The following is a 284892-nucleotide window of genomic DNA, read 5'->3' as shown; positions in this document are numbered from 1 at the left end:
CTACTGCTGCTACTGATAACACCTGTCCCTCAGGAGCCAGGGGCCAGGTACCCGCTCACGTCATCCTCTCAGCGATCCCACGAGGTAAGGGAGTGGTTATGTGGCAGCGCCAGGAACACGGACTGTGTGTCTGACATCAGAACACGCTCTTGTCTGTTTAACCTGCGCTGCGGCAGGGTTCTCTCGTGGTCGGCATTAACCACAGGGTTGTAGTTATGTTAACGTAATGCCGGTTCTAGAATGAACATATTTAATTCCTCGTTACTTAGCGGTGGATGAACCAGGCATCGGGTCATACGAGAATTAAAGACAAAATAGTGCTAGGTCTTCCCTGAATTTGAGTTTCTACTCTTTGATTCAAGCAGTGTTTTTTTCATCCCTCCTTATACTGGATGTCCCCTGGAATGAGTCATTTAAGTCGGTTAAATTTCTGACCCAGGCTCAGCCTGTCCCAGGCCAGGACCGATGGCCACGCATACAGTGGATGACCAGCTCTTGATGACCACATGCTCCATCACTCCGCATCGCTGGCGTGCCTGCTCAGACCAGTCTGCACAAGCCAAAGCAGGGAGACATGTACGCAGAGGTGGCCCGGGTCCTCTCATGAGAGAGGACAGGTGTCCCTTGTGAGAACATGTAACGCTGAGATCACCGAGCTCCTTCCCTGACTAAATGAGACCCCTTTTCTCTCACCTCCCCTAGGAGGCTGGCAGGGCTTCGAGCTCCCTCAGGCAGAGTTCAGAGATGTGTTTGTGTTTAGCTGAATTGTGTTTCTGTGGTATTACAAGCAGAGAGGCAGGAGGTACCTGAGTGGAAAGTACCTTCTTCAAGTGGAAGCTGAGAAAAAGGGATTTTCTTATGGAAAGGGTGGAGAGGGTGTGTGACAAAGGACAGACTCCCTGAAGGGGCTGCATTTGGATCCTGAGTGACTGAACCCCTAAGAGCCTGGGGAAGGATCCCTGAGCCCTGGCTTAGAGGGATGAAACTGCTCCCGTGAATAGACGTCATACGTGAGGATCTCAGCAGTGACCCCAACAGAGCAAAGTCCAGAAATCCTCCCGCCGACGTCATACACCCACCCGGGCTCTCGAGCGACTTGGGGGAGGGGCGAGTTTCTCCAACACGTCACAGCTTTTTTTTCTTGCCACTTATTCAAGTATGGATACCAAGTCAACTTAATTCGATTTTGAAAAATTTTAGAAAAATAAGGTAATTTTTTTTTTCAGCACCAGAGTGATGGAGAAAGTTCCATACCAGCCACACAGGATTTTATCTAGGGGTTTTGACCTTTCCTTATCAAAGAGTTCAGGTGGAAAGGTCTTGGGAAACGGTCTAAACTGGGCCAGAAGGCTACTATAAAAACTAGTGAAATGTGAGACAGAGCCCCTGAAGCACCAGGTCAGGTCTGGGGAAGCAGATGCAAAAAAATGTAAGATGTGGTCAATGGCATGATGTATAAAGGTAGAAAAACATGCAGAATGTTCTCTGAGCCATCGGGGGCTGTCGCCGTTTTCTGGGTAAAGGAGGCAGGAGCAAAAGGAGAAACTGAAAATTGGTTTGAGATCAACAGTCCCCCGAAGATGAAGTACAGGACCAGGTCCTGGGGTGGGGGCGGGGGGTGTGGGGGAAGGAATTCAGAATTGAGTAAGGCCCTCCTGGGCCCACGATCTAGTGGGCAAGACAGAACACAAACACCGTAGTATTTGTAGTTCTACCAGCAGATGGCTGTTGACAACCGCACTCATGCGAGCCCCCAGTGTTCTCTGGATTCCGTATCTGTCCTCGTGAACACAGACCACAGCCCAGGTGCAGCTTCTGGTGTCTGCTAGCCCGGCGAAAGGCAGCTTCAAAGTGAAACGGGGAACTGTGGAACAAGAGAGGGGAGGGGAGGACTGAGGACAGGTTTGCGTATCTGTTAGACCAAAGGCACGTAGCTCCTGTCCTGCCAACTCCAGGGGGAAGGCAGACCCTTGCTCGGGTCAGAGCTTCCTGTCCTGGTGGGGTTGGTGTGCCTGGTATCCGGAATGGTTGGAAGAGAACCGCATTTTCACCTGAGTCCCCAGTCCTGTTGCGTTAACTTTACCTCTTAAAGGTAAAGTGCCTCTTTCAGGGCATCGCCTCTCTGAATACGCTCCCCAACGACCTGTCACCAGCAGAAGCCAATAGCAAAAATGGCAGGACTGTTCTTCCTCCTGAACGGGGGAGTGCCACAACCCAAAACTGGGCTCGGACACCCCTAAAGGACCACAGGACAGGGCAAGGTTGATAAAAACGCAAGGAAAGAACCTCCAGGGGTAGAGGCCCCTCTTACCATACTGCTTTCACTCCAAAGAAGCATTACATCATGATAATAGATTTTAAATATTATGGTGATATATATATAACATAAAATTGTATATATGTAGCTTTACCATTTTAACCATTTTTAAGTATACGAGTCAATGGCATGAAGTACATGCCCAGCCGATGTCCACCCAGTACCGCGATTCATCCCCAGAATTTTCACTTCTCAGCAGAAACCCTGTGCCCATAAACCAGTAACTGCCATTTCCCCTCCCCCAGCCCTTGGTGACACTATTCTGTTTTCTGTCTCTATGTATGTGCCCATTCTAGTTCCTCATGTAAGTGAAATTAAACAAATGTGTCTTCTTGTGGACAGTGGATGTTTCAGACTGACAGACAGGCAGACAGACGGGAGGAAAAGGAGCCGAGACCAGCCACATGCAGCCTCCCCCAGTTCTTTCCCTCCCTCGAGCATGCCTGGGCTTTTCTCTCACTCTGGGTCATCCGTCTGTCTCAGACGGCTGTGTGGCAACAACACTCCCTCCTGTAGCTTACTGTGCAGCTCATCTCATCCAGCTCCTTCCTGTTTTGCACAGCGACTGAGTTCCCCTTTGCGGACTCCACCAGCTTCGCTCAGACACAGGGTCGCATCTCTGCTTGCGGCACAAACCGAGGCTTGTGGAGCCTGGCATGGTTTGGGCAGGCTGCTGCCAGGCTCCTGTCTCCTAAGAGGCTGTCCTGGCCACCGTGGAGCTTTGTGTGTGACCGATGGGTGCAGAGTGTGGCCCAGGCTGGCTGAAGTAAGTGGTAAGTTGTTCCTGCACTGGAGCCCTGAGTCTGGGAGAGTATGAGATCTGGGAGATGACTTTCCTCATGAAAACTGAAACCAAAGTAGCCTCTACTTTCCCTGCCTGGTGCTCAGTTCGTGATGACCAGTGACTTTCTCAGAGTCGACTGAGCCATCGGGCTGCCTTGGAAAGCCCATCCCTCAGCATTGAGCGCACAGGGAAATGCGGCTTCCAGATCCCACGGGAGACAGAGCAGATTTCCAGCGGGTGGTCCTGATCTGCAAACTGTCCTTGAACGTCCGTCGTTAGTTCTAGAGCTGCCCTCCCAGACTCTGGGCCTCCTTTACCTGCGGCTAGATGTCCTGTGTGGGGGGTCCAATGTGCAGGCTGCCTCACACATGACAGGGCACAGGCCCGACTACCGCGGTTCTGCGTAAGATGATGTCAGAGGGAACTAACTAGATCCCACCGTGGGGGCCCAGATCTCCTGGTCTCCCTCCAAGCATGCTGTTCTTGCCGTGGCCTGTGTCCAGTCTGTCACCTTGGTCCAGTTTGTCGTTGTTTGGCTGGCAGACTCGCCGATTTACTTTGCATGACATTTGCTCTTGTTTTAAGATTCTTTTTCTTGGCATCTTCCCAATTCCTCTCTTTAATACCCTGAAACAGGCTCTTGCTTGGCCCCTTCGTCTCGTTATTCTCCCGCCTTGCTGGTGACGTGGGTGTTGGTGTTAGATACGAGTGCCTTCAGAGCCTGGCTCTGCGGCTCGCTCGTTGTGTGACCAAGGGCAAGTCACCTCACCTCCCTCAGGTGCTTGCTCCGCAAAATGGGAACAAAGGATCCGTCATTCTCTGGGATGTTGACAAAGGATCCGTCATTCTCTGGGATGTTGATGGGACCGCTTAAGATAATGAGGAAAAGTGCCCGGCCTAGCAGAAACTCGGCAAATAGTGGGGCACACCCCACACCCCCTTCTTTCTGAGTTGGTATAATACAAAGCCTTCCCCGACGGTTGGGGCAATCTGAATCCTGAGACAGAGCCCCACATGTCCAGAGCTCCCTTAGGTCTAAGCTCCGTCCAGTCTGACGGCTACAAGCCGGGGTGATTGACAGCTCCTCTTCACCTGGCTTTGTGAAATTGGTTCCTGCTCTCTTCCTCGGAAGCCACAGCGACCACGAGGCACTGTTCCTTGACCTCTTCAGGCCAAGCTCGCGGGTGGGGGGGCGGTGGTCACCCGGCACACGAAACCCAAAGTACTTGTGATGGTGCCACAACCCCAGATTGACAAGGGACAAAGCTAAGGAACCAAGGGAAGTGTGATGGGCTTTGGTCTCACCAAGCTCCAGCGACTCTCCTAAGCAAGCCAGGGCCTGCTCCCCTGAGGAGGGGAGAGGGTGGGAATTCGGAGGTGTGCCCCTCCCTCGAGCTGGCGGCGCGGGAGCGCGCTTCGCTTCTCGGGGAGCGTCTCTGCTGGCCGGGGCGGCGGGGGTTAGGTGGGCCGGGGCGGGGCGTGGTGGCGTCGGGGCGCAGCGTCCCTCCAAGTGCCGCCGGGGAGCAGGGTGTTCTCGCAGCACTGCCTGGAGCTGCGCGAGCCGGGAGCGGAGGGCAGCGCGCCCGGTGCAGCTTTCCACCTGCTGGCGACTCGCGCGGGGCTGGTGTTGCGAGAGGAGCCGAGGTACAGCGTAGGCGCAGGAGTGGCTGGAGAGTTGGGGTGCTGAGAGGGGCGCCGGATCCCCGAGGGGCCCCACGGTAGGTCGGGGCTGTTCTGCGGGCCTTGAGGAAACGCGGGCAGCGGCCCCTCTGCAGGGGTCGACTTGCAAGGGAAGGCGACCGTGCTGGGCGGGGGGCCGCGGGGGCCGCAGGCGAACGCCAGCCCCTTTGGCGCAGGAGGACTCTCAGCACGAAGCGCGCGCCCGGCGTGGTTCCAGGTGCTGTGCTTTTGTCTCGGTGGCTCTTCTCGGTTCCTCAAAAGTGCGCCCGCGGGGGACCCCCTCCTGAACTTAACCGAGCTGGGCTGGAGCACGAAAGCACATAGCGTTGGTTTGGAGCGAGCGCACCTGCTGAGACAGCAGCTGAAAAAGCGGAATTGCTTGCTGCCTCGCATCCTTTCCCCGCCGCCCTGCCGGTGACCGCGCGGCGGGGTTTGCTGCAGACCCCCTGCGCGATTGACAGGCAGCTAAAGGAACGTGCGGAACTTCCGGGGGAGCAGTTACTTCGCCCTGATAGAAATCAAGGCTCGAAGGGAAGGGTGCATTCAAGAGCTGCCCTTGCCGTGTTGTTACAGTGGCATTTGGAAGGATGTCGGCGTTGAAGGGTGGCGGGAAAGCGCAAAGAACCGAGGGCTCGGGAAACGTGGGTTTCTTAGGCTCTATCCTCGGGCGGACTAGGACTGCACTTCCTTTTGCACTTGAACGTCAGTAGCTGGTGTGAGAAGCGGATATCTGGACGGAGGCGCGTGTTTTGAAAAGTATGTTTTGTTCTCTGCACATTCAGGTGTCACCACATTGCTGCCCACACCTGCCTCCTGGCCACCAACAGAACCTTGTTGGGAACACACAGTTAGGGCAGCGACTTCAGGGCTGGGCTGGAGTTTTCCAGATCACCTGCCCAGAGAGACCCGGCCCCTCTGTTTCTCCGTGTTTCAGTTCCTCTTCCCGCACTACCCTGCGGAACGGCCGCCCCTCGCTGCGTCCCGCCAGGGGACAGACACTTGCCGTTGGCCTCCGCTGTGGGTGGGGCCTGTACGGATGGGCGGGGCTGCCAGGAACGCATGGGAAATTGAAAGTCGTGGCCTCTGGGGACTTTAGATTTGATTAGACTTGTTCCCCTGAGACCCTTGACGTCAGAAAACATCGTTTGCTTTCTGAGGTTGGAGTTCTTGATTTCGGACACGGAAAATTCCGTCAGTGCAGAGGTCAAATATCCAAGAATAGCATTTCCATTCGCATGGACTTTACAGGAAGATAGGTAAAAAAGCTCCAGAAGGGTATATTCCCCTTGCCTCACTCATCCGAAGGCACACAAATAATAATAGCTGTGACAGATTTGAATAGTTTCCCTTGTTACTAAGTTTCGGTTCACAGGCAAAGAAAGGAGAGGTTCGCAGGGTTGGATGTGCTACTGTTACAATGTAGGCAGTTATTTATAGGTGAGCACGGCCAGCCTGCCAGAGATCATAAAGGTGAGGGGCACTAGTGACTGTGTGACATATTGTATCTGCTCAGGGTTCCACGTAAGGCCTCTGGCTGGCGTTGCCACTTTCATTAACAAGCAGGAGTTCAAGGATCAAGGATCAAGAGGTTGGAAACTAGCCCTGACCTGTGTGGCTCAGTTGGTTGGGTGTCTTCCTGCAAAGTGAAGGGTCACCGTTCAATTCCCTGTCAGAGCACATGCCTGGGTCGGGGGGTTCGGACCCTGGAAGGGGCACCTGCAAGAGGCAACCGATTGGTGTTTTTCTTTCACATCCATTTCTCTCTCTCTCTCTCTCCCTCTCTCTCTCTCTCATTCTCCCACCCTTCCCCTCTCTCTAAAAATAAATAAAATCTTTTTTAAGAAAAGAGGTTGGGAAATAAAACTAGATCTCCTTAATTGTGCTGACTTAAACTGAGCTATCTTTATAAAGTCATACTGATGGTGGTGATAATGCTAATTTTTAGAGTATGCTAATGTGTCAGAGTATACTATGTATACTATGTATTCATTTCGTTCTCACAACAATCCCGTAAAGAAACTGAAGCACAGAGAGACCTGCCCAAGATGACATAGCTAGTGATTTCTCTCAGGTAATTCTCAGAGATAAAAAGAAGTTTTAGGGTCAAGTATTGTCATTGGTAACTTTAGGCTGGAGAATGGCCAATGAATAGAGGCTGAAATCGTTCCCGAACTGAAGGGGTTTGCTGACTTGCAGGTATCAAAGCCCAATGAAATGCGAAAAGGAGTTTGCCCCAAAGAAAGTAAAGGTTTATTTAAGGGAATGGCAGCAAGTCTAGGCGGAGGCACAGGTGAGCTAGGTTTTTGCGATTGGCTGCCTGATGGGTTCTAGGGGGCAGGTTATACAGGGGGAAAATCGTAAATCACAATGACTGAGGAAGTTAGAGTCAGGGGCTCTATGGGTGGGTCCACGCGAGGGTAGGGGGTTGCTCATCGTTGCATTTGGGTCCTGATGTCAGCCATGGTGTCATTCCGTCCAGCTCTGCAAGGACGAGGTTGGTAGGGCCATTCTGCCTTTCTGGGTGTGGAGCTGAAGCACCACTGAGACCTACATGTTATCCTGAAACCCTGTGTCTGCAGCCAGCAGACCTGAGCCTTGATCCTCAGGCTGTGTGATGCTGAGCAGAATCTCACTGTCTTAAAGGCGTAATGATGGGGGAGTGGACGTGCAAGGAAAGAGGGAGGCAGGTGAGTCACGCTGCTCCTGGGCTGGACAAGGCCATTTTGAATCAAGAGGAAAGAGCAGAGAAAAGGTTATATCGAAGAAAGAAAATTTCTACACAGTTTCAAAATTAACTACACGCCTCATGTGATTTGCCCAAGAGTTAAGTTGAAAAAAATTTTTTCCCCTGAAATAACTTTACTTCTATTTGTGGATCCTTTGCCCTGCATTTATTAAAAGAGATAAACATAAGTTAAACCTCAAAGGTTTTTTTTTTTCAGATGTCAGGAGGAAACATTTTTCTCTGCCCTTCTAGGTTCTTCTGGTTGGTCTCATAATCAAATTGACCCGAGACAGCTGAGAACGAGGAAAACCAGTGGAAGTTCAATCACCTGTCTGCCTTCTGTAGCAAAACTGAGTAACTGCCAACATGGCAGAAGCCACCACCTTAAAAACTACTTTCAGCTAAAGACAAATACATTGGGAGTGAAAAGTCAGTTAGGGGCGGTTCCGGGAAGAGCAGAGGAATCAGGAGTAAGATTGTTAGGCAGATTCAAGTCCATGCTTTCTCCACTGATAATCTCTTGTACAGGTTTAGGTATCTCCTGCTTCCTGGTCCTGTGAGGGAAACACTTTTAAAACTTGAGATTTCCCCTCCAAATGTCCTTGGATAAATGTCCATTTATGAAGGGTAACTTCTGCTCACTTTTCAGAGCTTCTCCGTGTCTGTTGTTTCTTGAAATTAACCAGGCTAAAGTAGTCAAAATCCCAAAGGGGCACATTTGGGGTGGCGAGCTGTGCTCCCCTTCCTAGGCAACGTGGGAAAAAGCACCCACAGTCCACAGGTGCTTGTCTCTAGTTGATTTCAGGTGATGAAAATTGGAGGGGGGTTACTTTTATCCTTACACCACCAAGGTATAATGGGTCAGAAAAGAGCTGAGTCCTTTTAATATACATAAAGTACTTCCCTATTCCCTCTTTATTTTGAAATTTTTCTTAGAAGACAGCTTTGGTACAGACAGCCGCTTGAAATCTTGTAGGTGAAAAGTCTTGAACTTTTGCCTTCCCCCTCCTTTAACAGTTACCAATCTGATTGATAGTGTTTCCTGGATACTCCCCATCAGCACTTCCCACTGTGTTATTTTAAGGCAAATTCAAGACATTCTGTCAATCCTTTTTAAAAGACAGCCACTTAACCAAACGTAACCACAGTATTAACCTCTTTGACTTTGCTTCCCACGTGCACATCGGACTGCAGAACCTCCCTGGCAGCGCTGGTTTAAAGGGGAGGAAGGATGCCCAAAGCCCTTCGAGCAGGGTCTGGCAGTCAGTGCCCGGTTCCGGCCAGCCACCACACTGGGGACCTGCCTGTACCAGCCCTTGTGTTTTACTTTTATTTTTCTGCACAGTTTTATTGTGGCATTTTCACTTCTACTTGGACTTCCTCTCTCCTCTCTATACTTATTTTAGGCACTTTTTTTTTAATCCTCACCTGAGGATATGCTTATTGATTTGAGACACACAGAGAGAGAGAGAGAGAGACAGAGAGACAGAGAGGGAAAGAGAAACATCTATCAGTTGCAATCTGTATGCTCTCCAACCAGGCATTGAACCGCAGCCTAGGCCTGTGCCCTGACAGGGAATTGAACCCACAACCTTTTGGTGTACAGGTCGATACTCCAACCAACTGAGCCTCCTGCCCAGGGTCCTACTTTAGGCACATTTATAAAGTATTCCCTTGTACACCAAAATTAACTTTAGACTCTAAGAAAGAATAAAAAGCATTTATTTCGCCCTGGCTGGTGTGACTCAGTGGATTGAGAGCCGGCCTGCAAATCAAAAGGTTGCTGGTTTGATTCCCAGTCAGGGCACGTGCCTGGGTTGCAGGCTGGGTCCCCAGTGGGGGATGCATGAGAGGCAACCACACTTTGATGTTTCTCTCCCTCTCTTTATCTTTCCCTTCCCCTTTCTCTAAAAATAAGTAAATAAAAGTTTGTAAAAAAAAACATTTGCTTTAGCAAAAGGAGCTGTAGCTCAGAAGACACAGGTGATTCTGGTATTGGGTTGGCCAAAAAATCTGTTTAGTTTTTTCCATAAATAAGAGAAACATTTTTCATTTTCACCAACAGCTTTATTGATTTGGATGTTTTGAGTATGTTGGCTGTTTCCTGCTATTGGCTTCTGGTGGGTAGAGGCCAGGGGTGCTGCTGAGCATCTTCCAATGCACCAGACAGCCCCACAGCAAAGCATTATTTGGCCAAAATGTCAATAGCACCAAGAAACTTCGCAAACCACTTCTGACACATTCGATCAATCACAGCATCTTCCCCACACACTGCACCAATCTTTTTTTGCATTTCAGTTGCGTTTTTACCTTTCTTGAAATAATAAAGCATAATATGCTGAACATGTTGCATATTTCCTTCCATCTTCAATATTAAAATAGCTGCACAAAAATTCACGAATTTTGATAAGTTTTTAAAAATGCACACTGATATGACAACTGTCACAATACAATCTAACAAAATTGTTTCGAATGAAGTTAAAGGTAACTAAGCATTGCTAGAGCCATTGTATGGAAAAAAACAAAGGAACTTTTTGGCCAACCCAATAGAAACCTTAATTGTAGTCCATCAAGACAAAGGAGAGGATGCTTTTTATAGCTAAAGTTCCCATCCAAGTTCCCAATTAGGTCTGTTTTATGTAAATGAGGCATGCAGATTATGCAGTTCTGATTGGATGGGGCAGTCTTAGCCCCTTGGTCAAAAACAGGAAACTAGGAACTCCCTTATAAGAGTTGACTCAGATGGTGTAACAAGAGAAGCCAGAGTTCAGCGTGAGGTCTTCCTGGTACACAGTGTATGTGAGAATCCCTTGTTAGCATGTGGCCCTAGGATCTTATGATTCATAAAACAGGGTGCCTCAGTTGACTATGGGGAGTCCATCTCAGCAGATAAATTCCTTCTTGGGGTTCATATAGGATGAATCTTTCTTCTGAAGTCCACAGCCTTTATTTAGTCACTGTTTCCCCCTCTACCTTCTAATGCCTTCGTCCGCAGCCTGACGGCCGCCTTGCGTTCCTTTGACGTCTGTAACCTGTGACATGCCAGCACTCTCTAGGCTTCCCACACTTTTTGGAAGGGAGATGGGACTTCTTCCCATTTCATTTTTTGACAGGGTTATTGAGATTCACATAGAATTCACATAACATACAATTAACCACCCACGGAAGTGTATAACACGGTGTTTCAGCATACTCACAGATATGAGCCGTCATCACCAGGGTGGATTTGAGAACATTTAGAACCTCAAAAAGATACTCTGTACCCGCTGCCCATGACCCCCTAGCTTCCCATCCCCCTCTCCCTGCGACCTACTTTTTGTCTCTATTTGTGAGTGTTTGTCTCCCAAGCAACCTACTTTTTGTCTCTATGGGCTTGCCTATTCTGGATATTTCATATATATATATTCATTATATATGTGTGTACATATATACACACACAGAGAGATATGTATGCATAATGCTGTCACTAACAGTCACGTACAAATATTTGTGTGAACGCATGCCTTCATTCCTCTCGGGCACACACCCAAGAGTGGAATTGCTGGGTCAGACGGGAACTGTATGTTTAACCACCGGGGGAGCTGCACACGGTTTTCCAACATGGCTCCCCTTTTTATTTTGCTCACACATGGGAATCTAGCCATTTTTCCAGTGCAGGTACCTACCTTACTTTGGATAAGTTTTTGTATTAATAATTTTTCTGAGGCTTAGTTATCTTATTATATGCATCTCTTTTTGTTTGTTATCACGTTTTGATGTGGAAAGTTTCAAGTTGAATGGGACTTGAGCGGTGTTCTGCGAAGTGGCCGGCGTGCACCTTCAGGACACGAGAGGATTCATTGGAAAGTGAGAACAAAGGCCATTTCCATGTGTGCCTTGTAATTATAGAATGCCTTAGAATAGCTGCGCATATGTGAGGCTCAGAAATAAATACTTCTGCATCAGAGGTGCATGTGCAAAGGTTTTTTTTTTTTTATAAATAGGAAGGTGTAATCATAAAATTCTAGGGAAAACTATTCTAACAACGTAAAATCAAAAATAGCTGTGTGATTCTTAAGCCTGTTTGGTGACACAGCTGATGGGGATCATTTTTAAATTACTTTGCTAACAAGACGTGGAGCATTTTCTGCTAATTTTAGCCCAAATGGAACATGTAAATAGCAGTGCAAAGGGCTTTGGATCAGGTGTCAGACTTTTGTTGTTCGTCTGCTGCTGATTACTAATGGAGAGACCCTGGGGGACGGCTCTCAGGCCCAATAAAACCTGAAACAGCGCAAGCTGTCATTGCGCAGAGTGAGAGTGGGAAGGGTGACCTAGTCAGTGTCCACAGGAAGTTGTCATTTGTGTGTCTTGGGCAACCAAGCAGTATTTTAAGACAAAATACCCGGCGTTCCTTCATCTTTGCCTTCACTGGGTCTTTGCTTTCTCACCCCACCCCACCTGTTTCTCTTCACTGCGTTCTGCCCTTCCTCTGTGCTCCTCTGACAGCAGACCCTCACAGTTAAGGGTCCCTGCCCCAGGGCGCATTGGTTGCAGGGGAGCCCATGTGACGTCACCGTTGCAGCGTTTCCTTCCTGGGGCTTTTGTGTGAGGACACGGTGTTCAGCACACTCCGTGATGAAGGTGCAGGTGTGTGAAACTGTAGTTCACGCAGTGTCCGGCCACGCTGGGGGCAGCTGTGACGTCACGTGGTCAAGCGTCTTCAGGGTTTCTGTCGGATATGTGATAGTCTCAGTGTGTCAGCATCTTTGGGGATATGAACCTTGGTTTAAAGAAGGGAAGTGGTTACAAAACGAGGTGAAGAGGATCTGGGGAGCCGTGTCAACCAAACGGCGCGCCCGCGTGGTTAAAGACCCATTCCCTCTCTGGTCGCTGGCGCTTGTTTGTTGCTAGGCACGCTCAGGAAGACACCGTCAAGTTCATAGAAATGAGATTTACCTTTCGCCCTCAACTCGTGTTTGTGGTTTCTAATCTCTAACACCCTTTCTAAGGGAATGGCTGGCAGACATTTCCGGTCACGGACTCCAGCCTAGTCCAAAGGGTGACATCCGGTCTTCACTTCTTTTTGACATAACTATGCTTTGATACTGTTCATTTGCTTGTTCCTTTTTTTGCTCAGATACTCAGAATAAGACCTATTCTGTGCCTCTGTTCTAGGTTCTGGGCACAGAGCAGCATCCAAGATACGAACTGAAAAAAACTTGTTCTTTGGGATTTTACATTCTAAGGGGTGTCCGTCATTGAGGTTGAATCAAATGGGGGTGCATGCTAAGGAGTAAGGAGAACAATAAGAGTTGGCAAGGTGGGGGGAGACTGTTAGGGAGGAAGGGACAGTTGCCATTATTTTTACGGAGGCCGGGAGGCCTCCCTGGGACATAACGTTTCAGATGAGTCTTTGCTGTGATGGCCCCACTTACATTTCAGTTGGTAGTGCTGGGCAGAGAAGATCCTAAATCCTGAATATGAGTGTTCACGGAGTGCCTTTCACATCGTGAGGGGTGTCAGGAGCTAAAGCTGCACATCTGCCATGGAAGTGCAGGCTGCTTACGGTGTGAAAGACTTTTGTGAGGTGCTTTCAGGTCATGGGGGCTCATGCCCAACTCAGCCACCCAACCCGCTTGAAAAGGCTGCATCTTTGCAGGCGGTACTGTGTCCCTGCAGTGGCCCTGCTGATGGGGTCGCTCTCCACAGCACCCAGCACCACCGACTGGCGGGCAAGGGCCCGTCTGCAATGGTTTGGGGGGTGAGTCCTGGGCTCGCTCTTTGTCTCCAGGGCCTTTGCCTCCTGTGCTTACCCTCCATAGGAAAATCTCCATAGAAATGATGGTAAGCTTTGCAACTTGATTTCTCTACCTGTAAAATGTTTTTGGAAATAGATTTTATCTTTGTACCTAACCATCTCTCATTCAAAGGACCCCGCATCTGGCAGTGGGAGGCCATGAGTATGTTTTTGCCATTTTATAAAAACAGAGTCTTGCTTTTCTTGTGTAATAATAACACCAACAATTTTTGGAGGAAGAAAGACGTGCGATGGAGAGAAATGGGGTACGCGGTGAGATTTGCGGCAGGAGAAGGGGGACAAAGCCCTTCGGGGCAGCAAGTTCCGCCGGTTCCCGCTGCATTCTGGGGTATTCTGTGAGTGAGGATTTGGAGCCTGTGCTGTGGTTTCGGGGTGGCACGTGGACACGTGTGCATCACTCCAAAAGGCACGACCTTGGGTGGAAGGCCCCCAGTCAACAAAACCCAAGGATTTCTCGGAGAATTTTCACACGTACTTTTTGGGGTCTATTTGTGAGTGTTAGGTAGGAAAGATTGCACATGTCTAGGACACGTGATTTTTAGAGGTGAATAGTGGGTTTACCTCTATTCCTGTGTGAGTCACTCTGCCACAGTAATAAAGCAGTTGCACCCATCACAGAAGTTGTTTCTCCAGCCCATGACTTGACTTCCACTCTGTTGGATTTGTCCCTTTAGTCCATAACCTCTGTTGAGCCCCCGTGTGCAACTCTGTGACCTGGCAGAGGACAGACAAGGCCACCGCCGTCACGGTTTAGAGCCTGGGGAGGGGTGGGGATGACTGAGGGAGCTAAACAAATGTCAGGAAGTGAGAACTCCTATGATGAAAATTAAGCAAGGTGCTGTGATAGGGCGGAATGGAGGAACTGCTCTACGGGAGGCAGTTAGGAAAGACTTCTTGAGGAAGTAATTCATAAACCGAGGCACTTAAGACAGGAGGGAGCCAGATGTGCGATCATTTGGCGGAAAAGCACCCCAGGCAGAGGGGTGAGCACAGCACCGACAGCGTGTGCCAGAGCTCGTAGGGCTGGCGTAGGGCTCCCAAGCTTGCTGTGTGGTTGGAGCGAAGATAAGTGACAGATGTCTGCAGGTCAGGAACATGTCATGCAGTGAGGACAAGGTAAGAATTTTAGATTTTGTTCCAGATTTGATGGGCAGCTTTTGACGTTTACAAAAATTCTGTCCAAATACCTTTTGATTATAAATAGACAAGAGAGGAAGCAGGGAGACCCACTGGGGAAATAGCCAGAGGTCTAGGAGGGAGAAGACGGTGAGTTAGAACAGGGTGGTGTAGCTATTGGAATAAACTTGCTAATAGGTTAAAGATAAGGAAGTGTAGGACCAGAGGTGCCTTCTAGGTTGTGTAGCCTGGGCTATTGGAAAGTGTATTTTCTGAGACGAGGCAAAGCAGGGAGGAACAGGTTTGGGGAAACCAGTGTCTGATGTGGATGTGTCACGTTGTCATGCCCACTGGACATATGTCCAATAGGCAGTAAGATACTCGAGCCCGGAGTTCAAGGGGAGGATCCCCGTGGGAGGCGTCTACCTACGCACTGATGGTGCCGAAAGCCCTGAGCTGACTCCACACTCCCACACTCGCCCTGCCTGTGTGCCTGCCCTTTATTTAGGCTGAACTCATCTGAGCCCACCGCTTCTGTCTCTAGGCCTTCCCCTTCCTGACCTTGCTGTTGATGCTTGCTTGGAGCTTTCCAATGTCAAGGACAGTAGGAGAAGAGTAGGAAGACATTGTGTGGGCCTGTAATTACACAGAGCTTCTCATTTAGGTAGCTCCTGACGTTTACTAAAGGTAAAAACTGAGCTTAAAGTGAGTGGGCTGATTTTTTAGATTCTAGATTTACACTGTGTTCTTTAGATATTATGAGCTAATCATAATATTGCTATGGTAATATAAATAAGTACTATAAGCTAACACAAGTTTCCTGAAACGAAGTTTTTAGTGGTACAAATTGCCCTCAGTCTCACGTGCTACTGTCCACTTTGTTGAAATATAAACACAAACTAAATAAAAATAAGAAACTGGGAAGATGTGGCTTTGCTTTTAGATAATACTCCCATTTTGGGTTGGACATTTAATTTTGTTGGATTAACACATAGATGTTTTGCATTTTTATCTATTTTATCAATAGTATCCTTTTACGACTTTATCCTTACCACAAAAGCAATCTACTATTATTTTTATGCTTTGAAAAGCCTTTCTTACCCTCTATGTTTGCTGCTAGTTTATGACTGATTTTTTTTTTTTTTTGACTTAGAAATCCAAATGGATTTACTGTGTTGTTTTGGGCAAAGTACAAACTTTTCATTTAATTTAATTTTTTATCCTCCAAGGAATTTGAAGTTTAACATATGATGGAGCCCTAATTTATCTTGACTGGTCCTTGCCCGCTGCAGATAATCTCCCGGGCCCTCCCGCTGGCCACAGGGTGAGTTCCAGGCCCTGATCTGCTGGGACAACAGGACTCTCATCCGCCCTGAGCCCAGGAAGATGGTGTCACAGTCTTCAGCCCAGCGGGATTCTCCTGTGGACCCCTTGGAAGGGGTCAGCAATGACTCTGGTGACACTGATGGGTCACCTGGCCTCCTGGACACTGGTCACCTGCCTTGCCAATCAGACATCAAGTTCACAAGGCACAGAGCTCCCTGGATTAACCCCCAGGGTGTACAGGGGCAGGATTTGCCCCTCCAGGTGCCAACACTGGGGAACAGTGGCAGCCTTGTTGTGAGGGGTGCTGCCTCTCCCTTGGCCACATCCCCTAGTTCTCCTGAGGACTCCGTGGTGGAGACATCGCTGTGGAAGAACACCGCGGGCTCCCTGGGCAGCTCGGGCGAGCAGAGCAGCGACTCTGCTTTTATCTCCATGCAAGAGCTGGCTGCGCTCCCAGGTCGCTGTCCTCCGACGTCTCTCTTCCCAAGCTGCACGATGTCGGCTGCTTCCCCGAGTTCAGAGGCTGGCAGTGCTTGTCTCAAGCCTCCCCACCTGACACCTTCCACTGGAGCAGGTAAGGCCGGTGAGGGGCTTCCCTCATGCCTGCCCATTCACACACCTGCTTCATCGTGGTCTAAAGGTCGAAAGCCTGCCTCACTGTCTTCCTCAGGAGAAAGAGAGGTCGTGGGTTTCCCTTTGACCAGGAGCTGGTCCATTAGCTCCCCCAACACTGTCTTTGGCCAACCACCTGGGCGTTGCAGCTGCTGGCGTCAAGCATTTCCTTTCTCCTTCGATTTCAGGGAAATGCCACCTTAGCTCAACTTAGTTGACAACCAGTGCCACCTGCCACCTTTGAGCGGGTGTGTGCCTTCTGGAACTTCCCGCTTCTTAAACTGTCGCAAGGGGGAGCACCACAAGCACCCTCAATCCACTGTGCTGGCAGCAGGTGTTTGCGGAGAGAGGGTTCCGCTGTACACCAGTGCTTACTGGGAGCTGAGCTCCCCTCACCTGTTACACTGGCCTGGCCAGAGCATGAGTAAAAAGGAGTAAGATGTAAAAACAGTAACCGCCATTCCCCAAAGGCTCTACAAAACCTGTCTTAAATTTATTTTTATTAAATCAAGGGCTGCCGTTGCGATGAGGTAATAATGCACGTATTTCTGAAACACCGAAATTCCTGACAGGAGATCATCCATGCAAATGCCAGTCAAGAGCCCATAGATTAGCCATTGTTCTCGTTATAATTTGTAGCATGCTTATTTTATTTTTAAACATTCATTGTGCCATATGCACGCTTTGCCTTAATTTATATTTCTGTTAGAACCCTAGTTCAAACAGTCAGTGACGTTTTCTCTGTCGAAACTGTTTTGAAAGTTGCCTGCCCTCCTGTGTGCATGTGAATCTGTAGGTGTGTGTGTATGTACGTGTCGGAATAGTTGTTTCTCACTAGCAGCAACCAGTTTCCCTCTTTCCTAAAGTTTGGGGTTTATTTGTTCTATTGGAAACTTTGAAAAGTCAAAGATGATGATAGTCTTTTATTACTCATCGCTTAAGAACAGGAGATTTTCATGGGCTAACTTTGAGATAAGATCCACTCGGAGCAAAACGAAGCACTCTGGAGTATAGGCCTGTTTTCTATCTTTTTGCTCGTCTGCTGGGATAGTTCTAAGGAAAAGAGTGATTTCCAAATTTAGTGGTTGCTGAGTAAAAGACTAGTTTCCTACTAGGTTGTCTCCCAGGGGAGAAGGAGGAGAACATGGAGAAAAGGGACAGCACCCCCACCCCCACAAGCCACCACCCCCGTGAGGAGTGATAGCGACCAAAGACAATCTTCAGGCCGCAGACACCCCTGCCCAAGTCCTCTGTTGTCTCACTGCATGGGAAGTGGTCTTGTAGTTTTGCCTCTATAGGAAACAGGCACCCCAGCTCTGGACCGAAGGCACCCCTTCGGTCCAGAGTCAGTGACCCCAGCAACCCTGCTGAGTACCTTTAAAAAGCCACTCCGTCTTTTGGGAGTATCTCTTCAACTTGGTGAAGGGATTCATTCCATGGGATTAAAAAAACATGCTGAGTGATCTGGTTCTTTCTCTCTTCGGTGTGGGGCTGCAGTGGGGAGAGCAGGCTTTGGCCACCAGGACACGGGACTGTCCTACGCCTGTCACCTCTCCAGCAGCAATGGTGGGGTTTCTTCTCCCAGATTAAGGCAGGGAAAAACCACTTGAGCTAGTAAGCATTTCCCGAGGCTGTCAGAAACAAGTCCCCAATTCCTATGTCTGCATCACATCTACACACCGACAAAGCACTTTCACATCCTTTGCCTCCGTTAATCTAACAGAGAATCCCCCCAGTGTAAGGGACGAGGGGGCTGTAATGCAGATGCACGGCTGGGGCATGGGGCCTGCTGGGACGGGAACCCACGCCATCTGATCTGACTCTGTGCTCTTGTCTGTGTGTTCGGGGTCTAAGAACTATGAGCAGGTCAAACCCAGCCAGCTCCTGCTTTCACAAAAAAAAGCTTTGTCCGTCTTGCCTGTCCCTTCTTTTTCTCTGCAGTGGCAGGACTGAGTAGGTGGAACAGACGCCGTATGCATCTCAGGTCCTACACTGTGTACTACTTAGTCGTCCTTTTCAGAAGAAGTGTGCCCACCCCTGATGGCTTCTGAAGCCAAGAGGTCCGAAGTTTTCCAAGGAGCAGCTGCATTTTGGAGATGAGGCCAGGGATTTGAGGGATTCCCCTGGTCTCTCCATTTGTCACCCGAGTGCTGTGTAATCATCAGGATGTCAGTTGCATTTTGTCCCCATTTAGCAATGGGGACGGCCCAGCTCTTGGCTCTTACCGAGATGTTCTGCCTTAAATGCTGCAATAAGGAATCACAAGAGAGAAGTTACTGGTGTTTTGCTGGTGCTTCCTGCCGGTAATGGCCTGGTCTAAGGGCGGAAGAACATTTCAGAGAAGCGATGCTGACATGCGTCAGATGCTTTGTTTCTGCCAACAGGAAGTCTTGGGTCAATGGCAGTGAGGTGGAGAAGTGATTCCATAATTCTCATGGCTCTGTTTCTAGACCGTTCCTCCATCTCCCTTGGGTAGGTTCCCTCTTTTCTCTGCCCTCTTCGCCTCATGGGTCTCCTCCAATCCAGCATCTCTTCCCTGTCTTCCCCATCATTCCAAGAGCCTGTTGTAGAAATGGCGGCCATTATGGCGATATCTGCTGGCCCTGACACCAGAAGGGCCATTCTCCTCTGTCATCCTATGTATCCTGGAATTGTGCTCATTACAAAAACAACAACAACAACATCAACAAACAAGCAACATTGAAAAGCCACTTCCTAGAACTGTTTTCTTAGATAATGTTTGGACCTCTTTTTCCCCATTTTTAATAACTCGCTGTGCCGGCAGGTGCTGTTCCAGTTGGTAGGAGAAGCAATTCCTTAAATTCCTTCTCCCCAGAAGCATTCATGTTCCCTGTTGATGTAGAAAAGGTGAATATATCTTTTTTTTTTTTTTTTTTACCACAACAAGTGTTAATCCTTTAGATAGTGCTATCATGGTTTAAATTTGGCAATTTCACTTGACGAGGCGAGGTGAGGCCAGTAGGTTTTGCCCCAGCACGTAATGGGTAGAGGGTGGGGGCTACCGGGACTCCCAAGCTGAGCAGGTTCCGAGGCGGAGCCTGCACTCTGCTGGAAAGGCTGCCACGATGGACGAGTGAGGTCAGCCTTCAGGCCGCCTCCAGCCTACAGTTTTATCCCACAAGGAATTCAAAGCGGGTTGTCTGGCCGTCAAAGTGGGCTAAACCTTCTGTCTCTGGCAGATGTAGGTTAGACTTTATTCAGTAACCAATGATAATTCAGTTAAAGGAACATTTCTATTTGTACACCTTAACTCCCCTTAAATACAGCCTCTTGATTTTTGAGTCTAAGACACCTCAATGGAAAGAAGCTGATGCAGCTTGTGTTTTAACTGATGCTCGTTGTTCCGTAGGAAAATGCGCATTTCCAGGCCGCCGACGTGATTATCGCAGCCATGGAGATGATGAAGTGGGACCTCCTGAGTGGACAGCACATGGACAACTGCAGCCTAGACGAAGCCAGTGGGTCACCTGGGAATGACCCCGGTGGTTCTGAAGTAGCCTTATGTACCCACAGACAGCAGGAGTCTGGGTCTTCCACTTCCTCAGACAGTGGCTATGAAGGCAAGTGGGCAAGTTGGAGACAGCTCTGCACTGTCCTCTGCGCATACATCCACCTCCTCTCTCAGATCTGGAAGCACGTCTTTAAATCCTTTGTCTGAAACGTCTTGAGCAACCTCTTCCATCCTCACCAATTCTGCCATTGGGCTGGGGATCCATTAGCATGCTCCACTCAGTGCTTAAATGGATGTGTCTGCTGTTTTTTTCCTCCTTGGACTTCGTCCTACACTTCCTTTTGGTAGTGGATGACCTACCCCCTTCCTTTGCTTTCTGTCACAAGCATTCTCCTAGCTCTCCTTCCTTTTCCAAGTCGTCCTTTTTCATCCATCCCACAAACGAGGAGCCTGTGGGGTGCTCGGTGCTGGGTGCTGGGCATCAGCAGGTGACAGGGTGGGCTCACTCCCTGTAGGAGCATAAGCTAAGGAAGCTAGGAAGCCGTGGGGACCCCCGGGTAGTAGGCAGGGCTGGCACAGTGGTGGGGCACAGAGCAGAAGAGATTCTAGGGGTCCATCCTGGGGGAATGGGGGTTGGGGGGGAGGTCCCCTAAGCTGAGAACTGAAGACAGGGCTCATCATTTTCCTGATGAGCTCTATCATTTCCTATCAGCCCCAGAACCTCCTTTTCCCATATTCCCTTCCTGGAGATTTTATCCCCTGCAACGTCTTCCCACCATTCCCTGTCTGTTGGCCTCTCCCAGCTGTGTTTTCAGCCCTGCACCTCCCCACTCATGCGTGCTCCTCATGGCTGCGCCCTGGGAACCACGGCCTCCTGGATGGCCCCCCAGGGCCTCTAACTTAACACACCTGAGCTAGTCATCTATCTCCCCTTTCTGCAAAAAACAAAACAAAACAAAACAAAAAAACCCAAAACCAACCTTTTCAGGAGGGAGGAACTCAATTCCGGTGGTACATATGTAGCACAATGCCTGGCGTGAAACAGGTGTCTAATAAATTGCTGTTGAATGTACTACCTGGCTCAGATTAAAAGGAAACTTTTTAGAAAGCACATAGAGCATACTCATTGAACCCCAGCGGTGGGCAATACGAAACTGGTCCCAGTGGGGGCAGCTCCAGCCTCCGTCTGCTCTGGGGCTTTGTGGCCTCTCATTGTCTCAGCTGCTGCTCTGCATGCTGTTGCTTCCTTCCCCTTTTCCTCAGCCTGACTGCTTCCACCCACCCACACGCGAGCCCATTTCATCTGGCATCTCCCTGCCTGCTCAGCCAGGGCCCTGCAGCTCAATCTCACCTTGCCGGGCCCCAAGGCCAGGTGACCAGGAAGAACACCGGGCGGGGTGTGCTTTGGTTGGGTCCACAGCTGGTCAGCTGGCTGTGTGGCCGGCAAGCTGGGGGGCAGGGAATGCACTCTGCTCCGTCATTCCCTCTGAGGCCCCCAGTGGGGACAAGAGGCTGCTGGTTCATGTTTCAGCACAGCCCGCTCTACCTCTGACTCTTCTTGCTCCCTTGGGCCCCTGTTTCTAGTCAGTGCACAGATCTGTCCCCATTTCTCAGGAATAGTGGCACCTCCCATGCATTCCTTATTCCTGCCTTCTACCTGGACCACTCAGCAGCCTTCTGGTCTTTACCTGGATCGAACTGGCAACCTTGGCAAATTGGGACGATGCTCTAACCAACTGAGCTACCCAGCCAGGACTAACAACTGTATTCTTTTCTATGTTTGTCCAGTGAGTACAGTTTTATAATAATTATATACTCATAATCATTTAAATTAAATGATTTATAATAATAATAATTTATAAAATAATTTATAATAATTATATACACATACTAACATAAGAACAACAAAACATAGCTCCTTGTATTTTAAAAAAAATTCTTGAAGCAGAATTTTACAATTCTTTTTCAAGTAACCTTTTAGCCCCTTTTTTCCCAATTCCTACACAGCTGAGTGTAGCAGGTGGAGTCCATGCTTTTCCCGTTGGTGAAACCCCCTTCCCCTTCTCTCTCCAGGTTGTGCTGTGTTGCAGGTCAGCCCGGTGGCTAAAGCACCAGCTGATGGTGACGTGGTGACGGTGAAGGAGGACTGCACACGTGACTTTGAAGAATTTGTTATCGTGGGTAAGATGCAGAAACTCCTCTGATGCGACGAGGTACCTCCCTCCTGTCCCCTCCCTCACAATCCATGTGCCTCACAAGCAACACTGAGCGACAGAGGCATTCCGAGAAGTGTCTCCCCAAATGAGAGTATGTCCCTGGCGTGAAAAGATAAAGAAAAGGTTCTTTTGTTCCAGATGTCTTGGCAGGGAGCCTCTCATGTCACGTGTGCAGTGGAATGCAGAGGCACATGCTCATGACCTCGTAATTGTTTTGGTGAAATTTCAGAGGAGTGTGTTTTGAAATCCCACGTTTGGTTACTAGCTGTAGTATCCTGATAGACACCCCAGAGACCCCCGAGTGTGGGGGTGCTGAAGAATTGGGTCTTGCCAAAATGCAGGGAGCTGTCTGTGTGTTCTTCTCAGAACCCTGACCGTGATTACATGAAGCAGACTGAGCGACCTGGCCGCTCTTTCTCTGATTTTCCCACAGAACTTGCAGAGTTTAGCGACCCCACAGAAACCCGTGGACGTTCCTGCCGCCCCTCTAACAGGTATCGTGCCTCTCTTTCGGGTCCACCTGCACGCAGACCCCTGGGCCACCACCTCTGAGGTGTTCTGAACGCTGGGCCTCTGGGAACCTCTCGGGCCAAGTTCAGCCATTTCCAATGACAGGGGTTATCATGTAGAAATGAAACCAATACCACTCAAGTTTCTACAGCATCTTTATAGTGTTTAAAAGGCTTTGGTATACATGCTTATTTCATCCTCATGGAAAGGTTGTGGGGGATTTGTTAAAGCCCCATTTTACAGATAGAGAAGCTGAGGTTTAGACATGGTGTGCATCAGGGCCCAGCGCTACGAAATAAGAGCAGTGGGTAGGGCTGGAACTCAGGTCTCCTGACTCTAAATCCGGCGCTCTTTTCACTGTACCTCTCAGTCTTGGTACCCGCCACCCCCCGCCCCCGCCCCCGCCAGTGAATAAAGCTGCTCTGTGGAGCGTGGAGGGATCGTGGTGAGGAAGAAAGACCCCCATTGTTACCGTGCTTGGTGCTGGTCTCTTATGACGCCCCCTCTGAGTTTTTAGAGAGAGAAGGAGAGTTAAAACCTGAAGAAGACCCTTATCCTCCTCATGAATATAGGTTTTAATGCTTTTTGCATTGCTTACATTTCAGTGTAATTTATGAGCCAAACTTTAATTCTGCTGAGCTAATAGCCCAAGAGCTGTACCAAGTGTTCCGGAGGTGCTGGGTGTTGTCGGATGTCCATCGTCCACTGGCGGTGTCCCTGAGGGCAGGTGGCTCGGTAGTAAGTACCAGGGTAAACTGGCTTGAGTGGAAAGCTCCTGAATTCGCATTTCACCTGCTGTTCGCTTCAGAGTCACTGGGTGTTGGGGGAGGGCTCCAAGGGCAAGATGATCTCAAATCCATCGAGTATTTATTATGCACCAGGGACCGTGCTTGGCAATTCCCATTTTAATCCTCAAGTGTATCCTATGGGGTAGAGGCTATTGTCACGTTTATTTTAAGGTGCTAGTTCCAGACCCCAGCAGGGCTGCTCAGTGCAACAGGAGTCATGCCACAAGCTGCCTAATTATTTTTCTGTCCTCACCTGAGGATATGTTTGCCGATTTGACAGAGAGACAGAGAGAGACCGAGAGAAACATCGATGTGAGAGAGAAACATCGATCGGGTTGCCTCCTGTATGCACCCCAACTAGGGGCCAAACCTGCAGCCCCAGCATGTGCCCTGACCGGGAATCAGGCCCCGTGACCTTTTTTTGGTGCACAGGATGGTGCTCTGACCAACTGAGCCACCTGGCCAGGGCCAGGTGGCCTCATTCAAAAGTCCAGTTCCCTGTCGAACTCTGTCCTCGGACAGCGTGCCGCTCATAGGGGACAGAGAACTCCGTGCAAAGGCTAAATAGAAATAGGCCCCCTTGACCCAATAAGTTTAATATAAATGAATGAATGAATGAAATAGAGGTAGGCAAAAAGCACTCTGGAGATGCAAAGGAGGCAAAGGCCAGCTGGTGCAAGTGCCATGAAGGAGTGAGGTGCTTCCTGAGCAGAGCGATTGGCTGTGGTTGGATAGCGTGTGTTTGTGTGTCCGAGTGTGTGTGTGTGTTTATGTGTGTGTCTTTGGGGGTGGGAGGGGAAGACCGTGTTGATCTTCCTGGGAAATGAGGGTTGAATGCTAGTGGCCCAACTATGGAGGATGTAGAATGCCTGTTGCTGGAGTGTGGATTATAAACAATGACAGGAAAGTTTTCTGGTTCCGAGGGGAGCCAAGCAGGGGTGTGGTGTTAAACGTGCCGTTTCTGGGCATGTCTGACGGCCACAGGGGTTGGGACGGGCAGCATCTGCCAGCCTGCCCAGGAACAGGGGCCCGGCTTCTGCCATCCATAAAAGCTTCCCAGGTCACAGTGACCTGCTTGTAGTCACCGGAAGTCTGGAAATAAATGAAATAACTAAAAGAACTAAGAAAGTAGGAACAGCGCTCTCAGCCGGGTGGTGTTTTAAGCAATTTTTCTGCAGATGGCTTTGGCTACGTGAAAGCTCTTGCCCCGTCCTTTCGTTCAGTTGAAAGCAGTTTCAGTTTTTCACAGTAAATTTTAATGTTGGAAACACATTTGAGTGCTGCTCCTTTAATTTCAGTTCCCCAAACAGGCTTGTTTAAGTTGTCTCTGAATTCCCCTCTGTGTTACGCAGGTTGTGAGTGAAGACCGTGTCCGAAGAGACTCTGAATCCAGCGTGGATTTCGGAGAGGAAATTAAATTTAAGTCAAGGATCCGAGGGACCGAAGACTGGGCACCCCCTAGATTTCAAGTCATATTTAATGTTCATCCACCACCTAAGTGAGTCGGGCTGCTGTGTGGGCTGCCAATCCAGTTAAACAGGTTGTGATGGTTCTGTTACCCACATTGGGATTCTTAGGGTCCCCAAGACAGAAATCGAGAGGAAACCTCAGAGGAATTCCAGACAGATTTTATTGAGCTTATGCCCCAACACAAGGGAGGCAACACAGAGGACAGGAAGGTCCTGTGAACTGACATGGGGGGCTGGCTCTGCTTGGCTGCTTGAATAAGCTGGGGGCAAAGCGGGCTTGGGGAAAAAGGCAGGCTTTGGGGGGTGATTTCATTTTGCAGCTGAGTTGGCTGGTAACCATGTGCCCGCTTGTGCTGCACTGGGGCAAGATGGTGGACTCCACCCTAGGGAAGCCATAGAGAGGTCACACCTTGACCCCCTGTGAATGAGGGTCGATAGTTCCAACACCTGCGAGAAAGCAGGCGGTTTGAAGGGAGATGAAACCAGCCACCTCTGAGTTTTTTGAGTAGGGAATGGAGGGGTGGTGACATTTTCTGCGGTCAGCTTATTTGGCATTCCTTCCGGACACCTGGTCTTAACTTGGCTTCTTAGCCACCTGGTATTGTTTCTATTCCCCGGGCCCGAGTGCCTAACCTGTAGCAGTTCCCACCCGACTCTGTGGAAGTAGGTAAAAGAAAAAAATAATACACTGAAGGACAAAAAATCTTGCTTTAGGAAAAGCTAATTTGGGCATGTTTTTCTGAGTTAGCTTTCCTGGCACCTGTTTATCATGGGCTTTGGGGGGACTCTGTGAGTTTTGGTAAGTGGAGAATTTAACTACAAGTCTTTAATTACGAACATTGCCTAGCAACTGAAATGGACTTGAGGGGTTTTTTTCTTTAAACTGGTTAATGTTGAACCTGAAAAATCAAATACAAAAATCTTAAAAGACTAGTTCTTCCAGTTTTTCCGTGTGATGGAAAATAAAAATCAACGAGTAATTTTTTTAAGGAAACTTAATCTCAAGGAAAGCTCCTGTAGTTGAGAAAAGGCACACGGGTAGGGCTCTGCATGCTTTTACTATGACCATTTTGATGACCCTAAACTACAGTAAAATTTTATAACTTATTCCTTATCTCCGAAGCGCACGTGAAAGCATAGCACCGAAGTTCAATATTAGAAAAAACACTTCGCCAGGCGGCCTCTCACCAGAAATGTTGTATCGTTTTGTCTGACATTATCATTTATCTACATTTCTTTGGACCGCCCATGAACTTCCCAAGTGCATCACCTCCTGGTGCCTGTCCACTGACCTTCCCCTGCATTGCCGTTACTAGCTCTCTCTGGGGAGAGAGTCCTGTGCCTGCGCAGTGGGAGCCCCTGAAGACCCCTGGTGGACGTGTTCTGTGTGGTACTGACTTCTGCTTTGGTGGTAGCAGGGGCTTTTAAAAGACCCAGAAAACTCTGTTGAAGGATTCTACTTCTTTCACAAGTGAAAAAGGACAGAATTAAGGGCCCAAGCCAAGAAAAGTACCTTGATGTCAATTTATTTTTCCAAGCATAAAATATGCTCCATTGGCCTTCTCTGAGATGCAGCTGTTACTGTTTTCTGTACTCAGGAGGGATCTCGTGGTCGCAGCCCAGAATTTTCTGTGTGCAGGCTGTGGAACTCCAGTAGAACCTAGTAAGTACAGAAATGGACCGCCTGCTTACTACACTGCGACAGGGCAGGGGCTAGCGGAGGTGGGCAGGGCGCTGACTATGCAAGAGAGGCCTTCAGTGACGAATCAGTCTGAGAGCTTCGTAACGTGGCCTTGTCTTTCCACCACTGGGACCTCCAGGGTGACGGGACTGGCCTCTCAGACTCACCTCCTAGTTCCCTCCCCACCTGGCACTCAGCTTCAGCGCCATGGCCACCCTGCCGGTCCTCGGAGGCGGCAGGCTCGCTCCTGACTTGGAATGCCAGCCATCCCCAAGGCAGCCCTCCTTCCTTCTTCACATCTTCGCTCAGGAGCCCTGGCGTTTTCCCTGGCTGGCCCACTGCAAACATGTGTGCACTGTGCTACTCGTCCTGCTCCTGTTTTATTCTAGCACTTGTCCTCCTGAAACATGCTCTCAGATGCTACCCATGCTCCTCACTATTGTCTTTCTCCCTCACAGATTCTCAGTTCCACAAGGACGGATGTGCTGTCTGCTTCACTTGTTGCTTTTGCCCTCCCCCAATCCCCGCTCCTGCCAAGGGTGCCTGGCACACAGTTGGTCCCCAAAAGATAAATTTGTTGAAGGATTGAACAGCCTACCAAGGAGCTAGCCAAACTCCTTTGAGGGGGATTGCAAAGCGGCCTGAGGGAATCATTTCTGGGCCAGCTGTGGCCTAGCAAACTCAGGCTTCCCCGAGTCAGAAATGCAGGTCGCCCACTTGAGACCAGGAGTCACTTGGTTTGATGTGAGGGTGTCCACATGGCTGGCCTGAGGAAGATGGGGAAGAAGAGCTCTGCTGGAAAGGGTCCCCTGGACCTTTGATAAGCAGTCTTAGAGGAAAGCGACTTTGAGGGCCTCCACCTCAAGAACTAAAAATCTCTCTGGGCTTCCTTCTACCACAGTGAATGATGATGCCCGCCATGCCTCACTGTTGGGACTAATTTTACTTAAATGCCTCATCTTCCCAGTCTAGCAGGGGCCCTTTCTCTTTGGGCCACTGCATTCTGGTGCCTCCGTAATACTGAGTCAGAAACTAGGAACAGATGACTCTGATTCCACCAACTCATCCAGTGCTTCCCTAAATTTACTCAGACACGGACATGGACGCCTGCACTGTGGCTACAGTAGCTGTGGCCCCTCCCTTATGGAGCCTGCCCACGGGAAGACATAGTCATCCGCCAAGTAAATATCAGGAAGGGCGCACACAATGAAAGAGAAAGTCGAGAGTGCTCGGGATTTAGGGAGAGGGAAATTGATCTGGGCGGGGGATGGGGGGGGTGGAGTGAGAAGTTCTGTAGGGAAGTGATTATCCCCAGAAGAGTGGGGGTGGGAGAGGGGGATTGGGGGGGAGGAGGAGCCACCACGTGCAAAGCACTATTGCAAAGAAAACCTGAGCCACCGGAGGGTGAGAATGAGGGAAGCCAGGTGGCAGGCAGACCACAGACTCTAGAGGCATTATCAACCGGGGAAACAATTCTGCACTTTTCATGTGAAATCCCCATAGTTCTTAGGATAATTTTTTAAAACTTTTCATTCTGAGATGATTTCAGACTCCCAGAAGAGTTGTAAAGATAGTGCAGCCATCCATATGCCCTTCCCGCAGCTTCCCCGTGTTAGCGTAACAGTCACAGTGTCGTCATTAAATCTGAGAAGTAATCACGGTCGCGATCCCGTTACATTGCTACGTGACCCTTACCTGTCCCAGGTCCAGTCCAGAACTCCACCTTTGAATTTAGCTGGCGCGCCTCCCATCTCACACACACACAGACACTGGAAAGAGAGCAGCAGCCAACTCTTACATTACTTCATACCGAAGCGTGCTCTGACAATACGATTACGAACAGTGACCACAGCAAAGAAAACAGCACTCCTCTCAACTGTCCAACGCTAGTCCATACTCACTGCTGTCCTTCAGATATCATTAATAGCTTGTTTTTCTTCCGAAGTCACAACCAAGTCTCACCCATTGCATTCAGCTAGTATTTCTCGTTCGTCCGCTTTGTTCTCGAATGGCACTGTCCAGTACGGTAGCCACTAGCCTAGCCCCTGTGGCTGCTTAAAACGAATGTAAATTAAAAATCCAGTTCTTCAGTGACCCTAGCTGCTTTTCAAGGGCTGAATGGCCTCACCTGGCTAGTAGTTACTGCACTGGACTGCGCAGGTGGAGAATATTTCCATCCTCACCCAGTTCTGTTGGAACAGCGGTGCTCTAGAATTTTTGCCCCCTATTTTTTTCCCTGTGATTTGACTTTTCCTAAGATGAGAACAACTGTGGTTGAGAGCCGGGCTTCTTAGCCTTAGGACTATTGTTTTTGTGGAGGCTGCCGTCCGGGGCTCAGCAGGGGATGTAGCAGCTTTCACTAGAGGCCACTAGCAACTTGTCAACCAAAAATGTCTTTAGATATGACAATCCAGCCGCAGTATGGGAGGGTTCTGCTTTCCCGAAGTCTGCACCCCCAAAGCAAGACTCATGCGTGGCCCGGATTTAAGGCTTCCAGCCCCTGCCCGACTTTCCCAGCTGCCATGAGGGGCAGTATGGCTTCCGCAGCAACCTGAGCCTGGCCCTTGGGTGGAATGGGAGGCGGGGCCCTGAAGGTGGGTTTTTAGTGCCCCTACGGATCGGTGCTCACTTCCCGCGTGCTCCGCAGAGTTTGTGAAGCGGCTGCGGTACTGCGAATACCTGGGCAAGTACTTCTGTGACTGCTGCCACTCCTACGCCGAGTCCTGCATCCCCGCGCGCATCCTCGCCAGGTGGGACTTCAGGAAGTACTACGTCAGCAACTTCTCCAAGCACCTGCTGGACAGTATATGGCACCAGCCCCTTTTCAACGTGCTGAACATCAGCAGCGGCCTGTGTGCGAAGGCCAGAAAGCTGGACGCTGTCACGGTGAGCAGCTGATTTTGCAGGGCTGAGAGGGGATCGACCCAGACAGACCCTCGGAGGGATGGGCTTACTGCTCCTGTCCAGGGCGTGGAGCTGATGCCTCTGGGCCCTGGCCTGCACTGGATGATGCAAAAGCATGTGCCAAATTTTATATTTTATAGTTATGCATTTATACAGCACTTTTCAATTTATTATTTTATAGAAATAAAAATGGTGTATGTTTGAGAGTACAGCATCACTTGAAGTATGTCGTGAAATGATTAGTTTACATATCCACCTACTTACACGGTGAGGGTGTGTGGAGCGAGAGCGCCTGACGTCGCCTCTGTTAAGAAATTTCCATTGTTCGATACAGTATTGTTAATTAGAGTCGTCGTGCTGCGCATCAGATCTCGAGACTTACTCATTCTACGTAACTGCAACCCTGTGCCCACGTCTCCCCACTTCCTGCACCTCCCCTGCTCTGCCCCGGAACCAGCATTTAGGTCTCTGCTTCTATGAATTTAACATTTTTTAATTCCACACACCAGGGAGACCAGGCAGTTTATTTTTCTCCCTGTGTCTGCCTTATTTTCTACTTCAGGACCATCTACGTTGTTGGGAATGACAAGACCTCCTTCTTTTATACAGAATTATGTATATTTTTTAAAGAAGGCCTTCAAGGTTGTGTAAACTTGGGGGTCCACAGCACCTGGGTCCGTTCTGGCCCATCTGTGAATCTTGACTCAGCCGTGAATCCCTGCTGTGTAGACTTGGTTTCAAAGGCTTGTGTTCCAGCTTTGTAGCATTTCAAGGTTAGAAGTAACATTTCAGTTTGACGTAGACGTGTCCAGTGTCTCTGATCACATTGTGAGGATCCCGTTTTCTGTCTCACCTCAGGAAATCCAGGAGCAGCTATTTCATGTCAAGAAGCTATTGAAGACCTGCCGATTTGCGGAAAGGTACTACCACCGTTGGCTGGGCCAGTGTGGGCCTGTGAGATGGGAGGACCGATACCCTGCACACACTTGGCTAATTTTCTGTGTGCCTCCTGATCCGGCCTCTCGGCATAGGGCAGTTGTCCCTCGGAATCTGTGGGGGACTGGTTCCGGGCGCCCTCCCTGCCCCCTGTGCTACTGAAATGCTCAAGTCCCTTTTATAAAACGGCATAGGATTTGCATATAACCTATATCTGTATATAAGCTACAGCAGGGTATGCCTACAGGCAGACCACTTCATTCACGGGAATTCAGCATAGTGCTTGGCACATGGCAAAGTCAAGTCTTGCTTTTTGGAACTTCTTTGTATTTTTCTTCTGAATATTTTTGATCCAGGCTTGGTGGAATCCTTGGATGCTGAACCCAACCTGCAGACACAGAGGGCTGACTGTAGTCACCTTGTGTCTCTCCTTGGGCACGCAAACCCTCTCTCTAAAGTTACTAAACCTTCTGGCTCACTAAGAGTATGTTTACTTTGTTAACAAGAGCGAGTCAGTGCGAGGATGAAGAAACTGCAGCCAGTGGCCTTTTCATTATTTTAAAATTGTGGTAAAATAGACATAACATAGAATTTTCCATCTTCACCGTTTTTAAGTATACAGTTAGTGGGGTGAAGTACACTTGTGTCGCTGTACAACCCATCCATCCCCAGAAATCTTTTCATCTCATGAAACTGAAGCTCTGCGGTCATCGAACCCTAACCCCCCAGACCCCCCTCCCCGCCGCCCGTGGCAATAACCAGCCTACTTTATGTATCTACGAATTTGACGACTGCCTTATGTCACTCAGCGTAATGTCCTCAAGCATCGTCCAAGTTGTGGCACGTGTCAGAATGTCCTTCCTTTTTAAGGCTGATTGTATGTACTGTACAGACCACATTTTGTTCATTCATCCATCTGGGGCTGCTTCCACCTTTTAGCAATTGTGACTAGTGTTTCTGTGAGCACGGGGTACTGATGGCTCTTTCAAAACCCCGGGTAGACCAGCATGTCAAACTCTTACTGGCCTTACAGTATTCTAGACTATGATGTGGTGATAATTTAAGTATTGTCCCGCTACTAACAGATTTTTAGCCAAATAGCTAAATATCATAATATTTAAATATTAAGATATTTAACATTTTAAATATCTTAATATTAAAATAGATTTTAATATTTTTATATTAGACCTAATAGAGTTTTAATATTTAATAGACATTGAAATATATTTCTAATCTTTTGTTATTTAAAAAGCTAGTTACCTAGAAGAATACCCTCTAGGTCCATCCGTGTTTTTGCAAGTGGTAAGATTTCATTCTCTTTTATGGCCAAGAAGCGTTTCGTTGAATATATGTACCTCATCTTCTTTATCCGCTCGTCTACAGGTGGGCACCTGGGTTGCTTCCGTCGCCTGGCTATTGGAAATAGTGCTGCAATGAACATACGGGTGCATTCTTTTTTTTAAATTAGTGGTTTGGATTTCTTCAGATAAATACCCAGAAGTGGGATTGCTGGGTCATATAGAAAGTCTGTTTTTAACTTTTTGAGGAACCTGCATACTATGAAATGAGTCAGTCAGAGGTAGACAAAGGCCATATGATTTTACTTATATGTGGCGTCTAAAAATAAACAAAGTAGACTTATCTGGGGGCGAAGCCACTATGCTGTGCACCTGAAACTCACATGATATTGATTGTCAGCTGTTATTGAAAACGTTTTTAAAAATTCAAAAACCTAGGTTTTAGCTGAATCTCTGCCCACATCTAGAGGAATGTGCCTAGAATAAACTTCCAGAAGTGGAATTTCAGGAAGCCCATAAAGGTACAGGCATGAATTTTTTACAAAGACAGAGATTTTTAAGTGGAGAAAGAGTAGGTTACTCATGGAGTTAAGATTATTTGTTCTAATAGGAGGATAGGTTAGAAGTTCTTCTGTTTTGTTTTAAGGCTTCTTTCCATTTCTAATCTTTACATCGCGATGATGTATTACGTTGGAATGAATTTCTTGGGGAGGAGCATGTCTTCTGTCGTCACTTGGCCTTGAGGTCTACCTCGTGGCATTGGGGTGACAGGTTAATTACCCCTCAGATGCTCCATTTTCTTGTCTCTGACATGTAACAATACCCACAATTTGTGCCATCTGCAACAATTTCTTGAACATCCATTCTGTGCTTCACATTACAATATCAACAGGAGCCATGAAAAGTTCAGAGAGAAAATCAGCACAGCAGCTCCCGGCTGGGCTGTGAGTTCGATACAGGTGTACAGAGCCCTGAGGGTGCAGAAGAGCATTTAGTTCATGAGGGATGGGGCGGGGAGGGCGCAGCCAAGGCTTCCAGAGAAAAAGCTGAGCCAGAAGAGGAAGCACTGTGAGCAAGCACCCCAGGATGGATGGAGGATTAAATGCGGTTCGTTCAGGCTAGAAGGGCAGTCCAGTGCAGGCAGGGGCTGGCTTGGGAATGCAGTACATGTACCTGACGAAGCTGCTCCCTGATTTAGGGAATTCAGGAGGGGACCAGGAGGGTTTGGGGAATGTTACACTCAGTTTCAAAAGCCCTTGGGACAGCCAAGTCCCTATGACCAGCCCACAGTTGGACACCTGAGTCTTAAGCCCAGTCCTGAACTCGAGGATTTGGGAGTTTCACACCTGCTCGGGAGCAGGAATTTTTGTGCCGGCTGGGGCAACGGTCAGTGACGGACTTGAAGTAGAGCTGGAATCAGTAAGGCAGTGAGTTATTTATCCCAGGACACACTTCTAAGACTTGAAGTAACATTCAGTTTTCCTTTGCTCGGCGCGTGCATGGGCAGGCTGCAAGAGACACGTTTCTCCTCCGGCTGCATTGTTTGAAATCAGCATTTATGGTGTTTTAACTGCTTGGCTTGCAAAAGCAGACTTGCCACATGTAAAGTGATGAGTAAGGTGAACTTGTCCCTGGGGCTGTTTAAACGATCTGAGTTAAAAACATAAGCGTGAGGGCCAGCAGAAAACAATGGCCGCTCAGCCCTCCTCCTGCTGCCCCAGTCCCTGTGGAGTGCATCCCTGAGTCCTCGGTGTTTCCTCCCTGGCAGGGCATTAAAAGCGTTTGAGCAGGTGCCCACACACCTGACGGAGGAGCTCTACCTGTTCTCCCTGGAAGACCTGGTCAAGGTCAAGAAAGGGCTGCTGGCACCCATGCTCAAGGACGTTCTGAAAGCCGCCCTCGCCCACGTGGAGGGCTGTGAGGTGAGGTTTATGGTGGGGGAGCGGAGGGTCCCTGAGCTGCCTCTCATGCATTCAGGGCCTGCACTGCACATCCTTTAACCCTTATAAACCCTGACGGAAGTGCTGGCAATGCTATTTTCAGATGGCAAATATGAGGTTCACAGATGGTAAGTCACAGGCCAAGGTCATCCTGCTGGTAACTAGCAGGGCTGAAATACACACCTGGGCCAAGCAACTTCTCAGTCGGGGAGCACAGCCCTGCTTGGGGCTGACCTCAACTCCCGTCTGCCCTGGCAGGCTAAACACAGCAGTATCAACTAAGCATCCAAAGGCGCAGGAGCTCAGATTGACTGAGAATCCATGTTTAAAATGACGGTCTTGGACTTCTGGCTAAGACGGAGGCATAGGTCGACACACTGTGCCTCCTCACACAACCAAAAGAATGATAACAACAAATTTAAAAACAAAAAACAACCAGAACTGCCAGAAAACCAAATTGTATGGAAGTCCGACAACCAAGGAGTTAAAGAAACACTCACCCAGACCGGCAGGAGGAGTGGAGACAGGCAGCCGGGTGGAGAGGACTCTCAGTGAGGCTGCAGCTGGAGGACTGGGGGGTCCCTCATTCACATGCAGATAAACCAGGAGAAACAACTAGGGGGTGAGACAGACCCACAACCCAGGGTTCCAGCAGGGAAATAAAGCCTCAAACCTCTGACTGCAAATACCTGTGGGGGTTGAGGCAGCAGGAGAAACTCCCAGCCTCACAGGAGAGTCCACTGGAGAGACCCACAGGGTCCTAGAACATACACCAGCCACCCACTCTGGAATCAGCACCAGAAGGGCCCAGTTTGCTTGTGGGTAGCAGGGGGGAAGTGACTGAAAACCATCAGAGAGCCGAGCAAGTGACATTGTTCCCTCTCAGACCCTCCCCACAGACAGTGTCACAACACAGTGATGTGGGTTGCCCTGCCCTGGTGAACACCTAAGGCTCTGCCTCTTACTATGTAACAGGTGCCCTGAGACAAAAAAAAAAAAAAAAAAAAAAAAAAAGGCCCAAATGAAAGAACAGATCAAAGCTCCAGAAAAAATACCGCTTAGTGATGAAGAGATAGCCAACCCACTAATGCAGAGTTCAAAACACTGGTAATCAGGATGCTCACAGAATTGGTTGAGTATGGTCACAAATTAGAGGAAAAAATGAAGGCTATGCTAAGTGAAATAAAGGAAAATGTACAGGGAACCAACATTGATGGGAAGGAAACTGGGACTCAAATCAACGGTTTGGACCAGAAGGAAGAAATAAACAGTTACCCGGAACAGAATGAAGAAACAAGAATTCAGAAAAATGAGGAGAGGCTTAGGAACCTCCAGGACAACTTTAAACATTCCAACAACCGAATCATAGGGGTGCCAGAAGGAGAAGAGAAAGTCCAAGAAATTGAAAACTTACTTGAACAAATAATGAAGGAGAACTTCTCCAGTCTGGCCAAGAAAATAGACTTCCAGGAAGTCCAGGAAGCTCAGAGAGTCCCAAAGAAGTTGGACCCAAGGAGGAACGCAGCAAGCTACATCATAATTACATTAGCCAAGATTAAAGAGAAGAAGAGAATCTTAAAAGCAGCAAGAGAAATGGAGACAGTTACCTACAAAGGAGTTCCCATCAGACCATCAGCTGATTTCTCAAAAGAAACCTTGCAGGCAAGAAGGGGCTGGAAAGAAGTATTCTAAGGCATGAAAGGCAAGGACCTACATCCAAGGTTACTCTATCCAGCAAAGCTATCATCTAGAATTGAAGGGCAGATAAAGTGCTTCCTAGATAATGTCAAGGTAAAGGAGTTCATCATCACCCAGCCCTTATTACATGAAATGTTAAAGGGACTTATCTAAAAAAGAAGATCAAAAACATGAACAGTAAAATGACAGCAAATTCACAGTTATTAACAACTGAACCTAAAATAAAAACAAAAATGAACTAAGCAAGCAACTAGAACAGGAACAGAAACACAGAAATGGAGATCACATGGAGGGTTATCAGTGGGGGAGTGGGAAGGGGAGAGAGGGGCACAGAAAAGGCACAGAGAATAAGCAGCATAAATGGTAGGTAGAAAATAGGAGGAGGTTAAGAATAGTATAGGAAATGGAGAAGCTAAAGAACTTATAGGTACAGCCCATGGACATGAACTAAAGGGGGGGGGAATGTGGGTGGGAGGGGGTATGCAGGGTGGAGGGGAATAAAGGGGGGAAATGGGACAACTATAATAGCATAATAAAATATATATTTTAAAAACTCACGGTCTTGCTGCGGTGCCTTAGTCAACTCGAAGTGAAATTTCTCCATGCAGAATGGGTGCACGTTGGTGGTTCTGATCCATCCAGCGTGGCACATGACATCCTGTCCCTCCCAGACGCTGGAAGTGTAGACACATAACAACGGGTGCTTTCAGAGTTCTGTAAAAATGGTGACTCAGATTCTCCACCCCGAGAAGCATTACTGATGGCGATTTGAACTGTTGCCCCCTCACAGCTGTGTCAAGGAAAGGGCTTCATCTGCGAATTTTGCCGGAGCACGGCCGTCATCTTCCCGTTTCAGACCGCCACGTGCAAGAGATGTTCAGGTATCGTAATGCATTAGTAACACAAACTTTGGAGCTCGCTTAATAACGAGGTGCACCGTTAACAAAAGTTCAGTAACAAGCACAAAATTAACTTAAGCTTCAAGATATCTAAGTAACACTAATTTAAATTAGACTGATGCTGGTGTGTGCTTATAGGTTGAATTGGGGCTAGTCAAGTTTTGGGTGCATGGGGAGGGGTATTTGGTGGCAACAGGGGTAAAGGGCGATGTCTCCTGGTACAGGGTTTGTAGAGAGGAGGTGGACCCTGTTTTTGCTTGAGCCCTGATTCTTCTATATCAGGACAAGCTACAGCACCCCATTTCGTGATTGGGCCCTGGTCACGCTCAGCACTGAAGGGTTATCTCTGGCTTCTCTTGCATTATAACAGCAGACCATTATACGGTCTCCATGACAACCCAGTAGTTGTCATGGAGACCATAGGGCCCACAGGGCCTAAAAGATTTGCTGTCTGGCTTTTCCAGAAGAGGTTTGCAGACCCTCTTCTACTGCCTTCATGCCCCAGGACACTCCGTGTTCTCTAACCTGCTTCATGGGAGAGGTCTGGCCCTGAAATCTGCCTTCACTCAGGATGTGGGCGGGCCCTCCTCTTAGACCGCTCAGGTGTGTCTCCCCTGACTCATTAGGCGGGGTTACTGAGAGGGGGTCCCCAGTAGGGACACTCGGAGGCAGGGCTGCCCATACAGTAGGTTCACTGGGGTGTGTCCTTGGCCTTCTCACCCGTAACAGTGAGAAGGTGGCAGGGTCAGGCAGAGGGGGAGCTCACCCGGCTGTGCTTGAGCAAAGGCTCAGCCTGTCTCATGTGGAACTCTGAAGCCGAATGGCCTTCTGCATCATCTCAAATTGAGGATAAGGCACCAGCCGAGTTTTTAAACCCCACGTTGACCAGCCAGTCCCTCACACAGACTGCTGCTACCTAGGGGACCTGACCTTGAATGAGCACAGCAGTGTCCTCCCATTAGGGCCATTTCCAGAGAAGGGGCTCCACCTCGGGAGCAGCCCGGGGAATGTCCCTTGGGCAGAGCTGCAGCGTCCCCTCATCTCATGACCTGTTGGAGACCTTCTAATCCCCTGTCAACCCTCCTGGTTTCTTTCTGCAAAAGTCCAGTCTCTGGACTCAGACCCGCTCTGTCCCCTTGGCTGATGGCTGTCCTCCTTGCTTGCAGAGTGCAGGGCTTGCTTCCACAAGCAGTGTTTCCAGGCCTCCCAGTGCCCCCGCTGCGCCCGGATTGCAGCCAGGAGACGACTTTCGGAGAGTCCGCCCTCAGCAGCAATGATGCCCGGAGCGCTGTGAGAACGACTGCCCCACGCCTTCTCGCACACCCACGTGCGTCCGCTGCGGGTGCCATTGCTGTTTTAGGTATTGAGGATTGTATCACGAGAAGAGAGATGGCCAATTTCTCTTCATTGTACCGTTAATATGTTCAGAGAATGCAGACTCTTAGCCACGAGGGAAGGGTTGTGACTGGTGGCTTTGTTTACAAATGTTCAGTGTTTTCGCTGCTACTGTTTCTTTTAAGAGGTTTTGTAATAATATTTATATTGTATTTGAATAATTGTATTTAACGAATGTGGGAGCTTATTTTTTCATGACTTGTAACTGACAAGGTGAATTACTCAGTTCCTCTTCCTGTGAAGCCTGGTTGTGAGCTGGCTTGGAACTTCCATTGAACCAAAATGCAACCCAAATGACCTTGCTCAGGCTGCCGTGTCAGCCTCAGTGCCTCTTCGTGTCTGCTCTCATCCTGGCGTCCTCTCCTCCGCTCACTTGTTGTCCCATCCGCTGCCTCTGCCAGATCTGTGCTCCCATCGATGATGGAAGCCATGTCTCTCTTACATGGAAATATTGTCACAGGGGGTAAGGTTAAAAAGATCAAAATTGAGACAATGTTTTATTCTGTCCCGTACCTTACATACCATGTTAGAAACCAAGGGGCAGAGTGTATCTTGATATTCCTTCTAACAGCTCCATGAAGTTCACGTCCATATCTCCATTTACCAGGAAGGAAACCGAGGCTTCAGAAACAGCGATAACGCACCTACATTCCCTCAGTGGTGCACAGCAGAGCTGGGCTCGGCATTGGACTCCGGCTGCCTCCAAAGCCCAGGTGCCTACTCCCCGCTTCTTCTGTGTTATCCCTTTGAGATAATACGAGCGACAGGGACTTGAACTTGTCAGTGCTGCTCCAACCTCAGTTGGCAGCATTGGGCTGAGTGCTCGCTCCCCCCCGGGCGGTGATTTGAGTAAAGCTTCTGCTTCTGTGCATCCGCATGGCTGGAAGGTCTCTGTGTTTGCAAGGCGCTGAGAGTGTTGGGGGTGGGGCACATCTTTGACGTGAGGAGGAGTTCAGGGCAGCTCCCTGGAAGCGAGGCTATTGAGTGTTTAATTTGGAGCAAGAACGAAGCAATGGAAATAGCCATTCCACGGATTTGGCTGAGATGTGGTTCCTCCCCACAGGGGCAGCAGAGACTCCTTCCTGGTAGGGTGCGTGTTGGAACAGAGAAGTGGTTTCAGCCCCCAGGCCGCGCCCTGTGGGAAGTAATTCGTTGTGGCCTATATTGTTCTTTAATGGGATTTGCTCCCTGTGTGGTTTTTGCACAAGATGCTTCGGCTGGAGGAGGAAGACTTGCACTTTCTCGTCACACTGTCACCCCCCAGGAGGCGTGGAGTTGCCGTGCTGCGTGCCATCCCAGTGATCAATTTCCTGCCTTGGGAAATTGCAGTGCCGTGTTCTCCACAGTCATGACCCCCAGCGGCAGGTGGGGCATTGTGTGGTACCAGGGGGAAGGATACAGGGAGTGGGGGGGTGAGGCATCCCGGAGATGTTCTGGTGTGAGAGTCAATTGTTGGATTGACTCTCAGATCTGCTGCTTCCTCTCTGGGTGACTCTGGGCAAGGTACTTAAATTATCTGAGCCTCTGCTTGTGGAACGGGGGAAAGTAAGTACATGCAGCTGATGTGAGGATTACAAATAGGGAAGAAGCACCCAGTGGAGGGCCCTGTCCAAGCAGGTGCCCAATAAGTGGTAATAATTACACCTAAACAAATTAAAAACTGAGTTATGCCACCTCTTTTCTATGTGTTTGTGTGATTTACTCTGAGTCTCAATTTAATATGAGAATTAGAACAATACTTACTATTACGGGTGGTGTCCCCCAAAGGATATGTTGAAGGTGTGACTTCAGATACCTTGGACGTGTGACCTGATTTGGAAACGGAGCCTTTGGAAATGAAGATGCACTAAGTTAAGATGAGGTGGTGCTGGGTTAGCGTGGACCCTGATCCAGTGACTGGTCTTCTTGTAAGAAGACGGGAATGTGGACAGAGATATAGTCGGATGTCACAGGGAGACCGCCATGAGAAGGAGACATGGAGTGGGGTGATGTGTCCACAAGCCGAGGGGCGTCAAGGGCTGCCGGCAGCCAGCAGAAGCGAGCAGAGAGGCCTGGAGCAGGCCCCCCCTCGGAGCCTCCGGAAGGAACCAGCCCCACTGCCACCTGGAGTTCAGACTTCTCGCCTCCACAGCTGGGAGAGAGTAAATTCCTGCTGTTTTCACCCACTCCGTGTGCAGTAATTTGTTACAGAAGCCCTAAGAAACCAATGCACCTACTATTTGGGGCTCTTGGGTTAAACAATGATTAAGTCGCTTGGGTAAAAGAACTGGCCTGATGCTTGGAACATGAGAGGCGCATCAAGTATCAGACCTCTCGCCTTTGGGCGGCAAGACACGGAAAACGGACTTAAATGACATAAAAGCCCATACCATTTATACAGGGTGGGGCAATAGCCGCGTCACAGCTGTTCGTATGGACAGTAATACAATCGTTAACAGATAATAACACAAGAATAAACTCTGTGTTTCGTGTACTCACAACTGTAAACCTACTTTACCTACCCCTGTAGGTTTGTGGGTGTCAATACAGACATCCCCAAAACACAGCATTAGCAAGTGAACATCCTCCCTCTTCTACCTCCGCTCTTTGGTGGGAGAGAGAGCCGCTTACCCACAGGTGTTAGGACACGGCCGTGAATTTGGAAGGTGGGGGTTTGAACCTTGTGGCAGGTGTGGGGAGGGGCTGAGAGAGAGAGAGAATTTATCTTGGCTGCACCTGGTTCTGAGAGCTGTTTGCCGTGGAATAAGGGGTAGAAGCAGATGTCAGAATTTAAGAAGAAGAGAGAGCGGGAATGACAGAGTGAGCGAGATGGTGACCGTGTGCGACACCATGAGAAAGTGATGGAGGCTGGGGGAGGCAGGCGTGGGAAAGGCCCGCCCCTAACAGTGGCAGAGCCCATGCAGGGGACCAAATGCAGGCTCATGTACTATACAGCTTCATGTTTAAAAATTAAACGTGCTCCATCCTCCAACCACGATGAACACACCCGCCTCAGGACCTGGGGAGGAGGGCAGGGTTGAATTTCAAACTCTCAGAGCCCTGGGCGTTCTGCTCTGGACTCGGTGGCTCAGGGACGGCTGGCGAAGTGCTGAGGGTCCCCGTCTCTGGCCACCACTGGCTTTGTCCCTCAAGCTGCTGCCCTTGGCTGCCTGTGGTCTGGGTGGGGCAGCGCAGCTCACCTGTAGGACAGTGGACCGAGGGGAAGGTTTCGAGCAGCCCCTGTAAGTGTGCTGGGGCCACTGGGAAGGGAGTTCTGGAACATTCAGAGCACTGTCTAGAAAAGGGAGTGGGGACTTGGGATGGGTGCATCCCCTTGGCTTCTGTCCCATCACCTGGGAGGAGGGACCGAGCCAGGGGAAGGCCACAGCAGGGCCTGAGTTCTGGGACCTCAGGGTACCCTGACCCCGGGCAGGGGCCGGGGGCAGAGCCGGAGCTATACCGGCAGGACCACAGCGGGAAGAAGGTGAGGGGGAAGGGACACCTGGAGGCACAGGTGGAGGCCTGAGAAGGTGTGGAGGAGAGTGGAGAACTTGCCTGGACTCTGATCAGTCTGCTAGTCCTCAGTCCCCTCGGGCAGCTCCCACGTGTGAGGAAGCAGGGGAGCTGGTTTTCTCGGTTTGATGCTATTTTCCAATTGTGTGTGCAGTCTGCCTCCTGTGACATCACTGGTGGGAGCGTCACTTCAGACTTCAGGGCGAGAAAGGGAACTGCAAGCCAGCCGGGGAATTCTTTCGTTAAAGAAAGAGGCCCTCAGTGCTTGTTTTCAGGAAGCATGCCTTCCAGTGCGCTGACAGATGAGAGCGCAATGTGCCCCCTCATCCCCTTTGGGAGGGGACCTCAGACGGCTCGTGACTGACAGGCTGCCTGCGGATGGTGTGGCTGCTGTTTAATCATGCGTGGCCTGGTGTCCAGGATGGAAGTCCCAGACTCCTCCTGGGCATGTCTACAGTGTCCTTGCAGCAAGACGAGGAAGTTTCCCGGACACATGGGATCACCAGGCCCGGCTTCCTGACGCCTGGGCCCAGCTGTCCACCTGCGGAGCTCTCCAGCCACTGCCCAGGTGAGAGAGGGCAGCTTTGCGTCGCTCCCTCGGGAAGCATCCCCTTCTGCTTCTTCCTGACACCGTTCCCATCCTCGGGACCATTCACTTGAAACAAATTTCAACCTTAAAAGCAAATGAACACAGCCATTCAATAGGCCGTTTATTGAGCGAATGCGGTTGCCGGACGTAGAGGGATGCCTTTGGTCGTCTGTCGATTCAGATCTGAACTTTTTCTCCCATCTCTTCATCATCAGCTCCACGAGAGTCGATGGAGAGCGCGTCACCTTACGTCTGAACGCTGGCGGCTCTGGGCGACTGCTCCTTCATCCGTAGCCCATGGACAAGGGCTTACGGGGCGCTGGCGGAAAAACTTGATTACTTCAAAGCACGAGAACAATTAACGTTTTTCTAAGTGTCGCCAAACTGCCCTCCTGAAATGAGGAATCAATTTATGTGCTTGAGAACTTGCGTTTTCAGCTGTCTCCCAAACACCATTCTTTTTTTTCATTTTATTTTTTTACACTTATACTGAGGTGTAATCAACACACCATATAAACCACACATATTTACCCCTATTCTTTTAAATCTTTGTTCCATGTATGGAATGCGAGGCCTCCCTGATTTAATTCATTGCTTTAATTACCAGTGGGACGGAGCTTCTTAGCCTATGGTCAGTCATAGAACATTATTTTACGTGTTGTCTGCTTCGTCGTCCATTTTCCACTCAATTGTTAGTCTTTCTCTTAAAGATCGATGGCAGCTCCTTATACAGGAACTCGGGTTTCGACAAGCCATTAAACCAGAGTTGAAGGGAGAGTGTCAGTGTCCTCCCCAAGTGCTTGGCCAACTTCAGAGCCAAGGACGGCCCTGTCTGGCACTGTGGCACCCTCCCCACCGGTGGGCAAGGGCCCAAGAGGAAAGAGGACACCATCTGGGGAGGCAGCTCTGGATCACTGTACCCATCAGGGCTCCCCCCAGAGGACCCGAACGGCAATACACACAGACACACGTTTGTTTGTTGATTGGCTGACTAATCGTAGGGAATTAGCTTGCCTGATTGTGGGGCTGGTGAGGCGAATCTGAACCCTGGAGAGCAGGCCATGAGGAAGAGCTGTTATCACAGACCACAGGTGCAATTTCTTTGTCCTCAAGAAAACCCTAGTTTTGCTCTTAAAGCCTTTCAGGGACTGGATTAGACTCACCTAGACGATCCAAGATCGCTTACAGGGTCCCTAACAGGAGATTTTGCTGAAGTGGCATTTTACAGTTTGCAAATGTTTTCCTGTACCAGGTCTGGATGATAGCTCATCACAACCGCTTGTAGGTACGGCACTATTAATTTCTTTCTAAACAGGAAGCTCAAAGAATTCATGTGACATGCGCCTGTGGAGCTAGTGGACCACAGTGTAGCAAACCCCCAAACCCCAATTATATTCCCAAGGATTTAAAACTTCGATGTCTGGGGTTTTTTGCATATATAGGTCCTGGAAAGAGGCATCCCGGAGTGGAAACCTGTGGGAGAATAAATCGTATGTAATTAGAGAGTCCAGTTGTAGATCTCTCCTCTACCTCTGGAGCAGAATTAAAACACATTTCCCTGTGACTTGCTCACCGAGCTCTAGGTAGAGAAGAGTGACATCTTTAAGCACATACAAAAAATACACATCTAACACTGTTCATGTTTTGGGAATAGGATTTGGGTTTCGATGCTACATCTGTGGCCCATTCGCCAATCAGTGAGACCTTCTACAGGAAAACAACCTTTGAATGCCTTTCAAGTGCCGCCTTCTCCCAGACACCCCCAGATGTGTGGGGACTGCTGTGATGAGGACATCAGGAAGGTGATTTCTAACGTGTGAAGAGCCACATTTTGGTGGCTTTTCTGCCTAAGCTCCCTCTCTGACCTGAGAAGAGAAATCTGAGATAATCCGAAATAATCTGGAGGAGTCTTTTTTCATTTTTTAAAAAGATTTTATTTATTTTTAGAATGAGAGAAAGGGAGGGAGAAAGAGAGAGAGAGAGAAACAGTAATGTGAGAGAGAAACATCGATCGGTTGCCTCTCGCACATGCCCTGACTGGGTAACTGCCCCACAACCCAGGCATGTGCCCTGACTGGGAATTGAACCAGTGACTTTCCACTTTGTGGAACGACGCTCAACCCACTGAGCCACACTGGTCAGGGCAGAGGCATTTGTTTTTATATAAATGTGGGTTTGTGGTAGCAGTGATGCACCCAAGGTGTGGGTAACTGAAGGATAAACGCGTGGTGGGGGGCAGGGGGTGAGTGGGGACTATGGCCAGAGCCCAGGCTTCCCTCGGCTTGGCCCAGTTCCTTTAACAAGGTCTCTGTGGCTCCACCAGGCCTAAGAAACTACTTAAGTTTGTCCTAAGAAACTCGGCACCACATGGCCACAAGCCAAACTCACCCACTTGTTACTGCTCCCCCAGACTTGCCAGCCACACCAACTCATGCTAACAGGTTAACATGCTCCTCAGCCCGGTACCAGCCTCAGAGCTGGGGGCAGGTGAGGCCTTCCACGACGCTTCTTTGTACTTTTTCTTCTTTGTGGCTTTTTCTTCGTCGGCAGCACCAGAGCCTATGCTGTCTGGTAAGAAGAATGATGCGACTATTTATTATGCATCTGTGATGTAGCAGAGACTGAGGTTCTGTATTTTTAAATGAAGGTCTCTCTGGGGAAGCGGCATGAGTTCGGAGCTTTAAAGAACAAAGAGTAGACAGGCACACAGAGATTTGGGGCCACGGCATCCTTTGGCAGAAAGAAAAACAAATGCAGAAGACCCGAGGTGCCAATGTTTAGGAAAGAGAAAGGAGGCTGTGGCTGGAGGAACCCGGGGAGGGAGCGAGCGGCGGGGGCTAGACCACACAAGGCTGCCGAGGCCCTGGTGAGAGTCGGGATTTGATTCTGCGGGAGGTTACGGGAAGGTGAGTGGCGGGCTCTGTTGTACCTTTGAAAGTGACCGCTCTGGGAAAGGGAGCATTGAGGGGAGCAAATGGCGGCTGAGTGACCCGTTGGACGTGGCTGCAGGTCCAGGCGAGAGCTAAGGGGCCTGGCACGGCCATGGCAGCAGTGGGGTAGAGTGGGGCAGACGGTCTGTGGTCTGGGCATCGACGCCGGGCCTGAGAAGACCTCAGCGTACACTTGTGCTCCGATGAGAGGTGAAGGAACGCAGGGAACAAAATTCCATTGTTGGCCAGGATTGCAACTAATCACCAAGTCAGCATGTGGGGAGATCGGTTGAGATGAGTATCTCTCTGTCTCCTTTATTTCTAAGACTTAACATTTTTTAGGAAAGAAAAAAAAAGGAGGAAGAAATCATCCATCTCCACAGCAGGGGGCAGCATTGCCTTGCGTTCAATACGCCACTCGCCTCCAGCACCAGAGGCCCAAATTTAGGTCCTGCTGTGCCTCTGCCTGTGCGTGTAGTGTAGTACAGTAAGTACTTTCCAGAAGCAGGGACACACCTCATGCCTCTCTCGGTCCACTTCAAGTTTGGGTTTTGACCACCTAGATTCTGCTCTTGGGGAAGTTGGGAGGGATGCTGTGGCCTGCTGCTCCTGGCTGCGGCGATGGGCGCTCTGCACTGTGCAAAGCCGTTCTCACCAGCCAAGTGTGTGCGCGATGCTGACACTATTAGCCATCCTACTGTGTTTCCCGTGCGGCCAGTGAGGCTCTACAGCCTTACGCTTACTGCTCATTGAGTCTTTACAACCCCTCAGGGGGCAGACGCTATTACCGTGCCCATTGTCAGAGAAGAAAACTAGAGGCATGAGGTTTGAACATCTTGCCCAAGGTCACGGACCTAGTAAACATAAGAGCCAGTTTTGAAATCCAAGTGGTCCGGACCCAGAGGCTCTTATCCGTTATACTTCCCAGTCCTCCCCCACCCCCACGGCAGGCTGAAAACACAGGCTGGGAGCCCGGCGGTACCACTGGGGACGCGCTGGGAGCTGCCCAGGGCACAGTGTGCTGCTTTGTAATGACTGGGAAAGCAGGACAGACGACTTTTCCTTTTAAAAATGTGACATGCTACTTTTACGAAGATAGTCCTGCTTCCATCTTCTTCCTCTCTATTGTATTGATCTCCGGAGATCTTCAGTAAGATCATCTTTAACATTTTCAGCCATAAAAAAACCCCAAAACCCAAACAAACCAATTCTGCTTGCTCTGCTTACTTAAGAGAACGGACTAATATGTGTTAAGAGCTTTAACATGTCCACAGTTGATATACAAAAGGGTAGGAGCCACACCTATCTCACCACTTCTGTAATCTCAGATCTGGAACTGCGGCTGGTACGTGGGAAGCGCCCGGTAAGTGCTCACTTGCCGGATGATTGTTAGTCACTGAGAGCGAGCCCACCCTCTCTGCACCAGCATTCATCGGCCTTTACAAATGCACCAGAATGGCGTGCCACACCTCTGCTTTTAACACAGGTTTAGTTTTTGCCAGTTAAATAAATACTGTTAAAAAATGTTTTAAGATGGCAGTAAGTAAATCACTAACTTGTCAATCTTCAAAGCCCGTCTGAAGACAGGGCTGGTTTATCTTGGCATCTGCATTGCCCACGTTTCCTGCTCCAGGAAGCTGCCCCACCCCGCACAACCCTGCACCGAGGTCGTCCCCTGCCCCGCCGGTGGGCGGTGGCCTAGCCGCAGCTTGTGACATGCCACGCTTGCTCCCTGTCCTCTACTGATTTGATCAGGAATGAGCACCGGACCTGAAAGAAGGCTATCCATTGACCAGCCAGCATCCTCTGGGACATCAAAATAAACTGGGTTAGTCAAATGCTCTGTCTTAAAAATTTGAACTCAGAGTGTGGAGGGATGGAGTCAGCTGGTGCCAGTGAACAAGGTGTCAGCCAAGTTTATCCAGCATCACACACAGTAAGTGGAGGAAGCCCGGTGGTAGTAGAACAAGATGAAAGAGTTCCCCAGAGGCTAAATAAGTCATATTAAAACCAGAGCCCTAACGTCTGGGAATGCCAGGATCATAGGATGCCTACTTTGTCTGCTGTCAGGCCCTCCCGTGGCGTGGGCAGAAGAACGAACCCCCCAAAGATGCCTCTGCCCCAACCCCTGGAAGCTGAGTCACACAGCAGGAGAATTAAGGTTTCAGGTGGAACTGAGGTTGCTAATCAGCTGGTTTCAGCTGATCATGACATGGGGAGATTATCCCGAAACAGCTGGGTGGGCACGATGTAATTACAAGGGTCCTTATAAGAGGGAGATCGAAGAGGAAGGGTCGGAGAGATGGCGGCGTGAGAAAGCCTGACAATGCTGGCTTTGAAGATGGAGGGATGAGGTCACGAGCCAAGGAATACAAGTGGCCTCTACAAGCTGCAAAAGGCAAGACAATGTACTCTCTCTTAGATCCCCCAGAAGGCACGCAGTTTTACGGATGCCTTGCCTTCAACCCGGTGAGCTCCATGTCAGACTTCAGCCCTCCGGGACGGTAAGGTAATGTTTGTGCTACTTTAAGCCATCGCTTCATGGAAATTCGTTACAGGAGCTATTGGAAGTTAATACACTTTCCATCCAAACCTTTGAGTGGTCTTTACATGACCTTCAGGGAGAGAGAGCTTTGGGAGGGACAGGCCTCTGCTCTCACTCAAGCCCGCGGAGGCAGGAAGGCAGCTTCTTTTGAGACTGTAGCTTCTCTCCTGCTGTGTCTCCGCTCCTGCTCCTCTTCATCGCTTAGGGCTGACTCCCAATCAGCAGTTTGCCTCCAGGTGCCGTCGCAGCCAGGGTGGGGGGGGTGAAATGTTCTCTGCTCTAGCGGGTAATCGGAGTTTGCTTTTTCTCTGGCCTGGTCGCAGACTGTTTAAAGCTGCAGGCCTTCCAGAAAGCTCTGCCCTCTCGCAATGAGTCAGATGCTAACTGCCAGGAAAGGGTCGACAAAGAGGCAGCCACGAGGTTCTGCAGAGCCTGGAGGCCATGGCAGAGGGTTTGTGGTCTCTGCCTCTTGCAACACCCACCCTTCCGCCTGATGCAACCCTACCAGTGCGGTGTAAGAGTCATTAGAGCAGGGCCAGCACCTATTTGGTTGTTGTTTTACTGTTGTTCAAGTACAGTTGTCTCCGTCTCCTGTGTGACCTACTTCCTCACACTGGAGCACAGGTACGGGGACCTGGACGTTTGACAGTCACAAATGCATTAAGCTGCGTAAGATTCTCAGCACGTGGAGACACCAAAACAGGGCCCTTCCAGTGAAGAGTTCAGGCGAGAAAAGGAGAAAAGGCCTAGAGGGGGCGCCACCTCGCTCTGACACAGACCCGCCCACACACCACCTCTGCTGCCCCGCCGAGGCCGGTGGGAAGAGGAACAGAGCGAACTTCTCTCTGGTCCTGCTTCTGGAACAAGCTGTGGAAGTGCAGGGTCCTTTCAGCAGCAGCCTAATTTTTTTCTTTCCTTCGAAAAATAGTGAAGCATTTAATCCATGTATTTTGGATTTTTGCCATGTTTACTCCCCACAAAATTCATAAGTATTACCTAACTAAACCATTAGAAAACAGGGAATTTTAAATGCAATTAAAATAGCTACAATGAAGCACCCCTTCCTTTATCAAATGATTAAATATTTTAAAAAGGGTGGCAATAGGGTGCTAGAGCTGCTGGGGGTGCCCAGGAGTTGGGGTGCACATTTCCCAGAAAGCAAATTGGCTTTCTGGATCAAGAGCCTTAAAAGTGTCTACATTTATAACCCTAAAATTATATTGTTTAGAATCTGCTGTTTTTAAAAAACTTACCCTTTCACCTTCCTCACCTGTAACATATAAACTATTTCACGGAGTGACACGAGAAATAAATGACAGACAGCTAGCACACAACGGGTGCTGACAATTCTTAGGCATAATTGTTGATGAAAAATAAAGAAATCTTCCCAGGTGAAAATTACTACCACGTTGTGGCATGGAAATTTGGGGCGTGAAGAAGTCCACCTGCTGGAGGAAAGCTACAAACCATTTTAGGGAGAGCTTTGGCCCACCCACTTCCCATTCAGTTCTCTCTTCTCCTTTTTAAATAGTTCACATTTACTATCTCCCACTTTCTGTTTCAGAAGGCCGAGCAGCTTGGCTGGTTTCTGTGGTTAGAGTCTCTGTTTCGTGTGACTGCATTGGGCCCACCTGGAGAACCCGGGGTACTCTCCCGATCTCAGTGTCAGCTGACTGGCAACTTTGAGTGATTCCATTAGCAAAGGCTGTCTTACAATTTGACATCATAGACTCCCAGGACCCCAAGAAGAGGGCATAGACACCTGGGGTGGGGACGAGGGGTGCTGGTGGAGTGATCATTACTCACCCTACCGGAGTAGGTAACAAAACACCCACAGATCTTTCCTTAGTGAAAAATTCAGCCAATTAAGACACAGGTGAAGAATTTATTCTTTTCACTTCTGAAAATAGTTCTCTTCAAATGTCTCAGAGTTAGGTAAATTGGAGATAACTATTTCATTCAGACATACTGTCAGGAAAAAAGAAAAAAAGGTTAAGGGATTCTTTGACCTAAGAACACTGCATGTTAATTTTATGCATTACTTTTGGGCAAACAGTGTTCTCCTTAGGGAACATTCTAGTGTCATTTGGTGCCTAGAATTGTGTGTTTAGTGTGGGCTTCTCAGCTTTTCTCACTGGGCCCTGTTGGAGGACTAGGACTTGGGTCTATTTGAAGCTCGGAGAACAGAGGAAAATGCTGTTGAAGACAGAGCCTGTGTGGCCGCAGAGCAAAGGGAATTCAGACTGGCCTTCGCTGTAATGACTGGACTGTGGTCGGTGTGGGTAAATCAAGGTCTTTTGTGAAAGGAACTGTGGAGTTAGACGGAATACAATAGGAACCTTTGTTTTCAGAGAACAGAGGGGAGAGCTGCAAGCAGTGGTTATGGGATGGAGACCCAGCTCCAGGAACTGAGTAAGAAGGGGTGGGCAGAATGGGGAGGGGAGGCTGTCGGGGCACTGAGAGGAAGTCTGAAGGAACAGACCCACAGGCCTTCTCCGGTGCCTGGGACCTGCCTCAAATGGGGTCTCCATCACTGCCCACCCAGCCTCTGCATGCCTGGAGCCCTCCTTCCCCTCCCCGTCTGAGCTGTGAGCAAGATAAACCTGGGCTCTCACTGTTCTGTGCCTGCCAGACAGAAGATCAGCAGGGGCAACCCCCAGCGGTACCACAAGGCTGGCTTTGGTCCACCCACTTTGCGCAGACCCCTTCCCATACAACTCTTCAGGATGCCTGTAAACCCACATGGAACGTGGGGGACTCTGCTGGTCAGGAGTCCTGCTGAACTGAGCAAGATCTCAACCCTTCGGCTGGGACAAGGCTTCCTGGTATCCCCGTTACCTTTATAAGGTGCCATTGTTTTCCGGCTCTTTAAGAACATATTTGTTATCCACTTGTCCATGGACAATTACAAATAGCTTTAATACTATTTGCTCCATTGAAGGGGGGGACAGGAGCTAAATCTGGTAGTCAAGGTAACAAATACCCTCTGTTATCGGAATGGAGAGAATGCAGCTGGAATATAGACACAGGGACATTTAAAGGTTTTTTGAGCTTTGCCCAGGAGAAATACTATAGGTCTTTTGGGGCCTCTTTCTTCACATATTGTCAAATGACAGGGGAAAATGAAATTGGAAAGTTCCCATTGGGGCAATTTTTTCACGATGCATGAAATTACAAAAACTCTCCCATGTCTGGATGCTGCCTCAGGGACTGGGGTCTGGCCGGGAGACTTCAGTTGAGGTCAGCCGGAAATCTGGTGTCCGGGTGATGTTCCCAATTAGATAATGACTTTCTGTAACTGCCTCTGTGCCTGCCCTCGGCCTTACGGAGACTATTGATCGGCTCGTGGAGCCAAATTTTGCATTACTACAAATTACTTACCTACATATTGCTATAAAACTCTTACTTTTTAGTGCCTCGTTCCTTCCATTAAAACCGTATGACAGAAGCAGAAGTGACTCAGGGATCACAAAGTACAATTTGCGTCCTCTCATCAGTACACAAAATGCATGCAGCCGTAAGCTGAGTGAGCCAGCAAAAAATGAAAGGAGGAAATGGAGCCGTTACTTGTACCATTTCAAAGAAGCCCATGCTTCTCACCAAAGTTTTAAAAATTATGATAAATGGCTTGGCTGAGTTTCTGAGGAAAATACCAGCTGACCCCATAAAGTTTCAAGTCAAGGGAAGTGTAGACAGAACAGTACTCTGGGGAGACCTCTGGCTTCTGCAGAATACCCCAATGTCAGCTTTCTGTATTTGAGACCCAGGGGAGATTTAACTGGCTCAGATTTTCCCAGGGACCCCACAACTCTGGTGAGTCACTGAGGAAATGTCATCCCCGAGGGTCAGACAGCTTCAACTCTTGACTTTGAAAGGCCTGACCCTATTTGTCTCATGCTATGCGGCTCAGGAAACATCCTTTCTGATTTTTAAGAGAAGCTGGATGGGAATTCTCTCAAAAGAGACAGGTGGCCCAAGGGCCCTGAACTCCAGCCTTGTCTGCGGGCTATGAGGGGCCTGATGGCGAAGGCGCTGGGGCTGCTTTTCTGAGCAAGCGGTCCCCAGTGAGGGCTGCAGGCAGTGGGGGCAGCGTGGAGTGACTCGCCCCTTCCTCTCCACGGCCCTTGAGGACCTCTGAGTGGAACCTCTGGCAGGCCCAGCGGCCCTTCCTGCCGGCTCGAGCCACGAGAAGAGCCACAAAGCATCCCATCCAGCGTAACAATCCCACTCCAAGCCCAACGAGTGAGAACAGTGTTGGGGCAGGCCTGGCACCCACAGCGGGGTGGGGAGTGGGGGCTGTGATCAGCTGCATCTGTCCCCCTCCCCACCCCGCTGCGCTCTCCCATGGAATATCTCTAAATCCTGACCCAGTGTAGGGAGGTGATCTAGTTTCCATTTTTTGCAGGTATCTAATTTTTCCAACATTGTTCATCGAGTAGGTGATCTTTAACCCAATGTGTGTTCTTGCCTCCTTTGTCACATATTAATGGACCATAAAGGCATGGGGTTATTTCTGGGCATTTCATTCTGTTCCATTGGTCTACACGTCTGTTTTTTTATGCCAGTACCACGCTGTTTGATTACTGTGGCTTTGTAGTATAGAGTCACACCAGGTAGCATGATTCCTCCAACTTGGTTCTTCTTTCTCAAGGTTGCTGAGGCTATTCAGGGTCTTTTGTGGCTCCATATAAATTCTTAGAATACTTGCTCTAGTTCTGTGAAATGTGCTATTGGTATGTTGGTAGGAATTGCATTGACTCTATAGATTGCTTTCAGTAGTATGGATATTTTAATGATGTTAATTCTTGCTGCCCGTGAACATGGTACCTACTTCCATTTATTCATATGGCATTCAATTGGTCTTTTCAGTGTCCTGTAATTTTCAGGGTACAGGTGTCTTACATCTTTGGTTAAATCCATTCCAAGGTGTGGTTTGTTTGTTTTTTTATGCAATTGTAAATGGGATCGTTTCATTAGTTTCCCTTTTGATAGTTCATAAGAGGTGAATTTATTATGGTTTTGACTGTGTAGAAATTTCAGAAGTTTTGCATAGTGGATCAGTTCATGTTTTCTTTTGGGTTTCCACTTTCTGCTTAAAAAGATCTTTCTCATTCCAAATTTTTATTAAGACCCTATTTTTAAATATATTTTCAGTTTAGACCTTTAAGCATATGAAATTCATTGTGTGGTACAAGGCAGATAATCCCATTTTTAAAAGGTAATACATTGTAAATGTGCACTTATCACATATACATTGCAAAATGATTCTCTCTTCATTGCGTGATAGCATTAAAAGGGGGATTTTTTTTTTTTTAGATTCTTCTTAGGTTTAGTTCTATTTTAAAATATTTCCATAATAAGTATGTCTTATTATAAAAACACATTACAAGTTACTTTTTTAAAAATTTTAGAGAGGGGTAAGGAAGGGAGAAAGAGGGGGAGAGAAACATCGATTGGTTGCTTCCAGTATGTGCCCTGACTGGGCACCAAACCTGCAACCCAGGTGTGAACCCTGACCAAAAATCAAACTGGCGACCTTTCAGTTTGCAGGGCATCCCCCAACCAAATGAGCCGCACCAGCCAGGGCGCATAAGCTATTTTTAAAAAGATCGGTACACGATCACTTAGAGTGGAGGTTCATGCTACCCATGGGGAGACGATAAAATTGGGCTTTAGGTGTGTTTCATAGTTGTCCAAACGTCTAGGGGTGTGTTCCTCTGCAGGGTCTAAGATCCTCTCGTTCTCCTGGAAACGTGTCCTTTCCAGTTCATTCCCTATGTCGCTGTGACACCACTCTGTTACTCAAACCAAAAAGCCAGCTTAGTAAAAATTAAAAATAAATGCACTTCTTCCTGTAAGAGATATTTCAGGGACAAGCATGAGCATTAATAGGCTATATGTCACTAGGATTTAATTTTACTTTTTACCTTGCTTTATAATTATGGATATATATTACATTTTTAATGAATTTATTTGTTATGCTATAAACATCCTCTTCTAGACTACCTATATGATGTGGCAGTTACTTCTCACAGATAAATATATCAGATATAGATATTATTTATTTTTGCTGGAGAATACAGCATATACTTCTCAGGCAAGATTTTCTTATTTCTGCTTAAAATCAAACTGAGTTTCAAGGAGAAGAATACAAGCATCCCAATTTATTTAAATCAACAGTCAGCAAAATCATTTTGCCTGGCTTGTTTTATCTTTGATTTAAATGGTACTAGATGATACACATAAACCTGACGGAATGTGTATTTTCTGACATTCTCTGATAAGATGGATGTATAAATGTAAATCATGTCACTTCATTGTTTAATCAGCAGTGACTGCACCCAAGTGCTATGCCGTACGTGAAACCACTTGCGCCGTTCTAAAATTGTCGGCTTTTACCTTCCCCTTCCCAAACACTAGCTCTTAAAGCCTCCAGTGCCACGGCACGCGTGTGTGGCTCTGCAAGGCAGTGTGGAAGGCTGACTGTAGTTTCCCCCAGCCTGGCCCCAAAGCCTGTGGAATGCTGGCCCTGTCTGTGGAGTCGGGCTTTATGAGATGACGGTCACTGCAAGTGAGACATTGTGCCAGTTTTCTAAGAGCCTGGTTAATATTTGGGTAATAAATCCAAGTGAGTAAACATAGGACTGGAGTTGATCTTTTATTCCCCAAAGTAATCTACAGTTGAGAGGGTTGGCCCTGGATGGATGTCCACCGAAATGCATACATGCTGGGAACCTGGACACGTGGTTTTGAAGCCATATGGAGCAAAACTCCACTGAGGACTTCGAAATGTTATCTTATCGCTTAGAATGGATGCATGAACAGGCCAGTTATAAGATACAGCCTTTCTGCAGAAGATGCTAACGTTTTTCTCTTTATAGGAAACATGCTCTGAAAGAAATATTCTAGGTCATCACTGGAATCCAAAAACCTTCACCAATTCTTCTGCAACCAGTCCCTAACGGTCACCAACTCCCCTAAGGAGCAAGGATCACAGAGGAGACTCACGTGAGCAAGCACTAACGACCTCCATACAGAACCTGTGTGGCGTACAGCGTACGCTCAAAGAAGTGAACTGTTCATGTCAACTTGAACGGCTTGGTGGAATTCAAAAATTACGGTGTGATCATCCAGTCAGGCTTTGCAGCCACGCTGTCACCAGGGCCACTGTCTAGAAAACACTGTTTTCATTCACTGCTTGACAGCAGGAAGAGGAGCAGACGTGGAAGAGAACAGGGAGGCGTGCCGCTCCGAACACATTGCAGGACTGGATGACGCGGTACCCTTCTCCAAACCTGGGGCCTTCGCACCACTCGCACTTGGATGCGCTGCAACGGAAGAAATGCTGCGTTAATCTGCAGTCGGGTTCTGCTGCAGAAAAGACATTCGGGTGGTGCCATGCAAGACTCAAAGTAGTAGGAAATACGACCTTCATCATCACTGATCTTGCCCTCTGATTGAGGAGCTAAGACATACATACAAGTGAGCAAGTGAATGCTAAAAAATAAAGGAGCTCTGACTGGAGTGGCTCGGCGGGTTGGGGGTTCTCCTGCAAACTGAAAGGCTGCCGGTTCAGTTCCTGGTCAGGCAACATTTGAAGAAATGTGTGTGTGTGTGTGTGTGTGTTTGTGTGTTTTGACGTGTGGTGTGGGCTCTGTGTTCATAGTAAAACTGTCCACTGAGCCCCTAGTGAAGGACATTTTAAATGCTTAACAGTACATTTTGGTTAAAAAGGCTTCATGATTTGCTTACCCCTTTAGTAACACTTGAATTTTTGCTGGGATCACATCGTAATATTTATGTAGATTATTTTTTAGAAAGAACAACGAAGCAATTTGAGTAAGACGCTGTGGACTATTCAAAGAATTCTCTTTCCAAAGGTAAGGATGAGTGAAGTTATTATCAAATTGGATTTTTTTCAGGTTAAGCTTCAAAATCCCAGGTGGAAAAGATGTCAAGTCATTCCCATCAACAACCAATTGTTTGAGTGACCTGCGGATAAAGAAAACCGCACTTTAAAAGGTATTTATGCATAAATGTGCATTAAAAAGGTATTGCATAAATACCTTTTATGCAAGTTATAACACTGAAGTAATATTCTGTCCCAAAGTTCCTTAAAATTAGTATTATAAAACTCTAACAATAAAAGATAAGTGTTTAAGTACTTCCTTAGAATCAAGAGAATTAACTTAAAAAGCAACTGAACAAATATATCATTATGCAAAAAAGTTCACATGTGTGAATTGTAGAATTGAGCATGTATTTTGGGTCTTGTGACATGTCATCACTGTATAAAAAAATAATCACAAACACAGCAAGATGAATGAATGTTGTACCACATAAAATATACCACCTATGGTATAAGGATACAAAGAAAGAGTATTTTCATAGACCAATTGAACGTCATTACATATTTTTTTCATTTAAGCCCAATCAAAACAGTGAAATTAACACTATCAAAATGTGCTACACTGTATTTTGACTTTGCATCACCTGAGTACCCTTGGTTTTTACTGTGTCAGTTGCTTCTAATAACCCTTCTTCCTTTATTCAGAGAGAACCAACATTACTGATTTTTCTTTTTTTTTTTTAAAGCACTTGTGTTGATCGTGTTTTCTGCAGTCACTTATCTCCATTCTAACTAGTGCTGAAAAACAGTCAGAAAAGTATCTATTCACGAGAGAATAAAAATCAAATCAAAAGCTGATCCAACTTGTCAGATGTATCAGGAGTGAAGACATTGATAGAACCAATTGGCTGTGGATTTTCAATTAAGAGACTTTAGGTAATAAGCAGCTGGGGGCCTACAGATTCTCATTTGCATTCTGGTGTCCCGTCTCTTATCCATGCAGTTTAAGTTACGACAGCAAATGCTGAGAAAGACGGTCCCTCAGCCAGCTTCATCCCTCAACCACAGCTTGAGTACTGCACTTCCCATAGTCTGGGAAGGGTGGGCCAGACCCCAGGCTCTGCTTCAGTCCTGAAGGAGAGAGCTGGCAGGGTCACTTTCTCCCTCTACAGCAAATACGATCGAGGGGCCAGAAGCAGAGAGCCCTATGGGTGATCAGCGTAAGTGTGGGGCCCTCCAGAGACGTGCCGCTGAGCGTCCCCTGAGCACCAGGGATGACGACGCTGCCCTGCCTGGGTTGGCGTACCTTAGAGGCCCCCCCAATAGGGGCCCACCCTTCCTCTCAATAAGTTCTGGGGAGCTCAGTAGGTTATATGGTTTTTAAAGTTAAATAGTCTTTAAAGAGCTCCACGTTGAGACAAACTGTGCATCTGAACATCCTGGGTAGCAGCAAAACGTCCTGCTGCGCTGCCCCTCTCGGCGCTCCCAATGGTGCTCTGAGGCTTCTAGCTAGACCTGCGCAGAAGGTAGGGCACAGAAGAGAAAGCAAACAAATCACAGGACAAGGGATTCCCGAGGCCAGCACTTCTTTACTTCTTCTCTGTTGGGGCAGGAGAAACAATAAGATTCAAAATAGTGCACGTGCACACACATGCACGCACAGGCCTTCTTGAACCAAAATACATGATTTGTAAAACTAAAATATTAAGTGGATGAGCTGGAGAAGAACATGGTATTCATAGAGATCTCAGAGGCAAAGCAGAAGAAATTAATGAGCAAACAGCAAAACGCTTTAAAAAATTACAAGTTCTGGAGAGCGGAGAAGGGCCGGAGGCAGAATCAATCCTGCCTGCGCAATGGAGCCTCCAGGGAAACCATGGAGCAGGGCCTCCCGGAGCCTCCAGGTGGGGGCCCAGAGCACGTCACTGTGCGCCCCCCTCCCCCGCAGCGTCGAGCTCCATCCTCCCTGAGGACAGAAGCTACCGTGTTCAGGCCCTCACCCTGTGTTTCTCCTCATCTGGCTATTGACGTCTATTTTAAAATAAATCTGCTTTATGATAAATTGGTGATCTAGAGAGCAAATGGGTGTCCGGAGTTCTGGGCGCTGCTCTAGCAAATTAATTACACCCGAGGAGGAGGCTGCGGGGACCCTGATTCGCAGCCAGGCAGAAAGAAGGCCAGGTGACAACTTAGCTTGCTATTGGCACCTGAAGTTGGGGGCAGCCCTGTGGGACTGAGCCCTAACCGGTGGAGTCTAAAGCCATCTCCAGGTGGACAGTGTCCGAATTGAGCTGAACTGTAGGACACCCAGCCGGTGCCCAAGAATTGCCTGCTGTGCCCCCCTTGCCAGAGCGGAATCGGGTGCTTGGCACTTTAAACAAGTTTAAAAAAACACAACATATTTCTAAAATTAATCTGATAAAATTCCTGCAGATCAAGATAATGAGAGGATCATAGTCTTTCCAGATAAAAATAAGAACCACTTAAAGAGGAAAAAGGAATGAAACTGGCCTCAGGCACCTCGCCTGCACTGGGGAAGCTGATGGAGGGTGCAGAGGCGCCCCGGGAGGTGGCCCGCCCCTGGGCAGCTTGTGAAGCTGTGAGAGACAAGTGCTAAAAATAGTCTTTCAATAAAGAGACAGAATGGCAAGAACAATGCTAACGGGAATCCCAACCAAAGGTTCCTAAACTGTCTCAGCAAAACAGGCAATTAGGTCAGGGGCGAGTGTTTGAGAAGCAGAGCAGGATGGGAAAGTGCTCCGAGGTCCCCGCTGCTGGTGGTTTGCCCAGTGAGGGGACAGCCCCATCGGAGGGGACAGTAGCTTTTGTCCTGCTTTTATAAAATAGTAAAGAAACATGTATTTATGAGTTTTGGGAAAGGAACGATAGCTATTAACAAACTGGGAAAGTACTGTCGAGTTCCAAAATTAACAAGGAAGAAAAAAAAATAGCACCCTGAAAAAAATCAAATATATATATGAAAAGGAGAAAGTAAATAAATAGTAAATACAAAGTAAAAGGGAAGGCAAAAAATAAATACATCAGCCATAACAAATGTGAACACCTTCAATTCCTCTATTAAATACAAAGATTGCCACGTGGGAAATTAAATAATTGGTATGAATATTAGGAAAGTGGAGAAAAAATTATCTAGTTTTATTGAAGATAAGGTTATGCTTCTTGAAAACCAAAGACAATTTAGTAAAACTCAACTAAAACTGATAAGATAAATTGATTTTAAATTAATGTAAAGAAATACATAGCTTTTCTCTATTCTGTACTGGCAATAGTCAGCTAGAAATAAAACTTAAGAAAAAATATTACATTCCCAGGAGCAATACAATTATAAAATATTTAGAAAGGTTAGTAAGAAATATAAAGTATAGTGAGTCATAAATTCTTACAGAGAACATAAAATAAGATCTGAACAAATGAAAAAATATATTTTAGGATGAAAAGACTTATCAGAAATATAAATTCTTCAAAATTTATATGTAAACTCAAGACAATTCCAATTAAAATCCTAACATTGCATTTATATGTTCTGGGTGAAGAGGGACTTGAAATTATATCAAATATCTTAAAGATTGTGATCTAAACACAATAGTTAAGGGACTATTATTGAAATCTAATCTTCCTAATAATTATTAAAAATTATTCTAAAGTCATAATCAAAATAGTACAGTACTCACCTAGAACGACATCAGTAAACTTCAGAGACTTTTAAAAAATTAATGTGAGAAAGAAATGGAGCTTAGCATTAAAATTACATTGTGTATTATTGGCATTTTTGTATATATTGCCTCACAAAAAATACTACAGGCACACACATGAAAAAATGCACAAAATAACTTGCCATTCTATTAAGTGGTCATCAGTATTGTCCTTTAAATAATTATTCATGTTATGCCATAAAAATGTACGCCAATCATTCAAATTACATTTTGGTAAATGTTATGCCTTACGTATATTCTGTGGTTATTAAATAAATGAATGAGCTCAATTTTCCCCATCAAATCATCACCAAATAAACCCTTCAGGAGCAAATGACGTTGTGCGTACTTACTACTTTCAAAATACCTGAGTTTCTCGATTTCATTTGGAATAACAGCAACACTATTGTAGGAAATATTAAGTTCTTCAAGATAGGGCAAGTAAAATAACCTTAAATAGAAAGAGAAAATGAATTGTCAAAATGGTCATCTATTTGTCGTAACCAGGCACAAGTAAGGCTGTTCAAAGGTTTGTCCATCTTGTTTATCCTTTCAAGCAACCGGCTCTCGGTTTTATTGATATTTTATATATTTTTTAGATACTTATTTCAGTTCTGATCTTTATTACTTCCTTTCTCCCACTCACTTGGGGCTTCGTTTTCCTTTTTCAAGTTCCTGTAAGTGTAAAGTCAGACTGTTTATCTGAGATTTTTCTGTTTCTTGAGATGGGCCTGTAATGCTGTGAATTTCCATTTCAAGATTGCTTTCACTGTGTCCTATAGGTTTCAGGTTTTTGTGTTCTCATTTTTATTTGTTTCAAGGTGTCTTTCGATTTCTTCCTTGGTCTGATTGCTACCCACTCACTGTGTAGTGACACGTTATATAGCCTCCATGACTTCGTGTTTTTCAGCTTTTCTCTTGTGACTGATTTCTAGTTTCCTACCATGATGGTCACAGAAGATGCTCGATGTGATTTCGATCTTCTGAAATTTATTGAAACTTACTTTATGTTTTAAAATGTGGTCCACCCTAGAAAATATTTCATGTGCAATATTCTGCTGCTTTGGGGTCACATGCTCTGAAGATATCTACTAAATCCACCTGACCTAGTGTCTCATTTAAGGCCACTGCTGTCCTTACTGAGCTCCTCTCTGGAAGATCTAGCCTCTTCCCGACTCTGGTGCTCTGAGTTGGGGAGCCTGGCTTGGGGCTGAGATCCCCCACTTCTTGGAGGGAACCCGCCACAGCTGAGATATCCCTAGGGAACCTCAGCTGCAGCCCACGGGAGCGTTTACAAGACCTTAGATACTATAAAGACTAATTTCGTAGTTCATAGCTTAGGGAATTGAGGTCAACAATGATTAATTGCCATCTGTGTAGCTGGTAGTATTATTTCTAACACAACAATGAAAAACAGGTCAGCTACTTAAAATAGAATAAGAATTATTAAATAGCTAAAGAGTTGCTAGGTGCTCTCAAAAGGGCAGTTGATCCTGTTCTAAATCATAAGCTTTTTATTTCTATGTTTATAATTTCAAACTATCAACCTTACCCAGGTGGAAGACTCATAATCAAATTAAAGGCAATGTTGAAAACTCTAAGGTAGTGAAGTTGTTGGATTTCAGAAGGGATTGCTTTGATGGGATTGTTTCTCAGGATCAGTATTTGTAAATATTTCAGACAAAATACCTGAGGAACAGAAAAGGGAAACAAACATGAGTAGAATCATAAAGTATGCAAATTTTTGTCACATTTTATAAAGGCTTTGACCTGATGTAGCAGAATCCGTACAGTAACACTGGTTGTCTGCACGGCACATCTCAAGTACCTTTGGAAGGCTGTCAAAGCAACTGACCAGCGTGACACGCACGATGTGTGAAATGGCGCAACTGCTGTATTGAGATACCCTTGACTCAAGATTGGTCCTTTGCTGAATGGGAAACTCATCCTGTTCAACGCCTGGTTTCATAGGACGCAGTTATGCAAAGAATGAGGGAGGAAGGAGCGCTCTGCAGAACAAGACAAATGGCATTAACCTTCGTAATCAACAGGGTGTCAGATACCCTAGCCAGCTTGTTTCATTCTCTTCTCGTAGTGATTTCATATCCACTGATTTTTCATATAAAATTTAAACACAAAATACACCATTTAAATCTATGACCTTTGTTTGACTGAGATAGTTGTTGCTCTCTGGTGAATCATAATGAGGTCTTACGTTAGCTGATCTCGGATTGGTGGAACAGAGGGTACTCATCTTGCAATCAGAAGTGGAAGTCCTTCAGATTGGTTTTTCCTTTTCAAAATCGCTATGGCCTTTGGAGTCCCTTGCACTTCCTACGAACCCTAGGATCGGCTTGTCAAACTGTAAAATCGGCAAGTTGTACTTCTCACGGGGGCTGCAATGAATCTGTGGGCCAATTTGGGAGTATTGCCGTTGTAAAAATATTAAGTCTTCAGAGCCATGAACATGGGATGTTTGGCATCTAAGTATGTTTCCTTCCATTTCTAACAATGTTCTGTAGTTTTCACAGTAAAACTTTTGCACTTTTGTTAAACTTACTCTTATTTTTTCATGTAAATGAAATTTCTTAATTTGTCAGGACTGTTTGCTGCTATTTTTTGGAACTACAATTGGATTTTTGTATATTGATCTTGTACACCACAACCTTGCAGAGCTCCTTCCTTAGTTCTAACATAATTTTAGTGAATTCCTTAGGATTCCTATATACATAAGACACATCATCTGAAGTAGAGATCACTGAACTTCCTTTTTAAATGTAGATGCCTTTTACTTCTTTTTCTTGCCCAGCTGCCATGACTAGAAAGCGCAGTATGGTGTTGAATGCAAAGTGGCAAGAGTAGACATCTTCATCCAGTCCCTAATCTTAGGAGGAAAGCTGAAGCCTTGCACCATGAAATATCCTATAAGCTGTGGGTGTTTGTAGATGCTCTCTGTCAAGTTGAGGACAACCCTTTCTATTCCTAGATTTGGAGTGTTTTGGTCATGAAAGAATATTGAATTTTGTAAAATGTTTTTTTCTGTCTCCATGGAGATAATTGTATAGTTTTTTTCCCCCTTTACTCTATTAAAATGGTGTATCACATTGACTGATTTTTGTATGTTTACCCAACCTTGCATTTCTGGGATAACTATCACATTGGTCACGGCACAAAACCCTGCTTATGTGTTGTTTTGCTGGCATTTTGTTGCGGGGTTTTGCCTCTATATTTATGAGGTATTTTTCCACAGTTTGCTTTTCTATCCATATCTTTGTCTAGATTTGATATCTAGTGTGTTAATTGGTTTACTAGTTTGAATTGAGAAGTTTGTCTTTCTCTCCTTTTTTTGGAAGAGTTTGTAAAGGATTGGTGTTAATGCTTCTTAAGATGTTTGATAGAATTCTCCAATGAAGCTATGTGGTCCTGGACTTTGCTTTGTGGAAAGTTTTAAAATTACTATTGAATGTTTTCCTTTTTATAGAGCCATTAGATTTTCTATTTCTTCTCAAGTTCATTCTTTTGTCTTTCTAGGTATGTGTTTATTTCATCAAAGTTATCTGGTTGGTTGGTTTACAGTTATTTGTAGTGTTCTCTTAAAATCTTTTTTATTTCTGTGAGGTTGGTAGTAATGGCCCCTCCTTCATTCCTAACTTTAGTAACTTGGGTCTTCTTTAACCTTGGTCAGTCTGTGTAAGGTTAGTAAATTGTGTTAATCTTTCAAAGTATCAATTCTTGGTTTTGTTGATTTTTCTCTATTGTTTTTCTATTCATAATTTCACTACTAATTTTAATTATCTCCTTTATTTTTTCTTTAGGTTTAGTTTGCTCTTTTTAAAATGACAGATTAAGACAGAAGGGTTAGGCTATTGACTTTTCTTTTGAAATATAGCGATTTATACCTATGAATTTCTCTTTGATCACTGCTGTAGATGCATCCCAAACATTTTGGTATGTTGCCTTTTTATTTTATTCATCTTAAAGTATTTTTTAATTTCCCCTTTGATTTCTTCATTGAATCATGGGTTACTTAAGAATGTGTTGCTTAATTTATATATATTTCCAAATGTCTTTCAGCTATTCATGTTTACATAGATTCTACTATGGCCAAAAATATACTTCTTGTGCTATTCAATTGTTTGAAGTGCACTGAGATTTGCTTTGGGACCTAACATATGGTCAATCCTGGAAAATGTGCTATGTAAATTGGGGAATTATGTATTCTGCTGCTATTGGTTGAAGTGTTCCACAGATGTCTATTATGTCTCAGTGACTTACAGGGTTGTTCAAGTCTTCTGTTTCTTTGCTGATCTTCTGCTAAGTGGTTCTATGCACTATGAAGGGTGGGATACTGACGTTTATAACTATGATTCTTGAAATTCTAACTTCTTCCATCAATTATTTCACTTTTCACATTCTGGGGATATATATATTCATTCCTGATAGAATGACAAAATGTCCCTCTTTATCTCTGGCAATCTTTTTGTTTTAATGCCAATTTTGCCTGATATCAGTATAGTCCCTGCAGCTTTCTTACGGTCGTGGTTTGCGTGATGTATCTTTTTCCATACTTTTACCTTTGACCCCTTTGTATTTTTTTATCTTAAGTATATCTTCTGTAGACAGCATGTTATTGGAACTTGATTTATATTCAGTCTGAAAACTTTTATCTTTGGATTATTGATGTATTCACATTTAATGTTATTCACATGATGGATTTACATCACCACTTTACATATAGTTTTCTATATGTCATATTCTATTTTCTCTTCCTTCATTGTCTTCACTTGCATCAACTGAATATTTGCTAGTATAATATTTTAATTGCTTTAATGATTTTTTCACCATGTTTTCTTGAATTATTATTTTGTGTGGTTGCTGTAGGGGTTATAACATACATCTTAACTTACCAGAATCTACCTCAGGTTTACACCAACTTAGTTCCAGGGAGACGTGGAAATGTCCCTAAATAGCTCTATTCCCTGTTCCTTTTTTTCACACTGTAATTGTTATACATATTACACTCATACATGTCACAGACCTAACAATACATTATTGTCATTTTGTAATGCTCACTTATACTTAAATACCTGTGCAGAGCTGATTTCAGAATTTAGGAATGCACCAGAATCATGAAATAATTTTCTCATCTTGGAGGGCTTAAGAATCAAAACCTCAAGAAAAGTTACCATCTTTCAAAAGAGTTGTAGACAAATGATAAAAACCAGGTAGCAGACACGTGACGAGGACATGCAGAAACACCCAAGTGCACGATACGCAGGTGGAGGAAGAACACTTACCCTTCCGGAACCATTATCAAGATAGAGAAGAGACACTGTTCTAAGAGGTTAATTTAGTTAATGAGACACGGAAGCAACTAGTAAGTGATGAAAGTGGGCTGACTTACCTACACAGAAGGGAGGAAAAGGAAACAAAATGTATGGAAAAAATTCTGTGGCAAGAGCTTATTAGTTGGTCTGCAAAAGATCCAAGAAAAATGTCCTAATTTTAGACATGTTAGATACTGCACATTCAAAAATAAAAAGGAAATTTAGAAAACAATTTTAATTGTCTTTAATTGTTGAATGCCCCTTTGGCTAGTATTCGAGGGGTCGTTATTTAGTTCTACAATGGATGTATTTTTCCCCTGCTCATCTTTTTGTTTGTAAACCCCCGAAAAGTCTTATTTCCTCTGGTGAACATGGTTCTCTTTGACATATGACCAAAATGGACCCCAGGCTTTAATTGAACAGGATAATATTGGAAAGTACGAATATTCTAGCGATTTTGTAAAAGGTATTATTATTTTCTTCTGTTACAAAATTATTTCCAACAGTTTCTAAAGACATGGTCACAACTGCCCGAAGCATGTCTTCCTCACGCATAACATCACCTGGACCACTGCCAGGTGCTCCTGGACTCAGGGTCAGCATTTCGAGTGGGTGTGGGAGCTGTCCTGGTGGGTCCTGCCACTGCTGCTTTCAAAGTGGGCTTCTCTTCCATACCTGATGTCTGTGGAGTACCTTGAGATATATTTCTGGACTACCTTGCAGACTGAGCCGAATAGCCTTGCCGAGATCTGCTTCTCCGTCTTCTGTGTCCATGCCAATCTCTTGGTGACTTAGTGGCAGAGAGCGCTGCAAATCCTCCTCATCGTCTTCCAACACTCCTGACCCATCATTTGTTGCTAAGACTCCTTCCAGCTCTGTTTCTGGACTCTCTGTCTTTGAGTTGTGCCCACTCTTCTCTAATAAGCTTTGGTTAATACTTCTGTTGGACCCTGGTCATCTGCAGGAGTGGGTCAGCTTCGCAGTCTGGCAGATCACCCTTAAAAATGCATACAGAATAACCTCCCTGTTGTAACTGAGGCCAAAAAAAAAAAGTGTGAAGTATGGGTCTGATATTAACTCTGACCCATCAAGAGAGAGTTCAAGTTGAACCACTGTTTTCTAATTCTCTAACTGTAAACCAGGGTTGTTTATGATTGCATGCAAATGATCTTTCATTTATGGGATTGATCCTGAGCCTCTGATACACTGGACTGTTGAACGGGATTAGTTGCTTATCATTTGAATAGAGAGAAAACCACTACCATCCACATTTCCAGGAGGCTGCTGTAAAAATGCGTGGTAGTCTTCACTAGTCACTTTCTTCTGCCGTTCTCATCAGTTGTACTAAGCCTTCTTCACTTAGCTGGTGTACAATGGGAGATGATTCCACAGGGCTAGAATATTCTTCTTGCAGATTATTCAAGCAATGCTGAGTACAAAGAGAGCCTTCTTATTTCTTAGGGAAGATCAACTATACATTATTACAACTAATTATTACTGTTTATGTATTTTAAAGAATCCAAGATTTAAAAAGTAGACCAAGTATGTATTTATAAGGTTTGTTATATTAACCTTCTTATTTACTATTTCGGCTTCTACCTCTTCTTATCTAAAACTATTTTAATAGACTCTGTCTTCTGCAGTCTACCATCTTGAGTGTTCCATGAAACTTGTAATAATTCCAATCACCACATTTCCACCAGCCTCCGGTCTTCTATGGAAGGCATTTACTCTATGCTGATAACTAGGTACCATTAGTCTACTCCCAGCACAGCCCAACTAAGCCTGGATGTTACCATCCTTGTTGGAATATTTCATCCCCAGCTGTATAACACAGATCTGTATTTTATTTTATTTGTATTGATTTAGAGAGAGAAAGAGAGACGTCCATTTGTTGTTTCACTTATTGATTCATTCATTCATTCATTTGTCCTGACTGGGGATCCAACCTGCAACCTTGGCATGTCGGGACGACGCTCTAACCAACTGAGCTACCTGGCCAGGGCCACCCAGATCTGTGTTTTAATGACAAATTCTATAGATTTCTTTAAAAAGTGGGCACTTTACACTTTACATCTGAAGAGCTCTCTTGTATTTACAAATTCTTTTCCAGTGGATAGAGTATAACTTGGCAGATATATAGCCTCATCTATGACTTTTTGAGGGGGGTCAAACTCATTTTCACCAGGGGCTACATCAGCCTCATGGTGGCCTTCAAAGGGCCGAATGTAACTTTAGGACTGTATAAATGTAGCTACTCTTTAACTAGGGGCTGCCGCCAGGTAGAAACAAGGTGCCAGGCCGGATAAAACAAGGTGGAGGGCTGGATTCGGCCCTTGGGCCTTGTGTCTGCCACCTGTGATTTAGAAGAAAAGTTAAAATTAACATGAAGAAAAAAGACCCCTATATTCCTTGGGAATTCTGGTCAATGTGTCCTAGTCAAACAGTTATAAACAGTTATAAAATTGTTGTTATGTATTAGAAAAGAAAAAATAACTCTTCTAGTGAAAAATATATTACAGAGAAGTTATGAAAAATGTTTCCAATACTATACATTTGACATTAAAAAGGAAGTCAATTGGCTAAATATAAATTCACTGAAAGTCAATATTCTGGAAGTGAATTCGCAAAACCACCAATCACCCAGTGACCAATGAGGAATTTCAGAAAGACACAGGAAACATACCGTCCTAATTACTCATAATGACCCATTTATTGAAAACGACAATGAATTAGTTCATCCCCACATGTGATTCTTCTCGATACTGTTAATATTATGCAGAATATCCTGTTTGTGTCAATGATAACTAAAAGCTGTCACAGCGTCACATTACCTGGCCACCGAACTTTGTTTTCAAAGCTTCTGGTTTAACATAGTAAACACAGGAAGAAGTTCATTTTAGGTTTTATTCAGAGTGAGAGGAATTAATAAATTATTTTATATACACCACACAATTATATATTTGAGAGCCTGACTATAACAGTCTTTGAGGGTTATGTCATGGGATTTCCCAGGAAAGACGTACTGTACTTTTTGTACTTCTGAAAATAAGCCTTTTTAGATGCAATCCAGAATATATTTACTTTATAGCAACTGCAGGGTATCATGTACCTATTTTTTATTATAATTATTCATAATAAAGATTATTCTCATATGTACAGTAATAAAAATGGACTTACCTCTGTAGGAAAGGAACTGATATCATTAAATGATAAGTTAAGATATATTAATTGCAAAGCCAAAGATGTTAAGTCTGGACAATTCAGGATAAAAAAACCCTGAAAGAAAGTGACAATTGAAGAGGTTATGAACAACGCACAAAACATTTTATACAAAGTTTAAAATCTCATATTCTGCCCAGTGGCCCTGTGCCCAGAGACTAAGTCTGGCGCCCGCCAGGCCAGCTGGTCAACCCCAGCGGCCCTGGGGGGTGGGGGGGAATCTCATATTCTGAGCGACAGTGGTTACGTAACACACTAATAAGCCTACAGTCACCTTCCATTCATTCGTCTTAGTCTGTCAGTATCGTAATTCCTTAAATATGTAAGCGATAGAAACACTAGCTTTATTGTGTGTAATCAGTATAATGACGTGTGTCTGACAGGACTTCGATGAATAATGAGCACTTTACCGAGCACTCACTACCTGCTGGCATATAAATAATTAACTGTTTTTTATATTTAATTTTGTCTGTCACCACCTGGGTTTTTTCATGTCTCTACTTCTGAGGCAGGACAGTAAGAGGCCAGGAAAAGGCCTTGGCAAGTGGAATGGGGAAACTGAGGCAGGTGGCTGGACAACATGGCCTCCCCCAGCACCCGGACTCACCTCCCTTGCGACGACATCCGCTGAAGCATTAAGCAATGACTAGTGACCCCCCCATCCAGGAGAGAAAGGATCCTGAAAGGACACACCTGAAAAGCTGATGAATATTCTTCCTATTGAGATTCTCCCCTGAGACACCTCCTAAAATTCCGGCCTTTCAAAAACAGATATAAACTCTTAAGACAAAGGACCCAGAGCCTGCACAGGGGCTCACACTCTCTCCCTCATTCATTCATTCTCTCTCTCTCTCTCTCTCTTTCTCTTCCCCTCCCCTCTCTGTAGAGCACGCTCCCACCTTTCCCTGCTTCTTTCCTCAGTTGTGTATCTTTGCTTTTCCTTCTCCTAAGCTCTAAAGGTAACCAGGAGAATAGCTCGTCCTGGGCTAACTCCCTAAACCTGTCTCCAAGGGTCCTTCTTATGCCTCTGTAACTGGTTTTCTGAGTCCCCACAGCCCAGCTGGCTTGCTTCTGCTGCCTGTGTGACTCTCTTTCAAAGGGGCCAAAGCAGCCCACCTAGGCTGGACTCTTCCTCTTGCTTCCCAGGGGCCAAGGCAGCCATGTCGAGGCTCACTCCTGTGGCTGTAATCTTGCCTCACCTTTCTTAAGCACATCCTTTGTTTCACTGTCCCCAGCATTAATGAAAGTACTCTCAAAATCACCCAGGCACGTGTCATGACATCTTTCCTGCACAGAGTGAAGAACCAAGAGCCCACATGGCCACCAACATTTCTATGCCTCGGTTATCTTTGTTATTTTGACATCTATACAAAAGTTCTTGCTTAAATACACCAATTTCTGAAAGACAAGTACTTAGGTCTTGTTATAGATTAAATGTTTGTGTCCCTCCAAAATTCACATGTTGAAACCCTAACTCCCAATGTGATGTTTCTTAGCGGAGAGACCTTCGGGAGATAATTAGGGTTAGATGAGGCCTTCATGGTGGAGCCCTGGTGACGGGTGGAGCCCTTATGAGAATAAGAGAGGACCGGAGCGCATGCGTGCATGCTCGTGCTCTCTCTGTATCTCTCTCTCGCTCTGCCATGTGACCGTGCAGCAAGGAGAAAGCTATGAACAAGCGAGCTTTCACTAGGAACCAAATTAGCTAACACCTGAATCTTAAACTTTCTCATCACAATAACTTTAATAAATAAATGTTGTTTAAGCCACTCAATCTATATGGTACTCTGTCATATCAGCCTGAATTGACTAAAATTTAATGGTGCCCCCAGTATATTTAATGCTCCAGGAAATACGGAACATTTGTTTTCTTAAGGATCGTAGAATCAGTAGGAAACAACTGAATGAACCAAGGAACTGTAACGATGGAGGATGAAGCCTAAGCTCGCAGTGAGGGTTAGGCTATGTTAGGCTATGGTACATATACTACATACGAATAAGGAGGTTCATGGCCAAAAAATCTTGGAATTAACGGTACTCGTTTCATGACTATGTGGGTAGTATGCAGAAGTAGGGGTTCCTTCTTCCTGTTATTAATGTCCGTTAACATAGATTTATAATTATTACCTTATGCACTTGTGTTTTAAATAATATAGAAAATAACAAGTTTTACCAACTAACAATAGAATAACACCAGTGTACACACAGACACACACACACACATTTCTACCTTTACCAGAGTCCTTTACTTCTTGAGGCTTTGAATTGCTGTCTAATGTCTAATGTACTCTTTTTAGCATTTCCTGTAAAGCAACACAAGTAACAAACTCCCTAAACTTTTGTTTTTCTGGGGAAACCTTGATTTTTCATTTGTCTTTGAAGGGTAGTTTTGTGGGATGTCAAATTCTTGGTGGGAAGATTGCTTTTCTTTTACCACTGCAGAAATGCCATCCCATTCCACTCCGGCTTTCATGGCTTCTGACGACCAATCGGCTGTTAATCCGAGGATTCCTTATACAAGACAAATCACTCCTCTCTTGCTGCTTTCAGCATTTTCCCCGGCTTTTGACAATTTCATTGCAATATATCTTAGACCTCTTTGAATTGATCCTTCTTGAAGTCTGATGAGCTTCTGGAATGCATAGATTTCTTTAATTACATTTGGGAAGTTTTGGTCATTATTTCTTCAAACACTTTCTTCCTTTTCCTCTCTCTCCTCTTTTTTGGGGATTCCCATTATCTGCACACTTGATGATGATGGCTCACAGATTTTTTAAGCTCTGTTCACTTTTCTCCCTTCTTTTTTCTTTCAGTTCATCATACTTGATGATTTCAATTGGCTTATCCTCCAGTTCCTTAATTCTTTCTTCTCGCTGTTCAAATCTACTGTTTAAACCTTCCTGTGAGTTTTTCATTTCAGTAATTGTATTTCTCAGCTCCAGAATTTATTTTTGGTTCCTTTTTGTAATTTTTATCTCTTTATTGATAATCTCTGATCACACATCAGTCTCCTAGTTCTTTTATTTGCCTTTTGTTCATGATTTTCTTTATCAATTTGAATATATTTAAGAGAGTTGATTTAAAGTCTTTCTCTAGTGAGTCCAATGTCCGTGCTTCCTCAGACACAGTCTTTGTCCATTTGTTCTGTGAATGAACCATATTTATCTTTATTTGTCTATCTGATATTCATTTTGATAAAAACTGGGCACTTTGAATATTATAGTGTAGTAATTCTAAAAACCAAATCCTTTCCTCTTGTCAGGGTTTGGTTTTGTTGCTTGGCGTGGGCTATAGCTGTTGGTTTGTGCAGTGATGTTTCGAAACTATTTTTGCTAAGTCTGTATTCTTTTGTATGTGTTCTCTTTGAAATCTCTGCTCCTTAACTTGTGTTTGGCAGAGATTTCTTCGAACACGAGAAAGAGCAAACAATGCTTTCGTCAGTTACTTTTTCAGACCGGCTCTATGCAAGAACATCCCTTCAGTGCTGACCCAACCCATGTAAAACTCTGCTTTAGCCTCTCCTTCCCACCTGAGCTGCACCTACAGACCGACAGAGCCAGAAGCGAAGGGTATTCTCAGTCTTTTCTGAGCACGCATCCTGCCCTGGGCATGCGCGTGGCTTTCAACATTTCCAGTACGCACAGGCATTTTTGAATGTTTTAGTTTCTCAAAGGAACTCTCCCTGCAACTTTTCCTATTTCTGCAACTTGTAATGAGCTTGAACTGATTTCAAAATAAAAATGAATGTGAAAGATCACAGATTTTCAGGCAAAGGGGTTCTTGGTTCAAACCCCAGCTCTGCCACTTGCTTGCTGCGTGATCCTGCGTGAATTACTTTCACTGGGCATCAGTGCTCTCATCTGTGAAATGAAGCCTCTGGTACCTACTTGGATGAATTATAAGGGCTTTTTTTTTTTTTTTTTTTTTTTTTTTTTGCTGAATCCTAAGTTTTAAGGGTAACATTTGCTTTGCACATAGTGGGTGCTTAATGAATGGTAACTATTTTACTGTTATTCATATTGGGCTTGTGTTCAGTAAAAAGCTGGCCTTGTGCCAGAGTTGGCACAAAGGCCAAAGATTCTTGGTAACTTAAAAATATGATAATTCTGATTCCCACTTTTTAAAAATCATACTAGGCAATGAAACGAGTACTATCGTGTTGGCCAAAAAGTCCGTGTGTTTTTTTCCATAAAATAAAAAACCAATTTTTCATTTTCACCAATAACTTTATTTAAAGTTGGATATTTGGAGTATGTCAGCTCTCTCCCGCATGGGTAGAATATTGATTGTTCTCAATTAATGTCTCCATTTGATCACTATCAACTTCAACTGGTCTACCCGACCGTGGGGCATCGTCCTGTGAGAAATCTCCAGCACAAAACTTCACAAACCACTTTTGACAATTAGATCAGTCATAGAACCCTCTCTATCCACTGCACAAAGCTTTTTTTATGTTTCAGTTGTGTTTTTACCTTTCTTGAAATAATAAAGCATAATATGTTGAAAATGTTATGTATTTTCTTCCATCTTCAATGTCAAAAAGGCTACACAAAAAATCACCAATTTTGCCCTTTCTGGTGTAGCTCAATGGATTGAGCACCAGCCTGCAAACCAAAGGGTCGCTGGTTCGATTCTCAGGGCACATGCCTGGGTTGCAGGGCCAGGTTCCCAATAGGGGGTGCACAAGAGCCAACCACACACTGATGTTTCTCTCCCTCTCTTTCTCCCTCCCTTCCTTTCTCTCTAAAAATAAAATCAATACAATCCTTTTAAAAAGTCACCAATTTTGATTTTTTTTAAAAATGCACACTGATATTACAGGTGTCACATACAATGCACTAAAATGAAGTTTTGAAGGAAGTTAAAGACATCTAAGCACTACGAGAGCCATCTTACGGGAAAAAAAAAAAAAAAAACAACGAAATTTTCGGCCAACCCAGTATAGTTGCTTTGGATATGAGTGGTTTTAAAAACCGGAATGAAGGCAAACTAGGACAGGCAGGCTGAGAGATGCAATTTGCATATGTTCCTGGGAAATCTCTATCGCAACAAGAAAGATCCCTTTAATACTATGCAAACTAACCTAAGTTAGAAAACCGAAAGCAAAAATAATTTCCAATGCAACAAAAAATATATCAGTAAGTAGGTGTCATACCTTGAGATTCAGCGCGTTTCTCCCATATATTTGACAGTTCACCACAGCCAGGTTGGTCATGGCTTGTATCGTTTCATATTGCGTTGTTACAACAGTCTTATAGACCTCGCGGCGCTTAACTTGTGTCTCTGCTTCAGTCGGTTTCCCTAATTGAACGAGTCCTACGTAAAGAAAACAATACGTGAAACCAATGTCATCACTTAGAGTGAAATGCGAAAGGGACGTGTGACAACAGTCAGTCATGAGAAGTGGCTCACCTGTGCTCACACTCTGGAGGAGACTCCCCATAACCTTTCCCCCCACCCCCCACCCTGTCTCTGTTGGTCGTGTTGCCAAAGCGGGGGCTATTGCTGCTGCTGTTCTTTTTCATATAATACAGCACAACTGTCTTTCACAAAGAAAACCACGTGCTCATGTATCTCTGCCTCAGTAATTTGGACTCCATTAATCTCAGTCTTTATATACTATATATAAAAGTATTTTTAAATCTTTCACTATGAATTACATAAACAAGTTCTTGCTTCACAAAACTAATAAAGGGCATCATGTAAGCACAACTCAAAATAGAAATTACCTCCCAAAGAGCAACCTCAGCTTTTTTCCTAATATTACCTAGATGCATGATTCAAATGCCTAATGTAATTCAGCTCCTCCCTCACTTTCAAGGCTTCCACACAAGAAATGAAAAAAGAAGGAAACCCAGCAACTTAGGAGTGAGCCAAATAGATCATCTGAATTTACTTTATCATGTTCTGCGGATTTCACTTTCCATCGGAAACAGCCCGTGCTGGTGCCAGGGAAAAGAAGAGGGTAACCTACGAAGGAAATCTCATTAGATTATCATCAGAGTTTTCAGCAGAAACCCTACCACTAGGAGAGAGTGGAATCAAACATTCAAAATATGGACAGAGAAATAACTAGCCAAGATAATATATCCAGCCAAGTTATCCTTCAGAGATGAAGGAGACACCGACATTTACAGACACACAGCAGCTGAGGGGATTCACGAGAGGAGCACCATTACAAGAGAACACTGAAGGGTGTTCTTCTGTCTGAAAGAAAAAAAAAAAGATACAGAACTATGAGCAAGACGACTAACATACAGAAAAGGAAACTAACTCTTGTTCAGAATAGGGGTCAAACACTTAAATATAACGGAAAAGTTAAAGGAGGTAAAAACATTTCTAAAAAGAGAAGACCACAGCGACTACAATTCAGAGATGAACTCACAGCGTGAAAAGAGATCATTTGTGACCACAGAAACAGAACAGAGGGGGCAGCAAAAAGCGGACTTTACACAGGCGAATGGAGATGAGATGCAATCGGGGTGGGGGGGAAGGACTATGGTATATACGAAACTTTCTTTTGCATAAGCTTAATGACAACCACCGAAAAATCTAAAACGAAAACACACCACGTAACACAACAGGAAAGACAGCAAACATCACCGAAGACCACCAAACTAAAACAAACAAAAAGAAACATGAGGGAAAAGAAACAATGAAGACAGACCAACACCAGAAAACAAGGGTAAAATGGAAACCCTCACGTACCTGTAATCACCCTCAGTGTACTGAAGTAACCAATTAAAAGGCACGGAGCACTGGGCTGAGTCACAAAACCAAGCCCGGCTCTATGCCCCCTTCAGGAGACACATCTCAGCTCCAAAGACACACACAGAGCAAAGGGACAGGGGGTGGGGGGGGCATGATACTCCAAGAAGACGGCATCCAGAGAATAGCAGGTGTGGCCATACTTACATCTGCCAAAACAGACTTCAAGATAAAAAAGGCCATGAGAGAAAAAGGTGGACATTTTGGGATGACACAGGAGACACTACCTCAAGAAGAAATAACACCCCTCCATATTATGTGCACCCAACATGGGGCACAAAAATGTATAAAGCAACTAACAGAACTGAAGGGAGAGACTAACAAAAACGTAATTATAGTGGGGGACCTAAACACCCCATTTACAGCCATACACAGACCATCCGAACAGGAAAGTCAACGAGGAAATGTGGGTCTCACGTGACTCACTAGACTTGATGGGCAAGATCGATACTCCAGAGCTCTTCAGCCCAGAGCACCAGAGTGCACACTTTCGTCTGGCTCACAGGGACATTCTCAAGGACACAGACGACATGCTGACCACGAAGCCAGCCTCAACAAATTTAAGAAGATGCAAATCATACCACGCATATTCTCTGAGCATAATGCTTTGACATCAGAAATCAACTGCAAAAAAAAAAAAAAAGTGGCAAAGCCCACAAATAAGAGTGGATAAAACAATACACTACTAAATAATGACTGGGTCAAAGAAGAACTAAAAGAAGAGATGAAGAAGATACATAAAGACAGGTGAGAATGAGAATACGACATATCAAACTTTGGGGGGATACTCAAAAGCGGTAATAAGAGGGAAGTTTATATCATTACAGCCCTACCTCAAGGAACAAGAAAAGTCTTAAATATGTAACCTAGCATATTTTAAAAATAAACTTCCACTTGTTTCTGCTAAGGTTAAAACTGACTGGTACATGGCAGGTAACTAACTAGCGTTACTCCATGTCTACTTGTCCCAGCGTCCGTACGAAGTTTGGTGTATAGTCAATACTTAAAAAACAGCTGCTGAATAAATGCTGTAAGGAACTGAAAATGAGGCGAGACATAGTGTGAATCTCACACACACACACACACACACACACACACACCCATACCCATGAATACTTGTATGGAGATCACCTTACATAGTTTTTTTATAAGAATGACATAAGCCTAGCATTTACCTTCATGTGGGGCTGGCGAGCCTTGAACATCTAGATTTTCAGCTTCTACTATCCGAGTTTCTAGAAAAAAAAAAAGAAATGGGACAACCTTTGGATTCACGTGGAGGCTGTTATGGTTTCCTTATTATTGTTCCCCTTTTAATGAGTTGGAATCATCCATGTAATCTGCCCACAGAGACAACCGTTAGAACGAATGTTCTCCTTCTGGACTTCATCCAAATTACCTTCTGAACGATTGTTCTTTCTCACTGCTCCTTTATATTAGATTCTCTAATCCTCTCAACTCCCTTTTCTGGCTCCCGCCACCACCACGTGGGTGGAGCGCCGGGTTCGGACTTAGCAGACCTGCAAGGCCAGGACTTCCGTCACTGCCCTCTGGTCAGATATTAAATCTATAGGCAAAGAGCCACTTCACCACCCCACTCTGCAAAATTAAAGGGGGTGCCACTTGCTTGCCTGCTGCCCCCTTCGCTTTGCTCTGCTTGACCCTGTTACTACAGACCATGGTCAGAATGCATATACCTAGTTCAGACTGTCTTCGAGGTTTCCTTGGTAAAACTGGTGTTGGTATGGAAAGAGCACCAGGAAACTGAGTGATATTCAGGAGCACCGCCGTGCTTTGTTGTAAATGGCCAAACCACTGTTTTTGTGCTTGTGCAGGTGTAATTCTCAGGAGAGGGGTTGGCCTCACCACACTCGAATCTATCAGAGGGTGCTTAAAAGTATAGGTCCTACTCTTTGATAAAGGTAAAGCCTTGAGGTGAACGCCCTTAGGTGGGTGGGGGGTAACTGGGGAAGGGGCACTGGGAGGCTTGGAGAACGTGGAGGAGAAAATTAGGATGTCTTCTAGCCTGTTGTCAACAGAAGGCTCTTTCATTATTGATGGCTCCCTTTTGGTTTTTCTTGATCTTTTCATTTGCTTGGTTTCTTTCCCAAAAACTCGAGTAGAAGCTGATGGACAACTTGGAAAAAATATGTAACCAGTAGCAGTGTCTGGAATGTGCCAACGACCAAGATTATGAGAGGTCGAGGGCACTGAAACAGTAGTCACTCCTCTTCGTCCATGATCATCGAAAGAGAGGTTTTGGATGCTGACGGGGGTTCGCAATTGCTTTCTTGAAACAGTAACAGGAAAACTAGTTATATCTCTTTCACCTTGAGTAAACTTTGCGTGTGGTGGCTCAATTTTATCAGTCGTGGCTACACCAGAAAAAGAAAAAAATAGCACAATTAGATTAAATTTATCAAGGGTTCAGGGACAGAACTATAATGTCTTACCATTCATAGCTTTTCTTTATTCACTCACCCCTCTCTCAGCTTCTAAAAATATTTCTGTATATGCTTACTCAGCTATGAGAACTCTTGTTTCCCTGCCTGAGGTAAAGTTTGAATGAATAACTGGAGAAGTGAGTGAAGAGGCTAACCTGTATTAGATTTATGAAGGGTAGAGAACCTACTCTTGGAAAAAATGGAATTGATGGCAAGAAGAGTAGATTATAAAGGAGAATTCTTCAAGTCTTAGACTGAGTTCCACTCTTGCCCCCATGCTTTTTCACGCTGTGAACTACTACTGCCCGCACTGTGAACTGGACATCCATTTTATGCTGCTCGGTTCTGCTATGTAAGGTTCTTATTTTATGTGCGTCTCGTCTTCAAAGCTTCATTAAGGGTCTTGAAAGGTCCTAACAGGCAGAGACCAGATAGATCATCCATGTCATCAATTCCCTATGGCATTTCGCATCGTGTGCAAACTGTAGATACTTATGTCAGAGTTTTCTTGTGTTTAAATACTCATTTTTATAAACTGCCTTTCAGTCACTCTAAGTGTTCATGCATTCAACAGATATTCGGAACACTCGCTACGTGCAGAGCACTCTGCTGAGAGCCCTTGGAGATACAGGATTACTGATAGGCAAGGTCATAGGGTCTCCAAGCTACCAAAAGCAGAAGACCCCCCCCCCCCGCAAAGTTATCCTGCCCAAGATGTCAATAGTGAGAAATGCAGTACTGGACCGGTACACTTCAATCAAAACATGAAAGGGAAAACTACGAAAGAACCAAATCGGTAGTGAGCAGAAAACTTACATAACTGTGGGTATTACTCTCACAGAATATTTTGTGAATGTAGAAAAGTATAGGAATGTAGAAATGACATAACAAGAGTTGGCAGGGAAGTGGGAGAGGAAATTGGTGGTAGTTAGTATAAAATAAGTATTAAAGATGTTGATTTAAACACCTTTAATAGCCATGGATCAGAAGATAATAATTTAACACTGTAAATCACATTACAGACTAAGCGTATGTTAATAGTGTAAACGTTGACACTAAAATAATTAATACAATCAGTGAAGATCAGGTAGTGGAGGAACCCAGAAATGGGAAAGAAGGAAGCCGCATGCTGATGTGGTCATTGCTTGTCAGTAAGGAGTCCGCAGACACCACGTAGGGAACGAGAGGGTGAAGGGTATTCTGTGAAGTGGTGGTCACGAAAGTGGCCCACATTTACCCCGCAGCATTTATGACGGGCAATTTTGGTTACGTGTATGGTTGCCTGATCCCACCGGAGGGGAACCCGTGAGGAGGACTGGCCAGGACTATTCTGCTCGCTGTCTCCGCAGTCCTAGCCCCGTGCTCATAAATAGTCGGTCCGTGTTATTTGCGGCCAATCTGCTCCATAAAGTGTCCGTGAATGCTGAACTATCCAACGCTGAGCCTCGGGTCTCAACATTATTGACAACCAATGCACACAGGATCTTGTTTCACGCGTATTTCCATTTTAAAGACAGCTCATTTAACATATACTGTTGATTCATTACCACTGAACTCACGGTCAGTGACACTACAACACAGGCCTGAAGGAAGCTTGTCTAACACACAGATTTTTCTCTCTGGGACACATCACAGCTTTCCTGTGCTTAAGAAGAGTAGACAGCACTTCAGCATTGTGCGTGTGGACCTTTTCAGCAGCGAAATCACCAACAAAAGCACAAATTTTTTTTGTTTTTAAAAACCATGGCACTAGACAGACTGGGGAAAGGGAAGCTGCTCGCAGTATGAGAGCTGGAACGAGAAGGCGGAACACGGCCTGTCCCGCCGGAGCTGGGCGTCCGCAATGATGGGGAGCCATCGTATACACACACCCTTTGCACCCCTCTCCTGCACCCAGTTACCCCCAATGTCAAAGAAGTGAGAGAGACTTCTGTATGCTGCCCTGCAGTGTTCTACATGGCATATTGTTGGGTTAAAAAGACAAAATGCAGACTGATAGTGATCTGAACGTTACAAATCAGTGTCAGCAGTTAGGAAAATTTGTACCTACAGAACCCACAAATAATGAGAATTGACTGTACTTACAGAATTAAATTGGATGCTATCAACTTGTGACAAGCATTTGTCAGGTACTGCTTATTCGTGTCTAACTGCTGTGATTCTGAGTTGTGCAGGTTGAGAACCTTCTAGGAAAAGTAGTTAACAACATTGCTGATTAACATACGTACCTGTATGGACTTGCTTATATAAAGGCAACTTAGGGAGCTTTGGAGGTAAAGGTCTTCGAAGCAGAAGTTGTGGGTGGTTTCGCATTTTTATTAACAATAAGTACTGTTTCTCACGGCTATTAAGAATTGAAGAGCTTTTGAATGCGTTTGAATTGTTGCCGAAAACTAATTCATTCGAATCTAGACTACATTTTAATGAGAATCATTCCGTGTTAATACTATGCTGAATCGAAGCAGAATTCCTATAAAAGAAAACGGGGGTAAGAATATAAGTTTTTAAAACTTCTATGGAGAATCTAGGTAAAATGTAGATTTATAATGAATACCGAATTTTTAAATATATGTACTATTACCAGTCATTCTAAATTCCCCGTGTTAGCAAAAAGTCCAATCTTCCAGCGCTCTCTCCTAGTAAATAAAGGACAGTAGAAAGGATACTCGGCTTTTTCTCTATCTCCAAAGCGTTATCAGTTTATAAATTTGGGAAAAAGGTTTTGGTCAAAAGATGAGAAAGTCCCCCGCTGCATGACAGCCCCTGAAGACCCACAGTATCTAATATCTGAGTTGTTTTCTTTCTGTAACAATGACTTAATTTAAACTGCAATCGCTATCGTTCGGCCATAACTATTCAATCCCAACAGAAGACAGTCCTCGGTGTAATGAGATTTTTCCAGGGCGTCTGTTCCAATGAGTCCTGTCTACAAATGATGCCAGAAGACAGACCCCAAGAACGTGCGCTTAGTTTTCGGGGCAACGTCTAAGTGCCTACTGATTCGAGGTTCCGTTGACAGTCGAGAAGGTAAGGCAGGGGAGCTGCAAAAATAGGCCGTTTCATGCCCCGCAAGGTCACCACGCAAAGAAGCGCTCACGGCGCGCCCCCTGCCAGTCCGTCCCTAGGGTGTCGCGGGGTTTTCCTCCGCGTTATCTGCAGAGGTGCTCGGAATCATCGGACTCCTTAGCTATCCTTCGGGGCAGTCAACTGCTTCTCAAAACCACCGGCTCTTCCTCTTTTATGTCGCTCCTTTCCGGTGTTATTTAGTCAGCAAGATACTGGTCAAGTGAGGTGGCGGGACCGCCCAAAGGAGCGCACCCAGGCGCCCGTCACCCGCAGGGTGCAGTCAGAAGCCCAGGCGACGGGCGCCAGCTACCGGAAGCCGATACTCCTACCCTGCCCGCTGGGCGGACGCGCAGGCGCTGGAGAGGGGGGCGGTCCCCAGGGGGGGAGGGGGCGGGGCACGGTGCCGCGGGGCGGGGCGCGTGCCCACCAGGTCCAGCGTGTCGGCCCGCCCCAAAGCGCTGTGCTTAGCCCAGATGTGGGGCTGCCAGGGAGGCTGCGGGCGGTGGAGGCTGCGGGCAGTGGGAACTGGAGGACAAGCCGGCTCCACGTGCGGCTGCTGTACGGAACCCCGTGGTGACAATTGTTATTACTGTTTTATTCTTAATGGCAGTGACCACTGTTACTTATTTACTGTTCTCGGTTACACCGTGCGTCCCTCGGGTATCCAGGATCTGAGCTGGCATTCTGCAGTGGGGCACTTGCGCATGGCCGGTCTGGTTGCTGATTTGGCAGTGTCCCCGGAAAACCCAACATTATGTTTTCTTTCTCTTCCTTTAATGCAAACTGTTCTGTCGTTCCGACCCTTTGAAGTTCCTGGATGAAGAGGAATGGTGTAGGCATAGGGGAGTTAAGGATCGGAGCGGGACTTGAAAAGAAACCCCTTTCTCACTGTGTAGTCATCTGTTTGTGACTTGTCTCCCGTTACGGTGGTGATGGACCTGTACCGCACACGGGCGCACTGATCCATACATCGCGTGTGTTGCGTGGCTGTGCGTGTCTCTCTGGGGACTGGAGGGAGAAAGTGCTTGAGAAACTAACTGGGTATGTATGCACCTGCCTCAGAAGTAAAGTAGATGGAGCTTCCTTCCAGTACTTCTTTTTCTTTAAGTACAAGTGTTGAGACTTTAGAAACAGGTGTTGGAAGACGAGAGACTTCTGTAGAGATTTTGGGATCTTTCAGAATTTACTCCCTAACCAAGCCTTCCTTTTTCTCCTTAAAAGCATGCATATATTTTAAAACAGTCAACGAAGAAGTGAAAAAGTATTTCATCAGACTCTGGGAAGTGTTACACACATTATTTTCCTGGAGCATGTGAGCATGTGATTTCCTTGTAGGGCCACGGTGTTCCCATCAGACCGCCTCCTCACATTTTGTACTGATTCTGCTTGGCCTGTGTTTACTTCATAGCTTGATTAGCTCCTCAGAAAGACAAAAAAGTTGACAATAGGCAAGTCTGACAGCTAGGTTTTGCCTCAAGTAATATTTGTGGTGCATATTTTGGAAGTGTGAAAAATGTTTATTTAAGCATAAAAATATGCATGTTGCAATATGTAAATTGAGTCAGGTAACTATGCTCTTTATTATGAACAGAACTACTGTTCATTAGAAAGAACTACCGGGATTCAGTCTTACCGATGGGTGCGTGGCCTTTAAAACTTATGTTTAGTATTGCAGAGTCAAAATCAAGGCTTTATTGATGGTTTTTTTTTTTTTTAAATGCTTTGTCACACATGGAATTGGACAACGGGCTTTATTCCCTGCAGATGTCTTCCAGCAAGTACCAGGCACAACCTAGGGCCGTTTAATATGTAACCTCCTTAGGTGTGGATATTTTGTCCTCTACTACTCATTACTTCTATTAGATCAATGTGGTAGTTATGAAAATCTACGGCTTGGTGTGTTTCATATGTGTATGTCAGTTATTCTAACACAACTTAACATGCTTCATCTATGGAAATGACATACAAATGAAGACTGGATTTGGAAGGCACAGATCACATTCCATATGGATTGCTGTGTTATTTTACTGTAATTTATTTTTATTACTTTTGAAAATATTACTACCTCAATGTCCTTTTCCCCTTAAAAAAAAATCATGTCTCTTTAAATAATACAGCTCTCTCTTTGATGTCAAGGGTCTACTTTACCCGATGCGCGTTACAGCCCATTTAATTGTCCCATTAGCTTTGCAGTTTGGCAGAACCGTGTAATCGGTTTTGTCAGACTGAACCACACGCTCAATCTTCAGCAGCTTGTGTTAAGGAGGCCGGGGTAACAGGGCCGAGGATACACGTTCCGAATTTTTGTTTGTCCTGTGTGGCTACAATGAGATAAAAGCCTTACGCAACAGCAGCCCTGGGCACCCTGCAAGTCATGCTTTGGCTTTTCCTGAATAATGGGGGGAGCAACTGGGGCATCTCAGATTCGCTGTGGGTGAGAGGACACAGCTCTGTTGGAATAGTGTAGAAATTGTTGCTGCACATCTTCACTGTTTTCCATGCAGCCCTCCTCCTGTTGGTTTGCTTGCTTGCTTGTTTGTTTTAAAACAGAGCAGAGATTTACTAAGCAGTTTAGTCAGCGTAGATTTCATCTAAATTGTCCATTGTGGAAATAGCTGGAGTAGTTTGTGTTTTGATGCTTGTATTAGTTTTTAGAAGTTCTTTTTTTGTTTGAAATGAGTAGTAATTTGACTGTACACTGGGCAAACTTTTGAGTCCCCACAATAACCCAGGACACTAAAATGCTTTGGGGAAAGAGCTCTTTTCTTGGTCTGACTTTACCGGATTGTTTACTTATGTGTCTTCACTTTTCACCAGCAGGAAAGCGTAAATGTGTGCTTTTATTTTGTGTGTTTCATTCTGCTGCATAAAGATCAGTTTTATATTTTCTTAAAAGTTAGTAAGTATATATATATATAATTTGAAGCTGCTTTTCCTTTTATCTCTCATACCTCACTGCAAAGACAAAAGTTCTGTTTCTGTTCTTAATTATTTTTTTTGCCAGTTATTTAGTTATTTTCTTTTTGTCTTTCAAGATGATAATTATTTCCTTTCCTTTGTTTGGACTAGAGAATGATCCTGGGATTCCTTTTCAAAAGAAATCGTTACTGTCAAGGAAATGTCATGCAACCTGCGTCATAGATTTAAAAAAAAAAAAAAAAAAAAAAAAACTCCCAAACATAGTGGAAGGACACATTTCTATCTGCTTTTAAAAGCATATTCATGAGTTCAGTCTCTCATTCCAGAATGACTTTATTGCAGGCCACCTATGCATAAGGTACTTTGCTAGGTGCTAAACTTTATTAAAACAGCTTACAAAGATTCATTTTAGCTTTTATAATTTTAGACATTGAGTGAAATTCTAAATCATTTTCAAGGGCTTTTCTTATTTATAATTATAACTGTTGAGGTTTTTCTTACAATGTTAATGTTTTCTCATGTTCCTTTACTAGACTAGCGTTGCCTATCCGCACTACCCCAAATACTCAGAAACACTCTTATATTTCCTTAGCTTCAGCGTTCTTACCAGACTTTTACTCTGCACCCAACTGATACTAGATATCTGAGTATGCTGTGTGATTGTGTCCACCAACAAGAAAAGGTAAAAATATTTGTTTCCTTAACGTCGGGTTGACTGTGAGTGATGAACTGTCAGTGCTGGGAGGGGCTGTTCTAAGTGTGGATTTTATGTTTTGTCTTACTCCACCATGCTCATGCTCACTGGAAATTCTAGTATCTGTATCAAATATCAATCAAAGGCAGCACCGCGTAGCGCAGCTTGGCCATCTTCAGGTCCTTCCCTGCCGCTTGTTCGCTCTGGGCCCTTGGACCACCCGCTCAACCTCCCTAAGCCCCTGTGGTTTTCTCACCTGCATCATTGGGTAGAACGGGACCTAACTCGGGGTACTGTGAGGACCGAAAGAGATCATCTGCATCAAGGACTTGGTTCGTGCCAGGTAGAGGCAAGTTTTCACTAGCTGCTAGTTAAAGAACAGATAGCCTAGGTTTCCTGTCCGCGTTGTCCTGCTTTATGTGACTGTAGTTGACGTTCACACCAAAGTGCTTGGTTTGGGGGGCTGGAGGGTGCATCCCGGGCATTTATCCACGAAGCATCCCACTTGGCTGATGTCGCCAGTACCTTGGAAAACAGTCTGCCCCCTCAGGTTGTGAAACAAGGGCTGTGTTCTATCTAGGCAGGTTCCTACCTTCTGTGTCTGGTCCTTATACCCACTGGGCCGCAGAGGACCTATGAGACAGCTGGTGCCTGAAAGAGTCCCAGTACAGTGATGTGAGTAAGGGGGCCTTGACTCTCCTTCACGTGCATTGAGCTTGTGAGCTGCTGTTAGCATTGCCTGAGCTGGACTGAATCCATGATGCATCTCAACCAGCCACCCAAGGGTGGAAGCTGCCTTGCTCTCAGCATCCTTGAGGCAGCTGGTGAGCCTCACAGAGGTGCACGAGACTACAGGGTTGCGTGTGCCCCGCCTTTGCCCGGATGGAAGGAAAGTTGCTCTGAAACCACATCGTCTTTCTGAGGGTTTTTTCTAAGGTGCACACCAGACTTTGGGAAAGTAATCTACTGAGTCCTTTGGACCGACCCGCTGGGATTCAGTCCTAAATTCATGAGGGACATGTGTCATGCTCTTAGGATGTATGAACTGCGTGCCTTCTGTTCAGTCCTCCGAAAAGACCTGTATTGTTTAGAGCCATGGGTGAGCAGAGACACTTTGTACTGACGTGACTGACACAGTAAATACGAGGGATCTGCTCTTCGAACCTGTCGTTGTGCTTTATGCCCACCATCCTGATTAAGGATATGCTTTATCCTTAAGTGAAGCTAAAATGCTGTGGGGACTGAGGGTCGGGAAGAGCACAGATTACTTGAACAGGAAATGGTGCGTTTATTCCCCTCGTTGGTGAGGAACTTGCATTTCTTCTACCACAATGGGACACATAAAACCTCAACTTACATTCCACAATCACACAGTGAGGTTAGTATGCTTCTGACAGTCCTTCCAGATCTACAACCACGTCAGTCCCCCCACCTGTGTGTTTTGAGGTCAGGTGTCTTATCAGGGCTGAAATGCACAAATTCCAGGCCATTGCTTCTCTCCTCAACCTGTCCCAGGTAGCCTCCTCCTGAGGGCAGAAGGCACCTTCATCTGCTCTGCCACATATTCTAGGTGAAGGAGCACCCTCCAAGGGGAGAAGCCGTGGTGTCCAACTCTTCCAGGAGCCCCGGGGAAGGCAGGTGATGGGGCTTTATTCTTCCCTCCACCACAAATCCAAGCAGAGCAGGTACACCTTTACCTGTTCGGCATATTAATATGGTTCTGTTCAAGACTTGCTTCAAAGAAAAGGTTCTGCAAACTTACAAAGGATTTGCATGCCAACCACCAAACATGAGGCAACTTCACCTGTGCCCTTGTTTCTCATTGGATGGTACCTTGCCCTGCCTGAACCATGGAGCCCTAGCATGCTGTTGCTGGTGGGGTGCCTTCCTTGGGCCCAGGGACACCACAAACCCCATCACTTCCCAACCCACTCAGAATCAGCCCCATAAGGAGATGCCTCTAGCCACATCTTCTTTTAGCAAGGACTAAGGAAACCAGAACATTCCCTTCTTTCCCGCATCCGCCACTTCCCAAACCCAGACTCCAGCATTGAAAAGGGTTGGTTCCAGAGGATTTGTAACCTGGCCTATCCCTCCACCCAGGTGATCCTACTCGGGGGGAGAAAAAGCACCTCTTTGGCTTATTGACTCTGTGGTTCTTTTTAGTGCACAGTCGTGAGCCACTTGGTGTCCCCAGTGAAGGTAAGAGGGAGATGTCCCTGATCAGTGAGGAGCTAAAGCGATAGATCACCATGATTAAAACTGGAACCATGGGCGTGACAAACCCAGCTGGCCACCTCTGGCTCAGTGGAAACTATTTCCTCAGGAACCAGAAGGGCCGGTTTCGCTAATCCTGTGCTGGGAGCTGCCAAGACAAGCTGCGGGGAATTAGAGCAGCTGTGAGGTTTAGACCTGCACCTGAGGACCAGAGCCAGTCCTGGCTGTTTCTTCATACCTGTATGTCCCTTACATGTGTTTATTTTCATTGGGAAGAAAGGCATTTTCCAAGAGAAATGTTTTCTGTAAGGTATAGAAGTACCAGGGCATCGAATGCATTAAGACTTCCTACAGCAGCGGAGGTGTGGCTTTTAAGAGGTCAAAATTTTCCTTATGAGTTACTGACATGTTCTGGCTGGAGGATGAAGGAACCACGGGGTTGGGGGAGGAGGGCATGGCTCTGGCTGACATGGAAGCGAGGACTTTTCCTCCTGCTTAACCTCCAGACTGTCCCCAAATGATCTCTGCCCTTTAGAAACTTTACACCAAGATCAGCAGGCGCCATTCTCCCTGGGAAGAGAGAAGGGGCAGCCTTCTGAGGAGGTCCCCAGGGAAGAGAAGTCACTGAGTCCCAGTCACAGGTGGAACCTGGATCCTGTCTCCTGAAACAGCAAACTGCCCTGTGTGGTGGTTGGTCTACAGTGTGGTTTTAAAAAGAACTGGTGTGTTTCCTGAGTGTTCGATTATGAAGCGTATAGACCAATTGTCCTCAGGCGGTTGCTCCGGGATGACTCCCTGCTAAGTTCCCAAAGGAAGATCCGAGAGAATAGCTGCGATTGTTGTCATCGGTGTCATCGACTTAAAAAGTGTCTAAAGCTGACCTGGAACTAAATCGGGACAATCTAGCCCCAGCTGGCTAAGGTCTGTGAACCTCAGTTTCCTCACTCTTAAGGCTGTTTCAATATGCAGGCTGGGTGGTTCTATTACCAATTTTCATTTGTGGACTATTGATTGATTAGCAGTAAGTAACTGAGTGTGTTTATATTTTTTTCACATGCACCAATCTGGGGGTAAAGGTATTTCGAAATCTATTTGATTGCCTAGTACTCGACTGGGTAATAAATATTTGTTGACTGGATGAATGAATGCGTGAATCTGTACTGGGACCTCCCACAGACTTTGGTAAAACCAAAAGTTTGTTCATGCCTTGCAACATCTTTAAGCAGCAATTCACCATGATGTGCTAATCACACAAATTTCTAGCTCTCTCCTGAATTAGCATTAGGCATCCAATATTTACCATGCCAAATGTTTCCCCCTGTTTTTAGCTGATGATGACAATGAAGTTGACCACTGCATAAGTCATGCTGTTTCAACGTTTTGTGTGGTTTGTCCACCATTCAGCATCGTTCTTCTCGTCAAACTAGTCATCCCATAGGCACCAGTAACATTGTTTTCTCACAATTGTTATTAAGTCATTTCCATCGTAACGGTGTGCCTTCAACGTTCTCCCTCCCTCCCTTTTTAGAAGGATGCTCATCTAAATATATTTTATCTTAGTTCACATCAAAAATTTGACTAAATTGGCCCCTTCTTCATGTTAAGTGTCAGTCCTTGAACTTGGGCTCATTCGCCTCTAAGTGCTTTCTCCTGATGTTGGCTCGTCTTGTGCTGCTGCAGCACAGTTCTGTGGCTTCAGCCTTGGCCCCCAACCACAGCTCCAGTTCCACAGTTTGCACTGTATGCAGGCCAGCTCTCCTGAGTCCTCGCCCTGATGCCTCAAGGTCACTGGGGCATCAAGGTCACTGTGGTTCATCCTCCTCTTTCCTAAATTCCATGTGTCTACGCAGGGCATCTCTCTTCCCCGAATTCCTTACGTAATTAACCTCCATCACCCTTGACTCCTCTTTCTCATTTATCCTCTCTCAGGTCAAGCTCTGGAGCATGTCTTCTGTTTCTCTTTCCCAGACCTGGCAGTGACCACCGCCTACCTCGTCCACAGGCAGGGCTTCCTAACCCTTCTCATTTCCAGTCACTTCCCAGTCCATCCCATTTTCTCTGCCAAGACACTGATCTAAAATAATCTGTTTCGTTGTTGGCTCTGTCCTGCCTGAAGTCCCTGGGATGCTCTTTACCTGTGTTTTGTGTCTTCCTTGCCACTTTGTTATACACAAGAAGCACTTGCTTAATAAGTGAGTGTTTGGAATTAGGAAACTGTCATAGGAATTCACCAAAGCTAAGCCAACTGTCCTTTGGCCTAGTACACAGAGACTGGCAGCTGATTCATAAATCTATTTAAAAAATGGAGAACTTGACCAGACATATTTTCATACTGCAGCTGCAGATGAACAGTAAAAACAAAAACTTGTCATCTGGGCCTTTGTTTTCTTAAAATAGAGCAAATGCTACCAACATCGTGGGCTTGCTGCAAATGGCAAACGTGATGTTGTTGAGTCACCCAGCACAGGGCACAAGTAAATGCAAATAAATTCCAACTGAGTCTTCATAAAGAGGTGGACTGAATGAATGAATTTGAACTGACATAATGAAAAATTTAGGTATTTTATATGTCACAATTGACAAATCCAGGGTCCATAAAAGTTGGCATTAAGACCGTTAAGTGTGTTAGCAAATATTATCTCATTTATTTTTTTAAAGACTTTATTTACTTTTAGAGAGAAAGAGAAGGAGAGAAACATCAATATGTGGTTGCCTCTCACACCCCCCCAACCGGGGACCTGGCCTGCAACCCAGGCATGTGCCTGACTGGGAATCGAACCAGCGACCTTTCTATTCTCAGGCCAGTGCTCAATCCACTGAGCCACACCAGCCAGGGTATACCTCGTTTATTCTGTAAAGTAAACTTGTGATACAAGTAGCACTTTCTCCAATTTACATGTAAGTTCAGCTGACGAGAGTGAAAACGCCTTCCTTACACAAAATCCTTTAACCTGCTGGAATCGAGACTTTGCTCTAAGAGTTCTAATTTCATGTCCTGTGCTTCTCCCAAGTACCATGCTCCTCAAATATCTTCCTGACTGTTTCTTTTTCACTTCATATTTTCAGGTTTGTATTTTTAAAAGGCCTATGACTTTCCATTTCAATATTTGATTCACACTCCTTGTCATGCTTTGTTTTCTGTTTGCTTATTTTTAAATCTTTGCTTTTGCATCTGTGTTCTGGGCGGTTGGGAGCATCTCAGATACGACGTCAGCAGCTGCAGCAGCATGCTGCCGACGAAAGTGCAGGAAGCGTTTCGGGCCTGGGGAGTTCAGGTGAGTGGTGTACAGTCACGTCAGCCTGCATCTGTTGAGAGGACCGTTCGTGTACCTGGGATATGAGGTGTCAGTGAATATGTAGGGAGTTGCTCTAAACTAAAGGTATACAAATTCTCTACATTTGAACTAGTCAGAGCCTGCATCGTGTGCTGAATTCAACTTTTTACAGCTTAGAAATGTTGCAGAGATAACATTTTTATGGACTCGGCATTTTATGAAAATAATATTTGCCGCTATGACCAGCCCCCTTCGTTTTAGAATCTACGTGGCAATAACAGGTAGGATTAGCTTTTGCTACACTGTCACAGACAGGGGTGGTCACATTGACATTACACAGAAGTGGCGTCAGTCTCTGTGGGGTGGCAGCAGGTATACCATCCGTGGGAGACCTGTCATTCCTCATGTCAGTGAGTGTCGTCTTCATTCCCGATTCATTCTCTTTACGTGTTCTATCTTCACTTGTACGTTTTTATCTCTCTGTTGAAGTTCTTATTGAGTTCAACTACTCTTCCCCTCAGTTCAATGAGCATCCTTATAACCCGTGATTTGAACTCTGCAGCTAGGAGATTGCATGTGTCCCTTTCGGTTAGTTCTTTGTCTGGAGTTTTGTTCTGTCCTTTCATTGGGCATGTTTTTTGCCTCCCCATCTTGGCCACCCTGCTGGGTTTGTTTCTGTGTATTAGGTGGAGCTACTATGTCTCCTGCTCTTGGCAGAGTGGCCTCATGTAGTGGCCTCCTGTGGGGTCCAGCAGTGGAGTTGCCCTGGTCCCCTGAGCTGCGTGCTCCCGGAGTAGGTTGTATGTGCCATCCTGTTGGAGTGGGGCCTTGCTGTAAGAACTGGCCATGACTTCAGTAAAGGAGAGTTCGTGCTTGTGCTGACCTCACAAAGCAGGATTCGATTTAGCAGGGTTCTGGTGCCTGCTGAGTCTCCTCTCTCAGGATGCGAATAGCCACCAGAAATGGCTTGAGTGGGCCAGTAATTTGGTTGAGGTGTGGTCTCATGGAACCACCGGGACGGGGCAAACAGTATATCCAGGTTAATGGAGACTCAGACTTGGTGCCAGCCTGTGTGTGCAGGCTGGGTTGGGGGGAGGGCTCAGCAAAGGAACAATAGCCTCTGCCAGCACTTCTGTCTGAGAGAAAGCTGCCCCTCACTGAGTAAATCCACTTGTGGGCCCTTTAAGAGGACCACGTGGGACTTGAGCCTTTCTCTGCTTCACTCAGCCACAATTCCCACTGGTTTTCACAGCCAGAATCTATGACAGCTTCTCTTCCAGGCACTGGAACCTTGGTCTGGGGAGCCTGGTGTGGGGCTGGGACCCCTTCACTGTGGGTCTGATTTACATTTTTCTAAAAACTACTTGCGTCTTTTCATATGTCTGTATGTCCTGCTTGGAAAAATGACTCTTCAGATCCTCTGCCCAATTTTTAATTGAATTGTTTGGGGTTTTTGTTGTTCAGTTGTATGAGTTCTTTATAGATTTTGATATTAATCCCTTATTGGAAGTGTCATTTGCAAAAATCTTCTTCCATTCAGTTGTTTGCCTTTCGGTTGTGTTGATACTTTCCTTTGCTGTCTGGAAGCTCTTAGTTGGAAGCATTTGCTTCTGTGTACCTTTCCCTTGGAGTCAAATTTACAAAAGCACCTCTAAGACCAATGTCCAGAAGTTTAATGTGTATGTTTTATTTTTGTATTTTATTTTATTTTAAATTTAAAAATCTGATTGGCCTTATTAAACAACTCATGAATTGGGTAACATCCCATCTAGCAAAGAGACGGGAGCTCCTCTTTCTTACATTTTATTAAAGTCTTACATTCCAGTCTTTAATCCATTTTGAGTTAATTTCTGCGTATGGTGTAAGATAGTGGCCTAATTTCATTCTTTTACAGATAGCTGACTAGTTATGTTTTAATTTAATCTATTTTGAATTTATTCTTGTATATGTTGTCAGAAGGCAGGGTAATTTTATTTTTTGCCTGCGTCTGTCCATTTTTTAAAATATCATTGACTGAATAGACTGTCTGTACCTCACTGTATGTTCCTGCCTCCTTTGTCATATATCAATTGACCATATGGGTGTGGGTTTATTTTGGGGCCTTTACTCTATTCCTTTGGTCTGCGTGTCTGTTTCTATGCCAGTAGACCAGCAAAACATCATCTGTTTTGATGATGGCTGTCCAGTTTTTCTAACACCATTTATTGAAGAGACTTTTCTTTGTATCTTCTTGGCTTCTTTCTTGTAAATTAGTTGCCTATATATGTGTTGGGTTTATTTTGACTCTGTTGGTCTGTGCATCTGTTTTCATGCCAATACCATACTGTTTTGATTACTATAACTTTGCAGTATAGTTTGAGATCAGGGTGGATGACACCTCCAGAATTGTTCTTTTTTCTCAGGATTGAAGGTAGGATTCTTGATCAGAGCCAGCTTCAAGCGTATGTGACCCGCACAGTTTCACAGGTTGTGTGCTCAGAAGGTCTCTCCACTTAGCATAATGCTGTGCTGTCACCATCTAAAAACTCTTAATCATTTATGAACAAAGGAGTCCTCGTTCTAGTTTTGCACTGGGGTCCACAAGGTATGTAGCTTGATTCTAGGAGAACGATTCAGATTTATAGAAATGGGGAGCAGGGAGAGCCTGCAACAAGAGAGAGCGTAGGATTCTGAGAGGCATAATGAGAAGTGTGTAGGTATGTTAGGGGGTTAACAGACCAGCTCAAAAACACCAAAGGACTTATGTTGTTTGAATGAAGCTTGGAAGATGAATCAAGGTAGAGTTTGAACTATCCTGGAGGTGATGAGTGATCTCAGTTGACTAGTGAGCAGGAGATGAGTAGGAAGTGTAGCTTTATGACGACTAGTGTGGCGGTAGTATGCAGGATGGATTTAGGAGCAGTGAGGTAGGAAGTAGAGAATCACGAAGCTGATCCAAAGCCCAGGGGTATAGTAATCAGGGCCTAAGTAATGTAGAAGAGGCAGAGAAAGCAGAGCATTGAGAAAGACTATGAAGGGAAAGTAGATGCACCTTTGACCTCACGTGGGAATCAGACGAGACCAGGAGTCTAGGAGTTCTCCGGCAGTCCCAGGCCAACCGTGCCCTCCTGGCTGCATGCAGGAAGCACGGGATGGCATGTGGCGGCTTATTTATCAGAGGAATGGTGAGTTCAGTTTTAGGTATTTAATAGGACAGCAGGATTTCAAAATAAAACGGCTCCTTTTGCAATTAAATAAAAATAATTGCTCATGGAGACATGAGTTGGAGAAGGGGAAGGATGGTTATCTGTGTCCAATGTTGCATAAAGGCAAAGACAATGAAGATGGAGTCAAGTCTTTTCGGTCACAGCTTCAGAAGAGCGACGAGAAGAGCAGCCCGATAAAGACTGAGTGGGAACTGGGGAAATTTGATAGCATTTCCTACGTTCACCATTTCTCTTCTGCAAACTCAGTTCCACATTTCGATGGTACAGTCCCATCTCATTGGATGGTACACCCAGTTTCCATGCAGAAATGAGGTCATCATCTTTGACTACTCCTCCTGTATTCAATCCTTTCCTTCCTCGGTATTCCATCAGCGATCTTTCTGCTTATGCCAAGGGTCCCTTGACTCCGCCCATGTCTCTTTGTCCCCCCACCACTCTCCTCACCTTGTAAGACTCTGAAGGCAAAGGCCTCTGGAACGGTCTGATCCTCATCCTCCCCTCCCCGTTCCAACCCTCACCACCTCATTTCTCTTTGGAAGTAGGGATTTTCTAAAATACAGCCTGGTTCTGTCACTTTCTGCTGAAGCCCCCGTCAGGAATGGTGTCACCCTGAAAAAATATTAAAGTCCTAACTAACCCCAGGGCCTGTGCATATTACCCTATTTCAACATAGGGTGTTTGCAGATGATCATAGCAAGATGGGCTCATTAGGGTGGGCCCTGATTTGCTACGACTGTCTCCTTATAAATACGGGATACAGCCAAGGATGCTGAAGTTTGCCAGCAAACCACCAGAAGCCAGGGCACAAGCATGAAAGGGACTCTCCCTCTCAGCCCTCAGAAGGAACCAACCCTGCTGATGTCCTGGTTTTGAATCAAGTCTGTAGTCTGCAGAACCATGAAACCCTACCTTTGTGTTTCAAAAACTTGTTTTAAACCCTGTGTGACTCTTTGTTACAGCAGCCCTAGGAAATGAATACAGACCCTAAGATAATCCCCTTCTCCTCCCCACCCTGCCCTGGGGCTTTCAGACTAAAGTCCAAATTCCTTAACACAGCTCCAAGACACCCACCCGCCTTGATCTGGTCTCTGCTAAAGTCTCCGGCCTTTTCTCTCTCTCTTTTTTTTTTTTGCCCCCTCCCCCTTCCTCACTTCCCCCCTTCTTTGTACTCTGCACAGCAGGAATGATTGGCTTTGCCTGGTTCTTTGTGTCCTTGCTTTCTCTCACCTCTGATCTTTTGCATAGACCGTTCCCTAGTGGTTAGAGTACATCTCTGCCTTTCCTTTTCATCTTGTCCTTCAAAAGTCTTGGCTTAGTCCTCTTCATTCATTTATTCAACACACACAGTTGACATTTACTATTACATTAGTTTCAGGCGTATAGCAAAGTGGTTAGATGTTTATGTAGCTCACCAAGCGATCCCCTGGTAAGTCTAGTACCCACCTGGCATGATACATAGTTATCAGGAGTGTTGACTATATTCCCTGTGCTCTGCTTTACATCTCTGTGAATATTTCATAACTGCCAATTCGTGCTTCTTAATTCCCTCAGCTTTTTCACCAAGCCCTCAAGCCCCTCCCCTCTGGCAACCAGCAGTTTGTTCCCTGTATCTGTGAGTCTTTTCTGTTTTGCTTGTTCATTTACTTTGTTTCCTAGATTCTACATATAAGTGAAATCTTATGCATTTGTCTTTATCTGCCTGACTTATTTCACTTAGCATAATAACTTCTAGGTCCACCCATGTTTTTGCAAATGGTAAGGTTTCATTCTTTTTATGGCCAAGCAATATTCCACTTTATATATACACCACTTTTTCTTTATCCATTCATCTATCAATGGTTGCTTCCATATCTTGGCCATTGTAAATAATCTTGCAATCAACATAGGGGTGCATATATCTTTTTAAATTAGTGTTTTGGGCTTCTCTGGATACCTTGCAATCAACAGAGGGGTGCATATGTCTTTTTAAATTAGTGTTTTGGGCTTCTCTGGATAAACACCCAGAAGCGGGATTGGTGGGTCATATGGTAGTTCTGTTTTTAATTTTTTGAGGAACCTCCATTCTGTCATGCTACCTGATACTCAAACTATAATACAAGGCTATAGTAATCAAAACAGCATGGTCCTGATCTAAAAAACAGACACATAAATCAGTGGAGAGAGCCCAGAAATAAACTTACAACTGTATGGTCAATTCATCTCTGACAAAGGAGGTGAATATATAATGGGGTAAAGACAGTGTCTTTAATAAGTGGTGTTGGGAATATTCAACAAATAGTTTTGAAACACCAGGTAGTGCTTTGAAGTAACAAAACAAACAGAGCCTTCTCATGGGATTCCCAGGCTAGCAGGGGAGACCAGTAGCCCATGAAGCAACAGGAGACAAGTGATGTCAGCAGAATGTGGAAGGCTGCGCAATTGATGGAGTGTGAAATGTGCTTAAGGATGCACAGCATCGTGAACCCCCGAGCCTGTAACGAGAGAAACCAACAAGAAGCAGTTCAGATCACACCAGTTCAGATGCTCAGCCAAGCTCAGAACCCTGGGCCGTGCCCTATCCCGCTGAAGGCAGGGGTGGGAGACAAGGCTGAGAAAGGGAGGGCTGGTGCGAAGTTTACATAACAAGTAGGGAGGTCTTTCTCACCTCATGCTGCCCCCTACCTTGCTATAAAAAAAGGACTGATTGCTGAGGGGAGGGGAGTATAAGGGGATTAAATAGTAATGGAAAAAATATGATAAGGATTTTTTTTAAAAGGACAGCCCAGGGAAAAAGAGTTTTTGGCTATTAAAAACGATAGTAGAAATAAAATGTCCAGTAGAAGTTTTGAAGAAAAAGTAGAAAATCCTTAACAGGAAGACCAAGAGGCAGAAAACAGGAGGAAAAAAATAAATGAAAATTAGAGGATCAGTCCAGAAGACCCAACAAATAAATTTAAGCCCAAGGAAAGTGAAGACAGAAAGCAGAGGAAGGGGGGACAGAGAGACAGAGGGACACTTCCCAGAATGGAAATATTTCAGCTTCTAGATCGAGAGCTCACTGAATCCCTAGCCCAATGGTGGAAAACAGACCTACTCTAAGACATATAAAATTTCAGAATGCCAAGCATAGAGAGAAAATTCTAGATATTTCTAGAAATTTTTAAAAATAACATGGAAAGGACCATAGAGCAGAATGGTATCAGACCTCTCAGCGGCAACCCTGGGAGCTAGAACACGCCCGAACAATTGCTTCAGAATTCTGAGCGAAATGATTTCCAGTATCGACTAGCAAGACTATATATGTTTTCAGTGTTAAACTGCATGTCATGTTCCAAGAAATCTTTCAAAAATGTTATGTTCCAAGAAATCTTTCCCAGAAATCTGCTGGAGGATGTGCTTGTTAAAACAAGGAAGTGGACCGAGAAAGCTGAAGCTGTGTGGGCAGAAACAGGAGGTCCCACCTGGAGGGAGGAGAAGGGGGTTCCCAGGATGACGGTGCAGGGAAGTTTCTAGGTGGCTTTTGGGCAGCAGGGCCTGGCAGGAGGATGCAGGACTATAGGAAGGACTATATTTTTTCCTTTCCCTCCAAAAGGAAAAAAAAAGGAGAAATGGATTCATTTCTTGATGTTTAAAAAGTTTACCTCTGTTGGAGTGTTTGATGCGGAATTAGTAGGAGGAACATAGAAACCTAGCCAGGGAAATAAGATGCAATAATAAAGTATAAACATAGTGCTGTTCCTATTATAACTCAGTTGTGTGTGTGTACCCAGCCCTGGTAAAACTGAACGCAAATTGGCCTGAAGAGATGTAATAACCTATTTTAGAGGATGATGGGAGGGTTAGTGCGTGCATGTGGGCGGAGTGTGAAGTAAAAAAAAAAGAACTCTGATCCTGAACAATCAACATAGTATAAGCATAGCATCTGCACATACAGAGTAACCGGAGAAAGAGAGAAAACCTGACGATAACTGTTTGTGGGGACCAGGAATTGGAGGTAGAGAGGGCGTGTCCCGGTGTGTCTCACCTGAACCTCGAGGCCACATTTGACTTCTAAAGCTATATGCACGTATTACTGTGATTAAAAAGTTAAAGAAAACGCACCCCCACACAGAAACGTGTACACAAATGTGAATGGCAACATTATTTGTGATCCAAAGAGGAGAAACAAATGCCCACCAACGAATGGCTGGATGAGTAAAATGTGGTCCGTACTGTACCTACGATGGAATATTATTCTTCTGTAGGAAAGTATTGGCACGTGTGACAACATGGGTGAGCCTAGAAAATAGTCTGCTTGAGGAAAAGAAGCTAGTCGTGGAAGACTGCGTGTTGTACCAAACGTTCAGCACAGGCGCATCTATGGGGAGAGCAAACAGATTGGCGGCTGGGGGGTGGGGGGTGGGGGTGAGTGGGGAATAGCTGTGAGTGGGTAGAAGGTTTCTTCTGGGGAAGATGAAAATACTCTATAATCATAGAGTGTCTTGCCCAACTCTATGTACCAAAACCCGCTGGGTTTTGCACAGTGAATTTTATGGTATGAGAATCACACTATTATTTTAAAATTAAAGGGAAAACCCCCAATTCGTAGTGATGTTGTGAGGAATAAATGAAATAGTGTGCGTGAAGGGTCTAGTCCCGAGCCTGGTGTAAATACTAAAGTGCGAATGAACACGTGTATAGCGCTTACTACGTGCCAGGCTCGCTTTGGAGTTTCCCACGTGTATCTATGCGCGTACCTGTCACAGCAACTGTATGAAATAGACGCTGTACTTCGCTCCATTTTCTAGGCGAGGAGACTGAGGCTCGGGGCATTCGGCACTTTGCCCAAGGCCCCACACCTAGCGCAGCAGTCGGGCTGGGCTGTAGCCCCACAGTTGGCTCGGCATCTTTCCTCTTAACCCTCCACGGGGCACCCTCCTGGGCATGCCTCCTAGGGCCCATGACTGCGCTAGGGTTGCGTGTCCGTCCCCACGGACACTGCACATCTGCCGTGGCTCTGAGGACCGCTTGCCTTTTCGCTTGTCTGTGTCCTTGACCACAGTGGACCTTCCACAAAGGCAGGGACTGTGCTCATCTCGGTCACTGTCACTCCAGGCCTCTCGGATGTTGGACGGGAAGCAGTAGCATGAAGCAGAAGTGTTTTTCCTTTGTATGAATCCCATGAGCAAATGAAGGGGAAGTTGCGGGAGCATAAGAGATGAAAGAGTCTAGAAAAATATGAGATCACTGATGAAGCAAGGAGCAAGGAATCTGAGGGAGCAGAAGACATAGGTTAAGATTATAATGGGGAACCATGGACCTGGGGGAGGTGGAAGACCGCCTCCTTCACACCTGAAGGAGAGGAGGAAATGACAGGTCTTGTGAGAGCAGAGGAGGCTAGATAAGGAAGCTTGTACCAGATGCCTTGATTATCTTGATAACTAAGGGGCGGGAATCATGGGCCAGGGAAGGATGCAGGGGAGGGGTTAGGAGACAGAGGCAAGAACTCTGGGGTCGCTTTCATATGATGGTGAATAAATATGCAGGACCCAGAAAGAAAGCACATACACACGAAATTGTATATACATTTTAGGGATTCATGGACCCAGGGTTGAGAATCCCTGTTCTCAGTAATTCATGGACTCAAACACAAGTACCCCTGAGAAGTAGTTTGAAAGCAAGCAGCTCGAATGCACGGCACTGCAAGTCTGTGCTTCTGGGAGGGCAGTGGCTGGGGTGGGGCTGGGGCTGGGGCTCTGGGTTTCAGAGCAGGGGGAGGGAGAAGTGGGGGGAGACAGTGGGTGGGGAGGGAAGGCAAAGTATCAGCCAGTGAAGCAGTGGCAAAGGGGGCAGTAGAGGCGTGTGGAGGGTGGGGCATAGGAGGTGGGAGAGGGACACTGGGGGGGCAGGTCATCAGGGGCACATTGGCTGTAGAGAAGATAAAAATAATACTGAAACCAAAAGCCGGTCTTCAGTTCATCATTGGGATGCCCCGGTGATTCTAAACACTGGCAGGGGTAAGCTGTTCCTCCCTGTAAAAGTCTGCTTCGGAAGCCCAAACAGTCATCTTCCTCTGGGTTGACTTCTGCCGCCGAGAGGCAGATGCAGAGATGAGGCCAGAGGGAGTGGTGCAGGATGTGGGCGCGGTGGTGGCGGTGTGGAGCCAAAGCTGAGTTGGCGCTCTGGCAGCCCGGCGAGTGTGGGCAGCCTGGCGCGGAGGCTTTCATCTCCTGCAGTCTAGACGTCATCTGAGATCCTGAGTCTCTCTTTGACTTCAACCAGCTGCCACTCATGACTGTGTTTCACCATCTTCCAAAGCCAGCCCCGGCCAGACCTGCACTTTGTCCCACTGCCCGTTCACCTCTTTCGTCCACCAGACCCCGTGCTCCTTGAGGGACGTGACTGTCGTCTCTGAGTCACCGGGCCTCGCAGGTAGGCACCCCGGTACAGTCTGACCCAGTGGCGAGGATATTTTGCTTCTCCCTATAGATGCCTTGGGTCCAGGTTTTTTTTTTTTAGGGAGATCCACAGTCACTGCACAATTTTTTTTTAATCCAAAAGACCATCGAGACATTGTCTGTGGAGCCCTGAGTGATGACCGCCTCCACCCACATGGACACCACCCGCGATTAGCCGCGTGGTAATGTGCTTAGTCCCCTCACAGCGGTGCGTGGGTGTTTCTCTGGCGTCCCCAAAGAATTTAGGTGCTTCTGGAAACCCCGCTGCAACCTGTTCCTGGGGAGGAGTAATGCAACAGAGAAACCAGGGTTCGAGCACCAGCTTCCCTGGGGAGGCACAAGAGGGCTGACCGTTCTCTGTGAGGTGAACCACTTCTAAAAGAGACCAAATCTCTGCCATCTCTTCCTAATCTTCTGCCCATCCCCAGTTGGGGGTGGGAGGCCTGTGGGCTTCTGACTGAGGAGTTGCCCACCACTGGCTAATGGACAATGTCAACCAGAACAGCTTGGTTTATGTCAGAAGCAGGACCGGTGTAGAGGAGAAATTGAAGAAGCAAGAGAAGTTCAAAGGCAGTCCCCCATCCAGAAAGCCAACGGAAGGAGCAAGCATCTTCCCTCCCTGTCAAAGCTGCCGCAGGACTGCATGTCCTGGTCTGTCCACAGCAGACCAGCTGCGGGAGCCACATGGTCTCCAGGCCACGTGGAGGCCATGCCTAACGTTGGGTCAACCTGACTCAGGCCACCACGCACTCTCCACCACCATGGTTGGGTTCTGAGCCCTTGAACATTTACATTTGAAGATGGACCTTTGACCTTAAGACAAGCATCAGGGGTTTGGGCATAAAATAAAACTTTTTTTACTCTATGGCTCATTTTATTAAATGTGCCTTCAAAAAATAAACCTGGTCCGTATGAAGGAACGTAGCTGCCCGTTTCACACAGAGGCGGCCTCAGCCATCATCCCTGCTGCTCTTCGTAGGAAACGTGTAAATAATTGAAGTCGTTAATTGGGTTAAAGAGATCCTCAGCCTATGGTGGGTCTATAAATAAAAGAATGAGTAAATAATATAGTGACCTTGAATTTCTAGCCCTCCTCCTGAAAGAGGTCATTTTGTTTTGTTTGCACCAATCAGATCATTGCTTGGGGACTCTTAAAAGAGGTTTGGTTTAGGCTGGGGCGGGCTTGCGCAAGGACACCCCTTTCCATTTGTTTCAGGTGTGCTGCCACTTTTTCTCGTGGCTCTTTCACTAAAAATGAAAAATTTGTTTATCTCTGTTGTAAGTAGCCAGGAACCTGGGCTTTGCATTCACAGCTGGAGTCAGAGAGAGAAGGCGAGGTAGTGCCTCCGCTTGTTATCTGAAATCAGACAGGTTTAAGTAGCCCTGAGTCTTAACAACTCTAGAGGAGGAAAAAAAAAAAAAAAAAGGGGGAAGGAAGAGAAAAATGCTTATGAAGAGGAAGTGGTAAGAGGCTCCTACATTTCAGTGAGACCTGTTCGGTCAGGTGATTTCTGTTGGGGAGGAGACAAGGAAAAAATTTAAGTAAAATGTCCTTATAAAGACAAAATCTATTTCTTTCTTGGCTGATGATTTGTCATTTTAGTCACTTCCTGCCTTGTGACCACACACTTGGGTTGACAAGTTCTGCAAATCAGAAGGAGAGGAGTTTCTGGTCACAGGCCAGTACCACTGACGACGGCTCTCCTGCAAGGTAAATTTCTGAGTCTTTTTATCATTTCTAAGGGCTTCGGGTGCTGTGCTTGCTGGGTGGCTCTGTGTCTGTGGGTTTAGATTTTTGGCTTCAGAGGACGAGAGCTCTGGGCACCTGTCACCTGTGCCCTTGGGGAGCCCCGCCACCATTCAACTGCTCAGCAGTGCTGCCGCCACCTGCTGTGGCTGTGCAGAGTGGGACCCCTACACTCTCAGGGTGGCTGCACCAAGTACTCACTGCCAGCACCCCCAAAACTGTGATTTGGTTTCTTTTAAACTAAACCATGTTGTGATTTATGTCTATGGCTGTATTTCAGGGAGGCTATTTACTGTGATTTTTATCTACTTTAAACCGTTTTCAGGAAAGTACATATTGATCATTTAGGTTGTGCCTAATGGGGGTGGTTTAATTTTAGCTCCTGTGGTTCTATATTTCTAAAAAATCTCCTTAACAATCCTTTAGTGGCTTTGTTAACATCTCGAGTCACATGTTAGTGCGTCACTGGTTGTTCGAGTGATTCTGGCGCCAGGAGTTTTTAATGGGTGTGCTTAACAACCACATGGGCACCTCGTCTCATTGTCTCTAAAAGTAAAAGCCATTTGTGTCCCTTAATTGTACTTTTTCATAGGTTTGTGTGAACTATTTGTTATGCTTATGACTGCACAAACGACTGTGAAATTTTGGATGAAAGTTTTCTGTCTACCATAGAAATTCTTATGAAGCCGATAGGGGATATTTATCTCAGGCACTCGGTGGAAACACAGAGCCTTTGGAGCTTGTAGCATCAGCCTGTATTTAATTATGATCGTGACAGGTGAGAAGCACAAAAGCCACTCAGGCTGGAAGTAGATTCATACATCAGCACACTTTGCAAAACTTCATTTTTTAAAATCAAGTATAGCAACTTGTTTTCTAAGATTATTCCCTTGGAACAACTTTTTAAAAAATCATTAAACAAAGGTGTTTTATCCACACACGTTTTGATTTCAACTTTATGTAAGTTTATGCTACCTGGTTTCTATTTGGTCAAATCGTGGAAAGAATGTCAGCCCAGGCGATTTTGAACGAGAGTAGCCATGTATCTATAAATGTGAATTTCTGGACATTGAAAAAGGGGACCATTGGTATTGCTTCCCACATCCCACTTGGAAAAAAAAATGTGGAATTGGGAGAGGCCAGACTTGAACCCTCTGGAAGAACACATTTAAAGATATGCTGGGTGTGATTTTAGGTAAAAATGTTGATGAGAATGAAGTAAATGAGGCTGCAAAGGTGGGTCAGCGTTTTCCTTACCCTGGGAGGGAGAAAAGGGCAACACGAAAAGGTAACTCAAAGGAGTATAAAGTCTCTTGATTTAAATCAAATTTGGCTTGTTAAAGCAGCCACCTGATGTGTTTAAAATATCTATCCCTCTTCATTCTCGCTCCCTGCCATAGCATCAGGGAAGAACCTTCTGGTCCTCCCCTGCAGACAAGCATGGCGGTGGTGGGTGGAGTTGGGCCTGTGGGGACGTTTCATTAGCCATCTCTGGGATGCGTTTCTTTGCTTTGTCACATTTTAAATTGTGTCTCGTTCGTAAATTATGCCTTGAAACAGGTGGTAATTTGGGAAACAATTTCCGTGTTTTCACATCATTTATAATTCTCTTTCTAAACCGTTTGGGGAAGGGAGGCTAACAAGTAAAGGCTCTTCAAATGAATCTATTTAAGTCAGAGAGAATGGGGCAAGCAATACTAACACTGAACATTTGTGATTACTGTGCACAGCCGCTCTTCATGCGCGACACCATTTAGTCCTCTTTGCAGATGTGGGATGGGCTTCAATCTTGCATGAACTGGCCCAAGGGTACAGGGCAGTTGGAGGGGCAGGGGCAGGGGCAGCAGGAAGCCGGGATTTCGGGCTCCATGCTGCCAGTTAAGCCGGTGCATCTAGTCCAGGTCCTCTCTTCTGCACCAGCGCACTTTTCCCCCAGGTGTAGGTAACGGAAGGCTTTTATTTCCGCAGCTGCCTGAAGAGATCTGGGCACTCAGAGCTTTAAGAGGCAGGGAAGGACACCAGAGGCAAAGGGACAGAGAGGGAGAGAAAGACAGAGGGAGAGAGAATGAGAGAGGGGAAAGAGGGACAGAGAAAAGTGAAAGAGAAGGGGGAAAAAAGGGCAATAAGCCCAGAAATATTTTTATTTTTATAATAACAGATACCACTGCAGGTTTCAAATACTAGTAGGATGAAGTATCTTCCTTCAGTTAACGCATAATTTTACTGAAGAATTATGTGCCCTCACACACTTGCTCAACCACTTCCCCTGCCTTCTTTCTTGTCACTTCCTTCTGCCTAGCTGACTCCCAGGTCCCTTGCGCACACGTTCTGGGTACCCAAGACCACAAGCCACCAGGAAGTCCTATGCTCTTTCACACTTTTTTTTTTTTTTTTTTTGCTGCAACAGTTTCTCCAATGGCTTTCTTCTTTATTTGTAAACCCCCTGGTTACTTTTCGAGGCTCATGCCTAAGAAGCATGCCCTTAGGGAGGCGTTTTCCTATGGGACTCCGCTCCTGCGTTTCTTGCACGAAGTGTCTTCTGTGTGTGCTTGCTGAGTCTTCGATGTTAAAGTAAGGATAGCAGTACTAATATCGCGTTACTCTCAAGTCCTGAATTGCTGACAGCCTCAGCTTCTTCTCTTGTCTCTCCTAACACACAGTAGGTGCTAATGATATTTATCAAATTGCAAATTTATCGCAAGTATTTTTTTCTCAGCCCCTTAGATAGTTGTGATTTCTTTGATTTCTTTGGTTTTACTTAATAACTTAATATGTACTGAGCCCCCCTCCCCAGGACTGCTATGAAAGGAGATGCAGTAATAATATAATATTTTGCATCCCACCATCCCTCCTCCTTGCCAAAGCACTCAGTGGACACCAACGTTGAGGAATTTAAGAAACTGCCCAATGACCCCTGCAGACAAGCAAAATCACAATCTCATTATTTTAGCCAAAGTACATTCACGGAGCTGGTACTTAGCTACCCTTATCAAAACTAAGTCCTTGATAATGGGCTTCTTTGATGACAAAGAACAAAGCACCATGTAGCATTAACTTTTACTCACCTGGGATAATTCTCAGAACATACTCAAGGCAACTTCTCCTTGTTACCTGAAGAGTAAAGGCCCCTCTGTGTATATAGGAGAGAGAGCAAACAAGTTTTAACATGAGGTTAGGTAAAATGATAAGAAATTTTCTTGTAAAATTATAGTTATGAAGGGAAAATGTGTAAAGTAAGACTACAACGGCATTGGGCTTTGTGACTGAGCACAGATTTTAGAGCAGGGCAATGTCATTTAGACTAATCTAGTTGTCTTCCTTGGTTTTTGGGTTTTTGTTTGGGTTTTTTTGTCAGTAGTGGCCCTACTCACAGATATCATCCCATGAACTGATGCTGTGCCATCTGCATACGGAGCCCTGCAGAAATAAAACTTAGAACTAGAGTTCACCGGAGTGCAAAACTCATCAGTGCCCGCAGATTTCAGTTCAAGTTTCCTTGTGCTGCCTGATGGCAGTGTACTTCTGAAATCAAAAGCGTTGCTGTTTCTCATGGTTTTCATTTCCAAGTTCGGAGACGTTGCCACCTGATGGGGTATTCATCTTCCGGGGGTGCCTCCCCTCAGCGGCTGCGACCCCGGGCACCCACATGGCATCTCCCCCTTGCTGTCCTCCATGCCCTCTTGATTCAACTTCCTCCCACGATTGCCTGTTCCCGTTGTTTTCGCTTGTCAGTTTCAGTCATTACGCAGTGCGCCCGGCGGTTTCATAGCCAGTCCATCTTGTAAGACGCTGCAGGCAGCAGGGGGCGGAGGGGAGACTTCCCACAACCAGCGTGATAATAACATCTAAGGTCGGGCTGGCCAAAACGTCTGTATGGCTTTTTCTGTAAAATAAAAGACCCATTTTTAATTTTCACCAATGACTTTATTGATTTGGCTACTTTGAGTATGTCAGCTATCTCCTGCTATTGGCTTTCAGTGAGTGGAGGCCCGGGGTGCTGCTAAGCACCTTTCAAGACAGCCCCACAGCAGAGAATTATTTGGCCACAATATCCATAGTACCAAGAAATTTCACAAACCACTTTTGACACGTTTGATTAGTCACAGCATCTTCTCCACATATGGCACAAATCTTTTTTTTTTTTTTGCATTTCAGTTGCATTTTTACCATTCTTGAAATAATAAAGCATAATATGCCAAAAATGTTGCATATTTTCTTTCATCTTCAGTACTAAAATGGCTACACAAAAATCCACCAATTTTCATAAGTTCTTTAAAAGGCATGCTGACATGACAGCTGTCACGATATAATCTCCAATATGGTTTCAATGAAGTTCAAGACAACTAAGCACCACTAGAGCCACCGGAAGGAAAAAACCAAATGAACTTTTTGCCCAACCCAACACTTACGTACCACTCGTTTTGAATTGAGTATTTTGTAAACATTTAAACCATATTAATGCATTTTGTTGTCGCAACAATTCTGTGAGGTAGTTACAGTGTTATTGTCAGATCTGAAGGCTAGGCCGTACATTCCAATATTTTATCACTTTGGTTTGGTACCATTGCATCAGTTTTGTATTAACTGCCGAACCCCAGGGGAAGAAGCCTCCTGGAGTGAGCAGGCAGCAGACCAGGGGGCTCATTCACACCTACGCCCCTGAGGTGAACTTAAATAATCATACTGTATCCCAAGGAAATGCCTCTGTTATAATTATAATTGCTTAATATTAAACAGTCTATTCTTTATCATCATCAGTATTCAGCTCCTCTGTTCACTTGCTGTTTGGTTTTTTACCAATTTATAGGCCTCTGTGTGGGCCACAAAACACGGTCTCTAACCTCAAAAGCTTTACAAAGCTATCATCAGTCTCAGAAGGTGAGAATGTTTTGAGTCCAGGGGCACTCACATTGTCTAATTGTTGTGACTGGTAGGAATAAATTAAACAATTTAGTATTTGGACCCAAGCACACATATCTATAACTAAATAGTCATGGCCAAATACAGGTCTTCTAAAAGCTGCAAAAGACTGAAAGATTGTTTTCACTGGGAGTTGAAGTAGAGAGGTAAACAGCGACCCACTTAACTGAGTTAAAATAGGTGTTGCTCAACTTCAGAGCCATGCCTGCCTCTGCCGCTCCTGCAGGTTAGAATGGGGCTTGTTTCTCAAACGTGGTTGGTTGTTTTCTCTGGCAGAAAGAAAAGCTAAGATGTGAGACTGAGGAACTGGCAAAGCCGCAGTTCTGCGGTTGTGGCATCGATTCTTGTTTTAGTCCAGCTCCAGTTACATGTAGGGAGTCTCTCTCTTTCCCTCTCTCTCCTTCTCCCTCCCCCTCTCTCTTTTTCTCCCTCTCTCCCTCACTCCCTCTCTCCCCTTCTCTCTTGCGCGCTCTCTCTCTCTCTCTCTCTCTCTCTCTCTCTCTCTCTCTCTCTCTCTCTCTCTCACACACACACACACACACACACACACACACACACACACACACACACACACACACACACCCCCCCCCCTTGACTGGAGGAGCTAAAATGTAAGAGATTATGTTCTCCAAAGTCAGAAAGGCCAAGACACCAAATTCAGCAGGCAAATTAATTATGCATATGAATCGCAATCTCTCACATAATTTGTTTTCTTTTTTTCTCTGGTTGCATTTTCAAGAGGAAAGTGAACTAATACAATAATTACTGTGCATTTAAATAATGCCCTGCATTTTGATCCCTCAGTCTTGTAGTTATCACTAAAATTTATCCAAACTGTGTATCCAGATGTGTGAAGTAGAGATGAACAAGTGTATTTGTATGAAATTTGCTTCTTCATTGTCATCATTTCTGAGGCAAAATTGAGAATTAGAACTGCGTCTTTGTTAGACTCAGAGGTAGCATTTTAAAATGTGGATCCTTGGTACCTCCTTGGCATCATCGGCTCCCAGCACCTTCACCAGGAAGGCCAGGTTAAGAAGACTGGCACAGGTGTTCCTGACGGAGAAAACTAGATAATAGTGCAGAGTAAAAATAAGGAAAGAAGAGAGAAACAAGTATGCCATTTTGTATTAATGATCCACCTCTTTTCTTTTTAAAAAGATGAAATGAACTTCTCTGTCATTTCCAATGCTTTGTAAAGACATATTTAATTTTTCCCTTTGGAAAGATGAAATATTATGGGCAACATAGGGAAGTTTTTCAGATTTTTTCCCTTCCCTTGGTGTCTTTCCAGTTGAGATTTTTCATCAAAATATCCCTGGTTCTCTGTTTCTTTCCTACGATCACAGAGAAAGGCAATTATGACAATCTGTAGGGTGGTCGTGTTTAATGTGCATGATATGTGATGTGTATGCTATATATACGTCAGTTTTTCCAAAGCTGTGAGTCTGAGTGTATTCTACAGTTTCTGTGCTTCAGACCGATATGGCGTGAAGATGAGAGCAAATTGGAAGCATGTTTGGATTCTCAGTCTAGCCTTTCACTGAATGTGGAGTCTGAGCAAACGTCTTAAATCTTCCGGAGCTCAGTTTCCTCTGTAAAATAGGGGAAGGCCTGCCTGTTTCCCACATCTGTTCTTGGTTTCATGCCGCCCCTCCCTTCATTGCCCCATTCCATCAGCCTGTGTGTGTTTCTCTCTCTGCCACACTCGCCATCCCTCCTGACTCACCGAGTCCTTACTCTGTGCTAGGCATCACGCTAAGCACTTGATGTGTTTCCTCTTATTTGATGATATTTCCATACAAAGGCTGCCTAAGGTTGGCGTTCCAATCATCGTATAACAGAGGACCAAACTGAGGTTCAGGGAGGGTTAAGTCCAATGTCACAGAACCAGTAAGTGCCAGAACCAAGATTCACACCTTGTCTTTTCCCATGATCTATTCAGTTTCTTAACAGCACAAACCCGTGAATTTAAATGACATCGTGTCTTCTAACACCGCACACTAGCTGCTTTCTACTAAGTCAAATATTCCTTTCTGTGGTCAGCTAGTGGATGATTATTCCTAATATCACATTTCCATTGGGCAGAGAGCCCAACTCTACTTTCGATGGGTTTGCTGATATGCTGAACATATTTTTTATTGATTTGAGAGAGAGAGAGAAAGAGAGAGAGAGAGGAAGAGAGAGAGAGAATTTGTGGTTTCACTTATTTGAACATTCATTGGTTGCTTCTTATATGTGCCCTGACTGGGGATCAAACCCACACCCATGGTGTATTGGGACGATACTCTAACCAACTGAGCCACGTGGTCTCGGCCATACCAAACATATCTGAAATACATACAAATAAATGCTTGAGGATTTTATGATACAAGGCCTTAAAATAAGAGTTAGGAAGGTCTTAGACTAGACTCTTTCGTTACTTAAACTTTTAACCAAACAAAAAGTGTCACAGAACAGCTGTCACGGCACACCCCAGTGTAAGCTGGTGCTGGTGAGCACCTGCCAATCAAACCATGGCTTCCAACAAAGTGAAGATAAGTATATCCCACCAAATTAAAATTTCCTGCCTCAATTTATCTGTAACTCCTCATTTTTTTTTCTGAGAATGAGCTTGTCATTAGAGATTCTAGAAGGACTACTCCCAGGAGCTGATGGAAAATGAGGTCACACCGTTAAGAATAAATAGGAGCTTCTGCTGTCATTGCTAATATGCAAATGTTACCGCACATGGCCTCGGTGGTTTTCCAGCCCCAACTGCAGGAGAGCAGACGCCTGGAGAAGTAGGGAGGGCAGAACAGAGGGGTGTAGAGTCCTGGCTCACAGAGCTGGTCCCCAGGCACGGGTGCACCCTGGGGGGGGACAGGTGCTGCCCGGTGGCACTCATCGCAGATACCCAAAGATCTCTTTTCGTGACTTAGTATGGATGTGGGCAGGCTTTTTTAAGGTTGCTGTAATTTCCCCACTCTGGCCTCATTTCCTCAGCCTTTAGAAGGTACTTTCCACCACCAGTATTCGAGGCCAGGCTAAGTCCAGTGGCCTTGACCACGCAACATGGCATCAGCCCGTACCAATGCTGTTGGCTTCCAGGTATCTCCTACCGACTGTGCACTATCTTTTGAGACTCACCACTATGACTCTCGAAGAGAAAGTGGTCCCAGTGCCTAAACAAGCCAAGATGAACACGTCTGACGGTAGAGCACAGACATGAAATCTAGATTTACGCACCCCCACACACACACAACATTCATACGATTGTATGGATTTTAGGTGGTGACGTGACATAGGATTTCATACAACTTAGAGTGGAAATTGGGCTTGTTCCCGAACATTATTTTGTACAAGTTCTAGGTCTTTATGTTCCCCTCCCTCCATCCCTCCGCCCCTTCCTTCCTCTGCCAAGCACGATTTTGTGCAACTTAAACACTCTGCGTCATCTAATTCTAACGGCACCCTGCGGAGGGAGCCCCGTGGTTGGACTGTTAATATTCTCTTTCTGCATGTGAGGAAGCCGAGGCTCAGAAAATCGAAGTAACGTTTCTAAAGCCCACAGCAAGAAGCAGCTGCATCAGAAAACCCAGTATCTCTTCAGCGTACCACGCTGCTCCCTAGTTCAGTGTACACAGGGTCTGGCAGAAGTAAGGCCTGCCCAGTGTGGTTGGTAAGGTGATGATACGGGGTAATAATTTATCGTTTTAATGTGAACATTTCACCTAAAATGTCCTATGGTGTGCTTGAGTGTGACAGTGATACAGAATTACGTGCTTATGATTTTGTGACTAAGAACAGGGGTGTTATTTGTGCCGGACACTATATATATATACATATATATACACACACATGTGCATACATATATATATATTAGGTTTCATATACACACACACACACATACACGTGTGTATATATATATATATATATATATATGAAGCCTATTTTATAGAGGAAGATAGGATCATGAGCGTTTGGGGGAAATGCCCTTCCAGTGGGGGTCGTGGTCTCGCACAGGTGAAACTGCAAGCTAAGGACAAAGAAGAAAGCCCTCCCCTGATTCTCCTGGTCAGCCTCACCTCTAAGACGTGCAGTCCACTCCATGGGCTGAGCATCTCAAGGGGCATTTTGAAACTTCAGGTTGTCTGATGCTGATGGACTTTTGTTTTTCCCATCCCATGGCTCGACCAAACCAAGACTGGCAGGCCCTACTTCTCTTTTCAGGCTAGTCACTGACTCATTGTGAGACTTTGTAGAGAAACTTCAGTTTTCAGGGCCCACATTTTCCCATTTCCAACAGGTCCAGTTCTCTCCTCACTTTGCAGGTCTGTGTTTTCTAAATGGGAAGTGGTAATAAAAAGAGGCAAGCTATCTACAGACAAGCAAACTGACAAGGCTTCTAGGTAGAATCATTTTATAGCATGAGGAAGACAAAAAGTATTTGTATTGCTTGCCCTGGCCGAATGGTTCGGTTGCCTGGAGCACCATCTCGTGTACCTAAAGGTTGCAGGTTTGATCCCCAGATGGGGCACGTATGGGAAACAATTGCTCGATGTTTCTCTCTCACATCAATGTCTGTCTATCTCTCTCTCCCCACCTTCCTCCATCTCTAAACTCAATAAACACATCCTCGGGTGAGGACTAAAAAGAAAAGTGTTTGTATTACTTACAGTGAATGCAGTGAGCATCGTGACTGAAGTTAGCAAGGACAGCCTAAATCACCAAGGTTTCCTTCTTGAAGCAAGAGCTCACAGGGAAGGAACCGCCATGCCACTTCCCCAAAAGCTTCTAGAGTTCCACCTCGCGCTTCCCCGGCCAGTCCTGCTAAACCGTCCTTGTCTTCCTGGGCGAGCTCTGGCTTCGCACCTGTCTTTGCGGGGCGATTTTCTCCCCTATGGAGAAGTGGAGTGCCTTTCTCCACGTTGTCTCTCTGCTGCTTATTTAAGATGCAGCTTTCCTTCTGCTCTTGGGCAATGAAGCGTTCTTTGCCCTTGTGTAGCACCGTGGGAGTGATACATTTAATGCAGTGATGAGCAGGCTTTTCTCATCTCACAGCACATAAAATAATTACCGAACTCTGTGGCACACCAAAAAATATATTTTTTGCAGGTCTGATAAAGAAATAGGTGTAATTTTCACTCATTCACACCGGACAGCTCTTGTTACATTGGCTGTTGTCATTTTTTTATTTGACAATCTAAGGGGACAGAGGCCAGTGCCCCTGACTAAGTAGTCAGGTACTGCCTGTTTTCTTTTTCTATTATCAGTTCTGGGGGACGAGTCTCACAGTCTCAATAGTGATATGCAAATTGCATCTCAATGCACCCATTCCTAATGATTTCCTGTGTGTCCCTGGACCTACAAGTTCCTGCATCCTGGCCTTGGATTTAGCATCCTTCCAGTCACTGCTCCATCTCCACATCCCTCTGCTTCCACCTTGGCAGGACTCAGCTCAGAGCAGACACTACGATGTGTACTTACAGAGAGACCCACTGCCCCACATCACCGGCAGCCAGATGGGTTTCTTTGTGTGCATCTGCAAACTCATTTTCTGAGCACCTGCGCTATGCGGTGACTCACAGTTTGTGATCGAGTAATGTGCTGGAAGACACGGGTGTGGGTGTAGGTGCCTGAGAGCTGAACCAGACAGAGTTCAAGGAGGATGGACAGGCTCCCTGACCCCCATCCGGCAGCCAGAGGAACAGGCGGTCTGAAACCATGCTGATCGTTTTCAGAAGTCTGGGGTGTGATCACATTCATCTGTGAACTTGGCATACTGTCTTCTGAGCATTGTGCCTGAGAGTGAGTTGTTTTAATGTGGTTTGCTTTTCGGTTGCTGAGGAAAATCAGAAGGCCTGCCGTCATGCAAAGTCAAGGATGAATATGCAGATAAGTGCAGGAGCCAGTCACCAAGTTGCCTTGGTCATTGTAACCTAGAAGGTGCCAATAATATGTAGAAATAGTTTGGCATATGGTGTTTGTAGCCTAAACTGAAACAGCACCTTCTCACTCCCTAGATTAAGTTTTTCTTCATACGCAGGAAGCATGCATGAAATTATATCCGTAAGCTACTTGAAAGCATGAGGGAATTATACTTACTAAAAACTGAGCAGGTCTTAAAGAACAGCACTCCCTCTTCGATGAGAAAACATTATAAAGGAAAGAGCAGAAATAAGGAAGGCTGGGTCCCAGTCCCAGAGAGCTCTGTGACAGTGGGCACGTCCTTTAACTTGGTTGTCATTTCACTCCTCTGTGACAGGAGAAAAGTGGCCAGACAGGTAATGCCTAAGGCCTTTCACTTCTGCATTCAATGACTCTGTTATTCTTATGTTATCAGGTAAGGAACTTGGCCCAGCAAAGAAAACTCTCAAAATTCAGAAAATAAGCCCCCAAAACCAGGTGAGAAGAACTTTTTTAGAAGCCCGGTGGCAGTCACCAAGGCGTGTGGCAGGAGTTTTATGAATCGAGCCACTGCTGTTATTCCCTCTGAGAATAGCCCGAGAGAGAGAGAGCTTTCATAGTATCAGAAAAGATTTAGGTTACAGCGTGGCGACATGAGACACCGGCGGGGTTGTAGGGTTTCCTTATTTGGATATTTTTAAGAAAATAGCAGGTGGCTTTCTTTCTGGGACAGTTTGCATACAGTCTTGCCTAGAAACTAGGAGGGGACTGGATCGGCATGTCTTGGGCTGCACGGGCGACACCACCTGCTGCCCTGGTAGCTTTCCTGCGCGGTGAGGAAAGGAGAACACGTGAGGACTGAGCTTTCCCTGCTGCGGAGGTAAGGGCAGGAGCCAGGTCAGGGTGGCAGGCGCCAGGTGCTTGTCAGCGGAGGCACCTCCCTGAGAAGTCTCCCCCAGGGCTGAGGTCACGGCTCTCCCGGAAGCCCCCCGCCCTGTGTCTGGGCTCGTTTGAAATGCACCATACCCTGGCTCCAGCTGGTGCGTACAGTTGTCCACTACAGAGTAGACTTCTGGAACTTTGAAATTGGAAGGGATTTCATCTCTCAACTTACAGATGAGGAAACTGAGGCCCAGAGAGGCAAAACGGAGTCTGATGGTGCACAGGTGGCCGTGCGTGTTGCTCATTTTCTTACTGTTACCTAATCTTTCTTCCCTTCAGCCCTGTGTGTATCCTTTTGATGGATTCACTTTTGACCTTCGAAACTTTTTTCAATGAGTGAGCTATCATCTCTGTGTCCCATTTGAGACTTGATGTGCACCTGTGGGCTGCACAAAGCCACAGCCCTTGTGACCTCTATGTGTGTGGCCGTGCGACCGGAGAGCCGTGCGCACAGGACAGTGAGAGAATGAAGGTCTGAATGAGTGAGTGGCGTCTGATACCGAAGTAGCCGTGTGATAGTGATGGCCAGCTAGCCCATATCAACAGGCAGCTTTTTGAAAAGATCCAGCGATACCCTGAGCTTCCACCAGAGGAAGGTCTGAATCTTCAAGTCCCGGTGGTATTAGGGTGGCCAAAAAGTCCACATGTTTTTTTCCATAAAATAAAAGACATAATTTTCATTTTCCCAGTAACTTTATTGAGTTGGATATCTGGAGTATGTCAGCTAGCTCCCACGTGGTAGAACGTTGATTGTTCCCAATTCATGTCTCGATTTGATCGCTATCAACTTCAACTAGTCTACCTGACCGTGGGGCATTGTCCAGCGAGAAATCTCCAGCACGGAACTTCGCAAGCCGCTTTTGACATGTTCAATCAGTCACAGCACCTTCTCCATACACTGCGCCAATCTTTTTTTGCATTTCAGTTGTGTTTTGAAATAATAAAGCATAATACACCAAAAATGTTCCATCTTCAATATTAACATGGCTGCACAAAAATTTACTAATTTTGATGAATTTTTTGAAATGCACGCTGATATGACAGCTGTCACAAAACATTCTATCAAAATTGTTTTGAATGAAGTTCAAGACAATGAAGCGCTACTAGAGCCATCGTACAGAAAAAACATAACGGACTCTTTGGCCAGCCCAATAGAATGTGAAATGAAGGGGAGCTGTGGAGTTCCAAGACGTTAACACCAGGAATATTATTATCTGAGCCCAGGGAAAGAGGGATACCAAGGCAACAAGCAGCCTCCACATCCTGCACCTGGGAGGATTGATCCCCTTTACCTGCAAGAGGGTTGCTCTGCATCACATCCTTCGCAGGCGACAGGGGTGCTGGGGGTGTGCTGGGGGAGAGGGGAGAGGCTGTGGGCACTCATTCCCTGGTTGCAGAGCTGGGCTCTGTGTGCTGTGCTGTGTACAGAAGCCCCCCAATGCCATCATGGAGCCACTGTGGCCCCCAGAGCAGCGGTAGGTCCGTCAGGTTTGGAGTGAGCAGTCCTGCCAGCCGCCCGCCGGGACTGCTGACCCTGCCTGAGGCAGTGACAGGAAAGAGCCCCCCGAGTCTGTGCTGAGAACAGCCTCCCCCACCTTGCTTCTCACTCCTCTGAGGCCACAGAGGTGAGACTTCTGTCCTCAGGAACCACCCTGGAGAACCGGTGAATGTGTGGGAGAAAGGGACAGGAGGCAGGAAATTTTGACTTGACATAAGAATCCCTAAGAGCCCCTTTAAGTGGCTGTCTGTATTCGAGACCATTTATAATTATTGGGTTTCTTAAAGTCATTTTTAAAATACATTTTCAGAATCATCCTCTATGGAGAGCTTCGGTATGTCTGTATGTACAGACAAATGGGATCCCAAGAATAGGTAGTACATTTTTCACAGTCAGACCCCCTGAAGTGGTCTCTTTTGTAAAAGGAAGTGGACAGAAATAAGTGAAAGCGAAGCACCTGTGTTATCTAAGTTTTTCAAAAACGTACGGGTCTTTTATTTTGTGTTGAAGTTCCGTGTACTTTATATTTTAATTCTCTAGTCACCGCAGTCTAACTCCAGAGACCTCAGTATCGATCGTGTTCTAGACTCCAGGGTGCTTGGGGTTACTCACTGTGTGCCGAGGGGTTGGGAAGCTGTACAGTTTTTCCCCCTGGATACAGACTGAAATTATTGAGGTAAAGCTAGGAATTTGGGTCCTGAGTTTCCAGTTTTACTCCGCTCACGGGGTCAAGTTGCAGGAAAAGTAGGGCACATTCAAAAGAGTCCCTTGGCAATGCGATCCCAGGTTACAGGTGCACCCCTGATCCGGTGGTTATGTAACTGGGCGTCGATGTGTTGAATGAAAGCCCTGACCAGCACAGCGCTGTCGCCTCTCAGAGAGGATCCTAGCCCACGAGCTCTTCACTGCGGATAGGTCTCCTTTTCCCACTCTTCCTGCTTCGTTTCATTATCAATTTTTCTCTCCTCAGAGAAAGTTGAGCTTACAGTTTCACATTTATTTTAGATAGCATAGTTCCTTTTGTATATTCTACAGCACTGTGTCCTATAGCCAACACCTAAAAATAGTTTCTGTCTTCAGACTTCAGGAATTTGAGTCAGGTGCTTTTATCATGAGAAGTCATTCTCAGACCTTTGTTTCCACTCCCAATCTGGAAAATACCAACTTCCTTTATGTCGGGACTCAAAACCCACTGACTTAAAGGAACGAACAAGTTCCGCAGCTTCTGCGCTTCGAGGGGTCATTTGATTTTTTTATGACTTTAAAAATAATCTTGTAACAATGAACAACCAGTACTTTCTTTGGCCAGATATCATGGGTTTCTATAACTACTGCTTTAATCAATTCAATTACTCAGAAAAACTAGCAGCCAGGTGTGACTTAGAGAATGGCTTGAGATTTTTCTTCTTAGACTTTGTGTTAAAGGTCCTGTGTATTTTATGTTTCCCTTCTTTGTATATGGGCAGTAGTTCAAAAACAGGCTTTAGAATTCACCACTGATTTGCAAGAGACCTTAAGATTGTCCCTGGCAGGGCATAGTTCTATGATGGGGTCACTGAAGAAGGCCAGGTTACCGCAAGGGCGTGACTGTAGAGACCTCTCTAGAGTCTGCTGCCCGGGTGGTGCCAGGAATTTGCAAACTGAAACACCCACCCATTGTCTCTGTGAATTTTACCAGCATTCTTGGAGCTCATGCCTTCAAATACGGATGCGTTCAAATGGGTGTAATTTTTTCCAGGCTGACACATTCACAGACGATGTAAAGGACCTAGTGCTTCATTATCAGCCAGCAATGTTCCTCTTCGAAAGCGTCTGAGCTGAGACGTGTTAATGGCTTCGTCTTCCTGTTTCTCTGCTTTGGGAAAATGGCTCTGTTTGCACATCCAGTTCAAGTAGCTAAAGGGTGTCTTCTCAGTTCTGCTCTGTAACGACCCTTCCAATAGTCCCTCCATCCTTTCCCTGCTCTGTTCCCCAGCAACCGCGTGGACCAATGGTAGCCTGGCATTGCTTTGTGAACTTGGACATAGACAAAGTGTGATATCTCATTGGTTGTAAACATTACTCCTTAGAGTCCTTCTGTCTCTAAAAGTCGGCTTGTGTTTCCAGGACGTTCTGCTTTCATGGTGCTGAGGGATTCTTAGAATATATTCCCAGAAGTGGGATCATAATATATTTTTAAAGGAATTAAAAAAAATAACAGTATGTGTAATTCCACAATTTTAAATCATGCTCCCTGGAGTTCCTACCGGTGCCTAAGGTGACAAGGAGCTGGGACAGTGGAGGAAGGAGGGCATTTGGGTTTTTTCAATCAAAGGCTCCCAGGATTGTTTTTTTTTCTTTTTAATTTAATTTGTTCACTTTTTTAATTTACAACATTTCTGCTGACCAAGGGTCACACGGGGAAACAAAAGTTGGGAAGCACTCATATGTGTATGTCACAGGGTAGTAAGGTGGGTGTGGATTTGCAAAGTTAGGCATCATGCATTTTCGGGTGGCGGGGTGAAGCGTTAAAACTGTCTCCTTTTCTGTGTGCATGTTGGTCGCACTGGGGTCGGGGCAGCAGTGTGCTGTAGGATAATGTGAAACTGTAGAAAAGGAACTCAATTTAAAACAACATCCCAAAATAGAATTATCAAAATCCCCCACCCTCCCCTCTCCCCCCCCAAACAGGAAACCCAATAAGCCTTAGTGGGAGTCCTACTTGAAAGATGCTGGACCAGTGAGGGGCATTTTCTTCCCCACCGTAATCCATTTTCTGGTGCATTCTCTCTCTCCCCAGAAGGAGCAACAATGCCCAGGACAAGGGAAGTGGCTCAGCATTGGCCTACATTTCTCAGCCAAACCAGCCTTTCTGAGAAGAGAGCACCTAAAAGTCCCTTAGATCCCCATCTATGAATTACTAGAGCGTCAAATTTCCTTCCTCTTCCCTTAGCTACTTGTAGAACTTTGATCACTTTCTTGTAAGTTTGAAAAGCTATCTGTTGGGTTGGCCGAACATACTACTTCTAAATGCAAACGTGACGATATGTCCAGAAGATGTCTGGGGAAGAGTTAAGTGTTGTAGTTGTGTATTGCTGTGTAACCAGCTGCTCCAAAGGTAAGTGACTGAAAACGATCATTTCAGCATCTCTCTTGCTCTTGGTGTCAGGAGCCCAGCTGGCTGGGGCTGTGGACACCCGGGGCTCCAAGGGGCTGAAACATCCTGAAAGGCCAGCCTGGGTGGCAGGCAGGTGCAACTGCCCACCTACTGGGAGCGCAGCAGGAACTGGTACCCAGAGCACCCAGGTCTCTGTCCCTGGCTCTTCCCGTGGCTCTCCCGTGTGGCAGAGGGAGGGGACGTGCCAAGAATGAGCATTCTACAAGGGAGGGTCCTCCAGCCTTCTAAAGGGCCAGAGCAGTCCCAGGACCAATCCAGATTCAAGAGGAGGGGCAGTAAGCTCCACCCCCGAAGAAATAGTGGTGGTAGGTAGCAGGGAAAGGAGAGATTAGTGAGGGCCGGCTTTGGAGACCGCCACGTGGAAGGTTAAAAAAGAAACTATTTCTTATGTTGTGGAGAGAGAGTTACACATCAAGAGAGATGCAGAGGAATACTTCCTCACTTAATAAATGGAAATTGGCACTTTAAGAATTAAATGCATAACAGTTGTTCCTTCTTTCCCCCTGCAGATCTGTTGCCTTAAAGCAATAAAAAATGGCCCGAGGATCAGTGTCTGACGAGGAAATGATGGAGCTCAGAGAAGCTTTTGCCAAAATTGGTGAGTTGACCTGGTACCTCAGGTGGTACAATTCTCTTTTATATTGAGTATCTCCAGGACAGAGTCCATGAAATGCTAAAATGAGCAAAAGAGCGGAAGTGATGGGAACCCGGTGGTACTGGGCACAGGAGCTAGGGAACTTAGCTCTGACATGTGCCTTTCAAGATAAACCCTTCTTTCTCTATCAAAACATGGAACAGGGACCCTTCCTCACCTGTAGCTCTTCCTGGAAATGGCCTCTACGTCTCATCTTTTTATTGCACCTACTGTCTTTGGTTTTCTTTGTTAATTCTTTTCTTTTTTTTTAAGTATTTTTCTGTGTTTTCTTTGTTCTCATACTTTGTTTGCCTTACTTTTTCCGACTCTTTATCTCCAGCCTGTGATTAATTTCCCCATCTGATTCTATGAGAGTCCCTTTAGATTCTGTTGCCAGACCTCTGTTTTGAAGTTATGCCTCTGGGGTGTTGGAAGGGATATTAGGGACCATATCCAATAGCGACTGCCCTCTGGTGAGACTCTGGCATGGGGTCCAGCCGTGACCCCTGAGTGATCGCTTCTGCTGCCCACTCACCTCCCACCCAGCCTCCCCTCACCTCTCTTCCTGCTCTTAGTCGAATTGCTCTGAACCTACCTCTGGTCGTTTGCCTTACAGACACTGATGGCAATGGGTACATCAGCTGCAATGAGTTGAACGACTTGTTCAAGGCCGCGTGCTTGCCCCTGCCTGGGTACAGAGTGAGAGAAATCACAGAGAACTTGATGGCCGCAGGGGATCTGGACCATGATGGAAAGATCAGCTTTGATGAGTTTATGAAGGTGAGGATGTTGCAGAATAGGAGGAGTTGCATTCGAAACTTAGAACTTTGATTCGAAAAATATCCAGAAACACACCACCACTCTCCTTGCATCCACATTATGTATTCTTTGTGGTTTTCTTGATCACATAGCGGGTTTCTAAAGATACGTTATATTTTTGCAGGTTTTTCATGGCCTGAAAAGCACAGATGTGGCCAAGACCTTTCGAAAAGCGATCAATAAGAAGGAAGGGATTTGTGCAATTGGTGGCACCTCAGAGCAGTCCAGCGCTGGCACCCAGCACTCCTATTCGGGTAAGCCATGATGATGGGCATGGACCAAGGGGCAGGGTGGGGGGGAGCTGAGGGCCAAGGGAGAGGGGACCATGCAGAAAGGACCCATTTTCTGGGACTGCACATTCTAAACTCGGTGTTCAAAGATAGGAGGTGCAAAGAAAAGCAGAAGTTTAGAGGAGTTTGTTGATGACTCTGCATCTTCCCGTGCATAAGTGAGCCAGCACTTCCGGCTCTGGGTGGAGCCCAACACCAGCTAATCCTATCTGCCTTTAAAAGGCGCATAAAAGGCTGCCGAAATTCCTTGGTAAATCTTTTGGACAAAAGGAGCTACCAGGGCTTCTTCTAACTTGCAGCTTCATAATTATTCTTCATGCCTGCTGAGGGGTGAAGAATATTTTTCAGTATATTCTGTTGAGGGGTCCAGAAACCTGTGGGTTTTTGTTGATTTGTAAGGCAGTTGTGTATTGAGTCTGAAGATCCCGAAAGCAACCACCCAGCAGCCTTACTGGGAAACCTCTCACCACCCAACAAGGCGGCACTCCAGCAGCCCCCAAACTGACTTCTTCAAAACATTAGTTGCTCTTCAAGATAAGTCCATGGTTAAGTACCGCCGAAGTCACTGCTAAGACACAGGTTAACCTTTTATTTTGATGTACAGACATTTTCGTGGCCTTCTGCGTTGTAATCAGACATTATGAAACTTGAAGGCCGTGATATGCTGTGGCAGGTGCTTCTCAAAGTTTCGTGACTCAGGGTTCTTCTGAGAGCCATGACTGCTTCCGTGGCTCGCACGTTGGGAAACACAGTACTGGGCGTAACTCGGGGTTTTATTTAAATTTCTAAAATCTGCCTCAAGCAGCTTTACTGCTAGGAAAGAAACATATCACAAATGATTTTACTTCATAGCAATTTCGTGATAATGCAACTCAGAGATATTGCAAGGGTTGTCTGTGATCACCCACATTTAAATCAGCAGGGCTAACAGCAGAACCCCAAGTTTTATTCTGTAAGAATTAGAGCACATTTATATTTAAATTATAAATAAATGTAAAGAAAAATAATTGCATTATTTATATATATTTATATATATAAAACATAGCTATATATACTTGCTTCTCACTATAAATTATTTGCACACTTATATACCTTCTAAAGCTGCATGCTGTGTGGTTTCTGACTTGGAGCGAGCAGAGACACTGTGCCCCTGCCCCAAGTCTTCTGAGATTTTCAATTGTCAGTAAACGTGAGGTGATCAGGCAACGGGAAAGAGCCTCGAATGTCTCTCCCGGGCCTGAGAACCTAAGACCCGCACGCGCAGTGCTGACGGGGTTAGATTCTCACCCTGCCCGTGGGTCGTTTCCACCGCGGTCTTGCAGAGGAAGAGAAGTACGCCTTCGTGAACTGGATAAACAAAGCCCTGGAAAACGACCCCGACTGCCGCCACGTCATCCCCATGGACCCGAACACCAACGACCTCTTCAGCGCTGTTGGTGACGGCATCGTCCTTTGGTAAGTGACATTTCCTTCTTGGTTGCCAGAGCTTTCCCAAGAAGGTTCCAGAATACCATCGATTAATTGTGTTGATCCCGGGCCAGCTTCCTTCAGGGGTCAGCTGGACCTGAAATGCTTTTCTGGAGTTTTACTTGGCAGGTCCAGGAGAGAAAAGTGATGTCGAGAGAGAAACTTATAAAGAGAAGTGTAAAGCTAGTGTCTCTTGGGTGAAAGGGGGGGTGCATGGGAGACAGACAAACATAAAGAGGGAGCTCTAGTAGCACAAGGTCAAGAGCAATTCCTTTCGGCAGATGTACTGCTTGGCTTCACTGGAGCGTGGCGGGAGAGTAGGCAGGATGAACCAATGCAGCCTGGTACCTGGAGAAATCCAACACAGGCCCTTATGAAGGGGCGTGGTAGGTGGTACACACCACGACCCGACCAAGCGCACCCACCAAGGAGAAGGTGTTCTCTCTGTGGGAGGCTCAAAGCCCAGTGGGGTGTGTTCGCGGCGATGCCTTTGACAATATCGCCGTCACCATAAAACATGGGGCCTGTGAGGAGGTTTGATTGACGTGCCTTCAGTCAAGGCACCATGATCTCAGGCGAGCCCAGGAGTTGGAGGGAGGGGTAGGTGGGCAAGACTTTAAGTCCCTTTTCTCTGCTCTGAGCAGAGCAATTCTGCTTTTGGAATTTTATTTATTAAAGTTAATTTTTAAAAGGTTCAACCACTTAAAAAAAAAATCAAACACCTAGCCGACAGGAACAAGGCCTGATTTCTTCGGTTGGCACCCACCCTGCCCCGTGGCCTTCCGTCAGTGTCCTGTGGTTTGACCCCCACAAGACCCCCTGACCCCGGAGCCCAGCTGGGGGCACCGTGTGAACGGCTGCATGGATGACAGCGAGCAGACTGACTCTTTCCCATCCACACCCTTCTTATAACTTGCAACGAGGGCTTTGCCTTGTGTTTGCCTTTTTTAAAGAACGTCCTTCCTCATACTCTCCTCCTATCCAAACCCATTTAGAGGGTCATTTTCGGGTCCATGCCAATCTCCAGTGATCTACCCCCTAACTTAATTCTTAAAGCACATATTGTTTGTAGGCCATTGTAAGGTCTTGCTTTGGACCCTAACATACCTTTAAATATCCACACCTGGTGTCTGTGTAATCGGACTATTGGCTGTTCAGTGGGAGCGACAGCTCACCCTTTTCAAAGCCACCTCTCTGCCCATCACCTCCCAGAGCTTCTGGTTCACTCCACTTTCATACTTTTCAAATGATGATTTAGGAGTTTGTTTTGCCTATAGTGCAGGAAAATGCCTTTTATTTAAATATATCTATATATACACAATAAAGTTATAGAAATACATCTTTTTCTACCACGAAAAAAAGGTAGTTGCTTAAAAACTGTTAGGGAAAACATGTTCATGCTGCTGTCTCTTCTCAGTAAAAGAAAAGTCACAGTCAAGTTTGGTATTCTTCGATTTTGTTGTTGATTCTTCGTATTTTTTTTCCAACTCCCTTTCTTTAAATAAGATGGAGGCGACCTAAGGAAATTTATTTTTTATGCCCCACTGAAGGCTAAACCAAGGGTAACTTGGGTAACGTCGGCTTTTCATAAACAGTGTCTGCTTGCGTCGGCTGATCAATACGTTAGATACTTGGTGGGTGAAATTTCTAAAGTGCCGATGGAACAATGACTACAGCAAGATAGAAGACATTTACTATGTGCTGGATGAAAGGCATAGAGTTTGACCAGGTGTCAAATAGAAATGTAGCCATTCTATAAGCTCAAAAGTGTATAATAATCTTTGTATACAGTGGAACACTTTCATGGCTGAGAAAGTAAAATACTCATGGAGGATTTGCTCTGGGCCTCCACCCAGAGTTCCCGAATATGCTAAGGAAACTAGGATAATCTTGTAGCCTTTAGTGGAAGTGAATGACATAGAGGTCCTTACTTCCTGCCTTAAAATATCAATACGAGTTTAGGAATATTAACCTTTCCCACAGGTAGTTTGAATCTCGTCAAAACGATCTATCTGATTTTCTATCCAAACACTGGGTAGCACTGATTACGTTGCCAATCTCGTTTGTTTATGAAATTGCTAGAATTTAAATTCAGTGTTGCTGGGCCCTGTTATTCGGAAGCCTTGCTTCCTTTAAGTGTATTGTTTCTCCTTCAGTAAAATGATCAACCTGTCCGTGCCTGACACAATTGACGAAAGAACAATCAACAAGAAGAAACTCACCCCTTTCACCATTCAGGTACGTCTTCCCTCGGTCCCCGGGCTGGCCAAAAAGCTCCTTTGGCTTTGTTCCGTACAATGGCTCCAGTAGCGCTTGGTTGTCTTTAACTTCACTCAAAACAATTTTGTTGGGCTGTATTGTGACAGCTGTCACATCAGAATGCATTTTGAAAAAACTTATCGAAATTGGTGAATTTGTGTACAGCCATTTTAATATTGAAGATGGAAGGAAATATGCAACATTTTTGGCATATTGTGCTTTATTACTTCAAGAAAGGTAAAAAGCGCAACTGAAATGCAAAAAAAAGACTTATGTGGTTTGTGGAGAAGGTGCTATGACTGACAGAACATGTCAAAAAGGGTTTGTGAAGTTTTTTGGTACTGTTGACAGTCGGGCCAAATAATCCTTTGCTGTGGGACCATCTTATGCATCCGACGATGCTTAGCAGCACCCCTGGCCTCTACCCACTAGAAGCCAGTAGCGGGAGACAGCCCACATACTCCAAATAGCCAAATCAAATAGTCATTGGTGAAAATGAAACATGAGTCTTTTACTTTACAGAAAAAACTAAACTGACTTTTTGGCCAACCAAAAAACTGACTTTTTACGCCCCGGAACTGCGGAGTCTGAGTTGTTCAGAAGCTCAGAGGTTATTCCCCAGCCCCAGGCTTTGGGCTGGTGACTCATCCTGACCGGTGGGGAGGGAGGGACACGCTCTATTTACTCTTATGAATGTAACAGGGGTGGGATGGGGACGGGGGTGGGGGTGGGGTGGGAGAAGGTTCGTGGGCTGTGAGCAGTTGAGGAATTCTTTGTTTTGGCCATTAATGAATACAAATTCACACTGGTAAAATTTTAACTTAAACTTTCCCTAGCAATTTATCTTTGAGTTGGTGCCAGATACACAGCAGTTGGCTACAAAGACATGCCTTGCTAAGAAGTGGGAGGGTGAAAAGCGGGAAGTGCTCTGATAGCCTTTGCAGAGCTGTTTGGTGTCACCACCGAGTGATGAATGTAGCTTGTTTTTATATGCCCCAATGTGTTGGTTAACTGGAATAACAATGAGTAGCTAGTAAGATGTATTTCTCTGTTAAGTTCCAGTCTTTAAATACGATCGTAATTCTCTTGCTCAGAAGCCATGTCTCATTTCTTCAATCATGAACCAGTATTTCACCTCCTATTGGGATTTAAGCAACCCTGCCTACTTTTAAAGTGGGACTGTTGTTAACCAAAGAGAACAATGGTGATGAAATGTATACAAAGGCACCTACTGTTGAATTTACTCATGACCTTGGCTGTAATAAGAACTGGTATTGTTCACTCATCATTTGAGCTACACACTGGGGCAAAAGTACCACTTTTCTTCTCATAGTTACCTTCCCAACAAATCCGCTGGTGGCCAGTGTTTTATCTTGTTAATTTGTATAAAACCAACTTCTCTACCTCTCTGACTCTGACTCGTTCCCCTTGTCGGACCCAAGAATAGTTTACAGACTCCAGACTGAAAACTTCCCTGACCCTGTCCCAACTGCATGTGAGTTACATGATATACACTGTTACCAGTGATAAAAACATATAATCTGTCCACACGGGTGCCTGTGAGTGTGCACACATGGGGGTGTGTTTGTGTAGGGGTGTGTGTGCTCAACGCCCTTAGATATTACAGATACTCAGCCAATTGTCCTAGTAAGAACCATGGTCTCTTTCCTACGAATTTGATTTGTATCTTTTTCCGTCCTTCAATGCCCAATCTGAAGGTGACCTTGACAATCAACAGCTGTGTTACTAATGACAGTGACAAGGCAATGAGGGTAGCTTCTCCCTTCCAAGGTGCCTCCTAGGTGTCTGGCTGACGGAGACGTTGCTGGTGAAGGCTCCATCACATGGCAAGACGGGAAAATACGTGACTCATTTGTTTCATCCTGACCAGGAAGGGCCTTAGACCCAGGGTTCTGGCTGGGTTGCCTCAGCGCTGCAGAAGCTCTGCGTCTGAGCTCCTGGACTGTCTTTTCCAGTTATTGCTCGCCGCTTTTCCTCGATGTTAATCTAGTGAAGACTGTGCCTCTAGACCTTGTGAAGTCTCCAGAAGCAACATATTGTTGTCACTGCCAGTCAGTAATCATCATTCAACATTTGCAAAGTCACAGACAAAACTTGCATACATTTTTCTCCTTCAGGAGAACTTGAACCTGGCTCTGAACTCGGCCTCCGCCATCGGGTGCCACGTGGTCAACATCGGGGCTGAGGACTTAAAGGAGGGGAAGCCTTACCTGGTTCTGGGACTTTTGTGGCAAGTCATCAAGATTGGGCTGTTTGCCGACATCGAAATCAGCAGAAACGAAGGTACGAGCAAAGCTTCGGATGTTATTAATCGTGTGGCTTTTTATTACTGTGTGCGTTGGGGGCTGTAGGAGGTAATGTCGAGAATAGGGAAGCTTAGAATCCTCAGTGTTTGAAAATGAGAGTCATGGTGAATTCATTGTATTAATGTAGCAGATTCTATCTACACGGACCAGATTTGTTAAACAATGAAACAAAAGCTTTTTAAGACTACAGACTAATAATAATGCATGTTTCCAAACTGTGGTTCAGGCTAGCTGTCTGGGACTCCAACCTCAACAGGTTTTCTGGGCTAATTTTGCCTCTAGACACTTTATAACAAATAAGTCTACTTTCAACTTATGTTTTATGAAGCAATTCACATCCATATATCGCAGTGACATCGACAGATCAGGAGACACTTGGTCTAGTTCTTACCAAAACAATAGAAAATTACAGGTAGTCCTTCAAAGTTCTCACTAAATATGTAGCTGTGAATCTTCGTGTTTGCTCTGACCATCCTATCTGTACTGGAACAGTTACAGCCCTGGGCTTCAGACAGAAGTGATAGATCTTGACCAGTATCATGTAAAATACAATTTTACTGTCTTATTTTCAGGTATAGATCCTACCAATATGAAATATGAAGCCAAATTCTAATCTTTACATTATACTATATATAAATGTAAAGTGTGTGTGTGTGTGTGTGTGTGTGTGTGTATATATATATATATATATATATATATATATATATATATATAATTTTATTATACACTTTTCAAGTCCAAATCACAACAACCAGTGAAGAACCCTGGGGTAATATAAAACCAATATATTAAGCATAAAATACAGAAGAATAAAAAGAACAAAGAATTCAGAACCCAAGAGCAAAACTATTGATTTGCAAATAATGACCTCAGCTATATTTAAACCTTCTAACTGAGCAAGGAATATTTATTCACCTGGGAAATATAGAGGAAAGAGTTGATTATATTTTTGAGCTGCTATAATTATGCAGGTAAGCACTTGAAATCTAAAACACCTGTGGGAACAGACAATAGAGCATTGTCATTAACACAAAATTGATCTCTTAAAAGCAAAAATGTTGTCCTCTCAGACCCAGTGCAGCGTTCTGAGCCAACAGTCTGGTTTATTTCCTTTGCTCGGCCACGTTATTCTTAGGCATGGCATTGAGATTCATTGGTGCTTTTCGTTCCCATCTGAAAAATAAGGACAATACATAAGCTCACAGTACCCGACACCTACTTTTAGGGAGTAACAGTAATAAAGTGTTTGCTCCCTGGGAAAAGCTGGAAGTACCTGGAGCCCAGAGAGACGGAGTTGTGATCTTGGGCTTTGGAGCAGAGCACAACAAAGCTACAGCTGGTCCCCAGCTACCACTGTGTTGACTCTCCTTCTGCTTTTGTGCTTCCTCAGCCCTGATTGCCCTTCTGAGAGAAGGGGAGAGCCTGGAGGATTTGATGAAGCTCTCCCCCGAGGAGCTCCTGCTGAGGTGGGCTAACTACCACCTGGAAACCGCAGGCTGCGGCAAAATCACCAACTTCAGTACCGACATCAAGGTAGGAGGACGGTAGCTGGCACAGGACTGACCGCAGCCGTGGAGGGAACATGGGCGTTCGTGGACGAAAGACAAGGACAGGGGCCCCACTTCCTCAGGCTCTCTGGGGGTGGCTGGTGCTGTTTTGGAATGCTTGCTGGTCCCAAGTCCATGGCTGGGCCACACACAGGTCTGCCTGAATCCTAGCAGCTGCATAGCAACAGTGGGAGAAGGGTCTTCAATATCAGGAGTTTCAGTATCAGGAAGTAGAGGCATGAGGATGAGGATGAGGATGGGGTGGAGGAAGGGCGAGAGATAAGACGGCTGATCAAGTGTGTGCAGGACTATGAAGCCTTCCTGATCTTGTGAATGAGACTGTCAGATCGGGATTCCTTTAAAAAATTAAAAGACCCCTGGCCAGGTGCTCAGTTGATTGGAGCATCATCCCACATGCCAAAATGTTTTTGGTTCAATTCCTAGTCAGGGCACATGTGGGAGGCAACCGATAGCTTTCTCTCTCTCTGTCTCTCTTCCTCTCTTTCTAAAATCAACAATAATTTTTCAAAAAACATGTCCTCAAGTGAGGATTTAAAATAATAATAAAAAAATAAACGAGGACTCTTCTGATTAATGTCAGCACTCACAGTGTCTACTGCGTGCCAGGCACTGTTCTCACTGCTCCATACGTGTACCGACTCACTGGCCCTCACAGCAGGCCTCTGAGGTGAGGGTTACCACTTTCCCGTTTTACAGCTCGGGACACAGAGGTAAAGCGAACTTCAGTTCCCAGAGTGGGGCATTGGGTCCGGATTTAAGTCCAGCCCTTGGCCTCCACGGCTCACGTCCCTGACCGCCACGCTCTCCTGACTCTCTAAGAAAAGACAAGTCGGGAACTTCTTGAAAGGCTTTCTATTGTACAGCCCAACGTGATTTTTTTAAAAGATAATGGCCCTGGAAACTGTCTGCAGTGAGAAACTACCCCAGAGTGTGCAGAGACCCAATCAGTCCGACGATGCAGAGAGGCAGACAGGGCACAGCGTGCGCTGTGGTTTCAGTTTTGTGAAAAGTTCCCAGTCAAGGTGAAGGGGAGTAGCTGCCGATGCAGATGACGGATGGACCAGGACAGACAGCATGAGGAGCCGTAAGGAACGGCAGGAGGCAGTCCCAAGGGGCCCACGGTGTGAGATGCCCGGTGCAGCAGGCAAAAAACATTTGTCTTCACTTTCTCAAAACTTAAAGCAATTTCTTCCAGAGAGTCAAAGGAAAGGGCACAAGGCTCACCAGGAGTCACAGGCTTCAATTCCTGAGTGACAGCTTTTTCCTGCTGTGAGCTCCTGGCTTTTAGAGCTCAGAGACGGAAGCTTTGAGGATGTAAAGTCCCCCGTTCCTTAGGACCTAAGCTAATAATGCCAAATTCATTTTTTTTTAACTATGCCACTTTCATTGGTTATTAACAGCCCCACCAGCCAAACTGCGGTTGAACAGCAGCTGGAAAACATCATCTTCCTTTGTGCTCAACAGTTAAGCTCTGCAATTGTTTCAGCCAAAATTTTCCAGCTTTTCAGCCAGAATTAGGCTGCTTAATCTAAGCCATACATTTAGCTGATTGCCTATCACTGAGAGGCTGTGGGCTTCCGAACAATAACCGCTTTGGACTTGGGAGGTGTCTGTGGGAGGGAGGAACTGGCCAACTGAACACTTGCTTAGTGGCTGTGCCTGTTCTCAGGGAGCAGCCGTGTCCCAGCCGAGGTCAGCACTGTGACGCAGGTCTGAGCCACAGGCGACTTTGAGATGCCCTGAAATCACACCAAGTCAGCAAAGGCAGGGAGAAGGTCCCTGCTGGTGTGAGTGAGAAAGATTTCTTAGGATCAGATGAAATGAGGTGACACTTAGCCAGGCCAAACAGAAGTAACACGTGTTAGGGCCTAACACCTGCTCAGAACTTTCACTGGCTCAAAACAGCTACAGTGAAAACGAAGAGGAGGGGAAAGCAGGAAGGAAAGAGATGAAACCCGGCTTCCCCAGGTGCGACATCAAGGGCTGGCAGGTTCTTGTCCTCGTTTCTGATGCCACAGGTGGAGAGCAGGCCTCTGCTCTCCCCTACCTGATTTGAGAACACAGAAAAAGCAAAAAAAATAACAGCAGCTCATTTTTCAGCCTTTAAGAGACACGAAAATCGCTTTCAATGGTTTAAAGAAATTACCTGAACATCTGCATCTTTTCATTGAGTGAGAATACATTTATAATTTTAAGGATACAATTCTGAGATTTTTTTTGTCAACAAGCATATTTCCAGAATCTAAGAAACATAAGAATTCAATATCTATATACAATCTGCTATAACTAAACCATGTTTTCTGGTTTCTAGATAAACAATGAATGAACTCGTCGTCTTAATAACTTTCCTTTTACATAAAGGCTGCTTGTTTCAAATACTTTTGTTTTGCTGATTATCTATTTAAATAGATTTTCAACACTGCTTTAAGCTTCTTCCTTTCTCTGTCACTGTTTAAAAATTCAACTTCAGCTGACTCTGCAGCAATATAAAGATATATATTTTTTCTGGTTTACAATTTAATAGATGTTAATAAATTGTTTCCCCCTAAGAAGAAAAGAATAGTATTTGCATCTCTGGAGTGCCCTTCTAATTGTTATACTCATTGTAAAAAGCAAGGCAGATATAACATGTAAACCGAGAAATAGAAAATTCAAATCAGTAAATGTTTCCAGCTTTGTTCATTAAGTTGCATTCTTGAATGGTAGTCAAATGAAAAATGAAAAATATTTCCTTCGGGGAAGTTATTGTGCTAAGTATGTAATTTGAAATTGTAATTGTTTAATTTCTGACAGGACTCAAAAGCCTACTACCACCTGCTGGAACAGGTGGCCCCGAAAGGAGATGAAGAAGGCATTCCCGCCGTTGTTATCGACATGTCGGGGCTCAGGGTAAGGCCACGTTCCCAGCTGGGTCTGCAGAGCACGAGGCCACCTTGGCATTGGCAGCTCCATCGACCCGTGCGGCCCTGTCTCGGGCATTCCTTGGGTCGACATCTCTGCTTACAACTCTGTTAAAACTGCAAAAGACTGTTCACAGCTTTGGTTCACAATTGTGGGGAGTTTAACCTGGAAATAACACCAGTCACATGCCATGCACTTCCGTGTATTCCCCTCATTTAACAGGCTCTACAGCACCAAGAAATATTATTATTTCCATGTGTAGGTACCTGAGCATTATTTCTGGAAACAGATGGAATATTTATACAAATAAATAAACTCTCACTTTAGCGACGAAAAAACAGACTGAAAGCTAGTTAATATGTCCCAGATCACATGCAGACTATTGGAAGTTACCGGATCCAGGCTGGGCTCTCTTCCTCTACTAGCAGTTCCGTCTACTCAACTGAACTACTCAATAGTTGGATAGCCAGCCTTTCATCTGAAACGGTCTGTCCAGAGATGAGAGGATTCCATCACTTAATTTCTGACATTCCTTTTACTTGTGACTGTCTGATTTTTGTCCAGGAGAATAAGAGTAATAATATTTGAGGTTCAGCTTATTTGAGGTTCAGCACTCTGGGTTTTGGTAAGATACCCATTTCTTCTTCTGTCATCCATGTCTGCTTTGTGCCTGGAGAGCCTCGACCCAGCCTTGACCCGGCCTTGACCCCGCCTTGACCCCGCCTTGACCCCGCCTTGACCCCGCCTTCTTCTCTGCAGGAGAAGGATGACCTCCAGAGAGCAGAATGCATGCTGCAGCAGGCGGAGAGGCTAGGCTGCCGGCAGTTTGTCACAGCCACAGATGTCGTCCGAGGGAACCCCAAGTTGAACTTGGCTTTCATTGCCAACCTCTTTAACAGATACCCTGCCCTGCACAAACCAGAGAACCAGGACATAGACTGGGGAGCTCTTGAAGGTACGTGGAAGCCAGTTGATTAAGAGTTTAGAAACACATTCATAATTCTAGGCAGTGACAATCACCTCCTAAGCAAACGTAAACCCTTCGCATGCCAGGGGAGCTTTGCAGAAAGGTCATCAATTCTCTGATACGTAACAGAGAGAGTAAAATAGATTAATCAAGTCAATCAGAGCCAAGCCAGAATAATCAAGTGTTATTATATCACATGCATAATACATAGGCTTTATCCATTACCAGAACGGTTTGAGGAAAGACATGAATTTGATTCACAGATGAAATAAATCCTAACTTCCAAAAATCTAGCTTATATACTTAACGGACTGAGTGTGAAGTCCTAGAAGAAAGAAATTGCAGCCACTCATCATTTTAAGGTGCTTACTGAGTGTTTTGGTTTGGTTTCGTTTCTTTGATTTGGGTTGTGGGAAGCACACAACCGTATTTCGAGGCAGCATCCCTACCAATTGTATTTTGGGAGTTAATGCCCTAAGACTGAGCAAAAAGCTTATAGCTTTAGACAGTTTCTAACAGGTAAAACCACCAGAGCTGTTTTTACTTTTTTCCACATCATGAATTAGTCTCCATATTGAGGCAGAAAAATCAAAACAAAATTAATATTAAATGAATATCACCAAAGAAAGGAAGTCCAGATTGAAAGTGTTGATGGCTCCTTTTTCTGCAATGTGTCAGCCCAGCTGGCAGTGCAAACTGAGTTCAGATACCAGCACTACTGCATTTGTATCATGTGACAAATTGTGGTCAGCGGTCCACGCATATGTGTCAAGCCCTCTGACCCCCCATTTGCACCTGCCTCTAGCACATCCCACTGTGGGCCCTTCCCTGCCACTCAAAGTTCAGCATTTCCAGAGCAGAAAGGATCATTGTCCTCCCCTGCTGTCTTTCTACTCTGCCCCCATGCCATCCTCTCTCCTCCAGAAAGCCTCCATTCGCATTCATCACACCCCTTTTTTCCCCAGTCACCAAAACCCTGGGTTCCACTTTGATACCTTCCTCTTCCTCACCCCTAAATGTATTGAAGCAGCAAATACGAGTAATTCTTCCTGCAGAATGGCTTTTTGATTGTTAGTTTTTGGTTCTGCTCTTCTGGACTCATTGACTCATGTACCAACTACTTCAACAGGTCTTAGAGGCCGATTCCTCCATTCGTCATGCACTGTCCCCTCTGCAGGTTTCATTTAAAAGCGCGTTGCCTTCCAGAAGCTCCGCACACCTCTCCCAGGCGCACCACCATACTGCTCTCATTATACCTCTGCCTAGCTCAAGCATTTGTTATAGTTACATTAAAAAACCCCACAGTGACTGACATTGTCTAACATTTCAACCCTGATCAGCTACTCTCACTCACAGAGCCCTCCTTGTGGTTCCAGCCGCTGGACAGCCTTATCTCCATGCACCGGGCAACACACATCTCCAAAAAATCCCTTCCTAGTGGTTTTACGAAGACCTGGCCTACTGCTCTCTTTGCATTCCTGTTTCCTCTATGTCCCACTCCCACCCCTTACCACACCCCGTGATCTCTCCCCCTTCTCCTTCGCTATCCAGATTTTACTAGTTCCAGAAGGCGAAGCCCAAATTCCTCTCCCTCCAAATTTAGCCCACACCGTTATTCTCTCCCCATCTCAACTCGAAAAGCAAGCGTGTCCACTTCCTGCGTTAGCCCTCTCGCTTGCATGGCCTCTGTTTGATGCCTCGAGGTCCTGTCTTCCAGGAAGAGTGGAAGCCTTGGAGGTCCAGTTCTGAAGTTTCCCCACACGGGACCTTACAGCTACTAGATGTCACAGAAATAGCTGTTAAATCGAAATGGGGAAGATTAACGCAGAGTGGAATCCCTCATCCACATCCACTAGGGCCTGTTCCGTTAACTCTTAAAATTCGACTTCAGCTTCTGTCACAGCCTCTCTAGTTTAACTTTCATGAGGCGTGTTTTCTGGGGGCCTGACGGGTAACCGGTCTGCATTCGTTCAGGTGAGACGAGAGAGGAGCGGACATTCAGGAACTGGATGAACTCCTTGGGCGTTAGCCCTCGCGTCAATCACCTGTACAGGTAAGGATATTTGGGGGCTCGTTCTTCATGCGAGACACCGAGACCAGGCAAGGTCCCCAAGATTTCAAGTACCACTATGGTGTACGGTTCTTTGGACAAAACGTGTGTACCTTGCTGAGAAGGGGGGGATGTGCCAAACTGACCCACAGATGTCGGATGCTCGGAAGGAGAGAAACTCACTTTCATATGCCAGCATCGCTGTGTGTCTGGTATATGACCATGACCCAGCAGAAGGACAGATGTCCTGCATGGTGCTGGCCCAGCATCTGCTCACACGCAGGCGAAACAATAAATGTGACACGTGCGATTGTCTCCTATGCCATTTGTTAGAGCCAATTTCCCCCCCTGGAGGCAACGTGCTATAGCTGAAGGGACACAGGGGACCTCCTGGGGAAGACCTCAAGTAGCTTCCCTGAATGCCCAAGTCAGCCTCTGTACCTCAAAAGACAGCACGGCTGACACCCATTTCACCACATTGTCATTGTCCCTCAAGCTGATATGCAAGGGGGCACCTGGCTCACCATGGGCCCTTCCGAAAGGCTAGCTCCCTGAGAGTTCTCTGTGTTCGTTCTCTACTCAGTGACTTATCGGACGCCCTGGTCATCTTCCAGCTGTATGAGAAGATTAAAGTCCCTGTCGACTGGAACCGAGTGAACAAACCGCCGTACCCCAAACTGGGGGGCAACATGAAGAAGGTACACAGAGCTGTTCCAGCAGCACAGGCCTGCGAGAGCACCCTGTGGGCACTTCGTCCGGAGGCCAAATTTGGATATGGCTACCTAGGGCTTAAGTTATAGGACAGCAATCAGAAGCCTGAATACTTTCATTGAAGCAATTCCACGATTTCTGTTGATTATGTATTTATCATTCCATGTGGGATGTGTTCAAACACCATGACGTGGAAGTTCTAATTAAGAGCATTAGATCAGGGCAGGGTTTCTCTCCCCCCGCCCCACCCCGTCAAGATGCTCCTTCTGATTTTCTAAAGAGTCGGAGCTCTGTGCTTGGACAGGTGGACTTGGACAAACGCTCTGTGCAACGTCACCATGTGTTGTCACTACACGCTGGTGCCAGCATTTCCCACTGTTTCTCATCTCTGTGACTCCTCACCATCCAAGCGTAGCCACAGGAATACCTGTCCTGCATGTCAGACCAGGTGTGCACGCAGGACAGGGAATCCAGGCTTCCCATGCCGATCATTGTGAATTCAGCTACTGCAGGGATGTTAGAGACAGGTGGCTGGGCGTGGCTCCCTGTTCAGGTCATGTGATGTCCCTAATCCTAGAATTGCAGAACCACACGAGGCTTGAAAGATCCTTTATTCTGACCACGTTTATTTCATACTGTGTCTTTATTATCTTATTTTGTCTGATATTTATCACCATAGAGATGATGATGTTAAATTGTTGTCCTTTCTTCTCATTAACAGCTTGAGAATTGTAACTATGCTGTGGAATTGGGGAAGAATCAAGCTAAGTTCTCCCTGGTTGGCATCGCTGGGCAGGATCTCAATGAAGGCAACCGCACACTGACATTGGCCTTGATTTGGCAGCTGATGAGAAGGTAAAGGCTTTTTATCGAGTGTATTATCAGCCTAGGAGAGTACTACAAAGTGTTTAGGAATGTAATGTAATCTAGGAAAACTATATTTTTACCTAAACTTAAAACCAAGAGAGTCTTTTTAAAAATGTTCCTGTTATTTTTTTTTCCTTTCAGTTCTATCCGTTTTAGGTTTTTGAGAGTCTTGTTATTAGGGTCATAAATATTTCAGATTGTGTAGCCCTCCTAATTAATCACCCCCTGTTCATTGTGGAGTGGCCCTCGTCATGTCTGCCAGGATGCCTTTCTCCGAAATCTACTTCTTGCGATGTTGGTATAGCCACCCTAGCTTCCTGCCGACCAGCGTTAGCATGCAGATCTCCCCATCCTTTTAACTCGACTTGCATTAATAACAGCCTGATATCTTCAAAAGGGATTTTCAGAATAAGGAGGAAATGTGCTACATTGGCCTATGTATTTCCCATTTCTGGTACTTTTCTTTCCAGGGTATCGATCCAGATTTCTACTTGATATCATTAGCTTCCTACTTGAAATATTTCTAATACTGAAGAGGAATAATTTCAGCTTCTACATGACTAAAGAGTCCTCGTTTCATTTTTATTCTTGAGAGGTATTTTCTCTGTGTGTAGAATTCTAGGTTAATAGTTTTTCTCAAAGATAGTGTCTGCCATCTCGTGACTGCCTACACTGTTTCCAGTGACAAATCTGCTCTCATTTTAATCTTTCTTCCTCTCTATGTAATATGCCTTTTTTTTGGTTAGGTTTTTTAGTTTAAAGATTCTCTCTTTATCAGTGGTTTTAAGCAATTTGGTTTTAATGTCCTTTTGTGTTTCTCATCCTTGAAATTTGTCATAAATCTGTGGGTTCATAGTTTTCACCATGTTTGGAATAACTTTGATCTTTATTTCGGGAAATATGCCCCCTGCACTTACCCCTCCTGTTTTGGGGGGAGACGCCAGGTGCACAGAGATTTGGTCATCTGAAGTTGCCCCAGAGGTCACTGAAGCTGTGTTCGTTTTTCTCCTGTTTCATATTTTTTCCTCTATGTTGCGTATGGGGCGATTTCCATTGCTTGGTGTATTCAAATTCACTACTCTCTCCTATCGTGTCTAATCCTCCACCAATCCCATCCGGTGTGTGTAATGTTTACCCCAGACATTAGTTTTCATGTATAAAAATTCTTTGCAGCATCTCCCATGGATTTTTCCTCTCCCTTCTTGAACAAATAGAATATAATTGCAATAGCTGTTATTTCTAGGTCTGTTTCTAGTCACTGATTTTTATCCTCATTTTGAATCATATTTCCCTGCTTCTTTGCACACCTCCTAGTTTTTTTTTTTATCGTATATGACACATTGTGAGTTTCACCTTGATGTGTCCCAGATATTTCTGTTGTCCTTTAAATATTCTTGAATTTAGTCCCAGATGCACGTGGTTACTTCAATGCAGGTGGTCCCTTTGAGGGCTACTTAAAGGCTTGATCAGTCTGGAGGTAATTTTGTATCTCGATACTGAGCTCATCTGGGTCACTACTTGATGCTCCATGTGTCTCATGGTTCTCCCATGCCTACTGATGGGAACTGAATTGCTTCCAGGCCAGTGTGAGCTCCAAGAACCGTTCTGCCCAGTCAAGTCCAGCAGTCCCTTCCCCAGCCCCTGGCTGTTCCCACACCCAGGCCCTGAGTCGTTCACGACAGAGGCAAACCCTCTGAAGGTCCCTGAAGCTTTCACTGTGGCTCTGCCCTGCAGGCTGCTTCCTCTCCCCTGGCATTCCAGCCCACAAATTCTGGGCAGCTGGGCTTCCTCGTTCTCAGCCCCGCCCCTCAGCTCAGGGGGACCGTCCTGCTCTGCTTGGGCTCCCTGTCCCTGCCGCTGGACATGCTTTGTGCAGTCAGCCCGACAGTCCTGGGTGGGCGTCGCCCCGTTTGTTTCCCGTCTTTCGGGGACCGCTGTTCTGCGCCTTCTGTTACCCGACATCGGAATGACATTGTGCACGCGTTTTCCGTTCCGTTTTAGGTATTGAAGGCAGAAGGGTAAACCGAGTCCCTCCACTCCATCGGGGCCCGAAGCAGAATTTTCTGCTGTTGCTTTACGAGGAGAATTTAGCTGTCTTTCAGAGCTGGCTGTAAACTTGACTGGTGTGAGAGCTGGGTGGTGATATCAGTAAACTAGAGCAGCATATACAACTAGAAAATAAACTGTACGAAAAAGAAGCGATTTGGGGCACAAAAGTATTTTTAGAAGACTTGTAGGAAGCAGACCTGTAACTTTAAGACAGTGTGCTTTTAAATGCTTTGCTTTTCCCCTTATACTGGTAGCTCAGACCGGGCAGAAGTCTTAACAACACAGTCAGAACCTATGTTAGTGTGACTCGATTCCTGCTTCTGCCTGGAAGGAGGCTCCAGAAACCCTATGTCACATGATCTTGTACTAACAAGGTGATGGTGTGTGCTGTCCCAGGCACTTGAGCCTTATTCCCAGGCCACTGTCTGCAGGTCCTCATGCACCTGTGGTCTGCGGAGGAGTATGTCAGTGTGGCCAGGTGCTGTAGGATAATCAGGCGTGATCGGGATAGATTTCACAAGCTGATTCATCACGTACAGGTCCCCATTACCGATTTCTAACCTGGGGCCCTTGAAGGTCGAGGCAGGGGACGTAAAACTGCCCTGGCACAGGAAGCTCCAAAGCTAGAGAAACTTCAGCTCTGCCTTCGATTTCACCGCCTGTACCTAGAACACCACCGTAAGTTACAGAGGGCTGTTCTCCGCAGTGTGGTTTCAGAAACTGTTTTTGAATTATTCTCGATTGTCTTTCACGTGTGTTCTTATTTCTTAACAGACTGGGTTTGGGACTTGATTGCTTTCAAAGCCAGAGCAAAAATCTTTTTAGTTGCAAAAGGAAATTGACCTTATGCATTTGAATATAAAATAATCTTTGATATTTTCTGTTTGAATCATTAAAAATCTCAGTCCAATTCGATTCCATTTTGGAATTTCATAATACCTGAAAATCACGTTGTAATATTGTCTTTGTTGTGGAACTTTTCTAAAAGGGCGGTCCAAGGTCATAGTTGCTGGCTGGTATGTATTTTATGTATTTGGCAAGGTCTGCTGTAGTCAGCTGGCTAACAAGTCCTATTTCTCATGAGTGTTTACTCTACCAGAATTGCACGGGGAAGAAAGTGGAGAGAGCCCTACCTTACTGGAGAAGGCAGTGAAATGACTGATGATTATGTAAATGCCACCAGAAGGAATCTTTTCTCTGTGCTCCACACAGTAACAGACCGGTTAGAATTACAGGCAGTTCTAGCAGGAATTTGTGCCATTGGATCGCACAGTTGTGCTAATGTGGCCATTCCTCTGGGCAGTCAATGGCGTGTCATTTTTTTTCCCCCGAAGAGTAACTGAGATGCATGTTTAAGCCTTTCCCGTCAGTACCTGGAAATAGTTCCCAGGTTGGAAAGCTGGCAAACTGTGTGCGTAAACATTTGGGGACAAAAGCCGGACACCAGCAGGCTGCCACACACACACAGCAGTGCTAGGTAGACTCCAGCCAATGAGGGGATTGTCCCCAAATCAAACAGGCTGGGACCGTGAACTTGGGATAGATCCTGAAAAAACAAAACACCACGGTTTGCCCTTCTGGTCCAAATGTTAGATAAATAAAACCAGCATCTGAAGGCAGGAAAGGAAACCCGTAACGCCTGCAGCTCCCCGAGGACACCCACACACACCTGTCCGCCCGTTCTGTTGACCGGACGCTGGCTGAAGCTGTGGCACCCGGGGCTGTTCGCCGTGACAGAGGACTTCCCCGTGCAGCGCGGTTTTGCCAACACCCAAGGCACTGGGATCGTCTGGGAGAGATCGATTCAATACCAGCACAGTTGCCCCCACACATGTCCGATGATGTGGAGCATTTCACAAGGAAAATCGTTGGCAGACTCAGGCCTGACTGATTTCTGTTTTAACTTCTGTCTCTGCATTTAGTGCTGAGTTGACGCTCCAACCTGACCCAAAGCTCCCTTCCCTTTCTTCCCCCCCCATATACTTAAAAGCAGGAATCTGCTTCCGTTTTAAACCTCTGCCTCTTCCCTGAGGTGGCAGGAAGCCAACTTCATGCTCACCAAGCTCAGTGCCCCCCCCCACCCCTGGGGGGCTGTTCTCAGACCCTGGCTTGCCCTTACTGAGCTGCCCCCACAACCTGCTGTACCTTTTCGAACTCCCCTGTTCTTTAGAGCCTTTTTAAACACTTTGTTTTCGGATAGACTGCTGCATAAAGGTGAGCTTCTCCCTCGTGCCATGTCCTTCCCTAGCTCCAGAAGTGGGTCACAGCCCTGCTAGTGCCCACGCGAGAGTGTCAGGAAAGCAGGCCGGGGCTCTGGCCCAGGAGCAGCGAGAATGCTGGCCCCAGAGGAGTGAAGCTGCTGGAAAAGCGAGCTTTGTTTTCCCTCAGGCTGTGCACAGATGGGACCTGAGGAAGCAAGCACTAACCGGCCATCCTTAACGTGTTCACTTCAGGCAGAAATGCTTGAAGTGCCATCGGTGCTGAGAACTTAATACACATGCTAATTACTAAGAACCAGGAAGCCAGTGACGCCATAAAACATCACCATTACGAACAGATCACAACCAGGCCCTTTTTTGCCAGCTGAGGGTATTTTGAAAATCGACCTGGGACTTACCCCATTCGACCTCATTAGTCCTTAGCAGCTTGGTCCCATGTCTGGGTCCTCATTAAGCATGACTCAACTTTCTCCTTGCCTTGTCCGGGAGAAGCCATTCTACTTATTTCCTCCACCACGGCACTCCTGCGTTTACCAGATGCCCGATGCGTACTAGGCACTCTGCCAACCCCTGGAAACGCCACGGGTCACAGGGTTATGGATTTGGGAGAACTGCAGGCAGACCGAGACATGCACATCCTCTCCCTCAGAAGTCTGGGCAACCAACAGGTGGGAAGGAAGTGTTACAATAATGATGACTATGCCGTGGGGGTCAGAAAATGATGCTGACCCGGGAGCTGTTCAAAGGATGAGGCATCCTTTGCCAGAGCACAGAGCTGAGCCACGGAGGACGCCAGGGGAGCTAGGGGAGCTGCTGGCTGTTCTGAGAGATGGAGACCGAAGTGTGTGTGTGTGTCCCGGGGAGGGGGGAGGGCTGGGGGCCTGGGGACAAGGCCTGCAACAGAGGAGGGAATAAGAGATCAGAGATGCGCTGGACAGAGACGCTGGGGCTGAGTTTTGAGGGGCCTCACCCACCATTGACCTGTGATATTTGGGCCAGGGAGGGTCACTCTCAGGGCGCAGAGCTGTACTTCTGCAGACGCAGACACACAACGTTGCAGGAGCCCGTTCCTCCCCACCCACAACGATGGCAGGTGGCGCTCTAACCCGACGGAAGCAGGGCATCCCCCCTCTTCCGGAGATTCGACTTGAAACCCCTGTGGAAAATCGGGGAGAGCTGTGTTTTCCATGGAAGCAGTAGCTGGAAGAGGACAACGGGTAGATTAAGTGCACGGGCAGGCACCTGGAGGGTGACCTCCTTCGGTCGGCCCTCCTTCCAGACAGGACTCAGGGGCCGGATACTTGAGCTTCAGAGCGAGCGGTGCACCCGGAAACCCTAGCCCTGAAGGTCTGCCCAGGGTAATTGAACCCCTCCGGCCACCCTGGACCTTGAGGCCAGCAAACCGGCTCCACTGAGCGACCTTCTCCTGCGCCTTTCGCCGGTTTCCCTAGCTCCCCCTGGCGGATGGAGTCGCCCTAGGGAATGGGGAGGAAATTTTAAGAGCTTGATGCTTCTTAGTAAGTTTCCCAAACAAACCCAGTTCTCGTAACAGTACTCACACGGGAGAGTAACTTTGGTTTCTATTTTAAAGTGACCTTCATGGTGAGGTATTTCTAATATTTCTACTTCAATAGGAGAAAGAACCTCTCTCTCTCTCTCTCTCTCTCTCTCTCTCTCTCTCTCTCTCTCTCTCTCTCTATATATATATATATATATATATATATATATATATATATAGCGTCTGGCAGAAGTAACGCCTGCTTGAGTTTGGTGGGTAATAATATGGGTGTCATAATTTATAGGTTTCATTTGAACATTTCACCTAAAACATCATACGGTGTGCTTGAGTGGGATATGGTTATGTTACAGAATTACGTGCTTATGATTTTGTGATAAAAACAAGGGGCGTTATTTGTGCCCAACTCTGTATTTTAATATGTTGGCTACTTGGGTTTTTCCAATGTGGAATTGTTCCTCTTTTTTTTTTTAAATGGTTCCTTTAAGTTACTGGTTCCAATCTTTTGCGTCGTTTTCCTTCCCTTGTTTCTCTTCTCATTTGCCTCTGCCTCCCGCTCGGGGCAATGACCGCGCTTAGGAGGAGGTTTCGCCCTGCCTCTCAAACGACCATAAAGCCACAGTTTACATTGTCGTACAAGGAACTGATGTATATAAATATATGTTTTTTTCTCCCTCCCCGCCCGTACAACGTAATGATGTCCAGGCTGTCTTTTGTGAGGCACCTAGAAGGAAAAGAACGTATTCTACCCTGGCTGCTTTCTGTGATGTTGAATTATTTAGCAACTTTTCTCCAGAAATCATTCTTGGTTTTGTTCAGGTACACACTGAACATGCTGGAGGAGATCGGAGGTGGACAGAAGGTGAACGATGACATCATCATCAACTTTGTCAACGACACGCTGAGGGAGGCCGGGAAGTGCTCGTCCATCTCCAGCTTCAAGGTGAAGCCCCACCCACTGCTCTCGGCCTCCTGAGCCCATACTTGTCTGCACTCACGGGTCTCCAGGAGGAGAACAGATGGGGCAGAGTTCTGTGCCTTCGGGCGTGGCCGTCAAAATGTTTACAGATGCCAAAGAGAGAGCCCAGAATCGTGGGTGAATGCCTTGGTTCAAATCCCAGCACCACCGCTTATCAGCCAGTCACTTAACCTCGGAAACTCCCCTCACTCACTGTGAGCTAAATTGAGATGCCGCATCTGCGCTGAGAAGTGAGATAACTTATTCAAAGAAGGGAAGGGATTAAGCAAGCCCTTCCCCCACCCCAAACAAAAAAACTCACGGGCGCAGACCACAGCAAGTTGATGACTAGAGGGGAAGAGGGTGGGGGAGGTAGAAGAGGGAGAAGGGGGAATAAACAGTGATGGAAGGAGACCTGACTTGGGGAGGTGAACACACAATACAATATACAGATGATGTGTTATAGGATGGTACACCTATATAATTTTATTAACCAAAGAATTATTGTGAGAAGAAGAAAATGCAACCTACAGTTGCAAAGAAAAAAGTGCTGAGCAAACTGTGAGACGCCAACAAATACTTGTTACTGGCCTTGCACTGAATCACGTGACTGCCAACACCATGTCCCTGGACCTGGAGACTCCTTTCTCTCCTTGAGGTCCCCAAGAAGTGAGCCTCGGCCGAAACCTCTGTTCCACTGGGTCCTTATCACTATCCCTGCCCATCACCCCTCAGGCACCCCCCCCAAATGAAGCAGAGTTTCTCCTGGCATCTTTGGTCTCCCCTTTCTGATGGTTTCTTATCAAATCATCACTTCCTCTGCTCACACCAGCAGTTACAGCCTCTCTGCTTTGCTCTCCACCTGCTTTCTTTGTTCTCTCACTGTTTCAGAACCTCCCCCTACCTGCCTCCCCCTGTTGACTTAGGGAGCTCCTCTGCAGAAACCACAAGTGATTTAAAGAGTAAATAGATACAGCTGGTGTGCAACAATGTTGTACATCCCAGACCCAGCTGTATCTATTTCCTAGGTAAGAGGAAGAACCACCCCTTGGCCCTTGAGCGAAGTAGAGGTAACATGGGGCCATGCTGATAGAACCCACCCTTCTCTATATGCAGGACCCGAAGATCAGCACAAGCTTGCCTGTTCTGGATCTCATCGATGCCATTCAACCAGGTTCCATTAACTATGACCTTCTGAAGACAGAAAACCTGGACGATGAAGAGAAACTCAACAATGCAAAGTACGTAAATAAACCTGAGGTCGAAGGTGGGGGTGGGGAAACATCCAGCGGGCAACTGGATGCCTATACAGTGTATCCCTTGTGCTTTTGTGCAAATGCTTTAGTTTCCCTACAGATGCTTTTCCTTCTCTTGACTTGCCGTGTGTGACCCATCCTCACTGTTTTAGATGTTGTGCAGAGGCCGTTTAAGTCTCCTGGGGTTAGAGGGAGCAAGGCAAAGAGCAAGTGTGTTCTTCCGGTTGATAAGCAAGCCTGTATTTTCATAAAAAACAACGATCTAATCATAATTTGTAGGAGACTTCCCAAATAAGGTCTGTACACGGCAGGCCCGAATACAAACAGCTTTATTTGTGCATATCCATGGATATGAATGAGCAGGGCGGGAGTTCAAGTTCAGAGTCTTCACCAGCTTGGGAGCAGCTGCCCTTTGCTTTACCGTGTAGACTGAGGGTCAGCAGACAACTCTAGTCTGTGAGCCAGAGTTGGCCTGTTGTCTTCTGTTATAAATAAAGTTTTATTGAAACACAGCCTTGCAGATATATATATATCTGCTTTACTGCTACAACAGCAGTGTTGGGTAGTTGTGGCAAAGCCCACAAAGACTGAAGTATTTGCCATCTGGTCCTTTGTGGGAAGTGTGCTGACCTCTACTCTAGAGAGGTTGTGTCCTTTCCTAGGGCCCTTGTCTCTGTCCCTAATTTGGGCAAGGGGGGCCTGTGTCCTGATATGCTGATGTTGTAGCACAGTCTAATGGCGAGAAGATGAGTAATTAAATGGCAATTACAGTGGAGTGTGGTGAGTGCTATGGAAGGCGGAGTACAGGGCGCTAGGAAGGGAACTGAAGCTCTGCAAAGCAAGTAGCATCCTAGATGCGATGGATCGAAGGGACAAGTAGGAAGGAGCTAGACAGGTGAAGGAGGTAAGAACGCTCCGCGCAGAGGGAAGAACAGGTCCGAAGACCCAGAAATTTTTTTAAATGACCTTGAAAAGAGCTTAAATCTAGAGGTTCAAGAGGGACATGATTAGGGTTAAGGAACTTGCCCCAGGTCTTACAATTATTTGGTGATTCAAAGTCAGGCATCGGGGCCTTGACTCCTAAGTACTATCCCGTAAGGGCAACATACAAAATTACTTTAAAAGTGGGTGAAAGGAATTACCCAACATCTTACTAATGCTTATGGTAGCCAGATGATGCATGATTTTTGAAGCTTTGTTTTTTAATTTTCAATAATTTTTCCTTTATATTTTATAATAGAAAATACATTTTATTTCAGTAATAATTAACACAGGGGAAGTGGTGGAGAGATAGGCAAGAAGAAAGAATGGGGGCTACGTTAGCCTGATAACTGAATTTGATCCATAAAGTAAGAGTAAAGTTATGTCAGGGGAGCCGGGGGAGTGACGGGCCTCGGGTGCAGTGGAGATGCTCTGGAGTCGACATTGTAAGAAGGTACTAGACAACAAGCAACGGGAGCGAAAAAACTGACAGGTAGTTAATGTGTAGGCTCATTTGAAAATAGGTTACAGCTCATAAAAATTATCTTCCTGTAGGTATAAATAGAGCAAAGATGTGCGGGTGCAGCTGTGGTCATTTGGTGTACAATATGAAACTGGCTACTCCAGCATTATGGCCACATAAATACATACACCTGTAGGTGCACAAGGGGTGGAATGGAACAAGGAATAAAATAACTGAGGTATCAAGTCAAAGTGTAACAGATGCATTTTCCCTTCAGTTTTCCTTGTAACTATGTTTTCATAGTTGAAATGTAGTCTGCAAACGTTCCCCAGCACACCTTCTGCTCCAGTGTGACGGCTTTCTCTGCTACTATGTAGCCCAAGAAAATCCCCATGGTGGAGGCATCAAAAGTGGCAGGAGCCAGAAGATCTCCGAGGACAAGCAATATATCAGGGAGGCTAGACGGCAAGTCTGGCAGAGCCAGGAGCTTTATCGAGCCAAGATTTGCCCAAAACCGTGGGAGGATGGCAGTGGCCGGCTCTGGCCACGCCAGGACTGAATTCTGTGTTGCAGGCAGTACGCAGCCATAAATCGCATGTAGAATGACTGTAACTACACCTCTGAGGGGTCCCTTCGTCCTCGGTTGCTCTGGTCTCCTCATTCTTCCTCTCTTCTCCCTGGCAGGTATGCCATCTCTATGGCCCGAAAGATCGGAGCAAGAGTGTACGCCCTTCCAGAAGACCTGGTTGAAGTGAACCCCAAAATGGTCATGACAGTGTTCGCCTGCCTCATGGGCAAAGGAATGAGGAGGGTGTGAGGCCCAGTGGGGCGGGGCTGCAGGCGGCTCACCTGCCGCTCAGCACCGGATGCTCCCGGGAAGGACGGAGACAGCTGAAGCCACTCCAGAGTTGTCAACTTGGTGGCATTATTCAAGATTCCAAAGAGGGTGTTATCTGCTCATGCAGGTAGCCTCTCCTGTATTTAACAAGTGCTTTATTCTTTGCAAAAGACCCAATCTCTTACAAATATTTTTTTTACCATTGAACTTACTGCTTTTTTGAAAATCTATAGGAAAAAAACCCCCAACAACCCTGCTTCTTGCCATTAGTCAAGTGTAGAAGCTGCATCATTACTCATTTTAACATGATCTTTCCAGCCAGCCTAAGGGGGGTGCATTTTTCTTTTAAGGTGAGCTTCAAACCAGTCCTAACGCTGGTTTCCGGAGGCCCACATTTGTTCTGTGACAAGCCTCTCTGTCCCCTTCTTCTGAACTCTGCCGCCCTGGGACTGTGCTCTCCATCTCTCAGAGCTCCGCCTCCTCCAGGACCCACCTCTGCGGCCGGCCGCGTCTCCGGGCTGTTTGGAGCATCTGACAAATCAGTCAGGCTCTTGGGGTCCCGGGAGTCTCTAGTAACCTGCAGAGAAGTAACACCATCAGAGCTTTTCCTCCGAACTAGGGCCCCGTTTGTTATCACTTTTGGGGGGAGGGATTCAGCCAATAAGAAACCCCTGTTTTTAACCCTAGGTGGGGCTCAGACCAGATCTAGGACCTTCCACACTGTGCTTTCAGGTTAGACCCTCGGTTAGATCCACGGAGGGTGCAGTTGAGCAGCAAACCACCAGGGGGCAACGTGGAGCCTAACAAAGCCTCTGTCCTTTGGTGCTACCTCTCCAGGTAGTGAGTCCCGCCTGTTCTACCTAGTTCTTGGTGAGCGGGAACAATCCTGCCCTGCTTTCATGCACTCTTAGTCTTAGTGTATCTGACTGCTGCCAGGCCATATTATCAGTGTTTACTTTTTTCGTACTGTAGAAGCTTGTTGCCACCCCTGAACTCCCAGGGGGCAATATATGCCAACTAACAGGGCCCCCAGCCCAGCCCACCCCACACAGCCTCACACTTACCTAGCCATGCCTAGCAGATGTCAAGCTGGATAAGAACTGGCTGACTTGCTTTACAAAGAGGTATTTTGCTGGATATTTAAAGAATTCCAAAATAAAACCAGAGGTGCAGCAAACCTCATAAATGGTACAATTTCCATGAAAACCTAAAAGGAACAGAAAAAAAGGAAACCTAAAAGGAACAGAGTGTGGACCAACACTAGAGTCTCCATAGTTCTCAGAGGGCTCGTCCATAAGGTATCTTCTTTGGGGGTTGGGAGTACATCGTGGAACTTGGCCATCTTTCAAGGCCATTGAAACGGGTCTCTGGATCTGCTTCTGGGGCTCGGGAAGCCGGGCTTCTCTGGCATGGGAATGCAAGGTGGTTGGCTTTAGTCTCACTCTGCACTCACCGTGGCCTCAGGACATTCTCTCCCATCTGCTTCCAAGAAGACTGTTACTACCTTAGTGTCCAGAATCTGTCCAAATAAAATGTTCCTAAGGTTGGATGTCCTTTGGCGGTTTTGTAACTTACTAATTCCTTCAGCCCTGAGTGCCTAGCACAGTGCTAGGCAGCGTGCAGAGTTGGGGGACTGTGTCTGCATCACCCTTAGCTGGTTGGGAAAGCCGCTAAACGCAGGAACCGGCAGCTGTGGTGATTACTGAGGGCTGCAGCTGATCACAGAGCAAACAGTCTGAGAAATACTTTGGCCAAAAACTACAGGATATGTCGGCCAGAGTTTGACAAAGCAGGATCTAAAATGAGAACTGGGACACACATTCTCAGAAACACATCGAACCCAGTCGTGAACAAAAGCTAGCCTTGGGGATGGATGCAAAACAGCTTCTTGGGACAGTTGAGAGGGAACCTTTTGGGTGGGTGGTGCCGGGGTCATCTCACTCGCCTGGTGGGGCCTCACTCTGGCAGGCAGAGGGGAGAGGGTGTGCCGAGGTGTCCTGCTGCAGCGGCTCCTGCTTGGGCGGCCGCTGTGACAGAAAGGCATCTGTCCAGCATGGGCACTTTCTGACCATGAGGCGCCACGCACCTGCACGGCTGCCGGAAGCTGCGTGTAAGCTGTGTCCTGGCTGTACTAGCAGCAGCTTTTTGGTGATGGTTCGTTCCTGGACAGGACATCCCTGCAGCTTCTCCACTGAGCAGGTGGCGGCCTTCCCTACACCTCAAGCGATTACCGGTACGAAGTGCTTTTGTACGAGACCGCACGGACAGGCCTGCTGAACAGGGCCAGCGTGGCAGAACCAGAGCTCTGGAAGGAAAACCTGGACTCCCTTGGAGAAGAGGAGAAAGGAATACAGCGACCTCAGCAAGATCACTTTTCTAAATTTAGAGTGTATTGTTACATTTTAAATAGTTGGAAATTAAAATTGTTCCCAGGGGTCTACAATGGAAGGCAGGCCAGCTTCGTGCCCCAGTGTCCAGTGGCGTGCTCTGAGGCCAGCTCAGGTCAGCTCACTGAAGCCAACTTGGTGAGCCTGTCGTTAAAGCATCATTTGCTCGAAACTGCCCGTGGTGGGTGGGGTTAGTTACACATAGATGTGGTCTAACTCTCTAAATAGGGGTCTTTTCAATCTCCAGAATGCTGCTTCAGCCACTGCTGCCTCTGTGCTAGTCCGCAGCTACTGTTCCAATTTCTTGAGTATCCTCCTGGAAATATTCTCTGCACACGTGACACCTTTGTTATTACAAACCATGTTACAAACGACGAGACACAACATTCTGTGGCTCACCTTTTCCACTTGTACCTTGGAGATTGTTCCGTATTAGTGCATATAGACCTACCTCGATCTTTTAAACAGATGCGTAGTGTTCTCTGGTACGGCTCTGCCAAACTGTATTTAACCGGTGGCTTATAAATAGATATTTAAGCTGCTTAAATAGTTTGCCTCAGTGCGTACGGCCACAGTAATCTTATACCCACTTCTTGTGCACAGAATGTTAATTTGAACTTGGTAGATACTTACCAAGTTTCTATTCTAGCAAAGGTATTGAACATTGGATAACACAGATTCTCCTCTTGTTTCCTCAAATTATTTGACAAGAACCCTGGTCTGAGAGAGACTGGGGCTGATTCCAACTTCTCCATTTTATGTCTAAAGAAGCAAGTGAGTCCAGCAATACAATGATGTGGGTGCGCGCACACACGACGTAATCAAAAACAATGCGATCAACATTGTAACAAAGTGGTAGATCAGGTGTGGGAGCTCAGGGGGAAATTAGCTCTGAAGGGAAGATTGGCAGAAGCTCTGTTCTCACTCTTGGTCACGTGGATGAAATGCTGGCCAGTGCTCTCTGGGTGAACTTGACATTGGTTTGTCCAGCACCTCCCTGCCAGCTCCATGATCAGAAACCAGGGCTGTCGAGCAGAAGAAGTCAACAGCTGGGACTGATCCTCTTGTGAAATCTGGTCAATGACAGTTTCCTCATAAAGTTCCTGTAACTAAACCCCCAGCTGCCAGAGACGGCTCTTTTTACCCAGCATCCTCTCCCTTCCCTTCTGAAAGACAGTGGACCGCCTGAGTCTATGCATGCATGAGAGAAAAAAGTGTGTTTTCTCATGTCTGCAGTCTACATGTATGTAATAACCCACCCAACGCAGGGCACAAAAACATAGGCAGTCTAGTCAACAGCTCCTATCTCATCATTAACTCAGGGACAGACGTCAACATGGCCGTGATATTTACGTTATCGGGTTTGTCAGAATTGGGAAGTTCCGTTCGTACAAGTATCTTGGTTAATACAGAGCCACCGTATGTCAGGAGGGTTAGAATGCGTGCAAATATTTAATTCTAAAGCTATGTGCATTCTAACATGAAAGTTGATGACTCAGGAGGCACTTCTGGACCTGGCGGTCCCAGGTGCCCAGGTGTCCAAGTCCCAGGTGTTCCAACCTTTTTGCCCCGAGTACAGTTCCAGGGCCAGGGGCACCAAGAAGCTGATTAGAAATGCAGCCTCGGCCCCCACCCCAGACCCACTAAACCAGAATCTACATTTCAATAAGACCCCCAGTTAATTTGTATGCACGTTAGAGTTTGAGAAACACCGTCCTAAAAGAAGTCGTCTTAAAAGACCCACAGCCGATAGACAGCTGCATGGCCCAGCTTTACACGAAACGACACTGTCTCGATGTCACTAGACTGGAGAGGTTAACATAATGTTCCCCTAATGGTTTCCCATCCTCAGTGTTGGTTGGAAGGAGAGTGGTTCTCCCTCCACTTGGGTGCATGTAGCCTTGCCCTCTGCTGTCTCCCTCCCCTCAGTCCCTCTCTAGCTTGTGGCACCCACTCCCAGGCACTGGCCCGAAGAGCTGTGTCTCCCAGGCCCTGCTGGGTACAGTTTTGGTGTCTCCTGGCACAGCCTCCTCCAGCTGGCTGCCCAGAGCATCCGGTGATGGCTAGGAGACACAGGGAACCAAACTGTCCAGGGGGAGAGGGTCGCGGCCCTCCAGGGCCCAGTCATCTCCACCCCAACACGAGCACTTTGCCACGACTTCCTGGGAGGATAGCACTTCCGTGTCATTATCTTCGCCAACTCCCTCACGGAAAAACAAGAGAGAGCGGGGACTGTGTTTCCCAAGGGAATGACTCTGCTACTCAAAGACCCAGAGGATGGGAGAAGTTTCTCATCTCTGAGGAGCTGAAACAGTAGCAAGGCCGACGGAAGTGAGATTGTCACATGATGAGAAACAGGTGAAAGGGTTGGGAGTGGTTCTCAGACTTTCAGGTGCTTAAGAATCACCTGGGGAACTTGTTAAAACACAAACTTTCCAGACCCCACCTTGAGATTCAGCTCCTATAGGGCGGTTGTGCCCAAGAGATTTCCACGAACACCCTTGGAGATTCTGGGACCCACGGGCCACCCTTGGAGAACGACCGGTCCAGGCGAGCTGACCTCTCTTCCCTGGCTGCACACTGCAGGCATCTCGGGAGCTTTAAGGCCAGCCGAGGTCCGGATGTCATTGGTCTTATGCGCAGCCAGGGCATCTGGATATTGAAGACCCTGAGTGACTTCCAACATGCGGTCCAATTAGTAGAGAATGGTGGCCTGTAGCCTGGAGTCCTCTCCAGAGGGCCATTAAAGGGAGTGGCCATTTGGAGAGGGGAAATGAAGGGATGGAAATGTCCAAAGAGAAACCTTGCCTTCTCCACAATTTGCCCACCTAGTCAGCAAGCAGTTGCCTGTCTGGGTGTTGCCGGCTCCGTCTCAGCAGCCAAAGCAAAGGAATCAGAACCTGGGACAGTTCTCTGCGCCCAGGCTTCAACCCCCGCTGATACCTGCGTCCTTCAGGGAGAAAAACAGGGGGGCCAGACACGCCAGACCTTTGTGCAAATAATGAAACCGCTCCCCTCTCTATGAATAAACATGAGAGACAGTGAGTGGAGGGAAAAAAAAAAAAACATTCATCAGTGACAGGTCTGCGAAACCTCCCAAGATTACGCATGCGGCTTTAGTGGCCAAATGATTCTGGAAGGAAACCTTGTAAATTGGGCTGCACCTGAGCTCGTCAGAAAATGCCACGAAACAAATCGACTCTCTCGTGCTCACCTGACACAGCAAGCCTGAGCTGCACATCGAGTCAGGCCAGCCGATGGGGCCATGGCATCCGCCTTGACCTCGGGCCCCTGCACCTGAGAGACGGGCAAAGCAGAGTCCTCCTCGAAGGGCAGGCTATCCTCCTAGGCAGGGTCTTAATAAAAGGCACTGGGCTAGGGCTCTTGAAGAAACATCTGCGCCCCTGGCTGGGTGGCTCAGTTGGTTGGAGTGTTGTCCTGTACATCAAAAGGTTGCAGGTTCAATTCCCAGTCAGGGCACACACTTAGGTTGTGGGTTCAAGGCAGCCTGTCGATGTTTCTCCCTCTCTCAAAAGAGAGATCAATAAATTTTTTTAAATGACGCCTGGGTTTCTGCTTCACCCAGAAGGATGGGGTCCCCACTGACTTTCACAGCCAGAGGTTGTGGGGGCTCCTCTTGACTGCACTGGGGCTCTGGGTTGGGGACCCCAGTGTGAGGCTGGGGCCCCTCGTTCCACAAGGGGGACCGCCACAGCTGAGATAGCCCTCCTGCTTCTCAATGCCACATGTGGGTGTGGGGCCTGCCCCTCTCCCATCTCCATTCCTCCTACCAGTCTCTACATGGCTTCTTTCTATCCTCAGTTAGAGGAGCTCCGTTCAGCTAGGCTTCACCTGGTGTTCCAGGTTGATTCTTCTACAGTTCAGTTGTCATTCTGATGTGTTCGTGGGAGGAGGCAGGCTCCACATTCATCTACACTGCCATCTTGACCGGTACTCACGGGCTGGCTCTGTTTGGGTGAATTGGAAACATAAGAGTGGGCATTCAAGCCCAGGAAGAGAGAAAACAAGTGGCCCAAATGTCCAGCTATTGAAATCAACCAAGATCTCGGGACAAAGCAGCCTCAGCTGTGGCCTAGCCCCTTCCCTCATCCTGTGTCCGGCGGGATGCCTCTCTGAATTGAGGCCGTCTCATGGAAAAGGATGCCTTGGCAGCCAAATCTTAAGTCAGGTACTCGCATTATAAAAAAGAAGAAACATTCAGGGCTTACACTGCATGGACCTTGATGCAGATCCATGCTATTGGGCAGGGCAATCCTCCCTAAATAAGCGTGACTCAGAGTCACCTGATTGATTCGCTGCTGCATGGACCCCCCCGCCCCCCGCCCAACACGGTATTCCTGTCCTCTTTGGAGTGAGTCCATCATTCCAGACCCAGAAAAATCCTGTTGAATGAGGTTTCTGTAATCCTCCACCCAGTCTCTCCTCCTCGTCCTTGTACTAGCCACAGATTTGAGAAATGTACCTTCCCTGTCTTTATAAGTCAAAAAGGTTGAAAGACAGAGGCAAGGGAAGAACTTTATGGGACCCATGGGAGACCCCCTCAGCATGGCGTGCCAACCACTAGCCAGTGCTCTGTAGCTATGGCTCTCCAGCAAACCTGACGTGGTCCCCCGTTTCCGCTGCATTGCTCTGCTTTCCTTCTTGGCCTCGTCTTCCCAGAGCAGTTAAATATTTTCTAGATGGTCTCAACTGAAAACAACAACTCTCGTTCTGTGCCTTCGTGAGGGGCAATGCCAGCGGAGTTGATTGATTACCGCAGTGAGGGGAAGCAGGCCATTATATTTTAACCAGTGTGTAAAGAAGGCTCTTAGGCAAGCAGCTATCGGGGCCCTGTGCTTCAGAGAATCGTGTTTTTCTGCAGGTCGCCACGGGGATGAAGTTTCACAGTTTGGGAGTCCTCGTAGCCGCTGTTGTCTTCTGCGAGCAGCATGTCTTCGCACTTCGGAGGTAACCCAGCGGGCCCTGGAGGGCGGTGGGCCACTCCCCGCCTGCTGACCCCACACAGAGTCTGGCCCGTGTGCCGGGCTGGGGAGCAAAGGTCACAGTTTGAAGGCCGGCTCTTCCAGGCCTTTCCATGTTGCCCGGACAAAGCACAGATTTCAGCATGAGGGTCTCACTCGATGTAGGGCCTCTCTTCTTACCTGGCTCTAGTCTTATTATCGGGATGACCCTAGATGACACGGATATGCAGTGTCTATGGAGATGAAAGGAAGAGAAACTTTTATAAAAAGTACTTATTTACACCCTAACACATCTACAATATATCAGCTGTAGATAATTTATTTGCTTCTTATACGTGAAACACAGGAGGAAGAAGAGGGTGAAGGTATAAATAGAGGGTTGGGTTGTGGATGAGTATTCAGCCTGGGACATAAAAGGCAGAATAGTTGCGTTATAAGACCAGCTACATGAACATCGAATTCTTATTTTGTGTAGCAGAGCGGTTCCTTTAGGGTTTTCCACTATAAGTCACTTAGAAGAACACAAACAAATCCCATGCTCTAGCACATACAACATGTGGTGGAAATAGCTCATGGCTCTGTGTAATACTGTCATTGATCCGCCAGCCAATGTTTACGTTTTTCAGAATCTGTATTGTTCCATAGAAGAGAGCTGTGGATGTGGCAACTGCTTAGGAGCCGAAAGAATGAGGGAGTAAACGTTCTCTGTTTGACACCCAACTCAGCCCGTAGCCAGACCCCCTTTCCTTTTCACGTTTTAAGCTTGTTTCCTTTGTATGAATGACCTCAAAGCCCCTCCCTGTATAACTGATCCCCTTTTTATTTAACATCAAAATCCTGTTGTATTTTTTCCCCAGTGGCCAGGTCTTATCTGCTCTTCCTAAAACCTCTACACAAGTCCAAATCCTGCAGAATCTTACTACAACATGTGAGGTAATTTTCCGCTCACTTATCTGTATGTGGGTGTCCTTTCGTGCAAGTACTGTGTGCCGCTTTTGCTATATGTCCTCTAACTTACCTAGAGCTGGTACAAACGCCCCTTCGTACAGCCTTCTTCCTCCTCCCATCTCACATGGTTTTGCTGGTTTCCAAAATCAAACCTTCGTCATTTGTGCTATTAGTTAGCTTTTCAGCCAACTGCATAATAGTACCTCTGGCTTGCAAGTGTGCATGGACTTCCGAAGATGCTACAATCACAGAAGTCCAATAGGACTGTGCCTATACAGCAATGATTTTTAACCAAGAAGTAAACATCAAAGCCACCAGGGAAAACGTATTAAAAGTTTCGCATCTGGGACCCATCTCCCTGGAAGTGCAGACACTTGCCTACAGTGTGGAGAATGGATGCGAGTTACAAAATATCCCTGTGGAAAATGGATGGCTCTGTGTTTGTCAGTTGGACCAGATTAGAGACTCGAGAGATGTACTAGGGGAGATGCTTGTGAAGGGTGAAGGGCAGGGGGTACCCTCTGACCCTAATGCACCTGACACCTGACACCTGTGCAGAAGGGAAGATTGTGCACGAAGAACCTCACACTCAAGGGCGGTTCCCGTGAAGATTTGGCATGACCGGTGGTGAGTCACACGTAAGCAGAAACTCCCCTCTGGAGAGAATGGACCTACATTAACATGCCCACGGTGTTCGATCACTGGTCGGCGGCAGCCCTGGGGCAGCAGGGCCTCAGCCTCTGGTGGGTCAAGAGCGAGAACAGCCCCGGAAGGTCAGTCTACTATGCGTCTCCCAACAGAAATGTTGAGCAGTGGATGTTCATGACCAACTCATCACGGGCAGCGGACATACCACCAGGGGGCGCACCGGAGCCCGAGAACTGGGTTCTGGGTCTGCCACTGAGAAGTGTGTGATTTCAGCACGCTAGCTACCAGCCTTAATTTCCTCATTGGACCTGTGAAGGTGATGCCCCTTGCCTGCTCTGTGTCAAACTGTTACTGCGATGACCAAAGGAAACGAGTGTGGAAGTGCTTGGAAAAAGTGCGGAGAAATAGGAAAAAATGCAAATAATTGTGGAAGGCATTGTCCAAAGTCCGTAAGGAGAGAGGAATGATGACGCCAAGAATATGGAACGCTTATTAAAGAGAATCACCGTTTAATCAACTTTCTAGACAAAATTTCATTTCTCTTCTACACACCTGACATACACTCCCAGTTGTAGACAGCTGAGCCATGAGTACATTCATCCACTCATTCATTGTCTCACCAAATATTTGTTGCGCACCTACTGTGCACCAGCCCCTCTTTAGCAACTGAAGTCACAGAGAAGAATAAAACCAGCTCCCCACAGAATAAATGGGTACAATGCCGTGTGCACGAACGAGGGCCAGTGGCCGGGGAGCCCCTTTCCACTCCCCTTACACATGCCTTTATGATGGTAGCGATGCACAACTGGTTTTGTTTTATCAATTTCCCCCCTTGAAACTGCAGATTGTTCTCTGGAAGCCGGTGACAGCTGAGTTTATCTCGAAGGAAAAAGAAGTCCACTTATTTGTGAATGCGTCGGATATAATCAATGTGAAAACCCATTTACAAGACAGCAGAATTCAATTCAGGTAGGATCACTCAATATTTATTAAGTAGCTATTATAAGCATCTAGGATGTATTAGATTAGTAGATGGCATAATTGCACCCTGGAAAAATAAATACATTAAACATGGCAACATGGAAATCTCCGGAATGGGCTGGTCGTAACGCCCAAGTGGCTGGCTCTGTGACCTTGGACAAGTGGTTTAACCTCTCATGACCTCACTCCCTTATCTCAAAATAACTGTTAGACTCAATGATCGGTGCAGTTTCTTACAGTTCCTCCTAATTCCTTCCTTCTTATAGTTCCTCTGCCTCTCCCCAGACTTGGGGAGCAAAGTTGTCACTCACTTTAGTAGACTTTGTGGTATCTCTCGAAAAAGCAGCTGGTAGAGAGGGTTTTGCTTCCTTCACAAGGTCAGTGAACATTTCTGAACGTCTGTCTCTAGATTAATGTGTATCCAAAGCATTTCCTGCTCAGAGTCCACACCCTCTGCCTCTTGAGTCTCCCACCCAACATCTGCTCTCTGGTATCCACTGTCCAAGCGCCAGGGTCCTTCTGATGCCCTTGCACGTGCTAGAGGCACGCTCTCTTCTATGTATCAGTGGGCGGCCTTTGGAGAATACTCCATGATACTTACTAACAACGTTATCCTAGGTGTTGACTGCCTCCTAGGAACTGCGCTGAGCTTTTTTATACAGCGTATCCTTTCGTCCTCATTTAACCTTGGGAGGTAAATAACCTCCCCATTATGCAGATGAAAAAGGTTTTCAAACTGAGAAATGAATTCCTCGAGGTCGGTCAGCTAGATAGAACATGGCAGGGCTGGGAGCTGAACTCAGGCCTTTCTGCTGTCCATGCCTTGGCTTTCATCTATCGGCCTAAATAAATGTAGAGAAACCTTTTGAAAATGATACCTACCTTTCAAACTGGTCGTCTCAGGTAATGAAATGGCTTCATTCAGTTAAAATGTTTGCCTCGTTGATAGCGTGACACTTCTCAAGAGACATTAAATAAGACCGCTTTCCCACACCTCCCCTTTTCCTCTGCCTCTATTTCCCTAGAGGTCTGACCACCTTTAGCTGTGCAGGACCATCTGGGATAGGTCAACAGTGGTCGCAGTGAAAACCAAAATGAGAAGACTGGCATCTTCTCCTGGGTTTTTAACTGCAAACAGAATAAAACACTGTGACTCCGAATTGAACAAAACTGTCCCCTAACCTAGATGTTCACATAAAAGATGCTAAAGGAGCACAATTGAGAAACTTTGATCTTTGTGGGGGAAGGGTGGGGTTTGGAGGCTGTGAGAAACTTCCCGGGTAGGAATCACTTTCTCTCCAGAGCCCAAGTGGGCTGAGCCAAGGGTGGGGGGTGTGAATTTCAGCTGACTGAAGTATTAGGTGGGGTGGTTTTCCACTTAAAGAACTTCTGGGTTTCTTAGGGATGTTTTCCCTCGTGCTCCCCTGTAGTGGCTGCAACGGGCCACGTGGGAAAATCAGAGCCTGTGTGAGAAACACCTGCTCACCCTCCGTTTCCTCATCTAGGGTCCTGATGGAGGATGTGGAAGATCTAATCCGCCAACAGACTTCCAACGACACCTTCAGGCCCCGGGCCCCGTACAAGTATTATGAAAATTATCACTCCCTGAGTGAAGTAAGCCATCAGCCTTCTCTCCAAAATTACTGTTTTCGCTGAACCAGCATTTCCATTTCAATGATGGGAAATTATGAAAGTAGCATAGTCGGTGGAAGAAGGTGAAAAATAGCACAATCAGGTTGATCATATGATGGTGAGTCATCCTTTTATAGGTATCTGCCCGGGAGGATAGCATCACAATTGGTAAACTGCCCATAGCCAAGGGCATCTCTCGCTCGCTGCTAGGAGTAGCTCCCCACGCTAAGGAACAGCGGGAATAAAAAATAGGACCTTTTTGTTGAAACTGCCACACAAAAAGTGAACCGTCCAATAAATCATGTCTCTGTGGACTCCAACCCTGGCTCGACGCTTGTTGAATAACTGCCACAGTATCTCAGTGAGTGAAATGAATGTATTCACTTGTATTTAGTGCGCTACAAGTAAGTCCATCATAGTTCCCCTCAGGAGGAACCTGTTAAGTGAAAAACAATAAGGGTAAGAATAAGAATAAGAATGTCTGTGTCTTAATCTTGCAGAAATTGACTTTTATCTTTCAGTACTTACAGGTTCCAATTTTTGTAGGGGGAACCTGAGGAAGATACTCAGTCGGCATCAGTAAACTTTTGCATAACCCTGAAAAAGCCCCTCCCCCGTATTTGTTAGCTGAACGGGGAAATCCCTCGGATGACTCTCTTTTCTACATAGTTTACTCCAAGGAATAAAAATCGCTTAGTACCTTTTGTTCTTCAGAGGAGTAGATGGCCACATTGCTTAATATAAGGACTTTTTTTTATCATCTTTGGGTAGGTGCCCAGAAACTATTGAAGATCATGTCCATGTTTTCAGACATCTAAGCCTTAAATAACAAAACATCAATTTTCTATTTAATCTTCAAAAGCATCTGTTCCTTTTCCGTTAGTTAAGCCAGGACTCAGTCGGCTTCTAGAATCAATGTGCCTGGCGGATGGACGGGGATCTCGCAATGGCATTCCCCTCCCTCCTCTCTCCTACCTTGCCTCTGTTTTACCTGGACTACCTCCCTCCAGCATCCGCCACCAGCCCTGCACAGGCAAACCTGATGCCCAGGGCTGAGAGGCCAGGTAGGAATGGAGAAGGTAAATATGTTACTGCCCTGAGGAGTTCAGTGGGAAGAGAGGGATGCCTTAAACAGAAGTATTTTAAAAAATGGATACCCAAGGTCTTCTTCCCGGTCAGGCCTGATGGCTCCTTCAGCCCTCACCCCAAGACAGGCAGGAGGTGTTCCTGGCGACTGCCACCAGCCAATCTTAAGGAAACAGGGAGAAAAACAAAGGGCCCCAAATTACTTTTTAACACAAATGGCCAAAGAAGAGAGCTATTCAAAGGCTGTTCCTTCACTGCCGCCGTTTAGATTGTGGGATAAATAAAATTTTCTGTAGAGCTCCCGTCACGCAGCCCAGCCTCCCCTCTTGGCGGAAACCTGCGTCATGTCCCTGGAACACACCACAGTCGTAAGCGGTGTTCTCTCCCGTGTTCTCATTCCTCAGAAGGGTAACTCGGGGAGCAGGCGCCCCCGAGGAAATCCCTGGTGGCTGGATCCCTGCCCCTCAGGTAGCAGCCGCTTTGGGATTTGGTGGCAGGTCAGTCTCCCAGCACGGGACAGTCGTGTCGTGCCTGGGGACCGCTCACCCTTGGCATGCTGTACTGCGAGAGGAGCCGAGGGGGACCGGCACTTGAGTCCCCATCACCTAGGATCGCTGTCGGAAGTTAGCTCTAGAAAAGTTTCCAGAAGTAAGGTCAATGGTTGGTATCCCCGTTTCAGAAGGTATAAAAGTTTCGTTATGGCCCCTGAGAAGTTGGTCTCCATCCTAACACGGCCAAGTTCCATCATTCAACACCTGCTTGGAAGCGGAGCCTAGAGTCAGGCCTGGGCTTTTGTATCTGTCCCTCCACTGAAATCACAAATGCCACCAGACGTCCATCGAGGAGGCAGGTCCAGAGCCCAAGTCCTTCTCAGGGCGGAAGGGAATGTTTTTTTCTCCAGGTTGTCCTCGCCTTCGCACCCCTGTCATGTCACAGGTCTGCTGTGAGCACCCGGGCCTCTGGGGGGGGGGGGGGTGACAAAGGCCCCGCCATTTACGGAGTGAGGAGACAGTGCCCAGGGCTTCCCTAGGTGACTCAGGAAAAGCAGACTTAAAAAAAAGTTCTATATAAAAGGGACCTCACAAAAGAATGGTAAAAAGGATTTTATACACAGAGGCAGGGATTCGCTGAGCCTTCAAAAATAAGGCTTAGGAGACCTACCGTATTTTGCCATGTATGATGCGCCCCCATGGTTTTGGCCCAAACTTTCAGGAAAAATATCTTTTGTTTTAATATTTTAATTCACGTTTTTATTTGTTTATATTTAGATACTTGTTTTTCACATTATAAAGGAATTTTAGTATTTATTTTTGAACATATTATGGTAAAAGAAATTTTGTGTAACAAATAATTACAGAACACAGGAATAAGATACAAGGAACAAGAACTTTTATGTACTGCTAACAAATTAGTACTACCCGTGGAAAAGGTGCATCCTTATTTTTCCCTAAAAAATTTGGGCAAAAAAATATGCATTATACATGGCAAAATATGGTGCTTTAAGGATGAACTTTTCCTACTTTGCCATAAGTTTCTCAGTACTCTTTCTCTAAACTTTGATACTTTTCAAAACTGTAGTTTTATTGATTTTTTCCTGAACAGCTAAAGAAACACCCTGCCCTCAGTATTTTAGCTCCTTGTTCTTTCTACGGGCAGAGATTTTAGAGGGCTCTCCTTGCTGGGAAGAAGCTGTCTGCCCCCGTTAGGGCAGTGCTTTGAACTTGCTCCATGACTGACTGCGTACTTCCACTTCGACAGATCTATTCTTGGATAGACTTTATGACCGAGCGGTATCCCGACATAGTCGAAAAAATCCACATCGGGTCCTCGTATGAGAAGCGCCCACTTTATGTGTTAAAGGTATGTTATGGGAGAGTCATTGACCTTCTGCCTTCGGAGGATGTGTTCATTCTCCAGCGGTGCTGCTTATAACTTGGATCTTTTTTCCCTTCAAGTTCTGGAAATATTTGTATTACCAGTCTTCCTCCACTTTAATACTCAGCTATGTAGGGTTAATTTTCCCCCTTTACCGGGGCAGTGCTGGTCTATGAGTGGAAACCCCAGTTTCAGTTTCAAAGTCAACTCTGTCTCTCTTATGGGACGTAGATAAACCAGTAACTTCCCTGAGCTTCATTCGACGCCTACTGTCTTAAAATGAGGGGTGTGGTCTGGATTATTTTCTTCACACCACCGCCACCTCCGACCCGCTTACTTAGGAAATAGAAAAAGAGAGAGAACCTGTTATTGGACCAGCAGTAACAGTGGCACAGTTTCTGGAACCAAAGAAAGAGCTGAACAAGCAAACTGGGGAAGGAGGAGAGCAGGGAAATGCGGGGGTCCTAGCCGTAGGGCTGGTACATACGCTAGCTTCTCCTCCAGCCTCAGTCTCTTTGGTTCTTTTCAGTTGAATAAATTGGCCTTAATAAAGGTGAGCAAATATGGCCACAGGAAGAATTCTTAGGAGCCATGTAACTGTGTATACTAATTTCTGTCTGTTAATTTCTACTTCTGTAGTTCTGCTTTTTTACTACCCACCACTCCCCACCGAAACAAAATATATGTATTTTTTTAATTGAAAAGACGCTCTGGAGAAATTGAAATCAGTGGGAAAATATTTGATTTAGTAATGTAGTTCCCTAACATTAGCACTTGGATGAACCTCTTTGGTCCTCCAAAGGTAAGATTTTGAGTCAGGATTTCTGGGTTTTAATCTGTGCTGAGCAGACCTGTGAAACAGTGGGTCTTCTCGGCGGCTGAGCTGGTCAGAGTGGAGCCGTGCGATCACAGCCCACCCGCCCACGACATTGCTTTCAGCTGTGTACTCTCTGACCAGGGTGTACTCTCTGGGACCTGGGGACTTTCTGGGACCCAGTTGGGCATGTTGGACAGCCGTGTTGCTGCATGCTTTCTTCCCACTTTTACTAGACCAAGGATGTGAGCGTAATGACATAACCTGAGTCTCCGGGGTCCCTCCATCTTCCCAGGGCCAGGACCAGTACGTGCCGAGAGAGCTTGCCTGGCACACTCGGCAGGCAACTGATTCAGGCAGCTCAGGATTCTCTATTAAACTGAACAGTTAAATCAGCCAGGAACTCTCTGCTTGGTACAGTCCGACCCTTTTCGGTCAGTGCCTGTGACTGCCTCACCTGTTTTCTCAATGAGGGTCTCCAGGTTAGTGCAGAAAACTCCGCCTTCACTGGTGCAGATGACAATCTGAAAACCTAACTCTTTTCCTGTTCTGGAATTTCAACCCCATGTATTTGTTTGATTTTACAAGACCCTTCTCCCTTCCGTCCACACTCTAAAATTGCGTTGTATCTAATTTTACAAGCAAATGAAGTATTGGGTTGGCCAAAAAGTTCATTCAGTTTTTTCGTATGATGGCTCCAGTAGCGCTTAGTTGTCTTTAACTTCATTAGAAAAAATTTTGTTATCCTATTTGACAGCTGCCATATCAATGTGTGTTTCAAAAAAAACCCCATCAAAATTGGTGAATTCTTGTGAATCCATTTAAATATTGAAGATGGAAGAAAATAAGCAATATTTTGGCATATTATGCTTTATTATTTCAAGAAAGGTAAAAATGCAACAAAAAAGATTTGTCCAGTGTATGGGGAAGCTGCTGTGACTGATCAAACGTGTCAAAAGTGGTTTGTGAAGTTTCTTGATACTATTGACATTTTGACCAAGTGATTCTTTGCTGTGGGACCATCTTATGCACTGGAAGATGTTTAGCAGCACCCCTGGCCTCTACCCACAGGAAGCCAATAGCAGGAGACAGCCGATATACTCCAAATATCCAAATCAATAGAGTTATTGGTGAAAATGAAAAATGTGTTTTTATTTTACAGAAAAAAAAATAGACTTTTTAAAAGGTTTTATTTACTTATTTTTAGAGCTAGAGAGGAAGGGAGGGAGAAAGAGAGAGAATGTGAGAGAGATACATCGATCAGTTGCCTCCAGCACGCCCCCAACCAGGGATCTAGCCTGCAAACCAGGCATGGGCCCTGACTGGGAATTGAACTGGCAACCCCTCAGTTTGCAGGCAGGTGCTCAATCCACTGAGCCACACCAGCCAGGGCACAAACAGGCTTTTTGGCCAACCCAACATAATTCATATTGTTTGGAGGTGTTTTGGAGACTTCTTCCGAAGACATCAAAGGCTACCATTGAGGAAACATTGGGGAAAAGTCCCTTTTCCCAGAGACTCGACAACTTGCACCACCCCCTTCCCCCATACTGTGAATCAGAACAAGACTTCTGTCCCAGATCTGTTGGTGGGAAGTTTGTGTGAAGTTCAAGGTGTGCTTCTTTCTGTGTGAAATGGGGAAATAGTCTGCACATTATGAGTGTGCACCCCGGGAAAGTGGTGAGGGAGCCCAAGTTTATCTTCAGCACCCCTGGCTCCCCTTTCCCAAGCCTTTCTCTGTCCCACACCTACCGGGGAAAGCCACCCAGGACACATACCCAGTCCCCTCTGATGAGGTGTGAAGAAAGAGCCCGAAGCACTAGTTCTCCGGACTCCCCTTCTTCATCTCCACAGGCAGCATCGATATGAGTAGGTAAATGCTGGGGGCTACAACCCCTTTAAATCAGGAGTCCTGGCTTTACACCTTAATTCCGACTCACACCAGCTATGTGACCTCAGTAATTTCATCACTTCACCTTTAATCTCATCAGCTTTTAACGTCCCTTGACAAGTCTCAAAGGAACTCAGATACTAATGCGTGTGTCCTAGATCTGTTGCAAGGATTAGAGGTAAGCTCTGAATGAATGGAAGTTAACATTCTGAGGCTTCTTGTTACTATGTTTGGTTTCCTTTGGGCAGATTTCTAGAAAGCAACAAACACCCAAAATTACTATGTGGATTGACTGCGGAATCCATGCCAGAGAGTGGATCTCTCCTGCTTTCTGTTTGTGGTTCACAGGCCACGTGAGTATTCATGTTCTCTTAGGCTAGCGTTTCTCTGTGTGTACTCAGCTCCCCTACGTCAGAGTCCGCCGGGCTGTTTATTACAGGCCCTTTCCCGGGTCACGTCCTGGAATTCTTGACTTGAAATCTCTGGGGGGGAGGCTTGGCAAGCAACCTTTTTCCCAAGCTTCCCAGGTGACTTTTAGGCATGGTATGTTTGAGAACCATGATTTCCAGCATTTAAACCAGCTTAAAGGTTGTCGGCCTCTTCCTTCCTACCTTTTTAGCCAGGGCTAAACATGAGGAAGTAAGTCAGAAAATGTAGCCATTGTAATATTTTTACAAAGAGAAGAAAAAACTGAAGCAATGAACTAAGTTGAGTTTCAGTTAATTTCTTTCGATTTGAATTATTCAGACATCTCTTGCCATAGTTTGCTCTTGGAAACTGAACAAGAATTACACACCATCATAGAGCAGACCATATTTTTTCATATATCATAATAAGGGATTTTGTCCCTGAAGAAGGCCTTTGGCATCAACAATCCATATATATATTATATACAAGGCAAAGAGTATGTCATAAAAATAAAAAAAATTGATGACCTTAAACCTCGTTAATGATGAAAATGTAAAAATTATGGTTTAGATCCCATAAAGTGGACACATATGTCCTCTACACTGACCTATACAAAGAGCCACAGCCACCACAAGGTACCCTAAAATATGTGTCCTCTGATAATGGTTACCATCATCTCTGTATTTGCATGTACACAGTAACACAAAATAGATGCGTTAGGAAACCAAGAGATTGCCACTTAAATCGAGCCTTCTTATCCAACGAGGCGCCTGAAAGTAAACACATTTCTGCCTCCTCCGGGTCTGGTCAAACACACCTCTACCTACCTCCATTCGATGCACTGTCTTTCTTTCCTTCCCCGCTCCCGTGGGAGCTGCAGCCTCCCCGAACCCACCGAAAACCTCCCCCCAACGCTGGTACTCCCCAAACCAAATGGGGGGAGTTCTCCACTGACTAGCCCCTCAACACAGCCCAGGTGCTTGGTGATCTGGAGCCTTCCCCATGTTCGGTAGTTTCATTCACCCTAGGGAATGGCTGAAGCAGCAGTTGGTGGAGAGAGAAAGGTGCAAAGCAACAGGGAGAACATTTATTTTGCATTCCACGACTGAACCTGGATAGGGCCAGAGAGAAATCTCCATTCCTACTGACTCTAATGCAGATGGGTGAAGTTGTCCTTAGTTACGGTCCCGCCCAAACTTACATCTCTTTCCTCTGTAGGCAGCTGCTTGTTAGGAAACTCATAGCCAGTACCTGGGAAGAGCTACCGTTGATTTTAAAGCCAACTGATCTGATGCTCAGAAAACACACTCAATTGCAGCAAAAATCTAGCTCCACAAGTTGCGAAGACAATGCAGAAAATGTCTCTAGTCCTGTCTGGGCATAAGACAAGGTTAAATGGCTGATTAAGATGGATTACTAAAAAAGGAGTGGAATATATTTAGGTTTTTGCTTCCTTAATTCTTTGTAGTTGGCCTTCTGGACTGAATAAGTAATTCTTTTTGTGTTTCAAAGGACGTTTTAGAAAAGGTAGGGTTCTGTGTTCTGCCTCCATTAAATGGAAGACCGTTTGTCCCGTTTCCGAGGAGTTTACCTTCACCTGGCAGCTCAGTACTCCAAATTCAGTCTTTCCAGGAATCGATCTTCTCCCTGAAAGTCAAATTTGCAAATCTAAACATGGCAAATGACTTTTTAAAAAAGAAAAACACATAAAAGAAACAGACTGAGTTTAGAAGAACTTAAAAGAGCTATTGTTAACCATCCTTGGTTTGATTTGTAGGTGACTCAATTCTATGGGAGAGAAGCTCGGTATACCAATATTTTGAGGTACATGGATTTCTATGTTATGCCGGTAGTTAATGTGGATGGTTACGACTACACGTGGAAAAAGGTAGGTGAAGGCAAAGCAAATAAAAATGCACCCTTGGGGATGCAGGATACACGGGCAGAATCATCCATAAAATCCTGGGTCCAGGATCAATGGTTTCATTATGAAAAAATCATGGAGAAGTTCAACTCCACACGAGTGGAAAAAACCGCATAGTGAACACTAGTGTGCCCGTCAGACAGTTTCAGAAATAACCAACTCATAGGCAATCGGTTTTCATCTCTATGCCCGACCTGCTTCTACCTTACTTCTATTACTCCGAAGCAAATCTCAGACGTCATACCATTTCATCGATAAATATTTCAGTATGCATCTCCAAATGAGGTCTTTAAAAAACAACCACAGTAAAGTTATACCTAAAAATTAACAATAACAACTTAAAATGAAAGGTTCAATCAATATTCCAATTTCCAATTGTATCATGACTTTTTAATACGTTTCTTTGGTTCAAGATCCAGCTAAGGGCTACTCTGCCATAATCGCTCTGGATATCTTTGAACTTTAGTCTGGTCCACAGATGCTCTTGCTCTCACTCTTCCCTGCAATTTATTCATTGAACAAAAGAGCTTCCCACTGTCTGGATTTGCTGATTGCATTTTGCCATGTTTCAATGTAACCCATTGCTCTGTCCTCTGTGTTTTCTAAAAGTTGATATTTGGATTCTTGAGGTGAGAGCACTTCATTGGGATGGTGTGTTCTCACCAGAATGTACACACTGTCTAGCTATAGCTCTTTCTGAGATGTTCGCTACCCTTGATGCAAAAATGCCTGGATCCACTTATTCTCACTAGCAATCCTTTGAACAGCATTTGGATTTATAAAATCGTAAGTTGGAAGACTTAGAACAGAACTGTAATTGGACTTTTATTCTAACTGATATGTGAATTGGGGTCTTTTAACTCAGTCATGAGCATGAGTATCTCCATCAATGTCATCTTTACTGGACACCATTATCAATAGTTTTCTGGTCCATCAAGATCGTGATTCCTGTAAATCACTCGAACAATATGAAGTGCATTCTTGTCTAATTTGAAGGGGGCGGGGCACACAAAAACGTAACAGCATACGTCAGTTCAGAGAAGCCTACTTGAGTAGCACACGGAAACACGGAGGGAATGAGAATCATTGCCCTGCTCAGCAACACGAGGGATTACACAGGAGCTGTTGACGGTAGGAGGGAGTTTATGCAGAAGAGATTGGGATGGACATGGATGAAAACAATCATCCCAGGTAAGAGGAATGCTGTGAAACCAAGTTTGCAGGAGGTGGGGGGTGGGTGGGCAAAGCCTAGACCGAGCAAATGAGAAATACCGAGCACAGCACAGCACGTGATACGAAGCTGGTGTTCAGTGAATGGTCACGCCTCTATGTTGATCTTGTAATAAATGTACAACTTCACCTGAATCACGGTGGCATTCAGCCACCCTTGGATGTTGCTACTTTCCAGCTGTCCTCTAACTTAACCTGCCAGGCTGAACCTGCCAGTGTGAGAACCTAATTTCTCCAGGGAAACTGTTGCCACCCAACCACCAGCCAAGGTGTGGGTGGGACTGGGTGGCTTGGTAGGAGGATTGGTGGGAGGAGGGGAAAGAGCGCCCTATCACCCTGATGATGGAACCCAAAGTCTGTGCAATGATTTACACGATCACATTGGCTAGTTTACCTCACACAGACGGTGGGGAGTTTGCTCTGTGTTTACCAACCAGAGTCAAAGGGGGCCTGAGGCTGGGGGTGTCTCCCCAGCTCTGTCCCCTGGGGCATTGAGAGAGTGCTGAGTTCAATGTAGAGAGCATCAAAACTCATGACTCAGCAGTATTGCGGCATAATCCTCAAACTTGCTAAGAGACGAAATCTTCATGATGCCCACCACGAAAAAGGGAATGACGACTGTGAGCTGGGAGGGAGTGCTATCGCTACAATAGCTATCATAGTACAAACTGCGAGTGCAGAGGTCAGCACGGCACGCACCTTACACCTTAAATGTTCGCGATGTGAGATGTCAAAATGGACTTCGACTGAGAAAGAAACCATGCCTCACAGTTTTAATTTGAGTTGAAACACAAAGGTGTCTTATGTTTCTTAGAAGAAGCTCAAAATGACAGTGCATCAAATGACTTTCAGCAAAATAAGACCGGACAGGAAGGCCAGTAAGCAGCCGAGCAAAACCACGTGGAAATAGTATCTGTCTAGGTCCAACCTGATCAAACATGATGATTTTGTGTGGTTCACACTCAAGCAGGTTGAGTGAATGTGACGGAGAGTCTGGCAGAAAGAGCGCTGGAAGGCCACTGACAGTAGGAAGGGGTGGGCTTGCAGGGGAGCAACACGCCCCTGGCCACTTAGACTGTCAGAGTCACGTCTTTCCTGGCTGGTGTCGCTCAGTGGGCTGGGCATCGTCCTAGGCCCAGAGGTCACCAGTTCAATTCGGGGTCAGGGCACATGCCTGGTTTACAGGTTCGGTCCTGGGTGGGGGCACGTGTGAGAGGCAGCTGATGGATGTTTCTCTTGCGCACAATGTTTCTCTCCCTCTCTTCCTCCCTCCTTTTCCCTCTCTCGAACAATAAATAAATAAAATCTTAAATGAGTAAATAAGAGTTGTGTCTTTCCTAAAACCGCAAACATGACCACCATGCTTACGTGTATTTTGTTCATTCAGGATCGAATGTGGAGAAAGAACCGTTCTGTTCGCGAAAACAATATTTGCGTTGGAACAGACCTGAACAGGAACTTTGCTTCCAGACACTGGTGTGGTAGGTTCTTTGTTTCATTTGGAGCAATGTCTCTGCGTTAAAAAGGTGACGTTCACAGAGGAAGGTCCATTAATTCCAATGAATGAGAGGGGAGGCCCACCTGATTTGGGAAATCATTTAAATAGTGAACACTTTAGTCCAATGTAATGCTGTGAATATTGACTAGAGTTAGCAAATCTCCTCAAATAATGGCATTTACTCCACAGGGTGGCTGTGAGGATTAAATGAGGGATTTCTGTAGATCTCTGCAGAGGGCCTGATACACGCACAGCATGCACTCGTGGGTGTCAGCTGCCCCTGCTACGTCAGCTTTATTCGAAAGGGCGGCGGGACTGAGACTAGAATCTTCATCTTGATTTCAAGTTATCAGTGAAGGGATTTGGATTTTCAGAACCTCAGTGAAGGACCCAGTTCAGACCTAGTCAGCTGTTTCCAGGAGGGAATAATTTTTTGGCCAGGGGTGGCTCCCTGGAGATCCATCCCTGTGAATTAGGGACAGGAAGGAGAAGTGTGGGGGCAGGTTGTAAACACTATAATCTTTCAAAGGGATGAGTAAACCCCACTCTGGCACCAATGTCACCACCCTATTTAAGTCACTTAACCACTTGCCAAGGTGGAAGTTGCACTGAAAACAGACTCACATATTGAGTTCCCAAATGAGACTTTTCCTTTATGGGCTATATTGATTAGTAATTTTTAAAATATGTAACAAGGGAACTTATAATAAATTAAAGAAGGTAGGGTCTATTTTTCTCACGTAGCCAGAGGTTTGGAGACCGGGCTAGCGTTTCTAAGACTCCCTTAGACTTTCTCAGGGTTGCAAATGCTGGCGTGTCTGCTACGAGGGCATATAAATGAATGACTTCGGAAGGAACATAAACAACATTTAGTGGACATGAAACATACGCTCTTTACAGAGCACTATCTCATCCATTATCTCAACGTGTTATGCTGTGGATGTTAGGGGAATACACTGTAAGGGAAACCACAAATCACAATAGTGCGTGTGTCGCTCCTAAACCCAGCCAATTGATTTCACCACAGAGAAAGGCGCGTCGAGCTTCCCATGCTCAGAAGTCTACTGTGGTCCCCACCCTGAGTCGGAACCCGAAGTGAAGGCAGTGGCTAACTTCTTAAGAAGAAACGTCAACCGAATTAAAGCCTACGTCACTATGCATTCCTACTCCCAGATGATCGTGTTCCCGTATTCCTATAACAGAAGCAAAAGCAAAGACCATGAGGAACTGGTAAGCGCTGCTGAGTTGTATTTATCATTAGCATTTCAGACACAAAGGAACACTTGGTTCAAGAATGAAAAAACTCCTCCAGAGTTCTGATCTGACTCTACCAGGATCAACCCTGGGGCAGGGGTCTCTCAAGGGATGTGAAGTGGGGGGCTTACCCCGAGGGTGTGAGCTTCGCTACACACATCAGATGGGCTCTCTAAGATAAAAATCAGACTGTCCTTGGAGATCAGGAGGGAACCACTCCACCTGGATGTGACCTGCCCGTGGAGCCATGTAAGCGGGGGCCAGGACGTGAGTCTCCGGACCTCTGCATCTGCTTTGTGGTCACTAGCTTTCTGCTCCACACAGCTGTCCCAGCTCAACACTCATCAATTTGATATGCCCCTTGGGAACTGTTTGCATGCTGACCTCCCTAACCCCCAAGGGCCCTGTTAGAAAGCACCTCCGATTGCAGCATTAAGGTGAGAGTACCCCTCCTTTTTGGAATGTAGGGGACAATATGGTGCAAGTAAAGAAAAAGGAATGATAGCACGCTATTGACACCAAGGAACAGATACAGTTTCAGCCAAGCATTGGAAGATAGGATTTCTGTAGATGGACAGGGAAGGGCAATGATGTCCCCACGGGAAGTAAGTTCAGGGGACTGGGAGGGTGCCAGAGTGAAGGGTGCAGATGAAGTCAGCTGGTGGAAATAAGGTTGGCTTGTTCGAATGTCAGAATAAATTTGCATTTTATTCTGTAGACAGTGGGGTTCCTTTCAAACTTTTATTGTGAGCAAGGAATGGCGGAGCATCATATCCACCGGTATTCCTCTGGGTCGTCCAAGAGAGGGACGGTGAATGCTGTCCAACCGCAGAAAAGATCGGGAAAAGCTAGACCCAAATGCAGTGGGGACGGGACTTAGGTGTTATCTCGCTTCATACCGAGGATGATACCTTTTCTCCTGGATGCGTCTTTGGGAGTTATTAGACATTTTACACAAGAACAAAGCAGAGTTTCTGAGAGGGATGAGAGGGGAGTCGGGCACACTTTGGTGTGATACAGGTTAGAGAAATTGGATTCACAGTTTGGTGATGATTTTGTCTAGGAATGGGACAGCCCCAAGTTGTTTGCCTTTGAAATATAGTTATATGTTGTTTTACAAAATAAATTCCTAAAAAAGGCAGGTAAGAATTAATGTTCTCATCAAATTAAATACAATTTTCAAGGTATTGGAAGAGTTATGTTTAGAGTCACCCAATTGTGATTTCCATAAAGCAAAAAAAAAAAAACAAAACAAAACCCAAAACAAAAACAAAATGTTTTTTTAAAGTTAATTTATTCTTCTTGATTTACCTCCTGGATAAATGCACATTTTTCATAGTGCATATATTGTGAAATAATTACAACAATAAAGGGAATGAACACACCTGTCACCCCACATAATGACTATTTTTTTAGTGTGGTGAGAACAGGTAAGTTCTACTCTCTAAGCAACTTCCCCAGGACTTACTGCACAATTGTAAGGTGATTTTGCACCTTGCAATCGCAAGTGTGTACCCTCTGACCAGCAGCGCCCCCTTTCTCCCAGCCCCCGACCCCAGCTCCTGGCAGCCACCGTCCTGCTCCACATTTCTGCATATATTACAATTTGAGTCCATTACTCTATGATTGGTTTTTGTTTAGAAACTTCTCCCTATCCCGTTTGAGGGCTTTCCATTAACTGAGCTTTCTTATTCTGTCGATCGCAGTCTCTGGTGGCCAGGGAAGCGGTCCGGGCCATCAACAGCACCAGTAAAGGTGCCAGGTACACGTACGGCAGTGGCTCGGAGAGTTTGTGTGAGTATTTCTTCTCACGACCTGGGAGAACCATGAGGTCCTCACAAAACCCATGTGCTCTGGGTTTCTGGGTCAATTGAATTCTTTTCAATGGACTCTTTGAACAAGGTCATGTGCAAATCAATTAGATTGTAACAGATACAAATGGAAGCGTCTTGGCTGTGACTGCACTGAGCAAACTATGTCAACTGAGTGTTTTAAAAAAAGAAGCCGAAATGATAGCTAAGAAATTATGCTCGTTGCTATAGAGTTGGGATTATAGAATTGGCATCGCACTAGTTGAGCAAAGCAGAAGAGGTCAAAAAAGGTCAAAGGAATATGTAAGACGCCAGGGCCACTAGGCTGACCACTGTGCACATCGAAGGACACCATGACATCGGTTGTTTTTCAGTGACAGCCTGTGCCCCAAAGTATAGCCCGTGGCCCCTGCAGCTGAACGCCTTTGGCCTGTATCATAGCGGTGATGATACGTACGTGGCTAACTCCTAATAAATATTTTAAATTAATTTATACTAGAAGCTTTTGACTGAGGGACTCCCTTGTACCCACAGTGGGATAACAGACAGTGATTGTGCTCTTTTGAAGCTGGAGGGGGAGATGGGAGACGGTAACAGGACATAAATATGTCGCCGAGTGTCAGCAAATCACGAGCCTGTAGACCGTACCCTGCCCACTGCTCCTTTTTGTACAGCCTGAGAGCGAAGCAGGGCTTTCCGTTTCCTTAAATGGTGGGAAAAAAGGGAAAGAACAATAAGATGTTGTGACCTCTGAAAAGGATAGGAAATTCAAATTTCAGTGTTCCCGAATGAAGTTTTCTCCGAACACAGCCACACTCATTCATTTGCATATTGTCTCTGACAGTTTCGTGACCCATGTCCGTGACATGGACTCTGGGACCCACAAACCTAAAATACAGGGTCCGGGAGGAAATAATGCCTGCATACGTGTGTTTGGTGGGGTAATAATGGGGTGTAATAATTTATAGTTTTAATTTGAACATTTCACCTAAAATGCCCTGTGGTGTGCTTGACTACGATATTGTTATGTTCCAGAAGGACACGCTTATGATTTTGTAGTAAAAGACTTTGTAATACAAAAAGAGGCGTTATTTGTGCCAGACCTTGTATTTACTATCTGGTCCTTTACCGTAAAGTTTTCCATTTCTGTTGTAAACAGTTACATGGTAAAATAGAGTCTAATTCCATTGATAAGTGAAGAAAACAAAACAGGCTTACAGACTTGAGAATGCCTTCGGGGAGAAAGGCTCCTTAGCAAACGCAGCCTAGGAAGGTCTCTCTCTGTAGGTGAGCTGTAAGAGACCTGCCAGGTAAGTGGCTGCCAAACAAAAGTGAGGGGAAATCAGGGAGAGAGAATGGCATGTGAAAGGCCTGGAGACAGTACATTCGAAGTCCTGAGATTCCTTTAAGGGGTATGATCGACAGGGTTATAAAAACACACCCACATGAACAATCACTTCATATTATTTTCAATAAATTGCTTGGGCACCAGATGCCCTCCTAGTAGACAGTCCAGAAGCAGAAATTTCTTCTTCCTTCTCAACATCCCCAAATTGTCTGAGGGCAAGCTGAGGCCAGCGTGGCCCACAGGGCACCTCTGTGCCTTGCTGTCACGGATCCGTTGCTGCCTTTACTGATGCAGGTCCCCGCTGCGTCACAGAAAAACCCCACAGCTTCCTCCCACAATTGAGGGCATTCTTGATTCCCACCCTCTTCTCTGCCATTGTTCCCCAAAGGCTGACCACAGTGCCTCAGGGCGGGAGGGGCTCAGAGAGCAGCTTCCTGCTACGGTGCAGTCAGTCCATCTCCACACATTCATTCATTCAGGGCACATCTGTGATTGTGTTTGTGTGTTGAAGCAAGAGAAAATGGCTAGAAGAATATATTGCAAATATTGATATTGGTTGTCAGACATATTTGCTGAATAAATGAATAACTTAACTAATCCACTATTGATGGATGATTTTCAATATTATAAACGATGTTTCAGTAAACAGCTTTGTATCGTATAAATATCAGAAGCAAAAAGATCACTTTGCATAGTCTATGGTTGTCTACCTGGAAAACAGTAGAAAATTAACCAAAAGTATTAGCAACAATTAAAAATTTGGGTAACATGGCTGACTGTGAACTAAATATACTTGTTTATGGATTCATTGTTAAAGTATGTATGTGTGTACAAACATAAATCCATATAATATATATTTAAAATCCTAGAAAATGTTACTGTGTACATTAAAAAAAGACAAAAGGAGAAAACTGTCATGTTTTGAGTGGGAAAGCAATATAAAAATGTGTCAGTTGTTCTAAATTAATTTGTGTGTCAATCCCAATGAATACTTAAATAATTTTGAATGTCATCTGAAAGAATAAATTTGGTAGAAGAGCTTGTAGAATTCTGAAAAATAAGGCTAGCAAGGGAGAATTTTCCCCAACCAGGTATTAATTAAAACACATTAGAAACCTGTAGTAATTAAGATAGTGTGGAACTGAGTCTATAGAGACAGATTAAGATAAGGCAGAAAGACGTTTAAATATAGAAGGAGATACAGTATCTCATCTCATAAAGGAGGCGATTCTAACCAGTTAAGGATGTTAGATTATTCAATTAATAGGGTTGGGAAAACTGATAAGGTACTTAGAAAAAAAAATGGGATTACTAACATGTCTTTCTCCAAAATAAACTCCAAATAGGTAAAATATTTTCATATAAAAGCTCTGAAATAAACCAAGTTAAAAGCTAAATAGCCAAGTAAGAAGAAAAAATTCTCCCCATATTACACATGGCTAACAACACTAATGTTGCTTTTATAAACAATTTATGTTGAATCAAATAGAAATATGAAGACAATTAAAACTATATAAACATGGACAATAACTGTACCAAACAAAATGTTCAATTCACTGGCAATCAAAGAAACATAAAGCAAGACAATTTGATATTATTTCTTACCCACAAAACTGCCAGAAATGCGAAATTCCCGTGGATAATGTGGGAGGGAGAAGTGGGCATATTCATGCCTTACTAGTGGACGTGTAAGTTGGTTCAATTCTTTTGAAGGCTACTTGGCAACACGGAGCCTAACTGTAAAAATACATACCCTTATGCTAGCAACCTACTTCTTGGAAATAATATTCTAAAGGAACAAAGGAGCAATTATGTATAAAGAAGGATGGTTGTTCATTACTCAGAAATTAGAAAAAATTCTGAAGGTCTCCAAATAAATAATTTATGTCCAGCGTTACAGTGCAAGCTATAAGTTAGTTAAAAATGATTTGATTTGAACTCATCAATACATAAAGCTGGTCCTGATAGATTCTGTTACAAAACAGACTATATAGAATTATCTTATTTATGTCAGAAAAATTAATGTAGACAATTAAAAAAATTAAGTTAAAATTGTTAAAACTTTTTTGGTCAAAGCCTGCACTGAGGGCAAAAAAGGACAGCAGTGTGATGATGATGGAGGCTGGGGTGGGGACGAAGGCTGGGTGGAGTTGGGCAGGTGGGGGGAGTAGAAATCCAGACATCTGTGATGGTTGTCAACAATAAAAGTAAAGAAAAAAAAGCACTACAACATTAATGGAGATTAACATTTCTTGGAAAAGTTATTGGGTACTTTTAATTTTCTGCCACAGTTTGTTTTCCTGCAATCTCCATTTTCAACCAGAAACTTGTATTACTTAATAATCAGAAAAATGCTAAGCAATTTTCATTTTTAGGGGAAAAAAAGCCCATTTTCTTGGTTAACTAGAAACATCTGTATTTCAAAAACTAATTTACTGCTTTCTTCTTGCAGACTTAGCTCCCGGAGGTCCAGACGACTGGGTCTATGACTTGGGCATCAAATATTCCTTTACAATTGAACTTCGAGATACAGGTGAACATGGATTCTTGCTGCCGAAGCGGTTGATCGAGCCCACTTGCACAGAGGCTCTTGCCGCTCTCTCTAAAATAGCTTGGCACGTCATCAGGCATGTTTAACGCTCTTGATTGCTTCACTGGGCTCCCACACTTTAATTTACTGATTCCAACAAGACCCACTCGTGGTACCAGTTTCTTTTGACGTTTCATCAATAGTTTTGATAAAAGGTTTTCCTATTCCTTGATTTTGTCAACGCACAAAATAAATGTAATAAATAAATTCACATTTTTTCCCTTTCTTTCATTTGTAAGAAGCTAGATACTGATGTTTTTTTCCCTTTGATTCAGACATCTGACTAGCCATCGCAACTTTAATAACTAGTTTATTGCAAATTATTGGACCCTAAACAAAAAGAAACGTTGTCAGCAGTACACTAAGATTTTTCCCCATATGTTCAACAAATTTCTGCGTGTGCCTTTAAGACAGGCATAGACAAGGGCCCAGAAATTGGACGGGTGTCAAAAACGGGACAATCGTCTGTCGCCGCTCCAGCTCGGTGTTCTGAAACTTTGTAGAGCGAACGAACGAACTTACTTTCGATAACAAATGTGGCATTTACCGCACTTACAACAGCCGTTTATTTGAGGCCTTATGTAACAAAAGAACGAAACTCTTCCTCTTAAATGCACTTTCAGTTGGGAACTTCAGAAGCCCCTGGCCCCGGGCTTCCTCTGCAGGGAAGTCTCACAAAGAGGAATTGACTCCTACCGCGCCCCGGGGCGGTGCGAGTGGAGGGCGTGTCCACGAAGGGGCGGGGCCTGCGTGTGACGACTAATTTGGCGGCCGGAAGCGGCCCAGGGGCAAAGAGGACCCGGGCAAGCCCTCGACTTCCGGCGGCGTTTAGAGGACATCGTCCCCATCGCTGGCCAGTGTTTTCGTGGCCTTGTCCCACTCCCCATCTTGTTCTTGTTGTTTTTCTGTCCACATCCCAGTCTCGCTTGACCCTGGCGAAGCGGCTGGCGAGCTCCGCTGCTCACCCGCCCCCGGGGCCCCTCGCCAGCCGAGGGCCGGTTCCGGGGAGCCGCACGCGCACCTCCTTGTCCGTGCCGTCGTCCTCCCGGGGCCAAGTCCGGGGCCTGAGAGGCGTCTCCCCCGCTCCTCGGAGCGGTGGCGGCGGTGACAGCTCGGGACTGTGGTTGCGAAGGGAGCTCGGGGAGGAGGTACGCTTGAATTGCGTGACTTGGGGCGGGGATTCCTGGGGGTGTGGAGGGGGGGCCGGGAGTTGGGCTCCTGCCCCGCCTGGGACCCGCCGGGATTTTGAGCGCCTTGAGCATCCCACCCTTGAAACTCTGCAGCAGCTCCCTGTGCTCAGGCCTCGTTTCTCGCCCTCGTTCTGTTTCTGGCGAGGTTGTGTAAGGGGACGGGATGGATTCAGAAGGAATCATGACCGCTGGAGGTGGGCTTGGGGGGCCCTTGCGTGGGATTGGTGTTTCCACGCAATGAAAGGCTTCGGGAATGTGATTTTAGGTGTAAAACTCTCTCTTTACACATTCCAAACCTATTAGGGGAAGTATTGTATCTTGGTTGTCTTTGGTCCTACCTATTACCTGGTAACTTAACGACTTAAACCCTCGGTGCTGAGGAGTGCTACTTGACCATCTTCCGGTTCCCTAGGTAGATAGTTCTGGCAACTATGTATCAGAAACCGGGAAGGTGCTGCCTGGCACAATGTGATGTATGGCGAGATGATTTATGCAGCTAGACAGTTATTCAGAGTCGATATTAGTTGAGTGATATTGGTAGGATCTTGTCTGCGGATCACTAGTAGTGTCAAGCTTTTCGGTTATTTTGCGAGATTTCAGATAATTTGAACTACTCTGAAAATGCTGAGCGTGTGCAGTCTCTTCAGGAGTTTTGTTTGTTTTTGAAGACATAATTTTAAAAGTTTGGAAAAGATCTTACACCTCAAGTTTTCCAAGTCCATAACACTCGCGGTGAATACAAATGCGCTTATGCAGTGCAATCCCTGCGTGGTCAGCAGAGTCTAGTTCTGTAATATTTGAAAGAACTGGCTTTAGGACCTAAGCGAAAGTATTTTGGAGAGTTTTGTGAAAATAATCTGTAGATTTTCAAGTAATTTCTTAATGAAATATTCAGGTTGATGCGTGACAGTTTCAACAAGAGGCTGAGATTGTTGATACAGGGATGTAGCAATTTGTGTCAGTAAAAATAGTTGCAAGGTGAACCTAAGACTGTGGATCTGGTAGAATCCAGTTTTATCAAACATATGCCTTTTCCTGGCTTCCTAATTATTGATGATTCGGAATGAACATTGATTGCATATTTTAAGGTCTGCAAATTAACCCAATTTCCGTATCTGTAAACTAAAACTAAAGTCCAACAAGTAGATGTTGTTTTAATTTGTGTACAAGTTACCAGTGTTAATTTGTAATATCATATGTATTGGCTTTTACATATAGAAAGCAAAGTTTCTTGACACAGTTATTTGAAGAGTTGGTTTTCAGTGCCTGTTCGTCTCCCCCATTCCGCACTCTCCTTGTCATGTAGAGTTGGAGCTGTTTCAGCAGATGTTTAGTAGCAGTTGAAGCAATAACAGGTGTTGATATATAAAGTGTTATTCTTTTTGGGGTGGGAGGGAAGTTGCAGTTCTGTTTACTGCACTTTGCAGTAGTTGCCAGCGTGGAATTTTCCTCTGCGCATAGTCTTCTCAACAACATTATTTTTCTCTGCACAGTGCTACAGTGTTGTTTCATACCTGCGTAGTCAGGTTAGTAATGCCCCTTCTGCTCACAATTCAGTGTGGAATTGTTTTAGTTTATCTGCTACATCTAAGCAGTCTGCAAGATTGTTTTAGAAAGTTCTTTTTAAAAAATTCTCCCAGACTATGCAGCAAATAAACTTAACTTTCTTTCTGTCAAAATATAAAGAATAAATAGGAATGGGCCTTATTTTTAACATAGCCCTTTTTATTTTAGAACTTAGCAGATAGGGAGTTATTTTGCTACCACTTAGTACATTTATGTGGTGCTGGTTGCGTGTTATTTGACAGTTTACTAAATGCCACGCTGCTGCCGGTCAGATCGGGCCTGCCTTTCTGTTACTGGAAGGTGGGGCCTCACAAGGACGGGTTAAGGGTGGAAGGAGCATCCTAGAACTGATGCATTGTTTAACTGACCAGATTTCAGTAATCAGGCTTCAGAAGTAATTGTTTAAGAAGAGGCCCCTGTATATATTTTTTCTCAGCCATATTTATAGTATGAGTTACAAACATTGTGATATTTATAAGTTTTGGGGGGCAGGGACAGACAGTGTCCATTTATAAAGACCCTCTTTTGTTGTGTCTTAATGATGCAAACTTTGTCCCCTATTTTTCTTTTCAATTGAAAAATACAGTAACTTCTGATCTTTATTAACCCTTATTAACCCTGAAAACGGAGAGGAGAACTAGGAAGTACTCAGTAGACTCTCACAAGGGTCGCCCCGGCTTCCGTAATGCTGGTGTTGGGGCGAGGAGTGATGATAGGGAGAGGCGTGATGATAGGGGGTGGGATGGCAACCGAAAACCAAAGAAGAATTTGAAGACAAAACTGGAGAGAAAACCTTCAAAGTCTCTGAGCTACATATTAGATTAGAATGTAATCTACATATTAATATTTATAGTAACAATGAAACATAGAAATTTGTTTTTACTTATCAAATTCTCAGTTATAAATTGTAAAGTAGTGGTTTTCTCAGTTAATCAAAGCTCTACATTTTCTACATCTTTCTCATCTCCATTTATGTTGGCTTTTGGTTCTTTATGTTCAGTAAATCAAGTAGACGTGAAATTTTACCAACTTTTCCTCTGTAAAATCACATTTGGGCTGAGAATGAGCCCAAGAAAAGCCTGGAGAACAGTTGAGGCTTTATGTTGCAGCAAATTCTTCATTTATGTGACACTCTACACAATTTTTTTAAAATTTGAAATTTAAAGTTATTTTCTAACTTTGAATCACTAACAATTCATTGCTATTAAAATAATGATTATATTTTACATTAAAGAATGTATTGTTTTTCCAATTTGAAACTACCATATTGTATCACTTCCTAGTTTCCTCTTGGTTCATTTGTCAAATATTGTCCTTATTCTTTGGGTCCTTTTAAAATGTGACCTGAAAAGAAGTATTTCACTGAAACAAACATTGTTAAAAAAATTTTTTTTTTTAGTTTTGATTTGGTACTGCTGTGATTTAATAATTTTTCAAGTGATATGCCTTTACCTTGAAACACATTAAGAGAACATTTGTGAACTTCATAGAGACCAGTTTTATATCACATAGAACTTACATTTTTAGCTGTCATTGTTTATTCCAGTAACTAATATTTAGATTGTATAAAGTATAATACTGTTTAGTGTTTTTTTTTCTTTCTCTTATGCAGTTCCTATAGTAGTGTACTCTTTAGGTTATTTTTGGTCTAGAACTTAGCATTTTTTTTCTAATGTATATAATATAACTTTTTCTGATATTTTCATTTTCGGGTGAATTACCTGGTTACATATTTGGATAGTGTTTTATTACAGTCTTAGTTTTAATGTCTTGTTTACTTCTGTAAAATATTTTTATGATTTGCCTTCCTTGTTACTAGCAGTGGTAAAATAGCTGGTTTATTACTTTTAGTGCCTTTGACCTTTATGTCAATGCAGTATAGATTATAGAAACACCTTCACATTTTCTAGTTACATAGCTTGTTCTGTCTTGAAAGAAAGTCATCTTATTCTCATTGAGTGGTTTTTTTTTTTGTATTATTGGAAAATAAATATCCTTGATTACTGTTTTTCTTGACTAGTATAGGACAAAAAAAATTTTTAATAGTCTTCATTTTTCTCCCAATCTGATTTTTAGAACATAACTAATATCACTTAAATTGTATAAAATATAACTTTTACTATCAAAGTTCTCACCTGATTTTATTTTCCCATTTTTGACATGCTTTATTTTCCAGTTAACCAATTGATGGAGAATGATAGTGCAACTTTTCCTTAAAAGATAGTTACTAAATCTTGAAATGACCTGCGTAAGGAACTTAGAAACTAATTATTTTATAGTGTGTTTTCTGAGGTTGAATGTGCCATGACTACTTAGCTATGTGAGTAAAATCTTACTCATTTCCCCTGCAGAAGAGGTAAAATTCTAGCCAATAGATCCCAAAGTTATAAATTGATAATAAAGTGTGTCTTAGAAGATAATTTCTGTTTACCTGTGACCTCTCCTATTATTTTTTTTATACTGAAAAAAAAAAAAAATCCCTTGTAATTTTGCAGTGCTTTCTTCAGTTTTATCTACTAGTAAGTTATGGGCTCAGTTATTTCAAATTGAAGAATTTTACAGTTTTGCCTCCTTCTTTTTTGGTTAAAGTAGTACAAAATGTCAAAAATTAGAAGGAAGGTCACAGTGGAAAATACGAAGACCATATCTGAAAGCACATCCCGAAGACCCAGTGTGTTCGAGAGGCTGGGGCCCAGCACGGGGAGTGCGGCGGAGGTGAGTGGCCCCCGTGGGTCAAGGGGTGCAAAGGCACCCCCGCCCCTGAAATCCCAGCATGTGACCTAGAACTGAGCTGGTAGATGTGGTCAGGAAGAGGATCTAGGAGGGTCGGGTTATGGGTTTTTCTTTTTTTCGCTCTGATGTTTTTATTATTTGGGGAGTAATGTGTATCTCAGGTTAGCTGGAATTTTTATAGCGTTTGTTTTAATTTCGTTCCACTGGCATCTTTTGTCCAGAGTAAGTATGAGTAAATACGAAATTTACGTGGTGATGTCTGTCTCTTAGACACAGTGCCGCAACTGGTTGAAGACTGGCAACTGCCTCTATGGAAACACGTGTAGATTCGTGCATGGCCTTTCACCCCGGGGCAAAGGTTACAGCAGCAGTTACAGAAGGTGAGTTGAGAACTTTGAATTGTTCATATATGATTAGAAGATGGCTTTTATAGTTTATCTAGTAAAATCTGAAATACAACCATGTATTTGGTCAGATTTTCTATTTTGGTGGTAGTCCTATTGATACGTAGTCAAAGAGCAACAAGATCCTTTTAGTTGTTAATCTCAACGTTAATAGAATGTTTGTTTTAAAATTAACTTGGTCAATATTTACTTGTTTTGACAATAGATCTTTTTTATAATATATGTGTGACTTACTTTCCCCCTCCCTAATTATGTATTAAAATGCTGCTGAAGACAGAATTATGTTAAAATTTAAATAAGATATAATTTTAGCTTTTCAGAGGTTTTAAATTCACATCTTAATGACAAAACATAAGCTAATGCAAGCTCTGAAGGTTAAAATGCATTTCTAAATCCTTATCACAATGTATTAATGTATTTACATGAGGATAAATGTACTACCTATTTAGAATATCATTTTGTCTTTAATAAAGGCAATACTAAATTAATCTTTCCTAAAAAGACCTTTTATTCTTATTTTGGTTTCCTCATGATGATTTTGTTATGGTGTTTAAAGATGTATCATATGTAAAGATTGTCAGAAAAAGCGTTCAAATTTGATTGATAAAGAAATAATTTACCTAATTCTGAAATTGGTTGATTGATTTAACTACAGGAATAGTTTTAAAAATTGAAATTAGCATTTGGAGATTTTTTTTTAATTGGGTAAATTTTTTTTGTGTGTATAGATTTTGAAGTTTAATAGAATTTAAAATTCAAACCCTTAATATTAACTTACTTTCTATTCACTTGAATGTTGTATATTTTCGTTTACTTGTGATGCTGGCAGTGCTGAATACTGTCTTATTTGTATTTTGATTGTCATTTGTCTTCTCTTGTTACTGATAGGAAATTAGTCTTTGTAAGTTTAGTTACCTGTATAAAGACATACCTGGGAAACTACTTCAGTAATTTTAATGTTTTGCTTATATTATTATACATTTTTAATACATGCTTTAATACATCTTCAAAATTTATTATTAACTGATGCAAATTTTTTTTTAAAGATTTTATTTATTTTTAGACAGAGGAGAAAGAAAGGGAGACAATGTGTGGTTGCCTCTCATGTGCCCCCTACTGGGGACTTGGCCCACAACCCAGGCATGTGCCATGACTGGGAATCGAACCTGTGATCCTTTGGTTCACAGACTGGCACTCAACCACTGAGCCACACCAGCCAGGGCTCTGCAAATATATTCTTTTAAAATGATATCTAAATACAGATTTTGCTGTTTTGTTTTGGCTTTTGTTGTGTTTTTGTTTTAAAGGTCCCCAGAAAGACCCACAGGGGATCTCAGGGAAAGAATGAAGAACAAGCGCCAGGACGTGGACGCTGAGCCGCCGAAACGCAGCGCGGAGGAGCCGTCCTCCCCCGTCAGGGTAGGAGTGAGTTCCTGCAGTACAGTTACATTTCAGTAGTGACCTGTCGTTTCTGTTCTGTTTTAGATATTACCGTGTGCGGTGAGTATACATGTGGTGAATGTGGGAAATTGCAGTGATGTTCTGTATAGATAATATAATTCTAAGGGAAAAAGTCCTCTAGCAAAACTCCTTATTCTCTGGTTGTTTCACTTCTGGGCAGAAGTGAAGATGAAGGGAATTCACTGGTCGAGCTCAAGCTGGACTTCTCGGGGTTTCCTTCCCTGGGTGGGCGTCAGGAGTACGCAGACCTGTTCTTAGGTTCCCAGAGCTCAGCCATCCGGTACATCCCGCCTGCTTCCCGAGCGGTCCGAGCGGCCGGAGTAGGACCCTTTCAGATGGGAACACTGAAAGCAAAGCCTGTTGGGGACAGAGACTGAAGCGGACCGTAGGCAAAGGGAGGCACATGTGACCACAGTGCTTAGTGACGACCTTCCTGTCAGTTAAGCCAAAGGAGAAATGCATTTGTGATTAAAATCACAAACGCATTTGTAGTTTGTTGATTAAAAGAAAACAGGTGTTTGTCAGGAGTGGAAGTCTTCCCCAGAGCTATCTTTTTTTCAAGGAATTTATTCTAACAGATTTATTGAAATATAACTCACACACAGTACAATTCACCCATTTAAAGTACACACTTCGGTGATTTTTTGTATAATCACAGTCAGGCGATCACCACCACAGTCCATTTGGGAACATTTTGTCCCCTCCAGAAGGCACCCCGTACCCTTCAGCAGTCACCCCTCACCCACAGACGACGGGAGTCCTGGGCTGCTGACAGCCCGCTCACTGTCGCTGCGGACTCGCCCGTCTCGAAGGTTCTCTAAGTGCGCTCGTGCAGCGTGTGGCTTTTGTGACCGGCGTCCTCCACCTAGCGTAGTTTTCGAGGGTCATGAAAGGCTATAGAGTGTGTCCATACTTACTCCTTGTTTTTGCCAAATAATAGTCCGTTGTGATGATACCTCACATTTTGTTTATTCATTCGTTAGTTGATCATTTGGTTTCATCAGAATAGGGAAAGCTTCTCCTTTGGGAGCATTTGTGAAACTATTAAATGAGTTTGGGTTTATCTTTAGGTGTGTAAGAAAATGCCATCGTGTTACCGTGTGTGGCAACTCGTAGATCAGCAGTTACTGTGACTGGTGTATCCCATTTTAGTAACTTTTAAAGTCACAGGTTCGTGTGAATTTTACCCATTTTAAACAGTCTTTTACCCTGTGATTTTCACATGGTATACTTTGTATGTGATTATACATAGTACACTGTCAAGTGCTTATTAAAGTGATCGATTTGCAATGTATATTTTAAAATGTTATTCCTCCCATTTGCTTCATCTTTGTTCCCTGGTAAAATAGATGCAGTGTGTGTTTTTATTGTGGTGCACACTAAAACTTGTCGCTTCCTGGGCTTCGTAGATCAGTGATCATTTACAGAACTGAGTCTTTAATGAAACAAAATGAATGAAGTTAGAAAAGTTTCTATTGCAGTGACTATCTCATACAATTAAAAAATGTATAGTAACCTGCATATATGTATGTACTTTTTAGAAAGAATCTTCAAGGGGGAGACATAGGGAAAAGGAAGACATAAAAATTACCAAGGAGAGAACTCCAGAAAGTGAGGAGGAAAATGTGGAATGGGAAACTACTAGAGATGGTGAGTTTCAAAAATCTTTGTTTTTATAGTCAATTTATTGATTATTCCTGTTGTAGACTTTTTGTGGGCTTCAAAGTACTTTTCAACTGTGATCTGCCTATTTGTTCAGAATCATCTTATTGTCTCGTTTCTGCCTTATTGAGGTATAAAGCAGAAAGTGGCCTATAGTAACAGAGCAAAGGTAGAAAAAGCCATTCAACTTCTTCATCCTTTTTCCTTCCCACAACTTCACTGTGTAGCATCGCAGTCCTTTAGAATTTTAGTACATTTGTAAATCTTCTTTTCCTCAATGTCAGAGGTAAAAAATACAATCTAAATTTATATTTATATTTTTTTCACAATATTAAAAAATTTAAAAATTTTAAAGACCTGGGAAAATTATTCCCAGGGAATTGTTGACTTTCATCATTCAAAAGAGATTCAAATCTGATGATAATTGGGACTTGGAATTTGTTTATGAAAAATGAGCAAAATCATCTTTGAGGCATTGTCTTAACAAATAAGCATTTATTTTCCACACCATGAATGTTCTTTCTTCTTCGCTTCTCTGGCCTTCTGGAAGGTGAGCACTGTAGACTGACACTACCAAGTGTAGAGAAAGGGAATGCATTTGTGAACGTGTCGGGTGTGCTGGGTATTTTAGTATAATTTGTGTGATTACCTATTGATTCAGTAGCTTTGCTGTGCTACTTATATATGACATAACTAAAGAGTTTAAGAATGTAAGCCGCTTCTCAGCAGTACGATCAGGGGGACAAAATTATAGCTTGTGGGTCAGCCAGCACCTCTTTCTGCAAATAAAACTTTATTGGAATACAGCCATACGCATCGGGTTACCTGTTTCTCTGTGGCTGCGTTAGAGCTGCCACTGACGAGTTGATTACTTGTAACGGTCAAGAGCCTGCAAGTCCAAAAGGGTTGCTCCTATGCGTAGGAACAGTCTCTGAAAACTTACAGAGGCTAATACTTGAATTGTACCCTAAATGCCTCTCCAGTCATTTGAACATCAGTGCCTTTTAAGGAAATTCATTCCATCTTCAGACATTATCTGTTGAAGAGTGGCTTCTGAGAACAAACAGGAAACTTACCTCTGAGTAGTCCATTCGTCATGAGCCAGTCTGACACCTCTTACAGAGTAGTTGTAGATGCAGCTACGGTCCATTGTGGTTGATTAGTTAGTTAATGCATTGAAACAAATATTACAAACCTTCACTCAAGACTGGATGGTTAACTTTTCCTAAGTAGTAGAGGATTAACCCTTAACATACTCAAAATTCTTTTTGTTTTAATTATTTTTGGATAAAAAAACCCCTGAAATCTATTAGAAACCTATCTTTAAAAGTAAAAATTTTTCTATTTCTATTACAATAATGCATGCTTGTTGTTGAAAATTTAAAAGGTTCAGAAAAGCCTAAATCAGTTTTCTCCATATTATCGCAGTAGCTGACTGAGAACCTCTCAGACCTCTAATCCCTTCGTTTGTGTGCTTGCCGTTTACCACTCAGAGGTGATGGACTCTTCATCTGCAGGCTCCCTCAGCTTCCTGCCCCTGCACACCTACAGACTAGTTGTTAATTCACACCTAAATGTTTTCATTTCCCATTTGTTCTCAGAGAGGTCTCCCTCCAGCTGTATGAGGTTATAGTCCCCTGTATTCTGCATCTGATTTCCTTCTATCTGCAGCCTTCTTTATTTATTATACACCCATCTTGACATTTTTCTCCTCCCGTGTTACTTTTACCCATCACCCTGCTTGTCCCCTGTTTGCAACTAAACTCTGAAAGACTTCTATGCCCTACTGTCTCCATTTTCCCCCTCATACTTATTCAGTCTTCTGACCCACGTCTCCCCTAAATCTGTTCTCCAAGGTCCCTAGTAACTTCCCCTTTGCTAAATAAATGGAGACGCTCTTGTCTCCATCTTCCGTAACCCTTCTGCAGCACGACACGTCCGAGATCCTCTGTCTTCCCGAAGTCCTCTTCCCCGTGGCTTCCCTGTGCCCCCCTTCGGGTCTTCTGTCTTCCTGCTCGCACCTCGCTGCCCTGCCTGTTGATTGCCGACGTTTTATTCTAGACAGTCATCTAAAAAATACTAACGTGATTTTATTACAAGACCCTTTTATTTATCCAGTTCTTTGGAGAGGTGAGTAAATGTCTTTTATCCCGGTTTCACTTGCAGAGTATTCACGTGGCTGTTTATGTTTTCTCTTGACTGAAACTGACAAGATTTGAAAATTGCGTACCTTTTGGTGCATTTAATGCTTAGAATTGGTTTCTGAGTGTTCTAATTTTATCTTTTAAAAATCCCATTTCCTAACCAACACTGAACCCCTAACTACCCAAAATTACTCCCAGAAAACATAGGAACCTTACAAATATTTGGCTTTTCATAAATCAGCCATATTGATTTGAATCCTTTGTAGAAACAGTATATATTTCTTTTATCTTTTAGAATATGTTAATCTAATAAAGGGCTCTACCATTTTAATTGATATAAAAGTTGAAGAGATTCTCTAGTTTTTGATATAGATAATTATTATAGCTTCTGACAAGTAATGGGATTTTTATTTTAAAGATTCTGACAATGGAGATATTAATTATGATTATGTTCATGAGTTGTCATTGGAAATGAAGCGTCAGAAGATACAGAGGGAATTAATGAAGCTGGAACAAGAAAACATGGAGAAGAGAGAAGAAATTATTATTAAAAAGGAGGTGTGCTATTTATTGAAATATATGTTAGTTAACTGACATCAACATGGATATTTATCAGAACTCACTAGGACTTGCTACATCTTAAATTGTATTAGGATATTGATATATATATTGGTCGGCATGCTGCATATCAATCACTTCCTCTGTGTCAGTCATTCGACCTATTAGATAAATAGGAAATCTCATTCCTGCTGGACAGGTGAGCAAAACTGGGGTTCCGTAGCCTGGAGTGACCAGCTAATGTAAAGTGGGATTGGATTATGGGTACGTCTGTTGTTGAGGCCCATGCTACTTCTAGAATACTCGAGTCACTTCTAGAGATAGATAACTTATTGGAATGGAATTTGTGATTGTCGAGGAGATTTTGAAGTTTCCTAGCTTTAGTTTGTTTTATTGGTGTTAGCGTCACTCAGGGCAGAAAGCACAGGTTCGGAAGTCAGATTGCAGTCCGCACCTGACTGCCGTAGCAACACTTAGCACCTTGTCCAAATTCCCGTGTGGCTTACAAACCCGTGCTTTGCCGCCTGAGTGTTACAGCCCTGAGGGAAGTTTCTGAACTGACTTACTGAATGTTTTTGAAAGGTCTCACCAGAAGTGGTTAGATCAAAGTTATCTCCATCACCTTCTCTGAGAAAGTCTAGCAAATCTCCAAAACGAAAATCAAGCCCTAAGTCGTCGTCTTCGTCCAGCAAGAAGGACAAGAAGGCAGCTGCAGTGTCCTCCCCCTTGTTGGACCAGCAGAGGTCAGTGGGCTGGTGAACGGGGCCAGAGAGAAATAGCTCTTTCTGACGTGGCGCTCGGAAGATTTAGTAGATTCCAGAGGGTACTTTTAACGCTTTCAGGATTGAATGTAAGGTTCCTTCTTTTAAAAAGACTGAAATGTTTCACTTCAAAAGAAAATAATAACAATAAAAAAAAGTCTCTCGCATCTACATGTGCTTCAGAGACTTTTATTTTTTTAAGAAATGAAACATAACATACATTTCCTGTTTTTCCCTCTTGAATTTGGCTTTTGCGGTACTTGTGTATCTGTCTTCATACTGTCATAATATGTAGTATTCTGCAGTATGTAGTAGTATTTTTATCTGTTTAATCTTAACTACAGATGTATTATAACCTGCCTTCTGCAACTTTTTCACTTGTGTTTCTTACATTTATCTATATTGATATATGTAGCCTTAATTTTTTAGTATTTATACTATGTATTTATTTACTTTGTTGAACATTTACATTGTTTCTAGTTTTTAGCTAGTAGAAATTATACATAATGAGCTTCATTATGTATAATTGTCTCTTTGTGTACATGACCACAAGGTTAAATTCTTTATAGTGTATACCTAGCAGTAATAATATATCATTTAGCTTTATTGTAGTAGCCAGTGGAGGAAATAAAAACAGAAATATTTAAATATTATTACATGAGGGAGTAAGAATAAGGCAGGAGACACTTTTTCATTTAATGTCCCTCTGTACTATTTAAATACAAATTAAAGTACATATACTAATTTTATTGAAGAAAAAAATCTAAATAAAAATCTCTTCCCAACTTTTGACCCGTTAGCAAGCCTGGCCTGCCTGAGCCTGTAATGAAACGCATATTTGACCCCTTCCGTCTGGTTTCCGGAGGCCTCCCCTCTGCTTCAGACGCCGGGCACACTTCGCCCAGGCGACCATGGCAGCTCACTGGCTGTGTGGACGCTCGCTGTCTAGTGTCCACTTCCCACACGCGGGTGCCCCGACTCACTGCATGGATGTTGCAAGAGAAGTCTTAAGAGAACTATTCCGAGGAATTTATTTTATCATTGGAAAACTCAGCGATTTTCCATTCCCTTAAGTGAAATTCAGATTTTTTAGAATGACAGACTGATCTTTCAGCTGCATTTTTATCATCTTTTACACCTTTCCATATTTCATTCTTCAGTGTCTAGCTCAAATTTTATCTTTTTTTTTCTGATTTCTCCTTATTAAACGTAATTTGTACACATCAGATTTTATTTTTGCTGTCTCTTAATAATTGTTGTTTGCACTGTATTTTAGCTGTGACATACTACTTTTACAACCTCTGTGAGACTTGAGGGCCTTGTAGGTGGGGGTCTCGATTCTGTCGTTGTTCTGTCTGCCCACAGCACCTGCTTTCAGAGCGTTGTGTTTTATTCAGTCACTGTGTAGAGTTGACTTGGGCCTCTCCTTTGCTCCGGAATTCCATAAACGTTGCAAGGGACGCGGAAGAAGCTGAACTGTAGAGCGATGCCCTTCACCCCCACTTGTTCTGGACCCCCTTGGCTTACCAGTTATTAACTTTCCCTCAATTCTGTTCATTTCTCCCCAAAACAGTGTACCAGAGTTACTCTTTTTTTCACTTTCTTACTCTACTTATAAAGTCTGAAGTTGAATCTCCACAGAAAGTTTTGATAACTGTTGAGAGGAGGGGTTAGTTTCATCCTGTTCTTTTTCATGTCGTCCTCCCTTACTGCCTTATTAGTAGCTCACTTATGTTTTGGTGAATATTTAGCATAAATAATTACCTATGTTGATTTAACTACACTATTTCGTGTATTCTACAATGCTGTTTACTATTAATTTGATAATAGAAGCAGAAGGATCTGGAAAACAGTACATTTTAGGTACAAAGAAAACGCTGGATTGCCCATACCATTTCTTTAGCTCTAGTTTCTTGGCCTCACTTCTGAGTCACACAGTAAACTGTGTGAAGACGTGTTAAGCCACAGGTAAGGGTTAGAATTCATTTGGAATTCAGTGTCGCCTGAGGTGATAGTCAGGCGCACAGACTCCCTGGCCTCAGTCTCACGCGTTACCGTTCTGGGGAGGCAGAGGCGATCACAAGCCAGGCAAAGCCGCCCCTCGCCCGGGGAGCTGGCCGTTTCCTCTGAGCACACGGTGAGACGCAGCGTGACACTGCGCGTTCTGTCCACGGGAGACGCGGTAGCCTGGGAACCAGCCAGCGTCATCCGTTCCGGCCACCCACGTTGTTCTTCAGGTTTTATTAAGTGATTATTTCTTCGCTCATTTCTCCATTGTCTAGATACTGATTACTAGTATACAAAATAATCAAAGGCAAGTTATTGGAAGGAATGCTACCATTTTTAAAATGTGCTTTGTTAAGATGGAAAAAAAAATCTATTAGACCTTCCAAAAGGATTTGGACCCTCTAGTGATAGCTTTGTGTCACCTCCAGGAATTCAAAAAGCAACCAGAGTAAGAAAAAAGGACCTCGTACTCCTAGCCCACCCCCTCCTATGCAGGAAGATATTGCTCTGGGGAAGAAATACAAAGAAAAGTATAAGCTAAAAGACAGGATGGAAGAGAAACCAAGAGATGGAAAGGACAGAGGACGGGATTTTGAAAGACAAAGAGAAAAACGAGACAAGCCCAGGTAATTAAGTGGGATTCTATGTTTTTAACAACCTTTCTTTTGTGGAATCTAAAATACTTTTCAGAAGCTTTTAGGCATTACTGTGATGGATTTTTTTCAGTGTTATTAAGTGTTGTATGTATATTTAATAGTTCCCATATTGAATTATGGGTAATTCAATAAACATTAACTTAAAGTTTCTGTTGTGATGAAAAGAACGGAATTCCCGGTCTTCCTTTTTAAGCGTACAGGTCAGTCAGTAGTGTTCAGTTATTTGCATCGTCCCGAAACATTTCTCCGGAACTTGGTCGTCCTGCAGAGCCGAAGCTCGAGTCCCGTGAAACAACCCCCTGTCCCCGCCCTGGCCCCCAGGTCCTCAGCCCCTGGTAGCCAGAACTCGACCACCTTAGATACTGCATCGGAGTGGGGTCATTCTGTCCTTCTGTGACTGGTGGCTTCACTCGGCCTGATGTCTCCAGGGTGCATCATCCGCGCCCACGTGCGGGGCGCGATTGCCCGCCGTCGCAGAGCTGAGTGGAGCCCCGTTGCTATGTGTTGGCCGCGCTTGTTCCCCCACTGGCCTGCGTGGGCCCGTGGGCGTGCCGTCCCGGGCAGGGTGTAGGGTGCTGATTGATCTTTCTGGTTCACAGGGTCTACGAAATGCTTACAGATCTGATAGGGATGTTTTGTCCTTGTTAGTTTTTTAAAATTTGTTTTCACATATTTTCATGAAAACAGTATATTCCCAAAGGAAAAGCAGACTCGTCGGAGTTCTCTCAGTCTCTTTGCTTTTGAGTTGTAGTAAGGGCAAGTGCACGAGCCCAGAATTTGCGGGAACTTGTTTCCTGGCTCTGCCGGTCACTTGAAGTGAGACCCTGAATGAGTCATTTGTTTTCCCGGAGCCTCTGTTTGTCCAGCTGTAACTTACGATGACATCGCCTCATAGGCTTGAGGTGAGGATGAAATGAGATAAAGCTTTAAAAATGAGCAAAGCGCTCAGTAAGTACACTCTACGTCTTTCTACTTCAGCAGTAAACTACAACACAGTAATAAGTTCAGAGGACGGAATTATTCACACTTTCTGCTCTAACTCTTCCATCCGGTCTTGTTTGGAAAAGAGTGTCCCCTGGCCTGTTCTTCATCGGAGCTGTTTGCCTCCTAGGTCGGCCTCCCCCGCGGGACCGCACCGCTCGCCCGTGTCTTCCCGACACCACTCGTCCTCCTCGCGGTCCGGGTCCTCGGTCCAGAGGCACTCCCTCTCCCCTCGTCGGAAGAGAAGCCCTTCGCCCTCCTACCAGAGGACGCTGACTCCGCCTTTACGCCGCTCCGCCTCGCCGTACCCGGCCTCACACGCCCTGGCCTCCCCGCAGAGGAAGCAGAGCCCCCCGCGGCAGCGCTCGCCCCCTCGCGAGAAGGGGCGGCACGAGCACGAGCGGGCCTCGCAGGCTCACGACCGGCGGCACGAGCGCAGGGAGGGTATGCGCCTGCGCTGCGTCTTCATTTCTTCCTCAGTTACTTACGTAGATTTTTTTTACTTTGAAACTGGGACGTTCAGATGTATTGTTACAATTAGGGTGGAAGAGAACTGTTACAGTAAGTCTTCTGTAACTCGGAGGAGAGTTCTCGGAGTGGTTGATGACATGGGAATGTGAGCTGTTAAAATACAGGGTCGGGCACAAGTAACGCCCTTTTGTATTACGTAAAAAATCTGTTACTACAAAATCATAAGCATGTAATTCTGTAACATAACAATATCACATTCAAGCACACCAGGTGACGTTTTAGGTGGGATGTTCAAATTGCAGCCCCTCTCGTGGGAGACGTTCACGTACCCCACCAGCCACACGCGGTGGTGCTACTTCCCCCGGGCCCTGGGTGTATGAGTAGGCCTTTAAATGTGTACTGAGTTGGTGTTTCCTTTAAGATGTGTTACTTAGTACTCAAGTTCTAGAAATTTTTGGCCATTTTATTCTTAGTGCATCCTTCACATTGCTTAGTTAGTTCTTTAAAAACGAATGAAAAAGAAGGAGGTGGTGGAACCAAAAGCAGCAAAGCAGAGGGCAGAGGTTGAAGGCATCGGAGGGGTTTTGATGAAGAGGTGAGTGTTGGGGGGATATTCAAGGGTCAGTGCATGTCACGTGATCAGGTTTTCAGGTGTAACTCAGGAAGGAAGTAAAGTAACCAAGGTCATTTTCCTGTCTAGATCTCTGAGAATTAGGTTTGGATTGGCTGCGCCCTGTTCGAGATGAGGTGCTGTCATCACGTGACAGTGGAGCTCAGTATCTCGCATCCGCTGCTCGTCTCAGCTTCTTGTCCCCACTCACCCGCCTTGACAGGCTTTTCCTGAGTACAGTGACCGCTCAGGAAGCGCTTGCTCAACTCTGTCTAATGGCATCAACTCTGACAGTGGCATCTCTGTCTAATACGCACGTTGAGAGCCTGCCTCTGAGTGTAGTGTAGCAGTTTCCCATGAAGCATGTTGAGCTTAGCTGTTACTCTTTCCTGTTAGCAGTGCAAGCAATAATTAACAAAGATTTTATTTAATTACTTTTAGAGGGAGGGGAAGGGAGGGTGAAAGAGTGGGAGAGAACCATCCATGTGTGGTTGCCTCTTGCACTCCCCCCACTGGGGGACCCGGCCAACTGGGAATCAAACTGGTGACCCTTTGGTTCACAGGCTGGCACTCAATCCACTGAGCCACACCAGCCAGGGTAAAGTTTTTTTATTCAAGGAAATGATGAATGCATGGGTAGGGACCAGAGAAGCACCCACTTTATAGAATGGGCTCTGTGTACCTGGTTTGGGAAGCAGATCCGCACATCAGTATTTATGGAACATCGGTACGATAGAAAGATTCTCTTATACCTATCCACTAATTTTAATAAGAGATTTAGCAGCTAGAGTTGGCCAGGAATATAGTATTCATTCAGCAACTACTTACTGAATAAAAACTCTTTGTGATTAAGACACCTGGTGAAGAGGAACAGCATGCAGTCGGGTGTTTCTAGGATCGCTGTTTTTGTGGTAAGAGTGGCTTGTGTTATAGGAAGAATCGTATGTGTAGGTCCTTTTAAGGAGGACATTTCTTTAACGTTCCATGCAAGAGACGTATGTTCTCTGCTTGGATGTCATTCCTGAAATAAGAATAGTGTTAGTGGAAGAATGAGGGGTAGGTAAAGAACAAAATGTAGTACTTAGATATATTTGTAAAGACAGGTGGGGCATATGGAAAAAAGCATTAAGTGAACATATTTTGAGGCACCGTTGGTATTGGAGGAGGACTGGAAAGAAGCAACATATTCAGAAGACAGGACAGAAACATATCGGATCCTTGCCTAGTGCCTCTGTCCCTGAATGGCCTTTGTGGACAGAGGCATCTGGGTGCAGGACTCGGCAGGGCAGAGAAGTTGTCGATGTGAGAATCTGGAGGGCTTGTGGGGACTGTGTCTTTGGATGCTTGGGAAAGTCTGTGGACCGACACCCCTGGAGACACAGCGCAGAGGGGGTGGATCAGTGACGGCCTGGACATAAGGCTGGCGTGCGCCTGGGGGGCCGGCGGTCTAAAGGCAGCGCCAGAGCAGCCCACCGAGGAGCCCGGGTTTAAAAAGGCAGTGTCTGTTCTTTGAGTTCTCTCGTTAGTTCTCTGGTGCACGTCAGGTTACGCTGTAACCCATCTGTGACTGTCCTAGACACTTCTAAAGGCTGCTTTCTGATGTTCGCGAGTTCCCACGAGGTGTTGGGTTAACTAAGCCATTTCAGTCTGGGTCTCTGTTTCTTCATTTATGCAATGACAAGTTTGGATTAAATAATCAGGTTCATTCCAACTTTTTAATAATTAAAATCGCTAATTTATTTTTCTATGAAATCTTACAAAATGCTTTAAAGGGAAAGCTTTAAAGACACAAGTGTGGTTCCAGTAAATAGAAAAGAGAAGACCAGCATCTGTTTGCCAGCTGGCTTCCTCACTGTGGGCCACTCCAAGCGCTTGACCACGCCCGAGGAGGCCCTGTGTGGCCCAGTCCGGCCTGGGGTCTGCCTGGGGCCTGGCCAAGTGTTCCTAAAGAGGAAGACATCAGTGACAGGAGGTCAGCTTATTTGCTTCAGTTTTTTAAATGTAGGGGTAAATTGAGGCAGGGGGAAATCTTATTTAGAGTTTACCCAATTAAAGCAATTATCTTAGTGTTAGTCAAATTGCCTTTGGAACTTTAGCTTTTGGATGGATTTAATTTTAAGTGACCATGTTTTCTCCTTTTGTTTTCTGCAAAGAACATGAATTACCATTGTAATAAAATCTTAAAAAGCTCCATATTAAACATATTATTTAGTTTCCCAAAATTTCATAGAAGGAATTACATTTGATTTCCAAAATTGCATTACAGAGACTCGAGGCAAAAGGGATAGAGAAAAGGACGCGAGAGAAGAACGGGAGTATGAACAGGAACAGAGCTCTTCCAGAGACCACAGGGAAGACCGAGAGCCTCGAGATGCTCGGGATCGAAGAGACGCCAGAGATGCTCGAGACCGAAGGGAGCTGAGAGACTCCAGAGACGTTCGGGACTCTAGGGAGATGCGGGACTACAGCAGGGAGGCCAAGGAGAGCCGGGATCCCAGAGACTCGCGCTCCACTCGGGAGGCCCACGACTACAGGGACCGGGAAGGTCGGGACGCTCATCGGAAAGAGGATGCCTACCCGGAGGAGTCCCGAAGCTACAGCAGAAACCATTTGAGGGAGGAGAGTTCCCGTGCAGAATTAAGGAGCGACTCCAGAAATGAGTCCCGGAGTGATATGAGGATGGGCAGGAGTCGGGGGAGAGGCCCAGAGCTGCCTGAAAAGGGTAAGGCTTTTGACTTGTTTGTTAACTGTGCCTCGTATGCTTATATAGAAATTGTTACATCTCCTGAGATTTCTTTTCTAAATGTATCATTCCTACCTTCAGTGTCATTATTTTGTTAAAGCAATTTTCAGTTAATTGAATTGGTGAGCTTTCCTATAAATTCTGAACAGGAATGGTGAGCTGAGGTAGCGAGAGGTAAGCGGGCCTGACCAAGACACTGGGTAAGTCACGTCCTGCCTCCAGTCTTGGTGAATGTGAAACATTCGGAAAACTGCTACCAGGCCACAAAAAGACTCAGAAGGAAGTAATTTCTAATGAACAGGAATGTGTGTGTGTGAGATGAAATTAGCGTTCAAGTGGGGTTAAAATGGTGGGCTTTCAAAATCAGTGATGTCAGAAATGACCAATTTGTGTATACGTCAGTATCGGTACTCGCTTTTAACCACCTCGTACGATCACATATCAGGATCTTGAGCCCTTTTTCTTACTTTCCCGAGAGCGCTTGTCAAACCCAGTAGCTACCTATCTAGACGTGCTGGACTGTCTCCAAACGGCTTGGACGGAATGAGCTTTGAACTCTCTCTTTTTCCTTCCACCTGCTTCTCCCCCTTCCCCAAAACACCGCTGCTCGGTCCGACCACGGTTACTATTTTTCTTGGTCCTTTGATCTGTCTTGTCAATACTACTCTTCACGTTAAGCTGAAGGCCCCTCACCTTCTCCTTCGTAGTTGTCTTGGCTTTTCTCAGGGGACTGTTGGGCAGATGCGGTTTCAGGCCAGTGAAATCCACCGCTATCCCTGCATCCAGAAGCTGCCTGCAGTCCAGCCACACAGAGTGGGGACCAGGTGCTCTGAGGGAGGCCACTGGGTGCTTTTGTGGCTTTGTTCCCCTCCGAGTCATGGCCTCACCTCTGTATCTCCATCCCTGCCGCTGGGCTCAGCTGCAGCCTCCACTTGCCACTGAGGGGGGGTGTCGGGGGGCACTTCTGTCTCTCCGGTTCTCAGGGCTGTGGGAAATGTGCAACTTAGTCCTACACTCCTTGCAGACGCTGCTTCTGGGGCCGATGCCGCTCCGGGAGGGTGAGGGGAGGCAGCCAGGCTTGTTGGCTGTGTTTTCCTATAGGGCAATGGCAGCCACTGTGGTGCCTGACAGCCATGGCCCTGCCTCCGTGCTCCCTCTCTGCCCAGGTCACTGGGTTCAGCCCAGGCTACCGGCCCGCTCCAGCAGGAGCTCTCCCCTCATCGTACCTCTGCTCCTCCAGGCTGCGGCGAGTGCAGCCGCAGTCTCATTCCCCTCCGCTCCCGGGGCCCAGGGCCTGCAGTGAGCTCCTTGCTGTGTCCTTGGCACCGCTCCACTCCTCCCCCCTCCTCCCGCATTCTCACCTGCTTACCCGCCTTCCGATGTTTCAGTGGGTGGATCTCTCAGACGTCTTTGCGTGGTGAGCAGGCAATCCTTGTTGCCTTCTAGCTGCTCCAGTTGTTGTAACTTCGACAGGGTACACCAGGGGCCCTCTGACTCCACTCCACAGATTTCTCTTTGTTAGTATTTGTTCGATACGCCTGTTTGCATCCTTTCATGCTTTCTGTATCTTTTTGTTTTAAATATGACTCTAAACAGTGTAGTTAGACATATGTTAGACTTACGAGGTCTGTCCAGAAGGTATGCAGCCATGTCCTATGAAAAATAGACACATTTACTGAAGAAGATAATCTTGCCGTGAGGATCAGTTTCCCACATTTTTTAACAAAGTTTTTAGATACCACTTAATGTCAACAAAGTACCTTGCTTCTATACTGGAATGCTTGTACCATAAACTGTAATGAAAGCAATAATGTGTAACCACATTTTTACTGTTTCATTGTATTTCTGTGAGTTAGATATGACTCAATAGTGTTTATGTTTTATTTTGGTTTTTGAGGGGTTAATTGAAATGTGTGTTCTTGCTTTGTGGTTTCATTGTAGGTGAGGGTAACTGGGACTTAGCTTACCCAAGTCAGTTATTAGACACCTTAGGTGTTTGATCAACAGTGGATAACCTTTCCAACAACGAGTAGCCCACTTTGGGATCGAAGGAAAAATGCCTTTGCCTGGATGTGTTTTGGTGGGAGAGACTGTGACTGATGGGACCGTCGAATACAGTGTCTCCGTAAGCATTCGTGTGCGTCTCCTGTTTGTTCAGGGAGCCGCGGCACGAGGTCGTCCCAACTTGACGGTCACGGAGGTGGCAGCAACTATCACGACAGCTGGGAGACGCGCAGCAGCTACCCTGAGAGAGACAGGTACCCTGAGAGAGACGGCAGGGACCCGCCGAGGGACTCCTCCTTCGAGAGAAGACACGGAGAGAGGGACCGCCGAGACAACCGAGACAGAGGTGTGTCAGGGGTCTTGTTGGTCGGGGGCCGCGTCGCTCAGGGGAGTTGTTTTCTTTGTCAGCCCGCGTTCAGTGTGCCTTTTAATGGAAGATGCCTTGTAAGACTTGCTTGTTGACACATTTGGAACTACTACATTTGTTCTCAGAGTCTTCCTTGTTTACTTGGTGTGGGGGAGTGTGCGAAGCTAACTACCAGTACCTGGTAGGCGGTGCGGTAGAAACTGCGGCAGTAGGGGCCTGCACACTGCTAGCGCTGAGCTGCCCTGCTGTGTCGCTCCTCTTACCCACGTAGCTCACAGCCCTTTAAAAGGTGGAGATTTGGGGTGCTGCTCTGGCATTTCTGATTCAGGAGATACTTAAACCTTCTCGTCCGTGCATCCTGGCCACTCACTCACTGGCTTACAAAACTGTAAGGACTGCCAAAGAGGGACAAGAAAAAAGTCACAATTGTAGGCCTGGGGTTGTTGGGAGAAACATTTCATTCACGTTCCTTCCTGAGAAGATGCAGTGCTTGCTTTAGCTCGTCTTACATTCTTGTATATCTTAAGCGAATAAACATTTTCTGGTACTCTATTAGATGATCTCTTAAATCAATTTTGAAGCAAGATTACTAGAAGCTATTTAAGAAGGGTGATGAGTACTTTCTTTCACAAGCTTTTATTGTCTGTATATATCGGGGCCTTGGGCATTGAAGATGTTACGGAAGTCTCACTAACCTTGGCTGATACGAAAGTAAGGCTTACTGTGATGCCGAGATTGCTATTGTACAAGACTTGATGGAGTAGGGGGTTGAATGTTGATGCTTCACAGTGAGCTGAATCAGAGGTGATGCCGTGTGTTGACATGGGAATACTGAGAGGAGCGTGAAGTCTGCAAGACAGCGCACGTGGGGCGTGTAGGAGAGAAGACACACGGGGGTCAGAGCGGTTGGGTGGGGTCTGTTGGGGTGAGCCCCGTGCATTCGGGTTAGAACATGTGTGTGACTTCTTTAGTCACAGAGGAGGCTGGGGTGTGTGTGTTCTGTGTTTGTATCTGAAATTGTCTCTTCCCTAACACTGACTCACCTCTCTCTGCACAGCGACCTGGTAATACTTCTTTTATATCTTTTTTCCTGACTTCATATCCGAGCTCGGGTTTTCCTTGTGTCATGCTTGAATTCAGTAGTGCATTTGGTTTAATTTTACATTTAGTTCAACCACACATACATTGAGTTACCAAGAATTTTGATAGTTGCTTTATATGTATTCTCTAACTTAATGTCTTTTACAATATTGCCAGAGAATATAGATTTTAAAAGTCCTTTAAAGTCCTTTTATCTGTACAGCATCTCTGTGAGTATAGGTGTAAGGAAGTTGCTGTTTTATAATTTAAGAGATTTGGGCTAAGAAAAGGGGAGCAATTTTTCTAGTATTATAGAGAAGTAAGTTCCAGAGCTAGAATTCAAAGTTAGTTCACTGCAAGTCTTGTTCTTTCTCTGCTTCACTTTCCTGTAACTCCTTCACTAAATAGCATTTGCATTGTGGAGAGGGAAGAATGTTTTTGAGGTTGGCGGCACAGTCTGCAAACGTGTGCGGAGGCGCCAGGTGCTTGGCCAGGTTCCTGGAGCGCAGTAGCCCTGCGGTTGTGGAACTTAATAGCGGTGATGATAGTCCCCCCGAATGAAACAGCTATTCCGTGCTGCCAGGGAGACACGCATGGACCCAGATAGAAATAGCGGATGAGAGAGGGACCTTTTTTTTTTGTCTAGATAGAGTGTTTGTGAAACATGGGGAGGCGGTGACATTTACGCAGAGCCTAACTACAGGAGAAGTGGAGGATGAGAACGTTCCACGTGGAGGGAAGAGCATGTGCTGGCTCCCTGAGATGGGAAAGCTTACACGTCTCAGAGTTTGAAAGGGGACCAGTGTGTGACTGGAGTCCGGTGACCAGTAGGGAGGTTCCCAGGCACCTTGCTCTGTGCTCAGGAATTTAAATCTTCCCTTCAGTTCTTCACAGGCTGATTAGGGTGCAAAGAGGCAATTGGAGTGTGACGCATTCTACAACTATGTAAAGTTCTGTGGGAGGACAGAGGAGCAAACAGGATTCTCGGGATATCCAAGGAAGCTTCATAAATAGGGGACACCTGAATTAGGGTCTGGAAGATAGTAAGAGGAGCCGAAAGGAACAGTGGAAGGAGCACTCTGCCGGGAGAGGGTGCGGCACGTACAGACACAGGGCTGAAGGAAACGTGTGTTCTGGAGTAGTGAAGAACTGGGAGGCTGGGGTAGAGGTCCGCCGTGCTTGGTGGAAAAGGAAAGAATTGATGAGAGCTCGTAGGCCAGGGTGTCAGCCTGCAGGCTGAATGTTTTGGATTTAATTGCCATTTCGCTACCTAGAAGGTAACTGCATTTAAGCAGGTGGAAGAACAGAGTTTTCATCAAAAAAGTGTCAGAGAGTCAGGGAGAAGACTGCAGTGCAGACCCAGGATGTCAGCCAGGTAGACTGGGTGGCAGGGATGTCCAAGGAGGCTTGTCGGAGTCGGAGTTAATTCCAGTTGTAGGGGCGGGGGAGGGGACGGAAGAAAGGAGTGTGCGAGAGTGAGGTCGATGGTGCCTGAACGAGACAGCACTCTGAGAGTTCTCACGAATGGGTGTGTCACTCACCAAGGCAAAGGGAGTGTGTAACAAGAAGCACCTCTTCAAAGAACACATCTTGGGGGCAAGATAGAGAAGATCGTTTAGACATTAGTGTTCTTATGGTCTTCCCATTTTCTCTAAAGTAAGAAACATTGTCCTTTGTTTGGGAAAATAGACTTTTTATGTCAAAAGAGAGTGTCTATTTCCTTATTACTATAAGTTGCAGGATTGAATTTGTTTCACCTTTTTTTAAATCACTGTGACATTAATATGACCCCAAAACCAGGAAGTCAGACAATCAGATAGCATTCCAAGAATCAAATAGGGCAGGAAAACCATTTTAAATTCAAGTTTCTGCAAAAGTAAGAAAGGGTTTCAGAGACCTCACTTCTAGTGCTAATGTTCCAATGTACTTAACCGTCTCTCTGACACTGGCAGCTGAACTGGTGGGCCACAGTTTCCGTGTTTTTAAGAAGAAAGGGAGGAAGGGGGCTGGACGAGGCTTGGTTTTATGTTTTAAAATTTTATGAACTTTTGTTCTAAAGAGTATATATGGATAATTCTTTTATTTGTGGTAAGAAAGGAAATTCAAATTAATATATTGAACCCGTCCCTAGAAATACCCTAAAATTATTCTGCTTACTCAGTCGGTGTTAGATGCGCCACTTGCGAACCTGTTGGCCAGGTGATGGCACGGCCTTTGCAATTAGCGGGTAATGTTACATGATGTAAAAGTGCGGGCGCCACAGCAGCCTCGGCCCCGCCACAGTGGCCTGGTTCTGCAGGTCCGTGGAAGAAGTCATGCCATGATCCCAGACTAATTTACTGCTCAAGTGAGCATTTGGGCATCATGCATTAATTTTCTCTGTGTTTACATGAATTGTGATTGAAAAATATTATATATATAATGTGATTAGATTATTATTAATATTCTAAGAAAAATAGCTCTTCAACTGAGTAATCAGTTCTATAATTAAATCTTTTCATTTATTAGTAGTTATTATCAACCTGTCACTAATCTAAAACACTTTTTATATTTAATTATTTCAAGATTACAAAGCGTCAGTACCCTTAATATTTTAGTTTATAATAAATTGATGTTGCAGCAAAAATATCTGTTTTGTTCTACTATATTTTCTTCACATATTAGCTGCACTTTGATGTGTATATATTTTTGCCTGAAATAGAGGTGTGACTTACGAGGGAAATTTTTTTTTTCCTTCAGCTCCTATGTTCTACACCTCCTGCTGCCCCTATCCTTTGCCACCAGTGTTCTCAGGTCCTGCTGGGGGGACAGAGAAGATCAGAGGTGAAGGGTAGAGATGGCAGAAAGTGGGGTCGGAGCAGTGGGCTGGAGGTAGGGTAGGGGGCATGCAGAGGACAATCAAAGGTGGATCAGCGGGAGGTGGGCGGGCGGTTGATGGGGAGCAGAAAACATGTTAGTTAGGGGCCAATGGAAATTACCTTTAAGAAAAAAAACATTTTTAACATCTAGGGGTGATTACTTGGATGATTAAATTAAAAATAAAGATAGTATCTGATTTATATTTATTGTCACTGTGACCCTATACACAGATAAAATCTAAGATTTGCCATACTGTCTTACCAACAGGTTATGTGTCAAATTAATCATTGACAAAACTTGATTTTCATTGTAGATCAAAGACCAAGCTCACCAATTCGACATCAGGGAAGGAATGACGAGCTTGAGCGTGATGAAAGAAGAGAGGAACGAAGAGTAGACAGAGTGGATGATAGAAGAGATGAAAGGGCGAGAGAACGAGATCGGGAAAGAGAACGGGACCGAGAGCGGGATAGGGAGCGGGAGCGTGAGCGGGACCGGGAAAGAGAAAAGGAGAGAGAGCTAGAGAGAGAGCGGGCTAGGGAGCGGGAGAGGGACAGAGAAAGAGAAAAGGAGAGGGACCGTGAGAGAGAGAGAGATCGTGACCATGACCGCGAGAGGGAACGAGAGAGGGAACGAGAGAGGGAGAAGGAGCGAGAGCGAGAGAGAGAAGAGAGGGAGAGGGAGCGAGAGCGAGAACGGGAGAGGGAGAGAGAGAGGGAGCGGGAAAGAGAGAGAGCCAGAGAAAGGGAGAAAGAGCGAGAGCGTCAGAGGGACTGGGAAGACAAAGACAAGGGGCGAGAGGACCGCAGAGAAAAGCGAGAGGACCTCCGAGAAGACAGGAGTCTGCGAGATGGGCACGACGAGAGAAAGTCCAAGTGAGTGTGGTTGCGGCTCGGTTCTTTGGTTAGCTTCCAGGAGAGAGTTGAGAAAGTTTCACTAAATGCTTTTCAGTGTGACCCTGATGTCTTCTTATGTATTTGGTGTTTAAATTTTTTTAATTGTCTGGGAAAAATAGTTTTTTCATTCTCCTATTTATGTATTGAGGGAATGTGATTAAGCATTCTTATTTAAATTACTTTTTTGCTGGTACAGTGACTTAACTCACCTGCTATAGATTTGTTTTTAACAGGAAACCAACAGAAAAGTGATAGAATCGTTGAACTTGAATCACATCTACTTTATAACTAGTTCATGGAGTTGACTAGTTACAAGAGATGTTGCTGGTGCAACTCCTGATCATCCTTCACGATTTTGTGTTCTGAAAGTCTGGAGTTGCTCCCCCTGGGCTGCGGAAGCACTCACAGTGTCTTAGCACTGGGGGAGTTTCTGTAACCACTGTGTGACAGGGGGAGGGGCACGGGGGTCCTCTCTTGGGCTGTGGAGTATAGTAGGTAAGTGGGGACAAAAATGTGTTAATCTATTTGCTCAAGTATCCCGGAAGTTAGGGTCACCTTTCATATGTCCCGATGAACCCACACCCTCAAAGAGAGCATCAGGAGCGGCGTTCTTCCCTTCCTCCACGGTGTCTTCCGCGCCAGTCCAGGCTCAGGAGGGTTTCTCCAGATCGTGGCTGAGACAGCCTGTGGGCTCAGCAGCCCTCTGTGGGGGGCGCCCACTTGTTGAGGAGTAGACCAGGGAGCCAAGCCAATCACTGTGGCCGCGGGGATTTGGACTCTGGTTGTGTTTGAGGTTTTACAGGCACAAAACCAAATTTGTTGGAGTTCACTGCCCTGTAAGGCACGCAGCTGGGATGAAGGTGTGGTTAAGTCTGAAACAGACTGTGGAAGTATTTTATGTATCTTCGATTTCTTGGAGTCTGCCTCCAGCCCATTCACCTCACGGAAAAGACAGACTGTGCTTTAGGCCTTTTTCCATCGTTACTGTTGTGGATTGTGGTTACCGACCAACAACAGAGCACAGAAGTGGCGGCTTCTTCCACTAGTTCTGCAGCCAAGATATTCTGTAGTTCACCCTCATTTTATTAGAAGAAAAATCTTAAATTTACATAAAAATCAGATGCTACCTTTAACATATGTGGGCACATAATGCATATTATTTTTCTTATTTCCAATGAGCTCTTCAGCTCTCTTCTCATGTTAAAATTCTGAAATCTGTCTTTTAACTAATATGCATCCTAAGCTTTGATTAATATTTCTCCATGTTCCTGATCTCTGCTTATAATAGCAAAAACTTCTTGTTGTTTTTTTGTGTGTTTTGTTTTGTGTGTGTGTGTGTGTGAGACTGGGCAATCCAGGAATTGATAAGGACCTCAAAGGCTTGGCCAGACAGCTCTGTGACAGCAGCTGCTCCTGGGAGGTTGTAGCTGGATGTCTTCGTCACCTGTGTTGTCATCTCTGGAGTTGAAGCTGTGTAGCACTTTTTTAAAACCACTGTTAATATAGAAGGCTTGCAGACTTGCGACAGTATTTATTTGACTTTAGTTTTATTTCTATAGTATTCTATATAGTTTTATTTCTTCATGCTTTGAAATTAAAGGGGTTTTTTTTTTGCATGTTTTAAATTTTCACTTATTCTAGTGTATCTGTTATCTCCTGCTAGAAACCAAATCACTTCAGAAGTTAGTCATTTAAAACAAGTTTTTTTGGCCATGATTCTGAGGATTAACAATTTTGGTTGGGCTCAGCCGAGCAATTCTTCTGGTTTCACTTGGGATCGATACGGCAGTTAGTTCAGCTGGGTCTGAATGACCTCAGATGACCTCACTCACAGGTGTGGCAGTTGCCGCTGGCCATTGGTTAGGGCATCTCATTCATCCTTCACAAGACCTCTTCTCCTCCAGGAATCTAAGCTCTGCCTTTACACGTGATGCTAGAAACACACCAGTTGGGCAAAAGCAGACGCTGCAAGACTTCTTGAGTTCTGACTCTGACAGCGTGGTGCCCCTTACCACGTTCTCCTGTCGTAGTAAAGCACTGACTCTGACCTAGCGCGGTGCCCCTTACCACGTTCTCCTGTCGTAGTAAGGCACTGACTCTGACCTAGCGCGGTGCCCCTTACCACGTTCTCCTGTCGTAGTAAGGCACTGACTCTGACCTAGCGCGGTGCCCCTTACCACGTTCTCCTGTCGTAGTAAGGCACCAGCCCAGCCTGAAGGAACGGGAAGGCATAGTGCCTGAAGATGGCGGGTCTTTGGGCGCTGACTTGCACACGCTTGGGTGTGAGTGGTCAGGCTGCGCCTGAGCCCGCCTCCCTTTCCACTGTGAAAGCGGGCTGTCGTGGAGCTGACTGCGCTGTGTTGTGTTTCTCTACTTTGACCATAGTGCTCGTTAACAATGTTAGTTAAAAAGCAGGCGGTCAGGATTTAATGGACATATAGGAAAACACCAGAGTAACTTAAGTACCCAGAGATGTAAATCACCACCTGTTTAAAGTTCAACTGAAGAACTGACGTAATGAATATATGAGTTATTTTATTCATCACCAAGCAAGTGGTTTAGCTTTAAAAAGAGAAAAGGAACTAATTTTTACACAACATGCCTGGCTGATGATTTAACTGATTTATTCCTCATCACAATTTTGTGACGTGGACCCTCGTCTTCCCATTCTCAGCTGAGAAAACTAAATTCAGTGGCCTCACCGAACTCACCTAGGCTGCGTCATAAGTAGCGTGGCTGTAGCTTGGACTCATCTTTCTGACTCTAAAGCCAATATTTTTTCCATTCAGCTTCCCAACATGAGGCATGAAAATGTAAAATTAACGAGTCAGTTTTAGCAAAGGGTTCATGAATATGCTGAGTCCTCTGCTGTCCGTTTCCACCGTGTATTTATATCTGGTGATTTTCAGTTGAGTGATTCTATGTGCATAATGAGGAAAGGAAGACAGGTGCTGTGTATTTTAAGTTCACGGTTGTAAGTCTTAACAAATGAAGAATTTTACTAAAGATGCTGAATGCCCTTTGTATGATACAACTCTGAAAATATTGCTATCCTACAGTTATATGTTCTAGTTACAGTGAAGAAATAATAGTAAAAAGCAGTAAAGAAATCTCTCTCACCCCCTGGAATTTACAAATTACGTTTGTCTGCCCAATTTAGGAAGCGCTATAGAAGCGAGGGGAGCCCTAGCCCTCGCCAGTCCCCGAAGCGCCGCCGTGAGCACTCTCCCGACAGCGACGCCTACAACAGCGGGGACGACAGAAGTGAGCGGGGTCTGTTCTGTGTCTGAGTGTGCACGCTCGTTTGCAGCCCCGAGGCCGTTCTCTGACGGGAGAGGGAGGTGATGGGTGAGGGGCACAGTCTTTCTTGCTCTGCGGCTTCGGAGTGTCTTCTGTGTGGCTGAAGGGTGGGCTAGAAGTCCCAGTGGCACTGTCACTTCCTACCATTGGCTGTAAGCCATGAAAGAGTATTTCATTATTATTTATATGAAACATGCAAGTTGGTTGGCTTGGTGACGGTGTGATTACTTTTATCCTTTTGCGTAGACGAAAGACACAGGCTCTTGAGCCAGGTTGTGAGACCTCAAGAATGTCACTCTCTCAGCCCATCACACTTCCCAGAAGACAGGCAGGGTAGATGGAAGGAGGAAGATCGTAAACCAGAGCGGAAAGAGAGTTCAAGGCGCTACGAAGAGCAGGAGCTCAAAGAGAAGGTCCCCTCTGCAGATAAGCAGAGGGAGCAGATAGAGCTCTCAGAGAGCTCAAGGCTCCGGGCCCAGGACGTGATGGGGCACCGCCCGTCCGAAGACCGAGACGTGTCTGATGGAGCCCACGATGAGAACAGGAAGAGAGTGAAAGTTCAGAAGAAGCCTATGAAGAAGAAGAAAGAGGACGATGTCGGAGTGGAGAGGGGTAACACAGAGACAGCATCCGAAGATGGGCAGGTGTTTTCGCCCAGAAAAGGACCGAAGAAGAAAAGCGTGGAGAAGAGGCACAAGCGACCCAGAGGTGAGTCTGATATTTCTGATGAAGAGGCAGCCCAGCAGAGTAAGAAGAAAAGAGGTCCGCGGACGCCCCCTCTGACAGCCAAGCAGGGGCTGGCTGGACTCTCCACTGATAAGGACATGACCGGGGAAGACCCTCACAGGAGAGAAGACACGGCGTTCAGTGACTGGTCTGATGAGGATGTGCCTGACCGCGCCGAGGTCCCCGAGGTGGAGCGTGCTGCTGCTACCCCTGGCAGGACGCCTTCCCCGTCTTCCCTCCCTCCTCCTCCTCCTCCCGTGGCTGCCGCTACGACTGCGCCTGCTCCTCTCGCCACTGCTGCTACTGCCGCCAGCACCTCTGCCACCACTGTCTCCGCTTCGGCCACCCCCGCCAGCACCAGTGAAGACGCACATAGGAGATGCCACAAAGCGCGCGCAGAAAGAGTGGAGGCACCCCATGTGACCGCAGATGACGCGCCACATCGCAAGCCGGTGGACCAAAAGAGGAGCAGCAGCCTCGGGAGCAACCGGAGCAATCGAAGTCACACGTCCGGGCGGCCGCGCTCCCCGTCCAGCGAGTCCGCCCATCGGAGTGGAGATGACCAAAGCGGTCGGAAGAGAGTCCTGCACAGTGGCTCACGAGACAGAGAAAAGACAAAGAGCTTAGAAGTCGCAGGAGAGAGAAAATCAAGAATTGATCAGTTGAAGCGCGGAGAGCCCAGTCGAAGTACTTCTTCAGGTAATGAAATGGAATTATAATCTAGCCAGTGTTTCCTATGTGAGCATAGTTTATACAAATTATTATTTTAAAGTAAACAGTCAATTGGTTACTTTATACCCTGCCCTAAATTTCAAGGAACTTAATAGAAATTTAACCGTCTTTCCAGAATGTTAGCTGTTGCCACATTAATACAACATTACGTACATAAAGATACATTCAGTGATGTCAGTCTGCTTAATATCAAGATTTTAGTAGTATATCTTGGTGGAAGAATTTATGTATTCAGCTCCCTTGCTGATGCCTAACATTTTAACCTTTCCGCTCTTCCAGCAACCAGTTGGTTCTCTTTTGACCACAGAAACTAAAGTAGGGGGCTAGGAAGGGATCTGATAAAGAATTGATTGATTCTATTAATGTTTAACCATTTTATGTACTTCTTTCTTTGAAGATATTTGTGGTTGTAGTGGAAATAGACAAGGAAACATTTAAAAATGTTATGAAACATTTTATGTGTTTTTAATATTTTTTATTATTAAAATCATCACTCAAGGACATGTCCATCAATCCTAGAGTTAGAGGAGGGAGAGAGAGAGAAATACTAATTGGTTGCCTCCCGCATGCACCCCAGCCGGAGTTCAAACCTGCAGCCTTTTGGTGTATGGGATGACGCTCCAACCAACTGAGCCACCCAGCCAGGGCCATTTTAGATACTTTTGCCCTTTGAGAGATCAGTTTTTTCTTAAATGTGTTCTTTGGATAAGTGGGAATAAATATAGAAAAAGATAAACTGTAGGCTTTAAAGGGCCCTAAAGTGAAGCATTTTATTTCTGTTTTACACATCAACTCTGTGTATTTTAGATCGCCGGGATTCAAGAAGCCATAGTTCGAGAAGAAGTTCTCCTGAGTCGGATCGACAGGTTCATTCTAGGTCCGGGTCATTTGATAGCAGAGATAGGCTTCCGGAGCGCGACCGGTATGAGCACGACAGAGAGCGGGACAGAGAGAGGAGGGAGGCCAGGCAGAGAGAGTGGGACCGGGACGCCGACAAAGACTGGTCTCGGAGCAGGGACCGGGATAGACTGCGGGAGCGGGAGCGCGAGCGAGACAAAAGGAGGGACTTGGACAGGGACAGAGAGAGACTCATTTCTGATTCCATGGAAAGGGACAGGGACAGGGACAGAGACAGAGAGAGAACTTTTGAAAGTTCTTCTCAAATGGAGTCTGTAAAACGCAGTGAAGCAAAACTGGAGCCCGAGCACGAAAGAGACCTGGAAGGCACTTTCCGAGACTCTGGAGCTTTGGAGAAAGAACGCCTGGACAAAGATCTGGCGTCTGTGCAGGGGTTCGAAGATGTGAATAAAGCCGAGAGAACTGAGAGTGTAGAGGGTGAGTCGTGCCTTCCTGTTTTTTTTACTGCTCCATTCCTGTTTAGATTTCATAGACATTTGCTTTTAAAAGGTAATCTGCTGATATGTACACACACCCCTCCATTGTGTTTTAGGGAAGTAGATTTTAAAAGGCACAGTCATGGCATGTTTTCTAGGGCTCTGGAGCACATGTACATGAAACAGTAGCACCACCTGAAACCACACTGAGTGATGCATCGACTGTGGAATGCTGTTTGCACTCCCCGTGCCTGTGCCTGCAGTGTGAGGCCCTGAGAAGCCCACAGCAGCCCTTCTGCTCAGCTCACTGGGCGCCAGCCGCACCCCTGCGCAGCGCCCCTCTGTCCTCGCCCTGCCTTCTCTGAAGGGCCGAGAGCTTCAGCCTTCTTTGTACCTGCTTCTCCATTGTCTCATGGACCTTTTCCTTTTGTCTTCTCATTTTTACTTAAACTGCAAGTCCCCATTTATGGACTGTTTCTTGTAAGAAGCCCTCTCTGCTAAAGGCCCTCACTCCTTAGAACTGACCTGGCACTTTGTTGGTACATCTTGTATGCTCCCTGTACCGTTACAACTTTATAGTCATTGGTTTCCTCGCCACTATCCCGTGCTCCTTTGTAAAGGGCCACAGCGCGTCATCTCCCTATCGTCACTGCCGTGGCCAGGGCGCACGCGGCAAACGGCTCGTCGGTGGGGATGCGTTTTGCCTGTACACACGCACGCCCTCGTTTTGTTCCTCGGCGGATTATAACCAAAGCGTAGCCTGGGTACCGGTAGTCATGGCTCCCCTGAGAAGTCTGGAAATCCTGGTTCCGCGGCGCCGTCCCGTTGCGAACACAGTGCTTACGCCGTTGCTCCGACGACAGGTCTTCTTCAAGACCCCAAGAAACTTCTGGGGTGCTTGCTATATAAGCAGTAATATCTCACTGTTCTTTTTGTTTGCCATATTGTAGCATTGGGCCCAGAGTAAATTCACATTCTTTTAAAATTAAACAGCCTTACGTCTTTTGGTTATCTGATTAAATATTCCCGTGTGCCATCTGTTACATACTCTTCCTGCCTGACAGAAACACTGTCTCAGCATTCTTCAATTACATCTTCCTCTCGTTTGAGTTTAGATAGCGTTGTTTGTGAGCCATAGTACTGATGGAGGTACAGCCTGGGGTATAATTGAACTAGTGATTATAAAAGTTCTCTTGTGACCATTTTTCTAAGTCATTCATTGGCTGTGGTCCTTGATAACATAGCATGGAAATTTACAGGTGAATTACCTTCTGTGAGATGAAGCATTTTATTCAACTAAAGTGGGAAAATGAGTGGGATAGACTTGAAAAATTAAAAATCCTATCATTTGCACTTCTATTTAGATTTATATTTGTATAGTGAAGTTATTAAAATTGGCTATCTTATAAGTGAATTGGGGAGGGTATAGGAGATTACTGTAGAATTTAATAGACTAGAAAATTACTAGAATGATTAGAAATGTCTCATAGTTTACTGTATTTGCTGCAAATTTTTATCATAAGGTGTGCTTTTGCATTTTGAAAACTAGTGTTGTAAATGCAGCCCAATGTACCGATGACTAAGGATTAGAGATATTAAATGTACTCTGTAATGTTAGGATAGTTTAAGGTCACAACTAATTCACCAGGAGACTAGGAGGTTGAGAGAAGTTGGTAAAATAAGGAAATAGAATATATACCACTGGTACTAATAAAAATGTGTTAAAATTGTATTACAGCATTCTCTATAAAATTACATTCACTAATTAAAGGGTAACAGCAGGACAGGGAAGATGAATTGGGAGATGCAGGGAGAACTAATGGTGCTTTTACATTTTACCCCATGCTGTACAGTCCTTCATATGAGCTAAATACTGTGCACTAAGATTTAAGTTTCAAACAAATTTGGTGAATAAATTTGCAAGTTTTTAAAAAACTAATGAGTTTAGGTGAAGACATGAATGTATCATTTTGAAGTTAGAAGATTTGTCTGGATTTACTTAAAGTTTTAGTGTAAAAATCAGCACCACATAACATTAATATGTTAGCTTTCATTTCTCATATTTTAACTGTAATCATATAACCTGTTTTGATACAGCTGTCCATATTGTGTTCTTGCCGTTAAAATTAAATTGGACTAATTGAATTTTCCAGTTTTTTGGAATTATCGAGTGTTTTGAATAATTAAAAATGTCACTTTCTAGCGAAAAGATGCTTTTCTAACTTTTTTAGTGTGCCCAGCCTCTGCGTCCTTGGTGTGAATTAGGTGTTCTTTCCTCTGATGCTCTCTTGACGTGAAATTGACTTGCAATCGGCAGGAGACTACGAGTGCAAGCCGGACGACGCACACTCCCTGGGCTCCGGTGCGGGCGAAGGCTACGAGCCCATCAGCGACGACGAGCTGGATGAGATTCTGGCGGGCGACGCTGAGAAGAGGGAGGACCAGCAGGATGAGGAGAAGATGCCAGGTGATGATGGGCGAGCTGCTGGGCTTCGCAGTTACGGGGGTTGAGGGGTGAAGGTGCTTTTGTTCCCTGTCCTGCTGTAGCAACTACTAAAAGGCAGTTAGAACCTTCCCTTTGTGTTTCAATTAACGTCAGAAGGCCAACAATGATGAAAATCATCATCAATAAAAATACTAAAAATGCTGTGCTCATGTGTAAGTAGACTTTGCCTATGAACTGGGAAAGACCTCATTTAAAATAGCAAAGCTGTCAGATGTCCTTTCCGGAGTTTAAGATTCACTTTTGAACACCTCGGGGTCTGACCGAACCCTGGTCGTCCAGCAGTGTTCTGGACGGTGGGCGTCTGCTGCGGCCCTTCACAGCTGCGGCCCACAAACCAGCCTTGGGGATGACTGTTCTCAGAGACTGGTAACAGTTGAAATTGCACTTCAGCACTAGTCACACACCTCTTTTTTCAGTGTTCTAAATTCAGTGATTATTTTTACTTACAGTACTTCACGCTTGCCAGAGCTCACTCTACTGACTGTGTCACTCTCCCCAGTTACTCTGGTCATTAATAATGAGTTTGGGGTTTGGCTTTTTTTTTTTTAAATCATGTGAGGATCTTTGGGTATATAGAATATTACATTTTATTTTTACTTAATTTGCTCTTATATTTCACAATTTTTTCTACTAATGTAGAAGGTGTGTATAATTGTTATCTGTATCATTGGTATTGTGTGTTTCTAAAGAGAACATTATTTTGTTAATTTCCTCACCTACTCCTTGTCAATGGATGGATTATTTGTTCTCAATATTAATAAGAGCAGCTGTCCATAATTATATAATTATGAAGTTATATAATTTTGAAGTTATATAATTTCATAATGAACCGTTTTTAAAAAGTAAATCTGTGTGTATTTGCACACACACGTGTGCAAATGAGATTCCTAGATTTAACCCGTGAAAGGACTCTGATACCAAGTTTCAAGCATCAGACCTATTATTCCTAGTGAAATAATGGAACTTTTTCATTGGGATTGCTCAAGCCGTTAAATGAGTTATTTATAGGAATCAGTTTGCTTGGGCTTTTGTGTGCCTGCCTGTTTTCTTTTGGGGAGAAAGATTTTTCTATATGTAAAGGTCCTTAGGTTCTAAATATTGGTGTTTATATAGAAAAGATTTCATCTTAAGAATATGAAATTTTTGGTTTAAAGTAATCGTTATTTAATGGTTTTCCATGTTTCACAGTTTACATTTCTCTATGGATAACAGGAATGCTGTTGCTTGGTATAAAAAGATTCCTGCTCTTTAACTCTTTGCAGACCCTCTGGATGTGATCGACGTGGATTGGTCCGGGCTTATGCCAAAGCACCCGAAGGAGCCGCGAGAGCCGGGGGCTGCGCTCCTGAAGTTCACGCCGGGGGCCGTCATGCTGCGAGTCGGGGTTTCTAAGAAGTTGGCAGGTTCCGAACTCTTTGCCAAAGTCAGAGAGACGTGTCAGAGACTTTTAGAGAAACCCAAAGGTGATTGCATTCTGCTTTGAGAGTCTACTGTGCGCCGTAACTGTTAAGATGCCTTTGAACGGGATTCTGTTCTGTTCTCACGTAGCACTTACAGTATTGGATCTATGTTTTTTTAATCCTCACCCAAGGATGTGTGTGTTGATTTTTTTTTTAGAGAGAGAGAGAAACATCAGCATAAAAGAAAAACATGGATTAGTTGCTCCTGTACACACTCTGACTGAGGATCCACAACCTTTTGGGGTTCAGGGCAACTCTCCAACTAACTGGGCCACCTGGCCAGGGATATATACGCATGTGTGCACGCACGCACACACATACATTACGTGACTGGATACTCTGGACAGATGGTCTAGAGAGTGTGCGGCCATGTAATGTGAAAAATGGAGACATTTATTGTATCTTATACAAGATACAAGAAACATTGTACACAGGACAGTGATGCCTCCGTCCCCTTCAAAGTAGGCACCTTGGGACCTCACACAGTTCTCCCAGTCGCCATCAGCTGCCCCGTCGTATTTTCCTGAATCTCATCGATGGCCTGAAATCTCTTTGCTTTCAAAAGTGACTTTAGTTTTGGGAAAAGCCCGAAGTCTCAGGGCACCAAATCTGGGCTGTAGGGGGAGCTGAGTTACCTGGGTGATTTGATGTTTCGCTAAAATTCTGCATGAGATGTGATGCATGAGTGGGCACGTTGTTGTAATGAAGCTGTGGAGGAATGTTCATGCTGAACGCAAAATTTGATGCAGATTCCTTGCTCTGCTTGCTCAGTCACTTTGAATGTGACGGCCACACAGTACGCATCTCACTCAGCGGTGTCTATGCCCCCACTGACTAGCACAGTGAAGTTGTCTTTGTTCACACATGCGCATTCCAGTCCTCTCCTTGGCTGCCAGGCGACATCTGTATTGTGCAAGCTGTTCTTGTGATATTAAAAATGGCTGGAGTTTTTCCGGACAGGCTGTATATACGTGTGCACATATATATACACACACACACATGCATATATACACACATATAAAAATATATGTATTTTAATTTAATTCCCATGGTGAGAATTCCTTTTTAAAATTTATTTTGAGAAAATTTTAAGCTCACAGAGGAAGTCATAGAAATAGCACAATGATCTTTATCGGGATTAATTTGAGTGAAGTACTCAGTGGATTATGCAGGGCTAAGTCCAGTGGAGCCTAGGGAAATGGACTAGGTCGTTCCATAGCTAAGCAAATTGGGTGTCTTGGCAAACCCTTTCTCCTGGGAAATGGGAATTCTACCCAAATACAATTGTGTAGGTTGAACATTTAACACAGTTGTTAAAAACTTGGCCTCTAGGCCAGCTGGTCTGGAGTCCAGTAGACATACCACTTACTAGCTATTATGTAGTCTTCCCGTGGTTGGTCGCCATCCTGAGCTGGGACCGTGCCAGCACCCACTTCACGTGATTGCTAGGAGCAGCAAATGGGTCATTACGAGTAAAAGAGCAGTTTCTGATGCGCAGAAAGAAATCCTGACTGCTACTCTTTAGTGTGAACACATTTTTATCACATTGATTTCAGACCTTTTCAAGGCGACGTTCCATTATTCCAGAACACTTCTGTGTTTAGTGTATGGATGTTTTTACACTGTTTCTCTTATCTAGCACCTGTCTACTTTTGGGCTGGCAGCTTATTAATACTTTATTGAAGGGGAGAGGGCATCAGAGGAAAGAAAGGGGGTAAAAGGGGAAAGCACATCATTTAATTCTGTATCATGTTCATGAAAATAAAAAAGTTTAGTTAAAAGAATTAAGCTTTTTCTAACATAAAATTGAAAGAAATTGTTTTCATAGTTTCATGAATCCATGTCCTTCCTTCCAGCTGTTAGCATAAGCAGTAAAACTGTTGATTTCAGTGTCCCGGTCAGTAAGCAGAGAATGTCTGTGTGTGAAACATACAGATTATAACAATGTATTTTAACCTGACAAGGGGCCGGAAGCTGCGGTCATTGCCCCACTCTCCCTTACTTGGTTGGCTCTGTGGTCTGAGGCAGGGAACTGCTGTGGGCATAAAGTGGCAGAATGGAAGCCTCAGGGTCTTACCACCACTAAGGCCACTTGCTCCTGTGGCTTTTCCTAATGGCATTTCAAGTCACAGTCTAGTTTGATTTCGCTCACTGCAGTATACAGTTTGACCCTCACTTAATGATGGCTTAATCTCAATAACGAAAATTGCTCTGAACACTCGGGGCCATTTTGATTGTTGTTTTGATTGTTCTTCGCCTGTCAGTCCTGAATGTTGCTGTGACGGCTTCGTCAGAGAGCTGGCGTAAGGTGCTGCACGTACGTTTTCTACGGGTCAGAACCTCGCTTCATTTGTGTCCATTGTCTTGTGATCTACTGTCACTAATCACGCCGTCGCCCAGACCACTGCCTGGCATGCAGCACTTGGGAAGCCACTGCCCCTAGTATTTTCCTGCTTTACTGGCCTGTGCCCGTGCCCCTGTCCCGAAGAAAGCGAGTGCCCACCGCCTATGTGACTCACGGAAATGTTCTCAGAGCCATAAACCCTTACCTGCCCGCAGGAGACGTGGTTCGCAGCTGGCCCTTGAGTGGCACAGGGTGGGCTGTGCTGTCCGCGTCTGTGAGCACCGTCCGCGAGCACAGTCAGCCCGCCGCACCCCTGGCTTCACATTCGCAGGAGCAGGGACTTGAGCATCAATCCTCTGCAGGTTTTGTTATTCTTGGGTGTCCTGGAACCAGTCCCCCACCATAAACACTAGGGAACAGCTGAGTTATGGAAGGGTCAGAAGTGTCAGGGAAGTTCTGACTGTCCGGTGGGTTGGTGGCCCCCCAGTTCCTGGCTGGTTCAAGGGTCAGTTGTTTGCTGGCATTGAAATTGCTTTTGTCTGGCTCTTCTGATTGTCGTGAGATTGAGTTCTTTTGAGCTACTCTTTTTCCAGTTATTTTGTTTCCTTTGTTTTTCTTGTATTTAAGTGTGTGTTTGATCTTTCTAGGGAGGTTTGCAAGTATGTGTTGATGACTCCAATGCAAAGAAATTTGTCTCCATGAGCAGTGTTCAGGGATAGCACGGATTCAACGCCAGTTTCTTCTCTGCTTGTATCTGGAGGGGAATGGGAGTTGACGGTGTTTTTTAGTCCTGTGCATACACGGCTGTCACTGTGTGGCTGAGACATTTGTGTCTCTGAGAACCCGAGGAACTGCCTTTCTCCTGCACGGGTCCTGGGCCAGCTGCGGGGGTCCTGGCAGAGCTGGCGGTGGAGCCCGGGCACTGTTGCTTTAAGTTCCTCGGGTGGCTCTAGTAGATGCCAGAGTTCGCGGACTGGTTTTGAGTTTTTCTGATTTATTTACGCTTTTCTTATGTTGTATACCCGTTGACTACACATACGACTTACTGACCAGGTGTATTGCCTGAGGCTAGTTTCTCACTGATTAAATGGCCTCGGCTCTGCAGTTCAGAAAGGGCCAGGGAAACACGTAGTGTGGCTTATTCTCAGCCAGTGTGTCTGTTCCGTTGTCACTCAGGTGTCGCTCACGGCTTTCCTCTGTGGGCTCGCACACTAGGCTGCCCGGTCAGGTTGTGTCTCAGCAGAGCCGGCACCGCGGGGCCCTGCCCACCTCGCAGAGTGCTCGCTTCGGAGTTACTGCTCTTTCTGTGGTTTATTTTGATTACTGACTGGCCCTGGTCCGTTATTTTAACTTCCTTTTTGTCTGTTTTTAATGTAGCCCCTTATTAAATCTGTCCTTGATTCATCAGTTGGTTTTTTTTTAAGTTTGAAGTACTTTTCCCTACCTTGGTGTCATGCCTGAGAACTAAGTGACTTCAACTTAATACCCTGCCCAGGATTTCGTAGTGACCAGATCTAGGACGGACGGTGCAGACTGTCTGACTAACACCTAGTCGCTTTCCGAACCGATTTTGAAGAGGTCACAGTCTGCAGTCACATTATTACACCTGAATCTTGCGACGGTAAAGTCCTGAAATCTGGAACTTTAAGCAGTAGTGGGTGGGATGCAGTGCTCTCCACTTGACTTCACTGATCCTTAACTTGAACTTTTCTGCCCAGTCCTAGTTAGTGATCAGTGTCTAGATCCTCTCTCCCAAGTCTGCATTTCCTATATCTTAAAGTGGCTATCGGAATGTTTATTTCTGTTTCAGACTAGTGGAGAATAGATTGCCTTTTATATAAAATAATTTTCATTAATGTTATTAACTTTGATAAAGTATAGACTTTGTGGCATATTCATCTAAGCAGTTGATTAACATGCTTATAAGGAAAACTTAATGCACGTTTATTTATTTTTTTTTTGACAGATGCGGACAGTCTTTTTGAACACGAACTGGGGGCTCTCAACATGGCTGCATTGCTGCGGAAAGAAGAAAGAGCGAGTCTTCTTAGTGATCTCGGGCCCTGTTGTAAAGCCTTATGCTTCAGGCGCGACTCCGCCATCCGCAAGCAGCTGGTCAAAAACGAGAAGGTACTGTGGTCTCCCTGGGACAGGAGCAGAGTGTGTGTTGAAGCTGCGCGAATGGCACGGTTTTCACTTCACTGCTTTACGGCAGGTCACCGTCTCGTCTGTATCTTTGAGTTCGGTTTTCTAGTGTTTTACACATGTAAAAAAAGTCTGTTATAACTTAGAATACTCTTCATTTTACTTGAGCATTTTATTTTTGTTGAGTATTAATTTGTTATTCAACAGCTGATGTATAAAGTTTAAAATACTTTATGTGAAATATTTTTTAATTTTATTGTGAACAGTTTCTTTAGCTAATAAACCAACTAGAACTTTATTTAAATTGAAGCTTGAGGAAAAATATTCCCCAGGATATCACGAGGATATTTACAGAAATAGTGTTTCTTAGATTGTATCATGTTGAAAAGAGAGGGAAATAAATGCAAGTGATTGTACATAAGCATTTACTTGAGAAGAATAAAGGGAACTGCAGTCTAAGAGAAGTAGAAATTAGTTTATATTTAGAAGAGATCTGATCATGAAAATTGAAAACTTCTCAGGCCTTTAAAATTAAGATCTGGGACTTTTATTTGGGGGCGTGGTAATTGGTGGGCATGGGTAGTCAAGGTAATTTTTTTAAAGATGAGCAAAAAATGAATAAAGCTGGAAGGTGCCCACTGCCTGATTTTAAGAGTTCTGTAAAGCCACGGCACTCGAGACACCGTGGTCAAGAGTGTGGGGGCGCACTCTGAGCGGTGGGGCGAGGCGGGGCCCAGAGGGGGGCCCACACAGATAGGACTGGCCAGTTGCGGGGAGAGATTTTAAAAGTTTGGGTTTTTTAAAATTAGACTTTTTATTTTGAGATAGATAATTGACTTTTAAAATTTAAAAACTTTATTCTGTGACAGAGACTGAGAATGCAAAGACAAGTATATTGGGAGAAAATATTTGCCAATCACATTTTTTAAAAAGAGCTTGTATACAAAATATACCGAGGACTCAAAACCTAACAGTAAGGAACTAGCAACCCCGTTCTTCTGAACGAGTGGAAGGCTTGAGCAGACCCCCACCCGAGAGGATGCCTGGGCGTCTGATGAGCACACGGAAAGGTGCCTGGTATCACTAGCAGTTGCAGGTCCAGGAGAGACCGGGACCTCCCGCAGATAGCTGAGAGCGTGTAGCAAAACTTTATGACAGTAACTCCCAGCAGTGCCGACGCAGCTTTACGTTACAGTAGCAGAGATACAGGCTGTAGTCCGGGGAGGAGGGGGCTGCTCGTGTGCTTGCTGGCGCAGTAGACGGAGTCTGTTCATGGAGCCCACGCCCAGGGAGCGTTAGCGCCCCAGCAGGAGGGTGCAGGGCCTGGGCTTGTCCTCAGAGAATTCGTGTGAAAGGACGGCTGGGTTAGCGGGTAGCTCCACCAAAGACAGTGTATTTCTGCAGGTCGAAGAAGTAGGAACTGTTGGCGTTGTTGAGACGATTCTTCCATTAAGCAAGATTGCTTGCTTTTCTAAGATTCTTCAAGTCTGAAAACATTTCCCAACTTTGCTTTTAAATACCCAGTGTGGCTAATGTCCACCTCAAGTTAATTTTTCGTAGAACTTCTGTACTTTTGTTAGAAGTCAGCCCGTCTTTCTTACTGTCCGTCGATCACGGCCATCTTTTGAACAAGCTTTCGCGCTCCTCACAGGGCACGGTGAAGCAGGCCTACACGGGCGCGCCGGTGGTCGACAACGAGCTGCTGCGGCTGAGCCTGCGGCTGTTCAAGCGGAGGAGCGCCTGCCGCACCCCGGGGCCCGACAAGGCTGAGGACGGCAAGCTGGCACCGCCCGGCGAGCAGGAGCTGTGCGTGTCCTGAGCCGGAGGTTCGGCGCTGTCGGGGCCTTCTGCAGCGGTGCGTGTTCTTTCCCGAAGGTCTTTGGTTTCCGTGAATGTTCCTGGGACAGCGGCAGAACATGCTTGTCACCCACGCTACAAGAGTGAAGGACAGGTCGCTCTGAAGCTTCAAGGCGGTAGTTTGGCTAAACTAAGATGTTACACAGCACGTAGTACTCGTGAAAAACGGTGAGAAAGCAAGAGTCTGTAGTCTGTTTTGTGGATGTTGTTAAAACTGAGGTTTGGGAAAACGGTTGTCACTGCTCTTCTAGTCTATGGAGATTTTTCTGAAAAGGAGCCACTGGCATGTTCTGGATCATTGCTGGAGAAACTGCAGTGTGATTCAGGACCTGTGTCCACAGAGCTCGCGCACGCATGCACGCACGCCGTGCGACACGGTGCCACACGGAGCGGGGCGCTGGTCCTGCGCTGGGTCTGCGGCAGCGCCCCGCAGGACGGAGCCGAGAGACTCTTTTCCCTTGCTGGACGTCCAAGAAAGTTACTTAAGGGATCTTTGTTTTTTTAAAATATATGTGTGTTGTTACAATGTATATTGAATGCATTTGGAATCTAAATGGTTGTGTTTGTTACCAGAGACTGTCTACTATTTTTATTTTTAATAAATATGCCGTCTTCCCTTTTCTTGTTTTACATTTACTTTGCTTTTCAGTAGCCTTATTCCTGGTGTTCTGAAACGTTTGCCATCAATATTACACGCTTCGTACCTCAAGTATTTTACTTAAGTCCTTACTATTGGACAGCTGTCAACGATGTGCGATTGGAGACATGCTTCCGTGAGCGCTCGCTAATGCTCGAAGCGAACCAAGAGTTGATGGGGCTGTCATCTGAGCTTTAAAATACGCCCATCACATTTTTCAGAGCTATAACCTTTGATTACATTAAACTGGCTCCAGCCTCTAATATGTAAAATGACTTGCTTTTTAAAGATTACAATGTATCTGCTTTATTCTGTATGTAAATATTTAACTCATGAAGTAGATTCTTAGAAGGATTTGGAATAGACTCAAAGCTGCGGAGTGTTGGGGGAGACAGAAACAATAGTAAGGAAACCAATCAAAATTGCAATTTGGTCATTACCTCCAGCAGTTTTCTGTTTGTAAGCCTGTGATAACCTGTCTCAGTAGTTTTGTATTGTCGCTAAAGGTAACCGAGTTTCTTTTTACACTTTAGGAAACACTTACTGTGCACTTAATTTGTGCGAGGCACTTGCCCAGCAAAGGAAACGGCAAACTGAAAGCATGTGTAAGAAAAATGGCAAACAGCAAAAATATTGATTTTCTTGGTCATGTCCTTTTCCATTTAGAAATGTTTTAAGTAAAGAAAAGAGAAAAGGTAAAGATTATAATGACCCTGGAGAATGTACAGCCTTTAAGAAACTATTTCCTGATTATAATGGACAATCTTGTTTGCTGTAACATAAAGATTTAAGGTCCTGGAACATCTCATGCTACACCCCAGAATTGTGGAATGTAACAAAAATGATTTTTCTGTTTTGTCCACTGACTTTAGGAATATTTCACAAGTTGTTTAGTTACAGAATGGAAACTGTGTACAGGTGGTCCCTGGGTTACAATGGTTCAGTTTTCAATTTTTCAGCTTCATAATGGTGCCAAAGCAATACACGTTCAGTAGAAATCAGCTCAGATACGTTATGATGTTTAGTAGGTTAAGTGCATTTTCCACTTAGGATGTTTTCAGCTTACTATGCGATCATCAGGACGTAGCTGCATCGTAAGATGCACCTGTAGTTGAATTTGTCACATGGCTGAACCTGTTGCCTTTTTAGTGTGAGGATGTTTTTATGTCATGAAAGAAAATTCTAGAATGATTCCTGTTTCCCTAGCCACAGTATTGGGAGCTTTATATTCGCAGTGGGAATGTACTGTTAAGTCTCATAATTTTTAAAAAAATTCATACATTCTCTGTATTGCTAACTAGATATTTATAGAGTTCTAAAGCAGATCTTTTCATTAACTTTCTCATAAAACTCTTGGGCCATAATTACAATCGGTACTCCTGAAAACGCCTTCCCGTTCAAAAATGATTTGCTGGTTGAGTTAGAGGTCTGTCGTAGCTGGTGGGTCACGATTATCCAGTTGCCATAATTGCACAGCTGGCCTCCAGCTGCTGGCAGCGATGCTGGGTCTGTCTGCAGTCTGAGACATGGTGCGGGTCCCCATGCGCACACATCGCAGCGGCGGCAGCCGTGGGTTCCCTTTGGCAGCTGTCCTCACCGTTTGGTCAAAGATGATGCTTACTACAGACCTGGCAACTTCATGAAAATTCCTAAGTGCAGGTAAGTAACAATGTAACATGCTGAAAAACCAGACCCGTCACTCCTCTATCCTGATCAGTGACTGCAGGTTGTCTGCCCAGTCCTACCCCATGACTGCACTAGGGTTTTATGGCCAATCCTTTTTTTAAATAATATTTTCTTTTCTTTAAAAAAATATTTTATTTATTTATTTTTAGACAGAAGGGAAGGGAAGGAGAAAGAGAGGGAGAAAAACATCAATGTGTGGTTGCCTCTCATGTGCCCCTTCGCTGGGGACCTGACCCACAACCCAGGCATGTGCCCTGACTGGGAATCGAACCTGAGACCCTTTGGTTCGCAAGCTGGCACTCAATCCACTGAGCCACACAGCCAGGGTGATGACTTAATCTTTATTATCCTGAAAGTTTGTGTTGGCAAAGCATCCCACCTCACTGCTTACTGTGTGGTTGGGTAAATAAGTTATATAGTATCTATTGTTTTTTAACCTATTTTTATTTTTTATGTTTCCATTACAGTTGATATTCGGTATTATATTAGTTTCAGGTATACAGCACAGTGGTTGGACATTCACATAATTTATGAACTGATCTTCCGATGAGTCTAGTACCCACCTGGTAACCGCACACTTACTACAGTATTACTGACTGTATTTACTACGATGTACTTCACATTGTGACTTTTTTTTAATCCTCAGATGAGGACATGCTTACTGATTTTAGAGAGGGGGGGAGGGAGGGGGAGAGGGAGAAACATCAGGTGGTTGCCTCTTGTACACACCTCGACCCGGGGGCCCCCTTCGGTTTACAGGATGATGCTCCAGCCAACCGAGCCACACCAGCCGGAGCTCTCGTGACTGTTCTTTACCTGTTGTACTTCCTAATCCCTTCACTTTTTCACCTGCCCGACCCACTCCCCCTGCCAATCTGGCAGCCATCAGCTCTTTGTACCTCCCAGTCCACTGTGGTTTGGTTTGGTTCTTTAGATTGCACATGTCGGTGAAATCTTACAGTATTTGTCTCTGACTTAGTCACTTAGCGTAATACCCTCTAGGTCCATCCCTGGTGTCGCCAATGGTAAGATTTCATTTTATTTTTATGGCTGAGGGATAGTCCATTGTACAGATTGAGGGGCACTTACGTTGCTTTCATATTTTGGGTGTTGCAAATAATGCTGCAATGAACACGGGTGAATACCTTTGTGAATTACTGTTTTGGGTTTGTTTGGATGCCCAGAAATCATAAGGTAGTTCTACTTTTAATCTTTTGAGGAACCTCCACACTGCTTTTCACAGTGGCTGTGCCAATCTGCATTCCCACCGACAGCGCGCAAGGGTCCCCTTTCCGCTCATCCTCACCAGCACTTGTTGATTTTTTAGTGATGGCCATTCTGACATGGGTGAGGTGGTCTCATTGTGGTTTTTACATTTCTCCGATGACTAGTGATGTTGAGTATCTTTACTTAACAAGTGAGATTTTTTAAAAAATCCTCACTCAACAATGTTCCCATTGATTTTAGAGAGAGGAAGAGAGAGGAGAGAGAAAGTAACGTCGATGTGATGGATTGGTTGCCTCCCGCACACAACCTGACTGGGGATCGAACCAGCAACCCAAGTGTGTGCCCTGACCTGACCTGAGCCACCTGGCCAGGGCAAGATCTACTTCATTTTCAATAGCTGTGTAAGGTTCCATCATATGTGTTTGTGATACTTAGCCTCTCCTCTTAAACGGTGGGCATTTAAATGGTGTCAGGCTGCTGGACCACGCCGCAATGAAGGGTCCCACGCAACTTGTTTCTTCGCTGTGACTGTGAGATAAGGGTTTAGCCACGGTGTACACAGGCTGGAAGGCCCCTGCCTGTGTAACAAATGAAAACGGGCTGCCACCTGGCGTGCCTGACAGGCTCAGTGACTGCGAGCAGCCTTGCAAGAGGTTCTGACGGTGACAAGTGCTGACGGAGCGGGCGCCACATCCTAGGCCTGTGGGAGCAGTCCACCTTTTCCTGGAGCGAGCTCTCCCCTCCGTGGTTTTCGAGCATCCAGAACAACACATGCAAAGTCAGAGCGGTCTCTGTTCTGCACCTTCAAAGAGAAGCACCTGGGTCTGCGAGGAGGCCCCCAGCACTCCTCATGGTTCCTTCGCCTGCCCAGCTCTGTACACTGTTCAATGTTAACTGTCTCTTACCCAGGAACGTAAGGGAAGTACGCGTCTCCCCATTTTACTCTGTATCCAGTGTGAGGGAGTCCCCCTTCACTTTCTCCAGACCCCGGTCCGTCACCGGGGCATCACTGAGCACTGCCCACACCCTCTCCCGGGACTCGGTGTGTAAAACGAACCACAGACTCCGCTCGTCCCTGGAGCATTTTCTCAGTCCGTTCAGATTTTACGTCTGGGTCTGGCTCTGACCCTCGGTCAGATAGGCTCTTGAAGCCTTTAGGTTTGGGATTTATTTCGTGGACAGTGGCATGGACCCATGTTAGCATGCGGGTCTCCGGGAGTTTTCACTCCCACCCTCAGCCTGTAAATACCTGTATCCCATGCACTCTATCCCGTGTTACCAGGTTTATGTTTCCCAATTTAATATACAAAAAATGACACCCTGCTGTTGTTTCAACTTGCATTCTTTTGTTTTAAATATATTTTATTGATTTGGCTATTAAAATTGTCCCATTTTCTCCCCTTTATTCCCCTCCACCCTGCACACCCCCTCCCACCTGCATTCCCCCCCTTTAGTTCATGTCCATGGATCATACATGTAAGTTCTTTGGCCTCCCCATTTCCTATACTATTCTTACCCTCCCTGTCTATTTTGTACCTACCATTTATGCTACTTATTCTCTGTACCTTTTCTCCATCTCTTCCCCTCCCACTCCCCGCTGATAACCCTCCATGTCATCTCCATTTCTGTGAATCTGTTGCTGTTCTAGTTGTTTGCTTAGTTCATTTTTGTTTCTGTTTTAGGTTCAGTTGTTAATAACTGTGAGTTTGTTGTCATTTTACTGTTGGTATTTTTTAATCTTTTTTCTTAGAAAAGTCCCTTTAACATTTCATATAAGGGCTTGGTGATGATGAACTCCTTTAACTTGACCTTACCTGGGAATCACTTTATCTGCCCTTCCATTCTAGATGATAGCTTTGCTGGGTAGAGTCATGTTGGATATAGGTCTTTGCCTTTCATGACTTGGAATACTTCTTTCCAGCCCCTTCTTGCCTGCAAGGTTTCTTTTGAGAAATCAGCAGACAGTCTAATGGGAACTCCTTTGTAGGAAACTGTCTTTTTTTCTCCTGCTGCTTCTAAGATTCTCTCCTTATCTTTAGTCTTGGGTAATGGAATTATGATGTGCCTTGGTGTGTTCCTCCTTGGGTCCAGCTTCTTTGGGACTCTCTGAGCTTCGTGGACTTCCTGGAAGTCTATTTCCTTTGCCAGATTGGGGAACTTCTCCTTCATTATATTTTCAAGTAAGGTTTCAATTTCTTTTTATTCCTCATCTCCTTCTGGCACCCCTATGATTCGGATGTTGGAACGTTTAAAGATGTCCTGGGGGTTCCTAAGCCTCTCATTTTTCTGAATTCTTGTTTCTTCATTCTGTTCTGGTTGAATGTTTCTTTCTTCCTTCTGGTCCAAACCATTGCTTTGAGTCCCAGTTTCCTTCCCGTCACTGTTGGTCCCCTCTAATCCCCCATTTATTTCACTTTTCATAGCCTTCATTTTTTCCTCTAATTTGCAACCATATTCACCCATTTCTGTGAGCATCCTGATTACTAGTGTTTTGAACTCTGCATCTAGTAGTTGGCCATCTCTTCATCACTTATTTGTAATTTTTCTGGAGCTTTGATTTGTTCTTTCATTTGGGCCATTTTTTTTTTGTCTCGGTGTACCTGTTATATAGTAAGGGGCAGAGCCTTAGGTGTTCACCAGGGCGGGGCAACCCACATTGCTGCCTTGTGACGCTGTCTGTGGGGGAGGGTCCCGGAGGGAACAGTGCTGCTTGCTCTGCTCTCTGTCGGTTTTCAGTCACTTCCCCCACTTCCTACAGGCAAATTGGGCCCTTCTGCTGCTGATTCCTGGGTGGGTGGTTTGTGTACGTTATAGGACCCTGTAGGTCTCCAACAGACTCTCCTGTGAGGCTGGGAGTTTCTCCCGCTGCTTCAACCCCCACAGGTGTTTGCAGTCAGAGGTTTGAGGCTTCATCATTTCCCCGCTGGAGCCCTGGGTTGAGGGTCTGTTTCACTCCCCAGTTGTTCCTCGGGGTTTATCTGCATGTGGAAGTGGGACCTCCAGTCCTCCAGCCGCCACCTCACCGCGAGACCTCTCCTCCTGGCTGCCCTTCTCTGCCCCTCCTACTGGTCTGGGTGAGTGTTTCTTCTTTAACTCCTTGGTTGTCAGACTTCCATACAGTTCGATTTTCTGTCAGTTCTGGTTGTCCACCTATGCCTCCATCTTGGCTGGATGTCCTCTGGACTTGCATTCTCTTATTAGGAGTGAGGTTGGATATTTATGTATATGTTTGAGCCATTTCCATTTCTTTTACCTTAAATTATCAGTTTCTATCCTTTGCCCATTTTTCTATGGACTTGTTGCTCTTTTATTCGTTTACAGGAGGAAGGCATGTCATCTTGGTGTGGTGACCTCGGAGCCAGCACTGGCAGGAGGTGAGCTGGAGAGGACTGAAGGGGCCGGCCGAGGCATCTGAAGTGCTTACTGTGACTTCCACCACCAGGAAGTCCTCCAGTTCACTGACAGTGGAGCAGAGATGTCGGGTGAGCAAAAGAGAGCCCGACATGGCCAGTGTTGTACCCCCTCCATGGACCTGGACACCTGGGAAGGGGGGCCGTGGTGGAGGTTGGTGAGTTGGTTGTGGTTTGGGGCAGAGTTCGCTGTTTGCTCTATGAAGGGGCTTCTGCACCTGAATGTCTCTCATTAGCCTAAGTTGTTTTGACTGGATCTCAAGATACTTTTCCCCAGAGGACGTTCCGGCAGGAGCTCAGAATAGTTTAGCTGCATCTAATTCTCCTAATTATTCAGTGACAGAGATAGGGTTATATAGGCCTGCTTTAGAAAAAAAGTTTTGCTCTCTTGAATCTGGAATGAGTTTACCTCCAGAAATGAATTCAGATGGAAATACGGTCCACAGAAAAGATTCTCCAATTCAGTACCAGAGAGAAAAACTAGGAGGAGGTCACTGCTCTGTGATGAGTGTGCAGCTGAACCCTCTCTACTGCCCACAGGGGCGGGCGGGTAGGGGTACAGCAGCGACACTGCGGCCCCTCCCCGGGGGAGCAGCCACGCAGCAGACCGTGGTGCAGGGAGACGGCATGCTGACCCCCTCCAGTCCACGGTCCAGGGGCTGTTTGGACACAGGCGGAGGGAAGAAATGGCTTTTCACTTCTTACGAAGGGACACTGAAGGGTATCCACCTGTCCCCCACCCCCAAACTCTTGGGTCAAAGCTGACGCCCACTGTGACAGCATTTGGAGGCAAGGCCTACCGTGCCGACAGATCCTGAGTTGTGTTTAATGCCTGACTCGATTGCAATACAAAGGCCAGTTTTTTCCCCGAGCTAATCGATCATTCATTGGCACTCCTTGGAATGAATTTTTAAATTTTCTTTTAAAATTAAAAGTAAAGGCTTGGACTTTTAATGGTACCTTCATCCCAGTTTCAGTGGCTCAGTGGCTCAGATTTAGTCTTCACTGTGGCGGGGAAGGTGGGCGGGTGGTCAACTGACAGGCAGTGATTCAGGTACGGGTGGGGTGAGTACGTGCTGTGTGTCGCTCATAATTCCTCCCCCGTCCGCACTAGATAATTTTGGGGGGAATGGGAAAGGGGCTGAGGACACGGAGGCACACTGAGTTTTAGAAGCTTGCACAAGCTCACACGGCGCCAGTAAGCTGAGGAGCCAAGGTTCAGCCCAGACAGTGCTCGCAAATCCTGTGCGCACAGCCACTGCGAGGGTGCCTCTCGGGCGTGTGTGTCTCATCGCGCCTTACAGACATCAGGACAGTGGGAGTTCTCAAATGCATCGCTGTGGTCACGCCGTCTCCTGCGTGGCTGGCACTTCCTTCCGTGGTGTTTAACACTCAGGAGTCAGACGTCAGTGTTCTGTGTGGTGAACCAAAGGTCACACGCGTGCAGGGACACGGAGGCGTGTGCTGTCTCTGGAGAAGGCACAGGCAGCCCACACGAACGGCAGATTCAAGCGACACAGCCGTGGTAGTTCACTCGTCAGTCCGGGACTGCAGGGCCCCAGCACGCCGCCAGGGATCAGCTCCCCACGGTGCTTAGTGCCGTGCAAACACGCCACCTCCTGCTGTGCGTACTTAGAAAAGAAAAAAACATCGCTCCAGCTCACATTGGGAGACTTTTATTAACTTAAATCGACATCGTCAGCTCTGTCTGCCAAGGCCTTGGTAGACATGCCTTTACTCAGTACAAACCCACAGGTTCTTCTCGGTACCACAGGGTCGTGCGGACCTGCCGTTACTGGTGTTTGTAACGGTTAATACGGTGTTCAAATAATTAAGTGACTGCACTGGAATATTTAAAGGAATATTGTGAGGAGTGTTTGAAAGCTGTGTCTATAAACAGTGATTGACATATTTACTTAGGTATTTGGTGTTGCAGATAAACACTTTCACAAAACATTTTATTCGCTGCTGTCCCGACGAGGCTCGTCAGTAGCTACAGTATTTCTAACACCGAAGAATAGAGCTCCGTAGTCATATTCACTTTATTATAGGACTCACTGATGAAGAACGTCGGATCCAGCAAGGAGGGACTGGCCCACTGCAGAGAGCACTCTGGGGAGTGACAGGAAGGCAGGGACAGGGACACCAGGTAACCGCACCACACGCTCTTTACACAGACACCCGTTCTCAACAGTAGGGTTGAATGCGGACCGACTGCCTTTAAAGGCTTTTATGCCTCGATGGCGCTCTAATTTCCACACACGGAAGAGGAGAGAAACAGTAACAGAACACAGTATTTCTAACGATCATAGCAGGTTTAGAACCTTCAGCCGTGCACTGTATTTATTGTCAGGTCAGATTGGCAACTGAAACTTCACGTCCACCTGGGCTTGTTTGGCTAAGGTCACGATTTCAGAGAGCTTCACAACCTGAAAGAAAAAAAAACCTTCGTCTATTTTCACAAAAATGTGACATCGGAGCTACCGGTCACTGTGAAATTAATGTGCCTTCCACCTCATCCGTCTGCAGTGTGGGCTGTTCTCCCATCAGCCACTTCACACTCTCGGGAGCACGTACCACTCAGCCTAACACTTCTCGTCACCCGCGCCTCAGGGCCTTCCAGGACAGCGGTCACGTCAGAAGGGGCCGAGTATCTGACATGTGTATACACCTCCGTTTTACTGCCTACGTTTTATCTCAAGACAAAAACAGTGAGTATCTTAGTCGGATACTACACAATGCAAACCACATGTAAATAATTCGCTTTTTAAAAAGAAAAAAAAAGTATACAGTCTTAACAATGCTGGGATAGGAGTTTGGATCTAGAGTTAGTATTTGACTTTCTGCCAATGAATCGACAGTTACCAATTTGAATCCTGGTGTTCTTGCCATGATCTGTCTGGGAATACCCAGCTGGTACCGCACGAAACATCACGCAGATTAATATCTATAGCCAAACGACAAACTCGCCTCTCCCCTTCCCCACGGAGTCGTTAGAAGAAGGCTTTAGGTAGGCACCTTGGTTTCAAATCTCAAACGCTGCTCACATGTGACCCTGGGTGAGGTCATCCAGCCTCCTTCCTCAGCCTCCTTCCTCACCCCTACAAGTGAGCGCATACCACGACACTCAGGCTGAAAAGCTCAGCACGGCAAGCGTGAGAAGTGCGTGACACGCGGCAGCAGCCAGTGTCACTGCGTCACTAACACTGCCGGACTCCCCCAGACCCCCGGTCAGCAGAGGCCCGCAGCACAGAGCACATCGGCTGTTCGCTTTCATCTCGCCTTTCTCTCCACGTCCACAAAGCGCTCCTTCACTCGGGCTCTCGCTGCAAACAGGCCTATTTTCGGGGACAGGTTGCAGCCTGCCCATCCCAAACCCTCATCTCACTTCACATCTAGTCACTGCCCCAGCCAGACTGCTCCCATCCCTCAAAGTCAAACAGGCTTTCTGAGCCTCTTTCTCCCTGCTGCCCCCTTACTCAGATCGTAACTTAAACTCCGGATTGAGCATAAGACCCTCTGTCTCTAAACCACAGTTGAAGTTTTGTTTACTAACAGGGCCTTTCCTAGAGTTGTCCCAAAGACACACTAAGGCTCTTATCATTCTTACGGAATGACATTAACTCGGCAAATCCCAATAGCCCACTACTGACTAACCCACACAGCCCCCAAGAGCATGGTGGGAAATGTCCACAAACACAGGTGGGAAGAACCCAGAGTGCCCCTTTGGAAACATCCGTGTATCTGCGGTGACGGAGTGTGCGGAGACAATGTTAAGTGAAACAGATGAGGTAACATGTATCAGTGACTGTTCTACGAGGGAAAGGGGGCACACGCACGTGTGTGCACACACACACTGCTTGCACAGCTGCCTGCCCGTGGGGAAGGAGGAAACAGTGGCTGTGGTGGCCAGACTCTCTGAGTGTGCTCTGTTCTATAGTGATGACACTTGGGAACCAAGTGTCACTTATGTAATATTAAAAAAATGGGTGGTTTTGTTTTTAAAAGCAATTCCTTAAAAAAAAAATTGAATGACACTAACTATATGCCAAGCTGGGATAAAACACAGAGCTATTTCACGTGAATTTCTTACAACCATTGAGTTATGAGAAGTACTTCGAGGAGAGAAGGACCTGCGCGTACAGATCTTACACTGCTTTCAGCGAGTAGTCGTGGTGTTGGTGTCGTTTCTGCACGGCTGTCACATCGGCTCCGAGGGACAGAGTGGGTGAGTACCTCTGTGTGTCCATATGACACGGGGGGAGAGAGAGGAGAGGAGACGAGACCCGTACTCCTGGGTCTCTCCTGCGTCTGTCCCGCACATCTTTTTCTATGTAAAAAGTGCAGAAACAACGAACCACCCAGTAGCCATAAGAACCCTTACAGCTCACCGTGATCTCCGAACACCACGTGGCTGACTCCAGGTCTGGAGCAAAAAATGTAGAGGTGAGCCTGGCGCGTCGGATCAAAGCGGAAAGCCCATACAGGGCTGGTGAGGAGGACTCAGAAGGCACTCTGAAGGGGGTCCCACTGCCCAAAGGCCGGACCATGTGGGCACCAGTAAAAACGACTGCACTGGACTGAAGCCCATCAAACAGGTGTGGACCCACCGAGGTCAGGCTAGCATGTGCTTTCGTGTGTGCACACGCTCCACACACACCTCAGTGGGCTGAGGAAAAAGCCCGGTCACTTCTGTAGCACAGAATGGAGTAAACACACTACTCTGAAAACTCAGCAACGAGCAAATAACCAGGTAATTCTCCTGCTTTTCCTATGCTCAGCTTACTTCCTATCACTGATAACCCACGGGTGCAGACACCAGGGAGTTTCACCTGTTACAAGCACTCCGTCCGTATAATAAAGAGTGACAGGCCTAGGTCAGCAGCACTCCGCATTTAAGACATACATCAGGCCTAAGCTGAAGTTGCCAGTGACTGCCACGCCACCCAATGAGGGACAACCTGACGTCAGCCACACACTCCCTGTGGAGTCACACAACACTGACTACGAACTACTCCTGCTTCTTGCTCCCCAAACCAAATGCCCACGTGACCAAACCTGCAGACCAGGACGGCCAGTGGACAGGAAATATGGGGGAGAAGACACCCCAGGGACACACTCATTACTGTCCTGACCACCAGCCTGGCTTGTTCAACAGACTCCAGAAAAGCAGAATCAACGGGGAGTCTGTGATTAAGAGACAGTAACAGCAACCAGCTGCAATGTGTGCAGACTCATCCCGCAGCGGCAGGGCCCACTCACCATCTTAGCAGCTTCGTCCAGGTCGTCGCAAGCGAGAATTTTCAGCCCACTGTCCGCGATCAGTGCCTTGGCGTCATCCACTCGTGTACCTGAAAAGTATCGTGCGACGAAAGGTGTCGTAAATGTCTGCACAAAGGTGTTAAAGACGTCTGTCACCACGCACAGCACGACACTGCCACACGAGAGCGTGTTCGTCATTCAGGGTGACACAGGCGCCGAACCACAGGAGACGTGCGGGAACTCTGAGGCTCCCGTGACGCCGCACCGCACCCTATTCGCGTGAGTCGGAAGTCAGATGTCCAGACAGAGCACAATCGTACTAAGTGAAACTGAACGACTTTGCCCCACTGTCAGAAAGTTTTTAACACGTTTCTTAAATTCCCCGTCACATGATACTCTCATCTGAAAGACACAGCTGGATTTTAACAGAGCTGACCTCCTGGGAACCGTGAACATTTCAGCAGCTAGGGTTCAGGACACAGGCGTGGGCTGCACCACACTCACCCTGTAACCGCACCACGATGGGGATTTTAATTTCCAAATCCTTCACCGCCATGACGATGCCCTGGGCGATGACGTCGCACCGCATGATGCCACCAAAGATGTTGACCAGGATGGCCAGTACCTGTGAGTAACGTGGTTTAGGCAGATTAAAATTTTAAAGAAATGAGCATGTGTCCTTCCTTCCCAAGAAAATACCAGTGTTTGTCCCTTATGATGAAAGTCAGTTCTGTGGAACCACTTTCAGACCAAGGAGCTGCCCCTCTGTAGGCCTCACCACTGATGTCTGGGCACCCGGTTCCTGTTCCCTTCTGTCTCACACGTGCAGACCTCCTGATGCCAGTCACCTGTCCCCTATTAACACAGCCGCCCACCAGCAGGACTATGCCCCACCATGCAGCCAGGCAATGTCACACGCAAGATCTCCAGCCATTAACTGTCCTCTCCCCCTCACCAGTCCCCGCCCACCTGACACACTCTTCACGCCAGCCAGGCCCCCGGGACCGCCCCACTTCTGTGTGCTCACTCCGAGCCGCATGCCACCCGGCCCGGGGCCTGCTGGGTCGGCATTCCTTCACCATCACACCGACAACCAGAGTCACTGTTCTCTTACCCTTTACGAAAAATATTTCTTGTTTTTCATTTCTTAGTGAACTACACTCTAGTGGGGTTACAGACAGATTAAGATACTGTAAATCAATAGTTATCAAAGTTGTCTCTGGACAAAACTGAAGATGATTTTTATTTTCTTCTTCGCTTTACAGAGTTTCCACAGAAACACACTCCCATTGCAAATCACTACCGTTTCTATTACCTAACAATCCAATATGTCTTCGTCCTGTGTTCTAAGTCGCAGTGCTTTTCTGTGGTTGACTTTTACCGAGTTGCCTGCCGCAGATGTTCTCAAACGATGGAAGACTTTTAAACTTAAATGCTCAGCTAGGGTACCTCTGCTAGTGAATCACATCTGCTAGTGAAGGGAGCGAGCGCCTCCTCAGTTTGCACTCTGAAACACAAGCCCCGCCCTTACCTTTTTATCGGAAGTGATGAGCTTAAATGCTTCCGTTACTTGGTGGACCGTGGCACCACCGCCAACATCGAGGAAGTTGGCCGGCGTCCCTCCGTGGAGTTTTATGATGTCCATTGTGGCCATGGCCAAACCAGCACCGTTCACTAGCGGGGGGAAATGGTGTGTGTAAGCAACAACACAAAGAAGACAAAGCACAGTGAGCCGAGCTGGCCCGGCTCTTAGCACGAGAACATGGTATACCGAGACAGCCTATGTTCCCGTCGAGGCCGATGTAGTTGATATCCGCCTTCGCCGCATCCCTGTCCCTCTCATCTTCCTGGGTCCAGTCCTGGAGATCAAAGATTTTCTTCTGGCGATAAGCTGAATTAGAATCAAAGTTGATCTTTGCATCCATACAGAGCACTTCAAGGAAAAAAAAGAAAGTGATCTTAATTTCAAGACAAATACAATAAACCATCCAATAACCAAACATTCTTTAGTTTAGGGGAAAAACACATTCCACTACTTTATTGAAAGCATTTCAACTTATGTTCACAATGGATTCAAAACTGTTTCTTCAAAAAGAGAACTTGGAATTGAAACTACCCTTTCAAAGTTACTGGTTCTACATATATTGTAGGCAACAGATAAAGAAAGAGGAAAGCATACCTCAAAAACATTGAAATATTTTTTAAAGTACCAATTAACTGTCTGTGCTCCTGGCCAACTTAGGGGCCCTGCACTCGGGCCCCCAATCCCACCCCGTCACCTGCTCAGGGACACTGTGCCAGCGGACCTGTCTCTCCCGCATTGTAACTCCTCCCCCTCGCTATGGGCTAAAGCAGTCTGATTTGCAAAAACAGTTCTTTCCTCCATCTTAATAAAAGAAAACGTGTTTCAGCCCTTACATCTGCCTTACTCTTCTCTTCCTATACAGCAAAACTCATGCAAAGAACTGTTTAAGCCAGGGCTCAGGAAACTATGGCCCAAGGGCCAGATTGGGCCTGTGAGTTACGAATGGGTTTACAGCCCCAGCGGGCGTGGCTCAGAGCTGAGTGCCTGCCTGTGAACCAAAGAGTTGCCGGTTCCATTCCCAGTCAGGGCACATGCCTGGGTTGCGGGCCAGGTCCCCAGTAGGGGGCACGCCAGAAGCAACCACACACTGATGTTTCTGTCCCTTCCTCCCTCTCTTCCCCCCTCTAAAAATAAATAAATAAAATCTTTTAAAAAAAAAGTTAGGAAAGAATCAGAGGCCACAGGAGCCAGCTTACAAGTGCCGCTACCAGTTTACAAGTGCCTCTACTGGCCACGTCTGGGATAATCTGAGCAGCAGGAAAAGGATGAAACTTGGATTACAGCCCATCTGCCATACGCGAACAAATAACAAGCAGATGGAGCAGAAGGGGGCGCTCTTCTTCACAGGCAGTGCCAGCCAGGCAACACAGGGGCTGATGGGTTAGAAAATCGTCAGGAGATGCCAAACTAACGGGTACAAATTTGATCAGGGACATAGTCTCAGAACACCTTCCCACAAACTTCCTAATAACTCCAAATGAATAATCGAGAGCTCTGACGGACACGACCCGAGTCGAGTGATGCCGGCCAACACGGTCAGTACCGGAGCGCACCACAGAACGCGCCTGCTGGCGCCAGGCGCCGGGAGGAAGACCCCACGCAGGAACTCAGGCAGGGAGACCTGACGGAAGAACGTTCTACAAAATGAATGACCCCTCTCCACAGAAACAAAAACATGTACTGTACTGACACATACAGGTCAAGACGCAAAGCAGAAGCGGGGCACCCTGAGGTCAAACGGAGCTGGCACCTGAAGCCACTGTGTGGCCCTGGACTGGGGCCCTGGACCAGCAGGGGGGGGCAGAGCGGTATAACGGCACTTCTGGGACGCCTGTCTCCACTTGGTGGGTGGATCGTGGGTCAGAAAACGTTTTACCCACATGGAACCCCCTGGCTTTGATACACGTATTGAGGTTACACGAAGGAGTGCTTCTAGACACCGCTGTATTTAGGGGTGACGACGAACAGCATCTCCAACCGATGCTCCGACGGCTCTAAGAACCCACCTGTACGCGTGCGCACAGTGCGGAGAAGGAAAGAGGATGACGACGCAAGTGACTGGCGATTCTGAGTAGAGGATGAAGGGAAGTTCCTTGCGCTATTTTTTTTCTGTATCAGAAAGTTGGGGGGGTGGTCCATATAGTACCACATTCACAGTAAGCAGTGACTTAGCAAATGTCACCCATCACATTAAATTAATGCTGTTGAACAGAAAAAAAAATATCGGCAGTTTTTATCCTTTTATTTCCCATATGAACTGTGTAATGACCCATTTTTCATGTTCAAAATTCTTAGTTGCATTTAAGTTATATATCAACTAAGAAACAACTGGCCACTTTTGATAACCCTTCCTTCCAAAGAGTACTACATACTTCGCAGCTTGCTCAGTTCTAAGTGTTTTCTCATTTCCATTATTTCTTAATTAATTCATGAATTGAAGTATTTTCATTAAATTTTAAACAACAGGATGATGTCTTACATTAATTTCTAATTTTACTGCTTTGTGCTTAAAGACCATTACCTATGTTCTCCTTAGCTATTTGTTGAGACTTTTAAATTGTGGGTCAGTATTTTATTTTTTAATTGGCATTAATTTTTTTAAATGTAGGGTGAAGTGTTGTGTGTGTGGTGTGTCCACTATGTTAAAGAAATTAATGTGCTGTTCGAAAAAGCACGGGAGGAACATAGAGCAAAAGCAAGAGCCTTCACTGGGTCTCCTGGGGACAGACTCCGAAAGATGAAGACCGGCTCACTCAGAAGTCAGCGGTGGGCGGTCCTCCACGCAAACACTCTTGGGGTGAAATCCCGAGGAAACAGATTTCTTAGGCCTGAGCTACATGATGAAAAGAATTTTAAATGAAAGGCGTGATAATTCAGTCTTTCCCTTTTCAACACATGTAGAAGAAAAGCTGTCAAAGTGACCAGCTACGGGAATTTCTCCAGTGGCTAAAGATAAAGACCCACCGTTTGTCTGCAGTCAAACACTGGTGGCGATTAGGATGCCTCACTGCTCACAGCTGCAGCTCTTCCCTGAAGACCACGCCGGGTGTTCTACACCGGGTGCTCTGCCCCGGCACAGCCCAGAACTTCCTGCAGTTCTGTCTGCGTGCTGTCTGATACGGTGCCGCGTGTGGCTACTGGGCCCCTGAAAGGTGACTGGTGTGACTGAGGGGTGTTTTTATCTTACATCACTTGGATTAATATTGACTGCCACACACAGCCGGTGGCCACCACACTGGACAACGCGGCTCTAAGCCCTCTCTGCGCACCTAAAAACACATTTAAGATATTTAATGAGCCTCTGCTGTTTACATCCACCCCATTTATCACGAAACAAGCTTCTGCATAGGAGTGAGTTCATTCCCTGAGGCGTGCAGCTCTCCGAGAAGGTGCACGGCAGGCAGGTAAACACGTAACCAGTGTTGGATGAAAGAAGACGCCGTACCAGCTCCGTCGGAGTCCTCCACCATCGGGTTGATTTCCACCATGGTTGCATCGTACTTCAGAAACAGGTTGTACAGCTTGACCATGTTTTCTGCCGCAGAATCCACAACATTAGGCGGAAACCCCATCTTCTGCGCCAGCTGAAAGCAATTTGTCCCTTTAGTACGGGCATGCCACGCCCACCCAGTGGACACTAAATGACTGCACGTAAAAACGGTTCATCCACTACTCAAGTGGCGAGAATCGTGCGCAGTCAGGCGTCAACCGCTGCCGTGGCAGCTGTCGTCACTGAATGCCGAAGCAGAACCCCGCACCCCAGACCACGCATATGCACGCACAGAGGGTCCACAGCTTTCAGCCGATTCATCAGTCCCACTCGGACGAAGTGAGGAAGGAAAGGGGCTTGAGGTAATCAGGACATGTGAATGACTGGGTAAGTAATGACATAAGAGTTACTGTTCACTGCACTAGGCATGGATACATATTGTAGACACTTCTAATAGCTTCCATTTCAAACAAGACATTAACACGCCCTGATACTCCAACAAAATTTTTTAAGTCTTGTCAGTCATCCACTTGTACAAAGGTAACTCTCTCTCTTCAGGTATTATAGTCACCTAGCCAAAAGCTGGAGATGCTTTGCAATGCGACATACCCGGACGGCTTGCTCCTTTCTGATGCCTTCTACAATATCGATAGGCTCCTTCACTATGGCTTCAGGGTTCTCTGCAGCAACGTCTTCAATGTTGACCCCGCCCTGAGAACTTCCTATTAATACAGGACCCTAGCGGGAGAAACAACAGCCGAAACATTCAGATTTTACTGTGGACCCATCAATAAAACTTTAAAATGTATTTGTGCACACTATCAGACTTATATACCTGTTACTCCCCATTCCTACTTTTAAATGCGCTTGAGAATTTGTCCTAGTACCTCCTGCGCAGCGCCCCCTCGTAATAAACATTCAGCTGAGATCACAGAAAAGACGTGAAAAGGCAGAGAAAGACAGTGGCTCACTAGGAGGGAAAAGATTAAAACTACGTGCTAGACAAAACAGACCAGCACCACCCACGGACATAAACAACAGTGTGGGGGACTGACTGCGGGAACGAGGGGTGCGGAGGGGAGCAAAAGGGGGAAAACTGGGACAACTGTAACAGCCTGAACAGTAAAAAAGTCCAAAAAGGAAATTAAGAAACTGATCCATTTACAATAGCATCAAAAAAGGATAAAATATTACGAATAAACTGAACCGAGTAAATGAAAGACTTGTACACTGAAAACTATAAAACATTGCTGAATGAAACCGAAGACACAGATAGAAAGACATCCTGTGTTCGTGGACTGAGAGACCTAATTTTGTTAAAATGTCCAACGTTACCCAAAGCAATCTACAAATTCAATGGAATCCATACTGTAATCTCAATGGTATTTTTTTTCCCAGTACAATCTTTTTTCCATTTTCAATTTTTTTTTGCAAAAATAGAAAAAGAAGTTCCTAAAACTCACATAGACTCTCAAAGGACCCTGAATGACCAAAATAATCTTGAGAAAGAAAACAAAGCTGGAGGCCTCATACTTCCTCATTTCAAAACATATTACAAAACTACAGTAATCAAAAGAGCATGGTCCCTCCACGCAGACATACACACAGAACAGTGGGACAGAATAGGGGACCCAGCAATGAACCCTCGTGTACATGGTCCAGCAGTCCTAGACACAGGTGCCAAAGACGACGCCTCAGCTAAAGGACAGCATCTTCAACAAACGGTGCTGCAGAGACCGGTATTCACGAGTGAAATAATGGAGCTGGACCTTTACCTTATACCATACTCAAAAATTAACTCAAAATGGGTTAGCAACCTAAATGTAAGACCCGAAACTATAAAAATTCCTAATATAAAGCATAGGGAAGGAGCCTCATGACATTGGATTTGACGATAATTTCTTGGATAAGACGACAAAGCACAGGTGACGAAAGCAGAAGGGGATCAACAGTACTGCATCAAACAAAAACTTCTACACAACAGACGAAAAACATCAACAGAGTGAAAAGGCAACCTACAGAGTGGGGGAAATATCTGCAAACGTGTATTTGATGAGATTAACATTCCACACAGGCATATACAGAGAACTGCAACTCCACAACAAAAAAACGATCCAATTTAAAAATGGAGGACGGACTTGAACAGACACTTCTCCAAAGGACAGAAGTCTCCGCATAGCCTGCTGTAACCACGCACCACAGGCCTGGTGGCTTAGCCAACAGACACTTGTCACAGTGCCTGCTTCACACCCACACTCGTCTCCTCAGCAAACTGCTGTCTGGCCACGACCTCCACACTCTGTTCCAAATAGCCTTCTCACTTTTTGCAATACAGTGGTACCCCCTTATTTGCAGGGGACACATTCCAAGTCCCTTAGTAGATGCCTACAACTGCAGAGAGTTTCCAACCCTACATATATTGGGGGGGCCAAAGAGTTCGTTTGTTTTTTTCCATAAGATGGCTTTAGTAGCACTTAGTTTTCCTTAACTTCATTCAGAATGGTTTTGTTAGATTGTATGTGACAGCCGTCATACTAGTGTGCATTTTTAAATATTGATTTTAGAGTGAGAGGAAGGGAGAGAGAGAGAAGGAGAGAAACATCAGTTTGTTGTTCCAATTATTTACGCATTCACTGGTTGATTCTTGTATATGCCATGACTGGGAATCGAACCTACAACCTTGGCATTTCGGGGTGATGCTCTAACCATCTGAGCCGCCTGGCCAGGGCTGACTGATTATTTTGTTGTTTAATAGGAACCTATCTACAGGGACTCTAAAAAAATTCACTACATCCCAAAAAGTAACACCAGCCAGCTCCACAGTGGTCTAACGCGAGAGCATCAGCGTTACAATGTCTTTGGCTAAATGGTTTTACTAGTACTATCAAACTTTTAGTCTGAGTTATTATAATCATGTATTACTTTTGCAAATGAAATAAAAGCATTTTTTCCCTTAGACTGAAATGGTTCTCTGATTATTCACGTCCTTGAAATGGACTCGAATTCACCCTTCTCCCTAAAGCTCTAATCTTCAGTGAAGCCACTCAGTGCACTGCCCTATCTCTAGGAGCGCCTTTCAGTTGGCGACGGTCACTCCGCTCACTGGGAGCCGCCTGAGTGTCCAGCGTCAGCTGTTCAGGCGGCTCACCTTGTCTCTGGCCGCAGCAAACAGTACAAACACAGGACGGAACGAAAGGACAGACGTTGTAAGTCATACCAACGAGAAGGAGAAGGCAGAGAGAACAGAAGTGGGTTTGCAAATGTGTGGGATGTACAAGGGCACCGCCGTGGGACTGCTGGAGCGACCCACGCGACCGAGCTCTGCCACACAGGGAGCCCGCAGAGGGAAGGCGTCCGAGCACCGTCTCACGTCCTGAGTGGGTTTTCACCGCCACGTGGCGCTGCCTTCAGAGAGATGGTACTTGGCCGTGTATAATGCGCACCCACGTTTTTGTGCGCATTATACACAGGATTGTCACGCCCCATTGTTATACCCGTGTCTAATGCGCATCCTTGTTTCCCCCTCAGAAATTTGGGCAAAAATGTGTGCATTATACACGGCAAAGTAAGGTACTTTCTTATAAAACTTAAAAGTTACAAAGATACTTTAAAATATCATTCAAACATTACTAGAAGATTTAATTAACTATAGGGACAAAAATGACAATATAAAAAAATAACAAAAATAACTTTTTTAAAAAGCTTTTTTATATAAGAAAACTACTTTTAGGACCATTAAAGTTTTTCTCTCAGCAAATCCTTATCAGGGCAACCAAACGTATACCCAGCTTAGTCAGGACAAGCTAGTTACCACCCAGACTCGGCTCACGAAGCTTAACCAGTGCACGCAAATGGCCGGACACCTGCGGCATGAAACGATGAATCACCAGCGCTCTCTAAGCTCAGTCTGTGAAAACCCTTTCTCTGCACCTGGTGCCTTAAGTTCACCGCTGGCATCTCAGGTTCCACGAAGAGAGAACGGGCAACCAGGGCTGTGCTCCTTGGGATCACATCGCTTGTCATTGAACGTTGCCCTTCGACTCACCAAATACCGAATCGTCCAGTGAAGCAAACGCCAGACTATAAAAATACCAACAGGGTGAAAAAGACAAAGGGGAAGCCAGGGACACACACTCCCTTCCTGCGTTCAGATTCTTTCCTTTGGGTCAGAGTATTTTACTCTGCCAGAAATTACTCTCTCAGTCTGTGGAATCTAGGGATGCTGTGAGGTGCCCTCAGCAGGCGAACAATTTAGAAATCCTGTGGATTTTATTTCAGCAGGGCTTTGCCTAGACCTTTTTTTTCTTTTTTTACCACAATATTGTATATTGAATTTTATGGCATCAGCCAGGCTATTTTTTTAAATGACACAAAATAAATACTGTGCTAGGAGATACACAAACAGAACCAATAATCAAGTTTTAAAACTGAATGTATTAGCGTCACCCTAAATACATCATGACTACAATTACTCACCTGAAATGACCTTTCCATGGTTATGGCAAAGTAGTACTCTCTCCTGGGGTATCTCCGCTCACACACCAGTACTTGATTGCAGACCCTGCCCTTCTCTCCTGTTTGCTTGGTGAACAGCTTTTTCCCGATCATTTGTGAGGAAACAGCTTTTGCTTCTTCTGGACTGAAATAAGAAAAAGAACTCAAAATTCTTTTTCCTCCAAACGAGAAAAACAAATGCATATGCTAGCCAAAATCTTATTTCATCTAATACTTAAATTTCAGTATTTTCATCGATTCAATAAGGATGGGCATCTTTTACAAGATATGATTCTTTTCTTTAATAATGATGACTTTTTTCCAAAAACGTGACTTACGAAAAAACTATCTTCACTCCTCCTTTGAGGCCACTTTCAAATGTTCCTTTTCCTCTACCGCCAGCTAAGACCTGCGCCTTTATCACAACATCTTTTGAACCTAGAAGAGAAACACTTCTATTAGACAAGCAGCGTGGGTTTTATCACAGTTGGAGATACAACAGTGGCCATAGGGATGCTCAGTGCACTTAGGAGAAGTAGAGGAACTCGGCGAGAACTTCAACACAGATACAGGAGAGGAAAGTGGACACAGAACACATGAAAAAGAACCAGTAAGAGACGAGGCGTACACTAGCTGAAACGAAGAACGCATCAGAGGGAATCAGCAACGGATCACAGGAGGCAGAAGACGAAATCGGTGATCCACGAGGGAGCACCCCGCCTCATGCTGTCAAACCTCCTACCAGTGTGTTGTGATGTTGATGACTCGCTGCGAAGGAAGTCACCAGCTGCAGGGCCCAGTGGCCTGGGTCCCCATGCTGACTCGGCTTCTCTTGCCACCCACAGGATTGAGGGAAGCAACCGTCTGTGACACCTGCAATGTACTTACCCTAGTACATCGGCAGGTAAGTTTTTAAGAAATGTGCGTTAGCATTTTATGAATTTTGTAGTAGTTCAAGAAGCAAGGTAGCCAGAATCAGTATGGGGACTTGCTAGTTTGATGGACAAAACCTGGTATATTTCTAAGGTACCTCATCCACACCTTGTGCAATTAAATCCCATAGTCACTATCTTATGATATTACTGACTCGCTGCAAAAGACAGAAACTGTCAGCGTCTTCACAGTAGTCACTAAGCACATCCTTCACAAAGCAGCTTTCTGTTCCCCTAGGTGTAGCGGTCCCTGTCTAGTCCCTACCCACTGCGGCCACCGTTGCTAGTGCTCTTCAGTGAGAGCACACTCTGGGGGTGGGGGGCGGGATGCTGTCTGCCCCCGGGGGCTCAACACCAGAGCTGCCCACCTGCTCCTCCCCACTGGCAAGTCCCAGTCCTGGAGCTCTGGCCAGAAATAATCGCAGCTGCATTGTATCATAAACATAACTACTTTTTCTTCCATAACTAAGAGCCATTGAAGATTTTTACAGAGTAAAGAATTCAAAAGCTTGGCATCCAAATAAATCCGACTCATTTTTTGAGAGTTCTACAAATTATTTTTTCTAATAAAACAGTGAAATAAGACTAAATAATACTTGGAAAATTTCAAAAAAATTACAATAATTATAAAATTTGGAAAAAAAAAGAAGAAACAGCTCTTACTGACTTTATTATATATAAATCAGGCCCTATTAATATTACTGGTTAGGGAAAACATTCAGCATTATTACGAAGGAAAGAACTAGTGAACAAAAAAGTCACTCAAAAGATTAAAGTAACAAAAAATTTTTAAAAAGTCAAAGGGTTGGAAATTCATCCTTAAGGACACAAGGATAGAATAAGAAAAACACATACTTTCTCAATTACATTGCCAAGTTTTCCTTCTTTCTTAGCAGGTCTTCTTTAGAAATTAACATTTAGGTCATATATAAAAAGACTGAATCTCAAGGCTGTTTATTAAAAAGTAGCCTTTGTAAAAAAAATACTATAGAAATATAAAGTACAGTCATGAGTTTTCTCCCAGCCTTGACCCTTATGGCCTTTTATATAGGGTGCTTCCAAGGTAACAATGAGGTACATCTTTTACCATGTCCAAGTTCAAACTGCAGGTCACCATCAATTAGCAAAAATTTCACCAAAATTGGTATGAACTTACACAAGGCTTTTGCCAAATGAGAAGGTTGCTTGTAATCTGAATAAAAATAATGTTTCAGATTAACAGCAACAAAAAACCCGGTGAATGAAAAATCACGCCTCCAAGCCAAGGAAGTCGCGGCCACCAATCACATTAAAAATGCCGTCTGTAACTCACAGCTGTGCGATCTCGTACATGCCCTCACTTTCGAAAGAAAAACCCATTCTAGAGACAAATAAGCACAAACACAGAGGGAACTTTAAACTTTTAAAAACATTTTTCAACGTTCCATATCGTTCTTGAAAAATTAATAAAAGCAAAGTCTTCACCAAAGCACATTTAAAGCCATGCAGTCGGGGCACATACAAGAGCAATTAACTGTGGTAACCCACAAAGATATCGGTGGGATGCATGCATGTATGTATGCATGTATGTATTTATTTATTTTTAGAGAGAGGGGCAGGGAGGGAGGCAGAGCGGAAGGGAAACATCAATGTGTGACTGCCTCTCTCATGCCCCCTACTGGGGACCTGACCTGCAACCCAGGCTTGTGCCCTGACTAGGAATCGAACCTGCGACCCTTTGGTTCGCAAGCTGGCACTCAGTCCACTGAGCCACACCAGCCAGGGCAGATATTGGTGGAATTTTAAGTACTGCTAAAAAGCAAAACATATTACATAGCTAATATATTACTCATTATTAAGTTCTCTCATTAGATCATTAAAAATATAAACTGAAGCTTATTTTCTAAAGTCAAAATTTATGTTTTAATTACGAGATTAAATTCAAATTAACAAAAGCTATTAAGATTTGTTATCAATTAAAGAACCTACTAATAAACATAGGCAACTACTTAATTCATTTAAGAAACATTAATATTTACTGGTTACCCAAATGTCAGGAACTCTTACTCTTCTATGAGTTTGGGAGATATCAGTGAATGAAATTAGACAAAAAACCCTTATTCTCATGGAGTTTAAATTCCAGTGCTCAACTTTGTTTTCCCCTTGGCTCCGTATTTTTTATGTCAAAAAAGGTTTGGGGGACAGATACTGAACCTCTCTTTACAATCACATAAACGGCTAAGACTGTCTTTCAGCGACTCTGAAGAACCACCACAGCAGCCATCCTTTTAAACTACGGAGTAGTAAACACAATTTCCCTCGATCCACTGTCGTCCACTACAAATCGGACTTCAGCTTCCCAATGCACTGTAAGAAATCCTTCAGTTACTAGCACTACTATGGGGGTTCATACTCATTATAATTTTAGGATATCAACAATCATAAAGTCCTGCCTTCTAAGTAAATAGAACTTATTTTTTAATTTTATTCATAAAATAAAAACTAAAAGTTGTTATTAAACCAAAAATAAAGTTCACATCTTCTCAGAGTTGCCATGCCGAGGTAGCGTGAGTTTTTTAATCCAGTACCTAATTTTTTGGCGATGGCATAAACTTCATCTGGTGACTTGGCCACATGTCCCTTGGGAATGGTGACTCCAGCTTCTTGCAACAGCTCCATGCTCATGTACTCATGCAGAGAGAGATTCCTTTGTTGCTGCTGCTGCACTTGGAGTCCATGGTTGCCAAACAATCCAGAACTCCCCAGAACCTGAAGAAGTTGGGGATATATTTACATATGATAGTCATTTGGCAGTCATTCTTATTAAAAACACCTTCTCAAAATACTTTGTTTCTAGAGTACTTGGTTCTTCGTAACTGTAACAAACCTGTTATGCTCAATAAAATGTACCATTCACAGCACCTAAATTACAACATAAAACTAAGAGCTAATCTACCAGATAAATATCAAACATTTCTCATCTGAGCTTTACCACCCTATCTCAGACGAGCTACAGAGCATTTCTACCTCAAGGCCAAATTCGGCAGATCTAAAACTAATCTTATCTTTCCCAACAAACCAAAAATTCGTCCCAACTTTCTTCTCTCCACCATTCCTCCAGCATCCAACAAACTGCCTGGCCCTTGTATGTGATAATCGAATGATTTAACACCATTACTCTTTCATACACTCAAGACTCAGAAGCCTGTACTGGACGTTGTGGTGTGCTGTCCAGTCCTCCCTCCAGGACCACAATGGTCACCGCCCCAGCTGCCGGGAGTGTGGGCTGCTCTCAGCGGGGATGGGAATCGTCCCTTTGCCGGGTACATCCACGCTGTATCCACTGCCCGCCCATTAGTCATGTAGTAGCCACCTTGGTAATCAGATCTACTGCCATGGTAGCACAGCACTTGTGTGCAAGCCACCCTCATTTTACCTAGGGCTGGCCCCAAAGCCTCTGTCCTAAGTGCTAATAAGTATATTGCTATAATTGTTCCAGTGTATTATGTTATTGCTACTCATCTTACTGTGCCTAATTTATAAACTAACTTTATTACAGGTATGCATATATAGGAAAAACAGTACATCTAAGGGTTTGGTACTGTCCGTGGTTTCAGGCATCTACTGGGGGTCTGGGAACACATCCCCCACGGAGAAGGGGAGACTTGTGTATATTTGCATGGTTTCTTTCAAATACTTTTTTACAGAGAATTAGCAGTACACATAGGGTACTGCTGATAGCTTTTATACCACTTGAAAGGTTTTTTAAAATATCTGAAGTATTTCATCCTTTCGTACCAAATTCAACGTGTGACCTTGGAAAAGTTTCCTAGGACCCTGCACTTCCCAGTCCTCATCTACAAAAACAAGGGCACAGACCACGGGGGTCCTTCCAAACTCTGAAGCCACGCTGCTTGACGTGAGGGTGGAAGAGACGTTACTAGGACAATACACCAGGAGTCTGCATACGGAGACACAAAGGCTTACAAAGGAATATCCAAAAAGATAAAGATTATGATTACGATGAAAATATATTCTAAAAACTAGACAGCACCCTGTATGATTCGTAAGAAGAAAGTCCAAGGCCAAAACACATCATGTGTCCTATTAGAAAGCAAACTCCTGAAACTCACTACCTCTAGGCTGAAAGTACCAACAGCTTTCCAAAGAAAAAAACAAGGGTCAAAATCAATTCCTTTATGGCACGTCTGAGGAGTTACTTCTCACAAAGCCAATTACGCCCTTCCACAAGTTTCAACGTTATCAACGTTGAAAAGAATCGGCCAATTCTCACAGCCTGGAAAAAAACTGTAGAGCAGATTAAGCGCACAAACTCTGGGGCCAGACAGTTCTGGAATTACACCTGAGCTGCGACCTTACCTGTTCCTGACCTAACCCAACTTACTCGTCCTCTCGGCGACAGCTGCCCCATCAGCGGCGCTGATGTTAAGGCCTCCCTGCGGTGCTGCGGAAAAACCTAGTGAAAGACTCCGTGCAAAGTGCTCAGCACATACCTGGCACACAGGAAACAGTAACAAACAAACCAAACCAAACCTGTGGCCATGATGCTATAATGTATCCAAAAACGAAGTGACCCAAAAGATTGTTTTCTTACTTCCCCAGCTGGTAACCCGGGGAACATCATCTCACTGCCATAGTCAGCAAACAGCGCAGAACACCACCGCCCTGCGGAGGGAAGCAGCGAACTTCCCTGCCTCGCCCCGGGAAAGCCCAGACAGCAAACACCGCGGTCCCCACCTCCGACAGCTCCCCGGGAACACCAAATACATCTATCTGATGTACTGTCCCCAAAGGGACACGGCACGTCCCTGTCCCCAAAGGGGCCGCGAGAGCCTCGGCCGGCCTTGCTGGGCGGGGAAGAGCAGAAGGGACCGCTCGGCCCCCGCACCTGCCCTCGGACCCCACCCCGGCCCCCCGCCGCCCCCTCGAACCTGGGGGAGCAGCGGCAGCCGGGTCGCCGGGCTCCCCATGGACGGAGGGCCGGAGCCAAGCGACGCAGACGAGAGCCGGCTCGCAGTCCCGGGCGAGCCGCCCGCAGACCCAGCGGGGCACCCGGTGTCAGCCAATGTCACCGATGTCAGCTGGGCCTCGGATCCCTTTCCGCCTGGCCCACCGGAGCCGAGTCGCCCTCCTCGCCCTTCCTCCCACCGACCCTCCAGCACAAGCAGGCTGGGCTCCGTACCTGGGCGGCGGCCCCCAGCGCCCTCCGGGGCGGGTGGCTCCTTAGGGTGGCGGCGGCCAAGAGCCGGCTGCAGAATATGGAGGCCGCCATTTCTGCGTCCGACCCGTCCCCTCCGCGCCTGCGCAGGCGCGGCGAGGGGGCGCCCAGCGCGCAGCTGCTCCGGCGCGCGGCGGCCGGGCCTGGGCTTAACCCGGGGCTGCCGGACGCCCTGTAGAGGGCGAATGCAGAAACTGCTGGGCTCAGGAGAACCAAGACTAGGCGGACTTTGATCTTTGGAACTGGGCACCGCAGCCTCAATATCCGACCTGCGGTCAGAGAGCGCCTGAACCCAGTGAAAGGTAATGAAAGGGCAACGAGCACCTCCACCTGTGTGATCTTAACTTATCTGAGTCTCAGTTGCTTCATCTGTAAGATGATGTGCGTTCAAAGAACAAGTACTGAACCCTGGCCAGGTAGCTCAGTTGGCTGGAGTATCATCAATGTGCGCCAAGGTTGTGGATTCGATCCCTGGTCAGGGCACATACAGCAGTCAACCAATGAATGCGTAGCTAAGTGGAAGACAAATCCATGTTTCTCTCTCTCCTCTCACCCCCTTTCTTTCTCTAAAAATCAATAAATTAAAAAAGATAGTATTATTATACTCTCAAGGGATAAAGAAAAGCGGACATTACTTCTCCTTAAATGAGTTGGCCAAGTGACTTGGGTTGGCCCAGGAGACAAACGTGGCAAAAAGAAGGTGAAAAGTTGCTGCACCCTGGGGTTTGCTCTTTCGCTCCTCGTGAATTCTGCTGCCATGAGAACAAGTCCCGTTACCTTTCTGGATGAGGAGCAACACGCGCTCTATTACTCCTGTTGCCTCCACCAAGAGCCCGCACACACCAGGGAGGCCGTCCTCACCGGACAAACCACCACCACCGACGACAACGGTGCCCGCAGCTCAGACAAGCCGACATGGCCATCCAGCTGAGCCTGAGAATCGTAAGTGAAATTAATCGTTGTTTCCAGTCACCAAGGTTTGGGGTAGTTTGTTATGCAGCAAAAGTAACTACTACACAAGGACAGGAAAGGACTTGGAGTGCAAGCCTGTGTTCAAAGCCCCTGTCCCTCCTAGGAAGCGGTAGTTCCTCCCCAGGATGGAAGAGGGGCCTTGGGAAGTCATGCACTCCATTCATTCATGCAGCGTGCATTTGACAAGTACTTACCGAGTGACTAGGCTAGCACATGTCAGGCGCTCTGCTGTGTTTCGGTTCACTGATTTGGACTAGGAAATATCCTCCGTCATAAGAGCTTACAGAATCATGGTCCGAGGAAAAGAAGTAATAAATGAACTAAGAATGTATTTAAGTGTGGTGAGAGATAAAAAGAAAACCGACGTAATCGTGTAGAAGAAACGTGTAGAGTGGGAGAAAGAGAAAGGATTAGGGCAAGGGCTAAAGTTTATGTAGGTTTGTCAGGGGAGCAAGAAGTCCTTTCTAATGAAGTTGTGCTGATTAAGCTCCCCAGGAAATAGGGATTTAGGGGTGCAAAAGGTTTGCCAGAGAGTAATACGTCCTGAGAAAAAGTGAGAGAGAAACGTTGGGCAGGGATACCATCAAACGAATAACCTCACCGGAGGCCAAGCCCAATAAGGAGCTCTGGGGCAGAGACTGCCTGTTAGATGAACTCTGCGTGGGGTGAAAATGACTTGTACCACTGACTGGAACAAATCATTGGCTGGGGGGCGCCATGAGAAGAATGTGATCTCGGTTGAAACACTAAGGGAAGGGCCCTGAGGGTGCCTGCAGCTGGTCAGTGTTGGCTGACCACACTCCTCACAACTGGGCAGTGAATCCTTTCTCTCCTTCATGTGCTTTCATATACATGTGCATATACACACATACATGTATATAATATATATTCACTGTTACATATATTAAATATACATTCGTATATAATTAAATTTCATATATAAAAATTTCATGTGCTTTTATACGAGTCTGTCCAGAAAAAGTCCAGCCATTGTTAATATATGGAGAAGGGTTTGCACGACTTCAGTGTAACCTGGCAGCCAAGGAGAGTGGGCTGGAATGCGCATGTGTGAACAATGACGACTTCACTGTCCTAGTCAGTGGGGGGGGGGGTAGACGCCGTTGAGTGAGCGTATGTACTGTGTGGCCATCACAATCAAACTGACTGAGCAGGTAGAGCAACAAATCTGCATCCAGTTTTGCATTAAGCTTGAACATTCCTCTGTGGAAACTATTCAGATGATTCAGATGGCTGCAGCTATGGGCAACTGGTGATTGGCAGCTTCATCACAACAACACACCCACTCATGCATCACATCTTATGCAGTTTTTGCTGAAACATCAAATCACCCAGGTGACTCAGCCCCCCCACAGCCCAGATTTGGCACCCTGCAACTTCTGGCTTTTCCCAAAACTAAAATCACCTCTGAAAAGGAAGAGATTTCAGACCATTGATGAGATTCAGGAAAATACGATGGGGCAGCTGATGGCGACTAGGAAAACTGTATGCAGTCCCAAGGTACCTACTTTGAAGAGGACCAGGGCATCATTGTCCTACGTACAATGTTTCTTGTATCTTGTATCTTCTTCAATAAATGTGTCTGTTTTCATATTACATGGCTGGATACCTTCTGGACAGACCTCGTACACAGTTACATAAAATTAACCATTTTTAAGTGTACACTTCAGTGGCATTAAGTACATTCGCATTGCTGTTCACCACCCACCTCTAGAGGTTTTTCACCTTCTATAACTTAAATCACGTACCTCCTCTCCCCCACCCCCTGGAAACCACTATTCTGTTTCTGTTTCTGTGAATTTCACCACTCCAGGGTTCAGACAAGTGTGCAGTCACTCAGTAGTTTTCTTTCCACATCTGGCTTCCTTCACTTACCAAAATGTCCTCAAAGTTCATGCTTATTGTGGTGTCAACGTCTCATTCCTTTTTAAGGCTGAGTGATACTCGGTTGTATGCATATGCCGTATTTTGCTTATTCATCCATCCGTAGCTGGAGGAAAAACTACAAAGATTCTGATGACTTAGTTTGGGAAATAAGCGATCATTTTTCTATTACATTCTTTCAGTCAAGAACGTTACTAAGGCTAGCCCAGTTTCAAAGGAAAGGAGATTAAATTCCACTTCACAATGGAAGGAGGAGCCAACAATTTGGCCAGTATTACCTGTAATCTACCACAGGCTGATACCTGTCTGATATAGTCATTTCAGAGCGACAAAATTCGCATTTTTCTTAAAGCAATGCAAGGAGACCAATCTGTTACTCAGTTTCCACGCTCACAGTAGGGCTGTGACACAGGGCAATGTGCTGGCCAGTCAGACCTTGGTGTCTTTCTTAAGAACACGAAGGACTAGGGCTGGGCCATAAATTATAGATTGGAAAGAACGGAAGAGGGTGGCCTTTTCCTTCCTGCCCCTTAGGAATAGTTGTAGGTGACATGTCAGGTTTGCTTCTCCGTGATCTTCGGCCAGGAGGAGGAAGCTTCCTTTGATGAGTGTGGGCAGTGTTGGAAGCAGGGGAGGTTCCTTTTGTTCCAGCCTTGTCACACCTCCCACTGGGGGCTCTGAGAGGAGGTGGCCTTGAAAGCCCCCCGAAACAAAGCGCTCTTGGTAACATGGTATGGCCTGGTGGGGGTGGGGAGGGGATTCTTTGCCCCCCTTGCTTCCTATGTGTGGATACCACATTCCCCGCCTGTCTGGCCCCCCAGGGCACCAGATGGGTTGAAGGAAACGGTCTCCTCAAAGCATTACAAAGAGCACGACCCCAAATACCTGAAGATCTTAAGTAAAAAATGAGAAGAAAGCTGACTGACAGGCCAGCCATTTGAGCCAAGACAGACTAATCGTGATTTAATGATTCCAAATTGTTAGACTAGACTGTTTGAATCAGACTGAATGTTTAATGAAGTCTTCACAGACCCACACACCAACCAGTAACAGAGTTTTGTGTGAAAAATCAGACTTCTTAAAAACAGGAAGGAAGAAAGAAAAAGAGAAAAAAATAGAAATAGAGAAAAAAAATTTATTTATTTATTTATTTATTTATTTATACACCTGAATTGCAATGTGAATCAAATGTTTGATTCTGCTCTAATACATACCAAAGCATCCTAGATAAAGCCACAGGTAAGTTCCTGAGTTTCATACAGCTTCAAACACCAAACTGAGGGACAGGCTGGAAGGGAAGAGAAAGAGATGCTGGGTGAGTTCACACCAGAAGCTTGGGTGGGGCATACGAACTGAGCCCACCCCACTGGCACAGGGCTGCCAAGGGTAGTGTGGGCACAGGAAGGAATCCAGCTATTGCAGCTCTTCTCCAAATCAGCCTCCTGAGAAGGAGGTAGTGGGTGAAGGAAAGAGAAATTAGACAGCATCTACGTTAACTGTATCCTTCCATCTTAGGTTATAAGCTAAGTATTAGAATTATCTTAAGGAGAATGAAGGGAGGCGCACTTCCTAATTCATTTCTAGGACTATTCTTGGCTTTAGTGTTAACTGTGAAGTAGTATCAGACAACCTTAGGGAAAAAGCTGACTCAATACTAATAAACACACAGAAGAGGTATGGAAAATAAAGAGATAAGTTACCACTAAAATAAGAAAGTTTTGGAGCCAGACAAAATAGCCAGTTTGGGGGAGCTGGCACCCTCCAGGCTGAGTGTGCAACATTTCTATGTGAATGGGAGGGAGGAGAAGGGTGCTGTTGGGCAAAGACCTGGAGCTGGGCAGGGGAGGCCCCCAGGTCGGGGGAGCCTCCCCTTCAGCTGGGAATCTGGATAAACTAGGAGGAGAAGTGACGGTAAGAAACTCTCGCTGATTCTAATGCTGCAGCAACTCGGGATGTAACCTGTTCCACCAGCTGAGAACCCTGCAGAAGGGAAATCTGATATGTGGACTCTCCAGGTAGAGTTTGTACCATCTGAGCGGGCTGATTTATACTTCTGTAGGGTTCATAACCTCATCTTGGTGCCTTTTTCCTCTCCGAAACACGCGCATTTCGAGTGAATCATGCTACCTTTCTACATACAGCATGAAACTTTGGGGGCGGGGATTGTTCTCTAGTTTGCTTAATTACACCGAAACTGTTTTGTTACACTCTCGAGGAGAGAGCTTTCATTGAAGTCTTCATTTATTAGGCACTTGGGTCTTAATCACCATCCTGACTCCAGTGGGCACTGAGATCAAAGGTGTGCTCCTTGACCTCAGTGTTGCTCTCTGTTCTTCGTTCCTTTAATGCAAGGGCAGACCCCAGCCTCACCCAGCTCTCTGAGGCACAGTGAAGACCAGGCCCCAACACATAACCAGACTCTACTGGAGGCTTCGGATACTAAAATGAAATTACAATGCAATGAAGAAAAACTTTAAACCGGCTGCCGAATGTGATTTCTGAATGTCATAGGCTGACTTTCCTTACCCTCCCACTTCAGCCCCTGACGTCCTACTATGTTTTAGGAGGAGCCTGCTCTCCCTGACCAGAATTCCTGGACCATGAACATCATCCTCCGGAGCTCAGGCTCCCCAGCCCCTTTAAGACCTTGTGAGAGGAGGAGCCTGCTTCCCCCTGAGTCTAGCACCCCAGGGAACGTGGCAGTCAGCAAGGATACAACCCCACCCACAAGGAGGAGAGCTGCTGACAGCTCAGCTTTGCCCTGTCTCCACCCCTCCGCTGCTGTTGCGTCTCCACTTTCTCTTTCTGCAAGTCCACATTGCACTTTTTTTTTTGCTTCATTTTAAAGCCAGATTTATTGAGGTTTGCCATACATAGAGTAAAATTCACCCATTTTAGTGCACAGTTCTTTGAGTTTTGACAAACAGGTCACCACGTCCCTGTTATCAGTCAAGAGGAAGAGCAATTCCTTCACCCCCCAAATCCCTCAAGTCCTTTCATAGTGAACCTTCAGCCTCAGGTAAATACTGCCCTGTTTTCTGTGTCTACAACGAACCTGTGTCGATTCCACAACATCACATAAATGGAATCATACAGCAGATAGTCTGTTATATCTTGTTCCTTTCACTTAGCATAATGAAACTGAGATTCATCCATGAATAAAGACAGTTACTTCTTTCTTTCCAAGTTAACTATCATTATTGATTTTTCTTGATTTTATTGGTTGCACAAACTAGCACCTCCAGAAATATGACTAAAAGTTCTGAGAGTGGGTGTCCTTGCTTCTCTCATACCTTAGTCTCTCATCACTGTATTAGTTTGCTAGAGCTGCCATAACAAGGCACCACACAACAAATTTTTTTTTCTTACAATGTTGGAGTCTAAAGTCTAAGATCAACTATGGATGAGTACTGAAACTTGTCAATATTTTCCTGCATCTATTAAGATGATTATGTGCTTCCTTTTTCCATCTGTTAATATGGTAAATTACACCGATTGACTTTTCAAATTCTAAGCCAAACTTGTATTGCTGGGAATAAAGAGAGATGCTGTAACACGGGTTAATTAATCTTCATTTACTACAAAATGCAGAATAAACATATTTCTTTTCAATATGTAAACAAATATAAAAAAATAACAGTCCAAAGAATCGAAAGTGGGTGGAAAAAGGACTGGAGGGTAAGACTGCTCGTTTCGCCATTCTTTCTTGTACCATTCATTTGACCGTTGTAAATTATGTGCACATTATTTTGGTAGAACTAAAACAATTTACGTTATTAAAAAAATTCTCACGAGGGAGAATTTTAGTTTAATTACAGTTCTGACTCAGCTGGGATTTTCTGTTGGTTCAAGGCGTGAGAACTGGAACAGTCTCTTTTTTCTCTCCTGAATAGGTCACAAACTCCCAGAACAATTTATTGTTTAGAACTATTTCCCCCACGATTGTCAATACTGTTGGTGATATTAGGGTGTTTCTACACTATGTGTCCTTACCCTGGTACCACACTGATTTGCGCTCTAGTGGAATGAGTTCACTGTGGTGGAGAAGGTCAAAGAAAAAATAGGATATGCAAAGGCACAGGTTTGTGAAAGCAGGTGGCTGGGGTATGCACCGTTTGCAGGAATCTGCGAGTAAAGAAATGTCGAAAGCGTAACAGTGGGTGGCGTTAGAAAAAACGAAACGCTGGAAGACACCAGGTGAGAAGGAGACCCGGAGTACCAAGGTCAGCTGCAGAGGCAGGCGGAGCCCGCGCCGGCTCAGGACGCGATTGGTGGCGGCCTTGGGGGCGGGGCCAACGTCACTACGCAGCGGCTCGCAGAATCCTCGCGCGTTATGAGCGCCGGCACCGACTCGCGGGCGCGGCGGCCCGGAGTCGGGGTGGGAGTGGTGGTGACTAGCTGCAGGCATCCTCGTTGCGTCCTCCTGGGAAAGAGGAAAGGCTCGTTCGGAGCTGGCAGTTTCCAACTTCCTGGGGGTCACTTGGAGTTCGGGTAAGCAGCCCCCCGCGGCCGAGCCGGGAAAGGCGGAACACGCTGGGGCGGACGAGCTCTTGCGCTGCGTGCGCGACGCTGCGTCCTTTCTCGCTCGCTGCTCTGTGGCTTCCTGCGGGGCTCTGGGCCGCGGGGATGCCGGCCGACGGGGGGCGCACATCTGGACCAGGGTGGGAGAAGGGTGCTCTCGCCCACTCAGCCCTTGCATCTCTGCGCCTGCCCTGCCGCGGCTGGGAGTTGATTCGTGAGATGTGTTTTCCTTGGTGCTTACCCAGAAAAGACACAAAGCGGGTATTTGTAAACCTCGAGCAGTCCAGCGTGGTCAGTCAAAAGATTTTCGAGGTTTCCTGGTGATTTAAACGCACGCGGGTGTACTTACTGGTGCCTGCCCGCGTACGTCCAGTTGCAGGCTAGTGAAACTCTCTGAGCCTCAGCTTCCCCATCTTTAAAATGGGGAAGGAGGGCGAAGTACTCTCGCAAGACCTCTGCGCTTTGGCATGCTGTGATTGGAGGATACATCAGACTGACAGAGAAAATTGGACGGTTAAGAGGCAGTTCTGCCTGGGATTGGGCCAAAAGGTGCATTCTGAAGTGGAGAATACGGTTCGAGTTAATAGCAGGCAAACGACATCTACAGCGTTCAGACCCAGGGCTTGTTTTTCCTTTAGTATCAAAAGTTCCAAACCTACGTAAAAGTAGAGGAAATAGTGAATACGAACCCATCGTTCAGCTTGTTCTTGTCTCTGCTTTACTGCTCCCCAAAACAGACACACACACCCCTTGTTTTCCAGACCATTTCAAAGGACATCTCGGAGATCCTATTATACCACCCCGAAACAGTTAAGTATGTACCTGTAATAAACTTTTAAAAACAGAGCCACGCAGCTATTTTCACACCTCACAAAATAATTCTTTAATAGCATACCCAATCTGCCGTTTTCCCCAATTGTCTTGAAAGTTTCTTTTTACTATCTTGCACCAATGGAGATCACACGAAGGGCGCGTGTTGCCTGTGGTTAATAAATTTTTTAAATCTCTAACCCTAACATTCCCCCCAGGCTATGTTGAAGAATGTGGTCCACCTGTTCCTTGTAAAGTGGTAGTTAGAAGTAGGGGCTTGATCCTGGTGCCTTTTCATCAGACTGTTCTTTATAAACTGTGGGACTCTTACGATCTTCCAGCACATGGAGTTTTTAAAAGTCTTCACAACTTTAGTTTTTATTTTTTTAAATCTGTATATTTTTAAATTGATTTTAGAGAGGAAGTGGAGGGGACAGAGAGAGAGAAACATCGATTTGTGGTTTCACTTATTGATGCATTCATTGATTGCTTCTTGTATGTGCCCTCCTGACTGGGAATCGAACCCACAACCTTGGTGTATCGGGAGGACGCTCTAACCAACTGAGCTACTTGGCCATGGTGGTCTTCAGAGTTTTAAAAAGCATCAGTAAGTTTATCACTTTCAGGGAATTAAGATGAGCCATCAGTTAATACATACCCACAGTAAGGAGCAAATAGTGTATATAGACACACCATATTAGTTAGTCTGTTGTCGGCGGGCATTAGCCAACCTTAGATCACAAATGAAGCACTGGTCTAACTAGTGTATAATTGCTAGAGCAAAGGCTAGTGGTAGCAATCTCAATAACACAAGATGATGTTGGAGTCTTGACTAAATATCGACTGATAAGAGCCAACTTTGAACTTCAGTGAGCTTTTTACTAAGTGCTAGATACAGTCTATGCTAAGCTCCTCACACAGAAGCTTTTACTTATCTGTGTGTAACTGGTGTGCTGAGTGAGCTAAACCTGATGGGAAACGACCAGGTAATGGCTTAAGTTCCTCCTCCCATTGTCTTCAAACAGGATTTATCTTTCCCATTGCTGCTGCTTCCGCTGTGTTTCCTGCGAAGTCGACTGTTTTCCTGTCTCTTGATTATAAAAGTAAATCACATTTTGGCTGTTGTGATCCACTTCCAAGCATTTCTCTCTCCCTGTGGAGGGGAGAGGGGATGGGCCCCTGATTCGCTTTCCCCACCTCCTCCTCTTCTCCTGTGTCTGGGCTCCGTCCTTCTGCGGTGAGTTGGGGAAGAGGGGGCGCAAACCCTTCCCAGGCCCGGTGCTGCTGTCACCCATCCCTGCTGCCTGCTGGGAGCAGGGTCACATGTGTGCTGGCTTTCTCGGGCTGTGCTTCTTGGTTGTCTGGAAGCCTTCCAGGGACTTCTGCTCTGCACAGCTCTCTGACGTAGGGGAGTGACTCATGGTGGCACTGGCCCCCCTCCACTGGCTCCTGCTTTTGGCACGCCACCCTGCATTTGCTTTCTGCTGGGGTCCCCAGCAGTCTGCCTGGCCCAAAAGGAATCCCCAGTGGGAGTAATGCTTTCGCTGCTGCCCGTTTCCCTTGCTCAGCCATTGTGGGCCACTCTGGCCAGTCTCCTTCCTTCCAAGTTTCCCAAGTGGGAGTGAGCAGCAGCCTGTATGTTCACAACCCTGCAGAGGTCATGTGTATCTGAGAGATACACACCCTTACAAAACACACGTTGTTACCAAACCGACAGCTTAAATGTCATGGTGTAACATGAGTCACGTACGACCAGACATGACCTTGAACCTATGCACCCGATATAGGTAACAGTATTTGAGGAAAGAGTTTGTATGTCTCAGATCAGCCATGACCTCCGCAGGGACAAGCATCCCTACACACCAAAGGACACATTGCAGACTTACCTGAGAGCTGTTACTCTCCCAGCCCCTCTTCTCTGAGGCGTTGATGTGGGCCAAGAATTTCCATGCCTCGTCACGCGTGTCTTCAGCAGGGCTGCGACACAGCAGTATCTCCTCCTTGGGAGTTGCACCCCATCTCTAGGACTAACTCTCCTGGAGCACCCCTCACTTGGTTTGGGGGCAGAGTTGGCCCCACATCAGCAGGAAGGGAAACATGCCCACCAGGTAGAAAACCCACAACTTTCTTCCCTCCCAGAGACCTCCTGACTCTGTGTGGACAGGGTAGGGTGGGCGCTCTGGGGGCCTCAGCAAGCCCGTGAGATCACGTGGCACCTTTTGCTCTTCTTCTGTCCGCTTGGGAATTTGGAGGGATTGTTCTCCATTGTGAGGCTTGGATTGCAATTCTGAGGCTCCAGGAGAAAACGTAGTCCCCGTCCTGATAATACACAGGCAGCAAGTCCGTGAGACACTAATGGACTTGCTAGACAAGTCCGAACTTGAGACACTATCATTCTGGGGTTTTTTTTTTACATTATTCTGTTTTTACTTGTCCCAGGTAGAGAGAGAGAGACTTCAGACTCAAACCTGGGTCTAGCTGACTTCAAACGCCGTGCTCTGAATGACAGACTGAACCGCCTCCTGGTCGCATGCGGCTTCCAGGTGTCGGAACTAGTGCTGAGCTGGCTACAGGCTTCCGTTCTGTCTTCAGATGACTAGACACAGGGGACACAGAATGTGTAGGAACTACTGTTTCAAGGCAGGGACCAACTCCAGTTCCTTTTGCTTTCCACCAGAAGTTTCTACCCAAGAAATTCTGGCAAAAAAATAAGGTAAGTAAATGGAATCGGATACAATGGAGTGTTTCTGTTTTCCAGAGAAAGCTGGGAAGAATGTGCTCGGAGGGAGACCTGGGAGGAAGCAGCTCTTCGCCTGAAACACGTCCGCTTTGCCTCGGTTGTGAACTCTTTCGTGGAGAAAGAGAATTACCATTATGTCACCATATTAATGAAAGGAGAGGTGGACGTGACCTATGACTCAGAACCTACGAATGTCGAGCCCGACAAAAATGAAAGTAAGAGAATTCTGTATGATGATGCCTTTTTTTTTTTTTTTTTTTTTTGTGGAGAGTCTGTCATCTGAAGGAATATTATGTTACATTGCCCAATGAGGAGAATTACATCCTCTTCGCCTAGAAATGTAAATCTACTCAAACCTGGCGTCAGGAGGCCAGAGCGGGACAGAGAAGGGGCCTGGTTTGCATTTTGACTCTTCCAGTTAGGACTTTGTGACCGTGGGCGAGTCAGTGCGTTATCTTCTCTCTGCCGCCTTTCTTGTCATTGTAACAGGGACTGACTGCATCAGGCGGGCTGCTGTGGGGGAAAAGGAGTTACTGCATTTCAGAGTCTGGTGGGCACAGGAAGCAGTAAATGTTAGTTTTATGATGAGTGTTTGGTTTTGTTTTGCTTTTTACAAACTCTGATCTTAAACAAAACATTCACTGTGCCTTCTTCCTGAGCTTTCTCACCTGCACGAGAGAGGTAACGACTTCCTTGTGTAGGGAGTGGCCAGCCAGCCAGAATAGTTGTGACCTTGGCGTTGGAGGGAGGGCCCTGACAGCCCGCACCGTAGTGCCTGGTCTTTATTATTTACTCCGTGTTCAGCGCGGTTCTTGGGGCTTTGCGTGTGTCATCTCTCTTCAGATTTCATAAACAGAAAAGGAGCTGCAGAGGAAAATAGCGAACTCGACGAATAGGTTATTTGCCATGTGACACTTTGCTCAAGTGGCCTTATACTGGGCCCACCCTGTAAATACTTAATTTCTTTTCTAATGTGGGATACTCTCTTTATTCAACAAATCCTGTGTGCCAGACACTGGTGTAGGCAGGCACTGCAGAACCGGTGGTGTATAGAATAAAGTCCCTGGACTTGACCTTTAGCAGCGGGAAAGGCAGCAAATCAGCAGGTATTTTATGATAGTAACAATAAGGATGAAGAAGAAAACGCTGTGTAAGAGAGGGGGGCCGGTGGCCAGGCGGGGCCTCAGGGAAGGGGCTGTGTAGACAGAGGCCTGGAGGAAGTGCTGTTTATGGAAAAAATAAATCACGTCTGACTGTTTCAGAGATGGGTTTGATTGAATGAACCCAAGGGCGTGTTCTAACCGAAGGTCTCTCGAGTCATATGAATATTTTAAACAAAATAACTTTTGATGGGAGAGACCTGGTTCTTCCAGCTGACACATGTAAAGAATGACGGATCAGCAAATCTGTTACTGTGAAGTCAGTTTATTAGTGATCTGTTCCCGTGGAAGAGAATGGGACTGGGTAGAGTGGGGGTGAAAGGTGAAGTTTCAGGGCAAAGCAGGGCAGCAAAAGTAAGAGCGACTGAAGACCAGGGTGGCCAGAGGCCAGTGGCCCGGGAGCCAAGAGCACCCCGAGCCCCCAAGGGAGAGAGTGAGTGCTTTGTTCTGAGGACGTGGTGGAGAGGGGAAAAAAGTTACATACTGATTGACGGGTAAATGTGGTGCCAGCTTTCCTGGGGGAATGTGAGTACCCAGACTTAGGTATGTGTGGGGTCTGTTAGCCCGAATCCTTATCTTGCTCCGGACTCCATTTGTTCATCTTGTGTAAAACAGATAGTTAATTAAAGTTGGGGCACTTTCTACAGTTATTTATGGGCTCTTTCTGTAAGCATCAGGGACTCCCTCGTAAAACAGATAGTAACCAGAGGTAGATGATTAACCAGAGTTGTTTTGTGGGCTGCTGCTCTGGGCACCGGGGACCCTCTCTTGCTTTCCAGGCCCTGAGACAAAAGCACAGTTTCAAGGCTTTCTTTCCCAGGTAGTAGAAACGCTACATAGAATTTCAGGGACTTTCCTCTTTCTTGCTAGCAGAGTGTTTCTTGTGATGTTGGAACACCTGGCAATGTTATCAGACCAGGCTCAGGACTGCTGAGTTCTCATGTGAGACATGTCTCCTTCCTCCTCCCTGCCTCAGTTTACTGTTCATTCTACCTAAGTGGTAAAGGCCGTTTCCTGGCAACCAGGACGCCAGACACTGGCTGGTAACAGCAGCGCAGTCTCAGGGTTCTTCCTGTGCTGTCTCCTGCTTCATAACTGCTTGGAATCCCCTAAACTGAACTAGCAGAGTGTGAGCTGAGCCGTTTTACTCACAACACCTCAGACACCAAGTGGGTGGGTTTTTACTCATGCCAACGAGTTCTCCAACTCTGCAAAAGCCAACCGGCTGGCCTGCAAGGCAGTTCAGTCCGGACCCAGCCTGTGCAGTTACCCCCAGACCCCAAAAGCTAAGAGCTTGGTTGCACAGACTGCCCCCACTTCAAACACCATGCAGAAGGACTGGCTGCCTGTGATTTTGATCACGTGACTATATATCAGTGCTTCCCACAGCCCCTTTGCCAGGGTCAACAATTTGCTAAAGTGGCCCACAGAGCTCAGAAAAACACTTCACTTACATTACCTGTGTATTGTGAAGGATATAACTCAGGAACAGCCAGATGGAAGAGATGCACGGGGCGAGGTGTGGGAGAGGGGTGCGGAGCTTCTGTGTCTCCCTCCCAGTGTCTGGGTGTGCCCACCAACTCGGAGGCTCTCCAGGCTGAGTTGTGTGGGACTTTTACGAAGGTTCCGTCATGTAAGAACTTAGGATGGATCCCGTGACTGTCCGTTGGTGGTTAACTCAATCTCAATTTCCCCTTCTTTCCCCTAAGGTGGGGTTGGGGGTGCGGCTGAAAGTGCCCTGTCCTCATGTCTTGGCCTGTCTGGTGACCAGCCCCTACCCTGAAGCTGTCTAGGGGTCCCCGGCCACCAGTCCTCTCATTAGCATCAACGTAGGTGTGGTTGAAAGGGGTATTTTATGAGTAAAAAAGATGCTTCTCTCATCTCTACTGCTCAGGAACGTACAGAGCGTTCAGGAACTCTGTTCCAGGGAAAAGGGGTGAAGACCACGTGTGTATTTCTTATATCGCTTGTCACACAAAGCAGCACCCCAAAAGTATCCAAAAGCCTTTGGTTGGCCTAAGGTGAATTAAAATTGTTCACGCCTCAAGGAGTGGAAGGCCGGAGACGTAGGTAAGAAAGGTGCCCGGTTTATTGGCGGTATTCTCTACAAGTCCCTCCTACCTCTCACGTCCCCAGGTATCCCAGATCGAATGAGGGGCTGGAGAGGAGAGAGCCCAGGACATCAACAGTGCAAACAAAAACCAATAGTCTGGACATTCGGAAGCTGTGGAGAGAAGCAGTTGATTAAGTGGCCTTTTAATATTAAAGTAAAATTTAAATATGCCTATTTCCATTTTAGTATTTTTGGTAGGACTCTGTTTACTTTTTGTGAAGCAAAATATATTGCAGGTAACTGAACATGTAAACATTAGTTTTGAGGTGTAATGTATTCAGGTCATCAGCACAGGTTACTGTTATTTTAAGATAGGGCCCTCAGCTTGAAAGAACATTTCCTTATTTTCATCTTTCCTATGGGCAGAATGTCCTGAGACTAGAAGAGACGAATGTGATAGAATCTGGAATCGTTTTTTATGCTCGCATGCTTCTCGAGAAGCAGACGTGGAATGGAAGGCGTTCGTTGGTAGAGAGGGTGCAGAGGAGGAAGCACGGAAGGCCCCATTGGCTGACAAGCCTCATTTGGCGAACCCCGGTGCACATCAGGGCTTCTCACCTTGCCCTCCTGAGCTGCAGGCCTGGGGTTCTAGTTGCTGTCTAGATTTCCCCCCTGGTGCTCAGAATGCATCTCAAAGGCAGCTCAGCAGCTCCACTTCAAATCATACTTCTCTTGCTTTAACGACCCTACAAAGAGCAGGTATTTTGGCTCACTCACCTGTGACTCTTTGGGGCTGACACTGGCCTGGCTCATAATCAGCGTCAGAATGTGGTGAAGAGGGAACAGGGCAATGAGGTGCAAGCACACCTGTTTCCGCAAGGTTCCTGACATGGCAGCTAGACTGGCCCACTTTTTAAATGACCTCCAAGAGATCACTCTTCTACTTCATGAAGTTCTGTATTGAGTTTTTGGTATTATTGTATGGGTTGTTTTCCTCCTAGAATATCATAATTTTTTAATTTAAAAATATGTTTTAATCCTCATCTGAGGACACGCTTATTGATGAGAGAGAGACATTGATCAGTTGCCTCCCACTCACGCCCCGACTGGGTATTGAACCCACAGCCCAGGTGTGTGCCTGACCGATACTCGAACCCGCAACCTAGTGTGTGTGCAGGACGACTGAGCCACTCCGTCAGGGCTGGAATGTTGTAGTGTTAAGTAGTTTCTATATGCTTTGTGGCTCTTTTTTCCTTGTGTGTAACTTTATGAGCGCGTCCGTCTTCATTGTGTTGACTCTGACATGCTAATCACCTCAAATCAAGGGGCGTGGTTTCATAAGTCCCAAGGTTACTGGCACCAAGTCAGAGTTTGTCAGAAACGCCTGTTCCTTTCTGCATCCCTTAGTAAGAATATAGCAGAAATTACTTTTACTTTTTTCCCAGTTGAAAGCTCTGGTTGATAACCAGCTGCACCCTGACCAAGGGGCAGGGGCTCAGTGAGGCTTTGCTTTATTTGTGACGCAGAGATGCAGTGTCTGCCCCTGCTCACCAGGTCCTGGATCTCGGAGCCCTGATGCGGTTTACCCGTTAGCGCAGCTTCCCTCCACCCGTCTGCCCCAGCCGACTGATTATCGTTAGGGGTCAGCCAGACACTTCCTTTTCTAGGAGATGGGGTCAACTTTACCGACAGCTCTCCTGAGACTCAGTCAGTTCAGCACCTTCCCACACTTCCTGGGGCAGTCTCTCCCCTGTGTGTGTTAGTTTGTGGTCAGCTGCTCACCAGCCCTTCCTGAACTTACTCCAGTTTCATGGACTCTGCCCACCCCCCAATCCCCCCCAAGTAAACTACATACTTGGGTTTTCTAGGCAGAGAAATAGTTAATGGCAGAAGCAGTACTGACACGTAGGTCCATTCATGCAGTCATAAAGGAACTTACTTAGAGCACGGAATGTACAGCTTAGTGTCATACATGCACTCACCCGTCACGGGCATCTGTGCTTCCATGTGACTTACATGTAAATCACCAAAGAAAATTCCATTCTCTAGAATCAAGCGGTGTGATCTCATCAGCCCTGAGGTTACTAGCACCAATCAGAGCTGATTTCTCTAGGGTTTCACATATTTTACAACTAATAGACACTGCTATGTCGTTCTTGCCTCAATAGTTTTCAAAACCACGAGTCTCCTCTGTGTTTGGCCCCGAGTATTCTTTCCTCTCTGTAGAGCTTCTGCTGCTGGTTTGAGAGATGCAGGGAGCGGAGGCCTGTTGTGACCTTGTAGGTGAGGAAACCTGTTACTGTGGCCTGGCCCCTAGTGTATCAAGCTCTGTGCACTTGGTTTAGTGCAATGTCCAGATGGAAGTAGAATCACATGAAATCTGGGCTTCACCACAAAGTGGGCCTTGTAAACTCACCTTCACATTCAAGTGACGGCATGTTTTAAATGATCACCATTCTCTTCTCAGATCTTCATTCTAGACGCAAACCTGTTTGTGAGCCACGCTAACTGCATAGCACCCCTACGGCACTCTCACCAGTAGCAAATTATTTTTAAGTTTAATTAACTTTTTAAGTTTAGGTTAACTTGCCAAAATGAATAACCTTTGTTTCCTTTCAACTAAATAGACCTGGTGTCTGTTTTTCAGGTTGGGAGTGGGTTCCTTGGGAAGAATTTCCGCCACCGGACCAGCTTTTCTGGGCGCTGCGCTGTTTGAAGGAGCAAGGCTACAACCCCTTTAGAGAAGATCTGGACCATCTGGTGGGCTACGGAGGGAATCACCCGTGGATGGACGAGACTACCTGACTGAAAAAGACCAGACAGAGTAAGGTCCCGTCGGAGAATGAAAAGTGTCTATTTCAGAACAACTCCATTTTATCCAAACAGTTCCATATCGTTGCCGGTTTCTTTTCTGTCTCTTAATGTACCTGCACCCTTCAGTGCTTGTGGAAAGCGTTCCGGGAGTATGTTCCGATTGTATTCCGTGAGTGTACAGAGGAGTTGTCCCGAGGCCACGTGACATGTGACCCTGTACTGGAATGAATGTAAAAGCAGACTTCAGAATCCAGCCCTCCTCTATTAATATGAACCAGACATTAAAGAAGTGTGTAAAAATGCGAGACAGTGCCACTCTTCTGTTGTCTTTGTTTCATTATTTTTCATGAAAGTTACTCATGTGAACCTGAGATGAGTTTTGTTACTTATAAATGAATTAACAAAAAGTTCTTACCCTCTTTTAGAAGATAAAGAATGGCAGTGTGAGCCTTTGAGAAACCTGCCAAGTGCGATCACTAGTTTAGCTGTACACAGTGCAACTCTATACAACTATATACTGTGCAGGCACAAGCCAGAATTCTACTAGTAACGTATAAGATGCAACCAGATTTACAGAGATAATTTTCTAAGCTACACCGAAGGGAGTTTAAATTAAAATAACAGTATAAGGAGTACAAATAAATTAGTTTATTTACAGAAATTATAGTAATTACAAATAGTACAAATTGAAGCAATTTCTCCTGTTCTGTTGACAGAAGCCGACAACCTTCACCTTTTCTTTTTAACTTCACTGACTTTAGAGAGAGAGGAAAGAGTTTGGGGTTGGGGGAGAGAGAAACCGAGCTGTTGTTCCACTTAGTGATACACTCACTGGTGGATTCTTGCGTGTGCCCCGACCGGGGAGCGAACCCACCTCCTCTGTGTACCAGGACCACGCCCTAACCGACCGAGTTACCTGGCCAGGGCACAACCTTCACTTTCAAGGAGGATTTTTGCTATCTTGACGTGATGCACATTCAGTGATCTGCCGCCTTTTCTAAATAATTCCAGGAGGCCCACTAGTGACAGGTACACGGGTCATTTCCCTGAAAGCTTGCCCCAGAATGACCACACGCAAGTCCAACACAGCTGGAAGAGAGCAGGGCAAGGCCGCACTGAACTGAATCATCTCTTTCCCCCCAGCAGTAAATTCGGATTATCCTCTAAATAGTCACCCAATGACTTAGAACTAAAATCATGATCTTTGCTTTAAACAGAAAGCCCACTGTGACTTTCCATGGGGCACAGTTCCCCAACAGCCAGTATCGCGGGGCTCTTTCCCCTGGCTGGCTGCTGTGGGGAGACCCTCCCGCAGCACTCAGCCCCGAGCGCTGTTCAGTCCGAGTCGCTGCTGCTGCTCGAGGAGTCCGTGGACATCACCTCCACATCGTCTTCGTTCTCTTTGTTGTGCCCCGGCGGCTCCAACAGGAAGTCGCTGCTGTGGTTGGGCGGCAGCATGTTCATGGCCATGTCACCTGACTGCCAGGGGTACTGTGGCGCAAGGACATCTGGAGGAGAGAGAAGCACGCGTAAGGACCTCTCCCCATCATCACCTAATTCGAGGTGCCTCTTTCCTCCGCGCAGGTGTTTGGAGGCGCAAGCCTAGAGGCCCCACCCCGACCACAGCCTGCGAGCCACCCTGACGAGCAGTCTCGGCGTGGCTGCTTCCGGGAGGCATTTCCAGTTTGGTCCTGGCCGGTGAGTACAAGATCCACCTACACCACCACCATCTTGCAAAGCTCTGTATATTCTTCACATGTGTAAACAGCTAATACAATCTGTACTGCGTGTTACGAGTTTAAACTGCGGTTTAGCCTTTGGTTCCACACTTCTCCTTGGCTCCCCAAACCCTGAGACCATCACTCCTTTGCCAGCAGCCGCAATACTAAGCTTTGTCAGTAGAGGGCACTGGAGGGCCTCTCCCGGGGTGGGGAGGAGACTGGCGTTTCCTGTGGGACCCCAGGCTTCCCCTCTTACTCTGTGGCACCTGGATGCTGGACTCCTGCTACTGGCCTGGCCATTTTCAGTGGCCTCCCTGAAGACGGCTTCCCAGCAAGTCTCACCATTACCCCAAAGCGTGGCCTTCTGGTCCGTCTTCCTGGGGTTCTAGTGGGTCGTTTCCTGCTTGCCAGCTCTGGCCTGTGACCCCCCCGTGGAACTGCTCCGCTATCCAGGGGCCAGGGCAGTAGCCCCTGTACCAAGGGCGTCACGATGTGAGCAGCGCTCTCGGGGACGGGGTGGGGGAACCCTGGGCACTCTGCCTTGCTCCTAGAGGCAGCACAGCTCCCCGTATCTACTGCTCCTCCCATGATGGGCTCGATGGCCGGAGAACAGTGAGGAGCACCCAGGGAACGAGGGCGCGGGGAGGCCACCCGCTGCTCTCTGGGCCGCTCACACGCCGATGCTTTCAGCCAGAGGGACAGGACCTTGTCTAGAGCACGGCGCTGACGGTGAGAGTGTTCCTGGGATGCGGATGTGGGTAAAATGCCAAAACGTGGCTGACGGACAGGGCGGTTTCTCCTTAGCTTACTAAGTGTTCTACCAAATCAGAGCAAGTCACTTCTAGGAAAGATAAAATATGGGGAACGTGAAGTACATGCAAGAAAAGCACAAACCCGTGTGCAAAACCTGGGGGAGCCTGAAGCTCAGAAGGAACCAAGTCTCACAAAACTATTTTATAACATTATTAAAGGCCTATAAGATTTGTTATGCGTTTGTTAACTTGGGGGTCTTTCAGGAGTGTATTACTTTATAATCTTTAAACTGAACATATGTATTTGCTACTCTGTTTATACAGTATTTTCACAATTAAAAAAATTGTGTTTAGAACAATAAAAATAATGAGAGCAGCCTGAGGAAAATGGCATATTCACCAATGAGAAACAGAAAACTCAGTTTACCCTATTTCATAACCTCCATCTAGAACAGTCTTTAAACCAGAGAAAGCAGAGGGTGGAAGAGGCGGGCAGGGAAGCTTGCCGTTAGCACGAGCTGGGTCAACCCCGGGGGCCGGCGCCCTCCCAGCCAACACACCTGGCAGTCGGCCTGCGGCCAGCGCGTCCCCAGGCAAGTGGCCGTTCACGCCGTTGGCGGAGGGGTTGTTCATCTGGCCCAATAACCCACTTCTCATCTCCAGGTCAGTCGGGTACGGTCTCCGTGGGTCCCCTAAAAACAGGCCCGGAAACAGAGCACTTCTAGTTTGATCACACGTGACTAAGCATTCATGCCCCCGAAGTACTGATTGTCCTTGGTTCACTTGGAAAAACTCAAGCTGTATCTTCAGTTTTGGAATACAAAGGTCATCTTATCAACTGCTACTGAGAGGATTATATAAAAACATTTATGTATTTTTTAACCCTCACGTGAGGATAATTTACTGATGGAGGGAGGGAGAGAGAGAAACAACGACGTGAGAGAAACACTGATCAGTTGCCTCTCGTGCCCGTCCCAGCTGGGATTCCAACTGCAACCCTCTGGTGTACAGGACAGAGCTCCAGTGGAGAATCAGGAGCCAATAATCTTTATTTCCGGTCACAAAGCATACTAAACAGCAGTTCTGGATTGATAAAATCTTGGCCAGATTTGGACCAACTATTCGGTAATGTTTCTCACAAACTTCCTATTACCCCAAACAGTATAGTTATCCTTAGTTTTTTTTAATATGGCAAAATTACCAAAACACCACCGGGAGTTACTGAGGCCGAGAGATGGCTCCCCGCAAATGGCTCGTCCCTGTCTGGTGGCACAGCCGCAGCCCAGGCCCCTCTGCCCTCTCTCCAGCTCTGGCTCTTCCCAGCCCCTCGCTTGTGCCCTCGGGGCCCCGTGCTCTGTCTTTGCCACCAGGGGCCGCCACTGTCTGTGTCCCACTGGCTCTGGAAGTTTGTGGAAATCCTACTGGCTCTGGAAGTTGGCTTCTAGCCAGCCAGAGCTTTACAGGCATATAAATCTATAGCTTTAGAATCATCACATATTGCACTTTTAAAAATTTATTGTTATTTAAAAAAATGAAACCAAATAGTCCGTAGCATAGTAGAAAACCAAACTGATAAAATCCATGACCTATATTCTTGTAAGACTTTAAGGATATGAAAATATAATGATTTACATACTCTATATTTAAATGCATTCCACATTTAAATCTTTTTTCCCATTTTTGCGCACAGTCACCTAAGAATTCTCAAAGCCACGTCAATCTAGTAAAGAGGGAAGCGTTCCTACCTGGAACCCAGGTCAGGGGGGCGCACACGGCATTACTCGCGCTGATCCTGTGCGCGTACTTAATGATTTCTTCCGAGGAGATGGCGCCTGCGGGAGTCGGGAGTCAGGTAAACACGGGAGTTTAACGATGCTCATGACCACTACATATGATACTTAAATGTTAGATCATCTGAAGATAATCTACGTTACCTGCCTTCCCTGGTATCTGCATGTATATCGCAAACTTAAGTCATACATGTATTTCCAAACCAAAGAGCAAGACGTCCAGCTGACGTAAGGAAAGCAGTACATTTGGGAGACCAGCGTGACGGCGCTCAGTGACCTCTGCTCCTAACCTCCATCCCACTCTGCGGCTCTTCCGGGAGCAGCAGCGAGCACACACACGAGAACGGGGTGCCCGCCTCCCGGGGGCGCTCACCTGCTGTCCCACCAGGGCAGCGGCTCACACTGCCACTCAGCAACTGCACTGGAGTAGAAAGATGCTCACAGCATCCTCATGAAGTGGAACACAGTAAGCTGTGAGGCGGGACAGCCTAGCCTGATTTTTTAGAATATACGTCCACCTGTGCATTCATACTGTTCTTGGTACACGTGTTTTTATAGATCTAAAAGCCACCCAGAAGGACATGTACCAACCAGCACTCACCTGAAACAAGAAAAGGGAGGTCAGACAAGGCGAGACCACTAAGTGTAGACTGCCGAGAGGACGTACCAGACTGATGTCAGAGCTCACGGCGACTCCAACGTCAGCAGGCACACTAAGGGCCGCCAACGGAAGCCTTTCAGAGAGCAGCAGGAGGGCGCACTGGCCGCTGCCCCACACAACACGCGCACGCCCCAAAGCCGTGATTCTGACTCCGTGAGGTTCTCAGTCCCACTAAGGTGGACCACGGGTGTTTGTCCATTCTGTCCTGTCTTTCAAAACCCAGTTCAACTCCTGCTTGCCTTCAGCCTACAGTTCTCTCCTCTTGTCCCAACAGTTCTGCAAACCCACTGTCTGTCTCACACATTCGGGCCCACAGCCGTACCCGGCCTTTTGTTATTGCTTCCTATCACCTGGAAAAGGATGCGATGTGCAGGCAGAGCGCCAGGAGACCGCAGACGCTTTACAAGGAAAGTTTATCAGAACCTTCTGACAGCAGTAAACGATTACTAATAGCACTCTCATCAGTTTCTTGAGACTAAAAGTTAAATTTTTTCAGGTCATTCAGTGTTCGCACAGTACTAACCTTTTCTTGCCTTTTCTATTGATTTCAGTTTTTCTTTTGCTTGGTATACAGCTGTTGCCTAAAGAACATTAAAGAGAAATGTGGTTTATTCTTAACTACATCAAGCACAGTTTTTTCCTTAACTCACAACATCGTTTACCCCACAGGGCCAACATCCAGTTTGGAACCCCCCCAGCTCACAGGCGACATTCGACATTTGGAAACAGCACTGAGTGTCACTGACATCACACTTACACTTAACGAAAGAAACACGTTCCTGAATGAGTCTTCATTCACAAATTAGCTGCTGGAAACAATGTATAAATTGGACACTTCACGAACATTTTTTTTATGTCTTCTATCACAGAGAAGAGACACAGACCACCATGAACCACTATCCTTTCACCTAGTTCGAGGATAAAATACCCAAATATTCTTGCCATTGACAAGGTGTACTCTGGGACCCATGCTCTTATTCATGCGCCACCACTACGCCCGTGCTTACTGCCTGCTGTGGACCGCTCCCGCTTCCCACAACGGCACGTACGCTGCGGGCAAAATGAGGGGAGCCCGGATGCGCATCCTCACCCAAACCCAGTGGTTAAGAATATGGCGCCGGAGAGGCTTAGGGTTCAACTCCATCTCTACTTCTTACTCTCCTTGAACAAGGAAGTCAGAGCTTCATTTAAAATCTCGGTTTCTTCAAATGTGAAATGAGAAAAGGGTGCTGGCGCCCAGAATTGCCATGAAGACTGAGATAATGCACCTGGCATGTCAGGCACAGGGCCTGCCTGGCGCACGAGTGCCCGGTGACTGCCGGCTGCCACGGCCTCTACAGAGAAGCCCAGTGCTCACTGTCTTCGGCTCAGGGATTACGGGTTTGGAAATTAACCTAAAGAACAATCAGAAATGCAGAAGGAGAAAAGCTTTTCCGAAAGGATATTCACCAAAGCATTATTTGTATCAAAAAGTTAGAAGATTAAACAAGGAGGATATAATTATAGGGAAAATGCTGAAGTGTTAATAAGTAGTGACAGAAAACCTGTCAGTACCCTGCTAATTACAATACAGTGAGAAATACATACACCTGGGACTGGAGCTCCACACGAAACTGAATAGCAGCTGTCTGAGCAGTGGGACCAAAGGCCTTTTCATCCTCTGCTACTTTTTTGCATTTTCTGAATATCTTTTGATAAGCAAGTATTACTTTCCTAATGAAAACTAGATTTTATTATATGTTTTTAAAGAAGTATTTACTTGGGGTCGTTTCTCTAGCAGAAGTGGTTAATTTACCCTGAACCTTTCAGGCTTCTAGGTATTAGAGCCCCTTTTGACACATTTTGAAGAGATTTACCGGGGTTAGGGATGCCAGCTACGTCTGGTCCACGTGAGACTCAAACTCAGCTGTGTCTGCAATACCGTACAGCAGTGACCTTAGTTTGTATTCAGTGAAGTAACTGGGCAAGTGAGCAAATAAACTGCCTCTTTGAAACAGTAGCCATTAAGAAGAAAAGGAAAAACTAGGGCGCTTGACGTCTATCCTAACCGCACCTAGTTTAGGGTGGAAACCAAATAATGAAATTTTTATTTATAAAGTTGGTATATATTTTGAAATATTTTTATAATTAAAGTAAATAATAAAAATGTCGTTCAACGGTAATATGGCTGTCTGAAACAGGAAGTAAAAAAGAAAATGACAACGGCCTTTCGTTAAACCAAAACGACAAGTTGTCACTTTCAGACTTGGAAAACCAAGTTTCTGCCACTTCAAAATACTAGTAATAGACTTATTTCTCAAAAATACCTTAAATGGCCCTGACTGGTGCGACTCAGTGGGTGTCGTCCTGCAAAGCTAAAGGTCCCTGGTTCAATTCCCGGTCAGGGCACATGCCTGGGTTGCAGGTTTGGCCCCTGGTTGGGGTGAATGTAAGAGGCAACTAAATTGATGTTCTCTCTCACATTGATGTTTCTCTCCCTTTCTTTTCCTCCCTTCCTTCCTCCCTCTCTAAAAATAACTAAATAAAATCTTTTAAAAAATAGATTAAATAAATGATATCCTTGTTAAATAACCCGGCTGCCAACTTACGAGTATCTGTTCCGCTTCCTTTAGCTGTTTCTGCAGTTGCTGAATGTCACTGTCTCTCTTCTCGACTTCTTTTTCTAAAAGCTGCATCTCATGGTGGACTCTGCCCTGATCAAACGCCAGTTTCATCAGTTCTTGAAACTCCCCATCCCTGTGAATCAACAGCTCCAGCACCTGTGAAACAGCGGTAGATTAAAGGAGATAACAGTATTAAAAAGCTCCATTCCAATGAAACAAGGAACCCACCTGTTAATTTGGGGGACATAAAATTTTAATACCTCCAGGTATTTTTAATCCTTATTAAAAATAAAAATAACCTATTTATAATTACTTTGGAAAACAGATTAAGATTTTCTTCTTTTTGTAATTATACTCTATTCTTTCATACAAAACAAAACTATTCTTTCATCAGTAACAATATGCCAAAACCAGTTAGTTTATTCATCTCCCAGGGAAGAAAAAACTTTAAAGTTTATCCTGAAAACACAATGCAGTGGAGGTTCCCCTGAATTCTGGTTCTTGAGATGATTTTAGTTGGCACCAAGAACTTAAAAAAGTCTTTTATTATTACATATTTGTGCTAGTATTAGAAAAATATAACTGTCACACAGAACCTGTGACTTAATGCCTAGTACTCTTTAACAGGATAAAAGAGTGGTTTTAAAAAACAGTAAGTGAATTTTGGCAATAACTATGAAGATTAAGAAGCAGAAAAGAGAAAGTTCCGGTTCAGATTGCTAGGCTTTCATTGATTAGCATTATGACAAGGGACGGTCACCTGACCCTCGGAGCCTGCTTTCCCATTGGGAAGAGGGCGGAACAGCAGTACCTGCGCCCTCAGAGTTGCTGCCAGGACTCGTGATGTCATGCATGCTAAGTACACACGGAAAAGCTCAATGAAGGGTAGTCGTCATCATCGTTCCCCCCCCCCCCCCGCACTACAGGAGATGCCATCTGATCTAAATACCCTTATTTTACTGCGTAATAGGAAGTAATATATCTTAAAGGAAATTGCTATCAAAATTCAGAATCAATTTTAAAATTATTATTATAAATTTGTTAAAGATTGAGAAATACATGTGTTCTCAAGTTCCTTTTGATACTTAGCTCCTCTCATTTTTAAAAAATTTTTGTTATTCAATTACAGTTGTGTGCCTTTTCTCCCCATCTCTCCACCCCACCCCAGCCGAACCCCCCTCCCTCCCCCACCTCCACCCTCCCCCTTGATTTTGTCCATGTGTCCTTTATCCCCTCTCCTCACTGTCCCCTCCCCACTCCCCCCTAGCTATTGCTAGATTGTTTCTAACCTCAATGTCTCTGGTTATATTTTGTTTGCTTTTTTCTTCTTTTGATTATGTTCCAGTTAAAGGTGAGATCATATGGTATTTGTAGAGGCAAGTCAACTATCAGATACTGAGTTCCTCTCATTTTTATAAGCTACAATACACAAAAGATTGAGTTGCATCCTGTATTGAAAACTTATATTAACTACAGGAAGCGTTTTCTGTAAAAAGTGTATTCCATTTAATAGGCCTATAATCCACATTCTTCTCAAGTCACAGAAGAAAGCTAGGTTCCATTTCCGTAAGAGCTTTATTTAAAAGAAATCATACACCGAAGTGAGGAGTACACATTAGTTCCATGACAACTTGTAAGAAGTTAACACAGTCTGACCTATTTTTATATACTACCAGAGAGTAGGAAAAATCCTCTTTAGATTTTATTGTTGAGTAGAGAAAATTAAATAACTAAAGCCAGAAGAGCTGGATTCTAGTTCCGCTTATCCGTGAGTTTTTAGCTCACTCATTCACCCTGAAACAATCTCACAGGACGTTGTATGGAAGACCACTAAGGTCCCTTCTAACTTTAAAATTCCACACGTATGAAAATGTAAAAATAAAATGGCGGTTAGAAAGTTTTCACATGGGCATGTCCCTCAAATCTGTAACTGTGTTAATGAAAACTGTACAGGAACTCACAGGACTGAGTACAGAATACGGCTCTCAGAACTGCTTGCCCGTACAAAGTGTAAGGAAGGCGGGCGCTGGCTGTGCAGGCCGTGGGCAAGCCCTGAATAACCCGGGTGCGGGCTCAGGGCAAGCAAGCACTGAGTGCCTACGGACCAAGTCAAAACTCACATTTCACTTTCTGCTCATTTTGTATAAATTCATAATTAATCACGTTATTTATTAATAAAGCATCTGAAACTGATATTATTCTGTTAACACATTTGTCTCTAGCTTCATTCTTTTTCTGAAAACAAAACAAACAAAAAAAACCCACCCTAATATCCCATAAGTTAGCAGCCGTTTTCAGCTCGTAGCCTTAGCTGGTCCCCCTCCTGCTGAGAGAATTAGTGCCCTGGGGCACCTCTGTGCGAGGGCATCAGACTTCTCTGCCCTGGACACACGGCACACAGTGACATGAAGACAGTCCCGGGCTACCGGGTAGGGAGAAGAGGTTTATCAGACACTGTCTTCTGTACTCCATCTTTAAAAAGGTTAACCCTTCCTATGTTCTCTTTAAAAGCTTCTTTAAAAAATTGTGGCAACCCCCCCCCCCCCCCACATACTATAAAAGTTACCCTCTATGAAGCGTTTTGAACCAGGAGAGATTTTTCAAGATGACAGCAGAGTAGGTGGATCTTGCACTCACCTTTTTCCAGGACCAGACTGGAAATACAGCTACATCAGGGAACATTCACCCTGAATAACCAATTGAAGACCAGCTGAGTAGTTACGTCTGTGCTGCACTGAGACTGTGCCGGCGCAGCAGCTCGCATGCCATGGTCAGGGTCAAGCCTCTCAGGCAGCCAGCCTGAGGGCCGGGCCTGTGCACCAACGGGCCCACAGCAATCCAGGCTCACTCGTACCAGGAGGACCCATGTCACCCACACACAGGACGTCCCTAGAGCACCCAGCTCAGGAGATCAAGGAAACTGCACCACTGGGTCCCCCTGGACACCTACTACTCAAGACCAACCAAGACTGGGAGTCACAGCAGATCTAATACACAGAAACAAGGACAAACAGCCCAAATGGGGAGATGAGGAAACAGGCCCCAAGTGAAAGAACAGAAGGAATCTGCAGGAAAAGAGCTAAATAAAATTGAGGCAGAGAACCTACCAAACACAGAGTTTAAAGTAATGGTTATAAGGATGTTCAAGGAACTTAGTGAGGACTACAACAGCATGAAAAAGGATTTAGAAACCAAGAAAAAAAAAACGGTCGAAAATTAAGAATACCACATCTGACATGAAAGATACACTGGAAGGAATAAAAAGTAGGTTGGATGAAGGACAGGATCAAATCAGCAATTTGGAAGTTAGAAAAAAACAGCCAATGGAGCAGCAAAAGGAAAAGAGAATTTAAAAGAATGAGGCTAGTTTAAGGAAACTGGGGGCAACTTGAAGCATACCAACATCTGCATCACAGGAGTACAAGGGGAGAAAAGAGGGAGAACGAGCAAGGGATTGAGAACCTACTGGAAGAAATAATGACCAAAAACTTCCCTAACCTGCTGAAGGAAAAAGACATGTAAGTCCAGGAAGTACAGAGAGCCCAAAACAAGACAAACCCAAAGAGGCCCACTCCAAGACACATCATAATTAAAATGCCAAAGGTTAAAGACAGAGAGGAAATCTTAAAATCTACAAGGGAGCTCCCAGAAGACTGTCAGCTGGTGTCTCAACAGAAACATTTCAGGCCACAAGGGATTGGCATGAAAGCATCTTCTCTGACTACAATGTAATGAAACTGGAAATCAACCACAGGAAAAAACTAAAAAACACACTAAGCCATGGAGGCTAAATAACATGTTACTAAACAATGAATGGGCTAACGACAAGATCAAGGGAGGGATCAGATGTTACCTCAAAACAAATGAAAATGAGAACACAAGAACCCAAGACCTATGGGACAGAGCGAAAGCAACCCGAGGAGGGAAATTCATAGCACTACAGGCCTGCCTCAAGAAACAAGAAAAATCTCAGAACAATCTAACTTTTACACTTAAAGGAACTGGAAAACAATAACAAACAAAGCTCAAAGTGAGCAGAAGGAAGGAAATAATAAAGATCAGAGCAGAATTAAATGACAGAGGATCTAAAAAAAAAACAAACACAAAAGATTAGTGAAGCCAACAGCTGGTTCTTTGAAAAGATAAACAAGACCAACAAACCTAACTAGACTGACCAAGAAAAAAAGAGAGAGGACCCAAATAAATACAACAGGAATTTAAAGAGAAGTAACAACTGACACCAAAAAATTCAAAGTTTGTAAGAAAATATGAACAACTATATACCAACACATTGGACAACCTGGAAGAAATGGATAAACTCCTAGAAACACACAATCTTCCAAAACTGATGAGTGGACAAAAAAGCTGTTTACACAATGGAATACTATGCAGCCGTAAAAAGAAGGAACTTACCTTTTGCGATAGCACGGGTGAACCTGGAGAGTATTATGCTGAGCAAAATAAGCCAGTCAGAGGAAGACAAATACCATATGATCTCACTCATACATGGAATCTAATGAACAAAATAAACTGACCAACAAAACAGAAACAGAAGCACGTACACACGGAGCAGACGGACAGCCATGAGAGCGGAGGGAAAGCAGGGACTGGATGATGCGAGGGGAAGGGACCAGCTGAAGAGCATACGTGCATGGCACGCAGATGTGGGGCGGCCAGAGGGAAGGGGCGCGGGGGCTGGGTGGCGGTGGGCAAAGGGGGAATGGGGACGTCTGTAATAGTGTCAGCAATAAAAATGAAGGAAAGAAAAGTTTTAAACCAGAAAAAATCACGTGTTCACTGAAGAAAATTAGGAAGCACCGAAAAGTGTAAAGAAAAGGAAATCTGCCTGTAAACTCAGCATCTACGAAACCAGTAACCTTCACTAACACTTGCAGGCTCTTCTGCTTCCACTCTTGGACAGGCTGCCTTAGGGAAAGCACCCCGACTGAAGGGCCGGCCTGGGTTCCAGAACCTGTTGTCCTCTCCATCGAACAAGGCTTTCGCGGTTGACTCAACAGATAAAAATGAACAAGTGTGTGACCGGAACTAGAAGTGTAACAGAAACAACACCTCAAAACCCCTGGCGACTACTTTCTGGAGCACACTGTCCCCCTGCAGAAATGACACAGGCAGCAATTTAAAAGCTTCAATGAGTAACTTAAAAAGACCCAATTTTACTGTTCTCACACAAAGTAAATAGGAAGCTTGCAGAAATTATGGTTTGATTTGGTACTGTTTTGAGTTAAAAAAGGAAGCCACTTACCTGGTTTTCCTCTCCAGCCTGTAACAACTTTTGGTTTCTTGAAATTGCCAGCATTTCTATGAGTTCCCTTAAAAAAAAAGAGAGAGTTAAAAACAAAACAAACAAAAAAAATCTTGACAAGGGAAATACACGAGAGGCTCCCTTAGCTTACCTCCACCAGCCAAGCTGCCTTCTCAGCATCCACAGCCCCCATCGCATGGCTACCGCCCCCCAGTCCGCCAGGAGTGCGGACCTCAGCCCTCACCAGCTGCGCTGCACTGCACTCCCACCAGCTGTGCTGTCAGACTCATTTATGAAAGTTTTACTTGTTACTACCTGGAGAGGGCGTCTCGCTTCACTTTAAAGAAACCAGCCTAGAATTGGCAGCCAACACACTAGGGGTGGTTTCTGTGCGGAAAAACTCCTACGTTAGGGATGTCTGCAGGCCAAACCTTTAGACGTGTGGGACAACAGCCCCGCCCAGCCATCTGGCCAGGGCAGGACTGAATTTCTTACATCAACCAAACAGGTATCAGACAAAAGGGATTCTTACATACTATAATAAAATCCTGTCTGTCTAGAAAGCTCGTTTAGTAGAGTTGCCAATCCTTTAAGAAAACCAATATATAGAGCAGGAAAGGATGACTAGCAGGTAATGTTTATATATTAATTCCAAATGTGCTGATAGATGAGGTTTTTCAGAGATTATGCAGGCTGGACCAGATTCACAATTGCTCCCTGACACTACTTACTACTCAGCCCGTGTTCGTACCTTCCCGCCAGCCGCCAGGCTATTTTTACCTTCCTATTTCCACTTCCTTCCTGCTCGCCTGGACCCAGACTGTTTTTCTGGGTGGTGTCAACTGGACCCAACCTTTCCCACAGCATTGTGTACGAATGAATTAGTAATTAATGAAAAAAAAGGGGCTTTGGGAATAGAAGGTCTTCATACACTTATTTACCAAATATTTCTTGAGTGCTTATTATTTGCTAGGCACTCTCTATATGTGTGGGTTACAAAAGTGAACAACAGCACTTAAATCCTAATGCAGGTGACAAAAATAACCAAGAAAATACAGAAATAAAACCAATGTTAAGGGTTAGGAAGAAAATGTATTTCATTATCATTGTCTTAACATTTTCTTTTCTCTCTTACTTTACTGTAAGAATATAGTATGTAACGCATATATAAATGCATGTTAACTGCTCGTGTTATCGGTAAGGCTTCTGGTCAACAGCTCGCTATCAGCAGTTCAGTTTCGGGGGAGTCAAGAGGTACGCGTGACTTTTCGACTACACGGGAAGGGGGTGTCCCTGACCACCGCACTGTTCACAGGCCAACCGCACTACCCCCAGCAAATGAGAGGTAAGCAGAAGTAACTGGGGCGGAAACCGCTAAACCCCCGTGGAGATGGTTTCTGTGGAGCAATGAATTCTGAGTTACAAGCAGGTTAAGAAAAACTTTCAGACTACAGTCCGTCTATACGTTTTTATTTTTAAAATTCCTGCAAAGATTTCCTCATCCTGCCTCATTTTACAAAGTAAGATGATGACAAACTGCACAGGTCACAGAATCAGTCTGGGCACATGGTGGGACCTCCTTTGGAACACCAGCCACACTGGGGCCGCCTTGTTCTGCGGAGAAATTTCCCTGCGTCTCAGGTGGCAAACCGCCACGTGCTGTCCCTCCACCACCACCACCAGCCACCCACACACCACAGCACCGTCGAAGAGGGACATTTTCACTCACCCACTGTCACCCAGTCCTTCTGGAGAGATGGGCAAATGAGACAGCATGGCAGGTGAGTCACGAGAAAACCAGAGAAAGGGAAAAAGGACCTTCTAAGACAATGGTTATCACCACAGAAGCAGAAAGAAAGCGGCCTATCACCTGTCAGCAGATGCAGAGGGACAACAAATTAATGAGAAATCAGTCTTTTTGGCATTCCAGCAAAAAGAGCAACGGGAGAACCACAGCTTCTTGTAGAGAAAGCAAAAGAGAACCCAGCATCTCAACTGTTCATGTACGACCAGAAGCTGAAGACATCTCAGAAACACGGAGGTTCTGGAGGAAAACTCACACGACGGCTCACTGCTCAGTGAGCGAACCCTCCACACACTGAATGCTTGGTGGGCAGGGGAAATTCCGTACAAAGAGGATGAAGCCGCCAAACAAGAGAACCTCGATTTGGCCTTCAATTTAACAGAACTTAGGAATTACTTCATTAGCTGAATCCAGGGGACAGCACATGAACCTCCTACAGGCACCACCGGCTTCGGGGAAGCCGGCTCAGACACCCAGCGCAGCGGGGCGGCGATGCAGAGGCCAGAACACCAGGCTGATGGCTGGCTGTCCTGCGCCAGAGGCATTCTCCGAGACCAGGGGACAGGCAGGCTCAGAAAGACAGCTCCCGAGCTAGTGAGTGTGAAACACGGGCTGCTCAGCGAAACAGACCAACCAATTACATCCCGGTAAGGAAAGCTCAAAAGAGAGACTTACTGGGCTGCCGAGCGCAGGAGTGAGAAGCTGAATGTGCTCGCTGACTAACCCAAGGCACAGACCTGAAATTCCGAGACTCAGCCCACTCCAACAAAAGGCAGCAGCCACCCCGTCCCAAAGCCGACGCAGTGACAGAAAAACTGATCACTGCACCCACACCCTATGGCTGGTCAAAATGAAGAAATAAGAAGGAACATTTGTTAATTGACTGAGACTCCTCAGCAAGGATTTCAGAAGCCAGTGAAGCATGAGACGTGGCTTTCAGGTGAGAATTATCCCAAAAGGAGGAGGAGCTCAAAGGACCATTTCAAACAGAAGATCCAGAATTCAGAGAAGTAGAAGAACTGGCTCACAGAGAAGCAACAGAAGTATTTTCCAATTAATTATTAGCTGTTCTGAATCTAATGAAACACAATTTCGTTTCACAACTACACAGCTACCTGGTCAAGGCTCTTCACGACACTCGGGGACACAGTTCGGGTGACCGGCGATTCCGAAAGCACTCATGAGGACGACTGCGGCCTTTCAACTGGCGGTGGGCCCCAGCATTTAGAAAAGCAGTGGGCAATTACCTGTCCCAAAGATGGTCACATCACACAGAGAAGAAAGTTAAATACTCAAACAGAAAACTCTGTCTTCTTGGGTCTCGTCACTAAGAAATCAAGCTGGTATCACTGACAGGCTTCAAGGACAAGGTCTCAGCCAGGAACTCACTCCAAGGCCACCAAAGACAGGCGGACACAGCTGTGAACACGCACAGAGACCACACAGTAGGACTCGCCCCTGTGCCCCAGCTTCTTGTCCACTGCGCTGACTGCAGGCGCCCCGTTTGTGCTCAGGCAGCCATTGCGTCTGATGCAGTCTCAACAGTGGATTACACACACGCGCTATTTAACTTCCGGTGTCTGTGCGCTTCCATCACATCATTTCACGGTGTGCTGACCTAGTAATCTGTATGTCGTGCTCGCTGTGGCAAGGACTAAATCACAGCAGATAAAATGCTGGTTGGTCATACAACATAAAACTTATTCCAAGGCTGTCAGCGAATATTGGCTGCAGAGAAGGCAACAGTTGAGCAGGATGAATGAATGATCGGTCAAGCTGGAGGTGGAGGGCGGGGCCCTAGAGGTTGGGGAACCTGGGGGAGGCGGCAGTGAGGGGAGGGGGCAGCAGTAAATGAGGACAGTGGAGAAGGGCTTCATCTATTGCACACTAAGCTGAAGAATATGGACTTGAGCTCATGAGACAATGGGACCCTAACAGATGCTTCAAAGCAGAACAGTATCCGTGATGCTTTTTAGAAAGACAGCTCTGCTCTTGGACAACACAGAGTAAAAGATGCATGAAGTCAACTAAAGCTGTGGGGAGGCTGCATTAAGTAAGATATATGAGGGGGCCCCCGGGTCAGGGCACAGGCAATAATCAGCCAATGAGTGCATGGATGGGTGGAACAGCAAATCCATGTTTTTCTCTAAAAAAAAAAAAAAGACTCATGATGATGATGTAAGATAGTGCGGGTGGGAACAAGAGGTCAAATCTGAGCAAAACCATAGTAACATCCTAGTGCACGTGAGGACATTAAGAGGGGCTACCACTGATCAGACTCTCCCGAAAGAGGACGGAATATGGAGGACACGCGATCGCATCCGACGCCTCTGCAGCGCACACCGCGTCCAGCCATCCGAACAGGCACCGGCCCGAGTCCTGCGTACTCAGTTCTCCTGCTACCCGCCGCCCAGGGAATCAATCCGGCCAACGCGTTCCTCCCACGCGGCCAGTCCTTCCCACCGGACGCCGGTCCTGATGACACCGGGACCGCGTCCCAGGGCTCCCGGAGCCGGTAAACTCGGCTGCTGGGTCCCTGTTTACCGGTCTGTCTCCCTCCCTTTGGCAGCGAGGGGGCAACTCCTCGTCGACCCCGAGTCGTCCAGTCACTCCAGTCTCCGGGCGCTCTGCACCCGCCGCCGTCGAAGGGACTCGCCCCGGCGATCGCTAAGGTCCGCTACGGTTCTGACAGTCTTGGGGTGCCAGGGTCACTGTCATCACTAACATGTTCTCTAACGGGGAGAAATGCCGTCTTGGAGCCCTGGAGGGCAGCGGACGCCACGGCCACGACCACCGCGCGCCGGAGTCTCCTTCCCTGCCAAGACCCCGAACCCAGCGCTAGTTCCCCGGGCCGGCCGGTCCGGAGTCAGTTCCACTGACCCTCAGGCCTCCAGCCTTACCTCGACAAGACCTCCAGGTCCTCCAGCGCAGACAGCAGCCGCTCGCGAGTGCTGTTCCCGCACGCCGCCCCGGAGCCGCCAGCCGGCCGCTCCTTCTCCTTCTCCGCGAGTGAGGATGCCGCCATGCTTCCCACAAGTCCGCCGTGGCTTCTGCGCGCCTGCGCGCTGGCGGGGAGGGGGGCAGGCTCGAGGGCGAAGGGCGGGGCCACCGAGGAGGTGTGGTGAGGCCCGGCCAGAGCGCCCCCTGTGGGGCTGGAGGTGCACTGCGGGCGCCGGCGCCACCTGCTGGGCCGGAAGGGCTTCTCGGTTTCAAGCCCGAGAACCCGCAGGTACCACGCGGTCAAGTTCAGCGCAAACTTTTGTTCGGCAAGCTGGAATGGAGGGCTTCTGCTCAACTCATTTTAAGCATTGGAAGGAAGTACGTGATGGCCTAACTCTTGTTACAGCTTCTTCGTGAAATGGACTGTTTCCTCAGTGTGAACCTCTACTTAGTCTGCATTATTCCCGCTCTGCCGTTTGGCCTCTCATGAGGGTGTAAGCACCTTGCACGGGAACCATGATCCTTGTTTTTCCTTCCGTTTTTCTTCATGGTGGTAAGATCCACAGAACAAAATGTACCGTGTTAACCAAGTGTACGTGTAAAATTCAGTAGCAGTAAGTACTGAATGCACTCATTCTTGTGCTCTCATCACCACCACCCATCTCCAGAACTCCCTTCATCTCGTAACACCGAAACTCCTTACCTATTACACAACAACGCCCCCTGCCGCTGCCCCTGCTCCTTCCCCACGGCCCTGGGAAATCACCTCTGTACTTTCCGCCTCGGACTTTGGCTCCTCCAGGTACCTCACATAAGGGGAATCAATCAGTCTTTGTCCTTTGGGGACTGGCGTGTTCACTTAGCACAGTGTCCTTAAGGTTCACCCACGTCCTAGCACATGTCAGAACTCCCTTCCTTTCTAGGGCTGAGTAATGTTCCATTGTATGTATGGACCACATGTTGCTTACCCGTTCAACTGTTGATGGACGCTTGCGTTGCCTCCACACTTTTATCATCCATGTTTATAACCATGCATGTCCCAACAAAACGTGCCGCTCATTGTTCACGATGGCTGTTGAAACTGGATGAATCAATGTGGTATGTGAGGGGTAGTTAATGAAAACAGTTGAAGTAATCGTTGTAGCACATATTCAAAACCAGACCTGGGTGTCAAAGCCAAAATGGTACCTTAGCCCGGTTTTCTGGGGGAGAACAATGTCGAGGTGGACCTTACCTACCAGGAAAGCCCAAACTTATAACGGCATGGGGGATGGGAGTTCTGTATCATTCCACGCTGCAGCTATCAAAGATGTGGTGGGCAGATGTCAGCCACAGACAACGTCTGGGAGTGAGCAGGAGTGCCCATGGCCCCTCATTCCAGCGTCCTGTCCTCTGGTTGAAAATTCCCTCGGGCCTCATGCTAAAAAAGTCACTCGTAGCAACTGCTGTCTAATCCAGAGGCTGGTTTATTCTCTCATGATAAGCGTGATTTCACTCAGGGAGAAACCTACACAGAAAGCCGGATTATCACCATAATGTCGCTTGATAAACTTGGGTCAGGACACATGAAGGCAGATAAAAAATGAACTAGTGCGGTTTTCAGGATTTGCTCCTCCATGGCGTAGGGTGTCTGCGTGGGAGAGATTGGGATGTTTGTGTTCCTAAGCCAGGGGGCCCCGCCCGCTAGACAGTGCAAGAGACTGAGGAACGCTGTTTGTTTTTCCACTGTCTCCCACTTCCAAGCCTCACACCTTCTCCGAGTACAGTCAGTCTCGGGCAACAGAATGAATTACATCTAAGCTTCCTTAACGACACATGTATTGAAGTGTGTTTCCCATTAGCTCTAGTCAACATCTTTTTTAAAAAATTAATTTATTTACTTTTATTCAGTTACAATTGTCTGCATTTTCTCCCCTTCCCTCCACCCCACCCCAGCCAGTCCCACCTCCCTCTCCCACCTCTACCCTCCCCCTTGATTTTGTCCTTGTGTCCTTTATAGTAGCTCCTATGGACCCCTCTCCCCACTATCCCCTCTCCACTCCCCTGTGGCTATTGTTATAATGTTCTTAATTTCAATGTCTCTGGTTATATTTTGTTTGCTTTTTTCTTTTGTTGATTATGTTCCAGTTAAAGGTGAGATCATATGGTATTTGTCCCTCACTGCCTGGCTTATTTCACTTAGCATAATGCTCTCCAGTTCCATCCATGCCATTGCAAAGGGTATAAGCTCCTTCTTTCTCTCTGCTGCGTAGAATTCCGCACCCCCCCCCCATGTTCATAGCAGCACAACTTACAATAGTCTAGTCAACATCTTATCTTAGGCTTCCGAGGGGCTGACCTCCCCCATTCTCTGTGAGGTTTGTTTCCTTAACTCTCACAGGTTCATCCTAGGCCACGATTCCAGCAGGTGCGGGGAGTGAGGGGGCTCATCTTAGTGCAGCCTCACCATAGATATTCTGGGAGGATTCCAATCAGCTTAAAGTGTCTAATTATAGGTTCTACTTTATGTGCGCTGGGGGTGGCTGTACGACACTGTAGGTATGTTGTGAATTCCAGACGTCACCAAATTTATTGCCAACTCTTAAACGCACATTGAACAGCCTGTAAACTGGTAACTGCACATCCTACAGATATACTCTTTTGAAAACTGTGCAGATCCAGATATAATGAACAAAAATATTATTTATAATATCATAATCAAATATGAATATTATATATTTATAGTTATTATTGTAACTGAATTCATGGTACGTTTAAGTGTAAAGTATTTTCTCAGTCTATAGATTCAAAAGGACAAGTACTACCTTCTTGCAAAATTTTATAAATTTAACCTGCTAGGCACTGCTCTAAGCACTTTAAAAAGTGAACTCATTTAACTTTCCTAACAGTGTCAAAGGTACTAAGTTCTGTTGTGATCTCTACATATCTACAGGACAGATAATGACACAGGTCAGGAGGCCTGAGGTCCTAAAGCCAGGAAGTAGCAAAGTCAGGATCGGAACCCAGCACCCGGCTCCGAGGTCTGTGCTCTCAGCTTCTGTCCATCCTGCATCTCTTTGAAAGAAGGAGGTGTGTTCACGTACTGAGACCAGGTTGGGGACGCCCGGTCTGAAATGTAAGCACTGTCCAATGCACAGCTTAGAGTCCTGAGTGAAACGCAGCTGCAGACGTCTGGTGGGGAGGGGTGAGTGCAGCAAGGAGCAGTGGGGCCGGTGACGAAGAGCTAGCACAAGAGGTGGCTGCACAGACTGTATGTCTTCTTTTTCTCCTTTGTATTGTATTTTTTTAATCTTATTTTTCAATCACAGTTGATATTTAATATTATTTTGTTAGTTTCAGGTGTACAGTGTAGCGGTGAGACAGTTATATAATTTACACAGTGATCCCCAGATAACTCAGTACGCCCCCCCTCCCCCCCTCCCGCACCATGCAGAGCAGCTACAGTAGCATTGACTGTATTCCCTATGCTGAACTTTCAGTCCTCGTGGCTATTCTGTAACCATCACTTTGCTCTCTGTGTCATTTTCCAGTTATTTTTATTCCCACCAAAATAGCACTCAAAAGCTAACAAAAACAAAAGTTCTCAGTCACCACCCCCAGCCTGTCACACCGTTCTCTCTAGCAGCAGCCACTCTCAGCGTTTTAAACGCTTTCTTCTATGCTTTGCTTCCAAATTTTAAAGTGATATGCATATATTCTTTCTACACACCTACTCAACTCTTTTAGACATTCATGTCAGTCCCAGGATGATGAATTCGCTTTCAGAAGTGAAGTTGGTAGATTGCTCTGCATTTCATTGACACAACTATTTAGTTTTGAAAATAAGTCATTTCAGTTAAATTGTTGAGTCCCACCTATTGATACCTTGAGTAAACAGGCAATCGGGTAGAAATACGGAGTATGCCTATGAAAACAGAGGAGAAAGCAAAGGTTGATGATCGCAGCTAATCATAACCCAGTTTCTGAGTCTGTGAGGCCGTCAGTGAAGAAGGCTCCAAGTTTCTTTTGCTGGAGTGGAAGTGAGCAGAGACAACGTGACAAGATCGGGCGCGTTCAGGCTGGTAAGGCCATAGAGAGCACAGACACCCTGACAGATTCTCTTTGCCTGCAGTTTCAGTTTCCGTGACCTCAAAGGCTAGGGTGGAAATAAGAATTACTGGAGTGTTCTGTGTGTGATTCTTATCGAACCACTCGTAAACTATGGCCCCCTTGTCCTGTAACTTGAAGCTCACTCTCTCCAGGTCCACCCCAATCGCCACTGTCATCTTCATTAGCAGTGATGTCGTTCATTTAAACTTCTTCACTTTTTACAGTTCACGGTCCAACTTATACAGTAGCCAAGTCGTGTGTCTGTCTCTCCTGATTTATCCTGGCGTAAGGAACTTAAAAACATGTTATCGTCTATTCCACAAAAGCTTTTGCCCATCAAAGATCTTCATACATGGCAGGTCCTCAAATAACAGTGTTTTGTTCAACATCATTTTGTAATAATGTCAGTTAAAAAAATTAATCCTGAGCAGGGCCACTTTCTGTGTGGAGTTTGCACGTTCTCCCACGTCAGCGTGGGAGCAACGTCTTTCCTTCCACGTGCCAGAGCCGTGCACGTGCGTTGAACTGGCCTACCTGGGACAGCTGAAGGTCTAAGTTGTTTCAGCCCGAGTGAGTGTGGGGGTGGGGGCGGGTGTGCAGGTGATGGAAGGGCGTTGCGTCCAGGGTGGGGTCCCCTGCGCCCTGAGCGGCCCGTGGAGGCTCAGTCCACCCATGACCCTAAGCCGGAATAAGCAGGTTGGGAAAAAATTACCTTCCTTGACTGTCTTCATCTTTCCTTGAACATATGTATAGGTCATATTTATTTCAATGTCCAGCATTAGACGTGTTCTGGGTCTTTGTTTGGAAGTGGTGATGTTTCTGTCACCAGCAATATGTCATAGGAACTTAACTCTTGTTTATGTCAGTGAGCCAGGGGTAAAAATGATTTCATTATCCATTATGTCACCTGAAGTCGCAGTTTCCAAGAACCTGTTGACCGTGTTAAGGGAGGACTTGCTATACCTGTTCAGTAACTAAATAATTTGCACATTTATTGCGATGAGTCCCCCTTGCTTATTTCCAACACCACCGTGTGTCAGTAACTCCTTGTCTTAGAGAGCAAATGACTAAAGATTGATTTCATAAAATTTCATTTGAAGCTCATTTCCAGCTGGCTCCACGGATGGGGGGGGGTGTGGGAAGGAATGTGGAGAAAAGGCAGAAAGTCAAGAAAATTTCAATTGGTTGGAGGCGTCCGGGGCCACGGGGTCTCTCGGAGCTCGGGGAACGTGAACGCAGGGGGGCCGACGGCAGCGTGTGCAGCGACGTTGGGGAATGCTCATATGGAGTGTGACTGTGCCGTGCCTGGAACTGACAGTGCCATCTGTTCTGGCTTTGTTGAGCGATGGGCTTAGCTCGCCCTCTCCAAAGGCGCGCACATGCGCCCACACGTGCGCACAGCCCTAACTTCCCCCACAGCCGAAACAGAAGCACCGCTGGCTGGCTTCCCATCTCAGGTTTGCATCTCAGCGGGAAACGTGGGTGACTCAGGGGCTTGCACACTGCCCTCCTGGGACCCTGCTCTTTGAGGGAGAACTGCAAGGTCCAAGGGACAGAGCAAGCAGTCATCGCCACGTGCAGAGCCACTCAGCAGGGAAGATGAGTTACAATGACAGATGGCACCAGTCAAAAAAAAAAAAAAAAAAAACCCTCCATAGAAATAAGCGTTAGGAAGGTATCAGTGGAATCAGTGCAGAAGTCACACATAAGCAATGTAAAAAATAGCAGACGATAGAACCAATTTTTAAGGAATGTGAAGAACTATTTTGTTAAGTATACTTCTATATTTACCCACTGCTTAGATAGAGTGATTCCCTCCTATCATCATCTTCATCAAACACAGACAAACAAGGGAGCTCAATGTCCCACAGATGTAGCTGTATGGTATTCATTATAAAAAATCATGCGCCCTAAACAGAAACGGAGAGGTTCAGCAACATGATTCATGAGCCGTAGATTCA

At 45.7% G+C, this 284892-nt stretch overlaps 8 protein-coding genes and 1 pseudogene across 31 annotated transcripts; 5 read left to right on the top strand and 4 right to left on the bottom strand.

Annotated features, from left to right (window-relative positions):
* Positions 1-2876: 2876 nt before the first annotated feature.
* On the top strand, positions 2877-38780 carry RUBCNL (rubicon like autophagy enhancer). Of its 9 annotated transcripts, XM_053916833.1 has the most exons (15): positions 14237-14422; positions 14967-15086; positions 15715-16322; positions 19146-19228; positions 19731-19941; positions 21906-22013; positions 22482-22542; positions 23164-23296; positions 24699-24844; positions 26414-26478; positions 29144-29382; positions 30259-30320; positions 33403-33556; positions 36063-36153; positions 37338-38780. In XM_053916833.1, exons 3-15 carry the CDS (start codon positions 15809-15811, stop codon positions 37463-37465), a joined length of 1995 nt encoding a protein of 664 aa, XP_053772808.1. In that variant the 5' UTR covers positions 14237-14422; positions 14967-15086; positions 15715-15808; the 3' UTR covers positions 37466-38780. The 9 variants fall into 9 exon arrangements, with proteins under 9 accessions (XP_053772806.1, XP_024426022.2, XP_053772802.1 ...); XM_053916831.2 differs by lacking the exons at positions 14237-14422; positions 14967-15086 and adding an exon at positions 2877-3083; XM_024570254.3 differs by lacking the exons at positions 14237-14422; positions 14967-15086 and adding an exon at positions 2877-3090.
* A 14740-nt stretch (positions 38781-53520) lies between these two features.
* LRRC63 (leucine rich repeat containing 63) lies at positions 53521-79768 on the bottom strand. Its single transcript, XM_024570264.3, has 10 exons — positions 79027-79768; positions 78674-78915; positions 75699-76376; positions 75177-75236; positions 72389-72549; positions 67192-67290; positions 60237-60373; positions 59052-59135; positions 54875-55114; positions 53521-54450 (listed from the first exon to the last, which is right to left on the bottom strand). The coding sequence occupies exons 2-10, from the start codon at positions 78756-78758 to the stop codon at positions 54294-54296; spliced, it is 1701 nt and encodes a 566-aa protein (XP_024426032.2). The 5' UTR covers positions 78759-78915; positions 79027-79768; the 3' UTR covers positions 53521-54293.
* LOC112313402 (ataxin-3-like) lies at positions 64039-65975 on the bottom strand (annotated as a pseudogene).
* Positions 79769-79962: 194 nt separating the features above from the next.
* Positions 79963-145080, top strand: LCP1 (lymphocyte cytosolic protein 1). Of its 10 annotated transcripts, none has more exons than XM_024568475.4 (18): positions 79965-80069; positions 83023-83112; positions 99842-99949; positions 116901-116989; positions 117642-117805; positions 117969-118098; positions 119457-119589; positions 121758-121839; positions 123999-124164; positions 125578-125720; positions 128549-128644; positions 129416-129611; positions 131598-131676; positions 132257-132371; positions 133106-133239; positions 139855-139978; positions 141110-141234; positions 143378-145080. In XM_024568475.4, the coding sequence occupies exons 4-18, from the start codon at positions 116926-116928 to the stop codon at positions 143508-143510; spliced, it is 1884 nt and encodes a 627-aa protein (XP_024424243.1). In that variant the 5' UTR covers positions 79965-80069; positions 83023-83112; positions 99842-99949; positions 116901-116925; the 3' UTR covers positions 143511-145080. The 10 variants fall into 10 exon arrangements, with proteins under 10 accessions (XP_024424281.1, XP_024424243.1, XP_053772309.1 ...); XM_024568464.3 differs by lacking the exon at positions 79965-80069 and adding an exon at positions 80082-80552; XM_024568513.4 differs by lacking the exon at positions 83023-83112 and having other exon boundaries at positions 79963-80069.
* A 5613-nt stretch (positions 145081-150693) lies between these two features.
* Positions 150694-173058, top strand: CPB2 (carboxypeptidase B2). Its single transcript, XM_024566941.4, has 11 exons — positions 150694-150886; positions 151758-151833; positions 153341-153465; positions 154983-155091; positions 157954-158055; positions 161024-161128; positions 162961-163071; positions 165725-165818; positions 166863-167065; positions 168796-168883; positions 172701-173058. The coding sequence occupies exons 1-11, from the start codon at positions 150813-150815 to the stop codon at positions 172883-172885; spliced, it is 1272 nt and encodes a 423-aa protein (XP_024422709.2). The 5' UTR covers positions 150694-150812; the 3' UTR covers positions 172886-173058.
* A 557-nt stretch (positions 173059-173615) lies between these two features.
* Positions 173616-217015, top strand: ZC3H13 (zinc finger CCCH-type containing 13). Of its 6 annotated transcripts, none has more exons than XM_053916473.2 (20): positions 173616-173986; positions 178184-178309; positions 178598-178707; positions 180039-180150; positions 181734-181842; positions 184417-184556; positions 185139-185299; positions 187753-187950; positions 189092-189405; positions 192309-192764; positions 194944-195135; positions 198976-199029; positions 199409-199970; positions 203152-203264; positions 203538-204716; positions 205557-206084; positions 208401-208550; positions 209852-210052; positions 214360-214523; positions 216190-217015. In XM_053916473.2, the coding sequence occupies exons 2-20, from the start codon at positions 178193-178195 to the stop codon at positions 216355-216357; spliced, it is 5028 nt and encodes a 1675-aa protein (XP_053772448.1). In that variant the 5' UTR covers positions 173616-173986; positions 178184-178192; the 3' UTR covers positions 216358-217015. The 6 variants fall into 6 exon arrangements, with proteins under 6 accessions (XP_053772448.1, XP_053772447.1, XP_053772446.1 ...); XM_053916472.2 differs by having other exon boundaries at positions 198976-199059; positions 203152-203255; XM_053916471.2 differs by having other exon boundaries at positions 198976-199059.
* Positions 217016-225015: 8000 nt separating this feature from the next.
* Positions 225016-244512, bottom strand: SUCLA2 (succinate-CoA ligase ADP-forming subunit beta). Its single transcript, XM_024568545.4, has 11 exons — positions 244301-244512; positions 241686-241866; positions 238525-238624; positions 238169-238331; positions 234302-234430; positions 233648-233786; positions 230389-230550; positions 230149-230291; positions 229122-229242; positions 228618-228706; positions 225016-225784 (listed from the first exon to the last, which is right to left on the bottom strand). The coding sequence occupies exons 1-11, from the start codon at positions 244388-244390 to the stop codon at positions 225710-225712; spliced, it is 1392 nt and encodes a 463-aa protein (XP_024424313.2). The 5' UTR covers positions 244391-244512; the 3' UTR covers positions 225016-225709.
* Positions 244513-251531: 7019 nt separating this feature from the next.
* NUDT15 (nudix hydrolase 15) lies at positions 251532-267691 on the top strand. Of its 2 annotated transcripts, XR_002975536.4 has the most exons (5): positions 251532-251701; positions 255300-255496; positions 261142-261318; positions 262893-263006; positions 266902-267691. XR_002975536.4 is itself a non-coding variant. In XM_024568547.4 (3 exons), the coding sequence occupies exons 1-3, from the start codon at positions 251544-251546 to the stop codon at positions 261297-261299; spliced, it is 513 nt and encodes a 170-aa protein (XP_024424315.1). In that variant the 5' UTR covers positions 251532-251543; the 3' UTR covers positions 261300-261610. The 2 variants fall into 2 exon arrangements, 1 of the variants encoding a protein (XP_024424315.1); XM_024568547.4 differs by lacking the exons at positions 262893-263006; positions 266902-267691 and having other exon boundaries at positions 261142-261610.
* On the bottom strand, positions 261944-278950 carry MED4 (mediator complex subunit 4). Its single transcript, XM_024568546.3, has 7 exons — positions 278803-278950; positions 274099-274165; positions 268821-268991; positions 266756-266813; positions 265527-265613; positions 264342-264473; positions 261944-262816 (listed from the first exon to the last, which is right to left on the bottom strand). Exons 1-7 carry the CDS (start codon positions 278925-278927, stop codon positions 262644-262646), a joined length of 813 nt encoding a protein of 270 aa, XP_024424314.2. The 5' UTR covers positions 278928-278950; the 3' UTR covers positions 261944-262643.
* Between the last annotated feature and the right edge of the window lie 5942 nt (positions 278951-284892).

Source organism: Desmodus rotundus, chromosome 13 (assembly GCF_022682495.2).
Source record: "Desmodus rotundus isolate HL8 chromosome 13, HLdesRot8A.1, whole genome shotgun sequence".
Taxonomy (NCBI): Eukaryota; Metazoa; Chordata; class Mammalia; order Chiroptera; family Phyllostomidae; genus Desmodus; species Desmodus rotundus.
The sequence above is the reverse complement of the archived record's forward strand: the minus strand, read 5'-3'. Positions and strand labels throughout refer to the sequence as shown.

Excerpts from the sequence above, each read along its gene's own strand:
- RUBCNL (XM_053916831.2), top strand. The coding sequence starts at position 15,809 with ATGGTGTCACAGTCTTCAGCCCAGCGGGATTCTCCTGTGGACCCCTTG. Across the intron at positions 19,229-19,730 it reads TCCCTGTTGATGTAGAAAAG|GAAAATGCGCATTTCCAGGC; the intron begins GTGAATATATCT and ends GTTGTTCCGTAG. Across the intron at positions 30,321-33,402 it reads ACCTGCCGATTTGCGGAAAG|GGCATTAAAAGCGTTTGAGC; the intron begins GTACTACCACCG and ends CCTCCCTGGCAG.
- LRRC63 (XM_024570264.3), bottom strand. The coding sequence starts at position 78,758 with ATGCGAAACCACCCACAACTTCTGCTTCGAAGACCTTTACCTCCAAAG. Across the intron at positions 67,291-72,388 it reads GAAACGCGCTGAATCTCAAG|GGTTTTTTTATCCTGAATTG; the intron begins GTATGACACCTA and ends ACTTTCTTTCAG. Across the intron at positions 54,451-54,874 it reads ATTCAAGTGTTACTAAAGGG|CGCATCCAAGTGCGAGTGGT; the intron begins GTAAGCAAATCA and ends CTTCCGTTGCAG.
- LCP1 (XM_024568513.4), top strand. The coding sequence starts at position 116,926 with ATGGCCCGAGGATCAGTGTCTGACGAGGAAATGATGGAGCTCAGAGAA. Across the intron at positions 119,590-121,757 it reads GGTGACGGCATCGTCCTTTG|TAAAATGATCAACCTGTCCG; the intron begins GTAAGTGACATT and ends TTTCTCCTTCAG. Across the intron at positions 121,840-123,998 it reads TCACCCCTTTCACCATTCAG|GAGAACTTGAACCTGGCTCT; the intron begins GTACGTCTTCCC and ends TTTCTCCTTCAG.
- CPB2 (XM_024566941.4), top strand. The coding sequence starts at position 150,813 with ATGAAGTTTCACAGTTTGGGAGTCCTCGTAGCCGCTGTTGTCTTCTGC. Across the intron at positions 161,129-162,960 it reads GTTTGTGGTTCACAGGCCAC|GTGACTCAATTCTATGGGAG; the intron begins GTGAGTATTCAT and ends TTTGATTTGTAG. Across the intron at positions 167,066-168,795 it reads GCAAAGACCATGAGGAACTG|TCTCTGGTGGCCAGGGAAGC; the intron begins GTAAGCGCTGCT and ends TGTCGATCGCAG.
- ZC3H13 (XM_053916471.2), top strand. The coding sequence starts at position 178,193 with ATGTCAAAAATTAGAAGGAAGGTCACAGTGGAAAATACGAAGACCATA. Across the intron at positions 210,053-214,359 it reads ACTTTTAGAGAAACCCAAAG|ATGCGGACAGTCTTTTTGAA; the intron begins GTGATTGCATTC and ends TTTTTTTGACAG. Across the intron at positions 214,524-216,189 it reads AGCTGGTCAAAAACGAGAAG|GGCACGGTGAAGCAGGCCTA; the intron begins GTACTGTGGTCT and ends CGCTCCTCACAG.
- SUCLA2 (XM_024568545.4), bottom strand. The coding sequence starts at position 244,390 with ATGGCGGCCTCCATATTCTGCAGCCGGCTCTTGGCCGCCGCCACCCTA. Across the intron at positions 234,431-238,168 it reads CCATGGAAAGGTCATTTCAG|GGTCCTGTATTAATAGGAAG; the intron begins GTGAGTAATTGT and ends TTCTCCCGCTAG. Across the intron at positions 233,787-234,301 it reads GAAAGGAGCAAGCCGTCCGG|CTGGCGCAGAAGATGGGGTT; the intron begins GTATGTCGCATT and ends AATTGCTTTCAG.
- NUDT15 (XM_024568547.4), top strand. The coding sequence starts at position 251,544 with ATGAGCGCCGGCACCGACTCGCGGGCGCGGCGGCCCGGAGTCGGGGTG. Across the intron at positions 251,702-255,299 it reads GGGGGTCACTTGGAGTTCGG|AGAAAGCTGGGAAGAATGTG; the intron begins GTAAGCAGCCCC and ends TCTGTTTTCCAG. Across the intron at positions 255,497-261,141 it reads CGAGCCCGACAAAAATGAAA|GTTGGGAGTGGGTTCCTTGG; the intron begins GTAAGAGAATTC and ends TCTGTTTTTCAG.
- MED4 (XM_024568546.3), bottom strand. The coding sequence starts at position 278,927 with ATGGCGGCATCCTCACTCGCGGAGAAGGAGAAGGAGCGGCCGGCTGGC. Across the intron at positions 266,814-268,820 it reads AGGAAGCGGAACAGATACTC|GCAACAGCTGTATACCAAGC; the intron begins GTAAGTTGGCAG and ends AATGTTCTTTAG. Across the intron at positions 262,817-264,341 it reads GGCCGCAGGCCGACTGCCAG|ATGTCCTTGCGCCACAGTAC; the intron begins GTGTGTTGGCTG and ends TCTCTCCTCCAG.